Source organism: Homarus americanus, unplaced genomic scaffold, assembly GCF_018991925.1.
Source record: "Homarus americanus isolate GMGI-L3 unplaced genomic scaffold, GMGI_Hamer_2.0 scaffold30535, whole genome shotgun sequence".
In the NCBI taxonomy this organism is placed as follows: Eukaryota; Metazoa; Arthropoda; class Malacostraca; order Decapoda; family Nephropidae; genus Homarus; species Homarus americanus.
In genome coordinates this window covers 847,614-1,102,613 of record NW_024732440.1, presented here as the reverse complement: position 1 = coordinate 1,102,613, position 255,000 = coordinate 847,614, and the positions used below count along the sequence as shown (strand labels likewise).

The window sequence follows — 255,000 nt, the reverse complement described above, 5'->3', positions numbered from 1 at the left end:
CTCCCAAGGCGGCAGCACAGGGAGGCAAGAGGTCATGAGAGGTCACAATACGACCTCTCAGTTAACGACTTACCTGAGACTGGCCACTTAATATTTATCTCCTGTGTTTAGAGCCCAGGTTAATGTCTTGAAGCCATACGTGTGTTAATAATGTTTTACCTTGTTTAGTGTCGCACAAGACGAGAGTAGTTCCATCGTTTCTAAATACTCTACGAGGAACATAAATGGTTAATAATGACGGTCAGGGGGACATAAGGTTATATAAACGGTAATTAAAAGGTTGATTATTTTACGCTTGTCTTCCTTTCAGTATTTCACACCAGGTAATATTGCCCTTAAATCTCTCTCACCTCAAGGGAATTAAAACCATATCAAATGAAAGATTTTTTAATATGAACTTTATATAGTTAAAAAAAAGACAACATAAAGCGGAATTATAAACGAGTGACAGTATAACGCCTCTATGTAAATTGTCGAAGCTCTTATAATTTGTGTCAGGAGGAGAGAGGAGTGATGACGTGTACAAACTCCAGTGAATTATGGGGCAAAATATAGGAAGAAAAATAGCAAGAAATTTTATACAGTGAGGAATAAACTAGTGTGTGTGTGTGGCGGCGTTACCTGAGGCTTAGGTTAGATACGGAGTGTATTATGGGGGTTACCTGCCACACCTACACTGATATAAAGAGACAATATTCAACCTTTTTTTATATAATAGGTATTTTACACGTATTAATTTATTCTTCTTCTATATGTTTGTTTCTTTTCGATTAAAACAACATCATCATTATCAACAACTCCAACAATAACAACAACAACAACAACAACATTTACTTTAACAACAACAACAACAACAACAACAACAACATTTACTTAACAACAACAACAACAACAACAACATTTACTTTAACAACAACAACAACAACAACAGTCAAAATAATAACCTTTACCATAACATAAAGGTATATAAACAAACACATATTTACAATTAATAGCTCACCTGTTGTGTTAATGAGTGAATCACCTGTGTAGTACCGCCCACCTTCCCTCCCACCTCAACACCTGTCCTAGGGTACCAACTATAACAATCTCAATATAAATAAAAATACCATAATGAGTGACCTGTTACCTGGCCGGGCATATTGTTTACCTGGCCGGGCATATTGTTTACGTGAATCTGTCAATATATTTCAGGTAAGATAATATGGAGGAGGGAGACTGAGGGGGCGTTAACTAGAGTCATATTTTAACGTGTTATTATCAGGTAAACATATGACTACCTGTGTTTGACCTTGAAGTGGGATACACACACACACACACACACACACACGCCACTAATTACTCACTAATTCATATCCAGCATCTCAAAAAAATATACAACTTTATGTGAACTTTAAACAGAAAAAATAATCATCACTACTACTCTATAAACTCCTTATTTATAATCATTGTACAGTAGTTATAAATATTACTTAACTAGAATAACAAAAATAACTTTGTCTCTAAATTGTTCCAGATGCTTACGGCTACACTGGTCATAAACGAGCCTATGCCGAATATTCGATCTACCTGTGTTACTTAAGGCTGCAGGTATGAAGACGATAATGTCCCCAGGTGGTATATTAAAGGTTTCAAAAGAGCAGCAGAGATTCTTGATGTGTCCCCCCCTCCCCCACACAACCTTACGGATTACATTCAAGGCTATAATTATGTGTCATTTGCCTAAAGGTTAACGAGTCTGATGCTTCATTAGCTGGAGATTTTCAGGGGGCTTATACAACCAGTAATTAGTGGGTATTAAGTATAATACAGTTTGTGAGGTAACATGGCCTTTGCTTGTGGGGGGCAGGGGTGAGAGTGGAGGAGAGGGTGGAGAGGTGGAGGGGGGGAAGGTGTCATGGACCAGCTGGCTAAGGACTCGTTGGCTGGTTCAAGCAGCAATTACTGACGTCAATCAACGTCACTGTGCGTCATAATGGGACTGGCCAATGAGACGGGGACGACGAGGTGGTGCTGTGGTGCTGTAGGAACGTGAGCCGTGTGCTGTGGGGCTGCCGTGTGCTGTGGGAGCCCTGCCGTGTACCGTGTACGCGTGCTGGGGAGTCCTGCTGTGGTGCTGTAGGATACTGCCGTGTGCTGTGGGAGCCCTGCCGTGTACCGTGTACGCGTGCTGTGGGAGTCCTGCTGTGGTGCTGTAGGAGTCCTGCCGTGTGCTGTGGGAGCCCTGCGTGTACCGTGTACGCGTGCTGTGGGAGTCCTGCTGTGGTGCTGTAGGAGTACTGCCGTGAGCTGTGGGAGCCCTGCCGTGTGCCGTGGGAGTCCTGCCGTGTGCTGTGGGCCTGCCGTGTACCGTGTACGCGTGCTGGGGATCCTGCTGTGGTGCTGTAGGAGTACTGCCGTGAGCTGTGGGAGCCCTGCTGTGTGCCGTGGGAGTCCTGCCGTGTGCCGTGGGAGTCCTGCCGTGTGCTGTGTACGTGTGCTGTGGGAGTCCTGCTGTGGTGCTGTATAGTACTGTCGTGTGCGGGTCCTGCCGTGTGCTGTGGGAGTCCTGCCGTGTACCGTGTACGTGTGCTGTGGGAGTCCTGCTGTGGTGCTGTAGGAGTACTGCCGTGAGCTGTGAGAGTCCTGCCATGTGCTGTGGGAGTCCTGCCGTGTGCTGTGGGAGTCCTGCCTTGTGCTGTAGGAGTCCTGCTTGTGCTGTGGGAGTCCTACTTGTTGTGGGAGTCCTGCCGTGTGCTGTAGGAGTACTGCCGTGAGCTGTGAGTCCTGCTGCTGTGGGTCCTGCCTTGTGCTGTAGGGTCCTGCTTGTGCTGTGGGAGTCCTGCCGTGTGCTGTAGGAGTACTGCCGTGAGCTGTGAGAGTACTGCCGTGTGCTGTGGGAGTACTGCCGTGCGTCGTGGGAATGTTGCCGTGAACTGTGAGAGTCCTGCCTTGTGCTGTGGGAGTACTGCCGTGTGCTGTGGGAGTACTGCGTGCGTCGTGGAGTGCTGCCGTGCGTCATACCAGTGTTGTATGTTTTAATTATTAAATAGTTAAGTCCTCCTTACACGTTGTCAATACCAACCTTATTATTGTATTGGAAACATCACAACAGAAGGAGAGGTATGGGTGGTGAGGAAAGGGTGTGTGGGAAGGAAGGGAGTGAGGGAGTGGAAGGGTATAAGGGAAGGAGGGAGAGGAGATGGGGTGGGTGATAGTGGAGGGGGTGGGAAGGAAGGAAGGGGGAGAGGAGATGGGGTGGGTGATAGTGGAGGGGTTGGGAAGGAAGGAAGGGGAGAGGAGATGGGATGGGTGATGGAGGGGGGTGGGAAGGAAGGGGTGGAGGGAAGGGAGAGGGTGGTGAAAGAAAGAGGAGAGGGAGGTGAAGGGGGTGATAAAAAGGAGGGAGAGGGAGGAGGAGGGAGAAGGAGGGATTGTGATGTGAGAGAGAGAGAGGGGGATTAGGGAGTGGGGTGATGATGGTGCGAGGAGGAGGAAAAGAATGAGATGGAAGTTGGGGAGAGTGAGAGAGTGGAAAAGTGGAAAAGTGGAAAATCGGAAGAGGAAAAGGTAGACACGAAAAATCTGAGAGGAAAGGGGAGGAAAGAGGAGGTGAGAAGAGAAATGGGAGGCGGAGAGAGAGAGAGAGAGAGAGAGATGTGAGTGGCTGCCTTGACAGTCTACAAGTGACTGGGAAAACTGACAGCTGATAGACTGGAGGTAAATAACTATAGTATGTTAGACTGTGTGTGTGTGAGTGTGTGTGTGTGTGTGTGTGTGTGTGTGTGTGTGTGTGTGGAGACATAGCTGATTTTACTTAAATAATTGAATAAAAAAAAAATAATAAAAATATATTGATTTAAACATTTCACTTATTTTCCTAACTATAAACACGAGTCCTATTTTGGTTATGAGTGGTGTAGACAGACAGACAGACCGACAGACAGACAGACAGACAGACAGACAGACAGACAGACACACATAAAATATTACCAGAGACGCTGACATCCCTAAACTAAGCCAATACGTCTATACTCCAACTCTTATTTATTTTTTACTTCCTTCCTACGCTACTCTTTTATTTTTTTTATTATTATTATTTTCATTTCAATTTATTTCATATTTTTTTTTCCTTCTCTGGTCCCTCGTGAAAATGACTCAAACGGCACGAATCCCAAATCCCTGTCCACTTCAGTACTGGTGGAGGGAGGAGGAGAGGAAGAGGAAGAGGGAAGGATATTTTTTTTTTTTTTTTTGAATTATTTTTTTGGGGGCAGAGTCAGTCGTTACATTGGATACAAGTCTGAGGAAATAGTATTGACAAAAATTATTTATTTATTTATTTATTTATTTATTTATTTTTATTTATTTATTTATTTTGTATTCTTATCTCTTATCTGTAGTGTTTATGTATTTCTTATCTTCTGTATTCATGATATTTTTTGTCCGTAAAATGCGGGTCTCACATCTTGAGAACACTCGATATAACTGAATTTCTTCTTCGTAAAATCCGACAGATGGAGGTTTCGCATCTAATAAAACCCTCTATATATGGACTTTATACTCCGTTTAGTCCGGTGATCATAACAGGTAGATAGTATTAATAACAGGTAAATTGATAATAACACCCATAAACAGTAATAATAACACAAGTATCTACTGTAGTGAGATATACACGAATAAGAGGCAACACAGGTATTCACTCAGTGGTTATACTGGATTTTTTTTATGTAGTGAAGATGTCGTGCACACACACACACACACACACACACACACACACACACACACACACAGAGGCAGAGAGCCGAGTATAAATGCAACAGAGAACCCTTTTCACACACACATCTCTGCTTGTAAACGAATATATACAGTATATATATAAGGCGAGTCTCTTCAAGTGTTGGATATACAGAAATTTCCGAATATCCTTGGATTAATATTTTCTCTGGCCAGGTGTTGGCGGGTGTCAGTGAGTTGCTGGCGTAGTGTGCACCTTACTGTGCTCACACCTTATGATATCAACCTGTACACTAGGCTCACTCACAGACGCACAAAAGTGTTTACGTAAATATTTGACTTTGAACTTGTGATATATTTTCTCCCACCTTCAACTCCTGCAACCTGAGTCTTTGCCTGGACCAATAAGAGTTCTGTTTGACCCAGGACTCACAGTGGGTGGGGGAGTCAGAGCTGTCCTGCATTCTTTAAGTGACAGTGGGTCCCATAGGCATGACTGCCCGTTAGGGAGTGTGGATACAACGCATTGTATACTAAGCCTTCGGTACACAAGAAGGCAGCATGGCCGGTACTGCTCTCCCACTGCCTTCACTTCCCCATGTTGTAAACTGTGTAACAACTGCTGGGGATGTCACTTGAACGTCAGCTGTTGTTATACTGTTGGATCATATTAGTTGTTCATCAGCTGGAAGTGGTTACCATAACAAGGTTTAGAATTGACACGAACGTTTACAAACTCTGTCAACATTAAAGTAGTGATAATCCCCCAACAGAGACTGTATGTGTACAAGAATGAGTCTTCAGTAATTATCTCAAGCGTGTACCGTGTTGTCCAGGTGGTCCAGGCTGAAGGTGCTGCACTCCTTCAGGCCTCCAGCAGGACACGGGGAACACAACACATAAAGCGTCCTCCTCCAAGACTACTTTCTCCTCTAATGCGACGTCTGTTGGCAGTACGAAGCTCTTCCCGGAAGTTATGTTCGCCTTATTTGCATATCAGAAATGTAGAACAGTGAATGTAAATTGGTTTAGCATTTAGGACAATAGTTCGTTTTATGTAATGTCTTTCCGATAATCGCTGGAAGTTTATGTCATGTTTCTAGGTATATCAAAGCTCACTTCTCCTCTCCTGATGTACTACTCCGGCCGCAGACAATCTTAAGTAAAGGAAAATATTGTCTTATATCAGTGAAACATATCATTAACTTCACTAAATAATAAGATAGAATATTGCTTAGAAAAATTCAAAATATGTCTAATGATGTAAAAATACTTAAAAACCTCATTTGGGTATTTGATTTGTCGCCCAGGATGAACGTATTATGGTTAGTGGCCATTAACAAACGTACTATACTGTAAAAAAAATAGATAACCAGCTTCTGTATGATGGTAAGGATGTTAAAGGACCAATTAGAACGTCACTGTTGAGCAAGTTATGTTTAGGAACCAGCGTGTGTGTGTGTGTGCGTCTCTCCACACTCCCACAAGCCAACTGAGCCCTTCAAGATTATTACACCGCCTTAAGTAAGCCTCGGGATCAAGGGATACACGAATGTAATTTCTTGAGTGGCAAACTTTGTTCCTACGCAGTTATTTTCCTCTCAAGTGAACCAAGTTGGTAGGTACTAAGCTGTCTCCCGGAGTTACGAGCTGAACATTAGCATATCTGTAAGTTGGTCCCACAAATAGGGCTAATATTGTTGTTGTTGTTTTGTTTACACTTTGTCTCTTTTTATCTTTATTGAATGTGTAATTATCTCTCTCTCTCTCTCACACACACACACACACACAGCGGCCACAAATCACCACCAGTCTTACGTGGTTTACCAGGAGTGAGATGAACTGTTACTAGAGCACATTAATCACTTGTGTTTCTTGTTGTTATTCTCGATCATTGCCAAGTTATCACCACAACTCATGTTTACTTCTTCAACACCTTAATGGTAATAAATATAATTCTTAAGGACCCGACAAGACAATGTGTGTGTGTAAATTATTGTAGTGCTCTCTCTCTCTCTCTCTCTCTCTCTCTCGCTGTCTCTCTCTCTCTCTCTCTCTCTCTCTGTCTCTCTCTCTCTCTCTCTCTCTCTCTCTCTCTCTCTCTCTCTCTCTCTCTCTCTCTCTCTCTCTCTCTCTCTGTCTCTCTCTCTCTCTCTCTCTCTCTCTCTCTCTCTCTCTCTCTCTCTCTCTCTCTCTCTCTCTCTCTCTCTCTCTCTCTCTCTCTCTCTCTCTCTCTCTCTCTCTCTCTCTCTCTCTCTCTCTCTCTCTCTCTCTCTCTCTCTCTCTCTCTCTCTCTCTCTCTCTCTCTCTCTCTCTCAGATGCGTCACTCTCGAACGATTCTTACTCCACCACATACAAAATTCTTGAAACCTGGCCACAAAACTCGCTTCACTATAATTATTCCTATCATCCCTGGACTCTCTTAGTACCAATAGTATTATTTACCTCATGGATATAGAGAAATAACACTTAGGTAATATCATGCCAGGTTTTGGGGATTACAGAATCATTTGAAAGGTGAGAATATCGAGTTTAGAATATTGCAAGACCAACCTAATGCCTTTGATTAGTCATTCGATTTACAATGTTTCTTATCGGGGCTAGAGAAGGTCAACACCCACCCACACGACACGACACGACACGACGTAGTGGACGGCAGGATGGAAGAGATTACAACATTAATTCATGGCCTGGTCGCTCTTAACTATTATCAACTCTAGTCTTACTCAGCACAAGGACTATTACTGCTCGTCTCTCCGTAATGAGCAACAGAGACTCATTCTGTAGCCAACTGTGGTTCATCCCGACTGATATTGGCTCTTATGAATGTATTATGAGGCAAAGAATTACCCTCACAGTGTTTCATGTGGCGGTAAAGCGTGACCTTGTTATAGACATATTATTAGAGGGTAAGGCGAGCGTGTCTATGTCTGAGTGTTGAGGTGAGGCATAGCTGAGGTGGGTGTTGTTGAGAACCAGGGGGAGGGGGTGAGGAACAACTGAGGTGGGTGTTGGAGAGAACCAGGGGGAGGGGGTGTGGAACAACTGACGCAAGGTGAAACACAACTAAGGCAAGGGGGTGCTAAAGGGCACTAGGTGGAGGGTGAAGCACAACTGACGCAAGGAGGTATTGTAGGGCTCCAAGTGGGGGGGAGGAGGGGGGCTGTAAGAGGAATATACAAGATAGAGTAAGAGAAACAATCATAAACTTATCCAAGTACCTGTGTCAGCCATTCCTGCCAGCAGTGGTAGTAGTGAATAACCCACCCCTGCCCCTCACCAAAAACCCACTCCGGCCCACCACCACTATAGCACTCAACAGGAAGAACCCACCTCGGCTCCCACCAAGAACCCACTCCGGCCCACCACCACTATAGTACTCAACAGGAAGAACCCACCTCGGCTCCCACCAAGAACCCACTCCGGCCCACCACCACTATAGTACTCAACAGGAAGAACCCACCTCGGCTCCCACCAAGAACCCACTCCTGCCCACCACCACTAGTAGTACTCAACAGGAACAGTCTACCCCGTAGCTACACAAGAAAAAGATAAAATTCCTCTTAACAAGGAAAAAGTTACACTGGAGAGTCATTACGTAGTCTGAGAGAGGGGAGGTGGGGCGTCCTGAGGCCTACATTATGTATAATATATTTTCACATTAATTTTATGGCTGAGGAAATTCACTTTGGGGAGTCTCGGTAGTTCTGTTGCTGTTACTGGCATGGCAAGACAGAAGGTCAACAACACAACTCTGGCCTAGTGGTGAGGTTAATTGACCAGGTATTTCACATCTTTTGAGAAGGTTAAGTGAATTACTCAGGTGTGTACAGACGCGCTGGTAGTCGTGGTAGTCGTGCTGGAAGAAGTTGTCTCAAGAGAAGAACGACCTCAGAGTGTCTGGGAAGGTTGTCGTTCAATCTCCTCCTCCTCCAGGGTCAAGTACGAGTATGATCCACCTTCATAGTTTGTGAGGAATTCCGTCTATGTTCAGATGGCGTTCTTGTCAACAACATACTCCGTGTCTTCCTCTGTTAGTGTGATGATCTTAACTGATAGAGTCATGTCTGTCTGGTTAAGTCCTCGTCATTATTTTGGTCACGAGGCGCCCAGGCCAGAGAGTGTGAGACGGGAGGATAATTGTGGCTCTTGTATCTAACGTGAAGACTAGCGGGAGGAGAGTGACGTGTACTGATAGCCTTAAGCCATCATCAAGGTATAATTAAAGCATTACTATAATACACATGAGGGTATTATTAGCCTGTAAAAGAAAAATAATAATACTTCAAATGCTTTAAGAAATGTTGAGTACACTAATATTTTCTTCCCAACGAGTAAGTAGGTGTAAATCACTTTGAGGGGTGTAATAACAAGCTTATAATTTAGTACACAAGTTATATTCCCTTTGATGACTAGTAGAAACACGACTTGAGAATAATAAACGCAGAGTTAATCATTGTTAACTTGGTATAATGATGGAGAATAATGCGGGAATAAGAGTTAATGAGATTACAGCAAGAGCCAGGTGTAAACATTCCGTCATTTGGCAGGTAAACAGAGGCGGGAAAGCAACAAGAGTTCTGCGCTTCGATACTTGATCAAAAGCACCAATTTATACCTTAGGAATTTATTGTTTATCTTAAAATAGTAAACAGTGAGTCAGACAAAGGTACTCTACAGATTATGTTCGTTATGACGCTTGATCCAGAGAATAACATTGTGAGTGTTTGCGAGTGAAGGTGTTGAGTGGACGGCCAGGTAGTACTGTACCAGACTCCCGAACCACCGTGTTACACAATTGGTCTTTATTACACTGGAATGTAAGGACCACTTTAACCCTGAGGCTACAACCTGACTCTACCCTTAGTCAGTGATACGCGTGCTGTGGGTAGGCTTACAACACAGGTCTTGGTCATATATTGATATAAAACTGAATTATTGTGAGGCTTCCTGTACGCTACCTGACGCAGTGGGCTGGGACGAGGAACCGCTGAACACCAAGTTATGAGCTGGAGTCTTATTTAATGTCTCGTAACTCTTTTTTTATATCTACATTAAAGAAGTTATTAATATTTTAAATTGTGTTCCGTGTTGTAATAGTATATCAGATAATGTTATAGTGTATTTAGTGAGAGATAAGATGTGATGGTTTGGTTATTGTTGTATAATGGAAGAAAGATTCGTCCTTCTTCCCTGCCTCCCTCACCCTCCCTTCTCACCCCCTCCTCGTCCCAGCTCCTCACCCCCCTCACCCTGCCCTCACCCTGCCTCCCTCACCCCCCTCCTCCTCACCCTGCCTCCCTCACCCTCCTTCTCACCCCCCCCCCTCGTCCCAGCTCCTCACCCCCCTCCTCCTCACCCCCTCACCCTGCCTCCCTCACCCCCCTCCTCCCTCACCCCTGCCTCCCTCACCCTCCCTTCTCACCCCCTCCCCCTCGTCCCAGCTCCTCACCCCCTCACCCCTGCCTCCCTCACCCCCCTCCTCCCTCACCCTCAACGGTTACATAGTCCAGCATATATTATTTAGAACTCCTGAAATACACAAGCAATTTCCACTGACTCATATTTCGTGACGGGGCTGTATACTTTATCTCAAAATTTTATGCTTTCAACCCCAAGGAAATATATTTATTAATATAAGCCAGCAATTACCTGTAAGTTATTTTGCTTCGCCGTGAGAGAGCGTGCCTGTGTGTGTGTGGGTGTGTGTGTGTGTGTGTGGAGGAGTTTCAACCACTGATAATTACCGTCCGTTGTATGAAAGGTCACGGTAGTTAAGAAAGACCCCCACCACCCCTTTCTCCCCAACAGCCTGACCGGGAACAGCTCTGTGGCTAGTTCAATGTCTCTCTTAGGCATTAACAATCTACCAGAGAGATAATTATGTAGTTCTCACCTGTCACTCTACTGTCTCTCTCTACCTGTCTAAGTATGTCACTATGTCTGTCTATTACGGTTATATATCATCTATGGTTCAGGATAGAAGACAATAGCCCGGCAGGATAGAAGACAATAACCCGGCAGGATAGACGACAATAACTCGGCAGGATAGAAGACAATAACCCGGCAGGATAGAAGACAATAACTCGGCAGGATAGAAGACAATAACCCGGCAGGATAGAAGACAATAACTCGGCAGGATAGAAGACAATAACCCGGCAGGATAGAAGACAATAACCCGGCAGGATAGAAGACAATAACCCGGCAGGATAGAAGACAATAACCCGGCAGGCACACACAGCGAAGGAACATACAAGTTCTTGAAGATTTGAATACAAAGACCATGTGATGTAAATTGAGGAAGAAGTCTCTGGTGACGAATTCTGTCTTGAAACACTTTAGATCAGTTTGAGACAGGCAGGTTAGGTTAGGTTAGGTTAGGTTAGGTTAGGTTAGGTTAGGTTAGGTTAGGTTAGGTTAGGTCGCTGGTAACTTTACAACAGAGACATGGGCAGATAATTAACACAGGTGGGCAATACTGACAGACCATCACCGCCAGGTCTCATTCACTCACCTCCTGTTAACATAGAGAGCCCAAGTTTGTCACCAGAACTTCTGTTTATCATGTGCACTAGTTCCCCCCCCCCCTCTCCCTCCCCTTCTGTGTGTGTGTGTACGTGCCTTCTGTGTATGTATGTGTGTACGTGTGTGTGTATGTGTTGGTCCTCACCCAGAGCTGACCGGGAGCCGTCATATAGCCAGAAGGCCAACAGTAAAACGCTCGTAAAACTTCGTAAATGAACACTACCCGAGGTCCGTCATCTTTATAGCCGACCATTTTATCCATTTACATCACTTTGTTATTACTAGAGCTATAATACCCGCCGCGTAATGAGCAAATATATCATCAAGCCGAATAACACTGCTGCGTAATGTTATGATCGGTTCAGGTCAGCCTCACATAACGCTACAGGGACGTGGTTAGTCATGTTTATGCGTTTGGGATTTGAGATTTTTATTTTGTATTCTTATTATAGCATTGAATTTACTAGGTAGTCTGTGGGTAATATTCTATAAACTGAGGAATTTTTTTAGACCATAATTGTCAGGAAATAAAACCATTTTTTTTTTTTTTTTAGTTTCTGGGGATCCTCTTATGCCTACCTACGACAGGTCTTTCCCAAGGCTTCATAAGGCCTGTCTATATAAACCGGGCTTCAAAACACAGTGGAGGAAAGTTTCGAACAATTATGACTCTCACTCCTAAAACTAAAAGCAATTTCAGGCCAAACTGTTTCAAAGTGTGGAGAATGTTCGGATAGAATTTAGTAAAAGTCTCAGAGGAATTCTTCCACCATTTTTGTGGATATACTGAGGCTGTGGCTTCAATGAGTCTAAGGTGTGTACGTTTTCACACATTCCACGAACGAAAAAAAAAATAAGGAAAATAATATTCGTGATTTTTTCTTATTTGATTCTGTTATTATTAGAAGTAAAATTTTTGGCAATCGTTAGTCAAGAATCCGTATTTAATGTCTAATGGTAACTTGAAATATATATTATAGACAAGTTGTATTTTCCATGCGTGGATAAAATATAAAACTAATGTAAAAGCTAAGTGGGAGATTTCTTTCCTGCACTAACCTTCTCCTGGGGGAAACCACCGCTGCAGTATAATGCCCCCCCCAGAGTTACAGGAGCACTGAGTATAAACTTTAAAAAGGTAACTCTGCCTCGGGCGCCCTGTACCAACCACCAACACACGGCCAGAAACACATAAATATGATTACACACACACACACACACACACACACACACACACACACACACACACACACAGGGCAGAGACTGGGGAAGAATATGCAGAAGGTTGAAGATTTGCCTCAGACAGTCAAGCCCCAGTTTTCAGGATTTCATTGTGTAAAGTTTTAGAACAAAGGGGCTACATTATTCAGCGTCTGGAGGAGCCTAAAAGGTTTTTCTCCCAGAACCTTCCCCTCCCAAATATTATTATCATAACTATCATTCACCTACACTATTTGTCAGTCGTTCTTCTGGTGACGTGAGTGTGTGTGTGTCTGTCTGTCATTCCGTAAGATAATGAAATGTGTAAGTTTGTTTGTTTTTTTATCTTCGTGGTACAAAAGTTGAGGATGATGATGATGATGATGATGATGATGATGATGATGATGATGATTTAGAAGAAGAAGAAGAAGAAGAAGAAGAATGGGATAAAGAATGATAAGAAGGCAGATGAGGAAAAAAAAAGAAGAAAAAGGGCTAATGTTAAGAAAAGGAAGAAGAGAAAGAAGAAAAGGAAGATAAAGAAGAAGAATAAAGAAAAGACGTTAAAGAGAAACAGCTGCACATAACAGCGTCTAGAATTGCACCATCGCCAGATAACAGCACACACTTAACAGCTCAAAATATCACAGCATTGTAGAATCTTTACTTCCATGAGAGAGAGAGAGAGAGAGAGAGAGAGAGAGAGAGTTTGAAAGGGAAAGTTAAAGAGGGAGAGTTGAATAGAGAGTTAAAGAGAGAAAGTGAGAGAAGAATCAAGAAAGAGAAAGAGAGAGAGAGAGAGATTAAGAAAGAGAGAAAGAGAGAGAACGGGAAGAAAGCGAAAATAGAAAATGCTTAAACCCGCTTCTCATGGCAATAACAGGAAGGCAGCGAGGAAATCAAGAGAAAGGGGGAAGAAGGAAGGAAAAAAGAATAATAATCTAAGGTTACGATCACATAAAAGAACTTAATAAAAACGTCGGTACGAAAGAAAGCAAAAAAAAAAAAAATAAAGAATTGTTGATAAAAGATGTAATATTATTTTTTCCCTTCCTAACACAAATTCGTTTTTATTTTACTATCATCAATAATAAGACGACAGGATTAAATGGCGTAGCTTTTGTCCTGAGACTCTACACTAACTAGAAATACGAATTGAAGTAATACTATCAATAGATATTATCAGATATTCGTAAATGTAATATTCCTACACCTAACTGGCTTGGTAACTATGCCTCTAACTACCTCCTGTAAACCACTTCACACCGTTAACGACTATTAATCAATCACGTGGTTATTGAACTGTAACAGAGTAACTGTGGCTGCATTCTGTCATTCCCAGCACAAAGGAAACTATAATTATGAAAATTAAAAAAGTATTCGCTTTTTATAATCCAGAATCGAAGTCAATGATTTAGTGAGGAAGTCAATGACGTAGGGAGGAAGTCAATGATTTAGTGAGGAAGTCAATGACTTAAGGGGGAAGTCAATGATGTAAGGAGGAAGTCAATGACGTAGGGAGGATGGAGGCAGCTGTCAATTGCCTCTGGACACCAACAGCGAACTGACCATGTAATATCCTGGTGACGTTGGCCGGTGTGTGTGTGTGTGTGTGTGTGTGTGTGTGTGTGTGTGTGTGTGTATCCAGGAGGTGGGGGCTCTGGTCTGTGTCTCTTGGAACTGATTTATATTGGGAATAAGAGAGAGAGAGAGAGAGAGGAGGGAAACAGCGACCATCATTGAGGATAAAATAAAGGAAAAGATACTCCCTCCTTCCCTCCCTTCCCTCCTTCCCTCCTTCCCTCCTTCCCTCCCTCAACATTTCCTGTCTCAAGTGTCGACGGAAAGTTAAGTAACATCTCTCAACACCTGGAGATATGCTGATCACAGTTTAAAATTGGAATATCATGGTGAAATATACACTCGGGCAGAATCTCCATAGAACCTTGGAGAATATTTCCGTTCGATTCTCACTTTTTTTTCTGGAGTTGGAGGAAGACAACATAAATTTGACTTTTTTTTTGAGGCGGGTTTTATTTTTTGAGGGGCGGGTTTTTTTTTTTTTTGAGGGGTGGGGTTTTGAGGGGTTTTTGAGGGTGCAGGTTTTTTTAGGTTTTTGGAGGGCAGGGGTTTGAGGTGCGGGGGTTTTTTTTTTGAGGTGCGGGGTTTTTTTGAGGTGCAGGGGTTTTTTTTTTTTTTGGGGTGCGGGTTTTTTCTTATCTGTTTAAGGAAGTTTTATTCTTTAAGGTTAAAATAAACTTATCTGTTATTGATGAACTTGTAAGGTAATAGAAGAAATTATATGGTATTAAGGAAGTTGTTATTATTGTTATTCATTAAATAGAAAGTTTAGTAATGAAGGTAGTGGTGAAACGAAGGACAAAATAACAGTCACGAGACCTTAAATATGACCAAACATAGCCACAACCTGTCACACACACACACACACACCACACACACACACACACACACACACACACACACACACACACACACACACACCCACACACACACCCACACACACCCACACACACACACACACACACACACACACACACACACACACACACACACACACACACAACACACACACACACACACACACACACACACACACAGACACTGGTAATGGACACGACCTCCCCACACGCTAACTTTTGGCCTCAATATATTTTCCCAGACCATCAACTGTATTCTCTAAGGTCAACCCACGGTGGAAGGTCAACCCACGGTGGAAGGTCAACCCACAGTGGAAGGTCAACCCACGGTGGAAGAGAGAAAGTTCACGACGTGTAGACCCCATAGTTACAGCCAACACAGAGCCCATAACACCCACACTACAGTAATAACCCACACAGTAGTTACAGAGCATCATGTATGGGTTAAAGTAATATTTAGTTAAGATAAACTCAACCCCCTCCTATAACCTATAAAGTTAATATGATGTTTAAGAGTTAAGGTGATGATGCAGTGTCTAGGCAGGGTGAAAGGTTCCCACTACAGCTTCTGATTACACAGCCTGACAGGAGGGAGTGACCGATCATATTAGCGTTGGAGACAGGAAAAAATATCAATAACCAGACGAGGAGTTTCTGAGGTATAGGTGAACAAGTTAGAACACAAACAGAGACTCTCAATCACCAATACCCCTGCTTATCGAAGTCGGTATTTGAAGACGTGGGTCGACCTTGCGCTGCACCGACCGACGAAGGGAGGGAGGGAAGGGGGGAAAGGGGAGGAGGAAGTGTAGGGGGGAGGGGGGGACGACAGAGGCAATATCAGAGATCAATAATGTGAACTACTCTATGATGTCACCTGGAGAATTATGGTCTCTCGATAAAAGGGTATTTTAGCCTTGAGTGTTGTTGTTGTTGTTGTTGTTTGGTATTGTTGTTGTCGTGATGGTGGTGCTGGTGTTTGTTGTTGTTGTTGTTGTTGTTGTTGTTGTTCTTGTTGTTCTTGTTGTGGTGCTGGTGTTTGTTATCGTTGTTGTTGTTGTTGTTGTTGTTGTTGTTGTTGTTCTTGTTGTTCTTGTTGTGGTGCTGGTGTTTGTTATCGTTGTTGTTGTTGTTGTTGTTGTTGTTGTTGTTGTTGTTGTTCTTGTTGTCGTGGTGGTGGTACTGGTGTTTGATGTCGTTGTTGTTCTTGCTGTAGTCACTAATGTTAAAAGCTTGAAAGACAAATTACTCTCCACATGAAGCTTCATAAGGGAAAGATATAAACACTCACCAAAATGACACAGTTAAGCCACAGAAAGAAGACTACTGTAGTCACGTGTCTGTAAATTGCATCACCTGAGTGGCACTTCACACCTGAGTGGCACTTCACACCTGCGTCTTACCTTACCTGCCCTCATTTATTGATCGCTGGACAAACTTACACCCACAAGAGGTGAAATAATACCTGAGTACGATGATTTAAGGTAAATTTTAAAACACCTCTTTAAACAGGTCATTACCATCTCACCTGTACCATGGGTCTGACTAATTAAAGCTAAATTGAAAGACTTGCCAACAATACTTACCATGGCATTAGATAATTCTTCTGTTTAATTACTTATTCATGGTACTCCTACAGCATCATGGTATCCCCTACAGCAGCATGGTATCCCCTACAGCATCATGGTACCCCTTACAGCATCATGGTACCCCCTACAGCATCATGGTTTTCCCTACAGCAGCATGGTACCCCTTACAGCATCATGGTACCCCCTACAGCAGCATGGTACCCCTTACAGCATCATGGTACCTACAGCATCATGGTATCCCCTACAGCAGCATGGTATCCCCTACAGCATCATGGTACCCCTTACAGCATCATGGTACCCCCTACAGCATCATGGTTTTCCCTACAGCAGCATGGTACCCCTTACAGCATCATGGTACCCCCTACAGCAGCATGGTACCCCTTACAGCATCATGGTACCCCCTACAGCAGCATGGTACCCCCTACAGCATCATGGTACCCCTTACAACATCATGGTACCCCCTACAGCAGCATGGTACCCTACAGCATCATGGTACCCCTACAGCATCATAGTACCCCCTACAGCATCATGGTACCCCCCTACCCCAGCATCATGGTACCCCTACAGCATCATGGTACCCCCCTACAGCATCATGGTACCCCCCTACAGCAGCATGGTACCCCCACAGCATCATGGTACCCCCACATATAGATCAGGAGATGGTAAGATATGGTAGGAGATGGCAGGAGATGGCAGGATAAAGCAGGAGATGGCAGGGGATGGCAGGATAAAGCAGGAGATGGCAGGAGATGGTAAGATATGGTAGGAGATGGCAGGAGATGGCAGGATAAAGCAGGAGATGGCAGGGGATGGCAGGATAAAGCAGGAGATGGCAGGAGATGGCAGGATAAAGCAGGATATAGCAGGAGATAGCAGGGGATGATGGAAGTACAATGGTCGTCACGTTAAGAACATTTCCCCGGAGACCACTGCATCATTTCCTCGCTTTTCAGCTATAAAGATTTTTTTTCACCCAATTTTTTTTTGCGGAATTATGTGTCCCTGTGGCCGCGGGGAGGCGCACGCAAATGACATATTTTAGCGATAAATGTTAGATAATGTGACACGCCCCGGGGTTCACCTGGGAGACACACAGACATACACACACACATACATACATACATACATACATACATACATACATACATACATACATACATACATACACACACACGCACACACACACACACACCTATACCTGGACGCTACCTTATAATATAATGACTAAATCACTAAATATATACAGGTATTTACAATATAAGAGTAGACTTATATACCTACAGTTCTTCTACAAATACACCTACAACAACTACAGCCACATACAATCATAGAGCAACGAGTGATCATACAAACTAACACTCTAACTAACCTTGTAAATACAGGAGATCAAAGTAACATGTTAATATTTCCATGACATCAATTATACACAATTATCCGTCATTACTCCACGTATATCCAGCAACTGACGGATGACTTAAAGGATAAATACGGGGTGTAATGATGAGAGTGGGTTATAACCATGCAGGGTCACCGTATCCAGGGTGAGATGAAGTGAAGGTAACCTGTAGTACGAAGGCGGTGAGGGTGACTAATGCGGCTTATAACAGGTAAGAGCACAGGTTAATGAGGGGGCGAAGGGTGTGTATGGCACTCCTTACATCACCGCCCCAGGAGTCAGCTGATCCGACTCATCTGGGTGACTCAGGTGATGGGACTCAATCACCTTACCGTAATTATGATTCTATCCCTTTGTTGACTTTACGACAACAACAACAACAACAACAACAACAACAACAACAACAACAACAATAACAACAACAATAACAATAATAATAATAATAATAATAATAATAATAATAATAATAATAATAATAATAATAATAATAATAATAATAATAATAATAATAATAATAATAATAATAATAATAATAATAACAATAATAATAATAATAATAATAATAATAACAATAATAATAATAATAATAATAATAATAATACACTGTAGAACCATTACTGTTTTAATGCCCTTAAAGACAGTGTAACAAGTGGAGAGTTCAAAGGGAAGTTCACCGTTTATTATTTCGCGTAATTTCGAAACTAATCTGTTTTTTCGCTAATATTCATATACAGTTTCTTGATATGTCCTGTCATGTCATGTCCTGTCATGTCATGTATATTGTTTAATTCAAAGTAGGTTAATTAATAACTCACCTCCGTCACGGCTCAGGTGTGAAGTTCTCGTTTAAATCCCTCATTACGCTCCAGTGATTTAATCCTTTTAAATCATCACTTGTGGTGTTTATTCATCAGTTGTTCATCACTAAACACTTCAGTCACTCATGTTCATAATGCTTAAAACTGTTCACTTTTAGTTATTTTCTTTACTAACGCAGATTAAAACACACACACCCAACACTAGACTTGGCCCGGGAGTAATAGGCCGAGCACTGAGGCGGCTGTTGACCCACCGCCTACCCTCATTGGTTATTGCTACCCTCCCTGGCTTCTAATTGGTCATTACAGACCTATCTGACTTCTGATTGGCCAATACCCCTTTCCTCAGTTTAAAATATTAGTCTATATATTTTCTTCTTTATCAAAAACGTTACTCTATTCCTTTACTTAATTTACGTAAAATAATTATCAAAATACCACATAAAAACATTAATATGCTCCAGAGATCATAAGTCATGCAACTATAGACCCGTAAACACTTTAATTGGGTATTTTAACTCTAACTCTTTATTATAAATGACGTTTGAAAACCAATAGTCGTTAAATTAACCCAAAATAAACTACCTTCCAACCAACCAACCTTCCCTCATGTCATGTCATATGTTATGACCTGACATGACATGACATGATATATCAGACCATGACATTTCAGGCCATGACATGACCTGACATGTCATGTCATGGCTTGACATGTCATGTCATGTCAGGTTATGGCTTGACATGTCATGTCATGTCAGGTCATATCATTTCATGCCATGTCATGGCTTGATATGTCATGTCATGTCATATCATGTCATAGCCTGATATGTCATGGTCTGATATATCATGTCATGTCATGTCATAGCTTGATATGTCATTTCATGTCATATGTCAGGTCATGTCATGACTTGATATGTCATTTCATGTCATATGTCAGGTCATGTCATGGCTTGATATGTCATGTCAGGTCATATCATTTCATATCATGTCATGGCCTGTTTTGTTTCAAACGTCATTTATAATAAGGAGTTAGAGTTAAAATACCCAATTAAAGTGTTTACGGGTCTATAGTTGCATGACTTATGATCTCTGGAGCATATTAATGTTTTTATGAGGTATTTTGATAATTATTTTACGTAAATTAAGTAAAGGAATAGAGTAACGTTTTTGATAAAGAAGAAAATATATAGACTAATATTTTAAACTGAGGAAAGGGGTATTGGCCAATCAGGAGTCAGATAGGTCTGTAATAACCAATTAGAAGCCAGGGAGGGTAGCAATAACCAATGAGGGGAGGCGGTGGGTCAACAGCCGCCTCAGTGCTCGGCCTATTACTCCCGGGCCAAGTCTAGTGTTGGGTGTGTGTGTTTTAATCTGCGTTAGTAAAGAAAATAACTAAAAGTGAACAGTTTTAAGCATTATGAACATGAGTGACTGAAGTGTTTAGTGATGAACAACTGATGAATAAACACCACAAGTGATGATTTAAAAGGATTAAATCACTGGAGCGTAATGAGGGATTTAAACGAGAACTTCACACCTGAGCCGTGACGGAGGTGAGTTATTAATTAACCTACTTTGAATTAAACAATATACCTAATATTATTTTACAGATGATTTAAATAGTTTAATAATGAGTTTGATCTTTTTATTGATTATAAACTATAGTTGTTTATTTGAGCTGACGGTACAAGCTACACCCCCCTGAATGACTCATACATAACATTCGATTAACCATTGATATATCGTAAGTAATTCCATATATACATAACTGTTAACTATTATAACTCAATTTAATGCTGAATATAATGTGTGTAAATATATAACATTAAAAATATTTACTTTACGATATTATTGAAAAAATATTAAATATTTATCGTCAACGTCACAAAGAATTAACACTTTCAGATAACAGTTTCACCACAACCTCTCTTGTCACTAATTATCTATATCAATACAAACAACATCAAACACAATAAAACAATTCATAATGACCATTTTATAAAGAGTATATAATGTAAACACGACCTACAGCAAAGACCCGGATGTAGCAGTGTATACAGAGCGTCATACTACATGTAAATCGATCTTTTGATGTTTTAAGGGAATGTTTTATGATTACTGTGACCTTTGACCTTGATTTTAATAGCTACATTTGGCTGGCATTTGGCAGAGTCGATGGTTTTATTATATATGGGTTATAATATATATACTTAACCTACCCTACCCTACCCTACCCTACCCTACCCTACCCTACCCTACCCTACCCCACCCTACCCTACCCTACCTTAGTCCCATAGACACTGCGAGATCAGGGCAGGAAGCTACTAAGGTAAAGTAATTTGCTTCGACAACAAACTTCTCCCCCCAGAAAGTATTCATGGTGACTGATATTTACGACAACTGTTGTACGAGAACGTTAACCGAAAACAGGTGAATGTGTCTCTGTTGGCCACACACACACACACACCCACACACACACACACACACCCACACACCCACACACCTACATAGGCAGATTTAGAAATGAGTTAGACAAGTCCTCTACATAAAACGAATATATATACAGTACTCCTAAAAAAATAAATATGTTTCTCTGCATAAAATATTACTCATGAATCGTGCAAGACGAGATTAACGGTTGAAACGTCACTGATTTTGTGAATTTTGAACGCGAGCAGGACGAGAATTCAACAACAGAGGCGAAATTTCAAGCTGCGTTGGCTGGTGCGACTCAAGGCTTGGCGGCCGCACAAACATTTCTAAAAAATATACAAATTCCTTACGTATTTTTATTTCACTTACCTTTTAACAACACTGAGACCATGAAATAAAAAAAATAATAATATATCAATATAATTAACAAAACATATACTTGAATTATAAAGAAAAACGTATTAACATTTTTTTAACATCAAAAATAACAACACAGAAAACGAGAACCAGTTAAGGGTAGACTGAGTGAACTTCCATCACTGTTGTTGACTAACCTCGCCGTGTTTACAGTACCTCTTCCCTTACACCGACATGCCTGATTGGGAAACGGAAAATAGGAAGTAAAATGAGGAAACGAAGAAAACAATTACTAGGGGGGTACTGACATATTGTTTCATGTATTGGGATATATAAAAAATTATATCTGTTGTTGATGTGTGGTTGACGTGTTCTGTTATAGTGTTTGGAGGAATTGTTTTCTTATCAAAATTCTTCGTGTGAGAGCTTCCCTGTGCCTTACATGTCTGTTCTGCTGTCGTATGTATGTATGCATGTATATATGTGGGTCAAAATTGCATTAGTTCCAAGAATAGAGATTAATTATACACGAATAACACAAACAGTTCAATCTTGATTCTACCTGATCAACATTCTCAGTCTTGATTAGTTTAGGGAAGGGAAATGAATACATCACTTCATGTACTATATACTGTTATGGTTTATTTACCTGTGATATAATATACAGGGAGAGTTAACCTTCCCGTCTGTCAACTAACCTAACCTAACCCACCTCTTCCTCTCTTGTCACTTGGTCACGAGGATCTCCCAAGTGCGTCATGCCGGAAACTTTGTTGACGTTCTTGAATTTATGGCGGGTTTGGGTCATGTTATCAGATGCTGGGAGAGCTGAGTTGGCTAAACTTGTGGAGGATGACTGCTCTGGGGGCGACAAACGACATCTGTAAGTGCTGTTTCCTCCTGGATGTCCGTGTGACAGCATTTTTGTGGCTTGAGATGATAATGAAATCTCTACTGACGAGGGTGAGGCTGCATGACTGAGGAACACATTGGAGACCAGAAGAGTGGATCAGAGTTGGTATTTTCGTCTTTCTTATCACTGTAGAAAAACAAAGGAATTTATTCGTATAATTATTCTATTAAACTACAGACTCTTGATATATATAGTCTAGCTTTGAATATTCTCGATGTATCTAATAAGTCAGGTTTAAAAATTGGTTTATTCTTTTAATACTAAGGTCATGTCCATAATCACAAAAGTATTAGTTTTCTGTTAATTTATATCACTATCAAATAAAAATAAATGGGGGAATTCCATATACGTGGTCATCAGAAAAGTAAGATATTAAAGTAAATCAATCTGAAGTAAAGTCAAATAAAAAAGAAAAACAATAAAAAATAAAGTCAAATAAACTAAAAATAAAGTAAAAATAAAGTAAAATATATTAAAAAAAATAAAAATAAAATGAAAATTACAAATAAACTTTTAAAAGATGGTCTTACCCTGAAACAGTGTGTGGGGAGGAGGCGAGTCACAACACAAACATGGGGCAGTGGTGGTCATCCTATGAATATTAAGGCGGGGTTGAATCTGGACAACAATCTTTACCCCCCTCTCACCCCCCCCTCGCCCCCCACCCACCCCTCACCCACCCACCAAGTCTGTAGTGGGTTGTTGTCTGTCATTTTGTCTGTCTGTCTGTCTCTGTCTGTCTGTCTGTCTGTCTGTCTGTTTTCCCCCGCTCTATCTTCTCATACTCATTGTGTGTGTGTGTGTGTGTGTGTTACTTTCACTTCCTCCATAAAATCAGAAGAGATTAAACCATCCTCCTAAAAGGTTAAACCATCCTCCTAGAAAGGTTAAACCATCCTCCTAAAAAGGTTAAACCATCCTCCTAAAAAGATTAAACCATCCTCCTAAAAAGGTTAAACCATCCTCCTAAAAAGGTTAAACCATCCTCCTAAAAAGGTTAAACCATCCTCCTAAAAAGGTTAAACCATCCTCCTAAAAGGTTTTTAAACCCATCTCCTAAAAGATTAAACCATTCTAAAAAAGGTTAAACCATCCTCCCAAAAGGTTAAACCATCCTCCCAAAAAGATTAAACCATCCTCCCAAAAAAAGGTTTAAATCATTCCAAAAGATTAAACCATCCTCCTAAAAAGGTTAAAACCATCATCCCAAAAAAGGTTAAACCATCCTCCCAAAAAGAAGTAAACCATCCTCAAAAAGGTTAAACCATCCTCCCAAAAAAGAAACCTACCATCCCAAAAAGGATTGAATCATCCTTCCTAAAAAGTGCTAAACCATCCTCCCAAAAAAGATTAAACCATCCCTCCCAAAAAAAGGTTAAACCATCCCCAAAAAAGGTTAAAACCATCATCCTAAAAAAGATTAAACCATCCTCCTGAAAAAGTTCATCCTCCCAAAAGACAAACCATCCTCCCAAAGTGTTAAACCATCCTCCTAAAAAGGTTAAACCATCCTCCTAAAAAGGTTAAACCATCCTCCTAAAAAGGTTAAACCATCCTCCTAAAAAGGTTAAACCATCCTCCTAAAAAGGTTAAACCATCCTCCTAAAAAGCATTAACAGTATCCTCCTGCTAATCCTTTACCCTCCAGAAGTTTATTAAAAACACTTTATTAATCAGCAGTAATCCAGTAAGTTACATTTGTCTAATTAAAATGTGACGGGAAACAGCGATGGTGTGTGTGTGTGTGTGTGTGTGTGTGTGTGTGTGTGTGTGTGTGTGTGTGTGTGTGTAGTGGGGTGGTGGTGATAAGTGGGTGGTGGATATGGTAGTGTGATGATGGTGATGATGGTGGTGTGTGTGGTGGTGTGTGTGGTGGTGGTGATGGTGGTGGTGTGTGTGGTGGTGGTGGTGGTGGTGGTGGTGGTGTTGTGTTGTGAGGTAGCCAAATAGTTCGACCTTTTGGTGTCTAGGAACTAAGAAAAATAAACACAACATAAACAGACTGAAAAAACAACAACACTCTCCCACGTGTTTTGATTCATGTAGTGATGATGTTGAAATGTTCGTGTTGATGTTCTCTGTCCAATTCTCGTTTTTTATAGTTAAAAATTAATTTCCATCGTAAATTTTGCTAACTGCTTTTTATTTACAGTTTAAAAAAATTAACTTTGTATTCTGAAAACACTACAGGGAAACTAATAATTGTTTAATATATTTCATTGTAAGGTATATATATTTCCCAGTTAAGTGAGAAATATCAGAAATATTAAAAAAGAATCATATTTTTGGGTCTATGTGAAATATCAAACAAAATAATATCGTTGTTTTTGCTCATAGACGATTAAGAAAAAATTATCTAAAGTTTTGAAAATATTACTTTTAAAATTTTCATGTTATTCCCGCAGTTAATTAGTTCTTGGCGGTGTCCTGGGGAGGTTAATTGCCATATATAAATATTGGTAACTAACCTTTGACCTTACAAGCGAAAAATCAAATCAAAAGTGTTCTCATGTGTGTGTGTGTGTGTGTGTGTGTGTCTCCCAGCTCACAATATTCCCGTGGCTTCACATCCAAGAAAGAACACCTCCTCCTCCTCCTCCTCCTCCTCCTCCTCATCCTCCCAGCTCCACTGTATGTCTCAGCTCACAGCCACAAAACTCCCGCGAGAAATAAGACACAAGGAAAGACGTCAACACCAAAAGCGTGAGACAATACAATCTTGGGAAATGTCAAAACGACCCAGTTGTACATCTGAGGGAGAATGGCTGCCAGACGAGGTACAGAGGGAAGGAGCCGCGCCACCACAACACTGTCTCCCTCACCCGCGCCGGAAATATCTACTTACATCTATCACAATTATATGTTTTTTCTGCGTCACTGGAAAAATGTTTCTTCATAGTTATCTTGTTTTTTTTTTCCTTGTCGCAGCGAAAATCCTGTGCTTATTTGTATATATCAAGGTTCTGTCGTAATGCCCCAAATCCCGTGCTTGTAGATACCGTGGTGTTGTTTACAGTCGCTGGGAACATCAGCTTATCGTTATCAGTGTTGTTTTGCCACACCGAATATCTCTTATGTGTTTGTTGTTCTTTTTATTTAAATATCAAATAAAAATTATTCTATTGATCAAGTTCTATCATATAAATATATTTGACTGTCGAGTTTTCTTTACAACTTTCACTTTGGGTAAAATTTCTTATAAACCAAAACTTTTAAACCAGATAAGGTAGTCCAACCAAACCTAAACCAACAGTGAATATATTTTAGTTAGGTTAGGTTAGGTTAAGTTAGGTTAGGTTAGGTTAGGTTAGGTTAGGTTAGGTTAGGTTTGTTGGTTCGTTCTGCTTGTTTTAAATAATTTCATACTCCCGCTGCCGCCATAAAAGAATTAAACCTGTGTTTATAACTATCATGATTTTCCTTGACAACTAAATAATACTCTTACATCCACCACACACCTCTACCACACCCAAAGTCTTAGCGTATAGCCGCCAGCCACATCTTCCAGTGTGTGTTGTTATGTTCCATGTCGTCAGCTGGTGTGGCGGACATCAAAGGCTGAACCTGTGAGACACTTGGATATGGTACTGGCAGAGTGTACTGTATGTGATGTACTGGGGGTGAGAGGTGAGGGAGTGGGGGTGAGGGAGGTGAGTGCAGGGGGTGGAGGTGGGGGAGGGTGGGGGTGAGGGAGGTGAGGGGTGAGGTGGGTGGGGGTGAAGGGAGGGAGGGTGGGTGGGGGGTGAGGGGGTGAGGTGGGGTGAAAGGGTGAGGGAGGGGTGAAAGGGTGAGGGGGGGTCAGAGAAAAGGAGATCGTCTCTCTGTCCTGCCATCACCACCACCACACACCACACACCACACCCACACACACCCACACACCACCACACATCACCTCCCCAAAGCCTTGTATCTTAACAGCTAAGACTTACAAATAAAAGACTAAAGGCGTATACACTATAATAACCAGATCGTAAACACATTATTACAATATATTTTTGTTTTAATACACTAAGAACTATATTATCAACATTTCACATGTAAACAACTAAAGCAGTATTATGCTCTGGTAACACACAGCTATCATCATCACTACAGAAGATACACAATTACAGCTTTAAACGTCAACTAAACATTATATATATACATGAAAGTAACATGTACCACAACACACCATTAGTATAATTAACACAGGTGGAAGATTCTCCTCTCACCTTAATATTACTGTTCCATTTATGTAATTTTTATCCTTTATATTAATTAGTTTATTTCTCCTGTATATAAAACTATTTCCACTTGGTATAATTATCTAAAAACAAATATATATATACTAAGACTTATGAAAACTAATAAAAGTAAAATATTATCCCTAAATATATATTGTAAGTAAGGAAAATTATTTAGAGTTTAGCATACGAGACCAGACAGATTTTCAGCCCCAGGTTTGTATCGTAAACAACAGAGAGAAAGAGATTTATATACTTTCTGTGTTTCGTTGTGTTGTAAAAGGAATATTTGTCCAAGGAAAAATACACTCGACTGACTTGCAGAAATTATTTTGTGTTAAGCAGATTGCAACAAAGACAACGAACTATTTCCCTGGTCGTTTGGGGATATTTTTCGTGTTGTGAAGTTTGTCTTAATGGATATACTATACAATGAGAGAGATGGAATGTTACAGTATCTGATATGTTTAATTTAGCGAACAGAAAATGAGGCAAGACGAAGGTTAGAGAAAGAGAGTGAGAGACGGAGGGAGGAGAGAATGTGTGAGAGGAATGGGGAAGGAAAGAAGAAAAGAGAGAGAGAGAGAGAGAGGGGGGGGGGATTAAGAGATAGAGAAGGGGGTGGATTTGAAAGAGAGGTGGAAGAGGTGGGAAAAGAGTAAAGTTTCAGATAGACAGACAGAGCGAGAGAACTGGATTAAAGCAAGAGAGAGAGAGAGAGAGAGAGAGAGAATACACAGCTGCTCGGGTCAGTTATTTATTCATGGAGAGAGTTAAGGCAGAGTCTTGTTGCTGTGGCCTTAACTAATGTCTCTCTCTCTCTCTCTCTCTCTCTCTCTCTCTCTCTCTCTCTCGTTCAATTAAGCTGTAATGGAAAATTTAAGTGTCATGTTTATGTGAACGGCTCGAGCCTCCATAAACCTAGGATTTTGGTGGTATGCAAATGAAGCTATAAAAGTGGTATTTAAACAGTCAGAAAGTATTTTTTTTTTTTATGTATATATTGAGTGTAAACAAAAAATTATAATCACAGAAATATAAAGGAAAGAATGATTTTAGTGTCTCGTTAGGGAGGATGGTGTGTGTGTGTGTGTGTGGTGTGGAGATGGAGGTTATTGTTATTTTATCGTATATCTTCTTAATTATTCACCTATGTCTGAATTTTTCACAAGTGATGTTTTATCGTTAATTTGATTCTACTTACCTGGCGACGGTGATAGATATTATTGTTATTTTATCGTATATCTTCTTAATTATTCACCTATGTCTGAATTTGGTCTCACCGCTTGGAGTTTAGATGATGACCACCTTTTGCATCGTTAATTACACCTGATTCTACTTACCTGGCGACGGTGATAGATATAGGTTTTCTGATCTTAAACCATAATACCAGTTGACGTCATTTCCTGTTATGGCCGCCTCACCCACCGCCACAAGATGAAAGGAAGGTTTTATTTTTTATTTCACATACACACACACACACACACACATACACACACACACACACACACACACACACACACACACACACACACACACACACACACATCAATCTAAGACATCCATCTCAGGTGTGACTTCAGAGAGACAGGTGTAAATGGTCTGTAGCTCACCTGGGTTAATAAGCTTCTACTCTGAGTTCGGTTCACCTGTCAGGAGCGAAAGACGAAGGAGGTGAACCTAATTAGCATTGTTTTCTGTTTTCGTTTGATTCACCTGATTTTTCCTCCTTCTTCTCTTCCTATTCCATTCTATTTTTCTTATCTCTTCCTTTCCATCGTTCTAGTCTTATGGTTTCTTCCTTTTACTCACCCCTTCCTCTCCATTCCCTTTTTTTTCCTTTTTCCTATTAATTCACTCTCTCTTCTTACCTCTATCCATCCTTTTCTGGTCTCTTAATTAATCTGTCTCTTTTTCTTCCTTTTATCTCTTTCTCCTCCCCTTATCATTATATTCTCTCCTTGTTTACCTAGTTCCTCTCTCTCTGTATTGGTTCTCAAGTGAACGACGAACGAATCTCATTTTGGGAGATATTTTTATGTGTGTATGTGTATGTGTGTGTGTGTGTGTGTGTGTGTGTGTGTGTGTGTGTGTGTGTGTGTGTGTGTGTGTGTGTGTGTGTGTGTGTGTGTGGTGTGTGTGTGTGTGTGTGTGTGTGATTAAGTAACTCTCACTTTCCAGGCAGGGAGAGAAATATAGCTGACATGTAAACTCATTCCTACCTTCACACACTAACTACTATGAGGCAAGTGAGATTCAATTAGCGACCCAACTACTGTACATCAACACACACTACCACTACTACCACCACTACCCTCTAATACCCCCACCATCACTACCACTACTACCATCTCTACCACCAGTACCACCATCAACCCCCACCATCACTACCACTACTACCATCTCACCACTCACTCCACCAATACCCCCACCATCACCACCATCACTACTACCACTCACCACCACCACCACCACTACCACCTCACCACCACACTCACTACTACCACCTCTACACCACCATTACCACCACCACCCCTACCACCACCACCACTACTACCACTACTACCACCTCCACCACCACTACCACCACTACCCCACCACCACCAACCACTACTACCACCCCCACCACCACTACACCACCACCACCACCCCACCACCACTACCACTACTACCACCTCTACCACCACTACCACTACTACCACTACTACCACCTCTACCACCACTACCACCACCTATGCAATCACCATCACCTCACCGTCAGTCTCCCTTCAAATTTGTATTTAACCTCACCCTTCCTTCCTTCCTTCCTTCCTTCTCTCCTTCCTTCCCTTGTGCAAAATTAAATTATGTATTCATTCCATTGTTTCTCTCTTATCTCCGCTTTCCATTAGGTTCCCCCAAAATTACTATGTATGTTATTTCCTTTCCATAAAGACTATGCAAAATAATCGGTTCTCCTTTCTTCCTCGTTCTCCTGCTCTCACGCCCACACGCCCAACACAGCCTCAAATGCCTTCCCGTGACACCCTCGTATTTTCTTGTCTTTATCGCTAAAATACACCATCTGCCTCACACGACCCAGGCGCCTCGGGGACTGATAATTCGGCGAAAATCATGGAATTTTTACGGCTGGCAAATTTCCATCACCAGAGGAAATTATCCAGATATCCCCAGGGAAATGTTCTTAACGTGTCGACCATTCTGCCAGTGCTGCTCCTGGCACCCCTTTCGTCTCTGTCATGATTAACGTGATAGTGTCGACGTACCGTGTTTCCTGTCGTGTTCCTGTGAGGGTATCATGTTGCTGTGAGGGTATCATGCTGCTGTGAAGGTATCATGTTGCTGTGTAGTTACCAAGCTGCTGTGGGATCCAGTAATTCCTTGTTGTATTACCGAGAGAATCCACAGCTCTTCATGGGGTACTCAAACGCCCTCCTCATAACACACACACTTACTGTACCTTGAATCACTCTCCTCCCCAGCCGCGCGCGTGACCATACACACGGGGCTCGACTCTGATGCTATTGACACTTGAAGCATTAATTGCTTTTCCTGCGTCTAATCGCTTTTGTGATGGAGTTCAGGAAGGATAACGAGGCTGTTTCAAATATCTCTCTTGTAGCCTCCCAGGACCTGCCCTCCCCACTGGTAAGAATATAAAGATAATAAAAAGTCAAACGGTAAGAAGAACCTGTGGGTGAGTTTGGTGTACAGTGTACAGAGGAGTTAGAAATTTATCCATCCTCATCTTCCACATCCATCTTCATCCTCCACACCACACCCTCATCCTCCACACCACACCCTCATCCTCCACACCACACCCTCATCCTCCACACCACACCTCATCTCCTACCACCCATCCTCCACACCACACCCTCATCCTCCCACCACACCCCTATCCTCCCACCCACACCCCTCATCCTCCTCATACACCCTCATCCTCCGCACCACACCTTCATCCTCTCCACACCACCTCATCCTCCACACCCACCCTCATCCTTCCCACCACACCCTCATCCTCCCACACCACACCCTCATCCTCCACACCACACCCTCATCCTCCACACCACACCCTCATCCTCCACACTCCACACCCTCATCCTCCACACCACACCTCATCCTCCACACACCACACCCTCATCCCACACCACACCCCTCATCCTCCACACCACACCCCTCATCCTCCACACCACACCCTCATCCTCCACACCACACCCCTCATCCTCCACACCACCCCTCATCCTCCACACCACACCCTCATCCTCCACACCACACCCTCATCCTCCACACCACACCCTCATTCCTCCATCACTACACCTCATCCTCCACACCACCCCTCATCCCTCCGCACCACACCCCTCATCCTCCCACACACCCCTCATCCTCCACACCACCCCTCATCCTCCACACCTCCACCCCTCATCCTCCGCACCACACCCTCATCCTCCACACCACACCCTCATCCTCCACACCACACCCCTCATCCCCTCCTCCACACACCACACCCTCATCCTCCGCACCACACCCTCATCCTCTACACCACACCCCTCATCCTCCACACCACACCCTCATCCCTCCACACCACACCTCATCCTCCCCTCACCTCACACCCTCATCCTCCACACCACACCCTCATCCTCCACACCACACCCTCATCCTCCACACCACACCCCTCATCCTCCACACCACACCCTCATCCCTCACCACACCTCATCCTCCCCACACCCTCATCCTCCACACCACACCCTCATCCTCCACACCACACCCTCATCCTCCACACCACACCCTCATCCTCCACACCACCCTCATCCTCCACACCACACCCCTCATCCTCCCACCACACCCTCATCCTCCCCACACCACCCCTCATCCTCCACACCACACCCCCATCCTCCACACCACACCTCTCATCCTCCACACCACACCCCCTCATCCTCCACACCACACCCTCATCCTCCACACACACCCTCATCCTCCACACCACACCCTCATCCTCTACACCACACCCCTCATCCTCCACACCACACCCCTCATCCTCCACACCACACCCTCATCCTCCTCCCACCACACCCTCATCCTCCACACCACACCCTCATCCTCCACCACACCCTCATCCTCCACACCACACCCTCATCCTCCACACCACACCCCTCATCCTCCACACCACACCCTCATCCTCCCTCACCACACCCTCATCCTCCACACCACACCCCTCATCCTCCACACCCACACCCCTCATCCTCCACACCACACCCCTCATCCCTCCACACCACACCTCATCCTCCACACCACACCCTCATCCTCCACACCACACCTCATCCTCCGCACCACCCTCATCCTCCACACCACACCCTCATCCTCCACACCACACCCTCATCCTCCACACCACACCTCATCCTCCCACCACACCCCTCATCCTCCACACCACACCCTCATCCTCCACACCACACCTCATCCTCCACACCACACCCCCTCATCCTCCACACCACACCTCATCCTCCACACCACACCCCTCATCCTCCACACCACACCTCATCCCTCCACACCACACCCTCATCCTCCACACCACACCCTCATCCTCCACACCACACCTCATCCTCCACACCACACCCTCATCCTCCACACCACACCTCATCCTCCACACCACACCCTCATCCTCCACACCACACCCTCATCCTCCACACCACACCCTCATCCTCTCGCACCACACCTCATCCTCCACACCACACCTCATCCTCCACACCACACCTCATCTCCACACCATTCCCCTCATCCTCCACACCACACCTCATCCTCCACACCACACCTCATCCTCCACACCACTCATCCTCCGCACTACACCTCATCCTCCACACCCACTCTCATCCTCCACACCACCCTCATCCTCCACCACCCTTCTCCGACCTCATCTCCCTCTTTTTTTTTTACCTCTACTCACACCTATCCTTCACACCCATCCTCACCCTTCATTATATAGTAAAGATCAATTAGGTACTTATGTCAATATATTTATTACCTTAAGAGGAAAAGTTTATCGTAGGAACATTCAAGGATCCATCAATGTTTTTAATTACATCAGCCATATAAATGCATCCACACCTTTAACCATTTAGCAGGAGGAAGGAAAGAACGTGGTAGGAGGTAGAATGTTAGGACGAGAGTATGGTGGCGTGTGAGGAGGTAGAATGTTAGGACGAGAGTATGGTGGCGTGTGAGGAGGTAGAATGTTAGGACGAGAGTATGGGTGGCGTGTGAGGAGAGGTAGAATGTTAGGACGAGAGTATGGTGCGTGGTAGGAGGTAGAATGTTAGGACGAGAGTATGGTGGCGTGTGAGGAGGTAGAATGTTAGACGAGAGTATGGTGGCGTGGTAGGAGGTAGAATGTTAGGACGAGAGTATGGTGGCGTGTGAGGAGGTAGATTGTTAGGACGAGAGTATGGTGGCGTGTGAGGAGGTAGAATGTTAGGACGAGAGTATGGTGGCGTGTGAGGAGGTAGATTGTTAGGACGAGAGTATGGGTGGCGTGTGAGGAGGTAGAATGTTGGGACGAGAGTATGGTGGCGTGTGAGGGGTAGAATGTTAGGACGAGAGTATGGCGTGTGAGGAGGTAGAATGTTACGAGAGGTGCGTGTGAGGAGGTAGAATGTTAGGACGAGAGTATGGTGGCGTGTGAGGAGGTAGAATGTTAGGACGAGAGTATGGTGGCGTGTGAGGAGGTAGAATGTTAGGACGAGAGTATGGTGGCGTGTGAGGAGGTAGAATGTTAGGACGAGAGTATGGTGGCGTGTGAGGAGGTAGAATGTTAGGACGAGAGTATGGTGGCGTGTGAGGAGGTAGAATGTTAGGACGAGAGTATGGTGGCGTGTGGGCTAGTAGTGTCTCAAGGGCTCAGAAGAAGGCCGATAAGCTTCACTGTGGTCTTTCTCTTAAAACCTCGTGGGTATCAGGGTTGGGTCGAGTTGCCACTGTCAGCCTTTAAATCATCGTTCTTGAGATAGATTCACTTAATGCTTCATGTGTGTGTGTGTGTGTGTGTGTGTGTGTGTGTGTGTGTGTGTGTGTTTCAGGAACTACCTTTGTTGTTACAAGGCTCAAAACTTTCTCAACAAAGAAAACAAAGCAAAAATAATTGAAAGGAGAACAAGGCGGTGAGTGGTTCGTGGGGTAGTCACAAGAGAGAGAGAGAGAGAGAGAGAGAGAGAGAGAGAGAGAGAGAGAGAGAGAGAGAGAGAGAGAGAGAGAGAGAGAGAGAGAGAGAGAGAGAGAGAGAGAGAGAGAGAGAGAGCAGATGACAGTGTTTGTATTTACACTTGAAAGATGATGAAAAATATGTGGAAAAATCTTATATATATTCCCTAATTATTAACATATATATATAAACATATAAAGAAAACAAGGTAAAATAATAAAGACAAATATTAAGTGTGAGTAAAATGAAAACAAAAGGAATATGTGAGAAATATTAGGTTAGGTTAGGTTAGGTTAGGTTAGGTTAGGTTAAAAAAGGAAAGAGTTATAAATATTAGGTGTATATCTGTGAGGTATGGCAGTAGGGTCGAGGTTAGCCCCATCAGCACATCAAGCATTACTGCGGCGGTATGTAAATGTTGGTAGGCGGAGGAGATGATTGCATTACAGGGCGATGTGGATGCAAATGATCCGTTAATGTCCGAGTCATCAGCGACGATGGCTGAGAAGGGTGTTGGTGGGCTGGTGTGTGGCTGTGATGGCTCTAGGTGAGGTGGTAGGTCTGTTCTGATGTCTGATTCTGGTGGGATGTTATTTTGTGTGTGTGTGTGTGTGTGTCTGTATGTGTGTGTGTGTGTGTGTGTGTGTGTGTGTGTGTGTGTGTGTGTGTGTGTGTGTGTGTGTGTGTGTGTAGTATGTGTGTGTGTGTGTGTAATAATAATAATAATAATAATAATAATAATAATAATAATAATAATAATAATAATAATAATAATAATAAACGGTTTATTAATAGAGTTGTAGCTGGTGGCTGAAAATATGCAGACTTACATTTGATTTAGACATAATGATATAATATGCATTGAATACATTTACAGGGCTGTACAGTACATAAATCAGGAGTTGTTTATTATTTTAACAATAGATGGGATGGTGCTGTTCTTATATCTATCGGTGCGGGCTCTTATGGGCTGAATTTTGTTGTAGTGGCGGACTGCGCGAGTTGGGTGGGGGGCTGCAGGTGGCAGGAGGTGGCGATGACGAGGGTGGTGCATTAGTTGTGTGTGTGTGTGTGTGTCTGTGTGTGTGTGTGTAAATAATAAATAATAATAATAATAATAATAACGGTTTATTGAAAGAGCTTGGCAGCCAGACGGCTGAAAATATACAGTTACATATTTGGGGAATGGGTTTCGAATTACAAATAATATACAAGTAACATAAGTGATACAAATAAGATATATAATAACTAGATGGGGAAAGCTCAAACTACAGTGCATTTCAAAATAGTGACAGTGCAAGAAGTAGTATTTACTGGGAGGAATACACTGGTTTATTACAAGTTATTGATAATTTTTACAATGGTTGGGACTGGGCTGTTCTTATAGCGACAGTCTGTGCACGTATGGGCTGGATGCGGTTGTGGTGTCGAACAGCAACTCGGGCTAGGGATCTCAGGTGGTAGTAGGCGGTGTCGAGGATGGTGTAGAAGCTTTACCAAATTTGCAGATGAGGTCGTGGTGATGGCTCAGTGAGAGTCGAAAGGGCAGTGTGTTGGAGCGCTTCTTGATATGTGGAGTAGGAAGGGGAGAGAATAATCTTGCATGCCCTCTTTGCACTTTTTCTAGGTGTTTACGTTGTGTGGCATTTCGGGAGGAAGACCAGGTGGGGGAGGCATAGGTGAGCTTGGGAAGTATGAATGTTGTGTAAACACTGAGGAGCTCGGGTGCAGGAACTCCGAGGGACTTGAGTAGGCGGAGGAGGTGGAGACGGAAACTGGAGGATTTGACAACTTCACTGACGTGTGGTTTCCAATTTAGTTTGTTGTCTATGGTGACGCCGAGGAGCTTCGTGGAATCTACAACCTGGAGTGTGTTGGGACCTAAAGTAATGGAAGGAGGTGTGTGTGTGTGCATAAACATGAAGAATAACACACCACCATCATCTCCAGCACTAAGCCTCACACGTCACAACTTCACTTGAACTGAAGGTAAACACTCACCTGAGACAGACTCATTAACCTTTAGCCTCGGTTATATATGTAAAAAACTAAAAAGTTAGCATTAGTAATTAAGTTCCCTGGCGTTGAAGAAATAACCCTGGTATTTACGGAATATCTGAATTTAGTAAACTATTATAAACTTGGAATAATTGAGAAAGATTTATTAAACCTATGAAGGAAGAGAGTTAAAACGAGACAAAAATTACACACTGTTTTTATTTTACCGGTTTAGGAATAGAAAATGTTGGTTTGTAACATTGGCTAAAAAGGGAATACTAACGTTTGTCCTCACCTAACCTAACCTACACGTGCAACACCTGACTTTACCATAACACCTGAACCACCAGAAAGGTAATAGTTAACTCTCAGGTAATATATAAACATTATAAAGGACTCTAGAGATATATTAACCCGCACCCTGGTATAACTAAATGGCTGTTCTAGTTGTTATTATAGCCGTATACAGCTCTAATAGGGGTAATATATGTTAAATACATTGAGTAGTGGTGATGGATATTGATGGTCTCAAGTGGTGATCGTTTATGTAATTTAACGAGAATTTTACAGGTCCTAGGGTCGCAAAATGATGGTGTGTGTGTGTGTGTGTGTGTGTGTGTGTGTGTGTGTGTGTGTGCAGTGTGTGTGTGTGTGTGTGTGGGTGTGTGTGTGTGTGGGGTGTGTGTGGGGTGTGTGTGTGTGTGGGGTGTGTGTGTGTGTGTGGGGGGGTGTGTGTGTGTGTATGTTGCACTCAGAAGTTTGTGAGTGTTAGATGGTAGTGTTGTGGTTGTGTTGTTGTTGTTGTTGTTGTTGTTGTTGTAGTTGTTGTTGTTGTTGTAGCTGTTGCGTTTTCTCTTGTTATTGTTATTTTTGTTGTCATTGTTATGCTTCTTTCTATCATGTTGTTTTCCTCCCTATAACAACCACCCTCTATAACAACCACCCTCTATAACAACCACCCTCTATAACAACCACCCCCTATAACAACCACCCCCTATAACAACCAGCCCCTATAACAACCACCCTCTATAACAACCCTATAATCAGGTATCTTTAGTCTTTACCAATATCAATATCTAGTTGTTCTCTCCACCATTATAGACTTGACGTGAGAGTGTGTGTGCCAAGACCTTTACTGGTGCGTTAAGTAATGAAAGGAGGATGTTGTTTTTACGTTGATTTGTGGTTGGGTTTCATCATATGCATCTCGTTAATTAATTACCCCACAAAAAGGGCAGGATTTTAATGTGTAATGAATGATCTGAATGAGTAATGAAAGATCAGAATGTATACTGAATGATCTGAATGTATTATGAACACCAGGTTGCTAAACAAATAATAAATAATTAAGTATTCTTTACTTTGAATAGACATAAATTATACTGAAGAAACACAGTGTAAAGCTAAGACAACAAGATAATAAAAGGCTAAAATAACAATGATAATTATTACATGAAGAAGGAATTAACTGTGTGTGTGTGTGTGTGTGTGTGTGTGTGTGTGTCTGTGTGTGTGTGTGTCTGTGTGTGTGTGTGTGCCTTCTTCAGTCAACACACGTATCAGGAACATTTTTAGATTCGTGGTGATTATTTTTCGTGGCAAGAACACACACACACACACACACACACACACACACACACACACACACACACACACACACACACACACACACACCACTTACCACAGAAGGTTGGCAGCTGTAACATCAGTGGCCCTCAGGGTAAAGGTCTGGCCTGCCACCTAATGTAACCCTCCACCAACCGCTTGTTCTCAGCCCCTCAGATCAGCCCAGTAGCCCCCTGTTCTCAGCCCCTCAGATCAGCCCAGTAGCCCCCTGTTTTAACCCCTCAGCTCAGTCCATTAGCCTTCTGTTATTAGCCCCCTCACATTAGTTCAGTAGCCCTCTGTTTATTAGCCCCTCAGATCACCCCAGTAGCCCTCTGTTATTAGCCCCCTCAGATCACCCCAGTAGCCCTCTTAACAGCCTCAGATCACCCTTTCAGTAGCCCTCTGTTTTATCTCAGATCACCCCAGTAGCCCTGTTTTAGCCTCAGATCACCCTGTTTCTGTTTTAGCCCCCTCAGATCACCCCAGTAGCTCCTGTTTGCCTCCTCGATCACCCCAGGTTTCACTTAGCCTCAGATCACCCCAGGTTCTCTGTTATTAGTCTCCCCAGATCACCCCAGTAGCCTCACCTCAGCCCTCCTCAGATCACCCCAGCCCTCTGTTCTCAGCCCCAGATCACCCCAGTAGCCCCTTGTTTAGCCCCCTCTGGGGGATCACCACAGTAGCCCCTCTTGGGGTTATTAAAGGCCCTTTCAGATCACCCCGGTAGTAGCCCTGTTCTCAGCCTCAGATCACCCCAGTAGCCCTTGTTCTCAGCCTCAGATCACCCCAGTTAGCCTCCTCTGTTATTAGCCCCTCACTCTTGTAGTGCCTCTGTTATTAGCCCTTCAGATCACCCCAGCAGTTTCTATTATTAGCCTCAGATCACCCCAGTAGCCCTCTGTTTTAGCCTCAGATCACCCCTTCAGTAGCCTCTTATTATTAGCCCCCAGATCACCCTTTAGCCCTCTGTTTTAGCCTTGTGATCACCCTAGTGTTCTCTGTTCTCAGCCCTCAGACTGCCCTAGCCCTCTGTTCTCAGCCCCCTTCACCTCTTCTCAACAACTTCCTGTTTTAGTTTTCCTCTCTTCCAACCTCATTATAGCCATCAACAAACGTGTGTGTGTGTGTGTGTGTGTGTGTGTGTGTGTGTGTGTGTGTGTGTGTGTGTGTGTGTGTGTATGTGTGTGTGTGTGTGTATGTGTGTGTGTGTGTGTATGTGTGTGTGTGTGTGTGTGTTAAACGTGACTTGTGAAGAGGTCTGTCTGTCGGTCTGTCTGTCTATCTGTCTATCTATCTCTCTTTCTGTCTATCTGTCATTCTGTCTCTCTGTCTGTCTGTCTCTCTGTCTGTCTGTCTGAAGTAAGTGGTGGAAACTTATGTGTTCAAGCAACCAGAACTTGCAGGTAATTCTGAACTAGGAAACATCTATCACCGTGTCACCAGGGAGGTAGTATTCAATAAGACGCATATCCCTCCTCTCTTCTTCTCTCCCTCCTGCCCTCCTCCCCTCTCTCTCTCCCTCTCTCCTTCCCTCTCTCTCTCCCTCCCTCTCTCCCTCTCTCTCTCTCTCTCTCCTTCCCTCTCTCTCTCCCTCCCTCCAACACACGCACACTATACCATCAAGGCAGCACAGAGCGAGGCCCTCATGTTCAGATGCTGACAGTGACGCGAGTGAGACTGACAAAAGAAGTTGATTGCTCAGTGCACAGTGTGGGACCGTACTGAGCAGAGGACGCGGCTCTGTACAGGTAAGAGTTTGTGAGAGAGAGAAAATTGCACGGTGTAATAATGCATGGCTGGGTGTTCGTGTGTTCATGCATTAATGTATTCTGATTGCCTCGGGTAGCTAAGAATCTATAGAGGTCAGATGCAGGATTTAGGTGTTAACTGATTGGTGTTAAGGCCCCGAGGCCAGTAGATCTTATATATCCGTGTTCCTCGTCTCAGCTCGTTCAGACAATATTAACAATAAGACAATAATAATAATAACAACGATTAAGACCATAAATGATAAAAGAAATCATAATATTGATAATAAAAACTAAAAAATTACGAAATTAATTACGTTTACCATTAACAAAGACTAACGGACAGACAGATAAAGAAAAATAGAGATTAAACAATATCAATATTCCTGAAAGAGACTGACTATTGTGCATACCAGAATTAGAAAGAGAGTAGAGGGTCACAGGGCAGATGTTTTGACGGGTCACAGGGGTCAAAGGTCAAGTATGGTGATTGGTGTCCCATTTCCATTTCTGGTACAGTTCATACAACACAATCATTGTTGCTGGTCCAAAATCTGAAACTGGAATGCCCGGCCGATACCACACTTAAGTTGTTGCACCTTTTACACCTTTAAGTCACATCACTACGTTAATTATCTACTCATGAAATTTATTAACCTCTTTTAACGAAACTCTTACAGGATATTTCTCGTATAGGCTGGCTAGTGCATCCGTAATTTGTGCATAGTTAAAAAAAATTACATATATTCTTGGATTTAGGCAGGAAAACTTGTCGTCTCAAGAGCTATGATCATTTCGGTAAAGTTTTGGTTCGATTTGTCGGCCAAAGATTCATATATGAATTTTATATCAACATTCTCACGGCCTGGTGTAGAGCTGGCCCAACATAACTCCTTATATATACTGAGAGCTCTTATATATATACTGAGAGCTCTTATATATACTGAGAGCTCTTATATATACTGAGAGCTCTTATATATACTGAGAGCTCTTATATATACTGAGAGCTCTTATATATACTGAGAGCTCTTATATATACTGAGAGCTCTTATATATACTGAGAGCTCTTATATATACTGAGAGCTCTTATATATACTGAGAGCTCTTATATATACTGAGAGCTCTTATATATACTGAGAGCTCTTATATATACTGAGAGCTCTTATATATACTGAGAGCTCTTATATATACTGATAGCTCTTATATATACTGAGAGCTCTTATATATACTGAGAGCTCTTATATATACTGAGAGCTCTTATATATACTGAGAGCTCTTACATATACTGAGAGCTCTTATATATACTGAGAGCTCTTATATATATGAGCTCTTATATATACTGAGGCTCTTATATATGCTGAGGCTCTTATATATACTGGAGCTCTTATATATACAGAGAGGAGCTTTCCTTTATATGCTGAGGCTCTTATATACTGAGAGCTCTTATATATATATGCTGAGGCTCTTATGTATACAGAGCTCTTATATATGCTGGGGCTCTTACATGTCTGAGGAGCTCTTATATACTTACTGGGGCTCTTATATACTGAGCTCTTATATATGCTGAGGCTGTATATATGCTCTGAGAGCTCTTATATATACTGAGGCTCTTTACATATACTGAGAGCTCTTATATGCTGGGGAGCTCTTATATATGAGAGGCTCTTACATATGCTGGGGAGCTCACATATGCTGAGAGCTCTTATATATATACTGGGGAGCTCTTATATATACTAAGGCTCTGTATATATACAGAGGCTCTTATATATACTGAGAGCTCTTACATATACTGAGAGCTCTTATATATACTGAGAGCTCTTATATATACTGAGAGCTCTTATATATACTGAGAGCTCTTATATATACTGAGAGCTCTTATATATATACAGAGAGCTCTTATATATACTGAAAGCTCTTATATATACTGAGAGCTCTTATATATACTGAGAGCTCTTATATATACTGAGAGCTCTTATATATACTGAGAGCTCTTATATATACTGAGAGCTCTTATATATACTGAGAGCTCTTATATATACTGAGAGCTCTTATATATACTGAGAGCTCTTACATATACTGAGAGCTCTTATATATACTGAGAGCTCTTATATATACTGAGAGCTCTTATATGTCTGAGAAATACTTATATATACTGAGAGCTCTTATATATACTGAACTCTTATATATATACTGAGGCTCTTATATATCACAGAGGAGGCTCTTATATGTACTGAGGCTCTTACATGTACTGGAGCTCTTATATATACATAGAGCTCATATATACCTGAGAGCTCTTACATATACTGAGGAGCTCTTATATATGCTGAGCTCTTATATATACAGAGGAGGCTCTGCATATCACTGAGGCTCTTATATGCTGGGGAGCTCTTATATATATACTGAGGCTCTTATATATGCTACAGGGCTCTTATATATGAGCTCTTATATATACTGAAGGAGCTCTCGCACATATACTAAGAGCTCTTATATATGCTGAGGCTCTTATATATATACTGAGAGCTCTTATATATATACTGAGGAAGCTCTTATATATACTGAGGCTCTTATATATACTGAGAGCTCTTATATATACTGAGAGCTCTTATATATACTGAGAGCTCTTATATATACTGAGAGCTCTTACATATACTGAGAGCTCTTATATATACTGAGAGCTCTTATATATACTGAGAGCTCTTATATATACTGAGAGCTCTTATATATACTGAGAGCTCTTATATATATACAGAGAGCTCTTATATATACTGAGAGCTCTTATATATACTGAGAGCTCTTATATATACTGAGAGCTCTTATATATACTGAGAGCTCTTATATATACTGAGAGCTCTTATATATACTGAGGGCTCTTATATATACTGAGAGCTCTTATATATACTGAGAGCTCTTATATATACTGAGAGCTCTTATATATACTGAGAGCTCTTATATATACAGAGAGCTCTTATATATACTGAGAGCTCATATATACTGTCTACTTGCAGGTCCAATGTGGGTCATCATTCATGTGTCTAGATATGGCGTATTGATCTCAGCTCTCCATAATATTATTGAATCTCGGGATGAAAGGAGCTTGGGATTGTGCCTGTCTGACTATTACACACACACACACACACACACACACACACACACACACACACACACACACATACATACACATCTAAAGGGGGTAAAAATATCACAGTTTTATGAATCTATACAAAATTTACAAGATATTTTTAACTTTTTTCCTCTGCCATATAATCCCTTCTCCTATATAATATTACCTGGTCTCCTACACACTATGATTCTCCTACCTAATATATCACCTCCTCCTACGTATTATGTCGTTCTCCTACCCAATATAATCCATTCTTCTCCTATCGTAGCTTCATTCTCATCCATTTACGAATCAACGTTTATTTTTTCTTCAACTGGGTCGACTAATGAACACCTTCGGCAGGAGGTAGAGATGAGAGTCCTTCAACACTGACTGTGGTGGTCGCGTTAAGTGGCACTCCTGCGGCTCTTGTCCTGTGAGTGCCTCGTGGATGGTCTTATATATACACTACGGCTTGATATTGAAGGATGCTGGAGGATTCTGAAGGATCTGCTGGATTTTAGGGGGAGTTTGGGAGGATTCTGACGGATGTTGGAGGATTCTGGAGGATGTTGGTGGATGTTGGAGGATTCTGGTGGGCACTAGGGATTTGGGGGGGGGGGTTCTGAAGGATACTTAAGAATGCTGAAGGATGCTGGGGGATGCTTGAGGAACGCTCGCGGATGTTCGTAGTTGATGGATGGTTCTGAATAATAGCGAAGGATTCTCAGGGATGCTGAAGGATAATGAAGGATTCTGAAGTATAATGAAGGATTCTCAGGGATTCTGACAAGTACTGAAGGATATTGGTACCGAAAGACATATAAAGATACACAGGGATGTTGAAGGATACATTTACCACCAAGCGCCTCTCAACGTGACCACTAGCCACCCCATGACACCTCTGAGTATTGCCTTGACAACACAGGAAAGGCTACACGTCTTCACTCGCTTCACCCACAACACCTTTGACGGAGTTTCCTTGGTCAGGTACAGGGTGTGTGGTGTATATTCAACTACTAAAGTCAGTTCGGCTCTGCTCCTGAACCACAAACACCGAGATTCTGACTCATGAATCCGAAACATTTACGGGTTCACGAGTCTGAATCTCAGGGTTCGGGGTTCATGGAAGAGGCGAACGGGCACTAGTAGTCAAGTGATAGGTCTTGTAAGTCTGTTTAAGTCGTTCCTTTTAAGCCTTAAGTATGGTCTAGATGATGTTGTTTTGTTTGTTTGTATATTTTTATGTTTAAATGCTTTTTCGGGTGATATCTCATGAAGTTTTTGAGTCACGAAGCTGAAATTTAAACAGTAATGATCAAATGTTTTAGATTTTTATATTAGTAACAAGCGTGGTGGAGGGGGGGGGTCGCCATACGCTTAATATATCACTATGTATACTTGTAGTTCCATTATAGCAGGACTTGTAAATATAAGGTGACCACAAGTAACAATAAAACTCAAGGATGACTGGGTGTGATTTTCTAGCAATTTGGAGACCCCAGAAAGGGTGAGTGTAGCAGTGAATAATTGATAGTGAAAGAGTGTAAGGATGTGGTGTTGTAGGGACGATGGTGTGGTCATTGATAGTGAAGTGGAGATTGGCTCTGAGGAAAATGGCTAGGAAGAGATGTTATGGTGGGCGAGTGGCAGCTGGAACAAAACTGGAATTATGGCCTAGACTGAGGGAAGGAGAGAGAGAGAGAGAGTCAGTAACACATTGTAAAAGTTGGTAGACCAGGAAGGGTAGTTAAGAGTGGAGACCCCAGAACTATTAAGGAAATATCCACGATGGAAAGTGATAGTTGTAGTGGCAGGAAGTGAGACTGGGGGAAACACAGTGAGGTTGGTCATGAGTCAAGGGATCACAGGGGGAATGTAGTTGTGAATTTCAGATATAGTTCATGAATGACACTTTTTATTCTTCACCCTTGAGGGCTTCCTGTCGAACTAAGTTGTTCTATATTATACCAAACTCTGTCCAGTATAATAGTTATTCTCAGCTCAGAGGAAGAGACTTGGTGATTGGTCTGTTACACTGACTACCTGACCTGACCTGACCTGACCCTCAACAGTGTAGCGGTGAAGCTGTAGCCTAGAGACACTGTAGAGTATTGTGTGTGTGTGTGTGTGTGTGTGTGTGTGTGTGTGTGTGTGTGTGTGTGTGTGTGAACTTATGTCCAGTGATTGGTTAGTATTAAACAAAGGACAGTTTGAACTCGACCAATCAGGAAATGGTGGTTCAAAGGGAGCTGGATGGCGGGAGTAGAGAAGACCCAATTAGTTACAGTAACATACATCTTCCCAGAGTGGGGCAGGGGAAGGGGGAATGAGAAATTAAGGAATAACTGCAACAATCTTGGTCTGGGATGCTTCTTACTGGTCCCGGAGCATCATACAAGGTTGTGGTGGAGACAGGGGAGAGGAACTGATGCTTGTGTGTGTGTATGAGAACATCAAGAGCATCTGTTATCTTCCTTCACATCCACCACAGAGAAAGTCATTATATTAACACGTACTCGAAGGCTGTTTACCTGGGAAAACCTTAAAGACTTGATTTTAATCTTAGGGACAAATAAATATTCTAACAAAAAAAGAATCAAGGAAATGTACCCTGATTTAGTTAACGTCTCGTAAACACATTACTTCAGCACCTCCCCCATTCGCCTTCTTCACCTCCTCCCTCAGGAAACTAGGGCATCAACAACATCCAGTGGGAGCAGCTTCCGCCAGTGACGCCACTCCCGACACTGAGGGAACATAGCGCTAAGTATTACTCCCGGAATAAACACATAAGACTCCTGAGATGAAATATTTTACCTCAAGAAATGTGACTCGGATGTAAATTGCTGCTGTATCTCACGTGGTGTTCATAAATATATCTGAGGTGACATAACTTGTGACTGGCCTGTCTCTGCGAGGCTTATATCATATATATAAACAATTTATGTGGCTGGAAACAATATGGCCTTTGTGTCGGGTGATGATAAGAGGTGTTTTCCCTTATATACAGTTACGAAGAGGTGATTTAGTTTTATAAATAACCTCGTCACGCGTCTCCTGTTACCTTAGGTTAGGTTAGGTTAGGTTAGGTTGGGTTAGGTTGGGTTGGGTTAGGTTAGGTTAGGTTAGGGTATCTCCCCTCTTCTCCTCACACACAATAACGTAACACCAGAGGATGGAGTGTTTCAGCGTATCTAAAATAATCTTCACTACCTCTTGGCTACAACAACGTCTGTGTGTATGTCATCTGTTTTTCATAAACGGTAAAGCATCGCGTGACTTAAACTGTTGTAACGTCAGATGTGTGTGTTTTTTGAGGGTTTTTTCCTGAATAATTGGAACACTAATGAGTTTTTCACTACGTTAAGTCCAGGTGGGCGTCTTGTTATTCATGTTTACCTGAGCGATGGCACACCTGAGGTCCTCGTTAATGAGTCTTTTTTTTATCATTTGCTTCTCTCTGGGTATCCCCCCCCCCCCTCCCCTTCATCTATTACTGAGAAATATATCATGTTTGTTTATCTAATCTGTGAGAAATATTTAGAGGAATATTAAAAAATGTGAGAGGTTTTTTTTCACTGATAATAAAGGGTGATTCAGGTTAAGTTAGGTTAGGTTAGGTTAGGTTAGGTTAGGTTAACTGGCCTTCGAGTGCATCATAACTACGACCCTTAAATACGTTCCTGGGGCGACTCTGGCCAGCTTCAGGGTAATGTGGCTTTAATACTCCATTGAAATAAAGACCAGTATCATCTAACACCTTATACTTAACAGCGAACTGAACATCTCCTACACACGTAAACATTCAGTTCTCTCAGGCAGAAAATTGTACACTGGAACAAGAGTCTCAACCAACACCAAACTCTTTATCTTATTTACGTCTCTCTCTCTCTCTCTCTCTCTCTCTCTCTCTCTCTCTCTCTCCTCCTCTCTCTCAAAACAATAACAACAGCCATCTTCTGTGAGTCATGGTTCATAACTCTTTACCGGGAAGACAAAGTTCCCTCCCCCCCTCCCCGTACGAACACGGCAGAGAGCGATTCTTAACTCCTCGACCACCGCAGTACCCGAGCCTAAGCGACGTACCGTAAAATTGGGGCATATTGTACCATAATGCTAGTGGTTTATGCTAGTATATTGGTTTATGCTAGTATACTGCAACATGACTAGTATACTGCAGGATGGTAATAGGCTGGTTTACTGCAACATGACTCAAATTTACTGCAACATGACTCAAATTTACTACAGCATAACTCAAATTTACTGCACCATGACTCAAATTTACTGCAACATGACTCAAATTTACTGCAACATAACTCAAATTTACTGCAACATAACTCAAATTTACTGCAACATGACTCAAATTTACTGCAACATGACTCAAATTTACTGCAACATGACTCAAATTTACTGCAACATAACTCAAATTTACTGCAACATGACTCACGTTCCCAGCATCCTATTGATAATAATTAAGAATGAATTTTGTTTTATTATTTCACCTGTTCATACCTGGTTACTGTATGCACTGTTGAGTCTAATTAAACTTACCTTGAGTACCTGAGTTGGCTCTCTCTCTTGCTTATATACTGTCAAGGTGAGATAGAGAAACTGTATGTCATATAGCTCTCTCTCTCTCTCTCTCTCTCTCTCTCTCTCGGATCAGGTGAGAGAGATGAAAGACACACCTATCGTTTCGTCTCTAGTTAACGGAATAATTACATAATTCAGCAATTATTTGATTACACTATGAAATGATGATGTAATTATATATAATGGGGCAATGGGTTTCGCTCAATTAAGTCTTCATGTTGCTGGTTAATACGTGGTTAATGTCGCTCCGCCCCGTGTCAGGTCAGCGTGGATTAAGGGAGTAGGAGATTTTGTTTAGCCATTTGTTTGTATCGGTAGGTAGAGTTGGTGAGGGAGAGGAGGAGAGGGAGAGTTAGTAGGGAGTGAAGAGGGAGAGCTGGTGAGGGAGAGAGAGAGAGAGAATTGGTGAGGGAGAGGGAGAGCTGGTGAGGGGAGAGGGAGGGAGGGAGAGAGAGTTGGTGAGAGAGGAAGGCTGGTGAGGGGAGAGAGAGGGAGGGTTGGTGAGAGGAGGGGAGGAGAGTTGGTGAGGGAGGAGGAGGAGAGGAGAGAGAGGAAAGTTGGTGAGGAGAGAGGGAGGGGTTGGTGAGGGAGAGGAGGAGGAGAGTTGGTGAGGGAGGAGGAGAGAGTTGGTGAGGGGAGGAGGGAGAGTTGGTGAGGAGGGAGGGAGAGGAAGGAGGTAGATTTGGTGAGGGAGGAACAGGAGGGAGGGAAAATTGATGAAGGAAAGAGAGAGGTAGAGCTGCCGAGAGAGAGAAAGAGAGAGAGAGAGAGAGAAAGAGTTGATGGGAAAAAAGGAAGGAAAGGTAGAATTGGATTGGGGGAGGAGGAGGAGAGGGTGGAGAGGAAGAAATCATTACCATTTAGTCATATTATCCTACCCTCCCCCCCCCCTTACCCCCCTCCACTCATATAACTCATCAAGTCAGGTTAGGTCAGGTCAAGTCAGGTCACGTCCCCCGTTTCACAGACAGTTTAATAACCTGGAGCTGGAAGACAAGTTAAGTCACCTCTGGTATCTGGCGGTGCTGATGTGGTCTGGTAATTAACTCGGGGCTAATTAGAGTGGAGTGTCGCCCTGATGAATCTCAATTAATTGCCGACTGCATAATATAAGCCTCCCTACCTACCTACCTACCTACCTACCTCCCTACCTACCTACCTACCTACCTACCTCCCTCTACCTACCTACCTACCTACCTACCTACCTACCTACCTACCTACCTGCCTGCCTGCCTGCCTGCCTGCCTCTCTCCTGTAACTATGCTGAAACCTCTGCTGCAGTGCTTTTTTGTAGCCTCTGCTGGAGCCTTAATGAAACCCATGATGGAGCCTATGTAGGAGACTTATTTGAGCCTTTGCTGGTGTGTGTAGTGGAACCTTGACTGGTGTGTGTGTGTGTGTGTGTGTGTGTGTCTGTCTGTCTGCATGTCTGTTTGTCTGTCTGTGTGTGTGATTCAGAACGTCAGCTTTGTTCCTTTGGTGTTAATTTCCCCCGTAGTAAACTGCTGAGAACGCCAACTATCCTAAGTGCCGGGTGAGTGGCTCGTATAGCGAATTAACACACAGAGACGCGATGTGTATTGTCGTATTATACAAGGTTGTGTGTCAGAGTGAGTGTTGCAGCTCCCAGGGCGTCAGACAGTTCCAGATCTTGAGTATGAGGAAGGAAAAAGATCTTGAGTATGAGGAAGTAAAAAGATCTTGAGTATGAGGAAGTAAACAGATCTTGAGTATGAGGAAGTAAACAAATCTTGAGTATGAGGAAGTAAAAAATATTTGTTTATTTTTGATTCGACGCCGCCAAGCTGTTTCACTTCTGCATTACGTGAGATAATAATCCACGTGTTGTGTCGTGTTAGCAGGTCGTGATGTGTTGTAGTGAGGGTCGACGAGTATATCAGAATCTTTTAGTAATTATTGAGTTGAACATGATGTAGTGTGAGAGTCTGTATGTCTGTTTTATGTCTGAATGTTGGCAGGTCACGAGTCAGACATGTCAGGGAGTTTACAAGTTAAATTATTCACTTCCTGGGCGTTGACGAGTCAGAGTGTTGAAATTGTTTTGTTTGGGGGATTTTTTTTTATCTTTGTTTTGATTACGACAGAGACAGACTAGCAATGAGGGAGAGTTAAGAAGGGTGAAAGTTTGAAACCCTTGACATAACAGGTGTGTGTGTGTGTGTGAGACTGAGTGACTCATGCAGGTACAAGTTAGTTAAGATGTGTCTATACCAGGACACTCACCATGTATAAACTTTGTAATAAACTTGTAAAGGAATTTCTTGACTATGTTGTCCCGCAGTGTACAGTCCTCCAGGCTTACTCATTCGTCAACTCTTTTACACATCATTGACTAAAGTTCTACACCTTCAACATAGTCTGATTTTTTATCCTAAATTCGCCTCTAATCGTCGACTTGCCCATTAGTTATGTGCTAGATGGTATTAGAGAGTATGATCAATTATGTGAGTCGTATGTAGTCATTATCTCCCGTGTGTAAACCTCTGTCCAGCGTGTTGGTAAACAATGAAAACATCCTCAGTGCCAAGACCTCACTCAACAGCTGAGATAAATCAAAATTACACTCCAAAGTTGTCAATGAAGTTGCTAGACAAACTAAATCTGTCAACACTCTGGCTACCACTGTGACGGGTGGTGACGGTAAGTGACGGGTGGTGACCGGGAGTGACGGGGGGTTACGGACTAGACGGGCATCGGAGGAACACCTTATGAGATCTGACGAGACTGAGTTGAGAATATCGGAATTACGAAAAATTTCTTGCTTTTTTAACTTTCTTTTATATCCTCCTTTACTTCTTCTATACATAAATGGTGTGGTTAGGTTAGGTTAATTAATCTTTAGGTGAAATAAAGTGGAGTGGAAATTCTTCAGGTGATTCTAATTTTATTGTACTGGAATTCTGAACCACAAAACATTTAATAAAAATCTCTCTCTCTCTCTCTCTCTCTCTCTCTCTCTGGGATGGAAAAGTGAGTGGCATCGTGAGGTTTTGTGGGACGTGAGGTGTCATCCCGTCACTACACCGAGCACCTGGCGGAGGAGGTGTCGGCTCTCTCTCTCTCTCTCTCTCTCTCTCTCTCTCTCTACATACATACATACATACATACATACATACATACATACACCACACCTGTAGTAAGTAACAATACACCTGAACACCTCAATAGCATCAAATAAAGCCAAGAATCTTATTTACGACACGAGATTATCAAGTAAGTTCCTAAAACCAGAAACGATATGTCACCCCCCACCACCCACAACCTCCCCCTCCCACTACCCCCACCACCCACAACCTTCCCCCTCCACTACCCCCCACCACCCCCCTCCCCACTAACTTAACTAATTAAAAACAAAAACAAAAAAAAATCAAAGTCGTGGTAACAGAAAATAAATTAAAATCTATATCGGCAAAGTAAACTCATTCCCGATGGCTTACATGTCAAATTAGCGACAAACTTTCAGAAAAAGCTCATTGAAGTGTATTTTTTTTGTGGGGGGGGGATGGTGCTGTCACTTTCATAATGGTAGAGTTTTAACCTTCCTTCCTTCCTCCCTTCCTTCCTTCCTTCCTTCCTTCCTTCATTCCTTCCTACCTTCCTTCCTTCCTTCCTTCCTTCCTTCCTTCCTTCCTGGTGCACGACCCTGTAAGTGCCAGTGTTCCCAAAGTCATTAGTAAGTCACAACATCCAGGAACTAATAACAGTAGTGAGGTTTCATTAATTATCTTGAGTGTGAAGGTCCATTCTGATAATGTGGGGGAGTAGAGAGGGCTGAGTAAAAGGTGAGAATGATAAAAGAAAGTGAGAGGGAGAGAAGAACTGAGAAGGGGAGAGATGTAAAGTGAGAGGTACAAAGGGAGACAAGAGAAAGAAAGAAAGAAGGAAAGAAAGAAAGAAAGAAAGAAAGAAAAAAAGAAAGAAAGAAAGAAAGATGGGTATTTTCACCAGTGTTATTACAGTGGACATCGCTGGCGTCTTTGACAGAGCCTAAACACCAAAGTCTAATGACAAAACTTGTAGCGCCTTGAACCACCGACCAAGTTTTCACAAACGTTTGGCCTCCCTAAACGATGGACAGCCCGACAGTCTCCTGCCTGAGGTGAGAATCCGTCAGGAAAATGGGTCAGCGTCCCCCTATTATAGTGAGTGTCCATAAACCATCTAAACATCTAACTTTTTTCCCATAATAAAATAGATATTAAAATAGATAATCTCCTCATTGTAGACGAGTAATCAACGTCTTGTGATGGCTATTCTTAACCTGGTTTAAGTTACAGAATTTTAACACAAGAAGCTCAACAAACGATTGTATCCTTGAAGAACACTATATTATTTACTCTACTTGAAACCTTACTCAAAACAACAGCTGAAGGACTTGTCACGTCGAGAACTGTAAACAAACCCTCAAATAAAGATAACTGAGACAAGATAACAGCTATTCATTACAAGAGAAGGTTTACTATAATGCCAAGTACCACAAGGAGAGTTTCATTTATGCCCAGCGTCAGTAAAATCAGTGTGGTAGTTTGGGGAGTAAGGGAAGGAGGGAAGGAGGGAAGGAGGGAGAAAAGGGGGAGGAAGTGAGAGAACGAGGGAAGGAGGAAGAGAGGAAGAGAGGTTGAGAAGTAGGGAGGACACATTACTACTGTCAGACCAGGAACTAGTGTATTAGACTGATACACCTGACCGTTCACCTTATTAAGGACAAACTGTACCTGCCGTGTGTGTGTCTCTCCAATATTACCCTTCCTTACTTGACATCTAATTACCATCTAATCAATACAATTTACGACAATAATGCATTCATAATTACCACCCGAGGAATGTAATTATCAATAAATAAATAAATAATCTGCGAACTTTCTGGTGTTTTAATCAGTAAAGGTATTCACTTCTTGGTGCCGTTAATTAGACAGGTAACTACAACAAGCAAAAGGTATCACCCAACTGAAAACCTGATTTAATACCTGGCTTAAGACATTTCATCACCTGGTTAATGTGACGCTCCTGACAGGTAAAACAACATTAACAAAATATTATCACGGGCTCATGCTTTTAATCATAAGGAAACTGCAGTTGTAAATCCCAGTAATCGTGCGTGGAAATCCCCATATCGATTACAATAAGCCCTCACTGCATAACAGATTACATTACTCGGTGGGAGGCTGGCATGAATTCCTGATGGAGCTGGCTGGCAGTAATCACTCGTAGGATTAGTCTGGAGGATTAGGAGGCAGTAATATTGAGTTCTAGTCCGTCCATGGTGAGGACTCCCGCCCGCCCCTGCTGTTGTGGTGATTAGTGGAGGACAACACACACACACACACACACACACACACACACACACACACACACTCTACCCCTCCTCCACACCATCCCTCCTTCCCTTCCCCACCTTCTCATGTCATTCTTCTACCCCTCCCTGCCTCCCTCTTCAACCCCTCCTCCCTCCCTCCCTATTCCCCCCTCCATCCCCCACCCCCTCCTTCCCTACCTCTCTCTCCCTCCCTCCTCCCTTCCCTCCCCCACCTTCCCTTCCTCCCCACCCCTCCCTCCCCCACCCTTCCCTTCCTCCCCACCTCCCTCCCCCACCCTTCCTCCCCCACCCCACCTCCCCCTACCCTGTAAGTGGATATTAATTTGATCGTCGTCAACGGTGAAGGAGGAAGAAGGAGGTAATTAGTGCCGTCTCTCTTCTTCCTCATTCTCCTCTACCGGGACTTGAGTTTGTATTCGATGTGAGAGTTTATGTGAACCAACCATAGACTGACAGACATACACAGAAACCTACACGTGCACACACACATACACACACACACACACACACACACACACACACACACCGTATACATAATATTATCAGATGCGGACTTAAGAGCTTCCATCGCCATCATCCTCTCCAGCTTTGTGGGTTACGCCCATAATGGACCCGCCCCCCCACCCCCCAGTCGTAATAGGCTCCAACATAACCCACTTTAACCCATTCGTACGTAGTGGGACCCATTAGCATAAGGACACCATTAGGATTGGAACCTATAAGGACTTGTACGTATATGCTCAGAACCTATAGATAAGGGATCACAGGAGGGAGATACAAGGTCAGTGTGTGAGGTCTACGGGAATCGCTATATTACTGATATATTTTAAACAATTCATAAAACTCAAGAATTAGTCAGATGTGAGAAGCGTAGACCAAGAAGAGAGGCGAGCTTGTAGGAATGTTTACACGGCCTGATCTTCTTCACCACCAGCGTAACATCCCCTCTCAGTACCTCTGTTGTTAAACCGTGATGGTCTTGGTCTAGTGTTTTATTACGTCATTTACAACGAGTTACGAGACGAAAACGCCAAGAATTTTAATTATTTTGTCGTAGGTTTACAGGAAGAGATTACAATGGGTGCGTCAGCTTCGTGGGGAGGTAAGTACCCACGAGGGGGCCATGGTTAGGTTTTATTACTGCGACGTCTTTGTAACAATTAATAATCTAGTTCAACCTTTACAACTTATTTTTGTTATTGTTGTTATTCCTACCAGAAGTAATGTTTATTAAATGTAAATAGTTGTATTGAGAAACATAATCTTTGACTCAATATTCTTGCTGCCCGATGTCTTTTGTCAAGATTAAGAATTCGTGGCGTGTTTCCACCGAGACATTTCCTCGACAAACATAGTCTGCCAATTTTCAAAATGTCATGCACAAATACCGAGCAGTTCACCGACACAACTTCCTCAACATAGTATTTGTTTTACTTTTTTATATTTCATTTTCAGGAATTTAGAGTTACTTTTGTTTTTACTCAACTCGCACTACAGTAAAGTTGTGTTGAACTTGTTGTTGTAGAGCCGTTGAGTGCTCTTAATTATCTCACTAAATCAGGCTCAGTTTCCAGGGATCACCCTGAAGAAGAGAAAAAGATTTTACCAATAATATTATCAACCAAACGAAATTCATTAACGTAAAACATTATACCCCGAGAAAGCAAATTCCCTCACAATAATCTCGTGTCCAACCAAACCACAAAAAAAAACACCAATAAAACTGTAAAACACGAATTAATACACAGGATCAACTTACAGGATAACTTACGGAGAACTGGTATATCGAGTGAATGTCCTTGAGGGCTCCAGTGATGTACCCCTGACGATGGTTAATGTACACCGGAAGATCGGGGATTTGTGTTAACCTTCAGAGTCTCATTTCAGGTAATGTCTCATCAATTTCCTCTATTGGGAGAGAGTGAATACCACCACAATATCCCCAAACATTTTAGAAGCAATATCCAATACATCAGTGTCTCTACAGATTGACAGGACCAGTATCAAGGAAATCACACATCGTTATGATCACTGTCGTAGTCTTTCCATTATATAGCAACACATAGGGAATCTAATCAGTATTATCTTGAGTTATGAATCGTTTTTGAGAGAGACAGATCATGTGAAGCTTCCAGGAGTGAGTGTATGTTATTCTAGAGAGGAAACGACACCGTACTTTTGTCTTATGTCTCTGGAGGTTCACACACACACACACACACACACACACACACCTAACCTAACCTCTCTACCTCCTCCACAACCCTCACAGGACGAGAGGAACGGTCTTGTTTACTGGCTGGGAGTGTGAGAGCCTGGGACTTGCATTATGATATTACATTAATCTTATGAGTATAGCTGCGAGAGTGTGAACTTTGGTATATTTTGTAATGTGTCTTAATTAATATAACAGCTTTAGTCATCTGGTGTAGAATTATGTAATAGCCTGTCTATCTGTCTGTCTCTCTATCTGTCTGTCTCTCTATCTGTCTGTCTCTCTGTATGTATGTATGTATGTATGTATGTATGTATGTCCTCCGTTATCCAGTACCTTTCATTACACAGAAGCCACGATACATTTATTTTATACACAAACATGGGACGAATTTAGATGATAATATTTTTTTTAATTGGATAAAAATGGGTTGAGTGACAGGACAAAACAAGAGTTATATTATTGATCAGTCTAATGTGACGTATGCTTACAACATGACATTTAACAGTTTTATATTATCCTATTGTTTATCATCTCTACCATTGTTTGCACCTGAACCCACACACACACACACACACACACACACACACACACATCTTTGTTAACGTAAATTGGTTTTGTATTCTAATGTTTGTAAAATATTGTTCGGTCGTGTGTGTGTGTGTGGAGGGCAGCTGAACTTTGTAATGATTCAGGTATAAACAATTATTAAATATGCTGTTTACGTGTTGACAGTATTACCCCTCTGCAGGTTTTCCCTCCTATCATCAACAACATCAACAAGTACTTAGCGTTCATTACTGGCCTCCAATTTCTACATTAATAAATCTGCTGTCCGTGTATGTGTGTGTGTGTGTGATGGATTATTAGCGGTCATTATTCCCTCTGTTTACCTTCACATCAATCACTCACCTGGATCAGTAATGGTTCATGTGGTGATCAGTTCGTCTATACACCTCTTACACCTGACTACAAACTTGTGATTGGGGGGATCTAAATGATTCACATTCCGGGTTAATGATTATACTCTGTGAGGTTAGGATTATCACCCGATCTTCCTGGGTTATCTTTCTTAACATCGGGCTACACAGCTGGTTAACGTTGTGTTGTGTTGTTGCTTATACTCTACTTCTAAGATAGATTCCCGCTGAGGTGTACAAATGTCCCAAACAACTTATGCCCATGACACAACACACTAACCTTTACTTAACACAACACTATACAACATGATCACTAGTTTATAACAAAGCCAAAAGTGCATTTCATAAACATACTGTGACTCTCGCATATGTGGACGCGTACCTCGAGCATATATGCAAATTAATCTTTTGTATGTAAATTCGGTACATTTGTCATTAATATCGGTGTACTGGCTGGTTATTGCATCACGGATAAAAATAAATATATATATAGTCTACGGGTATTACATGACCAGGTGTTACACTATCTAACGAAAAAAAAATAGATATTAAATAAATAGGTTATATTTCGTATTCGCATTATTCTATATCAGGTATATTTATATTAGCTTCAGTTAACGCTCAGTTTCGTTTGCAATGTGTATGTTAATTACGCTTTAGGTGCGAAAATGTGACTCATATTTTTGTATCAAGTTTTTTGGGGGGTATTTTGTCCAACAGAATGTCATGCTCAATAGATTTTGGCTTGTAGATAGATAGATAGATAGATAGATAGATAAATTTGGGTTAAGTAAAGATCATGTAAACGTTACCTAATTAAGTTAATAGTTAATGCAGATATTTTATGGTAAATATCATCAATGTGGTGTATTATTATTATTGTCGTATATAGTTACCATTATCATTGCCACAATTATTTTCCTGAAACTGCTATTATCATCAGCATTAATGCATCAAAACATTTTTTTTAATAAGCCAACAGTATGACTCCTCATATTCTGAACACTAACCGGTGATACAAAAACCCGTTTATTATTAACTCCAGACTGTTGTTCTTAAATATAAATATAAACAAGATGATTCACCTGCCCTCTTATCAAAATAAAATCAACATACGAGTAAGTACAGTACAGTACAGTATATCGTTTTAGCAGTAACAATCCACAAGACCAACTTTTTTTTCCCCACACAAATATTTGGCTGTTAAACCTGGGCTCAAAGTTTTCTCTTTCATACACACAAGATGACGAGAAGACCAGACAATAGTTTAATATTTTTCACTATACTGTATATACAAGACTCTCCTGTCGTTAACTCACTGGTACAGTACACTTATTAAATGTAAACTTTCGCAACGATGTTAGTTTGTCAAGGTAGTGATTTTCTCTCTCTTGGTTTAATTTAAATTGTGGTCACTTGGGTCTTCTTATCAACTATAGGAACGTTATCTATATGCCAGGTCTCAGGTGTGGTAGTCCAGTAGCCTATCCTCCAACCCTAAACACACTTAACGTGATCTTATCTTACAGGTGAATGATGTGTGTAAAATTAGTCATTACAAATAGGCTAACATTCTACTCTAACCTAACCCAACCAAACCTAATCTAACCTATCCTAACCTAACCAAGCCTAATCTAACCTAACCTGACATATATCCTAATTTTCCTGAAATACATTTATTCTCATAATTTTTCGCTAATAATCGGTAATGTAAAATTGATTTTGCAGAAATTGACTAAAGTTCCATTATGTGAACTTTATGTTATTAAAATTTATATAGCTATGGTTAATTTCTTTAATATAACTGTCTTGAATCAACTACATACTTTACTTTTACTTGTTTAAGATAATTATTCTCTTCATAGTTAATATTATTTTTATTATTATTATTATTTTTATTATTATTATTATTATTATTATTATTATTATTATTATTATTACCAACAGAATCTCTATATTTTTCTTTGCAATCAATTCAGAAATTTCTAAAATACGTTTCTTCCGTTACGTTTCCCTCGCAAATGACCTATATTATTATTATTATTATTGTTAGCCATTTAATTTAAGTTGTACTACGGTAGCGCCTTTAAACTCATTCAAAGTCATTTAATCTCATTCGGTCATTTAATTAGCTTGTAACTGTTTATTTACCTCCATTTTCTTTGTTGCAATGAAAGAAAATGGAATTTTTATTGGGGGGACTTCTTTACATTTTTATTGTGGTTGTAACGTATAGCAATTATTTTACTTTAGTGTACTTTATTATATTTTATCTTCTATGCTACTGATCGACTGCTAACCGCTTGGGATGTCAGTCAAGTCTCTGTTACGTACTGTTGGCAACCTTATGACCCTTCTGACCATTGAGAGTTGGTCAAAATCCGCCTCCCTCCCCCTCCCCTCCTGAATCTACACCCGAACATCTAAGATCTCAATCAATCGTTTTATTTTACTGTTGTGTTCAAAAAATATCAGAAATATGAAGACTTCTGCCTTTACAGTGATAGTGCTGACATTCTAAGTCAACCTTACCGATGGTGAATTTGCACAGGTAAACAACGCACACTCAGTTGCCAGTTGGACATTCACATCCCCCCCCCTCACTACTGCCGGGCTCTCCTGTCAGCTAAAAGTTTTGAGTCTTACCCCGATTCTTAATATTTTTCCACATCCGGCCAATATTTTTTTTGGTTGCATCAGTTTAGATAGTTTAGAGGCCCACCAACACATTACGGTACATAATCCAGACCTCACTAGAATGTCCTGTATCCAGACAAGAGTGAGTGCCACCTTATTTTTACTTAGTGCTTGCATGGCCGGGTACCCCTAATAATAATTTACATTTAAGGAGAAAAAATAAATTCCCATAATTTACTTAAATACGGAATTTTAATATATACTGTATTAAGTTAGGTTAAGTTTGATAAGCATTAATTACAATCTCAATAAAGTACAACATGCCAATACTGTATAGTCATCACCCATCATTATTGACCCCTAATAATCTATACTGTACAAGCATAGTCACCCCTCTTACCATCTCCCCACCACAACTCCGAGCATCACCTACCTTCTGTCTCTGGATTATCTATGACTTATTCAAAGCCCCTTGTGATGCATATACTTTGAATTGCTAAATAAGTTTTTCATATGAGGGTCTACAGAGGAGTGCTTAAGGCAAAGGTATAAAACACCCCTCAATCATGTAATGTATGTATGTACGTATATTCTGATCTCATACGAATAAACATGAGCCTCAAAAAAAAACGTTGAATAGACCTTTGATGGCCTCACATTCCTATTTCTGGTTTTAGATTACCTGGGGATCCGAGAAGTGCCCTATAAAGATCTCATCTGTAGTAGCTTAGTAAAGAGGCCTTATAAACATACATGCCAGTGTATAGTATTAACTAATAATTCACAGAGTACTGTAAAGTGTTTAACAAACACTAGTAAAGCTAATTTTTTCAACATAGTTTTAACTTACTGTATGGTCAAATTGACATGATACAGTACAGTACAGTACAGTGTTTATACCTGGCCCCCTTCCCTCAGCATGGCCACCTCTAGTTTTTTCAGTTACAAGCACACACAATTCTACATATGGAAAGTGCAGAACGGAAAAAGACATAAATTAAATTTATCATAGAGTATAAAATTTTAAGTATCTGAGTTTACACCATGAAGCAATGTGGCAAGCATGTGGAGGTTGCAGGGTCTGCAGCACAGAGCATTGTTGCCAGGGATGCTGCTGCATTGCTAAAGCAAGCGTCAGTGATAACTGCCACACAGTTTGTACATTAACTTTTACTACAAGTATATCAATTTCGTTCTTTTTATGTTTTCATTATTGCCATTTATATGGCAACAATTTTAAGTTTTAATGTTACAGTGTACACTGTACAGTTAAAACTACTTTTAGGAGTTAATCTAATGATATGAACAGAGGCTTCACAGCCAGCTACAAAGGTTTTACTGTATATTTAGTACAATTTAGGCTTGCTGCTCCAAATTCCGAGAAAAAAAAACCTTATCCAGTAATCCCCAGCTCCCAAGCATGTGGGATAATGGTCTCATGCCTTTACTTCTAAGTTTATGAATAATGAGACTGTATCAAAATCAAGTTAAAATCAAAATATTGTAAGGATTAAACCATTACATTAGACGTAGGACCATGTATAATGTAATAAAAATTCATAGACACTCCCCAGGTTACAGAGGAATCGAGTTATGAATTTCCAACTTACAGATACAGTACAGTACTCTCCCATAAGTTCCATGCTTAATTTTCTAAATTATTTTGATCTAGTGTACTGTACTTATCTTTCTTTCCTATGCTTCTATACATAGGCAGTATACTGTAGTTTTTTAATTAATAAAAGACTATTGAATCTTGATGGTATAGCAATTATATATACGCAGTTCAGTAAAGTACATTATGTGTACTATGTGTGTTCATGATTACCTATGGAAGGGTCACTTCCAGCTTATGGAAAATTCGGCTTCTGGATAGCCTCCAGGAACGGAAACCATCCGTAACCCAGGGAGTGTCTGTATTCTATATTAAATATAGCTACCATTTATTATATTTCTTATTTAATTCATAATGTTTACAATAAGTATCAAAAACTCTTCTATGTTTGATAATGGCATTAATAACATTCTTCAATGTCCACTGGTCTTCATGCAATGACTGGTGAAGACTGAAAGGACCCTGTCTAGTTCGTTGTAGCTCACACACATGCGCACAGCTTCCAACAGCTGGAAAGAAACAAGTGAATAAATATTATTTGAAAGCTAGAGGCAACATTTTCACTTAGGTATTTTCATAAACAATGCAATACACAAAACTCCTCAGCAAGTCTTCCCTGTACTGTAGTGTGGTCTCTAACACTATACAGCTTGACCAATCTTGTTCTCACTGTAATTTTCTTTTTTTACACCAAGAATGGCTGAATGGCCAAGATCCCTATTACAGCCCATGCTAAATTCAAAATACATGCCCAGCCAAGAATTGTGGGATACCTGATGTATAATGCCCTCCCACATCATCAGCCCCAATACCCATGTCCATTTTATTGTCTTAATGATCACTCACATGCTGTTTTATGTATGTTGTATTCCCTGGACTTGCAAAATAGCACTACCTAAATATTCTGCCATTGACCTCACCGAGATGTCCAAAGCAAGAAACCCATGAGTAGAATCCTCTGTTGGCCAATGCTAGCAATAAAGATCCTGGGGTGGCTTCTTCCACTGGTGCTTCAAAGTTGCAGCATGATTATATACCCTGGCAGGGGAACCAGCAAAGTGGCACACTGAATGCACTACCATATTCTAACTGATGGCCACAGGGAGCCCACAAATCAGGCATATTGTTATTCTTCTCCAAAAGTTCCAGCTTATGTGGTGTCACTTGGTCTGAGTTCCAATCTAAAGCCATCTACGTCCTCTTCCACTTCATTGCACCACCCAAAAAGAACTTCTTTAGGTCACAAAACTCCACACTGGACAGACTCTAATCTCAATGTCTTTATAAGTGTACATGCTGGTGAGTCTTCCAATATGCTTTACACTTTACCTACAAAGCTATCTTGATACGTTAACACAGTTGGACCACGCAATTGTTTTTAATTTATACCTAACACTTTTGGTCCTTATATATTCACATACCTAGGCCAAGGTCATTAACTAAACTCCGAACGTAGAATCCCGGGCCAGACACAATAGACAGGGTAAAATAAGGCGGTTCAAAATCTTGCAGTTTTAGCTTGTAGCAGTGCACCGTCCGAGGCTCAATACTGAAGTTAACTCCTTCCCTAGAAAAGAAAAAATTAAGAATATGATTTTTCTTTAATAAATTCAAATATGAATTCCTACCATAAAATACACGTTGAAAGGATATACTGTAAAGCCCTTGATATGTAAAATTAAGTTCTCATAACAAGAAGAAGAAAGCTTCATACACTGTACTAATCCTGTAGGCTTTGGCACATACTATGCACAAGTTGCTCTGAACTGCCATTAGGTTATAAAAGAAGAGGTTGAAAGTCCTAGAGAAAGAAAGCAGGTTCCAGTACTGCCTTCTTTCGATTTATTGATCTAATCTTGAAATCTGCTCCCCCCCAAAAAACGAGAAAATTTCCATGGCAATTTAATCTATTTCTGAATTGAGGCGGCTATCTTAAGTTAGTACTGTATACGTGGAGTTGGAACACCATCTTGGTCTACATTATGTCTTATTTTGATTCACTCAATACCTTTCCAGAGTGTGTCATTTTCAGAAAGAAAGGATCTAAATACATTAACTCCCCATAATCCATTTTGGTTAACTAACAAAATTTTACACTTCATCATTAGGAGGTAATTATTATTATTATCATTAAGTCACTGAAATCCATGCTTTGATGTTTCTCAAAAATTGACAAAGAAACAACTGTAAAAATATAGAAATTATTGCTTGAATTTAATGCTATTTGTTCGAATGTAAAATAATTTACTAAAGAGCTTTTTATTTAAGTCGGCATAATATGGACAAGAAGTTGGTGTTGACAGTTTGTACAAGAGAGTTCGATTATTGAGAAAGTAAACATAATCGATGAATGAGGTACATGTATTCTAGAAGATGGAGCCCCAGGAATGTTTGTGGCCAAGGAGTAAAACAAAACATTGCACAAAAGTATTAAAACCCAAGATGAATGTAAGTAAAACACAATCAGGTGATAGATGAAAATACTCACTGTGCTAAGTCTGAATATCTCCTCCCATTCTTCTTTAAGGCTGAATACAAAGGTGGAACTTGCTTTATTTTTCCTTCAAACTGGTGTAATCTCTCCTGTAACACATCTTCTGTAATGTGATCTGTGCAACATAAATTATTGTCAATGATAAGAATAATATCATTAGTGCAAGTATATAGTATTAACCTTGAACATCTTAAATTACTTTATCTTTATTTAATTCTATTCTGTCACTATCTAAGTTTGTCTTGTGCATTTCTCCCTTATTATTTCCCCATTTCCTTCCTTGATCAATCAAACTCATTTGAAGAGGAACTAAAAATTTACAACCATTATCATAAAAAGAGAGCAGTACTAACCAAACTGCTTCTCCAAGACCACTTTGCCTCTTTTATTGTATGTGTCTGTTGCAACTCCAAGTTGACATCGTGCAAGATAACTCTTCTCACCATGCAGAAGACACTTGAGTTGTCTGCATCCATCCCCAACACCAACAGCTGTATAAAAGAGTATCCACTTAATGATAGTTGGAAAATTGAGTATCCTCCAGTCTGAAACACTCAAAACAATTAGTGATATATTCTCTTTCATTTACAGTAAAGTCTTCCTCAACTGGACATCTCTCTAAAGGAGCAGTCCAGTTCTATTCTAAGATACTGTTATTTCCTTGTTTCCAGTTACTCATGAAAAAAGAATCCCACCTGTTATGTCAATCTCTATGTATGTTGGTAAACTTGGTACACAGTGGACAGTATTCTTATGCTGACACACATAAATCCTCTGTGGGTGACTGGCTACCCACACAACTCCTATGGACCCAAGGTATATAATTAATATATGGTCACTCATTTTCTCCTCTTGTTGTGCTCAGATCCCCTCTCATATACTCCCCACCTAACCACCAGTCCCTTTGTGTCTGCTACTTTGAGTACAACTTTAAATGTCAAGATGGAATTTACCTTCATTTTTTTTTCATATTCTGTGAGTTAAGTAACTACTGAAGTGTAAGCTAAGATTTCAAAGAGGGAAAAAAAATATGAACTGATGACAGTGAAAACAGAGCTTGAAATAATGCAATACTGTATCTTGACAAAAAAGTGCACATGAAAGCTCTAATGAGAGAATATTGTGGGATGAGTGACCAGAATAATGAAAGAGAAGGTAAAGAGCTGCTGTCATTGATGGTTATTCCAGGACAATCAGTAAATGAAATCTTATGTAAACTCACTGAATCAGACTGGTGCTGTAACTCTGTGAAAATTAATGTTGCAGTCCACAGCTGCAACAAACAACAGAGAGCCACTATAATTCAGTTCTTTTTTCTCTTTTAGCACATTTTTTTTTCAAATTTTTCTGTTTTGGATTTATATTTTGAGTCATGTGATCAAAATCCAGAAAATTACAGAAATAACTGGAAAATCTTTACTTTGTTGTAATTATAATACTGGTCAAAGAAATATTTATGAGTAAGTAGAATTTGTCCTTAACCAGACTGGTCACATACCAATTAAGGGAAACTTTACTCTACATGGGATTTGTTAAATTTGCCATCAAGAAGGTATAAATGCCACATCATGTTTTTTTTTTTGGGGGGGCGGACACATCTTGCTACAAATGTTGTCTGTGGTCTCTAAAGAACATCCTTTATTTCTATATTAATAACTGCAGAAATAATACCGTGATGAGATGCTTTCAACTTACTAAGAACTCCTGTTGCTGAAGAGTCTAAGGTCCCTCCATGACCAAGCTTTATATCATGAGTTGCTAGGATGCCTGTCACTTCTGAAACACAAGTGCTTATTGATTTTTTTTGTTTTATAAATCTTTACTATGAAATACAAGAAAAGTCCAACAACCAATTTTTCTAAGGAACTTCTTTCTTTACATGATGAATTTTACTAAAATGTAGTATACAGTACCATAACTCGTGACTAAAATAACGACTGGTATGAATTAATGTTCTTATCTACAGTATTACTATTCAGAAAAATCAGGACAGATACAGTAATTACTACACCATCATCAAGCACTGTCCAGTATTCAATCATTTTCCATGCTTGCTTGTGTTAGCCATGAGTAACTGATGGCATGGTGTCACAGTTACCATCAGACAAATTTGAAGCAAGTTTGACAGCTGGATGTCCTTCCTAATGCTAACCTACTTTTACAGAGTGGGAACGGGGGATTTTACAGTATGTAAGACTTCCAAGAACACTTCATTTTTTTTTTATTCCACACACACAATTCTAAAATCTCTGCACCTGTGTTGCTACATTCCCCACAGTGCTACCAATACCTACTATGTTCGGCCCTCCCTTTAGAATTCCCACAATCTCTTCCATATTTTTTCTTAATCCTTCTCCCATGATATTTTTTTCTTCCTAAATGGATCTTCTGGTTATATAATTATCATAATGTTGTAATGTTTTAGTTAATTTCATCAACCTATTTGTGTACAGTATTAAAAGGTTCCTGATATTACCTCAGTCCCCATTTTAATGTTTGCATTGCAACAATAAAAATTTTTATCACCACCAATGTATAAAGAACCTCCAAACCTTAATATTCAATACATCTACATTTCCTTAAATTATGAAGCCTAGAAGAGCAAAACTAATAACAGGACATAAGGTATATGAAGCAATGATCTAAACTCGATGATCGAGAGCTGCAATAGATGTATGAAATTCAATTTTAAAAGTGAATGTACAAAATTTGTTTCTCGTGACAGTGACATAAATCTCTTAGTATCACTGTACAAGGCTTATCAAATTTACACAAATAAGCTACTGTACCTGCTGCAAGTTTCTCTTTGAGTTGGTTTAATAATTGAGCAGAGGTTACCCCATGAGGTTTCAGTACAGGGAAGACTCCATTTAAAGCTCTTCTCAATCTTCCTTGATTCATATTTCCTGTAACAAATAATACATTAAATATGTGACTATTGAATATTGTGCTTGTTACTGAATGTGTAAAATGATATGTTTCAATAAGATGATTACAAATAGGGTAATAAGGTAATCTTTGTCCTGTGTTCTAACTAACTCCTCTATATTTCTTGACTGTGAACAGTGTACTATGTGTATTGATGTTAGTAGTGAGTGTACTGTGTTTGTCTTCAGTGAGTTGGAAGACTAAACTGTATAATGATTGTAGGAGAATGATGACCTATTGAAAGCTTATTTTTAGACTTACAGTAATACCAGTGAGTGTTAGACAATAATGAAATAATTTAGTGGAATAAGTAAGCATGCTGGCGGACACTCGCCCTACAAGGGGTCACAGCTCAAGGTTGAAGAAGCCGAAAGCCCAGAAAACTGAAGGGTAACTTTTTCGGAGAAGAGAGTTAAGAACTCTTGGAACAATCTGCCAGAGAGTTTTGTGACGGCACTGAGTGTGAGTTCTTTCAAGACCAGACTTGACCAACACTGGAGCGGGTTCAGATACAATCAGGAGCCGGTGCATGCCCAGTACTTGCCAACAGTGCATAACAGAGACATGACCGGTCGCCCAAGCGGATAAAAGTAAGCAAAAGTGAAGGTTTAATCATCATTTTAGTCTATTGCAGTTAGCAATAAAAGATATAGTTCAATCTTTCATGTTACCTTTAGTTAAACCACTTGTCAACAATAAATCCAAACAGTCATATTCATTGATAAATATTTATTAAGTAAAATCCTCATTCTATATTCACATTGTACACATTCATCTAGACAGATTTGGTATACAATAAAAAAAACTTGTATACTGTACCTACATCATCTATACACATACTGAACCAACTGCTATGATTTCTCAAACCTTGTACAGGTATTCGTATTCCAATGGCAACATATCACCACATAAAATACACTATTGTTATGCCAACAGTTACACAGCAACACACACACACTTCATACTCAGAAATTCGAAATAGTAATAACGTTTATTGCTTGACGAAACTGAACATACTTTAAATTTACATAAATTTGACCATTTATGTTAATTAATCTTTATAATTACGTTTTTTAATAAATAATCAAAATTACACTAATTTAAGAGGGTTTTTCGTTGAATATCTACCTCAGCTGTTTGACATAAATAGCTGTGACATTTAAACAAAATTAATTTACCAATCAGCAGTGTTGTGTAAAGGGTAATTTACAGTCTCTTCACCACTGGTCTGCCTGTAACCCTTGGGTGGTCGGTTACTTCTCTGTGCTTCTCACTGTGGGCGTGTCGCTGTTAAACATTTTCCATTACCGGTATTTAAGATACCCTAGGACACTTGAAAGGTGTTAATTCTCTACAGGTTTATATAAATTTGAATTGAATAATGCTGAATACATGTCAGGTATAAGAAGTATTAAGAAATTTAGGGGCTCTAAAGTCTAATTACACGAAGAAATTGTTATTACCTCAATTGCATGTTTATTACTGATTGCTGTAATGTAAATGGATCACAATCTGTACACACATTTAAGAGCGATTAAAATAAACAGGTAAGTCATAAAGGAACAGATTGAATAACTAACTGTTGTTCTTTCAAGAAATGCTTCCCTCCCCCATATTTAAAATTGTTACTCTTCTTTCATTTATGTTTCATGATGATAATTCCTCTTGATTCATTTATAAAACTTAAACATAACGTCATTTCTAATACCTTCAGAAAAAAAAAGTTAACTTCTCGTAATTTACTCTTCAACCATCACCAGTTTAAAATATTGATATAGTTCCGGATGCATTAATGTAAATTTTGGAAATATTTTAAGAAAATTATTACTTTAAGACAAACATATAAATTAAATTAAATGTACTTTATCTTTTCAAATGCTTTTCGTAAAATAGATAAAAGAGGTTTTAAAAGAGTCTTTGTATCGCATAGTAAACCGCCTCTTGAATCACCTCCCTCGGCAGTCAGTGTTTGAAGGGCGAGAAAAAGTTAACTTGATTCAACTACCTACAGGATACACAAATTCTATAATGATAAAAGATAAGGACCTTGTGGGAATGCGTTCCTTAGAAAAGAGGCTCAAAAGCTTCAAGAAATGGCCGTTTGATAATGAAATGGGCAATAATAAGGAAAAGGTATGTTAATGTTCCTGGGTTGGCTGAGGATATTTTTTTGTACTTGGGGAATATTTTACATAACTATAGTTCTTATTGACATTATAGGTGAATTTATAGTCAAGCATCGGTCTTTCTCTAGCTGTTATTAATATGTATTTAGTAATCTTTAGCCGATGAGATAATAGTGTTTCTGATAATGTCTGAGAACAGCACTACCACCAGAAGGAGTTGTTCCATTTTTTTTACTGTATTTTCACGTATATTCTTATCATTATAGTAAGTATTTTAGAAGAGGTGACATTTACTAGAACCTGTCCTATACAACCAAACAAACCCTAGCTAACCTTACCTAATTTCCTAGCCGGGGGACACATGAATCAAAGTCAAAAGATTAAAGGTTAAATTCGTGAGAAAACCAACAGTTACCAACAACATATCAACCTTATAATTAAATGTTTTCTTTTAATACCCAGATGGCAGAAGCTGGATTTTACTTCATTGGTAGCAAAAGGGAGCCTGACCTGGTGAGGTGCTTTATGTGCCTCAAGGAACTTGATGGCTGGGAGGAAGAAGATGTTCCATGGTATGTGAGATAAAGTTCCACTTACTCTGGAGATATAAGCAGTAACATCTAGTGTGTTTTCCTTTTTGTATAAGCTTAATGTGTGGATTGGTAAATTTTAAAGTTTCAATCAACTACGGCTCTTGAGTTGAGCAATGTGTTTTTCATATAGTTTACACAATTTTAAGACGCTTTTCTATGACGTTTCCCTCGCAAATGACTTGAATATACAGAAGGATCCAGGGGGGAGGGGGCAGCCTGAGTTTGAAGGGCCACCTGATTAAAGGCTTCACCAGAGAAAGGAGTTCCACGATTAATCCTTTTTTTTTCTTGTCATAATTTGAATTCTACACATTCTTGTACTATATATACAGTATTACTTAGAAATTTTATCCTTTGCATCATCTCTGGCCAAGCACCTCATTCTCAATAACATGCTTAAACCCTTAAGGTATATAGATGAGTTACATTAATTTTTTAGACATAGAACTCGGTACAGTATTACAGGATATGCTTTATTTTGTTTACAGGCAAGAACATGAAAAACATGCACCATACTGTCAATTCGTCCAGCTTAATAAGCCAGAAAGTGAGATTACGTTCCTAGAGCTGCACCAGCTGGAGATGCATCAAGTGATTAATGTGACAGTAAGTGAGATACTTTGTAATATATTACTCAAGTTTTCTTAAGTTATAATTTGCTGTTCGAAAATTTTTTCACTTGCAAAACTTTTCCTGCTATATTATTGAGTAACGAGAACCATTTAATGTCTTGCTCTCGTGGTATTTTCAGCCACTTGCTCCTTCCCCGTGTGTCCTTAACCCTCGCCCTTCCATCCCCTTGTGTTTCCTACAAGCCATGCCTGGAATTTTTATTTATTTATTTTTGTTTTTTTACTCCAATTACAACCTTAAAAACTCAAGCCAGCTCTCCCCATTAATTCTTTCACTTTTAAATTTCTGTATTTCTTACTCTGCATCCTACTTGCTTCACATATTGTTCTAAAACTCGTCATACCTATCACTTCTAATTTGCTTCTTGCTTTTGTGTTTAGAATGTATGCTTCACGCATGTAAAGGGGAGTCAATGTAACGGTTTCTCAAGTTTGTTCTGTTAATATTTGCAGCGTTACAAGCTATTCAGAAAAGTGTTTATCATTTATCAATTCTTTTTTGCATTTATTGGAAACTTCAGTTATGCTCTTTGATTGAATTTAAGAATGTACAGTAAAGGTATCCAGATATTTTAAAAAATTATTCATTTCAATTTTGGGAACATCTATTTTTTCAATTTCTTTAAATGGAATCTCAGTAAAACTTTGGGGATCATTTCTGTAACTTTGTCAGTCGGAATAAAGTGTCATGTTGTTTGAAAAAAAGTGTCTGATGAATTCTTTTGAAATTTAGCAAGATGAAAACCTTTGGTAACCAAGGTACATACAATATATATACTGTATTAAGGAGTTAGTCTCATGACTTGAATGATTATTTTATTTTTCTGATTTTTTTCAACGGTCTCAAAGAAATTCAGAGCTCACTTTCCTCAACTTCCCTTCGGAATAGTATTGATGAAGGGAATGGAATATTGAAGTGCAGTACAGTGATTTGTAATGAATAAATAGTGGAAACTTTTTCTGTATGTGGCAATGAAAGAATATACAGTACTGTACTGAAGTGGTGCAACTGTTACAGGATGTTTTGTGAATAAGTGTTCGGTATTCAGGCGTAAATACATGCTTATAACTCCGTTGGTGAGACGCGTTGTGGTTGTGGTACGGTGGTTGTCATATGGGCTATGGCACTCTAGCACAAGCACTGTTAGTATAGCACAATAATCACCCGATTATAACCTCATTATTAAATTGTACACCGTGTCACTATCACGTACAAAACCTTTACATTAATTACAAGAATGACGTTTTACTATCACTGTCATATGGTGGGAATCACTACACTGCAGATGTGTAATCCATGAGTTCCCCCTCATCATCATCATCATCTGTGACCACCTATGTCTGATGGTTTCTCTGGTCCTTGATGATGTAAAGGAAGAACTGTGCCTTGTCTGCCAGCACTGCAAACATACAAAAAAATTACAGAAGTGGGATTTTCAACCATACAAACGTTTGCTTCATGCTCCCTCGGAAACAAGAGGCAATAGGTCTGGGAAGACAATGGGATAAAGACCGTTTTTGGCCAGGGTGGTGCTTACGATGTTATGGTCCTCATAGCCTCATATACTGTAATATGAATTATATGATGCTACAAATTTGTTACAATGAAAAATTTGGTGTTTAGAAAACTTTTAGCTGCAATCCACTTGCTTACTGCAGGTCAATATACTTTTACATTTCCACAGTTTGAGAATATTAAAATTATCACATTATTTTAAAATAATCAGAAATTTTCACTATTTAATGATGTTTTCAATTAAATTTTGTCTTGGGTATGGAAGCCATATGGTTTCTTCAATTGAAAAGGTAATTAAAAAGTTCTTATGGGCATTTTCATCATGAAATCTCATGACGCAGTGAAATGGTTAACGTCAAGTAAATTATTTTTCTGTTATCGTGGAGATTTTTTCTAAGAATAATTTTACCTGGCATTGAGGATAGATAAATCATTCAATGTAGTTGGTGCCTAATTAAAAATAAAGGCCAAGGTATAATGTATCTGGACAAATGTTGTCATGATTACCCTAAAACTTAAACTACAGAATATAAATAAGAAAAAAAATATTGACCTAAAAATGTATTACTCTTGTTTACAGAATAAACTTCTGGCAAAGAAAATTGGAGAGTTCAAGAAACAGTGTCAGAAGACCCGTGAAACCCTAGAAACCTTAGAGTAGTTACTCTACAGTTGGCTCTTCTGAAAACTTTATGTATGCTATAGTTTATTACTTTAAGTTACCCTTTAATTTTTAGATCAGGACGTGTATTTCTATAGAATAAATACTTTTAGGTCCTAAGTTAAAAAAATATGTGATTGGGAAATGATCATAGTTATCTTCATACCCAAATGAGAAATTCATAACTAACAATGGTGTGTGCTTACTCTACTAACTGCCACATGCATAATCTACCTGTATCATGATATTTGTCCAAGATAATTTTTTATATGGATGTTCTTAGAAGTTTTGATAAAGTTTCATATCGTATATTAACCTGTAGTTCTCTATCCTTTCCCCAAAATGCAGCAGTACAGTACAGAATTTGGTTTTCATGGAGGGTTCTCTTAGAGCTAGTCTGTTATGTTACTCTTTTTTTTTTTAAAGGGGGGGGGGCGGGTAGCCAAGAATTAGATGCCAGGTTTATTAGTAATGAATGGTTGCCTTACTCAAGTCAAAGGTAGTGAAAATGCTTAAGGTGTGTGTGATAACCAGTCATGTGGGAGAGTTGGGAAAGGGGAGGCAGGGAACTACTGTATCCTTATTATTTAACCCTTTGGCTTTTTTTAACTGTGATATACTGTATAATACCCACAAGAAATGGGTAATGATTAAACTGTGAGCATGAGACAAATGATAAACTACAGACACTCCCTCAGTTACAAAAGGGTTCTGTTCCTTAAGAGCCTTTCATAAATTGGAGCACATTTCCCATAGAATCCCATTATAAAAGCTTTGTGGTGTAAGCCTATTACCGTAACAGGATGTAAAGGAAATGCTCAGAATAGCAAAATAATATTTAATTAAATAATTAACATTACAAATGTATGCTTATGAGAATGCATTTTATATTTATAATACAAATACAGTATACTGTATATATATATATATATATATATATATATATATATATATATATATATATATATATATATATATATATATATAATTTTTTTTTTCTCATTAATTTTACAATAGTATTAAATTTTATGAGGACTACGTTTATATAATTAAATATATTTACAAAGAATTCATTATTTGAAACAATCCATAGGTATACAGTACAGTACATAGTTTTCTGTTAAACTATCAGTAAGCCAGAATTTTTTTTTTTTTTTTTTACAAAATGTACACTACAATATTTAATACAATAAAAACCAAGGATAAGAAAATAAGCAAAGAATAAAATTGTCTTGTTTCTACCCCAGAATATTGGTGAATCTCCCAGTTATACAGTTTATAAGTAATATCTCCGTTAGCCGGAATCCCCCAAACCCGGAACTCTCCGAGAGGCACATTTTCCGGAAAATTCAGATAAAATAAATAATCCCGGTACCCGGAAAATTGTGGGGACGGGAGAGTTTTTTCCTGGTTTGAGAGAGGAAAATCGGGTACATTCTCTGGAACTTCCAAGAACATTTTTCATTACCCGGAAAATAACGGGGATGAGGGAATTTTTTCCGGGTTTAAGAGAGTCGTCTCGTTACCCAGAAATCTCTCATTCCCGGAAGTGTTCTGCTCCAATTGTTTCAGCTAATGGAGATATCACTACATTACTGTATAATTATAAGAAAGAATGGAGTTGCAAGTCACATGATAAATTACACTGTAAAGTCCAGGATATTGCATACCACAAGCTTTTGCGTGTTCAGAGGTACAGTATAAGGTGGTTGCTCATTAAGCTTCAATACCTTACATGTATCGCCACGTACCATAACATATAACTCGTTGGAAGACGAAACTTTTGCCAGGTGGGGAATGATGAGAAACTTTCCTGCTTGGTCTGGTAGTGAGAGGGTTAAGTTTGTAATTTCTTCCTTTAATAACAACAAAAATATAAAAGGTTAAATATATGAGTCAACAAAATTCAATTCTGTTTAATTCCTTCGCCAGGAGTTGTTTCATAATCATCATATACTGGGTACGATGGCTTGGCCGACTCCTGAAAAAGAAAGACGTTAACTCACTTTGGCTCTATTAGTTGTTTATGTTTCACAAAAATATCAATAGTGGGATTGTTTTTAAGTTCAAAAACATTTTTACTCGTTAGAACAAATAACAAATAGAAAAGGTAGTGGCCCTCTACTCTCGAGACCTGCTCTACCAATAAAAATTAGTTGCTAAAATTTTTTAAATTATATCAGTTATTAGTCTCCTGTACACACGATCAAATAAGTGTGCGTACACATTGGGTCGGATGAATTCTTAAATGATCAATACATCTATGCTGCGATGTAATCACCAACATGAACCACGCTACATGTTCTCAAGATTGATCTACGTATTTTCTTCTGAATGTGCATATAATAACAAGACCTACTATGGATAAAACAGGAAATGTCACTAGCAAGTGATATATGGCATTTCACAATACAGTATCCATCATCTGTGCTGTCAGATACTTATACTGTACTTTTTTGATCGTGTGTACCTGTACTTTTTTAGATATCAATGGTTTTCATCGCTAAAGTTTCAGAAAAATTAATATAAGAGTTTTAAGATGTGGTTCTTCACCAATACTATTGTACTAGTATTACAATTGCTACTAAAATGTATCCCAGTACTGTGCAGTTCACTAAAATCATTCAAATCTGAATTCTTCCCAACTCAACCTTGCAGCAGCAAAAACAATGCTGGAATACCCATGTGGCCTATGCAGCCATGCTACCGAGTCTTTTTGTATGGTGTATAAGGTGGGAGGCAAATCCATTTTGTGTGAGTAACAAACACTGGCCTCAATAATTCTTCACAGTCATTTCTAAATATTTCCAGCAACTCTGTGAGATTTGTTTTTTATTTACATTTTTTATGACAAAATGGCTTGACTTAAAAGATTATTGGTTCAATCAATACTTTTTGCATATCCAGACCACTCCTGGTGTGAATTAATTACGGATGGAGAGGCTGTATAGTTCTCTGGAGACTTTTCGTCAAAGAACCAAAAATGGTGCTTAAGGCCCATTTGTTATTGACTACTTTCAATTTCTCTGTAATGCTTTATTCCTTTATGTACTGTACAGGATCATTATTTCTTAGACCTTTCATTCTGGTAACCACAGATACAACCCTCAGTTACTCATTTCTATGGTTAGAATTTTTTTACATTCAAGTCTGTATTTCAGTCTTATATTAAGGTAAGAAGCATTATATGATGTTCCTTCTTTACCTACAAACTTACATTCCTTCTCTTGATATATATTCAGCTCTCCAGACACCCTCCTCCTTTTATTAATTACGGGTATTTGTATTTCTTGCAGTAATGTATTTAATTTAACAAGAAAGCACAAATAATTTGGAGAGAAAATGGATTAACAAATAAAAATAGTTATGAAATTTTTACCTTTGTAGTTGAATCAGGTTTCTTGATATATTTCTCTTCAAGTTTGTCAGCATTTTGTTTCTTCATCGTGGCAATTGTTAGATTTTCTCTTAGTTCTGATTCTCCTGGTGGTTCTGGGCGACGGTTTCTTAGCCATGCTAGAAGTTAGATCTTATCCATGAAAGATGATGATATAAATGATCAAATCAGTTTAAAACCACATGGTACTGATTAAAAACATATACTGCATAAGAAAATGATATCACTGTTCAAAAAAAAATTAAACAAGCAAATGAGAACCATGACATAGTTCCCCTATACTGTAGATATGTTTTTGTGGGTTGGCAGTGTTTGTGTTTATTTAAACCCATATTAAAGCAATATATACAGTACTGTATTTACCGTATATTTAAAAGTGTAAATTTACAGTAAAAGGCTACGATAGTAATAGATATTGCTCCTGTTCACAAGATGGAAAATGTCCAAGTACCATCTGATGGTAATATTTGAGTGGTGTTTTTTTTTTTGCCAGTCAATGGACTAAATTTTCATCCAGAATAATAAAATGTATTGTCTTTAAAAAAAAAAAGTCTTCAATCTAGATGAAATGATGGTACAGTACTGCAATTTCTTTAAAAGTTTAACAATAGAATATGCATTGTTCAAGACATCACACACACAAAACCCCCTTTGGGGATTGCTATTCCCTGTTCATTTAAGATCTAGAGATGAAATTAGAAAATACAGAAGAGTACTTACCATCCCACTCAGCTGGCATGTGCTCTTGGTCATATCTCATATCTACTGGTGGAACATACCATCTTTGGGGATGCCTCTTCCCTCTGCTGGGATCTGTGGCAAAGTGGAATTAAAGTAAGAACTTGATAAAACTGAAAATTTATTTATGGTTAGATCTAAACTGATTTACAGTACCGGTATTTGTGTTTATGCCAAGAAGGAAAAATCAGTGGGGGAGTAAGGGAAAAAAATACAGGCATTCCCCAATTTACAAATACCTTGTATCCAGTTAATGAAAAAATTAATTTTGCCCTACGCTTATACAGTATTTACGTAAGAAAATTCCAAAGCTAATATTTTTTTTCCATGCATTTCAGGGCTTCCCATACTGAACCTGGTTAGTTTATAAAGATAATTAAATTAATAGCAACAGACATTACTGTACTGTACAGCAATGTCTTAAGAGTCCTTAATTAAGTTAAAAATAAAATACAGTGTAAACTCAGACACCCATTTACAGCTGGGTGAACTGGGAATTGAACCACTCACCCTTGGAACATAAGGTTTAATTTAAACCAAAGATTCAAGATAACTTATGCCAGATACTTTTAATCTCTTCACTATGGGAATGCCAAGTTTGAATTTTATTTGGCTAAGACCAGTGATATGTTTGACAAACTTTTAATTTAAACCTTACAAAGGCTGACACACCATTTTTTTTATTATGAAGACATGCCATGGTGGATGATTATACTCTATTTGCTTTCTGATGCTACAGTTATTTCTAAAGTAAATAGGAAAAAGTCTTGCTATATAGTATAGATACTGTACTGTAATGTACTTATATTTATTATGTGGCACAAATTACCCAATTATTGCATTAATCAATTTTTTTTCTCTTCATAAAAAAAGCAAAATAACCACAAAAAACACCATCACACACCAATGTTAGGGTGTATAGTACAGTATAGTATTTGGCTGCGTACTGAGTCTGATCTTGGAGATTAAAAAATTTATTACCTCGTGAAATTGAAAAAAAGTGCATGAATAATGTTTTGTGCAACATAACTTTTCAAATTTTCTATGACTTCCTTTTGCAGAGAAGATGTGGCCAAGCTTCCTCTGTCCCTCTAACCTACCAATGCTAATCTAACTTAAATACGAGTTATCTTGTAAAAATATTAGAAATCCTAAATGTTCGAACAAGAAAACAACATGATGGACACTGGGAAACGTTGACCTAGCCCGTCAGGAACAAATACAGTAACTGTAAGTGATATTATGCAAAATGTATTCCTCGTGCACTTCTTTTACTTTTCATGTAGGTAAGAAAGTTTTTATCTTCTCTAGTGGTATGTAGCAAAGAGGATAAAAGTAAAATGTCCTACAATTGGTAGCTAGGATGCACCTCATTATGACCTAAAACTGATCTTATTATAAAGGGTGAAACATTTCCATTGCATCTTTACCAGTTGTACAGTACAACTTTTCACATATACGTTGAGACATTGTTATATACTTACAGGTATTTGACAAATTTCATAACCGAATGACAGAACACATATCGAATGACAATCTAAAATAACTGTTGGTGTTATGTCATTCTCTAATTGTTACATTCTCAAACTATATGTAGACTGTCGGTTTATTGTTCACGGCTGTCTATTTTATAATTTATGTCAATCATTTCCTTTAGCATGAACGAACAATTATTTTAGATTGTCATTCGATATGTGTTCTGTCATTCGGTTATGAAATTTGTCAAATATATATATAACAATGTCTCAACGTATATGTGAAAAGGTGTATTATTATTTAACATACCACTATAGTACCTGTACCCACCTGCTGGAATTTCATAGTATTTGTTGCCATGGTAATCATCACCAACATATACTCTAGCAGTCTGACGGGGCTTTAATGAATTTAAGAAGTGCTTGAAAGCTGTTCCAAATAAGCTTCTTGTTTTCCCAGACATATTAAAATCGTAAGGACTGTTCCAAGATGTTCGAGTACCGTCGGCCTTTGGTGATATAAGGCGTTCGTTACTGTCTAGCGAGGAGCATTACTATTAAAAAACTAAAATACCTAATATTATCTCCAGAATAAAATGCATGACAACAACTTGAACAAAACTTATTAATCTAGCTTCATATAACCACGGAATGTTTTCATCATCGATTTAATCACAGAAAAGAAAAATGCGTTATACCGGATATAAACTAAGTCCCCACAGATGTTCCCATGTAAACAAACTGGTTTATGTTCTTGAAACAAAAATTCGGATTCACTGGATTATTAATCTTTATTATATTAAACTGAATTATTTTACAGTATTTATCATTTCATCATATCACCTCTTATCAACTTATAACCGTCCGGATAGTTAGCCCGTTCTTTGTCACTATCTTATGGAATTTATTTATCCAGTTGTAATACAGGAAGAAACCAGAGTACAGTGCCCTGAGATTACTGAATAGCGCCTTACTACAGTACCACCAAAATAAATACCAAATTACCGCTTATTGTTAAGTTTTAATACTCAATAATTATATACCAAGATGATTTATATCTCAGTTATGTACAGTAGTAATCTGGTACAGATCGACATGTGTAGAGAAAAAATACAGGGTTAGTTAAAATTAGATTAAAGACAATTTTAAATTGTCAGAATTCCACGGTATTCAACATTTTATTTAATAAATCTAGATTGACGTTATGTTATTTTTACTTCAACAACCAAGGTCTTTAAGCGCGTAATAAGGTTGATAATTACACTAATGACTATTTCATCGACAATTAAAAATCTGACATAGGAATCTATCCAGATCTAGATACACGAGGATGAGGTTAGTTGTGCGATTTGACTCGTCTTTTCTATTGAGGGACTTATTACGTGCAACATATATGGTTGAATCTCCCTTACTATTGGGTTTCAGTTTACCGGAAATTCAGTATTATTATTCTGGATGTTTGGTACTGCACGGTACAGATGAGAAAGCCGTAGACCGTATCACATTTTTACCTTGACAAGTGCTACCTGTATGAGTCATTGTTATTCGTGACTGAACACGAGGTTATGTATTCATGAATTCCCTCAAAAGATGATTTATATATATACTGTATATATAAATATATATGGTTGACCATGGCTGCAGTTTCTGTTTTTTGCACCAAGAGTTTATTTATTTAAGGGAGAGAAAGACAAGAACTTATTTAATAGGAGAGATAATTAGGCAAGAAGGTTGTTTGACGCCTGTATACCACTCCTCCCTCCAGGCAGTTTGAGCGAGAAAGCTGAAATTTGCACACAATAGTAATCAAGTGGTTTTTATTTTACATATTTTTTCGTAGTGTGGTAGGGAGGCGGTGTACATTGTAAGTACCACTGTCTGTCATATTTAAGTTTATCCATGCTTTAAGTTCTTGTTAAGTAAGACGTACGTGTTAGTTTACATCGTTTCTGAGCGGTAGAATTGATAAGTAAAAACAAAAACTTAATAGTAGCCTTTTGCTTGGACGTAGCAGGCAGTGAGGTATTTGTATATAATTATAACATCGCTCAGAAGAGGATTGTGCACCACCTTCCTTGCCACCCCATAAACAAAATATAAGTTAAGGCCCAAGAAAAATTTACCAAAGCATTTGATCAATCTTGTCCAAATTTCAGCTTCCTAGTTTAAAAAAAAAGGCCTGAAATATTGGCCAGGCAGACGAGAAAGATGAGAAAAAGCGGGGCAGGGGGGCGGTGTACTATACAGGGTATTTTCCCTAAATAATCTGAATTTTTTATCACACGTCTATGGCCACGATAATGTGCTTGTTTGGAAAGTTAAATAATTAAATCCAAACATCCACCAACAAATTGCTTAAAGATATTGCCACCTTCACAATCACTACTGTAGTTAGGGTATCGTAAAATATGTTTTCCGTGTGAAGGGTTTTTATTTTCACATCTCAGCACGGAGTAATTGTAATATGAACCTTACTGCATCCCCATAGTAAAACTTACGAATGACTACACCAGGATAAAATAGTCTTTGTAACTACAGCTATAAGTGTTTCTCGAATCTGCGCTGGCAGATGTACGGCAGTGTGTGTTTTTACGGGATAAGCCCACCAGGGCACAGGTCAAAGACCCACACCAGGGTCTGGGGGCGAAAATATAATAATAAGAAGAAATGATGATAATGATGATAATAATAATAAAGGACCATAAATAAATACAAAACATTAAAAAAGATCAATAGTGAGAAACGATATTCGTGCAGTATGTTGTGTTGTCAAAGTAAGAGAAACAATTGAAACCCTGCAATTGTGTGTAAATGTGGCAGAAAGTCAGGTCAGCAACCTGGGACTTGGTCACAATTTTTGTGATGCCATATGGCAGCAGGGTCTACCATTAGACAACATTATGCTTCCAATATCTGTACACCTTGCGTTAGATTACATAATGGCTGTAAATGATAATAATATATCTCATAAATCATAATGTTAACGGATTCAGTTATCTGATATATTTCTGTTATCTTAAATCTTTCGGCTTTTTATTGAATACTTTTAATTTAGTAAGAGTTTCATTTATGAATATCTTCTTAGTCATAGTTTAAAACATTTGTCACTCAACTTACCTTAAAGGACCTGGATGGTCAGTGAGATATTCTGAATAACGATACATTCATGTGAGTCGTGCATGACCATGATATGCCCGGCTGGAGAAGTTTCCCTTTACTTTCTGCATCATCCGAACTTAATGTATTGGTTTAGTCAGTGTAATACAAGTATAATGAAGGGGTTCGCACAGAAAATTTATGAGAGGAACACCCTATCCATCCTTGCTTCTGTTTTTTACCGAAAATTGAGTAGATTCGTAGAGAATTCCGTGTGAAGCTCTCAGTGGGCCAAGACAGTGTTTTTGGGGTTCTTGTTTTCATTTTTCGCGACAAATGTGACGGTAGCTATTTTGAAATCCTAAGAAATCGACCGAGATGCTTAAAAATTGTCTAGTACTGAACATGTCGGTCATATTGCAAAGTTCGCTCGTGGTTCTAACCGGATCATTTGTATCACCTGATGATTAGAAACCCCAGTTTATTTCACCTGAAGATTAACCTAACCTTACTAACCATAACCTAACTCGCCAGGTATCATTAAGGTGGTTATTCTTCAAGTGGAGTGAGATGGGGTGTCTAATCTTCAAGTGGTTCAGCTGCTTTTGATACCGAGCTCGTCCAGACCGTCTTGGCCTTGGAGAATTTTGTTGTAAATCAAGAAGTGAACAAAGGGTAAGGAGGCATGATGTGACCTCCCCTCGGTGCTCTGGTATAGTGTGTGGCTTACCATACACAAATAAGCCAAGACGACTTTGGGGAGGAACAATAATAAATGTAAATGGCTTATCTTTACCGATTTTAGTAAGGGTAATTTATTAAGAGATGCCTTGTATCTGCCTATATTCATGTTTGTGATAAAAAATAATAGTCTATAAGGTTAATGAACTAGGAGAAAAGAAAAAAATCGGGCCACTTTGTCAGTAGAAATACATGAGCGATTTGGACAGTCTAGAATATTGTGTGTGTGTGTGCTACAGGGGGCAATGCTACTTTCCTCAATTAATAATTTCAGCTTGTTGATTATTCTCTTGCACTAATAATTTTGGTACATTTTGTAAAACTCGTGAAATTAAATACGTCGCGGGTGATCACGAAGTTTAATAACAGCTGTGGCTTAATGGGTCTGCTGAAACTAATTTATCCGTGCTCCAAAATTCCACTTACTCTGACGCACTGCTATATCGCTGCAGCTAACTAAACGTGGTGAAATTTTGTAAGCTTTATAAATAAATTTTATATTTGTTTGTTTTCTCCCGGGTAATTGTCCGATTTATTTATTGGAGAGTTTATACTGGTAGGAAAGTGGTATGAAGTGTCATTGAGGGAGGAGAGTGGTGGTGGTGCGGGGTAGTCGCATCACGTTAAGGGAAGCCTACACGTAAACTAGTTGTACACTCTTCACTCATCAATTAATATACATTGTTAATTCGCTGTATCAGCTTTTAATTACCTTGATAAGGTACACTGACAGGAAAACAAATGAAGATATAGTAAGGTTAGCAAAATCTTCAAGAAAAACATTCTGGAGCCGGTGCATGCCCAGTACAGTAATTGCCAACAGTGCGTAACAGAGACGTGACCGATCGCCCAAGCGGCTAACGAGCCGATCAGTGGTGAAGAGGTTAAAAGAAAAAGAAAAGAAAAGAAATGTACAGAAAAAGAAAAATGAGATATTTTGGTCATATAATTCGGGATGAGGGAATAATAACAGAAATATTAACAGGCAAAGTTAAGAGTATTAGAGCCAGGGGAAGGCAGAGACTGAGATGGTTGAATGAAATTATAAACTGAGTCCCCAGAGAGATACAAAACCTTAGAGGTTTGGTAAAAACAGCCCTAAACGTTTAGAGTAGAGGACTGTGGTCGGCAACCCCCAGATATGAGGATGGTACTCTGATGCATGTAGTGATGTTATTGAATCTCTTCAGAATAATTGTCAGCTAAGATCGATTTCAGCATGACGAATAAAGTGACTAAGATACTTGTACTGTACTCTAGAAAAGTAAGACTGATATTTTTTAAAGATTAGTTTGTCATAAAAAAAATCTAATATGAGGTTACATTTTACATGGCTTATATAGTAGGCTACATAGTTTGGTAATTTTGGTAGTATTGATAGTGATTTTTTTTCGGTATCGGATATGAAGCTTCAGTTAACAGTATATAACTTGGAAGTTTGACATGACTACAAAACTAGATCGGCCCCTTTTACTCTGAGAGCTCGACGCAGAGTTTAGCTGTTTATCAATAAATAAAGCGAACAAACAATAAGATCTTAAAATCGTGTTAGTTCAGTTTTATGGTACTCATAAAACCGTAATTACAATGAGTGTCAAGTAACTAAAATCCTAGTGGGATCAACTTCCCTCTTCCTTACTTTAAGGGGTCCTCTTGCTTTAAGGGGACCTCTTACTTACTTTAAGGGGTCCTCTTACTCCGTGTTCGCAGCGAGTCTTGAAGTCGGATGGGGATTCGTCGACAATATGAAGGTTCCAGTGGCTATTATGTCCTTCAAATCCACTTGTCATGGATCGATCACATCTCCTCCTGTGTTTACGTACCTTGAGCTAATGTTGCCTGAGAAGTGTGGTGGCAAATAGGTCTTATTCGCTAATTCAGTATGAACATAAGTAATAGTTTGAGGTTGTAAAGATGAGTCGAAAAAGAAAGAGGTTTGTAAATAATGATAATCGAGACTAAACAATATTTAGGATACAGTGAAACAGAACACGATAATAGTTTAAGTACAGATAACCGGACGTGTTGGATGTAGATTATTCGAAGTAAACATGATGGAAGGTTAACGTGATAGGAAATAAAAAGTGCCAGACGTTTGAGATGATACGAGATAAATCTGATCAAATGTGACATAATCAAACAGAAGCCTAATTAGAGATATGCTTGATTAGACACACTTAGGAAGGGTAGGGTGTTATCCAGTGTGTGTGTGTGTGAATACCATACATCACAGGCTTCTTCCGGGTACTTGGATGTCCTCATTTACCAACAACTGGACAGACCAACCTCCCGAATGGCTAGGCTAGTAAGCTGGTAAGTGGAGAAATGATGATAAATGAAAACGAACACAGTGCCAAACTTTCTCTATTGTCGTTGCTGGCCTAAGAACAAGCAACAAGCAACGGGAATTCGAATTATATTGTCCTTGGTATGCAACAAGTGAATGTTTGTTTTCTGTGATGTGTAATGTTTTAAATCTAATATATCGTGTTTGACGCAACAACACTTAAGATTATATGTGTCACTTGCGTACTTGTTTTAAAAAGTTCCCTCTCTTAGTTATGATGCTAGATGTGCCTCAGAAAGTATCACCTTCTTTTAGGTACTAGGACTTGGTAGTGATGTATAATAAATGCGGATATTTTACTGTTACTTTCCCCGATTTATGGCCTCATGTTGTGCCGGGATGTAAGCTAGAAATATCCATCAAGGATGCTCATGTCCAGAACTTTATACACATCTGTCGCTCCAATATTAATGCCCCGGAGTAACTCTCCAACCGAATGCGAAAAAAGGCAAAAGAAAATTAAAATTTCTATTATAAAATCAACCTTTAGATATTAGTTCCCAAGGCAAACACCGCTAGGAGTTCCATTGTTGGAGAACTTTGTGTGTTAAGTCTCTAGTGCCAACCGGAAGTACGATTAGAGTGACTTTGACCCCTTTTTGCATTGAGGTGATTTGCAATTTCAAATATCATAGTAAACATTGATCGTTTAGCACCTAATACTCTGTAACAATTCTTATGGACACAGAAATGTTATTCTAATTTATTCAAACAGAACTATGTAGAACCTCTTTTGTGACGGCGTGAATATTTGCCATGGCAGTTTCAACAGCATTACAGATTACTAAAACGTGTCATCAAACAAAAAACACGTTCTTTAAAGTAACAGTAGTATTTTACTGAATTTATTTTATTACAACGTGAAAACCCCAAGAATTCTAAGATGTACTGTAGGGAAGAAGATTCACGACTCACGAGGTCCTTCCAGTGTTGAGTTGCTATCTTTCGTCCAGACTGTACCTGTGAACCACTGAAATCTGTCTTGAACTTCCTTTGTTGTTCTCAAAAAAAAAAAAAAGAGAGGAAAGATGGGCATGAGATTAGCCCAAAGCACTCTGCCTACCCACAACACCAACGAAGAGAGGGATTGGTTATGTATATACTTAAATTGTGTCTGCTTATAACCGCACTTAACAAAAATAATTAATAGATTTAATGAAAGAAGAATGAGAAAATTTTGACGACTCACGGTGACAAGAAGAGGGATGAGGCAGGCTTAAGTAGAACCACTCGGGCTTTAACCCAGCGTGTTAGGTGAGGTGATGAAACACTATCAAAGGCTTGAGACTGGTATGCGTCATCGTGACTCGTAACACTACTTCTTAGTGTTCTTACATCATGTTGAGAAATAACTATTAGGTGGTCTCTTGTTGGTAAAATTAACGTGCCATTTAATTTGATTCGGTAACTGATAAAATGAACTAATAACCATTATATTAAAACAAATAGGTATACAAGTAGTTAAGGCCTATACACATTGTAGGTCTATCAGCCAAATACATGTTGGTATACAAATTGAGTCGCAAAATTAAAACAAAATAACTTCTGATTAACAATATTAATATCCAAAATCTACTTTTCTAACAGTTATGGTGTACAAACGAGGTTAGTGTTAGGTTAATATTGATGAAATTAAAAACACATTCAGTATGTGTTCTATTATGTATTCTCTTTCATGTACTGCAGGAAGTATATTTTTATTTTTATTAACAACACGGCGCCCTTAAACTAGAAATTTACCTAATATGTTTCTCATAAATGGACAGGAGTGAGAAGATATCGGGAAGGACTGCGCCCTGCTAGTTACGCCGTTGTTTACTTACCTTGGTCAAAACAACGACTATATTACCTAGTCACCACATGATAATTGAGGTTGTAAACAAGTTGAAGGTGTGAAAAACAAGTAACCATTTTGAAGAAACAGTTAAGATCCACAACATGGTACACCCACGACATCTTGGTACACCCACGGTACACCCACGACATCTTGGTACACCCACGGTACACCCACGACATCTTGGTACACCCACGGTACACCCACGACATCTTGGTACACCCACGGTTCACCCACGACATCTTGGTACACCCACGGTACACCCACGACATCTTGGTACACCCACGGTACACCCACCCAGATGGTACTGTACAGTAGGTCGAGACTCTTGTGTATGTCTCGTCCACACAGCCACCAGGCGCCTCCCGACCAGTGCTGGCAGCTGAGGGAACTGACGTGGAACGACTGATTGATTAACTGACTGACTGACTGACTGAGTAACTGACTGACTGAATGACTGATAAACAAACTGACTGATTTGCTCACTAACTTATTGACTAATGACTGACTGACTGATTTACTGACTGACTGATAAACTAACTGATTGACTGACTGACTGACTGACTGTTTAACTGGTTCATTAATTCATTTATATTCATCTTTTATGACAACAATAATAAAGAATACAACACGATAACTTACAACTGGTCATGGTAGAATAAAAGATAAAAGTCCTGCCAACATACAGTACAGGTTGTCAGCAGGTGTGGTCAGCGTTGTCAGCAGGTGCGGTCAGCGTTGTCAGCAGGTGTGGTCAGCGCTTTACTGTTGTCACCTTTTGATGTTGTTCCTGTATTGTTGTGGTAAAACACGACTGAATCTTTTAATAAGTGAGAATTTTGCTTTTTAAATACGTTTGTTTTATAATGTATTCGTTTGTCACACACACACACACACCTGGATTATTCAGGTGAAATAAGCTGGGCTGGAGAATCTTCAGGATCAGTTTTTGAAATAAAAACAAAAGTTACTTCTCTCTATATATTATGCGTATGTGTGTGTGTGTGTGTGTGTGTGTGTGTAATAATAATATTAATAATTAATTAACGGTTTATTGAAAGAGCATGGCAGCCGGAAGGCTAAAAATATAGTTACATAATTGGGGTATAGGCCTCTTGATTGACAAATATACATGTAACATAAGTGATACAAATATGATATATAATAACTAGGTGGGGAGAAGCGATCAGTACGTGCTCGTATGGGCTGGATGCGGTTGTGGTGTGAAACAGCAATTCTCGGGCTAGGGATCTCGGGCGGTAGTAGGAGCCGGTGTCGAGGATGGTGCAGAAGCTTCTCACCAAATTTGCAGGTGAGGTCGTGGTGATGGTCAGAAAGAGCCGAGAGGGTCAGTGTGTGTTGAGCGCTTCTTGGTATGTGGAGTAAGAAGGGGAGAGAATAATCTTGCATGCCCTCTTTTGTGTGTGTGTGTGTGTGTGTGTGTGTGTGTTGGGTCAGAGTTGTAATTAGTTTTGTGGCGATTGGCAACAGTGTAGGGTTTAGGTAAACAATTTATTTTGGTATCTATTTTATTGTTTTGCTCGGGTTTTATACAGGTTTGATTTAGATCAACGTTGACCTATCACATGTTTAGCCAGCGAAGGAAAGCGGAATCCTTATTCTTCATCTTTTGGTCGAACTCAGCAACGCCGGAAAATTTTACGGCTTCTCCGACGTCAACTATATGACATTCCATGGGGCTTGTTGATGTGTTGATTATGACATTATCGCCGTGGAGATCTTGATGGCTGTATCCAGCGGCGTGGAACTGGGTAATGGCTGAGAGGACCTCATCGTGGAGGTATTTAATTTGATCTCTGTTGAGCCTCATTACAGCTTCAGTGAAAGTTATGCCGGGGCATAGAGCCATCACCAGGGCATAAGGCTTGGTTGTGACGCCATAGAGTAGTGGAACCCCCCCGGCCCCATCCAGCTCTTGTAGAATGGTTGCTTCTTCTGTTAGCGGGGTGCCGTTGTGGAGTTTCTTAACTACGACGTTTCTTGTCTCTCCACTTTCTAGGGTGAGGCGGTAATGAGCCGTCTTCCCCCGCATCCCGCTACGAATTTTCTTGTGATAAGTGAGATTTTCCCATAAAATTTGAGGGAGAGCTTTTACATCTGGGGCTGACTTCTCACGGGTATGGGTGTGAGAGGTGGTGGGGACGGGGGAGGTGGAGGTGGTGGGGACGGGGGAGGTGGTGGGGACGGGGACATCAAAGGCCTGGAGTTTTTCGCCGGCCAAAACGAGTTTCATCATCTTGGGGCTGGAGGAGGAGGACGGCGAGGCTCCTCTCTTGGTTCCCTTCCTAACCTCCTCGCAAGTCTCAGTCAGATACAGATCAAATAAGTCCATCGTTGGAAGTATTCATGAGCTCGATGTGATATGAGGCTTATGATATAGAAAGAGAAATTGACCGTGTAATGTAAAAAAAAGAAACATTAGTAAGGTTGGAATTTGGTTGTAATCATCGCCATTAAACTATTAAGTTAACACTATAAATCGAGTATGACGATCATCCATCTATGATAAAATAATGTCACCATCATTGATAAGCTCTGAGGTGGCTCGAGAGGCCGATGGGGGACCGGCAGGGTCGTCCACATGTAACACTGCTCAAGTCTACATCTAGTGCAGCGTCTTCCCGGGGCTGGCGATTGTCTGCCTCGGTGTGCAGTTGGGCTAACTCGAAAGTATTGACTCCTTCCCGTATGTGTGTGTGTGTGTGTGTGTGTGTAATAATAATAATCTATATATATAAAACAAAGAAGTATGTATGTTTGTTTGTGTGTGTGTTATATGTAGTGATGATGGATGGTGTTATATGTAGTGATGATGGGTGGTGTTATATGTAGTGATGATGGATGGTGTTATATGTAGTGATGATGGATGGTGTTATATGTGGTGATGATGGATGGTGTTATATGTAGTGATGGATGGTGTTATATGTATGATGGGTGGTGTATATGTAGTGATGATGGATGGTGTTATATGTAGTGATGATGGATGGTGTTATATGTAGTGATGATGGATGGTGTTATATGTGGTGATGATGGATGGTGTTATATGTAGTGATGATGGATGATGTGATGATGGTGTTATATGTAGTGATGATGGATGGTGTTATATGTAGTGATGATGGATGTGTTATATGTAGTGATGATGGATGGTGTTATGATATATGGTGTTATAGTGATGATGGATGGTGATGTAGTGATGATGTATGATATATGTAGTGATGATGGATGTGTTATATGTAGTGATGATGGGTGGTGTTATATGTGTGATGATGGATGATGTAGGATGATGGTGTTATATGTAGTGATGATGGGTGGTGTTATATGTAGTGATGATGGATGTGTTATATGTAGTGATGATGGATGTGAGTGATGATGGATGTGCTATATGTAGTGATGATGGATGTGTTATATGTAGTGATGATGGATGATGTTATATGTAGTGATGATGGATGTGTATGATGTGGGTGTTATATGTAGTGATGATGATGTTATATGTGTGATGGGTGGTGCTATATGTAGTGATGATGGGTGGTGTTATACATGTGATGATGGATGTTGTTATATGTGATGATGGATGGTGTTATAGTGTATATGTAGTGATGAGGATGGTGTATATGTAGTGATGATGGATGGTGTTATATGTAGTGATGATGGAGATGTTATAGGTAGTGATGATGGATGTTGTTATGCAGTGGATGGATGTGTTATGTGATGATGGTGTTATATGTAGTGATGATGATGTAGTGTGATATGGTGTTATGTAGTGATGATGGATGGTGTTATATGTAGTGATGATGGATGGTGCTATATGTAGTGATGATGGATGGTGTTATATAGTGATGATGGATGGTGCTATATGTAGTGATGATGGATGGTGTTATAGTGATGATGGATGGTGTTATATGTAGTGATGATGGATGGTGTTATATGTAGTGATGATATGGTGTTATAAGTGATGATGGATGGTGCTATATGTAGTGATGATGGATGGTGTTATATGTAGTGATGATGGATGGTGTTATATGTAGTGATGATGGATGGTGCTATATGTAGTGATGATGGATGGTGCTATATGTAGTGATGATGGATGGTGTTATATGTAGTGATGATGGATGGTGCTATATGTAGTGATGATGGATGATGTTCTATGTAGTGATGATGGGTGGTGTTATATGTAGTGATGATAGTGATGATGTGATGATGGATGTGGATGTGTTATATGTAGTGATGAGGGTGGTGTTATATGCAGTGATGATGGGTGGTGTTATATGTAGTGATGATGGATGGTGTTATATGTAGTGATGATGATGTGTTATATGTAGTGATGATGGATGGTGTTATATGTAGTGATGATGGATGATGTTATATGTAGTGATGATGGGTGGTGTTATATGTAGTGATGATGGATGGTGTTATATGTAGTGATGATGGATGATGTTATATGTAGTGATGATATGATGTTATATGTAGTGATGATGGGTAGTGTTATATGTAGTGATGATGGATGGTGTTATATGTAGTGATGTGGATGGTGTTATATGTAGTGATGATGGATGGTGTTATATGTAGTGATGATGGATGGTGTTATATGTAGTGATGATGGGTGGTGTTATGTAGTGATGATGGTGGTGTTATATGTAGTGATGATGGATGGTGTTATATGTAGTGATGATGGATGGTGTTATATGTAGTGATGATGGGTTGTGTTATATGTAGTGATGATGGTGGTGTTATATGTGTGATGATGGATGGTGTTATAGTGATGATGGGTGGTGTTATATGTAGTGATGATGGGTGGTGTTATATGTCGTGATGATGGGTAGTGTTATATGTAGTGATGATGGATGGTGTTATATGTAGTGATGATGGGTGGTGTTATATGTCGTGATGATGGGTAGTGTTATATGTAGTGATGATGGATGGTGTTATATGTAGTGATGGTGGATGGTGTTATATGTAGTGATGATGGGTGGTGTTATGTGTAGTGATGATGGGTGGTGTTATATGTAGTGATGATTAGACAATCTATCTATATAAAACAAAGAAGTATGTCTGTTTGTGTGTGTGTGTGTGTGTGTGAAAATGTATGTTCATATCTCTCTCTCTCTCTCTCTCTCCTTAACTTATCATGTAAACCTCGCGTGACCAAACAAGCTTGTTAACAGCACGGCGTAAACAGCAGGTTGTCCACATTAACTGCGGCTAATTACCACAACAGATAAATAACACGTGTTTAACTCTCTAGATCATGAAATAAAATTACATAACGTCAACAAAAAACAAGACTTAAATAATAAAGAAAGTAATTATTGTACGTGGTGGAGTTTGTCACGTGATGTAATTAATGGAGGTACCTGTACTGAGGTGTTCAAGCTTATGGAGGTACTGGGGTGTTAAAGCTTATGGTGGTACTGAGGTGTTAAAGCTTATGGAGGTACTGGGGTGTTAAAGCTTATGGAGGTACTGGGGTGTTAAAGCTTATGGAGGTACTGGGGTGTTAAAGCTTATGGAGGTACTGAGGTGTTAAAGCTTATGGAGGTACTGAGGTGTTAAAGCTTATGGAGGTACTCGGGTGTTAAAGCTTAGGGAGGTACTGAGGTGTTAGAGGGGGGGTAAAGATTTAGTTCAGCTTATCTTAATTGTCAAGCTGTTTATGGAGAAATATGCGTCTTTGAGTGTCTTTTCTTCTTCCTCTTCCTACTCTTGTTTCTCCTCTCTTCTTCCTCCTCCTCTTCCTCTGTGAAAAGGTTATAGAATAATATCATATGTTTCAGATCTGGAAATGACTTGTTGTTATAATATTTTTGTGCTTCAACAACTAAGATCCACCGTCGTCTTATGGATAGGATAATACAATATAATTACTTTGCATTGGCGTAGAACAATCATAGATGTGGGTTAAGTTACGCTCACTAAACGCCAAATGGTATGTTGGGTCTGATCTAACACTTTGGTAATAGTTGGGAGTGCATTGTCATCGTGACTCATGAATTCAACGCTGTGTCATGCCTCGTGTTTACCGAGTTTATTAACACATGCGGTTTGCGAGCAGAAACAAACCATGTGGATCTTAGAGAAAGTATGAAGCAACATTTGTCTTCTCTTGGATCGAGTAGTTGTTAAAAAATATATAGATAACTTACTAAATGGGTTGGTTGTCTGTAAACTGTGAAACTTAATTTTTCCCATATCTGCTAATAGAAACATGAAGGTAATGGAGTTTACCCTTCATTGCCCATTCCACTTTAAATATGTTTGGGAAGATGTTTTTTGTGTGTGTGGTGGGGGGGAAATCTACAGTCACCTCAAAGAACAAATCAATAAAGTTTTCAGTTACCCGAACAGTGTTGTGGTAAAGTGTACTGTGCTGTATGTTGTTCAGACAGGCCAAGACTTATTTGCTAGGTTAACTGAACATAAAAAGGCGAAGAGTTAGGTCATACCATTAACTGGAATGAGTCATCCATAATGTACAAATCTAGTTGTAGTTTTAGGAGATACATTGTAGTCTCCTTTGGTTGAAAAACTCCAAATTTCAACAACCACCTGTAGAGGACAATGGTTCCCCTCCCTTGTGACATGTTAAAACTGTTCACGTGTGTAATCTTTACCTGATAAGTATACAGTAGTGTGTGCAGTACCCTTCTGGTATAAGTGTAGTTAGTACAGTGAAGGTAAGTGAGTATTGATCATTATGGTCCCGTCCGCCTGGCCAGTGCACACTAGGAGAGCTACATATATGCCTGAGATAGTCAACTCACGACACATTTCTCACGCCGTAAGAAACACTGCCTCGTGACGTCACTGCCGTTGATATTTACTAATATAAAACAGTTTATTATGATGAGTACTAACTATATCTGATCTCATTAAGTGATTGTGTTAGTCATGCAAGTCGGAGAGCATTAGTCCAGAATACCCCTTAGCTAGGAATCAAAAGTGGTAACCACGTAGTAATGAGCTACATATCAGATTTAATCCACGTGTTTAATTAACCACGACTTTGTGCACGTCATGTAAAGTACAGTGTTGACAGAGACGGAGAGGCCAAACATCTGTCAATTCCCATGAATGGTCGACAAGAATGTTTACCTCACCCCTCGATATGTGAATCCAGAGCAAAAGTTTTAATATTCATAACCATCATGTTTTACGTCCTTGATTATATTAACTCTGTTCTGGATTTAGGTCACCATCCCCTGTCCATCGTGAAACAGTAATTACGGCAACAGTACACAGGAGGTAACATAACAGACATGAGGGTGTGTCAGCTAATGCAATAATGTTACGTGGGTGAGCATTAGAGTGGAGATAAGAGGTCTTGGTAAGGTTACATGGCAAATATAGGCTGGCTGTGAAAGTTGCCAAATATTCCCGTTGTCATAGGCGTATGGGATGGCACTAATTTTTCTTTGTGGGGGAGGGGGGGGGGGTAGAAATATCGTATCGTAGTCCGTTTAGAGAGCGTCGGTGAAGGAAAAGCAACTGGCTAATATTATTATTCTGTAAGGCAAGTGTTGTCCAGTCATACATTACTCCCATATTTTATGATTTTATATTTTTTTATTTTTTTTATTTTGCTTAATGAAAGGAAGTGAATTTACAAAGAAGTGGTATAGGATCCAACTTGCTACTTTGGTTCATAAGATGTAACTTTTGGATTTAATTTGAAAGATATAAATTTGTTGGGTTTAGTTGACTATTTATATTACAAGATTATTTTGTTATATTTCGTTATGTAGTTTTCTGGTTATTAACTATATCTTGGTATTGTTGGTGGGTCATTTATTCTTGCTTTACTTGATTTAAACCTTGAGTGTTCTTTCACTCTTCTTTCGCTTTCGTTATCGAGCCAGTAAGCTACAGTTTCTGGCTAGAGTTGTTCTACTTATTCCTACGTGTTTTTTTTTTATATTAGCTTTATTGTATATGCCTACATTAACTGCGTTCGTTTATTATCCTCTGTTCGTAACTAATGTTATAATAAATCATAGGCTTTTATTTTGTAATGTTTGTACTATTTTAATTCGTGTATCACTGAATGGATTGTTTTGTACAGGCGAGTAGCACTTTACTTATTAGTGTTGAATATAGTTTTAGTTTGTTTCGTGTGTTCAGGGTTTAAAGTTTCTTAATTCTTGAAAGTTTGTTGCGTAATTTGTTGTCCTTTACTGTGATGAAGTTTTGATATCCTTTTTTTTTTTTAGTTCTTATTTGTTGCTATCATTACCGTATGAGTAGACTTTCCCGTCCACAATGACTAGTTCCACCTTGTGTTCTGAATTTGCTGAAGTTTGTTGTTATCTTCCATTTCCTTTGTCATTTATGTTCTTTAATGCTTGAACTGTATGGTGTGCCCTCATTGCCTCTGCGAAGATAGTGTGATCATTGTGTAAGGTTGGTTCCGGTAGGTTGTCTGTATATATTAAGAACCCGCGGGGAGGGACAACATTCTAGATTGTAATATGATTGACGACTGAGGAGGCTGTGGGGTATGAGATTGTTTGGTTCACACTCAGGATGGGTTGGAGAAAGGAAACTCACAATGTGCTCTCTATATACATGTTGTATTGGATGTACAATGCAGCTTGGTGCTGGGAAGGCAGCATGGTTACAAGCGTGATGTAGAGAGAGCTGGTTGGTGAGGACGCTCAGAGAAGGACAGCTTGTGGGTCGCCATGCTCGCCAGCGGGAGAGAGGACCGCCAGGCAGGCGGAGGAGCGAGGACCGCCAGGCAGGCGGAGGTGTTGCTGGCTGGTTGGTGTAGGTAGAAAGAGAGGCAGATGATGATGATGATGATGATAATGAGAGGCAGATCACCACGAGGTCAGGTCTTAAATAGCGGGGGTAGGCGTGGCTTAGCAGTTGACCCCCGCTCCGTGGTGTATGGCGGCGCTGGTTGACCTAGACCACGAGGCACACACTGGGGAATTGGTGGGGTCGGCTAGGCAGCGACAAACAGCGTTTGTAGGGGAGAATTCCACTACAAGGCTATGGGTGGACAAGGTTCACACAGGGGAGAAATTAACTCCGACCAGCTAACACTAAATATAAGAATATAATCTTTGATAGCCATATTGCGTGTTCTCATCATAGGGTTTCTTAGAACTGATTACCGCACTAGCACTCTTCGTTGCTGTTCCAAGTGATTTAAGTTTCCATCTGCAGTTATTGTGTGCAATAACGTACTGATTTCATTCATGTTAAGTTTACTTCAGGCCTGTTCAACAGCTTCTGGTAAATATTCCATCCATGCAGTATATCAAGTATTATAGAGATGGACTTGCACTGTTCACATGTTTTTCGACACAACTGAATTAGAAGTAATCTTCTCCGTATATACAATACAAGCCTTTATGGGACAGACCCCCTGGGTGGGTGGTAAAGGAGGCGTGCAAAGAACTGGCGGCAGATGGTGTTGTTACCAAGGTTGTGGTTGTATTGGCTTATGAGTGATGTATACTGTCCCGTTAGTTTGTTGCTGTTATGTTTGTGCAGTTACGTGTGTTTCAGCGGTCTGCTTTCAATTTCCTAATGATATATATATATATATATATATATATATATATATATATATATATATATATATATATATATATATATATATATATATATATATATATATATATATATATATATATATACATACAGTATATAAGGTTTGTGATAAAAGGTTGATATAAAACACTAATACAAAAGTGTTAATTTTGTTATATTGTTCAGCGTCACTTTACTGTCACTGTCAGCGAGATCCTCGAGTGCCACCCCCCATCCTGGATCCACCACTGGATGTGTTTGTATCACTTCTTTAGCACTGTTTTTTTTATATAAACGAGAAGACAGGTGCAATATAGCAATTGTCACTCACTATGTGGTAGACAACAACCGCCCTTCACTCCGGTCAACTGACCGATGACTGGTGAATTAATCAGACCACCGCCACCCGCACAAGACCCCACCGGGAGGTAAGGTTGAATCATCCACCATAAAATACTTTTTCTTAAACGTGTTCATGATTTTATCTGAAAAGAAGCAATGGCCTTTGGGGATTAAATATATTTCATATGTATTTATACTCCCAGCACATTTCCCAACATTTTTAATTGTTATGCCTGAAATAACTTCCTCCAGCAAAACCCTGGATTATTAGATAAGCGGCGGTAGGTCACGACATATTGTTAAAGGCTTTGTGACGACCCCAGAACATCATTTACTAGTCTTAATCGTGAAGTCCTAAGACAAACTACACTAGTCGGTATGAGGAAACATTTTTAATAGTTATGTGTAGTGAAAGTACCATAAGGCCCACGAAAATTATGTTAAGTAGAACAGGTCCACACAGACGCTACAAGCACGCCTCGCTGTTACTGTTTTAACAGGTTGATCTGAGTTATAAAATGAAGATAATTTGCATATGAGCTACAGCAATTAAAAGGTCGAACTTTTCAAATGCACGATTATTTTAAATCGACGTAATAATTATAATTAGTATTAACAGAAGCAAGAACAGCAGGTATAGGTGATGTCATTCCATATTATATAGTGTTCTGTTAACGCCCATTATCAACCATTAATTGCCATCATTGAATAATTTACAATATATTAATCGCTTATTTTTTTTTAACGCGTTACTGAAGCTGGGACATGCGAGGCAGGAAGTCTTCCGGTGAATCTCAAGAATGTTAAGCCGACCCATCCCCAACAGGTGGCCGCTCACTCACCCTCGTTTCATTGACCACTCACCATTCTTTCCAAGTTTTCTGTTTCTATCACTCGGATAACTTATATAAACACTCCAATTGTTGTTGCGGAATGCATAAAATAAATCTTAAGTGTGGAATAAAAGAATCAATCACATAGATGAAAAAACAGGGCAAGTTGGTGAAAATGCTACCATTAATAACACTATTTGGCAAGTGTTTCTAGATAACACGTAAGAGAGCGAGTAGTAAACTATACTTTTAAGTGAGAGAGATATGACTGATAAAATAATATTGTACGGGGGGGGGGCGGGGGGTCAGCAGTGCTCCCTGTTCACCGATTCACTGTTACATTGTAGCGCTGCGGTGTCGTGTCGGTGTCAGTAGAGCGCCAGCCTTAGCGGAGTGAGGGTGTTTGTTGGACGCTTGCTGCGGTGTCTTGGACGAGTGGCAACTACCGTTACTAAGCTGATCTCATCCTATATTTCCACATCGGTTAGTGCTGTAGTGTTGGTGGTAATGACATGGTGTTATGAAAGAGTGAGATGTATTCTAAGTATCCCCAACTTGTCAAAATATTGTGATCGCAGAAAACTGATGTGTGGTCTCTCATCAAAGCTGGCGGTGAACGGTCTGCGAGGAGCGTGTACTGTACTACTGAACCTACTGAACGATGGTGTACCGTTGGTCATTACAGCTTTGGTGGATAAGTGGGTTACGGGAGTGTTAAGAAGAAGCGCTATTAGGTGGCATCTGGGGACGATATAAACACTGCCTAAGGAAGGTTATTAACATGTATACAGCCTTAACAACATCAACCTAGAGAAGTCGACTTGTGAAAGAGAACTACTGTAGGGGTACTTGTAAGCCCGGACCTACGGCCTAGAAAACAGTGCGTTAATGTTCGAAATAAGGCAAACAGAGTATTGGGTTTTATATCTAGAAGTGTAAGTAACAAGAGTGCAGAGGTCTTATTGCAACTATATCTTGCGCTAGTTAGGCCGCACCTCGATTATGCGGTTCAGTTCTGGTGCCCCTATTATAGAATGGATATAAATTCACTAGAGTCGGTGCAGCGAAGAATGACAAAAATGATTCCGGGACTTAGAAGCCTTCCATATCAGGATAGGCTAAAGAAACTGAACTTGCATTCCCTAGAAAGACGAAGAGTGCGGGGAGATATGATAGAAGTATTTAAGTGGGTGAAAGGAATCAATAAAGGGGATATAGTTAAAGTTCTTATAATATCCGAGCAGGATAGGACTCGGAGCAACGGATTCAAGTTGGATAAGTTCAGGTTTAGGAGGGAGATAGGAAGGAACTGGTTCACAAATAGGGTAGTTGAGTGGAACAAGCTTAGCAACTTTGTAGTAAGTGCGGGAACTCTGGAAAGTTTCAAAAGGAGGCTAGATAGATTTATGGATGATAGAGAGTGGTAGTAACTCTCGACAGGAGCTGCCATGCACAGGCCAACCGGCCTATTGCAGACTCCTTATTTTCTTATGTTCTTATGTATCGCAGCGTGGGGTTAAGAGTGGACCAACTTTAAGTATTATTAAAGAAAAACATTTGAAATTAATTCGATTGTACCCATTGTAGTTTTTCATAAATATTCTTGTTTTAATTCTTATTTGTTATATACACAATTATGTAGGACCTCTAGTGTCACGCTTTTATTATCAGTGTTCTTCCCGCTCCCTTTGGATATGCAGCTCGTCCAAGTGAGGGCAAATGTGTAAGGGAAATATTTCACGGTAGGGGTCAGCCGGACCTAGAACTTCTCCCTGCACGTGTGACTGTAATAAAAGAAATCTTGGGTCAAGTTGTTGGATTTATTTATTTTTTCATTTATTTATTTTATTTATTTTTTTTTTTTACTGAATCTCCACAAATATATTTCCTTTAATGCAGAGATGCAAGTATGTGGCGCCTCTACCATATGTTTTTTTTTTATTGAAATTTCATCTTGGGATTTTCAGAATTACCCCACACAAGTTATAAATGCTTTTGCGGTTATCTTGATCCGAGATGACGAAAACAGACAGTGGGCACAGATGTACCATGACTTGCTTGTGATCATCGACCCTGGGAGTGCGCGTAGAATGACGCTGGGAAGTGACATACTGTAGTAAGGAACTGAGGCAGTAGTACACGCCGATGATCATAAGTGAATTAGACAACAGTGATCGGAAAATACTAGAAGAGGTCCACCATTTTTTTATAAAGAGCTTGCCATAGTTTTCTTGCTGTTTTAGATGATTCTGACATTTATCTTCGGGGTAAATCACTTTTCTTTTCTTTTCTTTTTTAGTTAGGCTTGGTTGGTTGGTTCCTGTGGTATGAGAATAGATTATTTTTAGTGTGTTTTACTCAAATCTGACCTCAATTTTTTTTGCAAATTAGCGGTGTCTGTTAAAATTAAAATGCATTTTTTTTTCAAAACTGCTAATTTATAAAAAAATTGGTCAAATTTGAGGAAAACACCAAAAATAACCTATTCTCATACCACAGGAACCAATCAGCCAACCTAAACTAACCTAACCTATTCTTATACCAAAGGAACCAACCAACGTAACCTAAGTAAAAAAATGTGATTTGCTCCTAAGATAAATGTCAGAATCATCTAAAACGGCAAGAAAACTAGCGAAAAAAATATATTGTTCATGTGAAAAAAGGCGAGGAGTGGTTAACGAAAAATGGCCGTGCTTTCTTTCAGTATTCTTAGTAATCATAAGAACATAAGAAAGTGGGATACTGCAGGAGGCCGACTGGCCCATACAGGGCAGATCCCTTTCACACCCATCCCAGCACTTCCATGTGCCTATCCAACTTCGTCTTGAAGCTCCCTAGCGTCCCCGATCCTACTATAGCACTCGGTAGCCTATTCCACATATCCACAACTCTATTACCAAACCAGTGCTTGCCTATATCCTTTCTGAATCGGAATTTATCTAATTTAAAGCCATTTGTTCTAGTTATTTCGTTATTACTGAGCTTCAGAACATCTTCCATTTTACCCTTGTTAATCCCACTTACCCACTTGTACACCTCTATCATATCTCCCTAACTCTACGCTCTCTAATGAATGTAAGCTTTTCAGTCTTTCTTCATATGGAAGGTTTCTAATATTATGGATCATTTTTGTCATTCTTCTTTGTACTCTCTCCAAAGAATCTATGTCCATTCTATAATAAGGACACCAGAACTGAACCGCATAATCCATGTGTGGCCTCACTAATGCTAGGTAAAGTTTCAAGATAACGTCAGCAGTTCTGTTACTCACAGACCTAGATATGAACCCAAGAATCCTGTTTGCCTTGTTGCGAACGCTAATACATTGTTTTCTAGGTTTCAAGTCGTTGCTAACAAATACACCTAGATCTTTTCACAAACTGAGTTTTCTATTTCCGTGTTACCTAGTTTATACTTAACGTTTGTATTCGTCTTCCCTATCTGTAGTACCTTGCATTTATCAGTATTAAAATTCATTTGCCAGTCTACTGACCACTCATGTAAGGTATCTAGATCTCTTTGAAGGTGTTCAAAGTCACTGTCTGAATTTATCACTCTCCCCATTTTGGTATCATCTGCAAATTTACTAATCCTACTAGTTATGCCTAAATCAAGATCATTAATGATATAACAAACAGCAGAGGGCTAATACAGATCCCTGGGAACTCCGCTTTTGACCGCACCCAGTCTGACTTTAATCCATTTATGCTGACTCTTTGTTTCCTACCAGTTAACCATGACCTAATCCATTTTAATACTGATCCACCTATTCCATGTGCTTCTACCTTCCTTATCAATCTCTCATGAGGACTCTATCGATGCTTTACTGAAATCTAAATAAATTATATCATATGACTTATCATTATCTACCGCTTCAAATACTTCTGAGAAAAAGCTAAGCAAATTTGTGAGACAAGAACGTCCCTGGGTGAACCCGTGCTGAGAAGAATGAATTAAGTTGAATGTTTCAAGGTGGCTTCTGATTTTGTAGCAATAATTGACTCTAGCAACTTGCCTATGATTGACGTGAGACTAATGGGACGGTAATTTGATGCTATTGATTTATCACCCTTTTGAAAATCGGAACTACATTTGCAAGTTTCCAAGCTGGCACTAGGCCCGATTCTAATGACTTATTAAATAAAACTGCTAATGGATTACTCAACTCATCTCTACATTCTTTTAATATTCTAGCATATACCTCGTCTGGACCAGGCGATTTATGAGGCTTCAGTTTGTTAATTACTTTAAGCACATCGTTACTAGTAATATTGATATTCATCAACATATTTTCTATACTGTCGTTATATACCTTATGAACTTCTGGAAACTGTGCTAGGTTTTCATTGTGAATACGGAGCGAAAATGACTATTTAACGTACTACATTTCTAACTCATCATCAGTCATTTCTCCTGTCGTAGTTTTAAGGGGACCTATTGTATCTCTAACCTTTGATTTATACAGTTGATAAAAAGCTTTGGGGTTATTTTTCGATTCGTTTGCTACCTTGATTTCATAATTTCTCTTTGCTTTCCTAATTTCTGTTTTTACCTGTCTTGTTAGGTTCTGATAGTAACCAAGTAAGTGATTTTCGCCTTTCTTAACTTTTCTATATACTCCTTTCTTTTTCCCTAGAAGATCTAAGAGTCTATTATTCATCGCCCATGCTAAAATCATAGTTCATTGATGGATTATTGTTAAAAGCGCATAAGTAGTGGATTAAACAGTGAAATTTAAGTTTGAAGTACTTGTACTCTTCGGGAGTGTTCATATTTGCAAAATACTTTTACAATTCACTTGTAAAAAAAATCCATGAAGAGAAACCGGACATTTAGGAACCCAAACCCTTATCGGGGTGACGACACTAAACTCACAACGTTCTCCATCGGGCTATACATTACGGTACTCTTATAAGTCTTATTATATGTTTATAATGTATACTTGATGAGTCACTCACCTTGGCGGGACTGGAGTTAATAGTGCAAGACCATCCCTTGGGCCACTCTCACCTCCCTACCAAATTTCAACTCTTAAGTTCATCAGCTGTTTAAAATTGTGAAAGGTAGAGAGAACTGAACACACACTGAAAGGTTAATCCGGTAATAATATTCCTAAACTTGGAGGGGGTGGAATGCACATCTTCCAAAGTAAAAATATTAAAATTACATTACCGAGAGAAGAAATAATCTGGTCATCGTGGCGATAAGTATCCACAAATCAATCTTGGGTTTCTTTGGTTAAGGCCTAGATATATGGCTAAATACTTATCATTACTATTACGCATTTTGAAATTAAGCTAAGCTGCCGCCGACCACCTACTGTATTGTGCTCGCAATCTTCCAGGAAAATGACCACATATGTTAACTTTATTGGTACAGTAAATACCACAAGGCATAAATTTCAAATATCACTTGTTCAAATTATTCTAAATTTCGTCCTCAGAATGAGAACACAATTTTCATTGTTAAGGGTTTTAATCTGTAGTTTGTGGGTTAAGGGAGTAACAACATACAATATTCCTCATGTTAGAAGGCGAGTCTTCAGTATCGGGCTATTGAAACGAAACATTGTCAGTCTTGGTGCAGGACAGCAGTGTGCAGACGACATGTTTGGCGAAAAGTCTAAATTGTTTATGCGCAAGAGATGGTTCGGAGCTTCACATCTAAACAGCTGAAAATGACGATGCTTCTTGGTGCACCACAGTATCATAACATTTAACCCTTCTTGGACTGAACCGTCTCTTTATAAGAGTCTACTGTAGTGTACTATAAGATCAATATTGCTTTCGCTGCAGTGAAAGTTGCGTGTCGTTTTAGCTGTGGGCATCGGGAATCCCACGAAAATTCTGCAAGGGTACTGACAGGAACCCACGTGTGACCGCCCGGAAATACCTGATCATAAACTGTATCTCTTAAGGTTATTTTACTACTACACTGAAATCCCTAACTAAAAGTTACTTAAGACGGATTAGGATGGGAAAAGTCTTCTCGTTAAACTCTCATTTACTTATTATTTCTAGCACAGACATGATAAAGTCCGACTCTGGTCTTGTCAGTGGAAACACAACGTTTCTCAAAAATCAAACGCTCGGCTGTTTCATGAAACCCCCTGCCACATACTTTCCCATGAGGATACAGTATTGCTTACAGTAATTTTTGTATGGTATGTAAACAAAATCAGCCTCATTACCCCTTCACTATTGAAAGTGTTTAATGCATGGTGCAAAAGTAGCTGCTGTTAGCCAACAGTCCTCAGTGTATGGATCAGTACACTAACCATACACCTCGAGCTTTGGTTCACGGTCAGTATCTTCCAAGATGTAAACTTTACAACACGCGAAATTCAAAATTGACCATATCGGGGCTGTTAACACACATACTGGACAATGATGCGTCCCGACACACCTTACCGGGACAAAGCAGTGACATAAGGGACAATCCCGTATAATTATACTAGATACCTGGCAACCATACTGAGGATTATCTCAAAATCCTATAAAAGAATATTCAGTATTGTACCATTCGTAAGGGTGGCTCGTTCGCGCCTGGAGGTCAACTGTTTGTGGGTGGCGCACTTGTGGGTAATCAAAAAGTTTGGCTAACTGGGCATATATTAAGAAGATAGAATCGCAATTCGTATTTTGTTTTTCAATATAGTCTCCTGTGATTTCAACACACTTATTTCTCTTGTCCTTCAAACTCAGTATGCCAGTCTTGTAGAAGACGTCCTGAAGTTGCTTGTAGCCAGGCAGGGGTGGCTGAATTGCTCGAAACCAGTCATGAATAGACAGTGTGACACGATTTGTGGACCAGCAGATTGTCATGGAGCAGGAATATACTTTAGTTAGTATTACCTATCATCTCCTAGATGACGTTGTGCAGTTTTTGTATTATGCCTGCATGCTGGTCACCAGTGATCATTCTTTTATGTGGCTGGTAGAGTGCTAGTTGACCAGCAGAATCCCTTTTGCATCCCTGAAAATCGAGGCCATAATCTTGATGGTAACTGGGTGACTCCTGAAGTTTTAGGGATCGAAAAATTCAGGTACTTCTATTGTATGAATTTTGCCTTTGAATCTGGGTCTAAGTGATAGCTGGATCGGCTTCTTGCAGCTCATTGAGCGCGCAGCTTGGGGTCATCCTTTGTTGTCAATCTGAGAGCAGAGGCTTTGGGAAACACATCTTGCAGAAACTTCAGACATCCCCAAATGTTGGTCATCACAACATTTTCATGTGTACTGCCAACTCCAGTGTTCTCAACTCTGGTTGCAGAGTAATTTATTTCAAGTTTAGGAGTTTATCAAATGTGTCTTCGAATTAAGTGCCACAGAATCTTTGTACTTGGACAATGAAGGTAACGATAATTGTAGTGATAATGTTAAAAGTAAACGTTAACAGCATTAATAATATAAGGGTTTCTTGCATGCGTTGTGTACCGTCAATAAAATGTCTATCCCCTCCTAAAGATAACCGGTGATAACACATGTCCAAGGCCATAAGTGGTTCCCGGACTACTGGGAAACTCGACAAGTACAGGAGTGACTGATCTGAATTGGTAATTGGTAAAAGAGTTTCCTTAATTTCTATCATACAGCTGAAAAAGCAGATTTTTGTGTGTTTCAGTGCGTCTGGATATTTATAAGATGTTTTCCGTTTTTAACTCACTTTGAGGAGCTTGGTTCGTCAGATGTAAACTTTACCAGATATGTCCGCGTACTTACTACCTGGACCTGGCAACAGCTGACCCTGGCCAATATGGCACCAACCAATTTGACTGTTTGCCTCCAGTATAGTACTCTTAGTGTGCATTTATTCGTGGAGGGTAATGAGGCTCCATAGATGCTGAACATAGAAAATTTACTGAGTATGTTGATATTTCTTAAGCACACTTCTCGGGTTTTAAATAAATAGAAGATTATAGCACTAGGAAATGATGATGGAGCTTGGTGTAATATATACAGTATAACCCTTATGTAAAGTGTATGACAGTATATTACTTTTATTATTATTATTTTTAATAAATAGCATTTAATGTTAATCCGTCTTTATAAATGTCACTTTTAAATGTTGAGAATTTTTAATAGGTATTTTGTAATGTTCATAATTTTTTACTGACAAATTATTGCGGGGAGTGAATTTATCAGGAGTGTATGAAGAATGAAATAACAGGTGGTGAAAATACTGGGAGACATTGCATGAGGCGTCTCCTGACAGAATATACATATTGTATTGTCTTGAAATTTCTGGTCTGGCTGGAGCCCACTCACAAGTGTTACGTAACGTGTTCATGGCACTGCGTTTCACTGCACGTTGTCACAAAATAAACATAATAAAATAAGAAAATATAGTAATTAAAGAAGTGGTTACAGTTTCAAATCTTATGAACCAACTTGGTAATTAGTGACTAAGCCTGATGGAAAATTAATGGAGAAATGATTGGTTCAGCACCTCTAAAATCTAAATGTGGGTTTGGAAGTACTTATCCGTTTTCGTTCCATAACATGTAATCCACTTGAGACATTTGAGACAAGAGATTGTGGTATTACCAATAACAGCTTGTTTTTATTGGCACACAACGGTAGCATCAGTTCTTGACGGAGCATAAGGTATATATATATATATATATATATATATATATATATATATATATATATATATATATATATATATATATATATATATATAAATACTGTATATATATATGCTGATAACCACAAGGAAAGAAGAAAACACGAAGTTCCCAAGCGCTTTCGTGTAATTCACATCTTCAGGGGTGAGTACAGACTAGAGAGAGTAATACAAATCAAGGTGTATATATACAGAGGAGGGTGAGACCAGGTCCACAATGGTCAGGTATTAGGTAATGACCCTACTAATCTTTAAATAGCACACAACGGTTGGTGGTCAGGTCAGATGGTCAAGTGACCCGGCCTTCTCACCTGATCACAAATCTTCTTAATTACAAAATTGTCCAGCTTGTACATGCCGTTACTCAAATTCATGTTGAATGCTTCGGTATGTTTAATAAGACTAGATTCTATGATGTTCCTACTATCAATTGAATTACATGGTAATATTGAGGAGGCATTATCCCAGTCAATGCAATGCTTGTTATCCCTCAAATGAACAAACAGAGCATTGGATTCCTGGCCTGTCCTAACACTGTATTTGTGTTGTTTAATTCTAGTTGCAAGATCTTTACCTGTCTGGCCTAAGTAAAACATATTACATTCCTTGCAAGGAACTTTATAAATGCAACCAATTGTGTTGTTGGGGGAGTTCTTGATTAACATTTGTTTAACAGTGCATGAGTTTTTAAATGCCACATTGACGTTCCAGGTTTTTAGCTGTGCAGGAATGTGTGAGAAATTTTTGTGAAATGGTAATATTAAGATATTCTTGTGGTCATGGGTGGGCTTGGGGTCAGTTCTATAAAAAGTTTTCTTAGTAATGTTTAAGCATTTGTCTATGAAAGATCTAGGGTATTTAAGGTTTGAGCCAATATTATATATATATTTGTATTCCTCATCGATGAATTCCGGACTGCAAATTCTCAAGGCACGTAAAAACATTGTTGAAAATACTGACTGTTTGACTTTATTATGGTGGGCAGAATAATAATGAATGTATGAACACACATTAGTTGGTTTTCTATAAATACTGAACTTAAAAGTGTTACCTATTCTGTGTATCAGACAGTCTAGGAATGGCAATTTACAGTCTTGCTCTAATTCCACAGTGAATTTGATCGAGGGGGCTAAGTTGTTAAGTTGTGGCAGGAAAGCTTTTAGGTCCTCATTACATGGCCAGAGACATAATATATCATCAACATATCTAAACCAGACTGCTGAGGGTGGTAAAATATTACTTAATAGTTTCTTTTCAAAGAATTCCATATATAGGTTGCTTAATACAGGTGAGAGTGGATTACCCATTGCCATACCAAATTTTTGAGCATAATATTCCCCATTGACCGCCCCTTTGATGAGTTCCAAGAAATCATCCTTAAGACACATTTTGAAATAAAGAAAATTGAAGTGGATGAAGCCTTCCGTATTGTAAGACAAAAAAAGCGCGCTTTTAATATGACCATACCGAGTTATTGGAAAAAGTTCATGTTGGACTACTGTTTTGATAACCTGAGACGTGAGCGTTCTGATCTTCAAGCCAAGATAGACCACAAATTGGCACTCCTTATTAGAAATAGTGATTGGACTAAGGATGCCAATAACAACTGTGTAGTGAATCTCTCCTCGAAACAACTAGACAATGATACCTTGTGTGCCCTCGGCTATGGTTTAAGTTTTGATGGTTCTAACAAGGGAGTCGACAGTGTTGACATAGCCAGAGCATTTTGCAATTTGGAGAAATTCAGTAATTTGACAAGTGAAGAAGTGAACATGTGTAAAGGTGTTGTGTATGCATCTATGTCCAAGCCTTGTGTTCCAAACTGTCCAGAAAGATTCACCAAAGCAATCCAAGCCCTTAAGAAAAATAAGGATCTACATGTCACTAAAGCAGATAAAGCCAACACAGTAGTGATCTTAAACAAAGATGACTATATCTCTAAAATGAATGACCTCTACGTGTGTGTTGGTGGGATTAGTGGATGTCATCATCATTTGACCTGACCTCATGTTTTAGGTCACCCTGTATATTTAAGCCAAGGTACTCCGTTGTTTCCATTTTCCGTGTGATTTTATCAAGATTTATCTTATCCACGTTTTCATTGTGATTTACATGAAATATACATATATATATATATATATATATATATATATATATATATATATATATATATATATATATATATATATATATATATACAATTGCGTTTCGCTAGTTAGTAAGTATGTATCAGTTGGTCGTTTTATTTACCGTATATTAGGAAACTTAGCGGGGTGTAATTTACATTCAGATTCACGCATTTTGTTGTTATATTACCCATTGTGACACTTATCATTTGGCGGTTTATGTGATTCTGGGAAAATGTGAACATTATAGCAGAAGCGAGAATATCGTGGGAGGGTCAATGTAGTGCTGATCCGTGGAATGTACTCTGGTTTACATTGTACAGTTGTGGCGGGGTGGAATACTCGGTGGTTTACTAAATTTGTTCTGCCTTGACTGTTGTAAAATACTCTGGTTTACAGTACAATGTATAATACTAACTGGTGGAATAATCGTCGTATAACTATACAGTTTTGACTGTTGAGATACTCTGGTTTACGAACATTGTGATATCTTGATTGGTGGAACTACGGTTTACACTGTACGCACTTGACTGGTGGATTAGCCTAAGATATGAAAAACTGGTTTGTTTACAGTCTTAACTAAGTGCTCAGTTGCTTACAAATATTGTACAGTCTTTACTTGTCAGTTGTAGAATATTCAGCGGTTGACTGGTGGCAACTGTTTACATTTAACAGTCTTGACTGGTGAAGTACTCAACAGTTTTATATGGTATAGTATTGACTGATGCAACACCGTGCGGGTTGCCAACATCTTCAAAGCTTTTGTCAGAACTTGAGCATTTGTCTTCATTTCAGGTACCATAAAGTGGAGGTGATGGGAGAGAAAACATCAGACGATCTCAATTTGAATTCCAGCTTGAATGGTAAACATGAGAAGAGGCAGCAAGTGCAGATAAAAAATGGATTTAATGACACACAGATCGACATGCAGTCCATTGATAGGTGAGTTGTGTTGTACTGACACTGTTACCTGAGGCTGTAGATAAGACATTGATGTTTTTCGTGTCATTTTCATTTGCCACTATTTTAATTTGCATTACTATATTCCAGAGGTGATGGTCAAAAAAAGAAAGGAAAAAAGAAAAAAACAGATAAGGATGAGGAAGAAAATAAGTTACCTCCAGTTCCTATGCTTCAACTGGTAGGTATCAATATACGGTGCAGTATTACCAGATTCTCGAAACTTCCTGTAATTCTCACACAACAGCTACTGCACAAGGATTGACAGCCAAATTTGTACTGGGGCTGTATTATGATATATACGATGCTGTAAATAGGCTAGTAAACACTAGTACAGTATTGTAATCAACATTTCTGGCAATAGGTTCCCACAGGCAGGCGGTAATGAATGTTTGTGCCGGACAGCACATGGAGTAGGCTAAGAAAACTACATCTGTGTATTCCATAAGTTTACAAGGTTGCTACTGGTTGGAGATGTTATCTGGATGAAAGGAGATAATGCCATTGGGGTTATTTAAATTTAACTGAATCGAGATGTAAATTTGTCTATCGATGAATTTGGGGGAACATACAGTAGTCTTGGTTAGGTGTATTGAGCAAGCTAGTTGGAAGAAATGTGCGAGTGGATTTCATGGATGGAAGGAAACACAGGGTTCAGCTGACTTTTTTAATTACTCAACCCTGTATTTCCCTCCCGCCTATCAATCCACTTGTCGTCATAGATCGATCACAAATGTACGAGTGTTGAAGTGACGTAAAGAGAAAATTGCAGGTAAATTGTTCACCTTCATGAGTTGATTGTCGTAGATTTGGGGAGCTGCTGGTCTCACGTGGGTCACGGGAGTGAGTGCCACTGATTGGTGGGTGAAGTAGCTTTCGTCGCCTCGTCTACTCAGCCAGTAAGAGAGACGGCGCCTGGATGTCCCTGACCTTGACAGGTTTTATCCTGTTCGTCACTTGCATACTGTAGTCGTATTGTTCATATTTCTTTTTACATAACTTGGGTATTCATTTGATTAATGAATGTGTCTTTGTTTGTTTGTGTCCCCCCACGAGAATCTCGGAAACTACTTTACCGATCTGTAGTGATGATGGGTGGTGTTATATGTAGTGATGATGGGTGGTGTTATATGTAGTGATGATTAGACAAGAAAATAATAACAGTTTAATGCTAAAAAAATATACTTTGCTGTACCGTTGTAGTGAAAAACACGGTGGAACTTACATACACCGTTAATGAACTATTGATGGAAGAAGAAGTTTTGGGGACTGAACCGTGGCCTAGCGAATGAGCGGCGTTTCTGCTAGTGTGTATATATATATATATATATATATATATATATATATATATATATATATATATATATATATATATATATATATATATACATCATAATTTAAAAAACTAATCATGTTCCCAGCTTCATATAATTTTTGTTTAGTGTGTTTGACTCCATGTTGTGAATTTTTTGTTCATTAACATCAATCCTTTTTCTTAATTACTCCAGGGGCATCGTATGAACAGACGAGAGAACTCGAGTGATTGGCATAATTTTAAATGTTTTCAGTACGCAATCAGTGTTCCAACGGGATACGAAAGTATCATAGAGATACTTATCCTCCTCCTCAACCCCCCCCCCCCGCACCAGGCCCTGTTGTGGGTCGATGACTTGTGCCCGGGTGGGCTATTCCCCAGAAAAAAATCGTATGCCAAGGACCTAAATGATACGAAATGGATGAATTTTAAGTTTTGGGATGCTTCTGTTTTCTTTAATAATTTCCTTACATCGAGCAATACAACTAATCATAATTTATCCTTTTTTTTTAGCCCAACTCGATTCCATTGTGCATCACTTTCCTATTGTTAATGAAACCTTGTATCATACAAGTTGAATATACAATACTGTACAAACTGAGAAGAGATGCCTTCATCAGCTGCAGTTGAAAGAATTTGTTCACATGTTTAGCTCATCAAGACTGACTCAAGGAATAAATATCGAGTTAATGAAAGGACTCTACTTTAATAAAAGGAAACGGTGGCAACACTTAATGATTTGATTAGGAGCCTACTTTAATAAAAGGAAACGGTGGCAACACTTAATGATTTGATTAGGAGCCAAGTACTGTATGTCATTGATAATTTCAGCTCAAGGGATAAACGAATCGTAACTCATCTCATATTTACATCAAGATAATTATAATATATTGTTCATGTAAATACAATTGTATTAATAGTAGGCTCTATCCGTAATAAATATTTTATCAAAATATTTTTTACGACTTTTAATGGATTTTGTGTACTTGGCACTATACTGTACATTATACCTTTCTTGGATCACATGAACGTTAGCCCCCCAGCTTATTTTACCTGATGATTGAACACCCAAACACTACCGGGGGGGGAGGGGGGGGGGTGAAGTTAGTGTTAGTGTGGTAAGGTTATCTTAATGTGAATTAAGGTGGAGTTAATCTTCAGGTGATCCCTAAGAGAGTGTTGAGTATGTAGAGCTTTATGTTGATGTATTTTAACCTTTTTTCCAGTTTAAATATGCGACCGTATTTGAAAAATGGTTGATGGCTGGTGGGTTGCTGGCAGCCATGTTATCAGGAGTGTGCATGCCGGCGTTGTTCATTCTGTTTGGGGACCTGACAAATGCCTTCGTTGATAATAGCATGCTCAACGCCACAACTCCCTCTTCGTCAAATCCGTGAGTGGCTTATTATTCTGGTATCTTTTGTATTTTATGTAAAAGGTCTTTGTCTTCTGGGGGATAATACATTACAGTATTACTGGCCAATAGGAAGTAAATGAGCCGAGGTCACATAACCTCCTGATTCCTTTTCCCTAGGTAGGTGTTTCATCCCCAGAATTGACCAATCAGCCAGAATCATAGTGGCCATATTAAGTCATTTGCACTTACCACAATTTAACACACAAATTGTAATACACATTCTAATAGTACTGTATTGAGTTATAGTAACAGTAGTGCACCAGGCTAGTAGCAGTACCATGCTAGATGTAGCAGCGGTACGAGACTTGATTGGGAGTTCTCTTTGTTTTTGCAACATCTTTATTGCAACCAAGTGATGGTCTGTCACTTTCGCAAGCCTCTGTATTAGAACCAAATTGTCAATGATCAAGGTTCATAAGAGCCTTGACCTTGATAGTGTGCATCCTAGAGTGTTAAGAGAGTTGTACAATGAGCTTACAGAGTCCCTTAAAATGCTGTTCTGCAGATGCATGGATGAGGAAAGGGTTTCCAGCAACTGGAAAATTGCTTTTGTGAGTCCTATATTCAAACAGGGTGATTGCCACTGCACAAAAAATTTTAGGCTGGTGAATTTGACCAGCATAGTGTGTGAAGTACAGTACTAGTGAGATCACTATCTCTGATACTGTGATGTAATATCTAAAACAGAACAACCTTGTAAAGGAAGGCCAACATGGTTTTATACCTGGACTCCCCTGCTTCATGCAGTTTAAGGTGCTATATTATCATTCTGGACCATGGTGAAAATAGTGACAATACATATCATAACTTTTCCATGGCATTCAATCACACATCTCATGAAAGGCTGAAAATCAAACTAGTATGGATCAGAGACTTTCTTTATGACTGCAAGCAGTTTATGGTGATTAATGAAACAAAGTCATCACGTGTACCAGTGACAAGCAGGGTACCACAGAACAGTGTACTGGGACCGTTGTTGTTTGTTTGCTTGTTGCATAGACGATGTGCCAGAAATTAAGAACAAAAACCAACTGTGAAGTACAATAGGAAGATTTTTGTTGCCTTCGGGTATGGTTAAAGGAATGACCATTAAGTTCAACGTCCTGAAATGCAAAAGGATGCACCTAGGTTATGTCAATAGTAAGGAGGCATATCACACATCCCAACTTTTACTGAGACCAAATGTGAAAAGGACCTGGGTGCACATGTTAAAAAAAAAATTAAGTTTGTACTTGGACCATTGTAAGAAGAAGGTAAATTAAACAAATAAGCTATTAGGTCTGATTAGAATGGCCTTCACATACCTCGATGGTCCATCCCTCATAACACTCTTCAAAAGTGAGGTGCTTCCCAGTTTTGAGAACTGTCATCCTGTATGGTCCCTGAGATATACTTGAGAATGTCCATGAATAAATTGATAGAAGCTTGTAATCACCTCAAGAAGACATTACTTTGCCAAGTGTTTATACCTGTAACTAGCAGAGACCCACCCCACTAGAGGTCACAGTCTCAAGTTAAAGAAGCCACAAGCTCAGAAAATAGTCAGGGCAAACCTTTTTGGAGTAAGAGTTGTAAACTCGTGGAATAATCTGCCAGAGAATTTTGTGATGGCATCGAGTGTTAGCAGATTCAAGACCAGACTTGACCAACACTGGTACAGGTTTAAATACATCCTGGAGCCAGTACATAGCCAGTACTTTCCAACAGTGTGTAACAGAGACATGACTGACTGCCCAGGTGGCTAACAAGTTGATCAGTAGCAAAGAGGATGAAGTAAAAGTAAAGTTACGTTCCAGGTCTTTGGTTACTCCATTCCACCTACACAGCCTAAACCTTTGGTATAAACTAAATAGGATTTTGAAATTAAGTTACGTACTCTGTGTTGCAGTTGAATATACTGTACAGTACAGTACCTGCAATATGTAGTCTTTATTTGGTTTTAATTATATACTGTACTGCTTCCCATTTATTCATTTTAATAGATACTGTACTGTACATAGAAAATAATCCAATCATTCTACATAAACTTTCTGTATGTATCTTCCTTTTTACAAACAGATGTACAGTATTTGTTATTTACATCTTTAACAGGGAAAGGAACCTGGTGGCTTGTTTAATTCCCCTTTACTTCCTTAGGAGTTTGTCCTTCATTGTCTTGAGTTAGCACAAGAGAAACCTGAGTACTGTACCCAAAGAATACCTGCAATATTTGGTAGGATCACCCAGGATAACATCCATGTCAAATCCAACTCCTTGAACCTGGGATGCAGTGGTTTGAGAGGCAAACATACTACATCTGTGTCACCAAAGATTTGTTTATTTCAGAAATGGGACACCTTACCCTGAAGATGAAAGCTTCTTTGAAAAAGTTGTGGTATTTGGAATTGGAACTTTCATCATAGGTGGCATCCAGATGGTCATGGGTTACATATTTGTGACTACTATGAACTATGCAGCGGAGGGACAAGTATGTCATAACTATACAGTACTTTATAGGGAGAGGAAGCTAGTGGCTTGTTTAATACCACCCCGGTTTCCTCATGAGTTTGTCCAGTGTTAGTACAAGAGGAAACTGGAGTTCTCACAGAAAAACTGTGAGGTTTGGTAGGGTCAATGCCGATAATATCCTTTTCACATCTGTCTTGGGCCAGGAATTGAACTCAGTACACAGTAGTGGGAGATAAGCATGTCACCGCTGTCCCACCACAACCCAGGTTGTATCAGTTAACCCTAGTTATTGCAATTAGCATCACTATTACCTGCTTGATCAGTTTGACTTAGAATGAGTGCAGCATTCCAGTGTCTCCTTTTTAACATAGACAAGTTACATTATCAATGCAGTAATATCTCCGTTAGCCGGAATCCCTCAAACCCGGGACTCTCCGATAGCCGGAATTGAAATTTTATCGGAAAATCGTTCCCAAAGCCTGAATTTTCTGGAAAATTCAGGCTTTGGGAGCGATTTTTCCAGGGGCACACTTTCCGAGAAATTTTTCCCGATACCCAGAAAATTCCGGGGATGGGGGATTTTTTTCGGGTTTGAGAGATGAAAATCAGGGGCATTTTCTGGAAATTCCGAGAAAAATTTTCGGTTTCCCGGAAAATTCCGGGGATGAAGGATTTTTTCCGGCTTTGAGAGAGTCGTCTCATTACCTGGAAATCTCTCATTCCCGGAAGTGCTCTGCACCAATTGTTCCAGCTAACGGGGATATCACTGTATTATGATTCAATCTTCAGTGAGAATCGTCGGAACTACAGTACTGTACATGTACTGTACCGGTAGTTACATTGAATGTAAACTTATTGTTACTGAACAATGGTTATTTCCTTAAAAGAAATTATTTTTACTCCATCATGGAATTTAGTGATTTTGATTTGCATTTGATACACTGTTCGAATGTCAGAGGTTAAGTTTATTCTGGATGATATACGGTACAGTGCAATTAGAATATGAAATAAAATTTTATATACAGTGAACCCTCACTTTACTCGGTCAATTGAACCCACGGCGGCCCGCGTAAAGTGAGCAACATAACATATGGGATTAATTGAAATAGAGACCGGGCCGACCCCCAAACTCCACTTTTTCAGACACATTACCTACTTTGTAGTAAAAATAACTTCTTAATTTTATGATGGTATGCACACACAATTAATAATTAAGAGAAATATCAATAATATTAGGTTTTTTAACACTTACATGAGTAGAAAAGATGGGTGGGCACACGGGGATGGGGGGTTGGTTCCGAGGCAGAGGGTAGATTATTGGCCCTCACCCGTATCACTTGTATCAATTGTATCACTATCCACCACAGAGGCTTGCAGGGCCTCTTTGTCAAACCCATCAAAGTCCATATCCTCACTATCATTATCACTATCACTGACTTGGGCCAGCTGTGGTGGGTGGCGGGTGAAGAACTCGGTAATGTTTTGATGACTGGGCGACCTTGTGCGCACACTGCTCGCGCCGCTCTCCGCGTAAAAGGGTACACACACCGCAGAAAGTGAGCATTCCGTGTTCGGCAGGGTACCGCGTAAACGTGGAAACGCGTAAAGTGGGACTGCGTAAAGCGAGGGTTGACTGTATTGCCATGTTCTTTTTACCATAAAGATGAACATCTGGAGAGATTGAACATGATAGGTATGAAGAATAATGAATGGAAGTGAGATGAGTGTAAAAAGAAAGGCAAAACCTGAAGTGGAGAGACAGAATTGAGCACATGACTGTGAGGGAAATGAGTATGAAGGACTGTCTGAAGCTGAAAACATTATCTTGCATGAAAGGGTTGGCATGAGCTTCTGTGCTACAGTATGTAGTGGGTCATTAGTCACACATAGATGGAGTTTCTTTTAACTCTATCATTGTAAATAACATATTGTCTGTAGATGTAATGCTTGATGCTGTTGTGAAAGGATTCTGCAAGTTAGTTTTGCTGAACGACAACTGAAAAGGTTGCTTTCTTTTGCTGAAATTATCAGACTTAAAAGGTACAATATGGCATCCACGCATATATAAGTACTGTATATAGCAGTATAGATGATCATATAGTAGATGTAATACAGTACATGTACTGTATTACATGTACTATAACAACCTGCCAAGATATATTTTCATCTACAGAGTATCTACAGTGAAACCTCCTTATAATGGAATTCTATCTCCATATAATCTGTTAGATGGGGGTTTCACGTCAAATGGCCCTCACTGTAATGGACTTTCATGTCTATATATTTCGTGAGATGGCGATTTTACATCTCCATATAATGGATCTTCCTCTCTATTTAGTCCGTTAATTAGGGGTTTCACTGTACTACAATTTGGAGGGTAGGAGGAGGCTATGATGGAGTTTTACTTTAAAAAACTGTATACAGTTCCTGTACACTGTATCACTCATCTTTTCTTGAGTCTTGCCAAGCATTTATTTACTGGGTATTTCTTTATTCTCACAATAATTCCAATAATATGTCTAGAAGCTGATAAGTTATCAGAAACATTATCAGGAAGGAAGCATTTTTCTGTATTTTTGAATACCATACATTAGAGTTAGCAACACGCCAAGAGACCGTGCAGCACGTTATCCTTTATTTTTGTGGTTACTGTACTGTGAAAGTTTTGTTTTAATATGCAGTCTGATAGTTCTTATTTGACTTCAGGTATTCAGACTTCGAAGACTGTTCCTGAGGAGCATCCTTATACAAGAGATAGGCTGGTTTGACACCCACCAAACAAATGATTTTGCCAGCAGAGTAACCGAGTGAGTTTATGGATATTTTCCTCAAGTGGACAATTTGAGAATTCATTAATAGTTATCACGATTGTCAACAAAGCTTACATCTTCATATAATTACCATTCTTATCCTGTTCCTCTTTTCTTCAAAATTACCATAATGACAATCACCATTTTCTCTCCAGCATAGACAAAAAAAGTCTTTGATTGAGGTTGTATAAAAACATAATGAATCCAATTTTATTTCACTCAACTTTTATGTACAGTATACTGGAGTTATTATTACAGTAAGGAGTGCAGTGGTCAAGCAGATACAGTACTCACCTCCTGTTCCATGGGCAGGTTGCTTAATACAGGTGAGAGTGTATTAAGCAACCTATATATGGAATTCTTTGAAAAGAAACTATTAAGTAATATTTTACCACCTTCAGCAGTCTGGTTTAGATATGTTGATGATGTATTATGTTTCTGGCCATGTAATGAGGACCTAAAAGCTTTCCTGCCACAACTTAACAACTTAGCCCCCTCGATCAAATTCACTGTGGAATTAGAGCAAGACTGTAAATTGCCATTCCTGGACTGTCTGATACACAGAATAGGTAACACTTTTAAGTTCAGTATTTATAGATAACCTACTAATGTGTGTTCATACATTCATTATTATTCTGCCCACCATAATAGAGTTAAACAGTCAGTATTTTCAACAATGTTTTTACGTGCTTTGAGAATTTGCAGCCCGGAATTCATTGATGAGGAATATAAATATATCTATAATATTGGCTCAAACCTTAAATAACCTAGATCTTTCATAGACAAATGCCTGAACATTACAAAGAAATTTTTTTATAGAACTGATCCCAAGCCCACCCATGACCATAAGAATATCTTAATATTACCATTTCACAAAAATTTCTCTAAAATTCCTTTATAACTAAAAACCTGGAACGTCAATGTGACATTTAAAAACTCATGCACTGTTAAACAAATGTTAATCAAGAACTCCCCCCAACAACACAATTGGTTGCATTTATAAAGTTCCTTGCAAGTAATGTAATATGTTTTACTTAGGCCAGACAGGTAAAGATCTTGTAACTAGACTTAAACAACATAAATATAGTGTTAGGACAGGCCAGGAATCCAATGCTCTGTTTGTTCATTTGAGGGATAACAAGCATTGCATTAACTGGGATAATGCCTCCTCAATATTACCTTGTAATTCAATTGATAGTAGGAACATCATAGAATCTAGTCTCATTAAACATACCGAAGCATTCAACATGAATTTTAGTAATGGCATGTACAAACTGGACAATTTTGTAATTAAGAAGATTTGTAACCAGGTGAGAAGGTTGGGTCACCTTACCTTCTGACCTGACTACCGACAGTTGCGGTGCTATTTAAAGATTAGTAGGGTCATTACCTAATACCTGACCATTGTGGACCTGGTCTCACCCTCCTCTGTATATATACACCTTGTTTTGTACTTCTCCTTAGTCTGTACTCACCCCTGAAGATGTGAATTACACAAAAGCGCTTGGGAACTTCGTGTTTTCTTCTCTCCTTGTGGTTATCAGCATATATATATATATATATATATATATATATATATATATATATATATATATATATATATATATATATATATATATATATATATATATAATGCCAAGGGAAGGAGGCCAGTGGCTTGTGTAAGATCTCTTTATTGTTCTTTATAATTTTGTCAAGGGCTATTTTGAACCCCTGTACTGTTCTTGATTCTTTTCCTCAGCTTGGGCTGGTAGAACATTCCATGAGTCTACCAACCTTTGTGTGAAAAAGTATTTCTTTATATTCATCTTGCATTATAACTTGGCAAGCTTGTAGTTATGTCCTTCCGTGTTGGTGATGCATGACATCACAAAGAAATGTCCCAGGTTCACGTTTTCCATCCCTTTCAGTACTCTATTTTGAATGTTTCAGTGAGATCTGCCATTTTGTGCCTTGTCTGAAGGGTTGCTAATCCTAAGGCCTTCAGTCTACTTGGATAATCAAAATGACAGTTTAGGAATCATCTTAGTTGCTCTGTGTTGCACCTTTTTTAGGGATTTTTCTTTCTTTCCTTTTCCATTCATGATTATATATTCCTCATTGTGATCAACATCAACCTTATTGGTGTCATCATTAGTTAATTGAGGTGCTCAGGTGAACAGTGACAAATACACCAAAATAATTGTTTGAGATAATGTAAGGAACTCTGTAGATATAGTGACTGTTGTTTTGCTTCATTTCACTGGGTGTTTACTGCCTTTTAAAGAACACAACTTTTTCTTATAATTATCAAGTAAGCCCAGCCTTTAAGAGATCCACATGATAGGGAAAAAAAATCTGCTTTGTAGCAATTTATTTTTTTGGCTTTTTATTTTTACTTAATTATTTTGTGGATAAACTTTTTACAACAAATGTTTTTACCCTTTTCTGATATTTACAGGGACCTAAACAAGTTACAAGAAGGTATTGGAGAGAAGGTTGGCATGTTCTTGTTCTTCATGACCACATTCTTGGCATCCCTTATCAATGCCTTTGTTCATGGCTGGGAGCTGACTCTCATTATCCTCTCTGTGTTTCCACTTCTGGGAATCTCGACTGGCATTATTGCAAAGGTTAGTAGCAATCGTTTTTTTTTTTCTATTCTTCTGAGGCTTTTTGCACTATGCTGCAGGGTAACTAGAATCAAGAATTAAAATGCAACAACCTCATCAGGAATTATTTCAGTACAGTACACGGATTTTTGTTCATCTACTGAGGACTACAAAGGGAAAAATTTAACTCACACATTTTTTATGTTGTGTTGCTATCCATCCATTCTTTTCAAACCTCAAGCTTAAATAAAAAGGAGACGGGACAAGAATTAAGAAGAAAGACTTAGGGGTTTGGGTTTATTACCCATAGAAGATTGTTATGAGATTAAATTATTTACTTACTCTCTGGTAAATACTGTACAGTATCGAGTGAAATTCATTCATTTTTCCAGATTTTTATATTTCTATAAGTGGGAAAATTCGAAAACTTAACACACTACTGTCAATGATAGTGTGATGATTACACCTTTGGTTAATTCATAAAGATGACTCATTTGTAGTAAAGTACAGTACAGTACTATTTATCTCACTCTAGAACTTCTCTAGATCTCCCTCAAAGATGGAAGAACACTTCTTCTCTAAATAATGCACAACCCACACCACTGACTAACTAACATAGGAATACTTCCAGTTGTCTGTGTCAGCACCTAGGCTCAGCTCTTCTATTGATGTAAAAAAATCACACACACACACACACACACACACACACATATCCATTTTGTATTCCTCTCTCTCTCTCTCTCTCTCTCTCTTTGCATATCCAAAAATATGTATAGCATAGCAGGAGTGCACATAGTGAGTACTGCCTGAAATTTGCTTTGTTTTAATATTTTTTCCTTCAACAAAGATCTGACTTACCTAAACTGTATGTGTGATAATGTATTTGTGTTAAGAAATAAACACTAAACTTTATCAGTTATTGATGCTGCATTATCGTTAACACCCCTTAATATTAATCCCGCATACTTTCAGTTTCAGACAAATCTAACTTCTTCAGAAATGAAAGAATATGCAAGAGCTGGCAGCATTGCAGAGGAGGTGATCTCTGCCATCCGAACTGTGATAGCCTTTGGTGGGGAAAGCAAGGAAGTTGGCAGGTACTGTACTGTGCACACTTGTTGATACAGGTATTTTCATATTCAGTGTAAATATTTGGGGTAAATTGATGCCAGTTAATCTCATTTGGTTGCATTCAGTAATGTCTTAATTTTTAGTCATTTTGTCCTTGCAGTACTGTATTACCACATTACCACATTGAAACATTACCCTTTTTTCTGTCAAGAGACAGTACTTTATTATTTATCCATTACAGTACAGTCCAGTATTGTGTTCTGCATACAGAGCAGAGTGTTTTGCAGATAAAAAATAAAACTTCCTTGCATATTTCTTCAAATGACCTTTGCACCTTCTGTTGTCAAAACTTAAATACGTTTTTATATCATTTTATCTGTTATGTCTATGAATTATTTACTACAGTATTTATTTGTAAAGTATAAACTAAAAGCATGTATGGAAAGACTGATATATATTTTGACAAGTACCTTGTACCAGTAAATGAATACAGTTCTATGATACATTATTTGGTTGAAACAGTCTTTTAAGTCTATGTCAAAAGTGAGTCTTAAGTTTTAATTTTTACATGTTGTCATTTTTACTTCCAACAAGTTATTTATGGGTTTTCAGTTATTATGTAATAAATTTATAATATTTGTATGTGATACTAATATCATAATGCTTCTAATATTACAGATATGAAGCAAATTTGGGACATGCAAAGAGAGCTGCAGTGAAGCGTGGTCTGGTGACAGGGATTGGGATGGGGCTAATGTGGTTCTTCATTTATGCAGCCTATTCCTTGTCTTTTTATTATGGTACTGACCTCATTCTCGAGTCTCGAAGTGGCAATGGAAACTATGATCCTGCTGCCCTCATCATCGTAAGTGCCAGGGTTTTCATACATCCATAAGGTTTACAGAACCTCCTCTTGGCAGTTAAGAGAGAATCAGTGACAGTGAATGTAGTTTTAGTCCAAATTCTGATCACCTGGCATCATATAACTCACTACAAATTATGTCTAGATTCAATTTTTAGTGATTGCATCAGCTATTGTAAATGAATGCTTCCTGCCTCAACATGTGTTTTAAGGTGTATAATGAATTACAGTATTTGTGAGTTACATTTAAAACCTGTGACAAAATGTAACTTCGCAACTTTTTAAGATCAGTGTCAGGGATAGAAAATTGACAAGTTGTAATTCACTCAATCTTGTTTAGAATTAATCACAGTTTTAATTTTCACCACTTTCCTGGCAGGAAAGAGGGATATAACAACCAAAATGTGTTTGTTTGTCAGTCTGTAATCAGGAATTAGTAAAATAAACTTTTCTGTAAAGTTCACAACAGAATTTCAGAGAACTTGGTGCACAAGGTGTATGTGAATGATTGAAGTTCCTGTACCAAGATGGCTCATGTGTCCATCCTATCTATGGTGACAGGGAGACATGTTGTCATCAGGTGACTCGTGTTTTAACATAATCAACAAAGCCATTTTTTCTCATCAGACAGTATGCTATTCTGCATGATTTAAAGTTAATTTTAACAACATCAAGATTTATTATCATACATATTATTTCAGGTATTCTTCAGCGTTTTAATGGGAGCAATGAATGTAGGGCAAGCAGCACCCTACTTTGAAGCCTTCAGTGTTGCAAGAGGAGCAGCTGCTACCATCTATGACATAATAGAAAGGAAGTCGGTCATCGATCCTACAAGCACAGTGGGTGATAAGCCTCCATCTGTAACAGGAATAATTGGTAAGTTTTAATGAGTAAAAATACATAAAGTCCTTACAGTCCATAGCCTATTGAACTGTATTAAAAAACAAAAAATTATAATCGACACTAATCTGAACTTTCTTCCTGTTATAAACCATGTTGGCTCTTCCCTGAGTTTTTCTTTTATTACAGGCCTTATCATGTTTAATATAATCCTCACAAATGCCTGGGTTCAAACTAATAATAATCTTAGTCCTCTGTAATTTCCATGTTCTCTTCTACTTCCCTCTTTTTTTCTTTTATGTACGTGACTACAAGCTTCTTTCAATTCTCTGTTACCACTTAACTTTTCCAAACTTTATTAAATTGCACTCTTAATGCTTTCTTCATCCTGATTCCTGTCTCTAATTCTTCCATTTTTTAGGGCTTTTGAAATCTTATTCTAATACTGTATCTTGCCATGCTTCCTCAATTCCCAGGGGTCAGACTCTCCTCGTATTCATCATTCCTTATGTTGTAGATACTAACCCTCTGATGCCGATTACCACAGGGTCTGCGTTTTTTATTTGCACTCCGTACATTTAATAATTACCACTTTCTATGTTATTTCCCCTGAGGTTGAGGACTTCCATGCCTTTGCAGAGCCCATGCAGTCACAGTGTGTTTGTTCTGAATATTTTTTATTTCTATACATGCCCTTACTTCTTGCTTTTCCTGCTGCCTTTTGGTCCCCAATAAGTATTCTGATGCAGCTTCAGCATTCTGTATAACTTTAGTGTTGCTCTATTCCTCTGTGCCCTTAGGTTGTTTCAGTTGTAGGGTCTCTTCAGTCTCTTCTCAGCTATTACTGCTGTTCACTTATTTGTAACTTCTTTGCTGCTGCATTAAACCATGGCTCGTCTTCTTTTTTCTAAACTGTTTTTTCATCTGCTGCTTCCCTCATTCCTGAGCTTAGAAGTATCCAAGCTTCTTCCACATCCATATTTACTGTTCTTTCATCACTCAGTTCCGTAACTTTTCCTTGTCAAACTCCCTATTGTTGTTCTGTTTCACATCTCGTGCCTTTAACTTCATTCTTATACAGTATTTTAAATTTTATGTCTGTGGTTTGTAGGTACCCTACATCTCCAATATTGTATAAAAGCACCACAATGATTATGATTTTTGCAGAGTTTGAAGACGTTCATTTCAACTACCCATCACGACCAGATGTCAAGATATTGCAGGGTATAAACCTTAAGGTTGATCCAGGACAAACTGTTGCTCTGGTGGGGTCATCTGGCTGTGGCAAGTCGACTTGTATACAGTTGATTCAACGTTTCTATGATACCCGCTCTGGAAGGGTAAGTCTCTATCTTCAAATTATATTCAGATTTTAGCATCTCCTTCACTGCTAATATTTTGTCCCCCTACCAACTTATCTTTGTTTGATACCACCTGTTTGTATCCTGAATTTTTCAAGGTCTGGTTCCTTTATTGAACATTTCATCTAAATTACATAGCTACAGTTGAACTATACATTAAGTCCCCACTTAACATTGTGGTTCCGTTCCCGAGAACCGCAACGTTAACGGAAGTCAACGGAATCAATTTTCCTCAAAAGAAATAGATAAAATACGGGAGTTATATTCCCCAGCCTCCCTTTGCCCCATAAAATACATTACATATACAGAAATTCAATGGGATTTTTTTATAGAAAATAGTATATACTATATTATACATCCAAAAAGATAAATAAACTAAATCATTTTGTATTGTACTCACTGATGGGCGAAGATGAAGCGAGTGTGTGGTGGGTAGTGGAGAGGTGGAGGGTGGTGAGTCACTGAGACCCAGATGGGGGCTCCTCCTCCCGCTCTGACTGGGAGAGAGGGTGATGCACCGTACAGAGTAGTCCGTTACAATGTTATACCGAATCGGCAGGACATTGTCCGAATCATGGACACCTAAAGAGTAGCGACGTTACAATGAAACAACGTTGTCGGGGGTAACATTAAACGAGGACTTACTGTATATCCTATTTCTCACTCGTCAAATTTTCTTCAGCTTCTTGCTAGTCTTATGATGTAGAAATAGAAAGTTTGCTAAAAAGTTGCTCCTAGTTTATTGATGCTACAGTAAACCCCGGGTATACCGAACCTCGATATACAGAATTTCAGCTTTAATGAACCACATAGGCCTATCGAACATGTGTAAAGTGTGCTGTGTTATGTATAAAGTGTCCATAGTAGTGTATAGTGTTTCAGTAGTTAATGTAGTTACCTAACACTGGCCACCTCAAGATCACCAGAAAACAACTGCAGATTCAACTTCATAGGTAAATACAGCAAATTTTAGTACGTACTGTACTTGTTTTTTTTTGTTTTTTTCTGGCTTAAATATTTAATATATCGATATAATGAACTTCCGGCTTTAACAAGCCACCTTTCCCCACAATTGGTTCGTTGTATCGAGTGTTTACTGTGTTTATGATAAATTGATCACATTTTAATTTCTTGTTCCTGGTGAATAAAACAATTTTGTCTTGTGACATAGGTACTGCTGGATGGAAAACCAGTAAACAGTCTCAACTTGGGTTGGCTGAGAGATCAGATAGGAGTGGTGGGGCAGGAACCAATCCTCTTTGCTACCACCATAGCAGAAAATATCAGATATGGCTGTGATGGTGTGTCCATGGATGATATACAAGCAGCTGCCAAAGAGGCAAATGCTCATGATTTCATAATGAAGTTGCCAAAGGTTTGTTTCTTTAAAATAGTTTTGCTGATACATTATTTTGAAAATTAAAGTGTACAGTATAGGAATAGGATTACTGTAATTTGGTTTGGCTTATTTTTATTTAAGTTCTTTTGCTTGGTGATGACATTTAACCCAAACTTGATATTAGAAGGCTGTTATGTATAAGTACATTACTGGTAGTAGAGTAATATATACCAGTAATTCTTGCAAAAATAAATTTTTGCAAAATTTTCATGTTTCTTTAGAAAAATATTCATTATTTTTTTCTTTGAGATGATTAGAATAACCTTTGGACATCAAAGACTTAATGGTACAGGTATAGTGAAGAGAAGATATTTAGGTACTAACAAGTGAAAAATGTGAGGAAACACAAGTATTTCACTATGATTTACTTTACATTTAGCATTATTCGTCTTAAGTACGTTATGTATTATGCAGAAATATGAGACAAATGTTGGAGAACGTGGAGCTCAAATGTCAGGAGGTCAAAAACAGCGCATTGCCATCGCTCGAGCACTGGTGCGTCAGCCCCGCATATTACTCTTGGATGAGGCAACTTCAGCCTTAGATAACCAAAGTGAAGCAGTTGTCCAGCAAGCTCTTGATAAGGTCAGTGGTTAGGGCACATTTGGATAATTAGAAAATGTTTTCTGTATAGCTTATCAAATTACCTGAATTTATTAAGAGGTAACCTTTGAATAGTATGGGGGAACCGCTAGGTTTGAATATTGTTCAAATAACTTGAATTGAAGTTATATGTATCACAGATTTGGGGGAATATATATACTGTATTAACAGTATTATTATTGCATTTGAGCTGGTGAGGTGAATGTACTCCATGTTGAACTATGCACCACTTTGTATGCTCCAAAGTGCTCAAATTTGGCTGTAGACGACAGAGTGTTGTTTCACCATCGGGATGACCTTCCAATTTTTAAGTATGGAGTAAGAATAAGAGCCTCTCTATAGTTATTATGTATATCTGTTAGGTAGTATAAACTCTGCATTTGAAACTTGTGTTATAAACTTTGCATAAATACTACACAGTCCTGTACTATCTCTTTTAGGTTCGTCAAGGTCGCACGACAGTTGTTGTTGCCCACCGACTCTCAACCATTAAGTCTGCAAATAAGATTGTCGTTTTTAACGAAGGAAAAATAGTTGAAGTTGGAACTCATAATGAACTGATGAAATTGCAGTCATTGTATTATAACTTGGTGACTGCACAGATTACTCCAACAGAACTAGAGAGAACAAGTGGTAGGTGCCATCCACTATACAGTATAGTGAGAAACTGAAGTACTAAAAGTTTTTGTTCTAGAATAATTTTACTGGTAACTTAATTGGAAAATTAATCCACATTTTACAGGTACAATATAGGCTTAATTTCATTTACAACTAAAATAATATTAACTAATAATCTTATTGAATGCATTTTCTAATAGGTCTTGTAAAAATAAAAGGATTGTATGAAGGAACACAGGAGAGAAGACAACTTATACTTAGTGTTGCATTTTATAATGTTGGGGAAAGAAGGCATCTGGAACTAAGAACAGACCTACATCTCGAGACTCTGTCAGACATTTATCCCTTAAACGACAGGAGATTTTTACATACACTATTTACTCTAACGGGGAAAATGGGTGTTTTAAAATATGGGTAAAATTATAAAATTGTTTTATGTAAAGGACAAGTTTTGATGATGCAGTCAAATTCCCTGTATGCCTAATGAGAGCCTGAACAATGTGAGGGAAGATGTTGCATATATGACCAGATGAGAGGTAAGGGGGCCAGACTAGGACCTGTTTTATTATTAATTCATTATATTATATTCTCATATGATCAGCCTCTTTTGATATAAAATTCATCATAAATAATATAACTTCTTCAATAACAGAAAAAATACAATATATAATTTGTAATTTGACCTTGGAATAAAAGGATAGGCTGTATCAAAGGTGGCACCTAGCTTTACCTCCTCCCTCCCAATATTGTAGGCTAATGAAATATTTCAGTAAGACAAAAATCTTTTATTATGATTGTAAATACAACAAAACAATGTATCAAGATGAAAATACAGTAATTATAATTATTTTATTAATTATTTTCATTTTCTACTAATTACTATACAGTATTATACTGTATAGGTGATCACCGTCGGGAAGGACAATAGGCACTCATCATCTGCTTGTGATCTTGTTGTTTAAGGGTTTATGTGAATCTCTGAGATTATTAACTTTTAGTCATTATGTGGTTAGTGTGAATGAAGATGTTTAAAACACTGATTTGGAAATTAGCCATTGGTTCTACCTCATAAGATCTGTGCAGTATGTGTAGTACATGAAATAGCTCTGTGACTATATTTGCAACTCTGATGTTACCTGATGCTTTAGTGTACTTTATCCTTCTTTTTCATTTACATATAAATCATCCTCAGAAGTTTTTATTCCCAGTTAAAATAGATAATTCTCTTGACTACATTATGCTGAAATGATCTTTTACTTAACATGATTAGAATATAATCTGTTATTCTTAATTAGAAAACAAGAAGGTGCCATCAACTGAAGATGAGGACACCCATGATACTGACAGTTTATCTGAAATAACTCAAAACATTGTGGATGACTTTACTATGTCCCCGGGGGCCTTGGCACACACTCTTCCCCGTGGTCATTCCTTCCGCCGAAGAAAATCTACTGTTAAGGCAGACAAGAATATTGGCAAGATTTCCAAGGTTCTTGTGAGTATATTACCCTTATTTTTAATTAAATTATAAACTGTATATTTGATTAAAGTTGTTGATAATTCCCTCTTAATAAGAGTACAGTACATATTTATTACTGAAGTTTAATATTTCAGGAAAAAGAGGAAGATTTTACTCCTGTTTCAATCTTCAAGATTCTGAAGACAAATTCCTCAGAGTGGCCATACATTGTTGGTGGAGTGGTAGGATCAGCTATTCAAGGAACAACTTTGCCAGTCTATGCAATCTTATTCGGTGATGTGCTCGGGGTAAGTGTTTGTTTATTAAGTTTTTATTTCTCCCTAGAAAATTGGTGCAGGCTCTTTACTAGGATGGATTCGGTGTGTTCTTTGTGAAGATGGCAGAAAAATTATTACTACAGGAAATAGTCAGTTTAGTATTCATGTACAAAAAGCCAAATGGTACGCAGCAGACAATTAAAAAAATTAAAAAAAACAAAAACAAAAACAGCACCATTATGAGACACACTGTGTTGCTCATTGTTGGCATACAAGTACAGATTTTTTACTTCTGATATTTTTACATATTATTTACATGTATGAAGTCTTCAATTTGGGAAGGGATGCAGACTGTTAGTGCCTTTTCCAGTAATTTCATTTATAGGTATAGTAGTGTGTGTTTGGTTTGGCAGATTATTAGTTGTGTATGTTATCATGATTTGCTCTACAAGTGGTATACTAGGACACCTATACTGGAAAATTATCTCTCAAAGTTTAAGATATATCATAATTTGTAGTATGATTTACAGTGTTTTAGAATAATAGTAATGCAATGTGTATGAAAAGCAAGTGAATTTTTTTCAGACCCTTTCACTAGCAGATGAAGATGAAGCCAGGGCAGAGGCTAATTTTTATTCCTTGCTTTTCCTTTTGATTGGCATAGTTGCTGCTATCTCCATGTTCATGCAGGTAAATGCTACATTATTTGTTTTTTATTACTCTTAGTTTTATGTGAAGTTAACTGAAACTTATTTTGTTATATTAATATTATAATTATGTTCCTTAGGTTGTGTGTAGTCATGCCTTGCATTTTATTTTCTTGAGCATTTAAAATATAAGATTATTATATTGAATTTCTTTACCTACAGCTTTTTTAATTGCTTTTTAAAGGTTAGTTATCCAGTTTTAGAGTTCCAATGAAATTTGTACAATATATTTGCTGTAATTACCTGCATAGTATTTAAAAAAAATATATATATATATAATAATAATAATAATAATAATAATAATGAAAGAGTAAAATAATAACCATATAAATGTCTTGGAAAAAATTAGGCATTAATGTACGAGATAATGTATTAGAATTCTAAATAACTATTCATTTTCACACTGGGATACTGTACAGCAATCTAAATACAGTTGTACCCCGCTTAACGTGGTTTCACTTAACGCGATTTCTCATATACGCGGTGCCTCGCCAGAACCTAACTTTCACTTAACGCGGTTCATCTACTCATATACGCGGGAAGCGGCGCGGGCTCGATGCGCACAAGGTCGCCCAGTCATCAAAACATTACCGAGTTCTTCACCCGCCACCCACCACAGCCGGCCCAAGTCAGTGATAGTGATAATTATAGTGAGGATATGGAGTTATATGGACTTTGAGGGGTTTGACAAAGAGGCCCTGCAAGCCTCTGTGGTGGATAGTGATACAATTGATACAAGTGATACAGGTGAGGGCCAATAATCTGCCCTCTGCCTCGGAACCAACCCCCCCATCCCTGTGTGCCCAGCCATCTTTTCTACTACTGTAAGTGTTAAAAAACCTAATATTATTGATATTTCTCATAATTATTAATTGTGTGTGCATACCATCATAAAGTTAAGATAATATTTTTACTACAACATAGTTGTGTATCGTCAAAAAGTGGAGTTTGGGGGTCGGGCCAGTCTCTATTGGAATTAATCCCATATGTTCTGTTGTTCACTTAACGCAGTTTTCACTTAACGCGGTACCCTGTGGGTTCAATTGACCGCGTTAAGCGGGGTACAACTGTAACAATACAGTACATGTTTGAACATGTACAAAGCCCTTGTATTTATATAAATTATGGTGTAAATTAATTGGTCAAATAGTTGATTGTTAACTAACAAGACATATCCGCAGGTGATCACTGTACTGTCCTAGTTTAATTGAGACAATAGATTTAATTTAAACCTTTAATATGCACATCACAAGCATTACAGTTAGGAATTTGAGAAAGTTCTCCAACATCAGAACAATCTACCTTTATTGTAGATGTGTTTGTCTTATATGGCGTGTTTTAATTTTTAATAGTTTATTTTATTTGTTGCCAGGCATATTTCTTTTCTTTGTCTGGAGAATTGCTTACTTCAAGACTCAGGAAGCTGGCCTTTGCTGCTATGTTACGCCAAGAGATGGGTTGGTTTGATGATGAGAAGAACTCTGTTGGGGCCCTGTGTTCACGCCTGTCTGGAGATGCTGCTGCCGTACAGGGGGTATGGAACGAATATCTTTTGAGATTTATCGATGATATATTGCACTAAAGTTTTACAAATATGTGTATGTACAGTCATTGGTATTTAGTTCAAACTGTCAATATAATTTTCTAGAAAGGGGAGAAAAGGAGATTTACACAGTTAAAAGAGGTATAAATTATTTATGAAAATAAGCCATTGCAAAAGCTAAATATACATGGTGCTTTATGAGTAGAAGTGGTTGGTTTTAGTGGGTAGCCATAGAGGGAGCCAGGAGCATTTACCCCACCACTAAATGTCAGAAAGAATTACTTTGGGTAATTTATTCCTCTGTCAGTTTTGAAGCTTAAGGGTCATATAGCTCAATTCAATTGTCACATGTAGAGCACACAAAAATATATATGGACTTGTAGAGCAGATCCAGGAAGGACTAAATTCATTGTTCCACATGGTAATGCATTGTGTGTTTTCTCTTGTGAATTGTTTTCTTTGATTTAGTGGTAGTGTATTTGTTCTGGTTTTGTACAGCACTGTTGATACAGACGTATTTATATGTGTTTCTCGCACATAATAGATTCTTTAAAATGCTTATGAATTTTTATATTTTATGAGATAGATGAATGACAAACAGTATCTTTGTCACATCCACATGGCTAACCAGCTTATTAGTAGCAAAGAGGATAAAAGTACATTTTTGGAGGAAGATTTGCCCCCTCCCCATACACACACACACATTGTACACATACACACACACATACACACCAAAAATTCTAGCTATGCTACGGCTTCTTCTATAATAAATTATTATACAAATTACTGTACATTGACTCAGATTGAAATCAAGTTACATAATTGTACTGTAGTGTGTACAGTACTAAAATATTCACCAGCTTTTTGAGTAATATGCTTCAGCATCAAAGGTCTCATTATTATTAGGACCGACATTTGTGATGATACAATATTTCAATGATAATTTGCTTTGATGTATTTTGGATAAGCTTATAGATATATTGAAGTGTTTGAAAATTAATACTGGACATACAGTAATTTATAAATCATGGGGTTATTTTCAGCAGTGTTTCTTTCGTATGTTACAATAACTGAGCAACAATTTTCAACAGGCAACAGGGTCTCGTGTGGGTACCATAATGCAAGCCATAACAACCCTTGGTGTGAGCATCATATTGTCTCTCTACTTTGACTGGCGTCTTGGTCTGGTCACCTTCCCTTTCATACCTTTTGTACTGATTGCTGTCTATCTCCAAAGTAAGATCCTCATGGGTCAGAGCGTCACCGAACTGAAGACTCTACAGGAGGCAGGCAAGGTGAGAAATGTATTTGACAAGACCAGTTTTCATGGATTCCTCTGCAGATTGTTGATATAAATATTTAACATGAAAATCATTCTGTTTGTGTGTTATATTTTTATAAGATCTGTAAATGCACAGTATAAGTTTTCACCTTAACAGAGAACATTGATTGTACATGAAGCTTTTAGCTTACCTTTTACACTTTATCTCCTCAACTCGTATATACGTATCATACAAGTTGGTCAGACAGCCAATAACTTTTGCATTTAACACAGTTGACAAGTACCAGTACAAGCTCATAGTTAGATAGATATTAAAAATTGCCATGTAAGTTTACATTGGCTCATCATGTATAAAAACAATCCAGATATACTATGTACATAAACAATGCAGGTATATAGTGTACGTAGACAGATATAATCTTCAAGGGTGATTTCCTCAAAACTAAAAATTGCATATTTGCCAGTTTGTAGAAACAGAGACAAATTGTATGTACAGGTTAGCATGGACCAAAGTGTGGATCTACATTGACTTTTATCAATTTTTTGCCACTGATCGAGCCGATCAACCGCTTGAGCAGTCGGTCACGTCTCTGAGTAGGTTGTGGGTTACACCTATCCACACACACATTCAGAACAATTTGGCATAGATAATATATCCAAAGCTTTTTAGGCAATGAAGTTTCATAGATGATGTACCATATTTTAACTACAAATAGACATACCTCGAGTTACAGAAGGGTTAAGTTCCTCTAAAAGTTGTCAATAACTCAAAACTTAATTTCCCATTAACTTCTATTACAGTACAATAGTATATGCATTCCTATGGACACTCCCCTCTCCCCCTGAAATATACCCGGTACTAAATTAACTCTTAGAATTTTGGGGTACCATACATACTTGTGGGCATAAGGAGAGAATGAAGGAAACTACCGTTAAGCGGGGTCAAGAAGTGCATGAGCCTAAATATGGAGCACAGGGGAGCCAGGTGTAGGCCAAGAATGACATGGGGAGAGGTTGTAAGAAAGGACTTTAGAGTTAGGAATCTGACAGGAGAAACTGCAAGAGACTGTGTAGACTATTTATACCGAGAGATACCCGGTAGCTGTAGTTGCTCCATATTTTTTAATTCATTTCCTGTACACTATATTGAATAATAAAAAAGGTAAACAAGAATTTAATTGTCTTTAGAGTTTTCTCTTATTTTCAGGTAAGCTTAAGTACAGTACCCTGTAGTTAGAAAACGTATATGCCTCTTACCCTCTTAACCACCCATCAGCTTACTGGCACATTAGATGGAAATCAAGTAAATAATTTCTCTAATCAGCTTAGTTGTTGGAAAATTTATGGTAATTTGTCAAAAAACGTTTCATTTAATGCTCTTTCTTTTATAGACATTTATATTATTTTGCCTCCTGGCTGTTCTAAGTAACTGTAAAATAAGTTTTTGTTAGATTAAATGTATAGGATGTGCTCCATCTTTATTTGATTTCCAGATAGCAATTGAATCAATCACAAACATTCGAACAGTTGCAAGTCTGCACAAGGAAGTACATTTTGCTGATCAGTACTCAGCTGCATTATACAAACCCCACCAGTCGGCTCTGAGGAAATCTCACCTCCGAGGTATGTATACTGATGGAGTACACCCTCAAGTCAAAGATAAATACATTAAATACTTTTTGGGTAGACAAGTAAGTTGTATTGGACTTTTCATGTGCCAAAAATTAAATTTGGTGTGCTTATTATAATGTCAATGTGAAAATATACAGAAGTTAAGTTTAGTAACAGTGAGAATATCACAGGTTGTTGGGACTTATATTTACCTTTGTTATCTTTTTCAGGAGCTGCTTTTGGATTTGCTCAAGCAATACCTTTCTTTGCCTATGCTGTGATCATGTTGTATGGTGGATATTTAGTTGACAATAACGAAATTGACTATGCCAGTGTTTTCAAGTAAGTTTTAAAAAATATAGTAGTATATATATATATATATATATATATATATATATATATATATATATATATATATATATATATATATATATATATATATATATATATATATATATATATATATATATATATATATATAGAATATATATTTAGGTGAAAACTAACTTGTTTATACAGTAAATTTAGTCTATATTTTTAAGAAAATGTTTATAAAGGTGATTTAAAACTTATAGCCACAGCATAATTGACTTTTTAAATATTCTAAATATTTTTAATTAATTCAAAGGTCATTAATTAACACTAATTACACTATCTTACTATATAACACGTTACCGTTAACATGTTAGTTTTCACTTTACAAAAAGTGCCGTTCGGCGTAAACAATATGCCTTACCTAATACCTTGAGTTTTGGCATTTGGAGTCATACCATGGATTTTGTTAAAATTTCATACAAAAGTACTGTACTGTACTACTACTTTACATGTTATTTGAGGATCTGGGTTCACAGTCCAACAATTTTGTTACTACAGTAGTGTTAATTAATGACCTTTGAAATAATTAAAGATATTTAGAATACAGTACAGCTCCTCCCCGACTTACGACCACCCGGACATACGACCGCCTCAGTCATACCAGAATTTTGTCAAATTACGTATTTTCGAGTCCCAACGTCAGTGATTGAGCTGTGTACTGACAAAATTTTCGTTTGTAACTCACTTTAGAATGGCTGGCAAGCTTAAAAGTGAGAGTTTTGTGGTGCTGAGAAGAAAAAGACACCCATTTTAAATTTTATATGTATTATTTAAGCATTTTCGACTTACGACCTGGATTTGGGTCCCTAACCCCGTCTTAAGTCAGGGAGTAGCTATGTTTAAAAAGTCTATTACACTGTGCCCGTAAGTTTTAAATCACATTTATATATATTTTCTTAAAAATATAGTTGAAATGTAATTAAAGTGTTTTGTCTGAACTTTTCACAGAATAGCAGAGGCGCTCATTCTCGGCACAATGATGGTGGGTCAGGCAGTAGCATTTGCCCCTAACTACAGCAAAGCAAAGATTGCAGCTTCTCATATATTTAATATACTTGAGCGCCGCCCTGCCATTGAAACTTCTCCAGGAGTTGGACTGCGCCTTGTGAGTACCACATTTCTTGAGTGTAATAAAATGTTAATTTAATGCTAACAAGAAAATAGGATTTAATTATATGAAAAGAAAAAGTCCAAAATAACAGTGTACTTTGGTAGTTACATCTTTGTTTAAATGAACACCAAGTAATATACTGTAGCCCATGTGTTACATATTGAGATATTTTCTCAATTTTATTTCAATTTGCCAGCTGAAATTTTTTTCTTTAACTCTTTAAAAGTAATATTTGCTTAAATATTGGAAATTAGCATCATTTTGGAAGCATCATGCAAACTAAAATAAAAATTTCTTTGGCATTCGCAGAGTGGTCCTGTTACAAACATCGAGCTCTATGGTGTGCACTTCTCTTACCCAACAAGACCTGACATCCCTGTATTGACAGGATTAGGTGTTAGGATAGACCGAGGACAAACTCTGGCTCTAGTGGGCAGTTCAGGGTGTGGCAAGTCTACAATTGTTGGTCTATTGGAGAGGTTTTATGATTCATCCAGAGGAGAAGTGGTATGTTACCTTACAGTCATGATTTCAAGAAATAGGCTTGCCTAACAGTTCTGAGTTACATTGACAATGAGAGTTACTGTACTGGATAATGCCTTCATCATGAGTTTTCAGTTCTGAGCATTTTTTTTTATTAATTTCTGTATAAATTAAGTAGATGAATTTATTTTCGAATAAGCATACAGTATTATTTACCATTAAAAATGTTCATGTATTTTATTAACACTTAAGTTATGGGTTTTCATAATCTCCCTTTTTTAAACAAAGACTCTTATATTTTCTGTTTATCTTTCTAATTTAGCGCATCTGTGGTAAGGATATCCAGTCCCTGAATGTTGGCTGGGTGAGGAACCAGCTTGGTCTTGTGTCCCAAGAACCTGTGCTGTTTGATCGCACCATTGCTGAGAATATTGCTTATGGTGATAACTGCCGGGAAGTGAAACATGATGAGATCATTAGTGCTGCCAAACAAGCCAACATTCATGACTTTGTTGAGAGTCTCCCAGATGTTAGTAACTTTCTTATATGTAATATTTCATGCAATATCAAGTTAATACATACTGACAGATTTTCTCATATGAAGCACCAGTAAGTTTTTTGAGCAGCTTGAAACAATGGGTACCACCAGCTCGCTAACTCCCTGCATTATTTGGCACTGAACCAAGCCTTACTTCTGTAGAATGCTGAGTGGATACCATATACATTATACAGTAATCATATGACTTTGTAAACAGCAGTGATATTGATGAGAGTGATGGACAAAGAAAATTGGTGACACCCCAGTTGAAGCACTATTTGCTACAATGTATGGTGTAACTTGCTTAAAGTTAATACAAGCAGAACATGGGTCTTAACCAGTAGAGTTGTTAGTGAAATTTTGGTGTGTGCCGTTGATAACAAATAACTGTGGTCTTAAAAAAAAACAGATTTAATTTAATATTTTATGAAAAACTTTGTGTGATAGCAGCATCGACTTAGTGTAGTCATGTTAATAATTGAATGACAAAATATTTTTTGGGTGAGATATGGAAGTAGTATATTTAAAGATATGAAGTTTGGATTAGAATTACAGTAATAGTGACATACATTTTGGTTTCTTGGAAACTCTCATAAAAGCAGAAATACAGTACTAGGTGTTTTATCATATCTCACCCAGTCTGCCAAAAGTGGCTTCATATGTGTCTGGGCTGTGCCACATATTGATTTAAAAATTTTCTCTTGAATGGACAGTAAGAAAAGCTTTTTAAACTGTCATTATATCATGGCCTAGTGTCTCAGTGACTTAGGAAGGTGTGAGGTGTAACCCTCCCTTGGCCTACCACAACACATTAAATTTCCTCACCAAAGAGAACTAGATATATGAATAAAGTAGGATGTGACCAAACCAAAAAGCAAGCAGAGAGTGAATGATTTAGTGTGATAGTATTGATGTAATTGTAGAGGATTTTGATAATTCTGCAAAGCCTCACATAGCCAAGAAGTTCTATATGAACCATCTTTCTGTATAAAGGCATATGTATAGAATATAACAAATTTAAATGATACGTACTGTATGTTAATAAACATTTCAGGGCTATGAGACACGAGTTGGTGCCAAAGGAACCCAGTTGTCTGGTGGTCAGAAGCAGCGTATAGCCATTGCCCGAGCATTAGTGAGGAATCCCAGTGTGTTGTTGCTTGATGAAGCTACCTCTGCTCTGGATACTGAAAGTGAAAAGGTAATGTTCATACATGTTGAATATTGAAATTTACATGATTTAAATTAAAATTATTGGTGGTTTAAAGTACGGTATACTAGTTCAATGAAAGTGAATACCCTACGTAGTGTTACAGTACTTAATAGTGTGTGTGTAACTGAAACAAAAAATAGAACTGAAAATGTATACCATTAGTCTTTATTCTTTATTTTAAAACCAGAAGAGGGACAATTTTCAGATATATGTAATAAGAATAAGGTCAAACTGCAGACCATTTGAAAAAAAAGCTCTTAGAGGGGAAAATTCTTAGGTTTTGCAGAGAACTTGATACTGTATATTGGCCAGCAGGTCAAGGGGGACATGTACAGTACAAAAAAAAGACCAGCCAGCAGATAAAAGGGTAAAGGCCAGACTCTAAAACTTACACAATGAGATGGAGAGAATTGATCGCACAGTTACTAGGAGATAAGTCATCAGCCATTAAGAAAGAATTAATGTTGCAATGAACAGACCATACTGGAGAAGAACATCTAAATGAACATAATGGACAAAAACTTCACTGCAGCAGGAAGGAAGGAAGGATAGACAGATACTGAAATTAATCCAGAGATATATTTTAGAAGTAGAGAAAGTAAAATTACCACATTTAATATTTTCAAAAGATTCTGCAGTGTCTTACCATTATTATGCATGAAGTATTGTTTTTAGATTATGATATATACAGTACATGGAGTTCTAGCAACAATAAAATCGTGTAGGAACAACTTCCTTTATAGCTTACAGAAGTTTTAAGATATTTATCAATAGTACGATAATATGTATGTCACCCTCTCTTAAGACTACACTACAGGATACTGGTAGTCATATACTGTACAGGACTTTCCCTAGTTATTTCAGCCACTGCCAGTACATTGATAGTGATACTTATCCTCAGGTGGTGCAAGAGGCCTTAGAACGTGCACAGGAGGGTCGCACTAGCATTGTCATCGCCCACCGCCTGTCCACTATCCAGAATGCTGACACTATTGCCGTGGTGCAGGGTGGCTGTGTGGTGGAGGCTGGCACACATGATCAGCTCATTAAAAAACAAGGACACTATTTTTCACTCTATCAAACAAATAAATAGTTTTTGTTTTATGAATAAAATGTGAGTTATATTTTAGAAACTCCACAGACAAACTCATGAGTGAATGTTTTGAATACTGTACAGTAATTGAACATGGTAGCCTAACCCTATATTTTCATTAAAGTTTCTATTGTGTCAGCATAGATTAATTTGCAAGATATTGGTTGCAGATTGTGCCATAATCATATTGCATTGACAGGTAAACTGTATTCATTTTTATTTTCAAAAATATTCATCTCACTTTGGATATACAGAACAGTACCTGGTGTTTTGTGTTTTTTCTCGATTTGAATAAGAAACATAATGATGTCATAAGTACAGTACAGTATATATTTGAAGCTCTATGGTAGGTATTGTAATCCAGGCAGACCCCAATTTACAAGGATTTGATTTTTAAAAATTCGCTGTTAAAAAAAAATTGCCCTTTGATTTATGAGTGAAAAACTCAAATTTACAAGAAAAAATCATTAGTAATTGAAAATATGCTGAAATAATGCAGTTATTTTTAATTATTCTCATCCATTCCCAAATTTTTAAGTCTATAAATAAGCTTTTGACATGGCATCATTCTCTTAGTCACTAAATAATGTACAGTATTCTTCACCCTTGTGAAGACAAGTAGACTTATCACTTACACCACCTCACTCTATCACTGAGCCAGTTGCCTGCTTGTCAAACTTCTCTTCATTTACTCTCATATAATATGTGGAACTTAATAAAAGAAAGTTATTCTGTTTTCTCAATTTCCATATGCTAATTAAGGTGTAGAGGTGTAAGAGAAAGTGTGGAATTTGGAAGTGTGGATACTGCCAGCAAGGCACAAAGGAAGGTAGATGAGACACAGGCTGATGGCTTTGTGCTCGGACAAATTTTATTAAGTGACTTTAAACATTTTAAGCCAACCCACGGTAATATCATGTTGCAGTGGAATTTTCAGTTCCTCACAGATTGTCATCGATTCAATTTACACAGAATTTCCACTTTTATTTATTTTTTAACTCGGAACTTTACATTCCACTTTAGCACTGTTATTTGAGGACATCATGAAAGCAAGTTAAATTATTATTAAACGAAGAGTACAGATCACACCTGCCCTGGTGCTTGTACCATCATAATTACTCATATAAATCAAGGCTTCTGCAACCACAGTGTTTGTGCCATGTAAACAAAGCACATCAGTCAATGTATCAATATTCTTGTGTTGAGCGTGTGTGTGTGTGTGTTGTTGTTGTTGTTGTCATCCCCCCTCTCCCCCTAAGGAGAATATATCTCCAATTACTGTATATAACAGGAGTCAATGTACAGTACAGTATTGCTATGGTAATTTTATTATGTTATCTCAGCATTTCATCTGTTCACTTCGGATTGAATTGAATTGAATTGAAACATTTTATTTAGTCAGAAAAATACAGAAACAGAGTGGATAATAATAACATTATTAAGATGGCTGAGCCAGGTTTCTCTTTTAAGAAGATATAAAATTATAACTGTACTGAACTGCAGGTATTTCACTTAATTTGTTTATTATTGTCTTGTAATGATTGTGTACAGTACTGTACACCAAATTTTTTTATTAAAAATGCATTTTGTGGCACTCTACCCGGTACTTCCCCTCCCCTCTTCCCCTTTCCTTCTTAGGAAAGTATCTCAGCTTTTATAGGTAGAGTCTATAGGAAAATGGGCATCAATTTACCAAAAATCGATTTACGAGTTTTTTCAGGAGCTTAACCTCTTTGTAAATCAGAGTCAGTCTGTAATGTACAGTAATCCATAACAAATAAAAAAACTGATTTGATTTTGTCTGGTTGTGATGTAGTTTGGTGAAGATCATTGCAGGAGGATACTATGTAATAATGAGCACTGTCCCAGGAAGATTGAAATCCTGAGTTAGTTCTCAGATGGATTATAATCTTCCATTTCTCTCCCAGTGATCACAGTGGTGTCCAGTATAGGACATTATTGTGGCATGTGAGAGAAACGCATAAATTTGACTGCTCGGGGAGTAAACCCAGTACCTTCATCTTGCTTGGACAGTGAAGCTACCAATACACTTCACCTCACTCTTCAACAGCTGTGCTGATCAATGAGCAGCTGCTCATTAGTTGTGGGGTTAGGATACCACCATGTAGTGTGTACCACACTACAGTATATTTCATAACTATGTTTAAATATTTCTTAAATTGCAAATACAGAGGAGCTTCATATTAATACATTAGTATGTAAGAGTACCTTTTGAAAGGTTTTCATTGAATCAGTTTGATACATAATCAGTTATTATTTAGCAAAAGATAGTTGACCTTTGACAACCTATTGGTGATTAGAATAACTGGTTTAGGTTCTATTTTAAGTTTACTGTACTAAATAATATGGAAAGTGTGCCACTACAGGGTACCTTTATTACTTGTTATTCTTCTGATAGTAGGAGTATATGAATACTGGTGTGAATAAAAGGTTATGGTGAGTGCATATATAGTGTGAAGATGTGAATAGTGAATTAATGTATTTAAATATTTCACTCGTGGAGTGGTGGGGTTTCTCTCAGCTGAATAAACCAAAGGTGCGACACTACTCATTAAAGGGTTAAAAAATTATTTTTTTAAATTCTATATACTGTACTGTATATGAATACAGCTACTCCTCAACTTACGACATACTCGACCTATGACCGCCCGGACATACGACCGCCTCAGTCGTACCAAAATTTTGTCAAATTACGTATTTTCGAGTCCCAACGTTAGTGATTGGGCTGTGTACTGACAAAATTTTCGTTTGTAATTTATTTTAAAATGGCTGGCAAGCTTAAAAGTGAGAATTTTGTGGTACTGAGAAAAAAAAGAGACACCCATTTTAGATTTCCTATTTATTATTTAAGCATTTTCGACTTACGACTTGGATTTGGGTCCCTAACCCCCTTCGTAAGTCGAGGAGCAGCTATATATGAATGTTAATTGAACCTGTGTAGAAAATGCATGCATGTTGAGAAATATATATCAGGTATATAAATGAAATACCCCAACAGACTATCCAGATATTTAGTGTGTGATCATTAAAGTTTAGTACCTGCATTCATGTAATAAGACTAACACACCATAAGCTGATAATATTGAGCACTGCATATTTTCATATTTCTGAGAGGTGTGACTCTCATAACCAAACTACAGAGATGTACCAGGTCCTCAGCAGCAACCTTTGTGCAGTGCTGTTTGGCCTCTTTCCTTTTTTTAGCCAACTTTTCTAATGAATGAGACTTGTAGGACCAACACGAGGTGATAAATGATGAATTGATTCTGAAAATTCCATTTATAAATCAGAACAATAAAATTCAGTTTCCCTCCCACCCAATGGGTCTGTTATGAAGTTTGGATGGAATGATGCTTTGTCCTGGAAATCCAATATGGCTGACAATGAAATAGAAGGAGAGGTTGTGCTTGCTACTGTGGCATCAAGACTCATCATCCTTCAACCATCAGTGGTAACTTGCATCGAAAGTTCCCTTCTCATGGCCTCTAGATGTAATTTTTTTTTTTAAGTGTTTGATTAGTACAAGTGTCAGTGGTTAACTCAGTTCCAAACTGTACATGAATGGGTTCAGTACATGAGTCACCAGTCCTGACTGCTGTGCTATAAAATGGGATTTCCAGGACAATGCATCATTTCTCTCCATCAAAAACCTTCAGCTCTGACGGTGTGTATTAAGTTGATATGAGAATGAGTCTCTAAATAGGTAATGAGTAATATTACCAGTAGTAGTCATCATCTAAGTGTTGCTTATTTTTTGTAAGACACCATACACTACACAGAACCTCAGCAGCATATTCTAGTGTCTGTGACTGTAGTGTACAGAACAATACAGTATTATATTCACCATAACTACTAAGACCAAGGGAAAATCCATTCTAAAACTAGTTCATATTCTCTAATCAAGAGGAAGCAGTATGCAAACCAAGTTAAATGCAAGCAAAATTTCACATAACTCCCAACACTAGCTTTGCTCCTTTCTCTAATCTGCAACTCAAAAGAATGCACCTTGAAGAAATTTCAACTTACGTTTTACTGTACAGTCTGTACAATATTAGCTGAAAATTTTTTTAATAATTCATAAAGCATCTTAATTCCTTAATACAGTATTTTGAGTGAGTGGTCTTAAAATAACAAATAAGAATTTACCTCGGTATTGAATAATTTTTTCTTGTGATGTAGTTTACAGAATGGTTCTATACTTCCAAATCTGTAATGCTCACATACTGATGCCAATATTCACTAATGTACCTGTATTCAAAGAGTAATATACATTGCAATGTTCACAAATTTGATAAAAGTATCAGTGTACAATGAATTTCACTCATATTACAAACTACTGTACTGTACAGTACTTCCTTATGATATTCACTAGTACAGTATTTTGGAAGGTGAAGATCATAACAGAATGTCTGGTAAGGCAGTGAATGAGAGTGAATTAAAAGGTATCTCCACTGTTGTTAATGATATCCAGCTGCACTGTGGCAGTAGTGTACTGGGCATATAAGAATGAAAAAATATTAGGATTTTTCAGTTTGCATTAACTGTAGTCCATTGCAAGGGTTTTCAGGGCAGTATGGTAATATTAGACGTATTAGTACCAAATATTAGACGTATTAGTACCTATACAAATATCGAAAACCAAAGTTAGAGTTTTTATCTATGGTCAAATTTTATTTTAGTTTTATATCAAGTTAATGAATGGAGTTTTCATATCCAGTGAACCTATTTTTAGTTCTTTCTTAATTTATTTGTGAGATTCGATGGGTGTGGCCAGTATATTTTAATTTACATTTCCAGTATTCTGTCATAATTTAGCTAATGAGCTTAAACTAATGCTTCAAGAATGTTGTAGGATGAGTATTTGTACGTGAAAATAATTTATGTAATTATGGATCTCTAGTCTGGTAGATACATCCTGCAGTGAAGGCTAATAAAAATGTAATATGTGAGTCCCTAGACACCTTTTCAAAATATTGGAATATTAAAAATTTCATAGAAAATTCAAACAGACTTTTGATGCTGACAGGATGTCAAGGTATATATTTTGATTGGAAGTTGTAACTTTGTATAGTTTCCCTATCATGTACAGCACAGTACTGTACATAAGAAATTATCTTTATGCCTTATAGGCCTAAATGAATTATTTGCTAGTGCCAATGTCTTGTAGGGTCAAAGATGATACCCTCATGTTATTCATCACAATCGTCAGTTAAATTTCATGTAGCATATAATTTCATTGTGCATAAATGAAATCATACTGCATAGTACTGTATTACTTTCATTATTTGTTGACAATCTTTATCCTATCTGTGCCAAATGATTGATGCACAACCTTTAGAGAAAGCTGCTAACAAAGTACAATACACCCCCTGTACCATAATAAAATATCAAAATACTATATCACAGTTGCAAGTGCTTTGATTCATGAAAAAATCAGTTTATAACAAATAAATGTAATCTGCTATACTGATTTCAGTAAGCGTACATAACATTGATTGGATCCAGTGTTTTGTAATTAAAAATTGAAGGAATTGCAAAATGTACCACATAATGTACTCATTTCAATAAATTCTACACATTTGATTTATATTTGTTTGTTATTCTAATGGAATATTGATTTTTCATTATTATTATTATTATTCGGGTGTACAGTACAGTGCCCATGTATATATACTGTATACTGTACTGTATATATGTACAGTTATTTTTTTTATGGTGTTTGGCTGTTGGTTGCAGGGACTACAAGTATATATTGTTTTAACGTGAAAGTGATAATCACAAAACATCACTTTCTAGATGAAGAAGTCCATAAGAGTTTAGAGGAGATGGCAGATGCCCACCTCACTAGGGGTCACAGCTTAAGGTTTAAGACAACACGTCCCCACCCCCAAAAAAGCTGGGTGGGCTCGCTTTGCTCACCATGTTCCCCTACCCAAAACTTCTTGGACCCTCATTTTGATATTCCTGGATCCACCCCTGCAGTAGGTACAGTAATTGAATAAATAAGTTCAAAAGTAGGCCACCAAACAGGTGCCTGCATACCAGGGTATCAAGAGAGATTATACAAACTGCAATTTTCTAGCTTATACCAGCATATATGGAACTCAATGTTGGTTTGCCTATTGAACACTTTCTAATTATCCTTCAACTAAAAAAAACATAGCAGTGAAAATAGAGTCAACAGAGTACTGGATTGGAACTTATTAAAAATTTCGACTGTGTTAAATTTTGTAGAAAAATTTGTCACTAGTACAGAGTTTTATGCTGATGCTACTCGTTTTTTTTTTCGGAAATAAATATTTAACATTTTATTGGTGTTTGTTTGCAGGAACTGTGTCTGTTTTTGCTGTTGAATGAAAATGAGTGAGGTCAAGTCAAACCCAAAGGCATTTTACCGCTATGCAAAGTCGAAATTAAAAACGCAAGTAGGAGTATCAGACCCGAGGCTTGAAGATGGTAGCTATGCAGATTCTGACCAGGATAAAGCTGAGGCATTGAACAGCTTCTTTTCCTCGGTGTTCACAAGAGAGGATGCGATTAACCTTCCTGCGTTTGAGGACAGACGCTTCGACACAGCAATGACCCACATTGTGTTCACAGAAGAGGGTATTAGAAATAAACTGTCAAAGCTAAAGGTGCATAAGAGTCCCGGCCTTGATATGGTGCATCCTAGAGTGCTAAGAGAGTTGAGCAACAAGCTTGCCGAGCCCCTGAAGATCCTGTTTTGTAAATGCTTGGATGAACAAAAGGTCCCCAGTGAATGGAAAGTGGCTTATGTGAGTCCTATCTTCAAGAAGGGCGATCGTCACTCCACGAACAACTATACACCGGTGAGCCTGACCAGCATAATATGTAAAGTACTTGAAAGTATTATCAGAGATGCCGCAATGGAACATCTACTACGAAACAACCTTGTAAAGGATTGCCAACACAGTTTTATGCCGGGGCACTCCTGCTTAACACAATTGCTCAAGGTATTGGATATTTGGACCCATATTCTGGAACTGGGTGGTAATATCGACAATATTTACCTAGATTTTGCCAAGGCTTTCAACAGTGTACCCCACAAAAGGCTGAAAATCAAACTGGAAGGGTACGGAATTCGGGGAAATGTCCTCGCGTGGATAGAAGACTTTCTACATGACCACAAGCAATGTGTGGTGATTAATGGCACAAAATCATCATCCGTACTTGTCACAAGCGGGGTACCACAGGGCAGTGTATTGGGCCCGTGTTGTTTGTTTGTTTCATGAATGACATGCCTGACATTGTACACTCCTCCATACAAATGTTTGCCGATGACGCCAAGTTATTTCGGGAAATCAAGAACCAAGCAGACTGTGAAGTGCATCAGAAGGACCTCTGTGGGATCCAAGAATGGTCGAAGAAATGGCTGCTGAGATTCAATGTCACGAAGTGTAAGAGGATACACCTGGGGCGTACCAACAGTAAGGAGGCGTATCATATGGCCCAACAGGATGAAGAAACTGCACTATTTGAGACTGAATGTGAGAAGGACCTAGGTGTGTATGTTGACAATGAGCTGAAGTTCTCGGGCCATTGCAAGGAGAAGGTAAATCAGGCAAATAAATTATTGGGTCTTATAAGAAAGTCGTTCAGATATCTAGACGGTCCGTCCCTTGTAACGATCTTCAAGAGTGAAGTGCTTCCCCATCTGGAGTACTGTCACCCCATCTGGTCCCTGAGATATGCTAGGAACTGTCAGTTGGTCGAAAATGTTCAAAGGAGGGCCACCAGACTGGTGCCTGCCCTTTGGCACCTCAGCTACCCTGAGAGATTGGAGTGCCTGAACTTGCCTAGCTTATACTACAGATGGGCAAGGGGTGACCTAATTGAGGTGTATGAGCATCTCAAAGGGCACTACTCAGTTGAGTGTCCTTACTTGGAGCTGGCGGACGCTCGCCCCACAAGGGGTCACAGCTCAAGATTGAAGAAACCACAAGTCCAGAAAAATGTGAGGGCAAACTTTTTCGGAGTGAGAGTTGTGAACTCTTGGAACAATCTACCAGAAAGTGTTGTGACGGCACCGAGTGTGAGCTCTTTCAAGACCAGACTTGACCACTGGAGCAGGTTCAGGTACATTCAGGAGCCGGTGCATGCCCAGTACTTGCCAACAGTGAGTAACAGAGACGTGACCGATCGCCCAAGTGGTTAATGAGCGGATCTTTTGGTGAAGAGGATAAAATAAAAGGAAAGTAATCAGAGACGTGACCGATCGCCCAAGCAGCTAACGAGCCGATCAGTGGTGAAGAGGATAAAAGTAAGTAAAAGTTAAGCGAAACTGGTGCCTTGCACAAAATGCAAAGTGTGGGATTATGCCCAAAGATAAGCAATGGCCAAAAATGCCACGATATGCAAATAAAATGTATTGACAGAAGATTCAGGAGAGTGTAATGAAGAGGTCTCCATCAGAAACCCAACCTAACCTAACTTCTGATTCATAGACCTGTAAGTCATAATAAAACATTTCCGCAAAACATAAGTTTCACATTTAAAATCAGCACGAAAAACTATCTTTAATGCAAGTTTCAACAATTTGGAACACAGTCCAAATTTTTAATAAGACCACTGGTTCACCTTGGTTGATATATGTACCTAAACAAGTAAATAATTAAACTTGCTATATATTCATGTCCTACTTAGACATTCGAGATTTGTACGTTTTATTTGTGATTCATAAAGGTCCTTATTTGAGGCTAGACTTGTATATTACTTTAATATTTCTTCCTAACTGGAGCTAAGAACGTATCTAGTTCAGTTCAGTTCACCTATAACTATTATTCTCAGTAATGAAGTGAAATTACTTCCAAGAATTTATGATAATCCGGATATCAAAGGTTGAGTTGTTGGAGAAACCCGAACGATAAGTTAAATAATCAATGTTAAAAAAATATTCTCAGCCATAATCTTTACCTAAGAAAACAATTCGATTACAAATAAACGTTTCTAGATAACTTTAGAATAATTTTAGCTAAGTTTGTGATAAAAAAAAAACCACCTAATGAATTTGTGTTTCCTGGGCTATGACTAGTGTTCGTGGTGATATATAAACATTAGACACCTACCACTAGACCAGCCTATGTACTGTCATAGCTGAGTGTCTGAGGGAGAGTCAGTGTATATTACTAGTGGTGAGTACTCCTGCAGGTGTTTGTCATTATTAAAAGTATATTCATTTACTTATTTTTTTCTCGAGGAAGCTAGAATATTTTATATGTGAACGACAAACAATAGCGATCCAGACTTATTTACCCCCTCTAGAACATTTATTTTTTCCTCATCTATATTAGTAATAGTATAATTTATAGAGAATGGTAGGAACTTTTGGTAATCGTCTGGGATACCAATTTATGAGAAGGAATAACTTTGGGACATTTTTTTAGTTCGGGACATCAACTTGTGAGAAGGAGCAACTTTTGGAAATTTTAGTAAAGGTGAAGAACACAGTTAGCACCAGTAGTTTTTGGAATTGCACCAAAATTTCTGGAGATACTATTTACATGATATTAAACACGGAAATAGAAACGGCAATGCACAGAACCTGACTAACCAACAAAATTTGGTGAATTTTTCTTAATGCACCGGTCTCTCTCTCACTATTATTAATATGTTTTTTGTAATGTTTAGATAATTCTAAGACCTTATTCTTCTATTATATTTCAGCCGGAAATTAAGGATAACCGAGATTAATTTTTCAATATTGTTAAATGTGCTCAGTCACAAGTGTTGCCCTGAGGCGATGTTATATGCTCCTCATGCATGTGCAATATTGACTGACGTCATCCAGTCGTGACCAATGATGTATCTACTGTATATCATCACGTGAATTTTTTTCGACCGATCACATTTGATTTTTTTTTTCAAAGGAAGAAGCCTGGGTAATTTTGTTGACCAGTCTCACAATGGCTGTGGTGGAAGTTGGTTGTCATTTGTGCTCCAACAATAACAGTACCATTGAAAAACAGGATTGCTATCTTATTCTTCTCCTTCAGTCTTTAATTAAGGAAAAATAATAACTATACAAACATACAGTTCACTTAGACTCCAATGCTACTCAAAAGAAATTGGAAATGTATCCAAACTCATAATATGGGATTCGAATCCAACTACAGTCTAGTACTGTAGAATAGGTTCAAGAACCTCTTGTGTAAAGATAAATAAAAGGCGATTTGCTCAACCTGTAAACATGAGAATCAGGAAAGTGAAACCAACAACAGTGAAAACAAAAGACTACCAAGCCAGTGTATATGGTGATAAAACCCCTGATGGGATGCTCCGTCGTTTATTTTAAAGTTAAGAAAGACCAGATTCAAAAGTCTTTAGTTTAACAACGAATGAAAACATTCTGTGCCATGGGAGAATTATTTGCAGAATATTTACGGTAAATAATTAATTTCTATACGTACAAAGCATGTAAAGACATAAAATGACTGTCATTTGATCAGGTTTTGCCCTGCTCACTACAGATGATTTATGCACCATGTGATCATATGTGGTCAATGGTGGACAAATGCTCACATTAACTTTCAGTACAGTATTTTACTGGTTTGGTCCAGTGATCATATTGGACAAAAATTTATTTATTATTGGGAATACCCATTACTTTGAGGGTTTACTATAGTAACACAGCTATGGTGCACTGAGTGACAAGCAGTTACTGTTTTTTGCAGTATCCATAGAACCTGATGCACTATCTTAGCTTTACCCAAATTTTCATAATCTTTCACTTGCATGAAGTAGGCCACATTACAGTAATTTATTATATCTTTCCAGGAATGATGTCAGCTGAACCAGACTATGGAGCTGCTCTCAGGATCATCAAACACCTCCCAACTGAGGAACTTCGTGATCTTGTCAACAATGATGACAAGCTCGCTGAACTTCTGCAAGACTTACCACAGGCATGTAATTGTCTACTGTTTATTGTATTCCATTCTAGGTCACTGTGTTCTTCCTTTCTAAATGGTATTTATTGTATGCAAAAGAGAACTGCAGCATTTAGGTACTGTACTGTACTTTAATACTAGTCAGTGGCTGACTGAATCGTCTTAGTCAGGTGGTCCAGTGTTTATCTGGCTAATTATGAGCCAGAGTTTGTTTACTAACTGAAAAATTATTAAATTGGTTCATAACCATTACAGTACTAATACAAATTTTGTGGTTTAGCCATTCTGCTAATGATTATTTTTTCCTATACCCAAATTACTTTCCCATTAGCCAATTAATGAAACTTTAAATTTACGAGTCAGTAAGTCGATTTAGAGCTATTGTTTGAGTGAAGAATGTATCTGATTATGTTTTATGTTCTACAGATGAAGAATATTGCAAGTGAGCAGGAAATGTTACTTGCTGCTAACAAGTCCTTGGCTGAGTTCAACTTGTCATTGGAACCTAAATTGTCACAGGTAATTAATCTTGTAACCTTACACCATATTCATCAGCTCAAGCATATAATAATGTTGCCGTCTCTGCTTCTCTCAAATTACGTGCTGTACCTGGTATGTACTGTATGTGCTAATTTCATACAAGCCATAACTTCTCTGGTGATGGCATGGTGGCAGCATTATCACACACACACATCAAATGTTTGGGCTTAATTTTCATAATTTACCTTTAAACTCTTTTTATCAGCAACAAGGTAATCATCTCGGAAAGTGGGATTGTTTTAGGACCATTATAGTACCTGTAGTTCCATAAGACTTTCAAATTTCCATAACCAGTCTTTATTCATTGTAAAATACCAGTTATGTTTTATGCCTAAAAGAAGCTGTCAAATTTGAGTATGGGTAATGTGTACTACTAATGTATAGATAACTATACTGTAGTATTAAATTTCTATTTAATGTATTGTATTTTTTTTCTCTTTTAAGGCTAAGCAAAATTTGATCACAAAATATGAAGCTGCTGCTCAGCTGACTGAAGAGGTTAACACAATGAAAGGAGAAATGGGTAAGTAATCATAGTGCCCGTATAGTGTTTATTATCTGTTCTGTGGTGCTCTTTTGGTTTCCTACAGTAAAACCTTTGATAAAAAAATTAAGATAATTTTAGAGATGGAAATAAATGCATTAGATGGCATTTCTTCTCTCAGAGGCAAAAATGGCTGTTTTTGAGATTGATAATAAAAAATACAGTACGGTCCTGTATTATATTTTGAATGCTCAGAAAGGAATTTAAGTGAAAGTGTGACCTGAAGGATGAACACAGTGATGTTGGACTGGACCAGTCATTGAGAAGAGTTAAGCTTCTTATCCTAGGTAATGCACCCTGGGCACTAGAGGCATACAGTACAGTATTCCCAATTTTCTGTATTTAATTGTTCTCGCTGGGTCATGATTTGTTTGTTTGTTGTCTCTTGCAACATGACTTTCCATAAATGAATTATGAAATCAGTTAATTTACTTGTTCTAATGAACATTTGGAGCATTGTTTTGAATTTGCTTGAGTAGGATTTGCCTGCTGATTCTTTACATTTTTGTTGGCAAACTTAACTGATTAATTCAGGTACAGTGTTCTCCCTGGGTGGAGGAAACAACAGTGTACAGGGTCTAATTTATTAGTTTTGTTGTCATTGTGGTAAGATACTTTATTGTATTTAACATAATGGAACGTGAAGTACTTCAACCATATTTTTCTAGGGGTAGCTAACCTTTCTTGATGATCATAATTGGATCTGGATCACTTAAGTTTAAGAAATCAGGTGAACTTCTTCCATATGGGCTTACAAGACAATCAAAGGGGACCTCACATGGACTTGGTTGAGGCGCCCTCCCCTAGTGTTACCTAAAAAGGGGTCAAAAACCAACCCCCTTACTCACAGAATTTGTAATTCAATTGTAAACAGAGGTGTGATAGAACTGTTGCAGTGAGAGAAGTGTATCATGTCACGCCTGTTCCCAGTCCCCAAGAAAGGCAGCGCCAAATTGAGGTGATGCCAGACCTAATACATTAGTTTTTGGCACTTGGAGTAAAAAAAAAAAAAAAAAAAAAATTATTTTCACACAAAGGTACTATACTTTACATGCTGATTAAGGATCTGGGTTCACAATTTAAAAATTCGGGTAATTAGTGTTAATTAATAACCTTTGAAATAATTAATAATATTTTAAAAGCCCATTATGGTTTGCCCGTAAGTTTTAAATCACCTTTATATACTTTTCCTTAAAAATATACACTATCAGAGTGTCTACTAGTCTGGAAAACCTGGAAAAGCCAGGGACTTTTACAAATAAACCTGGAATTTTATGTGAATTCAGTTCAATTTCAAAATATTTTTATCTGACAGCAATCTTACCATAAATTAATGATGTACAGTACTATATAATAGATAAATAATTCAACCTTTAGGAGCAAATTTCAGTAAATAGTCCACTCCAATAACTGAATTGTGTGTGTACCTGTCATATTTCATGTTAGTGATCAAATAACCAAATATTACAGGTTATACCTACTAATTCTGCACTGAGTATTGTCAGATTAATTGTTCTTATAATTAAGTGACTTTAAGTGGATTATAATAATCCACATATTAATCATGAGTCATAAAGGGGGATCAATAGTGTGAATTTTCGTTTTTTTTTTTGCTGGATTCCGGCTTTTTCGGAACGTCCAGGTCGACCCACGTGAATCGCACAAATCCGAGGAGAAAAATATGGAGGGAGGGGGTGAAGGTCTTTGCCGATTTTCATCACTAGGGTTGGGGTGGGTCGTGAAAGGGCCTTCAATTTCTTGAATAATATAATTTATATCATCTTTAAATTTCCCAATAGTATAGTACACATATTATTGAAAACCTCTAATTTTGTTATTGTCATAATAAATACCAAATTAATGTATAGTACCAGGAATTCTTCATATTTACACCTGGAAAAGCCAGGGAATTTTCCTTTTGTCTGGCCAGTTGACACCTTGTAAGTGAGACACTCTTATTATATAAAGGAACAAAAACATAAAAATCCATCCACATTTTTTAATGATTGGTAAGCAGTACAGGAGGAGTATTGGAAATTTAGTTAGTAAGTGTGACTAGAGTTTCAATTAGGTTTCCCTGATGCTCCCTGAGTGCTCTTTCAGCTTTCATCTTGGAAATCTCTAGTTCCCTAATTATCAGCTCTACATCTTCCTTTTTTATCGAAACCTTGGCCAGCTCTTGTTCCTTTGCCAACTGGAAAGAATAGTTACAAAATTTTTTAGCTATGCTGGTACAGGGTGATAAAGTATGGTTTGGGTAAGTCAAGTTGGGTGTGGTTTTTTGTCACGTGTATGTGTCAATGGTAAGTGCAATTTTGAATAGTTCTTTGTAAACAAGTTTTAATATTACACAAATACTGTACAGTAATGAACTTCCATTTGCCACATCCAGCCAAAACCATTTTTGGCACGTGATCTATTGTTCAGAAAAAATGTTTTATCATCAAACGAACACTGTCCGTAACTACTACATTTTATAATTTATATGAGATAACAGTAAACTATGATACAGTGGATATTTAATTCAGGTTAGGTTGGTTTATGTCGCTTAAATTACAAGATTTGTAGGAAATGTGTGTTTGAAATGGCCGCTGTAAGTTTATTTCTTTAAGAGGTCACTGGAAGCAATTTTTTAGGTAAACAAACAAAATGGTATTGGCAGAATGTGGAAATAGATAAGTGTTCAGGACCAAAAAAAATAGGTAAAATGAAAATGCAAAATTCTTATCATTATTTACAAATTTCTTGGGCAGAAACCATTAATTCCTACAAAAAATTTAAAGCAAATCACACATTTCCTTCGGGTGATAAGTTTCGTAAACATTTCCAAAATTATAATAGAAAATTGTCGTTTCTTTTAATAGTTACAATCATCAAAATCATAAGTATGGCAAAAATAAAGACCATGAAACTGTTGTCATTAGAAGTTGTTTGTTGATTTTCTTTATTTTTAACAGTTTCAAACATTTACCCCATAAATATTTTAAAATACACGTGTAATGAACGAACCTTGTTTGCTTCATCTTGCCTTTTTACATCATTAATAACAGACATAAAATTTGCATCAGACTTTATCTCCTTTTCCTCCGCATAATTTGTGACTCTCTCCAAATCTGCTGCTCCACTGTCGTGCTTCGCCACCTTCTTCTCCTTACTCTTAGTTTCAACCTCGTCTTCCATTTCGTGGTTCTCGTCGTGGGACATTATGTGAATCAGTAAAGCCCAGAATGTTGCTACACGAGGAACCCAGAACGTTCCTCGTCGTCTTGTTTACAAGTGTCAGCTGGGGTTGGGGGAAGCGAGATTACTAATGTCAATAAGTTACACCGAACTCATTTACAATACGGCATATATTTTTAGTTTAAAGGTAATACGAGCCAAACAAAGTTAATTTAGCTCTATCAAAGCAAATATAAGATAAATAGTGTGTTATATTTGTCATGCGCATTATATGTTAAGAGGGTTAGCGGTTGTGTTCGTGATTATTTCTTAACATTCGCCATTTTGCCTAGACTTCGTGGTGTAATTTTTAGACTTCTTATTCAATATAATATCTACTTTTTGTTGTAGCTGGTATTGCTTGCAAAAAATAATTTCCTCGAATAGAAAAGTATTTTCTCTTTAAACATACTTATACAGCGGAACCACTTAAACTGTACATGTGGGAGACTGTGCTAAGTATGGTAATTCCCCGCACTGTGGCACCAAACACCACTATATTTAAAATTAATTGTGCGTTAGTATGACTAAACGATGGACTGTGTACGTTATCTAATTTAAGACTTGTTTTTGTTGGAAAATTATAGAATTTAAACCCCATATTGTATTTTTTTTTGTTTTTTTGGTAAATAAGGTGTGTAAAACACTAATTTAATATATCTTGTTTTAGATTCTACGAGCGGGCAGTACACAGCCGACACACTACAGGCCCTGTTACAAACTGCTGCACACGAAATTGAGGAGGAAACTGAGGTACTTGTTCAATTTACTATGGGCATATATATATATATATATATATATATATATATATATATATATATATATATATATATATATATATATATATATATATATATATATATATATATATATATATATATATATATATATATATATATATATATATATATATATAATATATATATATATATATATATATATATAGTGTAGAATATCAGAGTTGCCAACTTAGCGACTTTGTAGCTAGATCTAGAGCTTTTTGTTTTTTCTAGCGACTTTCTGGATACTTTTGGACTGTCCATGAAAACTCAGTTTTCCTAATTTCGAGCCATAATATATAGCAACGGGGTTACAGGGACAATAAATAATAAGAAAAGTTTAATACATTTGAACGGGTCGTGGTACAGAAGGAGGGACACGTCTATTTCCTGATCACTTGATGTCAGCCCGTCCATGGCTAATGTTGCCGTGTCGTCATTTATTTGTCTATTACCTTCGCCTTTGTAGCACCTGGGTAACTTACCTTTTTGTCAGATATGCAATATGAATTTCATTAATACACTAAATTTTAAAGAATATTAGCAAAACATCTTATATAATTAATTCTATCAAGCCTGCGTGGTTCCAAACTTCTCATACGCGTCCACCATGGGTGACCCATAGACTCCATACAGTTGCCCCGCAAGTCGACACTGTTCACCCGCTTTGCCAAAAACCATCAAGGAAAGTTTCCGCTTGTTTGCATGCTGTTTATTAATTTGAACCCTTCATAGTCCCAATAGAAAATGGGTAAGCCACAGTATTCGCAGCGATTTAGGAAGGAATGGCCCAGAGATGACAGATACAATAATTGGCTTCTGGAGGTGCCAGGAGATAATAAAAAAGTATTTTGTAAATTTTGCAAGTGTACTTTGTCTGCTAAGTTGTGGACATTGAAAAACACAAAAACACTAAAAATCAAAAGAAAGCAGAAGAGCCGTTTAGTGCAGAAAGAGTGGAGGGCCATGTTTGTAGCTGAACATTGTTCTATTCGTGTGGTAGAACACTTAAGTGAAGTGTGTAAAGTATGTTTTAGTGACAGCAAGGCAGGCAGTGAACTCAAGTTAAAAAGATCAAAGTGTTCTGGGATAATATGCAAGATTCTTGCGCCACATTTCACAGAAAATCTGAAAAATGATATTGCTGATAGAAAATTCAGTTTAATCATAGATTTAGTGGAACTGGGTGGGTGTAATGCAGAAGCAATTTGTGAGGCACTGAAACAGTCGATCAAAGACAATGGACTAGACCTGCTGAATTGACTTGCACTTGGGACAGACAATTAACAGTGGAGTGTTCGCAAGGTTAAAAGCTGAAGTCCCACATCTACAGCTAATTAAATGTGTATGCCACTCCCTACAGCTTGCTGTGTCACATGCTACGTGCGAGAAAATGCCACGGCACTTAGAGTTCATGATTAAGGAAATATATAACTGGTTTTGTCATTCTTCTGTCCGTCAGGCTAAGTACAAAGAACTCTATGAAACTATCAATGATGGTGTACCACCTTTGAAATTGATACAGCTGTGTCAGACTCGCTGGTTATCTATTGAGTGCGCTGTGGGGAGAATTCTACAACAGTGGCTCGAGCTGAAGACCCACTTCCAGGTAGCAAAACTACAAGAAAGATGTTACACAGCAGAACTTTTGCACTCAATGTTAGATGATGAGGAAAATCATGCATTTCTCTTATTTCTTAGGCCAGTGCTTGCAGAGGTACAAGCTGTAAACCTGGCCTTTGAAGCAGAAATGCAGGACCCAACAAAACTGATGAAGGATTTGGTTTTACTTATTGATTCATTGGGCTCTAAGATACTGACTCCCGGGGAAAAACTCTCAAACTGCACTGTTATTGAAGAACACTTGGATCCTAGGCCATACTTGGGCTTTCAGTTCGAAAAAAAAATGGATGAATGCAAGCTTCCCCCACAGGTTGAAAGCATTGTACGAGAAAGATGCATTAATTTTGTTGTTGAACTCATAAAACAACTTCGTCAACGCTTACCTGACAACATTCGTGTGCTGCAGTCTATTTCTTTTCTGAGTGCCGATGAATGCTTGAAGCCTATTAAATCAGATATACTTGGTTTGGCACACTTATTTACAGAAGATTCCAGCACCCTTACCAAGATTGATTTCCAGTGGAAAAAACTGCATCACACAATCTGGACAGAAACATCTAACACCCTAAAATTGTGGTCAGAAGTGGCAAATTACAGAGATGAGACAGGTGAAAACCCTTACCATGATCTGGCTGAAATTGCACTCGCTGCCTTATCTCTTCCGCATTCAAACGCAGATGTAGAGCGCACATTTAGCAATATGAACTTTGTGAAATCAAAATTGCACAACAAAATGAAACTATCGACATTAAAGGCAATTCTTACAATAAAGTATGGGTTAAAAAGACAGAACACCTGTTGTGCAAGTTATGAACTTCCTAGTGATATTTTAAGAAAGATAGGGACTGTGGAGGCATACCCTGAGAGATTAGAGCGCCTGGAATTGCCTAGCTTATACTACAGACGGGCAAGGGGGGACCTAGTTGAGGTGTATAAACATCTCTAAGGGCACTACTCAGTTGAGTGCCCTTACCTGGAGCTGGCGGACTCTCGCCCCACAAGGGTCACAGCTCAAGGTTGAAGAAGCCGCAAGCCCAGAAAACTGTGAGGGGTAACTTTTTCGAAGTGAGAGTTGTGAACTCTTGGAACAATCTGCCAGTGTTGTGACAGCAACGAGCGTGAGCTCTTTCAAGACCAGACTTGACCAACACTGGAGCAGGTTCAGATACAATCAAGAGCCAGTGCATGCCCAGTACTTGCTAACAGTGCATAACAGAGACGTGACCGATTGCCCAAGCAGCTAACAAGCCGATCAGTGGTGAAGAGGATAAAAGTAAAAATATACAAAGGGTGACCTTACATAACATGAGGTTAGGTTAATTACATGGGATCCACTAATCCACACACCACCTCCACTGCACACGAAAGAAGAGCTTATAAAAATGGGCGAGGTAACAAGTCATGTCAAGGCAGGTCAAAAACATGAGATCCACTAATCATCTACCCTATATCTACCTCAAATGCTTTCAAAGAATTTTTAACCTTGGGCCACTGACAAAAAAATCATAAGAGGAACCATCAATTACAGTATATGGGTACCTTGCCTTCATCTTCCTTAATGATGTACTGTACAGGTATATATATTTTAGTGGGCAACTGTGAATTTGAGTATATTTGTGTGGCATGTGTATATACTTGTGTGAGATAATGTTTGAGGTACAGTAACTGAGTTTGTATTCTCCCAGCTGGCTCAGTAAGTCTTTTCTGGTTTATAGATTTATAGTCCTGTATACTGTAATATACAGTCCCTTTCACTAGTGCATTTACAGGGGCTTGTCAGGTTTTGTGCAGTTTGGCAGCCCTGTGTTTGTTTACAGTTGACAGAAAGAAATTTGCAATAGTAAACATACTATAGAATCAAAGTAAAACAGTATTAAAACAACATTAAAACAAATATCTCAATGTAATGAATAGTGGAATGTTTATATGACAAGCCCCTGTAAATGCACTAGTGAAGGGGACTGTACATCGTCATCACTACCAAGATTTATTTTTCTTTTTAGTTTAAGTTTCTCTGCTGAGGTAAATATTTTTGTCACCATCAAAATTAAATTTTTCAGAATCTTGTGCTGTCATTTCTTGACAAGGAACAAGATGTAGATGAATTCTTGTCTGAATTCCTGTCCAAGAGGAAAACTGCACACTTGAGGCGGATCAAAGCCGAGAAGATTGAGGACATCTTGAATAAACAAAGTAGTGCACATAGTGCACCATATCCTGCCCAGCCTCCAGCTAGTGGTGGTGCTGGCTATGGACCTAACCAGTGGTCATCTCCATACCCTACACAGCCCATGAATATGCCCATGCCTGGGTATCACTAAATCACTGGGAATAACCTATTCAAATTAATTTTAATGTTTATAGGTTCCTTGTGGTACAGTACATGGAGAATTAATCAGCTTTATTGATGGTTCATACAGACTACTCACTGTCATGCTATGTTCCACAAGTTTAGTGTTATGGAACTTTTCATAGTTAATAAGTTATGATGATTTTTTATATGTAGAAGTCTATTTAAGTCCTCGTGATTGTGTTTAATATCTTTGACGCTTTAAATAAAAGTGTTTTGTGTTTGTGAAAGACTAACAATTTCATACCGGGTATGTGTTTTTGAAAAACTGACTAATAGTTTTGTTATGATTTTAATAACATCTAATATTAAACTGCCATCACTATTTGAATAACTACAATGAAAATGTAGTTATCCAGGGCCGGCCCCAGCTATGTGCGGCTGCACAGAGCCCGTATCACTTAGGGGGGGGGGGGGCTTCCTGAAAACAATATATTTGTTGTTTAGTAGGATTCATATTTCGTTTCTGATGTGGCGTGTGCATCTCAAAACTGCAAGTGAGTGCATTTCTGCCATCTGGTGCAAGTAAGTCTGGGCTTTGGTTATTTCTGTTTATAAAAACCTGACAACTGATATTGATTTACCTTCCTGTTACATATATTTGTATGAGTGTTTGTATAACGGTATCAAGATGATGTCCTCATAGAAAATCAGTAATATATGTGGGTGAGGGACTGGGCACGATAGGAAGGTTGTCTAATGAGTGGGGCCCCCAACCATTATCTTGCACAGGGTCCCCCAGAAGCTAGAGCCGGCCCTGTAGTTATCCCAGCTATAAAGAAAGAAATACTGTACATTGAAAATATTTGTATGAACCTTAACAACAATACAGTATCACAAAACATCCTTATGTAGGAAATGGACAATGCAGATATACATAAATTATTACAGTACCAAATATGTCCCATAATTAGAGGTAATTCTGATACTGTACCATGCTCCAATATCAAATTTGTAATTCCTGTATACCCATTAGAAACTTCTTTGTGTATGCCTGTACAAATCATTGGTACAGTACAGTATATCTTTCATCCACTGTATGTTAGAGGTTTTTCATTCCAAGAACAAGATTTTTATTGATTAGAGGTTTCTGCTTCTACCACCTTCTTCACCATTCTTGGGAGTTGGAATTTATTTTCTTTTATTGATAAACATAATTTAGATAAGTTGAGACAAAACATACTTCTGGTAGGACCTGACAGTCTGATAAACCGATTTCTCTAATGCCTTTATCTGTAATCTTGTGGTCTGTTCCTGTTTAGCACAACTGTTAAGATAAGAGTGTACTGTACAGGGAGCAGTGTTGCTAAAGGCTTGACCTTTTAAGAGTGAATATAACATACTGTACTTGTAGCTGCTGCAAGTGATCCCATTAAATATTAGCCCATTTAATATGACTACACTACAGTACTTCTTGCTGGTGGTTTCCATGTCATGATCATCGCATCTGGCATGCTAATTTGATAAGCTAGGAAATTTACAGTTGACACAGTTGTCCATAGCTGGTAAAGATTATGCAATGTTTGAATGTTTGATGAAGCATGACTGGTTATACAGGTATATATATATATATATATATATATATATATATATATATATATATATATATATATATATATATATATATATATATATATATATATATATATATATATATATATATATATATATATATAAAATTAGCAAATAAAATATACTGTATATCTTAAAAGTTCAAAACATATGAGGAGGACTTTTATATTTCCTTTATAGGTGACAATTTGTTTGAAAATTATTGGAGGTGTACAGCATATAACTAATTACATAATAATTTTGGGTGTTGATGACCACGTATCTAAAGAATTGATATAATCTTTAGTTCACAAAAGGTCTGTTTTGAATAATTATAACAATCAAATTGATTTTTATCTACCATAGTTTCATTTGCAGAAAATTATAAGAGTAATGGAGTTAAATTTCCAATAAAATTTAATGTACTGCATAAAAAAAATTAAGAACTTTTAATTAATATGATTAAATTAGTTCTATGCCCTTAGTATTAATTCAGAAATTGTACAAATGAAAACCTTTTGCCAATATCTTAAAGGCATTCATAAGATATGGACATCTAAAAGACTTTGGGCTATCAAAGCAAGACCCACCAAAATGTACTGTACCCATTTTTATTGAGGAGCTATGGCAGCAAATTGTGCAGCAGGGCCAATTCAAGACTTACATGGTATGCTATGAGAGGCCTCACTTTCATAATAAATTTCTCCCCCATATTGTGGGGAGTTAGCCTAGTGGCTTATTGCCTTATCTATCATATAATACTGAGATAAGAAGGGAATTTTTTGGCTTCTTAGTGATTGGATGTAGATATTGGTAGTAAAAAAGTATTTTCCTCCCATAGACCAAGGTGAAGAAATCGATGACAATGAATTATCCTGCCCCCCCCCCTCTCTCTCTCTTTCAAGAACTTTCATGTAAAACATTCAGACACAAAACATATGAACATGAATATTTGTTGTGAGAATGGATCTATATCTTGATTTTAAGATGTACTATATAATGGTGAATTACATCTGCCCTCACTGAGTGTTATTAAATATATATGATAGTGTGAGATGAGAAAAAACAGTAAAGTATCTAGTTTTATTAGAATACCATGACCTCCTTAAAAGTTAGGGCTGGTTCACTCTTTAAGGCTTGATTGTTTACATAGATTATTTCTTTACTCTAGGGTATCACAAGGATTTAGAAACTCATTTTTCAGTTTTCATATGAAATATAAATTATTGAACCACTTTTATTCCTCAGTTTGACTATGGCTTGTATATGATACTTATATTTCTACAGTATACAGTACATGTATATTCACTCTGCAGAGACTTTAAGATCATGCTGCTCAAATAGCAATATACAGTAGAGTAACAATTTTTTTTTTATAAAACGTAGTTACGATATGAGTGCACAATAGTTGATGTATATTGCTTCTTATTGAAAGAGGAAGACTTATCTAGGAAGTGGCATATACTGTACAGTACAGTATCAAATAAAGTTACTGATTTCTTGTCAATCAAAATTAATGAATGTGTAATATTTGATATTTTTACCATCATTCAGTGATACTGTATTAAAGCTTTTATATAATATACCTTAAATAAATGCTGTATAATATGATTTTTTCAGCCTTTAACTTGGGTAAGTGTATTGTATACATACCACCACTCGGCAGAAATAGTGTTCATCAACGATGTCAGAGTTTTCGGTCTCACTGTGAGTTTTCATTTTTAACTCCTAACTGGGAGGGGATAAAAGGATCAGCTTGTGTGTACAGCTATGTTTGTCAAACAGTGATCATGAATTTTCTGTATCTAATCAAGAGTTGTGTCTGTAAATGTGAATGTGTAAAATAAACTTGCCTACTGCACCAGTTCCAAAGAATGGGCAATGGGGGCTTGTCAAGAAAATTCCCAGTCGGAGGTGCCTCAAGGGACTCTCCCAGGGGCGGTGGGGCACCCAGAGACCCTCCCGGGGGTATGAGGTCCGCAGAAAACCTGTCAGAGTAGGCAGCACCCCCCATGGGCCCTCCCAGCAGTGCCCCAGGGGCGCTCTCAAAGGTGGCAGCACCCCTAGGGGCCCTCTAATGGGCGACGGCACCCCTAGGGACCCTCCCAGGGGCAGTGGTGCCGCCAGGGATTATTCTTAGGGGTGGCGGTGCTCCCAGGGACCCTGCCAGGGGCTGCAGAACTCCAGGGACCCTACCAGGGTTAGCGACGTCCCTAGGGACCCTCTCAGGGGCGGAGAACCCCCCACGGACCCTCCCAAAACGGGCGGCGCCCCCAGAGCCCCTCCCAGGGGTGACGGCGGCAACAGGAACCCTCCCAGGGGCGGCGACGCACCTAGGGACCCTTCCAGGAATGGTAGCACCCCAGGGAACCTCCCAGGAGTGGCAAAGTCCACAGAGACCCCCTAAGAGTGGCCACCCAGGGGCTCTCGAAAGACAGTGGCGCCCCTAGGAGCCCTCTCAGGGTCGGTGGCATTGCTAGGGACCATCCCAGGGGTGACTGTGTTCCCAGGGACCCTCCCATTGATGCAGGCACCCCCAGGGACCCTTCCAGGGGGTGACCACAGGGACCCTCCCAGGGGGTGACCACAGGGACCCTCCTAGGGGATGACCACAGGGACCCTCCCAGGGGTGTGACCACAGGGACCCTCCCACTGCTGCTCCTGGGATTGTCCCTAGTGGTGCCGCCACCCCTGGAAGGATCCCTCTGAGGGTTGGGTCTGGGGGTTCTGCCACCCCTAGGAGGATCCCTGGGGGCACATCTACCCCTGGGAGGATCCTTGGGGGCTTTGCTGCCCTTGGGAGGTTCACTAAAGGCATCGCCGTCCCTGGGAGAACCAGCCATCCTTGGGAGGGTGCCAGGTCCAAGGGAGTGTCCCGGGGCGCCACCGCACCTAGGAGGGTCCCTAGTAGCGCCGCCGACCCTGGGAGGGTCTCTGATGACGCCAGGCCCATGGGAGGGTCCCTGGGGGCATCGACACTCTTGTGAGGCGCCACCTACTCTGTGTTTTGAGGGGCGTCATGAACCCGGAAGGGTCTCTGAGGATGCCGTCGCCCCTTGAGGGTATCCCTGGGGGATTTGTCGCCCCTGGGAGGGTCCCTGGGGGCCTCCCCTTGGGGCTCCGCCGCCCCTGGAAGGGTCATTGGGGGCTCTGCCGTTCCTGGGACTGTCCATAGGCACATCGCTGCACGTGGGGGGATCCCTGGGAACACCACTGCCTATGGGAGGTTCCCTGCAGATGCTGCCACCCCTGGGAGGGCCACAGGGGGCACCACCACCCATGGGAGGGTCTCTACTAACGCCGCTGCCCGTCGGAAAATCCCTGAAAGCTCCGCTGCCCCTGGGAGAGTTCCTGGGAACACCGCCACTCTTGGGAGGGTCCCTGATGGTCCCAGGCCCATGGGAGTGTCCTGGGGGTGCAGCAAAATCTAATTTTTGGCCAAAAACCACCTAAAAGGTAAGTCTTATACCTTACAAAATTTTTGACCATAATATACTTTTTTCTCAGAATTCAAATTTAAGGGGTTTAACTAATTAAGTACTTTCAGAATAACACACAAACCCAAAATCACATCTTGGAATCCCATAGTTGATGAGTAATTAGCATTGAAAAATGTCATTAAAATCTTTTAAGGGTCATTTTGGCCACTAATTACTCTGCAATCGAATCGTGGACCATATGTTCATACTCAGCAACCTCAGGAAAACCCATACTATGATTTTCAGGAAAATCAAATTTTTGGCAAAAAACCACCAAAAAGGTAAGTCTTTTACCTTACAAAATTTTGGACCATAATATACTTTTTTCTCAGAATTCAAATTTAAGGGGTTTAACTAATTAAGTACTTTCAGAATAACACACAAACCCAAAATCACATCTTGGAATCCCATAGTTGATGAGAAATTAGCATTGAAAATGTCAGTAAAATCTTTTAAGGGTCATTTTGTTCACTAATTAACTCTGCAATCGAATCGTGGCCCACATGTTCATACTCAGCAAGCTCAGGAATGCCCATACTGTGATTTTCAGCAAAATCAAATTTTTGGCCAAATACCACCAAAAAGGTAAGTCTTATACCTTACAAAATTTTTGACCAAAATATACTTTTTTCTCAAAATTGAAATTTAAGGGGTTTAACTAATTAAATACTTTCAGAATAACACACAAACCCTAAATCACACCTTGGAAACCCATAGTTGATGAGTAATTAGCATTGAAAAATGTCATTAAAATCTTTTAAGGGTCATTTTGGCCACTAATTACTCTGCAATCGAATCGTGGACCACATGTTCATACTCAGCAACCTCAGGAAAACCTATACTATGATTTTCAGGAAAATCAAATTTTTGGCAAAAAACCACCAAAAAGGTAAGTCTTTTACCTTACAAAATTTTTGACCATAATATACTTTTTTCTCAGAATTCAAATTTAAGGGGTTTAACTAATTAAGTACTTTCAGAATAACACACAAACCCAAAATCACATCTTGGAATCCCATAGTTGATGAGAAATTAGCATTGAAAATGTCAGTAAAATCTTTTAAGGGTCATTTTGGCCACTAATTAACTCTGCAATCGAATCGTGGCCCACATGTTCATACTCAGCAAGCTCAGGAATGCCCATACTGTGATTTTCAGCAAAATCTAATTTTTGGCCAAATACCACCAAAAAGGTAAGTCTTATACCTTACAAAATTTTTGACCAAAATATACTTTTTTCTCAAAATTGAAATTTAAGGGGTTTAACTAATTAAATACTTTCAGAATAACACACAAACCCTAAATCACACCTTGGAAACCCATAGTTGATGAGTAATTAGCATTGAAAAATGTCATTAAAATCTTTTAAGGGTCATTTTGGCCACTAATTACTCTGCAATCGAATCGTGGACCACATGTTCATACTCAGCAACCTCAGGAAAACCTATACTATGATTTTCAGGAAAATCAAATTTTTGGCAAAAAACCACCAAAAAGGTAAGTCTTATACCTTACAAAATTTTTGACCATAATATACTTTTTTCTCATAATTCAAATTTAAGGGGTTTAACTAATTAAGTACTTTCAGAATAACACACAAACCCAAAATCACATCTTGGAATCCCATAGTTGATGAGAAATTAGCATTGAAAATGTCAGTAAAATCTTTTAAGGGTCATTTTGGCCACTAATTACTCTGCAATCGAATCGTGGCCCACATGTTCATACTCAGCAAGCTCAGGAATGCCCATAGTGTGATTTTCAGCAAAATCTAATTTTTGGCCAAATACCACCAAAAAGGTAAGACTTATACCTTACAAAATTTTTTGACCAAAATATACGTTTTTCTCAAAATTCAAATTTAAGGGGTTTAACTAATTAAGTACTTTCAGAATAACACACAAACCCTAAATCACACCTTGGAAACCCATATTTGATGAGTAATTAGCATTGAAAAATGTCATTAAAATCTTTTAAGGCTCATTTTGGCCACTAATTACTCTGCAATCGAATCGTGGACCACATGTTCATACTCATGAGAGGGTAATTGGTGGTGTTGCCGCCCCTGGGAGGAGCCCTGGTGGCGCCAACACCCCTGCAAGGGCCCCTAGGGGCGCCACTACCCATGGGGGTACCGCCGCCTTTGAGAGGGCCCTTGTCGACGTCGCTGCCGCTGGGAAGGCCCCTGGGAGCGCCGCCGCCCATAGGAGGGTCTGAGAGGGCGTCGCTGCTCTTGGGAGGGATTCCTGGGGGCGCCGCCACCCATGGGAGGGTCCGTAGTGTTCACCGCCGCCCCTGGGGGAGCCCTGGGGTAGCTGCCGCCCCGGGTAGGGTCCCTGGGAGTTCCACTGCCCCTTGGAGGTTCCCTGGGTGCGTCGCCTCCCCTGGCAGAGTTGATGGAGGCTTCACTGTCCCCCGGAGAGATCCTGGGAGCACTGCTGCTCCTAGGAGGGTCCCTGGGAGTGTCGCCGACCCTGGGAAGGTTCCTTAGGGCGCCGCCGTCCCTGGAAGGGTCCATGAGAACACCGCCACCCCTGGGAGGGTCCACGAGAACACCGCCATCCCTGGGAGGGTCCATGAGAACACCGCCACCACTGGGAGGGTCCCTGGGAGGGTCCTTGGGGGTAACACCGCCCCTGGAAGGCCTCTAGGGGCGCCACCGCCCCTGGGAACGCCATGACCTGTAGGGCCCCTGGGTGCCCAGTTTTTGCACTATTTAGAACTCTGGGAGATACAACGTTCAATAAATACACCGCCCATCACATTCGCAGTATCATCATAATCTTAACAACGTAATGGACAATAATATCCGACAGGCAAACATAAACTGTGGTGTTGTGCTGACTGACTCCTCTCTTCTCCTATTGGCTGTAATCTGGTGGGTTAAAAGGATAGTCCTCCAATCATAATTAAGTAAGGGACTGCGGGAAGTATGTAATACAAAGACCAAGCATGCCACAGGTCCCCGGGGGGACACTGCCCATGGGAGAGTCACTGGAGGCGCCGCCGTCAATTGAGGGTCCCTTGGAGCACTGCCGCCCCTGTGAGGGTTCCTAGCAGTGCCACCCCCCTGAGAGAGGCCCTGGGGGTGCAGGGCCTATGGAAGGTTCCCTGGGGGCACAGGGCCCATGGGAGGGTCCCTGGGGAGCAGGGCCCATGGGGGTACCACAGCCCCTGGAGTCTCTGCCTTACCTTGGAGGGTCCCTGGGGGCGTCGAAGCCCCCTGGGAGGGTTCGTGGGGGCTCTCACTGGGGCAGAGACCACAGTGGCCCTCCCAAGGGGTACACCCAGCAACAGCATCTACAGGGACCTTCTCAGGGGTAGTGCTCCTATAGACCCTCCCAGATGTAGGGTCCTCAGGATGGAGGAGCCCCCCTGCCCCCTTGGTTAGGATGTTAGGTAATTTCAGGTCATTTGCAACAGAATCGTCATAGAAGAAAAGTGTCTTAAAATTATCTCAACCATTGTAAAAACACACTGCTCAACTACTAGGGCATATTGTCCGAAACTACAGTTTTACTGAAATACCACCGATTGGTTCGTTAGCTGCTTGGGTCGGCAGTCGGTCACATGACGACCATGATGCTATTGCTCCCCCACCTCTATCCTTACTTTCCTTCCTCCTTCCTAACCTCTGAATATTATTACTTCCTTGTTTATCAATAACTTTTCTGCTGGTACTGTAATTGGTTTAAATATCCTGTTAATAAGTCTGTTAATTCAAAATCCTTCACATTACATTTTTGGGTCATTTTTTGTTGTTTCTTCTGTTTTATTGTTATTCTTTGTCAATTTTCCTTCTTCCCATCACTTTGTCACAGATGATCATGTGACCAACTAAAATAAATAAAAACACTGAAATATTTAAATATTTAAACAGACAGTTAGACATAGCACAAATACATGCCGATGTAAACAATTACGCACACACACACGAACACCAACCGATTACGATAGCCTCTCCGCCTTCGCCTGGAGCTAGGGAGGTTGAAGCGGGATAATAAAACTAGTTCATGTACAACCAAGTGTTTACAGGTGCTCCCCGACTTACGACGGGGTTAGGGACCCAAATCCAGGTCGTAAATCCGACATGGTCGTAAGTCCGACATAGATAAAAAAATAAAAAAAATAAATAAAAAATAAATAAATAAAAAAATTTCAAAAAAAATTAAAAATCTACAATGAAATACAGTACACTAAATGTAATAGATAATGAGGAAGGGATACAGTACAGTAAAAGTAATAAATAATGAGGAATGGATACAGTGTGACTGAGCACTTACCTTAAATGTAGTCAGCTGAATGCACACGGGGCCCCCATAATTTTCCATTTACAGGATACATGGAGACTCTATTAATTGGAAGAAGCAGAGGAGGAGACAGGGCTGGGTGGGTCATCAATGTCGCTTTCTTCAGACAGGTATTGGATCATCTTGAGGGAGTGAAGAGGCAGCACTGGTGGGGTGTGAGGAGACAGCACTGGGGGACTTCTTGAAATAGATGTCCAATTTAGACTGCACAGTTTGCTTTTTCTTTTCATTATAAATCTCCCTGTAGCAAGCTAGTGACTCTTGGACCATTCTGTCAACTTTGGCATAATGCTCATACTTTTGATCCATGCCATCAAACATTTGCATTCCTTTATTAACTGTAGCAAATGCCTCTGCCATATGTTTCACTGAAAACTTTATGGGGGGTGCAGGTTCTTCTTCTACATTTTGTCGCTCTTCTTCCTCTGCAATTTTCTGTGCATCTAGTTCAATAAGATCCTCGTCACTGAGCTCTTCTGCTACACTTTCAACGAACTGTCCAACATCTTCATAATCAATTTCTAACTCCACTATCTTGTTACTAATATCCGACATAACTTCATTTTCATTACCGGTAACTCCTTTGAAACTGTATGTCCGCTCAGGCATGTGCTTCCACAATAATCCAGTCTCATCCACATTGAATATTTGCTCAGGCAAATAATTCCCTTCCACAATCACTTCATATAACTCCTCCTTAAAAGATTCGGCAGCACCAACATCGGCACTAGCTGCCTCTCCACTCACCTTAACATTGTGTAGACTGTAGCGTTTTTTAAAACTATCAAACCACCCATGACTTCCTGTAAAGGTTTGATCACATTCATCTCCTGCCTGCTCCTTCAGGCTTTAGAACAGGCTTCTTGCTTTAGCCTTATGGTTAGAAGGCTTAAGGGTACACGATTCTGTATCTGGTCTTCTATCCATATCACCAATAATTTTTCCATATCGTGAATAAGACCTTGTCTTCTCTTTGATATTATAGTTCCCTTTATAGGTGTTGTTCCTTTCACTACTTCACGAATACGTTCCTTGTCCTTCAGAATAGTGGATATAGTCGAGTGTGAGAAACCTAGGTCGCGTGAGATTGTTGCTACTGTTTTTCCATTCTCATGCTGTGTTATTATCTTCATTTTCATCTCAAAAGTAATTGCCTGTCTCCTTTTCTTTGGAACACCACCAGCACTCTCACTTTTACGCTTTCCAGTCATTATAAAGTCAATTAAATACGATAATAACGAAAGTTCACAGCGCGATCAGTAAAGGATACGATAGCCAAACACAAACTAAGCGCTCCACTGAGTGAGTGTACCCACGAGACGCGCCACCCTCTCGCCCCGGACAGAAACGTTTCGGTATAGAAAATGCACGCGTCATTTGAAAATATTTTTGGTCACGACGGTCGCGGTCGTATGTCCCGACGGACGTACGGTCAGAGCAGGTCGTAAGTACCAATGGACGTAAGTCCATGTGGTCGTAAGTCGGGGACTACCTGTATTTGTCACAGCATAACTCAGATAAGTTATCACAATATTGATTAAAATATTCCTGTACACACTCTCTCCCCACATACACTTACTCCTTCTTCACACCCACTCACACTCTAGCATGGGGTTGGTCATTTACATCTTGAACATGTGCAATAGGACTGGCGTAAGAATAGTCCCCGGTGTTTTCCTTACAGCTGGCATAAGAATAGCCACTTCGGTCCAATACATAATGATACAGTAGCTGTACAGGCTGCTAACTGGTAAATATTCAGTAGTGAACAACCACAAAAATCTATACTGTACTGATTTTACATAGGGAGATAGAACAAACAAACAATAAGAATACTTTATATGTAAGTCAGTTAATTGATTTAGAGTAATATGAAAACAGGTACCGTATCTTCTGCAGACTTAGTTGAGGTTAGACCTAAGGAACTAACCTAGCAACTCATATACTATACAGTAATGAAACTTGGTTTGGTTTTTAATTTATTTATTTTATATAAATTTTAAATTCTAATATACATACATCTGACAGTTTTCACTTGGCTTTTTTAGCTGCTGCGGCTGTCTTCTTCTTATCCTTAAGCAGCTGTAGAAGAAAAACATAATACACATAAAAAACAGTACTGTATCATGTATGAATGTAAATACTAAAGGGAAAGATTATTCTGATATCCCTAATTATGACCAGTGATGAGCAAAATGGCTGTGATATCCACAACATCCATCTTATCTTATTTGAAAATACCTGTAGTTAGTAAATTACCTCCAAATGGTAGTTAGCTTTCCACTTCAGAACTGGATCTCTTAACCCTAAAAGGAGAGGGTTCCAAAGGAAAAGACTGACATGACTAAGGGCCAAAAGATCACCAGAACATGAAAAGTCTCCCAAGATCATATCTCTACTTTACTCTTATCAACGAAAACATAACTGGCTCTAAATTCCTTTAAATTTGTTCACTTGCCCCTCAATCTGGCTACTCCTATTTCTTAAACCCGGCAGATGGGAGAAAACTATGAAAATTTGACCACCAATGGCCATAGATGGGATTTAATGATCAATTCTGAATTTATGGCAAGTTTACAAGGTCTGATATATATAAGCACAACCTAAACTGAGAGGTATTGAAAACTGAAGTGAAAGAAGTTATAAGCATCTTTGGATGGGCACAGAAGAAAACATTTCAAATTTAGTTTATGAATGAAAATATGAACATATTTTCAATTTGTCCAGCTGATGTCTGCAGCATACCCTATCACACGAATCATCAGTGTGGATGGAGCGCCACTTCCAAAACATTCCTGAGTTATTACATATGTTTTCATGATCCCTTTTATACATCAGTAGAATACATGTACAAATCTCATGAACTGTTTTATAAAACAATTACAGTACACAGAAACCAAAACTATCAATATTTACATCTATTACCCAAATGTCTGGCCTCAAATTTAAAAGTTTTTGCAGGGTAGCTACTTATTGATACCCAAAAGGAAGTAAGTTGAATTAAACTTATTCATACTTATTCATGGTGATCTTAAACTCTTGAATGGCAACATCATTTACTTTAGATATAAGGTGTCCAGCTATAAAATGGAAAAATAACTACCATTCTGAAGTAGTCTAACTACTGCACTGTAATTAAACAGAATAATGTAAATATAGTGGATACAGATCAACTGAATTTACCAGGACATTCCTTGCACTCTGTTAATGAGTTCTGTTACCTGGGTAACATGATCAGTGCTGGTGGGGGTGCTGAAGCCTTCTCATTTGCAAGAGTCAAAAGTGGCTGGAATAAGTTTAAAGAGCTGCTGCATTTGTTGACAGCAAGAGGAAGTGTGAAAGTGGCTGGTGGAAGAAGTGTGATGTTGTATAGCAGTGAAACATAGGCAGTTAAAGAGGATGACATAAGTAGACTTGAGTAAAGTGAAATGAGAAAGGTGAAGCCCTGTTCAGAGCAAGAGCGCAGCTGGGAATTGAGAGTGATGACGAAATTCTGCATAGACGCAGGCTGAGATGGTCTGGGCATATAGAGAGATTTGATGAGACCAACTAGGAGAACCCGGGGTCGGCCAGGCCAAGAATTAAATGGGGAGAGGTTGTAAGAAATGACTTTAGAGTTAGGAACCTGACAAGAGAGACTGCAAGAGAAAGCTGCCATCAGGTAATTATGGCTAACCCATACAAGCATGGAAAATGGCCATAAAATGTTGTTGTTGTTGATGATGATTCTCTATGTTGAGTGCTCATAAATTATCTTATTAACATCTGCTGAAGAGACTATCCTATAAAATTATAAAATAGAATTATAAAAACAACAGTAGAACACTGCAGAATACATCTTATTCATAACATACTTAAATTCATTTACCCAAAATTTCATTCTAGCCTAACCTGACCTAACCTAAATATCTTGTAGACTGCACACTATAGCAGCACCCAGGGAGTGACTTGCCATTATCTTGGACAAGTCTAGCAAACAGGAGTAACATCAGCTGCCATGTATCTTATTATCCTAGAACTGTGTTACCAAGCTCCTTGCCCCACAAATTATACTTTGAACCATCTATGCACTAGCTCTCAAGTGTTCTATACAGCCATCAGCCTTATGGTGATGCTGCAGCAAACAAAATATAAGAAAAACTCCGGCTAAGAAACTAGAAAGGAATCTACCAGCCCATTCTTACAACATGGCTAACTACCACCTCAACCATGATTCATCATCACTACTGTCACCACCATCCACCACTTCTCTATGGTATTATTCTTAATTAATTTTAATTTATCATTCCACTGTTCATCAGCTACTAGCCATTCAGGCAGTTAATCTGTTCGTTGTTAGATACTTTATTGTCCAGTGCTAGTACAGCAACAGGCCAGGACTCGACCACAAGACACAGTGCATAAGAATAGAGGAAACTGCAACGAGCTTATTGGCCCATACTAAGCAGCCCTGTTTACACCCAACCCCTATCGCTAATATATCTGTCCAACCTGAATTTGAAGCTACCCAGCATGCTTGAGTTAATGATGAAGTTTGGTAACTTGTTCCACTCATCCACTACTCTATTTCCAAACCAGTGTTTGCCTATCTTGCGGCTAAATCTAAATTTGTCTAATTTAAAATCATTTCTACAAGTTCAGTCCTGGTTGAATAGTTTGAGTACTTTGTTATACGTATCACCTTTGTTTAACCCTGACTTCCATTTATACACCTCAAACATATTGCACCTCACTCTATGTCTCTTGAGGGCGTGCAAATGTGCAAATTAAAATGTTTTAACCTGTAGCTGTACTCAAGGTTCCTAATGCCTGGGATTCGTCTTGTCATCCTCCTCTGAATGCTTTCTAGGATTCAATATCCGTTCTGTAGTACAGTGACCAAAACTGAACCACGTAATACAAGTTGGAGATAAGCATGTTATAATAATTTTTCTAAGGTTTATGATTCATTGATAATAATACTACCATAGGTTCAAATGACTGGAGTGAAAGGTAATTATTTCCATACAAAGCAGAGTACTTATGCATTAACAGAGTATGTAATCCCTTAAAGCTTGCTGGGGTTAGGTAAAATGAACCCCGTGAGTAAGCAAAATCCGAAAGTTTTTCATGCCAGTACCCGGAGTGTGCAAAATACAAATATAAATAGCTATATGTACATGTATAACAACATTATGCATGCATAAGACAATATAATAAATATGAAATAACAAATAAATAAACACAAACATGAAATAAAACTGTATAGACATTAGGTTCACACAGTGATAGTTAGTAATGGTAGTAACAATGTAAATTCAATACCTCTGAAATGTCAGGTGTTCTGGTGGTGGAGGTATGTAAACAATCCCTGTACTGGACAGTTTCTAGTGAACATGCCCGGCACCAATAAATATTTGTATTGTAGATACCTATACATATACATTATATCCTTTTGTATTAAATTGGGTAAATTTATTAATAATACCAACAAATGTTTAATAATAGGTCCATAAAGTGATAGTGAGCTGTGGTAGTGAGAAACATGACTTGGCTTTGCCAGTACAGTAGGCTATTAAATCTGCAAAAATTCTTTGTCCCAAATATACCTTGTTAATTATAGGGAGTGTCTTATGACCTGGGATATATGGTGCTCTGTACTGTCCTGTAGTGTTGACTCCTCTTGATCCCTGGCACACAGCCTCAGATTTATTTTATTTGTTTTCCGTGAAAATCCGTGAGTTTCTGAGGGACGCAAGCTTTAAAACTGCGAGCTTTAAGGGAATACTGTATTACACTTATCTATGATGCAGCACTGTACACAAACATACTGTAATTCTCACATTATACAGGGTTCTACTGAATTCACATATTAAAAAAAATTCTTACAACTATAGTAAATATAGTAAACAAAATGTACACTAATACCTCCCAATATACTGTAGGTACCTGTTAAATCATAAAACATTTACTGTTACAAGAACAGGGTTAAAAATAAAATCACGTCCACTACTGATAAAAAAAACACTATGATCATACTGTACATACAGTACTACAGCAATAAGTTATTTCTACACACCTTTAATGCTGTGAAGTCCTTAGATGCTCTTTGTTTCATTTCTTCTTCTATGTTGGCATTAATAGCCTTCTGTAACTGTTTTTGTACAAACAAACTTTCTTGTGCTTTAGCCTTCTTGGGTGCAATCGTTCGTTCTGAAAAGTAAAAAAATTATTTACCTACTGTACACACTCACAACCTAAGGAGTACATCTAGAAGACAACAACAGCATCAGTCACCCAGTCACCAAGCATCTACTGTATCACTAAGCTAGCTAGGGCAGTGTCACATCACCTCATGTACAGATGAGTTGCCCAATAACACAAGTTAGGAATTGCCAGGGCCAGTGTTACAGATACTGTACAGACATGTTAAGGTGTGACATAGGTTTACATGTTAATGTACCACTGGGTCTGAGTGTCAGAAAACACTTATTAAAATTTTTAAAATACGCACTAAAAAGGGCTAAATGGTTTTATTCTACCCCAAAAGTATACAGTATACACTACAGGGAAGTTAAAACAAGGCTTAAGTGAAAAGATCCAGGACTGACTTGAAGAGAAGCGGTCATGAGCATCAGTGGTCCTTGTCCGGACTACTGGAGCCGCCTGCCATCTCGCAAATGAACTACCAGGCTCCCATGGTCTGCTTAAATCATATATAGCAGCTTTCAACCGAGTTAAAGTGTAATTAGCCATCATTATATAGAAATGAAGGTGGTAATTAGCTATGGGTACCACGTTATTCTGTGGTGCATTATGCTGTGATGCGTTATTGGGCAACTCATCTGTACCACATGTTCTGACAACTATGCTATGTTTCTACCTCCAACATGAATGAAAATGACAAAAAGTTTCAACTGAAGAAGCTTTGGAGGAAATCTGCCTGCCATATGCAATAACTGTTCACTACCTTGACCACCATGTACCACCACTGCACAGTAATTTTGTGTAAAAACTTGCACTTGTGCTGCAGGCTTTGTGTCGTGTGAGTGGAATCATATTTGTAAACATAACCCCATATTTCCCATAAGAACTTAATTTCAGACGTGCACAGTATCACACCTAAAAGTCCTACAAGTAATTTTGAACAATACCTCCAACAGATAAGAACATCAGTAACGTTTGTACGACAATACCAAATAAAGCACAAAAATGGCAACAGATATCAGGGTTGGCTGATTTAAACCCATGTTTTAAACCATAGTTTAAACTAAACAAAAAAGATTGGTAAATTTTCACTTATTGCCACTATACAAAATCAAAGTTGAAACTATGCTTTTTGATAGATTTTGGTGTGTTATGAACGAATTTGACCTTCCTTTATGACATAAATAAATAGTTTCCGAGATAAGCACCCCCATCCCCCCTCTCAGAATCTAGAGATTTGCTAAAAAAATCAAGGTAAAAAGTATTAAAAAGACATCAAAAACCATTGCAAAATCAGTTTTAAATCTAACCTAATCTAACCAAGGGGCTCCACAGCCATTCGGTATTCTGGCATGGGTGTGTACCGCCACATATGCACATACATAATAAAATGTTAAATATCTTGCTTATACTGTACGTAATTAGCACCAGAAATGCCACTGAAGATAAGTGGGTAAATGTTTAGAGGTTGCCAACACCTACTGTACTGTACTGTATTGCACCTTATATAAGGAGGGGGTAAAAAATAACTAAAAATATTTTATTTTATAGTGTTTCTGTCGGAAAAGTATATTTTTAGAGTACACGGAGTATTTTAACATAAAATTACCAACAATATTACTTGTGTAAAGAGGGCTGGGCTTTCAAGTAGAGGGAAAATGTGGGGTAAAATGACACCCCCCCCCAAAAAAAAATGCTAAACAAGCTTTTTAAAACCTAATGTTGTTGGTAATTTTGTTAAAATACCAGAAAATTATAACTTTCCGACGGAAATGTCATAGAAGTGTTTTAAAATTGTCTAAATTACATGATAGGTATATTAAAAAAGCCAAAAGTTATGGGGTAATTAAAATCAATATTACCGATAATAATCCCTACGTTCTAATGCAGCAAAGGTGCTGGACAACTCTCAACCAAACAAATCGTACCCGTCAGCACACGTCAACTCGTACCCAATCATGTAGATCCACAATGGAAACGTGGACAAAATAAATCTCGATACAATCACACAGGAACAGGGAAACAATGGAGCACTACAAGGAAGAGCAAGAATATTGGGTGACACATAATCAAGTCATTACATTACTCATACTGGTCTTGTTTCTGTGTGGTCGTGATTTTTTAAACAAATCTATTCAGAGTATCATTAACATACAATAACATAACTAATTGTATATGTATTGGCCAACATTCTCACTGTCTTGGGTTACGAGATGACCCTAACCTGTAACACAAGATTCAGATAAGATGACAAAATAATATTATACATCACTAATCCTTACTCCCTTTCCTCATCTTCAACGTGTTTTGCCTCTTTCCCTTCTTTAGACTTGAAGGAACTTGAGGAGCCTTCTTATTCTTGGAGCTTCCTTGCGGCATAGTGCTATATTAACTCTCACAATCAGCCTGTAAACTTATTATAATACTGTATTTTACATTGACATATTTTTAGGTTTAGAAAACTTATTTTGTTACCATTATATCTGATTAAAACTTTCGATGACATTTAAGCAGAGTTTTATATGAAATTTATTCTATATTGATGTTAGTTTTAAATATATATATAGCCCACAAAACAAAATATAAGAGTCATTGAAAATCCTAAAGGTATAGCGTTCGTATATTATAATGACGTCAGACACCCTTGATGATGCAAATTTTAGAAGGAAATTATAATGAAAATAAAGTGACTAACATGTTGCCCAAATTTTTTAACGTCCATTTCATCATTGTTCAGCTTACTAGTACCTTAGGCGTTGAGTCTTTTATTATCTTACAACTTTGTAATACCCAGAAAGAGGAACTAAAACAGCCATCAAGTATTGCTATTAGGCTTCATTGTCCTCGCATCATTCTTAAAGAGCTATATTTCTTTATTAAATATTCCTCCATAAATATTTTCGCCCAGGAGAGGTGGTTGTTAGCATAGTTAGTCATGATGCAACACTACATAACAGCTGATCAAAGAAACACAAGTTGGTTAATGTTAGAAAATTTACCACGCAAAGAACTATTCACTTAGTTCTTTTTAAACGATGATATAATAACCAAACATATTATGGAAAATTCAGGGAAGGTTTAGCTTATAGTTTTAGAGTAGTTCTTGTTGCCTGAGTCTCAATAAATATAATAGGTAGGCGATTCTGTTCGTGGTGTTATCTAACATTGATTGTTTAGGTAATACCCTTGGCAGCAGGTGACCTAAAACCAAGGCCAAATGTCGTTAGTGAGAAGCAGGAATTAACCAAGAGGAATTAACCAAGATGGGAGAGTAACAAGCAAATAGTTGATAATCAGGCATATGTGTCAGTGGTGTTGATAATGTTGCCTATGACCAAAAATTTTCACGGGAAAAAAATCGAGAGCAGCATCAACACCTTGGGTAGGAAGTACAGTAATATTTATAGAGCATTAGTGAGAGGTAATATTCACTATAAACATAAATTTCTGGTAGCGTCGGCCACCTGTGTAATTTACCAACAGGTGCTCAATATATCTCGAGGAGGAGGAGGTCGTCGAGGTGAGGAGGGAAAGAAAAGTTACTACGATATCCTCCAACTTACTCCTAAAGCTACTCAAGCCCAGGTAGGTGAAGGGTGAGGGAAGAGACACAGGTAAAGATTCATTAGTGACCATAATGGGAGTTGAAAAACCTAAATTGGATTTTCTTATGCTTTTCGCGGTAATTTAAAATAGGCAGTGCATATTTTCCCGTGACCGGCTACAGTAAGTTCCTTCTTATGCTATTTTACCGTGAGTGCAATCTGACTGGCTAATCGTCCATCACTGGCGAACAACACGAAAATTATATATATGACTGTGACCGGTGGCATTTGGCATTTATTTCGCCATGAGTCGATCGTTGTGTAGCTGTAAGCGTACTTTACCATATTTCTATTGTGCATGGAAACTTATTATAAAAGAGGCGATATTTACTAGAACCTAATAGACCCTGACCTAACGAACCAAAGAAACCTACCTAACTTCCTAGTTGGGGCCAATCAGAGTGCACTCACGGTAAAATATTCATTACATTTAAAATTTGACCTTTTATTATTGTCGCTGATGTATGTTTATGGAAGTGCGACAATGATTTACATTAACTGGGTTGGGCCTTGAAAGTGAAGGGAAATGTGGGGTTACAACACGCACACCAAAAAAACACCCATCAAATCTGTGAAAACCTGACCTAACCTACTAAAAGTCGTGAGACAAGATATAACCAATGGAGGAGCATTAATTGATTCTCTTCTTGTGTTTGCAAGTTTTTGGTGTTTTCGTAACGGGGAAGCCATTACTCAGTCAAGTGTCCATGCCTTAGAGCTGGCAGATGCCTGCCCCACAAGGGCAGAGAGTGTTGTGACGGCACCGAGTGTGAGCTGTTTTAAGACCAGACTTGACCAACACTGGAGCAGGTTCAGATACATTCAGGAGCTACTGCATGCCCAGTACCTGCCAACAGTGCATAACAGAGATGTGACCAACCGCCCAAGTGGCTAACTAGCCGATCAGTGGCGAAAAGGAACAAAGTAATATCAGCTTCCTCTCCACAGCTTAACGTTTTCCCAAGTTCTTCACAATCCTCTGTCACTGCCTCATTGACAATATTTGGAAAGTTCTGCAACATGACACATCAGAATTGAAATACAAATCCTATTAAACAACAAATACTGTACAGTATATTTTATTCAGGAGGGGGCCCCCTGCAGCCGCACATAGCTGGGGTCTGCCCTATCACCAGCCATTCCATGAGGATTATCTCTCATTCGCTGCTGTTTTTGTATACAATTTGTGTTGTGTAGTACTGTACATTACTGTACCAGGACATAAACAACCTAGAACACAGTATTAATGTTGTGTTAAGACATGAACAGTGATTGCAGTGTGTAATTTTACTGTAAATTGACATTGTTTGTGTGAACACCCAACTTACGCTATCGTGCATAGCAGTGGACAGTGTTTGCATACCGTACATGCTGGCCTGCCTGCATCACAAGCTCAAAGCGACAGCATCTTTTGATGAGTGCTCTATACATTTTATTTTGTTTATTTATATTGTTATAATGTTTTTTGTTTACAATATTTACCATTTATTGTACTGTACTGTACATGTACACTGGTGTATGTATAAATAAATACAGGTCTGTGTCTGTCCGTGCGAGATGAGTACAGTAGTTTAGAGTCTTGGAAAACATTTCCCAGCACTGATTTGTACAGTAGTTTAGAATCTCGTGTAAAAGTTCCCCAGAACCCAGAAACATTCCTGGGATGTACGATAGTGTCTGTCCATGTAAGATACGTAGTTTAGACACCTGGAAACTTTAACTGGAAAAATTCAGGGATAAGGGATTTTTCCGGGTTTGAGAAAGTTGTCTGGTTACCTGGAAATCTCTCATTCCTGGAAGTGCTCTGCACCAATTGTTCCAGCAAATGGGGATATCACTGTACTACAATATTGTACATACTGTACTGTAGTACAGTTACTGTATGTAATACAAGAATCAACACATTGCTCACTGCATGATATGGATCATCTGCAGACAAGAAATATACCTGTACATAGTTTCAAAAGAGGCCCTTCTTTCTCAAGGGTTCCAGGATAATACTGAAGGACTGTCAAGTCTGGAAATTAAAACCTCCCATCTTTAATACAGTATGTGGAAAATAAAAGGTCGACTTTCCTAGGGTTGAATGTTTGTTAAATCCTTGTAAATTTTGTAACACTGCCTCCTCCCAGTTGGCTTATTATTAAGAGCCACCTGCTTTTAGGGTGTAGTATGTAAGGGATGAAGGTTTGATCCTGAAATCTTATTTTTTTGCAGAACTCATAGTTACATAGCTTGGATAACTTCCCTCCACCCTTGGGTTTGTGGATTACGGTACTCATCTGGATCTGAATGTGTTGAATAGATGTTGCACTAATCCTCCCAGTTCTGTATCTTAGTGGGGAATACAGGTAAATTGATACCAGGTTTACATAGTGGGGAGGTCTGATGATCAAAAAGTCCCCCTCGTCTCGTAAGAGCATGTAAGTACTATAAGCCTTATGGCTACACTAGAAAAAAAGTATTTCAGGGTCATTCCTTCATTTAGTGATATTGTTTAAAATGACCTTCCACTTTTTCCTGGCAAGCAAGGTAATTTCAATACTATTGCTAGAAAATAAATAAAATTCTTTCTTTTTCAGGTGAAGGATGCTTATTACAACTTATCAAAAACCTACCACCCTGACCAGTATAAAGGAACAGAGGATGCTTCTGTCAAGTTTCGTGAGATAACAGAAGCCTATCAAGTTATAGGAAATTTTCAGAAGAGGAAAATGTATGACAAGGGTTTTCTCAATGTATCGACAGCAGCCACCCCTGCTGAAGCCGAGAATTATGCAAACAAGTTTCATGAGTCACGAAGAAAGAGAAGCCAAGTTCCAACTGCAACTGGAAGGACTCCTGTTTATGATTTTGATGAATGGTCAAAGCTCCACTATGCATCTAATCGTGAGAGGAGAGAAGGCGCAAAAATGCGTTTCGAGGAAATTCAAAGAACAGAAGTACGAGATGTCGAGCAAAAGAAAGCCGATTCTATCATCTTTATAATATTATTGGGTGTAATATTCTACTTAATCTCTCTTTCTAGAGGCCCAAATATAGATGTACCTAAACAGAAAGATAAATAGAATATTTTTTATGTGTACAGTAATAAAGAACTGTGTATTTATAAATATGTATGTATACATTGTGTGCAATTTGCTTATTGTATAGTAGATATAAATTGGAACAAGCATGTGATGGAATGGGTATTAACCTTGAAATTCAAAAACCTTTAGATAATTTTGCTTATTCAGTACAGTATTGTATACTTATGAACTCTCCCATTAATTTTTTTACTACCGTACTCTATCTCGTGTTATTGAAAACTCCAGAGTTTTGTCATTTTTAAATAAGATTTGAAAATTTAATGATTGATTATGATACTGTATAGTAGAGTTGTGATATAGTATGTATTTTTCAATATACAGTATGTTCTGTAGTTGTATACAGTACCAGCACCATAATCTCAGTTTTATTCAGGGCTTTTAGAAAAAATTCAAGACTATACTGACTTAAACTTTGATTACCCAGAATAACAATTAGAAATCATGGTTTGTGTAGTCAGTAGAGCCATGTGAGGGATGGCAAAGATGAAAATTGTTGCCATAGAACTTTATACTGATACAAGATAAATTTTGTTATTTTAATTTAGGTAATAAAACATAAACTACGATAGGCTATCAGTAACATAGATATGAAGAATGAGGCTGAGCATAAGTATAAATGAAATTAATGTAAAATTCTTAACAAAATATATAAATACAGTATCTTACAGTACAATACAGTACTGTATATACTGTATGTTGTTGATAATGCCGTAATGAACAAGGTAAGATCACACAAGTGAAAAAAGCAGGATGTTTAGTTAAAAAAGGTTTTTTATGAATTTAAAAGAAAAACTACCTAGTAATGAGTTAGAGCAAAAATTAAAATAAGGTACAGTAAATAAGTCAAATGAGAGGGCATATTAGCAGACTAATTTGGTTATATTTTAAGAATATACTGTACTGTAACATACATGATGTTTTTGTCTTAAAAAGAAGCATATTAAGAAGTTAATATACTGTATTAGTTGGTTGATCTTTTAGATGGTTGTACTTGTCATTAAAAAGGGTTTCTTCACTTACTTAAAGTGCTCAGTGTTACTACATTAACTTGAAAAATTTAATGAGGTTGATTAAAAAATATTGGGCTTATGATTTTCACAGGACTTTTTGTGGAGTGAAATCTTATCTGACAAAGATTCTTAGTGAATTGTTTAAAGTATAATTGCTGCCAGAAAAAGACTTGAAAAGTTATACTGTATTGCACTGTATTACCATATAATAAAAATGAAATTAGTCAATTGACAAGAAGCTGGTAAGCAGCAGTCAACCATTAGAGCATTATCATGTGAGAGTATTTTCTGTGATGAGTTTCATCTTTGACTACATTCTCTTTGCTGTATAGGGGGAGGTCCATCACTCTCTGAACACATTCGTATTCTTCCTTTCTCCTGGTTTAAAATACTTTCCACCTGCAGGGGATATTAATTTCACATTGTATATGAGTGTGAGATAAAATATTTACATGAAGAGAAAAAATTTACAACTCATTTATAATGCACTGGCCTCTGTTGTATGGGTTAAGGAATACCTGTACATCCTCCACATCTTACATGAAGTAAAGATAAAAGTGTTGTTTTGATCCATCTCGGAGACAATTTCAACTGAACTACTATACTGTACTGTATTAATGCATTTAACAATGGACATGTATAGTTTACAGGTAATCAAGTGAATAAGAATCAGCGTGTTGTGTCATACACCTGTTCCATTACAAGTAATATAAAATTTTCGGTATTTTAATGTTTTATTTAAGTGGTCAGGGTCATGTACAGTATCTCAAATTATCTGTCCACATTGTGAGACCACAGATGATAGATATTGGGACATGCATTTACCTATGGTTTTACATAAGTAATGCAACGTATTTATTTCGGCGTAATTACTATGATGATTGGTTACCAAATGTGGTAGGATCAATGTACCACAGAGCCACACATACCAACCCTCCTGGGACATCAAGAGATGCATGTAGCATTTCAGAAGGCGTGAGATCCATCCTGGCAGATACTGTACTCTACAAACTTAAACTTTTTATGGTATAGTATACAGTATTACTTATATCAATAAAATATCCTGTTGGATAGATTGTTGAATTGTTGTCTAGGCCTTTTGAAAATTTATATTGTTACTGATAGCATTCTATTATCTGAGGGAAGAAAACTCTCAGCATGCTCTTCCAGTGTGTGTGTTTGTTTTAATTGAAATTATTGCAGTGGGGATGTTAACAGATCTTACAAAAATATCTGTAGTGGGGTCCTCACACCCTTATTATAATACCCATTCCTTTACATGTACTGTAGGGTAAGTTGTACAGAATGTTACCTCTGGAAATATTAAAGTTAATATTTATTTAAAGGATTTTGTTGCTTTTATTACATACCTTAGTGCATGGCATTGTTCTGGTTATACAGTATGATGCAAAACAAAATTATAATGGTGTTGGTGGAAGACGCCCTTTATTATTACCTATTCAGAACCACATACCACTGTATCAGGTAATGGAAGAGAGTTAGAGACTTCCCCTTTAAGACCACACAGCTGCAAAATGGTAATTCTTTAGAGTAAATGATGGTGATTGGTGGGAGTCTTGAGTGGCTCCTGACTTTGGCCATCCTGCTTAAGTACAGTACAGTATTGAGTGAGAACAAGATTGTAAATGTGAAGAAAAAAATAAATTAAATATATTAATTATCATTTACCGGGTAGTTTTAGCATGATGGTACTTAGCAAATCAGCTAACTTAGGTGTGGTATACAAGAATGTTCGGAAGAAATATGGTTCTGCTTCTGTGTTTTCATCACTCGCTACCATTCATATCACTCTGCTCTGCCACACGTAATTATACTGCAATTTATCCCTCAGATATTGTTTTTATAAGATGATACGAGTATATATATATATATATATATATACAGTATATATATATATATATATATATATATATATATATATATATATATATATATATATATATATATATATATATATATATATATATATATATATATATATATATATATATGGGTCCTGAGACAAATATACTGTAGATAAATGACTAATGATTAATAACTTATTCCCAAAATACCAGTAACAATTCAGATTACCTAATAGTAACCCGAACCGAATCACGTATATATGGTAAAAAAAAAAAAAACGGCTTGGGGGACACCTTCGGGATAATAAGCAACCCGAATGTTAAAAAAATTGGCCATTATGCTAAACAAAATCGTCTACCGTTAGCTAAATAAAATATTAAGTGGCGTCCCTGTAGTGAAGAGGTTAGGGGAAAAAATTTATAAGGGACGTTAGACGTTATCAATGTGAACGCGCCCTGTGTTATAGTTCAGCTGGTGTTAATTAACGTCGAGTGAGCATGTGTATCCACCTGTCGTCCCCTGAATATTAAATCCTAGACTCCTCTTTCTTTCTCCAATTACCTTTAAATTTGATTTGGTGATTCATAACTAGAGCTGCATTCTTCCCCTGATCCTGCAACCTGATAGCCGACCACTTCCAAGATGGCCGACCACTTCCAAGATAGCCGACCACTTCCAAGATGGCCGACCACTTCCAAGATGACCGACCACCAATTTCCGAAGACCAATTCAGCTGGTGAACTTAAGTAGGAGTTGTCCGCCATAGTTTTAAAGGGACGAGGAGTTACTGAACAGACAGAATATCATATCTGTTTATCTTAGATTCGTTATTTATTAATGTCAAACAATACACAATATTTTATATTGGTTATGTTTTATACTAATGTCTGATTACTCTAGATTCCATATTTATACCCCAAAATTTGCCCAATTACCCTAAAAAACACTACCCTAAACTACCCCAGCAAAGGCTTGATTACCCTAAAATAAGGTAATTACTCTTAAAGTACTGTACAGTATTCGTTTTTTATTTTGTCCGTAATTATTATTATTTTTTATATATTACTATATAACATTATTACCCTAAATTTTTATTACAATTTGTTTGTACAATCAAGGTTGGATTTTTCTTAATATTTTTAAATTCGGACAAAGTTGTTGGCGGGAGGGAAGGGTATAAGGTGTTTCGCCCCGGGAGGCAGTGCCATTAAATACATTCAAGAGGAAATAGTCGGTCGTCGCTCCGACTTATTCAAGTGGTGAAATCTATACTTGGTCAAATATATTGATAAGGTATGATACACCATTAAGATTATTGATAGATTAGATCAGTGTAATTTAACATGCTGAAGACCGCATTTCCGGTGTTATGAAATTTCTACCTCAATTTTTGTACCCCGTTGGTTTACTCATGAACACAGACGCCACCAGACTAAACTCTCTGCTCAACACATCGACTTACAAGTGGCGGTAGGTAGTGTTAGTTACTGCTGGTTGATTATAAGTATATGTAGCTTAAATTAAGAAGGATATTTCTAGGCTGTCACTTGCATTTTGTTCCGTTTTATTGTTATTGTTGGGAAAAGGGCCGTTTTTTTTATATTCGCCACTTATCAGCTTACTAGGCGTTTGGGCGGTTTATCCAGCGTTAGTACAGGAAGAAACCTGTGGTTGGTAGTGAGGGTCACACTGGATAACACCTTTCTCACGTGTGTCCGGGCTGAGGCTCGAACCATTGACATATAGGTAAGAGTTATGCGTGTTACCGCTGTACCAACACCTGTTTTTATTTTAACCTCTTCGCCACTGATCGGCTTGTTAGCCGCTTGGGCGGTCGGTCACGTCTCTGTTACGCACTGTTGGCAAGTACTGTGTATGGGGCGAGGTCATTCAAGAACGTACTTCGGACAATACTACTCTGTGATGGGTCGGCATCGCGATGTACAGCCTGTACAGGGCAGGGCAGGGCAGGGGCCCAGGGCTACTATTTCCAAAACGGCTGGATGGTCCCACTGTTACCACAGCCTAGGCTTCGAACACCCCATTAATATTTCCATCAAACAAAAAATGTAACCCAAACTTAAAAAAATCCCACGATAAAATTAATATAAAAGTAATGAGAGGATAACAATGGGACATATAAATTATTATTCTCTGGTATTTGTGAGGTTTATTTTGAAGGTTATATTTCATTGGGTGTTGGCCACAATGGGATGGCCGACGGATGGTGTACAGCGAGTTGCGTTACTTGGGTATCTTAAACAGCGCAGTGCTGTTGTTAGCCCTATTCAAGAGAAGGTCACAGTTATAAAACAATAGGCACATTTTCATCCATCCTGAAATATGGCCTTGCCTTTAAGCCAAATGGTTACTTACGGCAGCGGCACACTGGACACTCCAAACATGTTCCCCGTATTGCTGGCTGTTGGCCTGACGGCCCAGTAGTAGCAGGATTTCGGCTGTTGCGAGAATGGACAACGGTTTCACGGTGAACTACTGAGCATTGCTGGTCGGGTTAGTGCGCTCAACTGAGCTTCATATTAGGTGTTAAGTATTTCAGTAAAATTTGAAATAATTTACGAAACTAATAATTTAAAATATATCACAAAACGGTGACATGTTTCTATTTATTTGTCACTATAAAATAATTATTCAGGGTCTTCTTTGACCAGCCAACCGCTACCCCCTCATCACTTAGAGGACCCCCCCCCTCCCTGAATAGTACAATATAATTATTTGCTTAGCAGGAATCGTATTTCAATTCGGATGTGTCGTCTCAAACGTACAGTATAGGCGAGTGCGTTTCAGACTTCTGGCGCCAGTAAGTTTGGGGACTTTGGCAATTTCTGTTTATAATAACCTGGCAATTGATACTGATTTACATTCCTAATTTATATTTTGTCAAGAAGATGTTCTCAGAAAACCAAGAATATACTGTATGTGGGTGAGGGACTGTACTCGCTGGTAGGGTTATCTAAGGAATTGTGCATCTATATGCCACAGGGCCCCTCAGAAACTAGTCCCACTCCGGACCCTGCAGACGGCTTACATCAGTTGTTCGATTTTGTTCATTTTCCACATGTTCTTTGGATGATGGTAAGTAATAAATTGATACAACCTTTAATATATATTTTTGTAGTTTTTCTCTATGATCATAAATCACCTGTAGTGGACAGGGTATGAAAGATACTGGAATTGCTGGGAAGAACTGTTCATATGACACTCAAATGAATTCTCTATGCAACAAACTTTAATTACGCCAACAATTATGGCCTGTCGGCGCGTGTTCTCGTCCTGTTGTAAACATTACAGTCTTGCTTAAATTGTCAGCAAAGAAAGGAGTGACATGCTAGAGATTGTACTGCCTTTATTATAGAATTTAATGCCCTTTTGGGGGGGGGGGTGCAGTTTAGGATAGTAGCCAGGTATCGAATTCCGTTATTTTATTGTTTGCAATCACAATACATAACAAAAATAAGACATTTCTATGACACTTTCTGTGCTGACTAGAAATAACGGAGATATTTAGAGTTAAAAAATAAACACAACATGCCCTTAAAAACCTCATTTCTCGGTAATAGGTAAACAATGAACTGAGGATAATATTGAATTATGAGAAAGTTAAGTTAGATTAGGGCAGTTAACACCAGAAACATGGTCAGATTCATTTCTGGTGTAAATCGCACTAGCCTAACCTCATAATGCAATATTCTCCTCAGTTCATTGTTTTGTTTTTTTACTATATATCTCCTTTATTTCTCGTCAATGCAGAAAGTGTCATAGAAGAAATTTATCATATTTTTGTTAGGTAATGTGGTTGCAAACAATAAAACAGGTTAGTTTGCAGTAGTGCACCGTTCTTTCAGTCTTTATCAGTGTACCTTCTATCTCTCGGTGTTAGAAATATGTTTTTCCGAATGTTTAGACAATTATAAGACATTTTCTTCTATGATATTTCTAATACTGAAAGAAATATAACCTAACTTAACCTACCCCATTTTCTGTGTAAAAAACATAGAAAATCACCAAAAAACAACCAAACCCAATCTAACCTTAATTTCTGACAAAAATATCACTGAAGAAAAATGTCTTAGAATTGTCTAAACATTTGGAAAAACATATTTCTAACACCGAGAGATAGAACGGTTACCCAATTCAAAACCTGGCTACTAACCTAAATTGATTTTTTTTAGCTTTCAGCATCGAATCACATGTTTATAACCTGTGCAATCCCATATATTTTTTTTATTTCCACACAATAGGTGCTTAAATATATTTAATTTATAAATAATGAGGATCATATTGTTGGAATCAAAATCAACATATGGGTTTTGAGTCATTTCCAATACCTTATGAGTAGTGTTGGTTATTAATTGAATTGTATGTTCATGTACTTATTGTTCTTCCTCAAGGAGGAGTGAGGGAGAAGCCATATTGTTTTTCAATGACATCCTTATCACGTCCACAAAAAATATAAAATTACACCATTCCGCTTCAAGATAGTACTTTCTCCACGATAAGGTTAAGTAGGTTTCTTCGGTTAGGTCAGGTTCTAATAGGTTTTATTCGTTGTCGTATCATTTTTATTACCAGGTACTTACTATCATCCAAAGAATATCTGTGGAAAAAATAAACAAAATCGAACAACTCCTTCTGGTGTTAGCTGTCTGCTTCACCATTTTGTGTAAACGTAGCCTAATGTTACAGAAAGATGTGACATGATCCTGAGAGTTATCAAGTACCACGTGACCTGCCAGTGGCGTTAAATGATCTCAAAGGAATATTAGACGATTGAGGTCTTTTTCTTTATCAATACTATTCTTCACTCACACACATATCTGAAACAACAGAGAACATTGTTATCTATGAGGCATTTAATGTTTTTCACTCGGTCACACTATGGCGCTCACAACACATATGAACACAAACACAGTGAGCACTATGGCATGACTGAGTGAAAACTAAACGCCACTGATGGGTCACGTGATGCCTGATAATTCTCAGGTTCATGTTACGTCTTTCTGTAAAATAATAGGTTCCCAACTAATAGTTTTAGTGTATAGGAATTACTATTTAGTGTTCCTGAATAAAAAAAATCACCATATATTATAATTATTAGATTATTTAAAATTATTCAAGTCAAATTTAAGAGCAAGAAAAGTAATATATATATATATATATATATATATGTATATATATATTGGTTTTTGTTTACGTTAGTAGCGGTGGTGGTATGTTGGGTAAAACCTATGATAAATAATTTTATGCATTCATCAACATGGTATGGAAAATGTTTCTTCTTAATGTCTTGTGTCAATAAAAGTACTGTATAAACACTTTTGACTCATAGAGCAGGATGGGTGTCGCTTCAGCCCAAACTCTGAATGTTATCCTGGTAAGATTCCTACTGGAAATTAAATTAAAAGCATTTACTAGTTCTGTCATCTTAGTTTAATAATTCATAATTATATGCAATATACTGTACATTATTATATTCTGGAGTCTTCTGGGAACTAGTTTATCTTGGGTTTAATCCGGTATTGTAATAAAGTAAATAATACAGTAATAAATAAATGTAGCACTGCGAGGGGTGTGGTGACGAGGCAGGAGGCGACGTGACGTGACAAGGCACTTATATAGCACACACTTTAACACCACTACCAAACCATTATCTTTTAACATTTTAATTTATAATTTCTATTTTAAAATTAAGTGATACGTGATTGCTCGGTTTGGCTACTTTTGCACTAAAGACAACTGATCAGTGAATAAACCAGGGCATTATACACTACTATAATAATATTTTTTAAGTTCTGATAGTAGGGTTAGAGTGTAGAGTACAGCAGCAGACCAGTCAGGGGACCCAACATAACCCTGCTCCATTTCCGGAGGTGTGGGATTTGTATACAGTAAGTGGTGGGTGGTTTCTGTCATTTACTCTTTTGAGGAAGATAGTCAGGTTGAAACACATGTTGAGTAAAATTCCCACCGTTTGTTTAGGTTTCCTTATTTACCATACAGCACTCCCATCTGTCTAAATAAATTATACAGGTATCTCCCGATTTATGATAGGTTTACCTGAAAATACTAACATAAATCGTGAACATTTTAACATGGTTTCATTCAATGGGATACGCTCCTGGCCAGTCCAACTGACATGTAACACAGAAAGAATGATGCTACATCAGTTAAATAAATAACACTCGTCACATTAATGATAACATGCCAGGTTGTCATCTCGTGTCCCCTCCAAGGCTAGAGAACACTTGTTGATGGAGCAGTGACATTTTCAAAGTTACACCAAAAGAGCAAAATCACTTCAGTCAGAAAAACAGAGCAAAATCTGAGCGATAATGTTTTCCTTTTACCAATCATGGCAAAGTATCACAGCGATCACAAGGTTGTGCAACAATTAATAACAATAACACTTGTTACATGAACGAGGGCAGATATGATCGCATTGAAACAAAGTCCGGGATTGTACAGTAGTTTAAATAGTGGTTGTGAGGCAGTATGCAGGTAGGTGAAACTGCGCATAGGATGAAAAAGCAGTTTCTGCACTTATCGGCCAATTTGGATTTGACAATTGTAGGAAAGATATGCTTCCCCAGTGTTTACGTTCCGCATCAGCGAGTTTAGCCTAGTGATAACTATCGTTAACATGGATTTTACCGACATAAATCGCGAGAGGATGTTGGTGTTAAAACCTAATTAGCTAATATTAATACGGATGATCGTAAATCGGGATACCTGTATTCACTTATAAACGTAATGAGTCTCACACACACTGCAGTTACAGCCAATTAGATTAGGTTAAAAATACAAGCCTATCAAACGAATCAAATATTTATTGACAAGTTTCTGGGAGAAAAAGAGTATGTGAAAGATGTACAAAAATATATATTACTAAATTCACATCATTCACATTACTGACTGATAACAGTATGGGGAGAAAAAAGCTCCGCATCTGTTGGAGAAATAGATCTATTTCATCTTATTAATGACTAAAAACTGCCAAACTAAAATGTGGCTATTCACAAACTATTGTAACTTCAATCAAAATTCTGCATATTCAATACAGAATAATTTTATATTGATGATTGCAAAAATACCCTTTAAGCAGCAACAGCTTGTCAAACTACCATGTCATACAAAACTGTTTCAATCATAGTCAAGCAGTTATTATACAAGACAAACTGTGAATTAAAGTCTCACAGTATATTGCACTATGTTTCCACTATTCCCCTCCTTATATGAATATGACATCACATGTTAGTTCCAAATGTTGATGACATCACATCTGTTAAAACAGGTAATATGCTATATCCAAATTTTACATAAGTGGTCAACTAAATGAAGCTAGTCATGCACACTGTCATCACTTTTATCAATTACTTAAGCACAAGAAATATGCCTAGGTTTGTGGTATTCTTGACTTACAAATAAGCAATCCACCAAGTTTCACCAAGAACTAAAACTTTATAATGCCCCAAAAGGAATTGTAGCTATATGACTATTAGTGTTGCTTTAAACACTTTGGAATACTAAATAAATTATTTTGGAACCGTAAATAAATAAATAATAAATTATAATTCAATTGCAAAGGACCACCAGTATTCAATTTATCTCAAACTGTAATTTAGTATAATATAATTAATACATGCATAGCATGAAATTATGCAAAGTACAATATTTGTTTATTGTTATGAATAATATCAATTTACTGACACTAAACATCAAACCCTCTATTATATTTCATACCAAAATACATGATTCACCTATACTGTATATACTAATAGTAAAATAATTGCTTTATGAAGATTTCTATCAATTTTCAATTTACTATGACATTCAAACACGCTAGTAAGTTTGGTCATGCATTAAACTTTTTACACAATATTGGCAACTTAAATGAATCCATGAACATTATACAAATAGTAAAACAATAAATGCCATAAAAGACATAATATATATATATATACTGTATATATATACTGTATTTATATATTTTCTAGTTTTCTTTGAAAACGTTATGAAAAGTGATGAAACAACAGACCTAACACATCATAGTAGGGTTGTTGGAAGTCATACCTCAGGCACTTGCTCTATGTAATCAGTATTGGACTTATCAGTGGAGCGCTGAGGTAGCAGGTACATACTTTGCGGTTCAAGTCCGTCTCAGGCTACTGAGGTAGTTAGCTGGCCATCATCTCATTCTGGCTGGTAGGTGAAAAGTTATCATGATGATCCTAGTATAGTGTGATTCACAATACTATTTTTAGGGACTTGAATACAATTGGGGCCCTTATAATGACAACCCCTATGTTCCTAAGATCCAAGTCCTAATAACACCAGTACAGTGAGTGAGTGATGTGCTGTCATGGACTTTACTTCACCGTAGGATTTGACCTTATTTCTCCAACCTATATCCTATTGGCCTCTACCCGCATTGCAGCAGGGTGGATTATTTTACCTTACACATACTGTACATGCATACATTCATTGCAAGAAAATATTTGTTAGTAATGCACTGAGGGTATGGACGAACTTCGTTCTTATTATCCTATGGAGCCCCTCCCTGTTTTCACTTCTCATCCATGAATGTGATTAAAAGTATTCAAACATCACTCTACAGATACAAAGGTGAAACATATAAGTTTTTTTTACAGCAAATTTAGTCTAATATCCAGACATCCTGTGTTTAGATTTTCAATTTAAAAATATTTTTCCAGTTCTGTACTGTAGTTATACTAGAAATTTAAATTGATAAAGGCATTTCTATGTACAATACTGTACACCAATACACATACTGCACAGTACTCCTAAGTTATGAATATTGAATTACTTTACACCTTAAGGGGAAGCCATAGTAAAGTATCTCAGAATCCTCTTCATATAATATACTGGCAATGTCCCGTATCACATGACCGAATCGAGATATCCATTACGTCACGTCAGATTCCCTTCCCATGCATCCAAACGCTGCTTGGCTGCCAACTTCTTGCGGGCTGAAAGAAAAGTAGTGAAGGCTGATATTAATGTGGAAAAGTGGAATTACTGTGGCTATGCCTATTGGTTACTGGGGGGTTAAATTTTTAATTGTGTACAAAGAAATGTATATTCCCTTCTGTGTTTGCCCTTAGGACAATTATTTCTTTTACCTGTATTGTATATGTGTTGTGTGTGTACACACAGATTGCATACAAATAAATAATAATGGGAAAATACTCTCACAAATAATTATCAAAAACAAGTTTATTAAAAATGTGAGTCTCCCCTCAAGTACGTGCTTCATTAATAAAGTAATCAAGCACCGAGTGGACTTGAGGGTAGACTGTCACTTTTTTAATTAATTTGTTTCTGACTATTTGTGAGAGGATTTTCCAATTATTATTTACAGTATTTGTATGTGTTTTGTGCGTGTGTGACACACACATATTTACAATACAGGTTAAGGAAATTACTGTGTCTAGAACGAATGGCTCCCTTTCCCAGCCGTGAAAATGCCGAAAACTTTAAAACTACCCACAGACATTCTTGGGTACATCCAGGGTGTCATCCCGAATAATGGGGGACCGCGAAATATAAATCCGCAAACTTTGGGGGGGCTGTACTGTACTATATGTACTGTATTTTCATCTCCCTACCTTGAACACTTATGATCTGAAAACATTGATTGAAGTTAAGATGTGCATGTAGCTTGAAATGACAAAGATATAAAGAAGGCCTAGAATGTATGACTATGCAAGCTGCTGCAGCAACAGACTTGCTGAGCTCTCAGCCAAAAGTAGAAAACTCTTACCATCCAGACCCTCTCTGAGGCCTAGCGTGGTGATAACTGAGTTGTTGTTAAATTAGTGTTAGCCATCAATGTTGAGAATTAGCTACTAACCCATACTCATGTCAATAAATCGCTTTCAGAAAGACCCAACAGCAAGAGGGATGCAGCGTAAAGTCAAAAGTAAAAATTCTAACACCAACCAAACACTGCAAAGAATGTAACAATTGAAATGAATGAGGAATTTATAAGCAAGGATTGTAGCAGTTCACCATCTACAGTAAGTAAAATTTTGTAATAAATCTAGCTGATAGGAGTAGTGATTTAAGCACTGATATGAGTAATTAGATGTCAGTGTATTTATGCAAGCAAAAGCGGCTACCCAGTTGGCTATTATAAATTATTACCTGAGGAATGGGATTTGAATGCCTAACCCAAATGAGTATGTTTAGAATGTTTCCCAGTATTAGATATATGATGATATTATATAACAACTCAGATGCATGTGCATTATTTTTAATGATTTGAAAATGAATGACTGGGCCCTTGAATCTTTGTTTACTCTCCCTCTCACTGTAGGCTTGTGTGAATAATTTTGTCATTGAATTATGATACATTCATATGTACAACCACAGAAGGGAGATCAACGAGTAAGCAGAAGGCTGGCAAGAAGTACCGTATAGACTGAGAAAGTAAGAAAGTTTAAAGGAAATAGGTAGAGAGAGAATGTGTGTGAGTGTACAAGGGGGCAAACCGCCATTCACCAGCCAGGTAATTCCAGCATGGGGATACAACTCAGACTGATCTCCAAAAAGATGGCTTACTGTCCCCAGAGCTCTCCATCCCACAGCCCACCAATCACATTCATCAGGGGGAAAAGAGCTTATCCGTTAAGATAATTTGAGTTTACTATCTATATACAGTACTATACTATAACTGATATTACCTTTGGCATCCTTGAGTTTCTGTTTCTCTGCTTCACGAACCTCTCGGGAGATATTCACTTTTAAACCAAGAGCTCCTGATACTAATCTACGAGCCAGGGATGCTGAGGTTGCAGGGCGTGGCTTGTATGGCAAAAGGGCCTCTGTGATCCGCGTAGCCTTAGCCTTAGATGTCTTGGTGGCTAAAGCTAATGAACGAGTCTTCAAAAATGGATGGTCAATGCTGAGAGCTTCAGCAGCTGGAAGAAAGTAATGCATTTCAGTAAAAATTACAGTACCTGTAGGAAAGGAAACAGCCTTGATACAGTATAATGAAAAGTTTCCTTCAGGTTAATAAAATATGGGATGGAACAATACTGTATATGTGAGGATTAAATAACTAAACATAATGTATGTGATGACCGATACCTTTACAAAGGAAAAGCAAATTAAAATACTAAATTGTGTGTGTGTAATGTATGTGACTTATATACAGTACTGTAATATCATAACAAATATAACGGAAGAGATACATTCTTGAGGCTGGTCAGCCAAGTGAAATATTGGTTAAAAGAGGTCAAAGTAATATGTTATTTATGGAGATGTGTTCTTGCTAATAGTGAAATTGGTTAAAAACATAAATAAATCCCTTATATACTGTACATTAGCCAGGGTTCATTTAGCTAAAATAGGTAACCAACTCTTTACTCTGTATCATTGGATAGGGCATTCATAGAGTTCAAAACTTATTCTTAAGGGGTTAATTTAAGATAGGGTGTTGTACAGTACAGTACAGTATGTCATTACTTGGTTGTGCGTCGAGGAAATATTTTGGTGCTATTTGTTTATATATATATATATACAGGGTATAAGATTATTTGTAGCGTGATTTAGTTGTGTGTGCTATTCTACACTGCCTTGGTGAGTGTAAAGACAATCATTTAACAAATTATTTCTTTCACTGCTGATACTTGGACAAAACTTCAAGCAGCAGTTACAGCAAGAGGAACCTGACAGCTACAAAAAACGATACTAGTACAAGCAATACTATGCCCTAGAGTGGCCGAAAGAGTACTGAGAAGTGATTTTCAGCAACCATTTACATCCACTAACAGTGTAGTTCACATAAAATGTAATGTATTTTCCGTTAGAAAAGTGCGCTAAAAGATCTTAGGTAAATGTGGCTACACCAGTCCCTAGAACAGCGTGAAGGCTGCTGCACTGGCTCATCATGACACTTATCATGTTTACCAGGATAGGAGACATTGGTTTTCATAAAAAAACAAGTTCATTAACACTCATGAGTGTAAGCAAGAATTTCTAAACAGAGCCTTACCATAAAAGTGGACCCAACACAATGCAAAAACAAAACATGTAGAGGCAAATGCTTTTCTGTCACTTGTACTGTACAGTATATCTAATTATCTGTTATACTGGTACTGTAGATAATGATCATCCAGAATTACTTGTCATTGCCTGACTGCCCACAGGTTAGCAATGAAAAGGGGAGCGAGTCAAAATCCACCCATATTACTGCAATATTTAGGGGATTTTTTTTTTTTTTTTAAACTTGATTCAAATACAATTATGGAAAAGGCACTGTGGTAATTTGAATCCACACTTACAAAAAGGATGTGCTTCTGAGGGCTGTTTACTGCAGTTCTCAGGTGAAGAAACAGCATAGTAGAAGTTTGTCTCTTCCTTAAACACACAGATGACTTTAGGGATGGCCAGGCAAGTCCACCAGATATCTCAATTAAGATTTTTGATACACTCTACAGTACTAGTTCAAGTTTAGTTGCTTTAGACTAATGAAAGATCTGTTTGCATATGCACCTAAGCAGATGATCCCCATTTTCTTTACTGTACATAGACCCAACTATGCTCTTTCGGTGGTGTTATATCTGAACTTCACTTTCTTGGATTTAATACATCCAAGAGTGAGAGATATCCTTGCCAAAGCTTGTCTGTCTATAGAACTGATAAGCACGTCTCCAAAAGCCCCATAGGTCTTACATCAGTACAAACAGTAAATAGAGATGCTGCATCAAGGCACACAGGTATTGCAGCCTTCACTGAGTGTATACAGACTCATAAAAGATGGGCCATTACATGCTCCAGACGAGGAGTAATAGTAGGATTACTGTTAGATATGGTTGCTCTCATTAACTCGAGTGAAGTTCTCAAGAGCTGGAAGCCTTATAGGATCAAATGTGACAATCAGAATCTTACATCCACCCTCAACCCATTCACTAAGGATAAAGAAGACACATAATTATATCACATAACACCAGAATGTGCTTCCACATGATCTTTTTAATGCAGTTCAAAAGGGGTGGCTTGGGCAGATGAATTAGAAACAAATTCAAGAAGGGTATATACCATCTTTGACAATCCAATCCCAAAAGGAAAAGTGAAGAACCTCACCTGTGATGCCATTACCATGAAAGTTTGCTGTAAGGATCTCAAAATGAAGGAAGTATTGTGTATACATAATCTATTTGGGTGACTGCTGTATGTTGCAGCTCAACAAAATGTGGATTTGCAGGTGTTGTCCCTTTGACAGTAGTAGTACTGTTCTCAATAGCACACACTGACAGGAAATTAAACAAAAACAGATAAATCTTCACTGATGCGAAAGTTAGGTGCAGCCTTCGGATGATAGCCACTGACATGCACAGTAACTTATAAACTTTATGTTCCTGTACTTCTTACGTACTGTACCAAACTTACAAGAAACATTTGGGGGCATGCCAAAATAATTCTATTCAAAAGTGCCATTAATCAAGGATTTTGAATGAGCTGATCGAGAGGATGATCTATCTGCTTATCCCATACCTAGCCATCTGACTTCAAGCAAGCTCTGTTGCCAAGATCAATCAAAACATCTCTACTGAAATTCCTTGCAGAAGAATGGGCCTAAAAAAAGATACAAGGTAATACTGAAAGAGAAAATGTTTTGTTTTTTTTTGCCTCTGCACATGTACTGTATGCAATAAATATGTAAACAAAGATAAGGTTACCAAACATTGTGTTCGAAAAGCTAATGCATTACCAGGAGGAAGCAAACATGTGAACAAGTTCCCTGTCTATTTTGTCAGAGAAGAACATCTCTCCTTATATAGTTGTCAGGTCTAGTGACATTGATGTGTTTGTGCTCCTGCTTCATTTTGCCACACATTTGGGTGATCATATCTGGATGGATACAGGAACCTGCTCATTGAATACAAGGATTATTGACATAACAGGTCTGGCAAGTGTCTTGGGATCAAATGTTTGCTCTACCTTGCTTGCTTTCCATGTTTTTATTGTCAGCAACTACACTGCAGGATTTACGAGGAAACGAAAGTTAAGACCTTATGGCCTCATGGTCAAGAATCAACACTTCCTGACTGCATTCAGCAAGCTCAGCAGTTCTGACAGTGGATCCTGTAGTTTACTTAGTTATAAAATAATCTGTCTGTTCAATGTATGGTCAGCCCACAAGCTCTAACGTCAATACAGTACTGCAGCTTTGCTATATTTACCACAGGGAAAAATCAAGTCATCTGATCTTTGTCGCATTCCACCATGTGAGGCAAGTAAAATGTTGCAATTATGTTACACTACTATATAAGAATGTTACATTGGCCTTGATTTTGGTCCTGATGATCATGGATGATCAAAATGTATGTCAGTGCAGTTGAGAATAATGTAATTTGACAGCCCCCCAGTCAATTCAAGATGCTACCTGATGATGAAGACCAGATCTATGCTTCATCATCTGATGATGTTGGTGTCTTGCTAAAAAATTAACACTAATATGAGTGTTAAACTATTTAAAACATAGTGCTCTCAGAAATTTGAAAAAAAGCAGCTATTTTATTTTATTTTTTTCAAGTTTTAACATTCAAAATTTTTAGTAAAAAATACTTTTACCACATGGTTTTTGTATTATTCTATTACACAAATGATTTTCTACAGTGTACTGTATGTACATGTACTAATTTTCATGAAGATATGAGCATAAACAAATAGCAAAAAAATACAGTAATATCTCCGTTCCCTCAAACCCGGAATTGGAATTTTCTCGGAAAATAGTTCCCAAAGCTGGAATAAACGATTTTCCGGAAAATTCTGAGAAATTTTTCCCAATACTACCTGGAAAATTCCCAGGATGGAGGAGTTTTTTCCAGGTTTGAGAGATAAAAATCAGGCGCATTTTCTGGAAATTCTGAGAAAATTTCCAGTACCGGAAAATTCCTGGGATGAGGGATATTTTTCTGGGTTTGAAAGTTGATGTAATGGGCAATTTCTGGAACTTCCGAGAAAAAATTTCCGTTACCTGTAAAATTCCGGGAATGAGGGATTTTTTCCGACTTTGAGAGAGTCGTCTCTTGGAAGTGCTCTGCACCAATTGTCCCAGCTAATGGAGATATCACTGTATTCGTTTGACACAGAACCATTCTTAAGTAATGATATACAACCCTATATTTAATTGACCCATAGATAACATTCCACCTCTGGCAGCACTAAGAATCACAGTTTTGAACTTCCCTATGAATGTCCTTGCCAATGATACTGAGCAAAGACTTGGTCGCCTATTTTAGCTAAATAATCCTGGCAATATGAATCTATACAAATTGAGAAGAATAAATGGGAATAAGACCACTTCTAAACTCGGCAGTAGTTCAAGAGAAACTGTTAAAAAATATCTAAAATCTACCATATGAAGTAATTACTGTACTGTACAGTAGAAGTATAAATAATATCAGAGACTTATATAGTGGTACTCACCAATGAGTCCTGTGGCAAATATTCCTAGTGCATGGGTATCATCTACCCATTTAATATCAAACCCGGTGTTTTGAAATGAGTTGAAAACCATCATTAAATCTTGAGTCTTGAAAGATACAGGAAAGTCATAGATTTCTATAACGTGAGCATACTCTTCCTCGTTTATTTGTGGCTCTTTTGGTTGATATGTATAGTAATCATTGGCTGGTTTCTCTAGCTTGACATCTCCAATGGAATCAGAAAGCTGACGTTTGATATCAGGAGCAAGACATTCACCAGTGTCATCATAAAGGTTGTCCCAAGAATCTTCAACCTCATCAGCCCAGTTAAAGGAAAACTTTTTCAAGTTCTTCTTCTCTTCTTTTTCTTCAGTGACCTGTTCTTTGATTTGTATTTTGCCTTCTTTCACATCATTATCTGATGATGTCATTTCCTCCGCTGATTCCTCTCTTGATTCTGTGACAGTTACCTCAGTCCCAGCCTCATAGAAAACTTCTTCTTCTGAAATCATTCCACTTGGGACATCTGAGGCCTCATATTGGTTATCACTTTGTTGATTGTTCAAGACACTGCAATTCTGTTTGCATTTTGTATCTTTTTCTATGCAATTTGACGATTCAACAGACTGATCGGAGCAGACAGAATTATTAAAAGAGCTATCAATCAAACTTCCTTTAGGATCACTTTCAATATTTAGTGAAGTTTCTTCTAATCTGGTTGTTACATCATTCAGAGGTGGACTCTCAATGTCACAGGGGGATAAATTGTCACTATTCCTATGGTTATCCTTTCCACAGTTGTCAAGAGTATCTTGACTCCTATTATAGGACACTTCCTGATCCATCTCATCACAGATATTTTGATTCATTCCATTTAATGTAATCTGATCTACTCTGTCAGATATACTACAACTACTTCTATTTTCTTCAGTTTTTGAATTTTCAACAGAGTATGAACGAGAACCCCCACTTGGACTTTTGTGGTGTTTAACAGGTAATGTATGCCACCTCACATTTTCCTCACTAGCTTGGAGTGCTGCTCTCCTTGTACCATCTCCAAATTCAAATGCAACATTAGGTAGAGACCCAAGTCTTCCAGAGGGAGGTTTACCTGGTGAATTTCTAGTCCCAGTATGATAATATACATTTCCTTTGGCAGGACTTGCTGGATTTGAGCCTCCTCTCCAGCTGTGACTGGGGCTCTGTTGAGGTGTTCGTTCTCGGCTAGAATTACGGCTACTAGTACGACTATTATTAATACTACAGTAGCGATCGTAGTTGTCATAACCCCGATCATAACGTTCATGACTTGTGTTGTAGTTGCTATTGTAAAAGACTCTCTCACAACTACCAAAGCCTCTATCTCCCAGACCATTATTGTACTGATCCCTGTTGTTTGAGGTATGGCAAACAGAGCCTTTTGTGCCCATATTTTTACCTGCATCATTATTTTGGTCAGCACTAGGTTCTCTACTACGGGAATGTCTCCTACGATTTCTTCTGCTCCTTCTTGACCGCTGACTAGACTCCACTGGATGAATAACATTCTCCTTACTGTGCACACTGTGAATATCTCGAGTTGGAGTGGGGCTCTTCTGAACCCCTCCACCACTAACACCAACTGATTTGTTGTTTTTGGGGGATGGAGAACTATTAATGGAATCATTTTCCCAATGAGAATGTTCACTATGTCTTGTTTCCGAGTCCTGATTTAGACAGCGCTCAATTAACTGAAGGGTTTGAGAATTAAATCTTCCTCCTCCTCCACCTTTGTTTCTGCCATACCCAGGAGTTGACTCTCTACTGAAGTCTCCCTTTGATATAGGAGGTTTTCCTTTTACTTTATCTGTTTCACCCTCATACACTGATAACTGACTACCTTGATGGCTTCCCTGTTTGTTATTATATCTGTTTCTTCCACTGAATTCTGAGGCCACAGAACATACAGAGTATGTTGGAGATGGAGGTCTAGGAATATGTTCATAATCATGCATGGGCGTGGGTGTACCCCGTGCTGAGCTGCAGTCAGGAAGGACATTGCGTCTCCCTCGAGGTACATACAATACTTGGTCAGGTCGTCGACCTCTTCCTTTGTTTTGATAATCCCCACTTGTAGTCATATTACTGCTCTCACTATCTGTTCTTTGTCTACTGGAGGGTACTTGGTATGGGTGATGATTTGGTTGTTGCTGATAATGGTTCTCTTGTGGGTACTGATCTTGATGGGAATCTTGTTGATAAGAATTATAGTGTTGCTGATAAAATTGTTGCTGTTTCTGTTGATTAGACTCTTGGTGTTGATAATGAGGACACTGTTGAGGCTGCTGAGGTTGACAGGAATTGGTGTCTTCTTTTGTGCTGCGTGCTGGTGGAGGTCTGTAGATCTGGGCAGATGCTTTACCTGTAATAAATAATCAACGTTATTTCTTATAAACTACAAGCAGTTTATATCATTTCTATCTAGATACAAATCTATTCTCCTGTTCTAAATATACAAGTTCTTATGCAGTTCAGTGCAGAATTCTGCAGAGAACCAGTTTTGGGTGGGGTTTTAATACAAATAAATTAAAATGTAAACAATTGAATAGCTTTGATCGTGTATTGGTACAAATAGGTTAATTAAACTTATCTGGGTTGTAGAAATTATTTGATTAAATTTCCCAGTTAAAAAATCACACATTCAACAAATAAAATGAATGGCTGCCACTCATGATTACTGTGCAAAGTTATGAGTCTCCTGGCCCTGATTTGTTCCCCCCCCCTCCTTTAACTCTTTCATGAGGACTACCAGAATTACCCAACAGGAGCAAATTGGGCCTGCAGTAGCATCAACAGAGTTTTCTGACAATGGGCTCTTTAAATATCCCCAGTACTCCCATGGGTTCAGCTGATCAAACTTATCACTCCTACACTGTTGCCACTCAAACCTAGTATTGCTACCATATTTCTTTCTGTCTTTAGAAGCTAATAGGATGCTGGATCCTCTGCGGCTATCTGCACACCATTTCCCACCAGTCACATCAAAAACAAACCAGACATAATGCAGAGAAACCCAGCCAGGAGTTATAATTATGACCCTCCATAAAAGCCAATAATGGGTTAGCAACATTTATTTAGTGATGATTGATTTCTAGGATGGCTGTTGAGGTTATAAATACAGTAACAAATCTGTCACCTACTGCATTTTTTTTCTTCTTTTTTTTTTACTGAAAAAAAACCTATGGGATAGAGCAGGGAGGAAAGAACTCACAAAAAGGTTAACATGAAGCACAGATCACTGGGGAGAGGGTAATTACCCTGCCTAGGAAATTATGCCTTAACCTGTACTGTATGTACACCCTAATCCTACTCCATTCATCCTCCCTTTCCCTTTTTGTCTTCATCTTTTATAACCATCAAAACAAAATCCAGTATACAGTACTGTATATTATATTGTACATTAGTAGTGTTCCTCCTGTACACATTAAGTCCATCTGTTGCTGTTGGACATTTACACAAGTGGCAGCCATGTCTCGGGTCAATGTGAAAGATGAAAAAAATTATAAATCAAGATTGAAAACAATGAAGTTCATCCATCATACCTCGACGACGATTATTGTCAGTGTAGTGCTCTGGAGGCATGGTTACTGGCATCCTCTCTGGGTTGCCCCTGCCTGAAGGGCTGTTTGATGACCACGACTGATTATGTCTGCTGTTTTCTTTCCTTGATGATACAGGAGACAATCTGAAGGAAAGATACAGTATATAACTTAATAGTATGCAAGTGGGGATGGTTCAACAATTCCACTCTTTTTGAATATTATATATGAGGCATCAAAAAATCTGTTTTGATCACATAAATTAGAGTAAAAAATTAAAATTAATTAAATTCAATACATTCTTCGCCTCTCAGAGGGCTACGACAGTAAAATGGTCTTTAGATGGCTTCTTACACAATAAAGTTATACCATTTTATCAATGTACTTCATCATTTTTTCCTTGCATTTAATTCTACAGGTGTTGACCCCTTAATCCTCTTTCCTCTCCCTACATTATCATAGATGATCTAGCTAGTTCAGTTTACTGTCATCTTAACTTTCAGTACTGTATAGTATTGTATACTGGTCAATACACATATAAATTCGACATAATTATCCTTCATCAGTTAATGAATAATGACCCTTTTTATCATCGCCTTCATATTAAAATAATGTCTAATATATCTTACAAGTCCTTTATCTTCATACTGTATAATGAAACCCATTTCTACCTCTACAAGCTCTAAGGAATCCACAGTAGGTTTTCCACTGCCATGAAGACGAAGTAGGTCATAACTCCTGTAAAAGGTAAGACATGTACTGTACTGTACTGATATTCTGGGCCATTCTGTTCTTATGATACAGTCCTGTACAGGTGTGAACCCAAGTCACCAATTCCTTCACAAGCATATTTTGAGTACCAATTTTCAGGAAAAGTTTGTGTAACTACAAAATGTACCTACAACCACAACCACCACCATCCACAACTATACCTGCTGGCTGCTACCACTACCATCAACAATTATGCCTACTACCACAATCACCACCATCCACAACTATACCTACTACCACAGCCATCCACAACAATTCCTGCTATCACCAACATCAGTCACAACCATGCCAATGATGAGCAGCAGAAGAGGGTGAGAGTGTGTGTGTGTGTGTGTATAAGGGGAGAGAGGGGCGGCGTGGTGGCACACGTGAGAGTGAGGTAAGAGGTGAATCAGGGGTGTCCATTTTTAGCAAGAGTTGTGTGGCAGGTTGGACCAACAGGCAGCCCTGACCCACCAGGTCCACGGTGCTCTCCACATCTGACTGATTGACTGACTGACTCATCGGTTGACCCTGCCCTGCCCCTTGTGTTTTCCCGCTCACTGAATGAGTGATCACTTAAGCCAGCCTGGTCTGTGCATTCCTCCTACACTTTGTACAGTTACCCATAAAAGGCCTGTCAGCTCTCCTGCTGCTCCACAAACCCCAAGATTCAAATTCATGAACCCGAAGCAGTAGACACATGCATTTATTCTCTCCATAAATGCTTCGGATTCCCGAGTCTGAATCAGGGAGTTCATGGTTCCGGAAGAGGGGTGACAGGACTTTTGTGGGTGACTGTACCCATGGTCGAAGGTACAGTATATTTTGACCATGACTAGGACACATTTTGCCCAAATCATGTGATCGACAATAAGCACGAAGCTTTCTTCGGCTGCTGCCCACCACTGAGATACTGCTGGGGTGTTATAGAGGTCTCGCCACACTATTTTTCTTTTCCAACCAAGAAAATGCCCTGTTTCTATTGCTTCTGTTTCTGCTGGTGCTGTAAAAATTTATATATATATATATATATATATATATATATATATATATATATATATATATATATATATATATATATATATATATATATATATATATATATATATATATATATATATATTAAACAATAAATAACAGGGGGTTAGTAGAAGCCAATATCTACCCAGAATTCAGGAAAAATTATCCCAATTTTCTGTTTAGGGTCCTTATTATTTTCTCTGAGGCGAATGATCTCGTAAAGGTATGACATTAAGTACTGTATAGTGCACAGTATTACTGTTAAATAGGAGATGGAAATTTAACTTTTAGCTCATTGTTGTAGTCCAGATGAACCACTTACACTGAAATTAACAATGTCTTCTATAAATGACAAGGTGTGAAAAAATTAATATAAATGAAGATGTGTATTTTAAACTGATTAAAGAAATTGCTACAGTGTATTTAAACCTTTAAATTGTTCACTGGTCAATGAAAACACAGAAACATAGAAAGGTTTCACCAGCCACTGAATCTTTATTATTAAGTTACAGCAACCATAAAAATGCCTTCATGTGTGGCAAGGACCATAACAGTGGGAGGGAGTACAGGTAGCTGGGAGTGCTCTGTTATGGTGATGGGAAGGACCTTTCACTGTTGTCCTCCCTCACTACATCACTTCAGCAGATCGCTTAATATCCCTCATAAGACCCTTTCTCTCCTGAACAAAAAAAGTAGTCTTGTGTTCTAGGTTTTATCCTTCGCTGTAAGGTCTGGGTGATATTAACTTTCCACTTACAATATATAGTTCCTGCAGATGCAAAAATTGGGTGACTTGCAGTGTGTTTACGTGTGTGTTACAGCACTAGCAAGAAACAAGTACTATACACATGTATAAATAAATAATCGAGTCTTCCACCTCACACTGGAAGACTGCTGAAGTGGTGTAGTGAGGGAGGACAACAGTGTAAGGTCCTTCCCATCACCATAACAGAGCTACCTGTACTCCCTCCCACTGTTATGGTCCTTGCCACACATGAGGGCATTTCTATGGCTGCTGTAACTTAATAATAAAGATTCAGTGAGTTTGTTTCCCCGCCGATATTATACCATCCCAAACATCGTTGTTCAGGTAACCAATTATTTAACTCCTAAATAATGATGATTTATATGCACCACGAAGTCGCACTTGTACTCGCACTTCTTCACACAATTCTTTGTACTGGTTTATGTATTACACCTAATATAATGTATACTCTTATCCCTTATTATCACATATAAACAGTAAATTATTATTATCGTATCAGAGGACAGTATTCATCAAGCTAGTGCCACACATCCTACTGGCCATCAACCACTCTTTCTGGTTCTAGGCGACGATCAAGAGGGGAACATCGCCTGACAGAAACGTGTGATGCAACGCCGTGCAACACACACCTTCACAGTCCTCTCTACCTCTGACATGCTTACCTCCCACAACACCCAGGCCACTTCCGCTACATCAATACAGTACAGTATTCATGTTGTTACTGACTTCCTCCACGAAACCCGGTGTGTGTGTAGAAGACTACTAACGACATAAATGATTACAATATTTCTCGGATTAAACAGTTAATTGAACTTTTGACCTAAAAAATGCTAAATTAGGACCCTCTTTAAAGCTAGAAGTGAGAGTTAGGAAAACATGCAGGGAAGGAGGAAGGCGTTATCATGGGTGACACAGTACAGTGACCAGGAAGTACCAGTGTCCATGTTACGTCACCAAGACAGCCAGCCAGCGCTCTGCATGACTTACATACCTGAGGTTACTACCGCCTATGCTGAAACACTCCAGACAGGCCCCTCACCCATCCAACACCACTCACTCATCACACCTACTCTACCACCACTACGAGTACTATATAACCACCACCCAGTACATCACTATCACAACCATTACCACCACCACCCAGACGTCACCACCAGTATTGGGAAGCGTCACACAGCTCCACCGGGAATACGTCGCTCCTCCCTCCCTGAAGCAACAAATACTCGTATATGTGTTGTCCTCCACCAACTACGGGGAGACTGTGTGTGTGTGTGTGTGTGTGTGTGTGTTAAAGTACTCACCCAACCCCTCTAAGTTACCACACTGCTATCACTACCACCACCATTACCTGAAATGGAAGAAAAACAAAATTATTATACAATTCCACCAAAAAGAGAGGTTACTGTCCACAGCCACACACACACACACGTTTGTTGTGTGTGACAGTATGACGATGTAAATGTAACTTAAACCCAATTCATAAGAAGCGTTATTTAATATTATTGTAGTTATAGTTTAGGTATTATTACTATTAGTTTTTATTTTCATTATTTTCACCACTACACGCATACTCTTTCTCCTCCTTTTTTCCACTAATATACTGTATAGGGATTGCTGCATAAGAATCTCCGTCTGGCCGTATAGTGTGTTGATGAGATGAAGCACAAGACGACCACGAAAAAAATGGTGATAGCGGCGGCATTAACATTATTTACACAAGTTTTGAAGGATCTTCACTGTTTCTGTTTGTGTGTGTGTGTGTGTGCGCGTGCGTGCGGAATTATAATATATCAAGTAGAATTTGTTTTTTTTTAATCTATTTAGCAACAGAAGCGGTGGTGGAGTGATTATCGTGCTAGGTTCGAATCTTCATTGAAGACCAAAAGCGTGACTGATACCTGGCGTGAGTGTGTTAGTAATACCCAATTGGTTACTAATACAGTGATGACAGAGGAAGCGGATATATACTTGTGTGTGTAATTATGTGACGCGGGGCCCATACAGTACGAGTGACGCCCTGAGCCGATTCCTAAGTTCTCGTGTGTGTGTGTGTGTGTGTGTGTGTGTGTGTGTGTGTGTCCTAATAGTGCACAATGTTCCAGAGTGATAATTTGTCTATGATAACCTTGCTTTAGTTTGTTTACGTGTGCAGTGACACAGTTCAGCATCTGCAAACCAGCCAAGGTGACCCAGTTTCTAATTTTAAAGGCTGTGCTTCTGTGCATAAAACACATCACTATGCCTGTGAAAAAATCGGCACAATTACATAACTAAAACGTGGTTACAGATAATATATTAATATATATATATATATATATATATATATATATGCACAAAGAAAGGTAAGTTATCCTAAGAAGTGTGAAAATCTGGTAGAATATGATTTGGTGAGAAGGGGGGCAAGACGCACCCAGTCCCCACAGTTCATTGTTAAGTAGGTAGTAGCACGTCAAGGACTTGTTGATTAAATTCTTTACTGAAGATGTGAAGAGGTTTGTGGAGTGGCCTATTTCTGACGCACACTACTACAACTACTATCACTGCTTCTTCTCCTGCACAGTCAAAAGGGTGTATTTGTTGCCTACATCAAATTATAAGTTAATGTGCATATAACTAGATATATAAACAAACAAAACGAACACCAGTAAACACAGACAAGACCTCCGAGTACAAGTTTTACATATCCTAATAAATATAAACTGAAGGTTACACAGAATCACATTAGTTTTAGCCGAGTCATAAAACATTTAAATCTCTCAACACCACCCACCCCCCCAAATGCATAAAATGGCGTTAGTTATATCTCACGTTATAGACACAAAGGTGGTTAATTTGGGATGATGTGAGCAGCATGCGTGACTGGCTGAGGTTGGCACAGTGCCATTCATCGTAGGCTTCACCCCGCCACCAGTAACCTCTATATTAAGTCGACCCGCCACCCCGGTACACGAGTAAAGTAGGTTACCGGGTGTTAAACTTAATAACCTGACTAGTATGGCTTTGTGAATGGTACTGAAGACAATGTACGTGCTAGGGAATATATATTGAATGGTTTTTTAATGGCGTTTTACCGGTACCTCTTGTTATGTTGTGTACACTTCTTAATGCTAATACAATAAACATCACAAATACATTATTATGTGGATAGTTAGGTCATATTTACAACATACATGACCCCCCCCCTCAGCTAATCGAGCCACTTTGAGCATTTACAAATGTACCACACACAGAAGGCACTGTACACAGGGACAATACCTCAGATACAGCAATCCACAATGGAGCAATGCACGTTACAGTATACGGCGGGGTGATGGTGGAGAAGGGCGGGGGGGATCCATACGCTACACTTCCCCTTGACTAGACTGCCTGTACGCAATCATTGGAGCCAAATATCTGTGTTAGTAAAGTCAGCAGCCAGATTACCCACACCACATCTTCAACTATTGGGAGACACCGATACATGTTTAAACAGAATTGAATCACGTGAAGAGCAGGTACCCCAGTTTATTTCCCTTGATGATATAACAAACTCACACTAACCTAACCTAACCCAACCCTCTAAAGCAGCGTTCAGGTATTTAATTAACAGGTTAAATAAGCTGGGGGTGCCAAATCTTCACATGATCCTAGCGAGTGTGTTGGAGATGATCAAGACCAACACAGACGCGGAGGGGAACACACTACACTACACTACTCTTAACATTACCGTCAGCAGGTATAAATACTTCCCAAGGGTCCACCAGCCATCCTCTTCAGTCAGTCCCCACAGCGTTGAGAGGTTCACCAAACCACACGAAAACAATCAGCCAAGTCTCAACCAAGCCACCTTACCACACAACAATCAACCAAGCCGCCTCACCAAACAACAATCACATCAGCCAGTAAAGCCACCCAACCAGAAAAACCTGACCACCAGATACTCCACCTTATAACACCACCAGTCATAACCACAACTATGATAAGTAATAAGAAACAACGAAAATATCTTAAAGGGGTGTACAGTCATTCCTACATCTGGCCTCATGTACTTACTCATCACAGCTGTCTAAGGAGGACTACGGGGTGAGCTAGGGAGTGTGGTGGTCATGAGGGTGTGGCTTTTGAGTGGACAATGAGATGGATCGCTGGCTGGAGGGGTGTGTGCTCGGTGGCGGCACGTGGAGGGCACCCAAGAGAAGAAGGTCCACCACCGCCCACACCAATTTTTTGGTGTTTACACAAGTGGCCGCTCGCCCTTTACTGTCGCAACACTATTAATATGATGGCGAATTCCCTCGTCTAAAATGCCATGTGGTATATACGGTACAGCAGGCACAGGCTCTCTATAGGTAGACACACACTCTTAGTACTGTATGCATTTCCACGAGTGAATTGTTACTCATACTTGTATAGATATACAGTATAAGACTCGAGAATAAAACATTGGAGTACATGTATGCCTAAACTCAACCCGTTATCTAATATATGAGGTTGTCTTTCGTGTAGAGAAATTGTAACTTACCACCACCAACAGGTTATAAGTTACATTTACGATAAAAAAACTGTACCTACCTAAACAGTAAAGACAATGGTAATTTTTTTTGGTTGAATATACTTAAACACTGTAGGTATAATAATTAATAACACAAGTGACAGGTAGGTTCCCCAGGTGAGGACGGAACACCCCCCTCCCCCACACCTGAGGAACAGCTCCCTGCTCCACGGTACAAAATATTACATGTACATTTCCCCAGCAACAACGCTGATAATAATCCTCTTAGTCAACATGCTCTTGGTCCAGCCGGGTAGCCAGGGAGTGTAAGCCATCACTCTTCCTCCATCATGACCAGTGTGTGGACCGAGAGTTTAAGCCTCTTCTATCCACTCGTCCATCCTGTCAAAGCTCGGTAAATACTGACTGTGAAGGAAGGAAGGAAGGGCAGCACTAGTCATGTCTTTTATGCTCTTGTCACCGTGATACATCAACCATCTCCCCCGTCAGGTACAGACTCGACCCCTTTTAACACGCCCAGGAGGGGGGTGAAGATGATACTCGTGCACGGCACTTAGAATATGTTACAACTTATGATGAAAGAATGATTATAGAGTCGTACATGATAATAAAGGCAGAGAGAAAGGCTACTTTGAGTATGAGTATGATGACGATGATGTTGCCTGTCGGCGGACGCTCGGGTGAACCATCGCCAGCCTGTGATTAAACCTTCACACTTCTTGCGGACTTTACTTTTACCTGCGAGTTTCCTGGTGCACCTCTACTGTTGGCTGTCACTACCACCTGCTGACCACGATCACTCACTCTTACCCCCCCCCCTCCCCCAATCGTTTACAGAAATACGCACGTACACAAAAATAAATTAAAATGTACACTAATATTTGTTTCATCAGACAGTTTGGTTCACCCACAATACAATATCCAGGTGACAGTCTCAACATTATTCATTCTCGACGTGTACGTAACTTTACCCAGGGAGCAGAAGTGTCAGTATGGGGAAAACACTTGTCACCCAGATTCTAAACCTGGACACCGCACCCACGAGGTACAGTACAAGCCAACACCTGCGTTTGATCATATAAACACGCACAGCAGATGTACAGCTTCTACACCTCATGTCTACACGAACCTATGTGTCAATGTACAAGTGTAGCTTCTCTACCACACATACACAACACACCCACGACACAGCTTCTCTTATAAACTCATACACTTATACAAGACACCTACGACATAATATTACAACATACGTATAACATCTGTACCATAACTGTATATATTCATGAGTTATCTAGGACCATATTCTGAAGTATATATGTGGCTTTTTGCACAACAGAGAAATTTACATATATGTTGTAGTAATTCTCAGACATCCGGGGCTCTAATATTAGTTACAGTCCACCACATATTGCCACTAACGTGTGTGTGTGTATTACTAGGAAACGTTTGTCTCTTGGGATTTTTCCGGGCATCACACAATGACTCACGACCACCACTCGCCACTTTCGTCTTCCCCCTTTCCCATTTCCGTTTTGTCCCCGTCCATTTACCCTTTCCTTTTTTTATCCAACCACACAATCCTGTCAACGTTACCATGACCATTCTTGCGACAGAGAGAGACATATATACACACACAGAAACGTCACCCTCGCCCTCCCCGTCTCTCTCCACCACTTTCGTTTTCAAGGATGCCGTGAGGGAGGTAACGTGTGGCCTGGGTGGTAAGAGTGAAGGGCATACGGTACCCAGGAGTGTGTTGCAGCTGCGTCACCCACCCTCAATTTATTACCTGTCCCTCCTACCGTTCTTCCTTCCTCACTAACTCACCCACCGTCGGAGAACGCTACTCAGCCCACCACCCACCTACATCATCTTTAACATATTTTGATAAGAGTATGTTTAGTCAAAATAGTCAATGTAAATAACAACAAAATGACAACAAACCCTGAACAGCAGCGAGTATAAATGATGGAAGAGTCGGCGTTTGCTCATCACACTTCGCCCACCGTGCAACGTAGGGAGGAGATGGTGGTACTTCAGAGAGACAGACAGACAGTCACTTCTGTATTACGGTTTCACTGGTCTTAGACAAGTGTTATCGCGTAATTGAGTGTGTGAGTAGTCTGAGTGAGTGGGTGGTAGTCTGAGTGAGTGGGTGGTAGTCTGAGTGAGTGGGTGAGTGGTAGTCTGAGTGCTTGGGTGGAGTGGTAGAGCGAGAAGGTGACCAGGAAGAAAGTTGGAGGAGCTGTCACTATTATCGTGCGTCAGGTGGTTCCTCCTTACACACACACAGTAATCTAAGAGCAAGGGGCCGTCACCGTGTGTGAGAACTTGCGTTGAGAACTAAAAGTGAGAGAGAGAGAAGGAAGGGTACGGAGGGAGGGAGTGAGCCTAGGTGGCTCTTTGGTGCACTGTCTGACTGGGCTCCACACACTGAATGGAGCCCAGCCTGAGAAAGGCTTCATGTCACCTGAAGAATTGTCACCCTGCCAACCTCTGGGGTGACAATTCTTCAGGTGATCCATTTTTTAAGCCCAGGAAGGATACATTTTGTTTTATAGTTGACAGGGCCTCTTTTACACATACTGTACATACATTTACGTATTTGTTTCTTTTAATGCATAATTCCGACTTCGAGTAGGACCTATGTATAATATTCATGCAAGGGGAAGTATTTTTTCCGTCAGTGTCTGTATAGTACACCCAAGCCCTCACGGGTATATACACATTTATAAGAACATAAGAAAATAAGGAGTCTGCAATAGGCCGGTTGGCTTGTGCATGGCAGCTCCTGTCGAGAGTTACTACCACTCTCTATCATCCATGAATCTATCTAGCCTCCTTTTGAAACTTTCCAGAGTTCCCGCACTTACTACAAAGTTGATAAGCTTGTTCCACTCGTCCACCACCCTATTTGTGAACCAGTTTCTTCCTATCTCCCTCCTAAACCTAAACTTATCCAACTTGAATCCGTTGCTCCGAGTCCTATCCTGCTCGGATATTATAAGAACTTTATCTATATCCCCTTTATTGATTCCTTTCACCCACTTAAATACTTCTATCATATCTCCCCGCACTCTTCGTCTTTCTAGGGAATGCAAGTTAAGTTTCTTTAGCCTATCCTGATATGGAAGGCTTCTAAGTCCCGGAATCATTTTTGTCATTCTTCGCTGCACCGACTCTAGTGAATTTATATCCATTCTATAATAGGGGCACCAGAACTGAACCGCATAATCGAGGTGCGGCCTGACTAGCGCAAGATATACAATAGTTGCAATAAGACCTCTGCACTCTTGTTACTTACACTTCTAGATATAAACCGTAATTTCCACTTCTATTCGGGTTAATATTACATAATCCTACTGACAGACTTGTGACGGACGGACGGATGGACGGACGGACAGACAGGCTGGTGCAAATCAATACACCTGCGTATAAGAGAGAATGAACTAATATAAGACTAAAACAGTGAAGAAAAACTCATCCATTCTATTTCATTAATAAACCTGAGAGTACTAAAGTAGTGTGCGGTGTTTGGTTAGTGTTAGACGGGTGAAAGTGAACAGAACTATGGGGAAGACAAGTGAGAGGGGCTTGGGTCAGGTCAGGTCAGGTGGTGATAGCGGCGGCGGCGACCAGAGTTGAAATATAAAGCTGCCCCAACACTCTCAAGGTCGTCCACCTCACCGCCACTTTCCCTCACTCCTACCTCTCACGCTCCAAAGGGACTGCCCCCTCCATCCCTCGAACCCTCCCTATTCCTTATCTACTCCGAGTCTCACACACACATCCTCAACTCTCACCTGTCATAATAAGTAGCCCGCCACGACAGTACATCTACAGGCAGGTAAAAAACTAATATCATCAGTGTACAGCGAGGGATAGGTGATATCCCCAGTCAAGATGTGGAATCAGTGTCGCAGTAGTTAAGGTGTGTGTGTGTGCCTCTGAAACTTAAATTCTGTTACCTGGTACAACACCCCCCCCCCTCGTGACGACAGCAACTTCCTCGCCACTAAAAATATGACCACGATGGATGTTACCAGAGACAGATTACAGCTTGTGGTAGCAATAGCAGGCGCGGCGCACAACTCAGGGGACAGAGGCAAAAATGGGAGGAAAAAATAGTGGCTGCAGGTACACGGTGGTGATTAGTGCTGATGCAGGCCGGCCACATTGATGGAGGCTTCACTATCCCATCACTTTTTTTCCACCGTTGGGCGAATGGAACTGGATACAATTTCGGAAATAAAAGTGGGGAAAAAATATCCAAAATACATATTGTGGACTGGTGGGGTAACGGGTACAATTGCTCTCAAATTGACTCTATTTGGGTGGGGGAAAATTGACTTTTAAACGAGTCATCGAACTGGCAATTCAATTCTGTGTAAAAATGAAACAAATAAAAGTTTCTAATTAGGCCGACGTAATCTTCCTCTGGTCAGGTTTCCACGAACATTAAATCTCAATTGGATAAAATCCCCAAGTACAATTTTCAGGGGAGTGAGGGACCTTGTTTAAGATCATCTGGGTCAAGTTCTGTCGTAATCTACAACTGGGTAAGTTAACTTGTGGTTCACGTAATTTTGGATAATGACAGGTCCTGTGACGTAACATTAAGAGGGGTGAGGTGCACATACCTGGCCATTACCTGCTCAGGTCGATGTCACGTAATTCTTAAGTGAACGGTATTCTATATTGACCTTGGGTATTCCTAATGCACCAGGTCTTGTTATATAGGGTCCTGTTATAGCAGATTATGTAACATCAGTCTCTCCTATCCCGGGTCTTGTTTTAACAGATTATATTACGTGACTATGCAACATGTACCACCACTGTTCAATGTCGTGTGTCACTGTTTCCTTACTGCCTCGAGACTCACCATGTTTCACCGCAGAACAATCAACGACCCTGAATTTAAACCACTGACATCACCCGTACACTACACTGAGTCGTGCCTAAGTAAATGAATTATTATCAATGTCGCTATTATGAAAAGCCACAGGATAAGGGGTTTGTCGTCATGACCAGTGTGTGTGTGTGTGTGCGTGCGTGTGTGTGTGTGTGCGTGCGTGCTGCTAAATATACCCAGGTGATCCCCCAGTATTCCCAGGTGGCCGTCTGGTACACCTGTCTCCACACCCAAAATAAAACTGTCAAAAAATCATCGGGTAACCCAAACCTTTCCCCCCATCTTCACCTGTCGTTGATACCTGGTGGGGTGTGAAAAGCATCCCCTGATCACCCTAAAGTTTACCTGTATATACCTGTTGATGAAGCCCGTGCCTACTAACACACAATACATACATCATTAACCCAGTGGCACTCCGTCCTCCTGAGTAGTGCCACGAGGAGTAATTATTAAGTACTTTTCAACACACCAGGCACCTCAGTCAACCACAAGACATATTTCCACAAGAGTTTTGTGGCCCACCTCTCGTCTCTTATCAGCCACGGACCTGAGACTACAATGTCACATCAACAACCAGCCTGTGTATTAAAAGCTGTTCCCATCATCATCCTTTCACCAACGATTATTGTTGTGTTTGACGGTGACGTAACGAACGACCTACATAACAAGCTCGTTTACCTACATGTCGGTGGTTAAAAGCACAATAGACAACGTACACAGTAAACACATGACCTTCCTAAACCAACACATATCCCCCACCACCGGGAACCACCATCACTATCACCATTACGATCACCTCCCCATCACACACTACTACTACTACTACCACAATCACACACTACTACCATCCCACTACCACCATCACACAACTACTAACACCCAACCATAACCACCACCACTACTAATCTCACCACCATTACCCCTTCCCTCCAAACCATTATATACTAGGGAAGTGCCACAATTAGGATACTATTCATAATATAGTATTTATTATGTATTAAGGTGTCAGTGGTTGGAGGAAAGGAAGAGAGAGGAGAAGGGGGGAAGAGGGAGGAGAGGGAGGAAGAGGGAGGAGAAGGGGGGAAGGGAAGGAGAGGAAAGATGAGGTAGGAAGGGAAAGAGGGGGAGGGGAATGGAGAGGAAAAGTAAAAGAGAAGGGATGGGAAAGGAAAGAGGAGTCACTCTCAAGACGACTATTCCTGTACCTGGACTGCCTACACCCCCCAATCACCTGAAGATTAGACACCCCATCTTATCTCACCTCACGATTTCTGGATAGCAAGTACTCTGGGGGTATAACAGTATATTTTTGTGCCTTTTGCTCACAGGTAAGTCAATCCATCAGTCAGGTGCTGTCTTACCTGTGACCCCTGACCCCCCACCCCCCTCTCTCGTACTCTCTGTCGTCTCTCTCCCTCTCTCTGCCGGGCGTACGACTAACCTAATCACCACGACAATAACAAGTTCCTCTCCTTTCACCATCTTTAACCCGTAACAATAGAGCCTGACGCTTCCCTTATCCTCTTGAACAAAAGACAAAATAACCATAACAGGAAACTACTCGAGGCACGAGGAGGCTTGACATTATTTTATATCATGTATTTATATCCTGCACAACAAGGCCACGACGCCAAACAAACATGTGACCGCTATGTTCCCTCCTTCACGCCGGACTAAAGCCTTGGGATAACTGGATCTAATACCCTTCCCCCTCCCCCCACCATGAAGATAACGTCTACTAGTAATGACTAACATAATATCCTGACGACAGAGAAGTGAACAGCATGATAAAGTAACCTAACATTAACCTAACTTACCCTAATCTAATCTAACTTACTACACTAACTTAACCACCCTAACACTAACTTACCTCACCTCACCCCCCCCCCACTCTCCCCCAAATACCGTTCGGGTGGTTTAGGTGATATAAGCTGGGGTGCCGATTCTTCAGGTGATCCATTCCCTGTTCCTGGAGACGCGAGAATATTTACCAATTACGGTCGACTCGGTGCAATTTTTCTATACCATTTAACTTAACCACACTTTGCAATCAATGACATAGGCTCGTAACACCCCCACAGTTAGGGAGAACCTTGATGTTCAGAAACACTTAAGTGGCAGACCTATACGTCCAGTTAATGACTGTCGTTAAGAGGTGGTGCTTGGACAACAACTACCATTCACCTGGGAGAATTAATGTCCGAAAGCCAAATGCACACAGATTGATTGCAAAACAGTTACGACTCTACGAATTTATCAATCAGTTGGAGATTCTGCAACTGTACGAGGGTCAGGCAACACAGCAGTACAGTCGTTGTTGAGCTGTAAAAGACAACACGAGATAACAGAACAGAGATTGGTAGGTCAAAGGTGTATCTCTTGTCTGTCAAACTGAACTCATAAATATTTACAATCACACGTGAGATGGACAAGATCGGGAAGAAGGAAGGGAAGGCGAGTCTAACCTGGAGAGTCCCCGTGAGAAGTGAAGAGGGGAGACGGGAGGGAAGGCGAGTCTAACCTGGAGAGTCCCCGTGAGAAGTGAAGGGGGAGAGAGGGAGACGGGAGGTGGTTGTGGGGTGACCATGACCTTCGTGAGGAAGGCGTAGTGCCGGGGAACCGTGCTCTTACTTTCATTTAGGGTCAGAGAGGAGGAGAATGTAGACAGACAGTGTTGTAAGTTGGTTGTGTAAGAGGGGGAGGACGGGTGGTGGTCAGTCTGGGGTGGACGGTCGACGCTGCAGGAATAGATGATCCCTCACACGGAAAATACTGTGTAAGGAAGGACAAGGAGAGACTTACGGTTCCACTATATTATACATATTCCCAAAACTGAATTATAAAGTGGGTGAGTGTGCATTATGTAGTCCAAGGTGAGGTCGTTGCACAACTCACTCATGTGGATGTCTGTAGAAATAGTTTTGTCTTCTACTGAGGACTGATTAGCTTGGCTACCACAATGATTTATCAATAGTCACTAAAAATACTGGGTGGTCCTCCTCGAGCTTGGCCGAGCCTAGGGATACAACACTGGTAAACAGAGCTAAATACACACACATCCGCCAGCAATCATCACGTCAGCAGTGAGCGGAGGACTGCGTTTGTATACACAACTGTGGTCAAGCTTGTCGGCCGAGTGTTGATGAACCGCGAGGCAAACTCAAGGCGAGTTGAGGTTCCAGGTTCACAATGCTTCTAACTTAATTCTTATCCACCAAAGGTATACTATGTGAACGAATCTTGGCGCTTTACAGTTTCCATGTAATTTCGACGCCACTTTTGTGTTATCAGTGAAAATTTACATCTCCACTTGGGAGGGAATTACAGGCACGAATATTTTAGTGTGACCTTTTGAACTGCTTCTTCTCGATACCATTAATATGAAATAATAATCTCCAAATACAAACTAGTTACCAAACAACACTACAGTATTTCTTATTTACTTACAAATTAACGACAATACAACACCCGCGTCCTCTCTTACTACTAATAAGTGTTAGAGGTACTGGAGGCCCCAACACATCACTCTCAACTTTATACTCGGCTTCACCTTTTATACAGCAATAATACACCCACCCATCAACTGAACCATAACAAGATGGATTAATAATATTTAGAACCAACAAACCTTTTTCCTGATCAATAATATGAACCCTTGAGACACACGAGTCAGTTCCCCGAGCACAGGTTTACACTACATGTGGTCTTAAGTGTACCTGAGCTAATTGAGGTTATAATTATCCCCCATGAGCTAAACAAAAACAGTCACCTGAGGCACACAGCTTGGCAGGGGGTGTATAACTTCAAACACAGGTTGGATGGATATATGAACGATAGGGGTTGGGTGTAAATGGGACTGTCCAGTATGGGTCAATAGGCCCGCTACAGTTTCCTCCATTCTTATGTACTCTGGAGGGTGTATTGTACTCAGGAGGGTGAATGGTGCCCAGGGGGTATGGTACTCAGGGAGGGTGTATGGTACTCTGAAGGGCCTATGGTTATTAACGCAAGGCTTCAGGCGTCACACACAGAGTCCTTGATACAGCCACTGCTTACCCCCCCCCCTCCTCCTCCTCAACCTTCACTATGGACACGCGAAATACAGTTCTGACTCTCAACAAGTTACAACGCCATACACTTGTTCCCCGAGTTTCCTACTGAATACGAATGGCTCTCTCTCTCTCTCTCTCGTAAAACTTGAGACTCGGGGTTCACTTAATATATGGTTATCATCTACACCAGTTGAGCCTGAAGGATATCACCACCACCACCTCCTCCTTCTGACACCACTTACACCATAGTCAAGGAGGACATCACTAACCTGTACACGTGTTAGTGATGGTGAAGAAAGGTCTTGGCTGACAGAAGACACCAAGACGCCTCCATCTTGTCTAGTAACAACCCACTTCTTTATTAAAAAAATATATATAACGCTAAAACTCAACAAAAACTCATAAATACACCGAAAAATACAAATACTGTATATTGTTAAGACACGCAAAACTTCTCTCCACCACGAATAACAACGACACTTGGCGTTTTCGAAGGTAAAGATATTCAACTCTATATTATCTCGTCTATGTATATCATTATAGTACCAACGAGAGCATAACATCTAGTCACTGGAGAATACTGCTCGCTGAATCACACACCGAGATGTATTTCCGTCCAATTAATACGCTATATGATGGTTGAGGAGCGCCAGAGTGAGACCCGTCAAGCACTGTAGTAGTGAAGTGCACTGAGGGTATGACCAGCAACGGAGGCGGTGATGGTGGTGGTAGCGACGGTGATGGTAGTTGTGGTGGTGGTGATGGTGGTGGTAGGTGTCTCATAGTGCTGGCAACCAGCCAAGAGGGCACAGATTCAGCTGCCAACTTAGCTGCTCGATTTCTGCTACCACCTACCGCACTCCACCACTGCACTACAATACTGCTGCCTCCACCGCCACACACACACACTACTACTACTTTGTTGTCACTCGGAATCGAGTATGATGATCATCCAGCTATGATACAATGATATGAGTTATTCGGGATATCACCTTCATTCGTGAGTTTTGAGGTGACCGGCAGAGTCGTTCACACACACCCACGCGAGTCACTATTTACTAACACCAGAAAATAAACTCTCTCTCTCTCTCTCTCTCTCTCTCTCTCTCTCTCTCTCTCTCTCTCCTAACCAAAACAATAAAATGTAACCAAAGAGACCAAACACCAATAATGACAACAATAAGCGAAGCATTAACTTGGGTCTGTAGGTGTAAACAAGAGCTGCCAGATATTTGGTTCACGCTCGTAACGCTACACTGGGCTAAGATGAGAGCCACGGTGGCACCCTTACAACACTTCTGTACGTGAGGATTCCTGCGGGTGTTCTCTGGGGTGGTCGTGTTCCTTCAAGAGGGTGTTGACTGCTGGTACCGAGATATATCCCAGAAGGATACCAATCTTGGGTATAAATCACATGGTATTTCATAAACAATGTCTAAACTGTGTTACTACGCATTACCTGATGTGCTGAGAGAGAGGGAAAGAGGAGAGGTGGCTAAAAATATCAGATGTTGTTGAGTAGTACACTTAGCAACGGTCTCTCTCTCTCTCTCTCTCTCTCTCTCTCTCTCTCTCTCTCTCTCTCTCTTCCTGTACCCACCCGGCCCAAATGTAAACAAACCCAGCTGTTCCTACCGCCATCACACAAGCAAACAGACACACCCGACAACGGAAACTCGGCTGCAGGTGTATTTCGACACAATATCCCCCATCTTTGTTTACACCGACGAAGAGGAGGACATAGGGTTAGAAAAATGAGATGGTGAGGAAAATAATGTGGAGGAAGAGGGAAGAGGAGGAAGAATAGGACGGAGGAAAATAAATCAGGAAATGAGGACCGACCCCCCCCCCACACACGCCTCTTTAGCCTCCACCTTCATAACCCGGCACTAAACCCCCTCCATGTTTAGGCCTACAGCATTAATTACCACCACTAGGCCAAGGTTATAAAGGCCAACACAACACAGCGTAGTAGTATTGAAGAATGAGACTTTTAAGGCCTACACAATCTTTCACTGTTATGTTAAAGTTTTAGAGAGAGAGAGAGAGAGAGAGAGATTAATGGGTCAAGGTTACCCCCAACACACTGCGCCTGGAGGTCTGCGGCGTCTTAAAACATATACCTGTACTACTAACCTTTATCAGCCCACGGGTCTCGCCCAATCAGCTGATACAAGTAAACACGATCATAGGACACCCCCCCACACACACACCAAATCATTAAAATGCTTTTTTGTTCTTTATTTTCCTTTATATTCATCGCACAGAGGAGGAGAAGGAGGAAGAAGGGGGGTGGGAGGAGGAAGAAGGGGAAGAGGGGGAGGAGGAGTGTTTCAGCCTGGGCCAGGAAGCAGGGCCATAAGGCAACTAACAAACACTCGTATCTCGATAAGATCTGTTCTCTACCGCGCCGCTGCTTGAGGGGGGGGGGGTCAGGGAGAGGGTAGGGGAATGTGCTGCCAACCCCAGCTGCAGGCATTAGCAACACGAGTCCCTGCTGTGTTACTACTACACATATTCAGGTTCAAGAACTACCGTAGATTTCAGCCAATTAAAATACGCTTCAAATTAAATTCAATGTACAAAACTATTACCTGGAAATACTGCAGGAAATGTTGAATAGACGACATAATCATATAGACTCGGGCAGTGATAATGTGGAGTCAGTGAGGCTACCACTGTTTGGCTGCAAGCTGGGCCCCACACTGTATAGAAAATCTCTCATGTTGACACTTGAGACACCGGGGAGAGGGGGGGGGGGGTTGAGGAGAGGTCAACGGTCGGTATGGATAACACAAGAATGGAGGAAACTACAGCGGGCCTATTGACCCATACTGGGCAGTCCCGTTTACATCCAACCTATGTTTGAAGCTATCCAGCGTATTCGAGTTAATGATGATGTATGGTAACTTGTTCCACTCACCCACTATATTTCCAAACCAATGTTTACCCAGTTAAACTAGTATTCAATGTTTTACCCCATGTTTTACACCTATTATTATTATTACTATAATCATCATTGTTACTCTTTGTTGACTCAGTCTGTATATATCGTCATTAAGAGTCTCTTCAAACGTCATCAACACTTGTCTACGAGTCTCCACCGAAAAAAACCCAACCTAACCTAATCTGAATTATTTTTTCAATGTAGGAATAAGTCTTACTGTTTACCCCAAGACGCAATTTCTGGCTGAGCTTATCATCCAGTCAGGCACTGTGTGTGTGTGTGTGTGTGTGTGTGTGTGTGTGTGTGTGTGTGTGATTGTGACTGGTAATGTATTATTAAGTTTGTTTCGATTACAAGACGAGCTCTCTCTCTCTCTCTCTCTCTCTCTCTCTCTCTCTCTCTCTCTCTCTCTCTCTCTCTCTCTGTCCATTAATTCTAAATAAATGTTCCAAAATACTGTAGGCTGGATAAATAAAAACTCTGATTCTTGTTCCTAAACTTGTTCCCACAATATGATTCATGTTCCTTAACTATGATTCTTGTTCCTACACTATACGATTCATTCTTCACCTTGTGGGTAGATAAAAACTCAAAATTCCGTCCTGGTTTCCTTTAAACGGGACAACGATTCAATAAGGTAACCTTGAGTCCACACCCACAAAGGTTCTGTTAAGTTCAATATTTTGTCTCCTGACTGGTAAAGGTATAGAAAGGTGTACAAGTAAGCATGTCTAGCTGGAGAGAGAGAGAGAGAGAGAGAGAGAGAGAGAGAGAGAGAGAGAGAGAGAGAGAGAGAGAGAGAGAGAGAGAGAGAGAGAGAGAGAGAGAGAGAGAGAGAGAGAGAGAGAGAAAGAAAGAAAGAAAGAAAGAAAGAAAGAAAGAAAGAAAGAAAGGCTGGCTTGAGTTATGTGATGGTGGAGACAAGACCCCAGACAGACGGGCGTGTGACCAACTTCTCTAGCTACTGACCTTTTAACCTAACACGACTCGTTCCAGCTGACTTGACCTCATTTTTAAGACGGACCCAGCAGCACTGACCTGTATCCCACCTCAGTACCCTGCCGTACCTCACCTGGCACCTGCATTTACCTCACCTCGGTCACCCATCAATACACCTGTTACTTATCCCATCCATTCATCTACCACTGATCTATTTCTCACATCTATCTACCTATCCATTCAGACACCAACGGACTAAAATTTCATATAGTAAACTAATATTCAAGCTAAATTTTACGACAGCATCTAAGTCACACTGACAAACAACTTCAGTACACCAGAGGCTTTTACGATGTGTTAAGCTGACCACCTGAGCATCTCGTTATCGTTACCTATCCAATTTGTCATGATCAACTCTCCTGTGATACACCTGACATATCAACTGCCGAGGGTGTCTCTCTCTCTCTCTCTCTCTCTCTCTCACTATTATGTACACGGTGAATGGTGGTGAAGGGAAGATATGAAGATGAGAGAAGGGAAGAACCTGTTTAGTGTCTGTGGTATATCTCGGGAACATAATGTGTAAACTAATTTCCCCCTGGAAGTCATATAAGCCCTGCACACATTGGACACCACACCAACACGTACTGACTGACACGCTGAGATTGTTAGCAAGTAAAGGAATATATTAGTTCACACACACACACGTACCTTACATCATATAGTTTTTAAATGGTTTCGCGGATCACCTTGTTACGAGTGTGTACCTCTGTGTGTGTGTGTGTGTGTGTGGTGCGTGTACCTGTGTGTGTGTGTGTGTGTGTGTACCTGTGTCTTGGTACTTATATGCCAAATCAGTGTTTAACAAGACATCAGTACCTTATTTTTGTCCCGTTCAACAGTGCTAATTGAACATAGGTAACGTCTTGGGTGTGTTCTTACATCTCCCAGCTATGAGGAACATCCGACGTTGAAACAAACCTTTGGAACTTCAAGCCTTGAGTCATCAATGTATCCACAGCCAAGAGATATGACGGGAGACGCTGGTACAACATCGCCAGGCACACGATATACAGTGGCGAGTCCTTTCAACTCCCTGGGATATACAAACTTGCTCTACAATCTACATGACCTCTCTACTTCTACAACACTCGCCTCCACACGCTGACCATCTTACACGAATACTCAACCAATAGGAATGTTAATACTGTACTTCCACCTGGTATGTATGTATGTAAGTAATAGTTATATCTCTAGGTCAGGCCAGGCAAGGAAGTCAGGCACGGTGTAGGTGATGAAGCCAGGTCCTCGTGCCTCACATGACTAGGAATAACTGCTACAATACTGTAGGTAATTATGTAAAGGCACCATCGAAGGGAGGATTGTTCACGGGTCACTAACTGGCGAGTCTTGGTGTCTTGTCTGGACCTCTCGCCTTTCACCATACACGCCACGCATGTTGAGCAACTTGCACAATACTCCCTCTTCCCCCATCACCTCTCCACACACACACACACACACACACACACACACACACACACACACACAAAACACTATTGCATTTTCAACTTTTACACAACACACTTTCTGGGCTTCTTGTTTCTCCACATTATGATTCGTGAAACAAAAGATGTCGCTCGTTCACCATTCATCACTCTATACTAATTCCCTGAAGGCTACTGTGTATCTTATATATGTCTCCCCTGATGAAAGAACATTTAAATCCTGGCGGTGTTCCAGCTCGTACACAACAGTATTCAGTGACCCCTTGAGCAGTCCTCACAATAGAACAATTGCGGAGGGGCACTCGGGAGGGGTTAATTGCTCAACGAACCTGTGTGCCGATGAACCTGTGTACCTGTGAACCAGTGAATTACGACAGACAGACAGACACACACATAAGAATACGTATACTGGTCGAGAATTAGGTAAACAGGTCACGGTATTGCTGTGGGATTTACAAGCAGCAGTAAGATCAAGGTCGTTTTTAACATATATGACAAGCTCCTCCCCTACCCTCCACACACCTGAATGTCCCTCACTATTAACCCGTCCAGTGTAGGTGTGTCTAGTGGCAGGTGTGGGCGGGTGTAGGAACTCTCGTCTCATCTCCCGGGAAACGTTATCAACAGGCAATGGTAAATAATATCTTGATCAGCGGGAAAGTTAGATACCCACGATTATTTTACCTAACGTTAATCTCACTTACCTTACACGAACCTAATTTAACAACTTCTGGAACTCAACACAAATATCCCCCAAAAAACTTTAAAGATCTTACCTTGAGTCGTATTCTTCACTGGTATTCCAAGAGTCTCGACTGTTCTTCCAGTTGTTTGATTCACCGAACGATTTTAACTTTTTCCGTATACCACCGTCACTTCCATTACAATTCACACCAACACCAATACCACCACCACCACTCCACTCACTATCACCGTCGTTCTGTTTCACTGTTGTGGGTTTGACGCCACTCTCGTACACATGGTGTCTGCCTTTAGTACATCCTCGATTTAACACTGAATCACTTCCTTGTTCTGCGTTATTGTCTTCCTTATCACAGTCCTCAGCCTGACCATTATTCGTTGTGTTTTTGCCCTGTTGTTGTTCGGTCTTGTCTTTACCTCGTTTGTTTCTTCTGTTTCTTCTCTTCTTGCTTTGTGTTTCTTCTGTGTTCTCCTTCACGTGGTCGTCATTCTTGCCGCCCTCGTTAACAACTTTCTGGGGCTGGTGTCCTCTGCCGCCTCCCGTCACCGACTGGCTACTACTGCTCCGGCTGCGGTTGTTCCTCCGCCGCACTTGACGGGTTTGTTGCTGCTGTCGTCGTTCTGTTTGCTGTTCTGTTTGTTGCTGAGATCCTACTGACGCCCGCCGATGATTCTGTTGTTGTTGTTGTTGCTGTCTCTGCTGTTGCTTGGGCTCTGTTGGGTGTTTCTGTTGTCCTTCCTGCTGTTGTTGTCGCTGCCGCTGCTCTACTGGTTGCCGAGGTCCTTTCTGTTTCTGATCAGTTGAGCCTCGTCTCTGTTGTGAACACTGTTGCGGCTTTTTGTCGTCCCTAAGTGTCTTGTTGCTGTGTGTTTCAGCAGTCTTTGGCAGACTCTCCTCCTGACTTGCTTGCCTCTCACAGTTTTGTTTGTTTCGGTGCTGTGGCTGTTGCTGCTTACCCCGCTGCTGCTGCTGGCGTGGCGTGGTGGCAGGCGAGGGCTTGGGAGGGGTGGTGGCTTCCTGGATATTCCTGTAGGTGACGGCGGTGCGCCTCTGCTCGTCCTGGCCGACGCTGACGGTGGCCAGATCGGGGAAGTTCTCCTCCACGGTCTTGTGGATGAGGAACCGCCGCCGGGGGTTCACCGCCGGGAAGAGCAGCGCTCTGCAACAACAAACAAAACATTTAGCAACTTGGTTAATTCTTGTTATTACTGAACATGATTACAAAGAAATGTTCATTTACTGGTCATGTTAAAATCATAATTCTGCAAGAAAAACCCACACTGACGCACATTCATATTATACGTAGTGTGTGTGTTTGTCACCGCCAAATACATAAACACAATAACCTTTCCTTCAACAAAAGAAATCTAGTTAACCATTTTTTCCAAAAGAAAAAAGAAGCACGAACCAAAAAATTCTGGCCATACCAAGTGTTCTCACGCGTGAATCCAGGCTCACGTTATGACGCAGTAAAAATACCTGGTAGAGTGGCGAGCAAGACATAGGTGGGTGAAAGGAAAGTAATAGAACTGAAATGGTTGGCAATAAAGGCGACAACCAGCTGTCAAAAATAGCCTGTGTTAACTGATGTGGACGGATGATGACCCACTGTAGCATGACGTCCACACAGGAAGCCTCTCGATCCCTGTGCTTTAGTAACCAATGTTTTGAATCATGTGAAGAATAGGCACTCCAGCTTATTTAACCTTAAGATTAACCACCCTAACTAACCTAACCGCCACCAGGTAACGTTAGGGTGTAGGGTGTTTGATCATCAGGTGAAATAAGCTGGGAGGGAGGGCTAATCTCCACGTGATCCAATATTTACATAAAGGTTTCAAAATTTATTCCCCTCTAAATCGAAGAACTGAGAAGGTCACTTAAACTCCGGTACAAGACCATGACAAGACACCAAGAACGCTAAAAATGCTGGAGAGTCGACCATAAAGAATGAATTAATCCCTTTACTCTTCACTTAATAGGAGGAAATTATAAAGAGAAACTATTTTGTGTTGTTTAAAGGCGCCAGATCGCCCTGACGTTAACCCACTCTCAAACCAGCTGGTCGGATACCTTGACATACTAACTATACAGCAGTACTTCTTATCCTCCGTCACACACACGCGCACTTGAACGGCTGCTACACCTCCCTCCACCCCAACACACACCTTACAGTCTTCAAAACAAAGAATTCTCCATCTTTACATCCTTCTTACTCCAGTGTGTGTGTGTACATGTGTTACTCCCACTGTGTACGTCATGTGTGTGTGTGTACGTGTTACTCCCACTGTGTACGTCATGTGTGTGTGTGTGTGTGTGTACTAACCACTACCTCTACTGTGCACATAAGATACGGGTGTTTAGTGGTGAGGGTTGAGATGACCGCCTTAATAAAACCACTTGTATACACTGTAAGAGAGGCGGCCGGGGTGCTGGTAACGGCATTAACGGTCACCAACGACAACCTGCGACGCGCTAACGACCACTCCCTCTCCTTACTTTACCAGACCTATTAAACCAATCAACGCAACTAACTGCTCCACTCTGTCTCACTTGCACACACACACACGTTCGCAGACATGTCTTTTCTCTCTTCTCGCACATATCAGAGAGAGTGAGTCACTTCCCCTACCATATGCCGTGTGTCATCGGGGGTGAGTCATACTGGTCGTTGAACTTCTAACTAAAGGCAGTGTGTAGTGTACTGTAGATCCCTTGAAGCATCTCCAACTCAACTCATTTCACCTAAAAATTAAATTCTCCTCCTCCATCTTTTACACACAATCACAATTAATTACCAATAATCTCCTGGTCTGAGGTTTAATACCACCTTCTTACCTGAAGCCAAGTATTAACAAGAAGATAATTTACCTGCCCCCCCCCCCTCCCCCTAGACTCTACTGACGAGGTTGCAGAAAATATTACACTTGAGATTATTCTTATTATGATCAATTTGTAAACAGACTTGCATCACAATAACTAAAATGTTTTTGTCTTTTTGGCTGCGTTGAAGTTAGTCTAAATTCTTGACTTTCCTGACCTGACTGATGAATATATTTTTCGCTAGAGGGTTATTTTCCCTCATGTGCATCTTAACTCGGTCAAGGACCAATTTTCCAAGCCACCCTAATTGCCGAAGAGCGCGAGAAACGACATAATTTAACAGGTGTTTGGTAAAAAGAACTCCTTGTGGACCTGAGAGGAAAAAGCCGCGAAACTCAACCGACAGATGCCTATACCTAACCTACCCTGTGTGTGACGAGGCGTGAGAGAGGACAGCTGCGACACAAGAGCCGTACCGTTTGTTTACCAGCTGCCCCTTACACCAGCAACACACTACACTCAACACAAAGCCCTCCGACCAATGATCACTAGCACTCACAAGCGCACTCAATACACCTCCATCTCCTCATTCACTCTGCCAGGATTTTACATTTGAGGCTCAGCAGACAATATTATTTATTTTACATAGAATAGGCCTATCGTATTAGCTTGACGTCCAGTAGGAAGGCCGAGCTACTGTAGAGAGGTTACCGCTCAACAAAAGCTCCTGTAGTAGTATAAAGAGCTGGGGGTAACCCTGTATGTGCCAGTGCAGGTGTGTGTGTGTGTGTGTGTAGGTGTGTGTGTGTGTGTGTGTGTGTGTGTGTGTGTGTGTGTGTGTGTGTGTGTGTGTCAAAAATAGATATAGCTATTGCAGATGGGTGTGCCACGAGGGACTGTAGCACCCCTCCACACTACCACGTGCACCTCTTGTGTTGACGATCCACACCTACACCCAAACCTGTGATCAATTTAACATACTCCACTACCTGTACGTGTTAATTACCATTACACCTTCACATGATCTTTGTTAATCCATTCATTCCCGGTACATTTTAAGGGTTGAATACCTTCCGTGCGAGGATAGGTGAATTAGGTGATGCTGAGACAGATTTAAGTATCGAGATGAATTTTTTCTACTGATGTGGAGATACAAACACAGGGAAGGTGTTGAGGAGAGAGAGAGAGAGAGGTGTCCGTTACGCAGCTACATTCACCCATAAAAAGGCACACACACACACACACACACACACACACACACACACACACACACACACACACACACACACACACACACACACACACACACACACACACACACACTCTCTCTCTCTTTAAGAGTCTTGCAGCAACACATGAGTCCCTTGTTGAAACACTCGTCACGCTGCTTATGTGAACCCTTGCCTTGATATTACCATGACAACCACTCTACAACCCACCCCCCTACATACACACACACACACACCTACTACTCCAAGCAGGTACTTACGAGGGGGACACGGCGTTCAGGTGATGATAGAGAAACTGTTGGAACATGTTGGATAGTTGTAGGTCCGTCCGCTCACTCCCCCACCACCCACCTGGCCACCACCACCACACCTTATGCCCAGGGCCACGAGCACACCAACATAGCTACCGATGCCCTGAGTTCTTGTCACACACCTCACTTTGAGTTATCGTCATTTGTCGTGGTGGAGGTGACGACGAGTGTGTTGGTGGGTGACCTTCTGGGATGGGGTAGAGAACGGTGACGGAGACGAAGGTGTGGATCGAATACAGACGTGACAGCCGTTCTCTGGGTCTACACTTCACTCGTATACACTAGAGTATTTGGATTTAGTGTCCCAAGTAACCAACCACTTTAATAGTTTATCTTCAAAGGTTATTTATATCTCGACTGTCACGTCATTGTTGGATATAAAGGCTGTTCCTCTTGCTTAATATCCAGGTGCTTCAGGTATCAGGGATATCATTAACTGAATACACCTGTTGATACCCGATAACAATTAATCTTTAACCTCTAAATCTATTCGGTCTATTAATTAAGAACAAGAATTAATGACGACGAAGAATATACAAGACGACGAAAGAAACACAACACACACACACACACACACACCTCCGTTGCGTGCGTGCGTGCGTGTGCTCCCACCTCTCCTTGTGTAACCTCTCCCACTTACATAAACGGCCTTTATCCCTAACATAAACACCCCCCTCCCTGCCCCCTCACCCCCCACCCGTCATGCACACACACACACACACCTGCCTCTCACAACATAATACATGCACAACCTGTTAGCCCGGCTAAAAAGGCTCACCCCAAACAGGTTATTAAAGTCCCTCTCCTCCACACACACGGGCGTAACTGTACTATTCCTTACTATTCGGGTTAGGTTAGGTTAACTGTACAGGTAACTCGTCGCCTCACACTACCAAAAAATTAATTAGTTAGTGTGTGTGTGTGTGTGTGTGTGTGTGAGTGTCTGTGTGTGTGTGTGTGAGTGATAGTAGATGAGCGGCCATGACCAAGTGATACTAACAGGTTTAGTGACTTACCACGTTCCCTAACCTTTCTCCCCCTCCCCACTCCTTCTAACACACCTCCCCCTCTACCCCACTCCGTGTGTGTGTGTGAGAGTGTATACCATCACCTCACAGTTACCCCTCCCTCCCCCCACACACACACACACTCTACCTAGGCTGAAGGAGAGGGGGGGAGGGGGAGGAGGGGGAGGAGAATTCACGATGTTGACTCAAGGGAAGAGGAAGCAGAGAGGACAGGAGGCAAAGAAGAAGACTAAAGAGGTGGAGGTAAGTGATATTTTGCCCCCCCTAACACAGAAACGATGGAAAGTGAGAAGGGGTGAAGGTGGGGGGTGGTCAAGTAGGCTACGGTGAGGTGATAGCATGAAAGGAATAGAGGCGATAATAAAGAACTGATATAAGACGTCGGCCATTACACAACAATGACACATTATTATTATTACACAGAGAGGCGAGTCGTCAGCTATTCCACACACCACCACTAAGTGTCCTCGGGGGTATATATACTGTATACTCTTCCTGCATTACCATTTTAGAGTACGTTTGTCGTATTCCATCCTGACTGAATCACAAGAGTTAGGGATTAGGATGAAAAGAAAAAAAGTACTTGTTTCTGTATTTGTGTGTACCTGTGTTTGTGCGTATCTGTATTTGTGTGTATCTGTGTTTGTGTGTATATGTGTTTGTTTGTGTGTATCTGTTTGTGTGTATCTGTGATTGTGTATCTGTGTTTGTATGTGTATCTGTGCTTGTATGTGTACCTGTGCGTGTATGTGTACCTGTGTTTGAGTGTGTACCTGTGCTTGAATGTGTACCTGCACTGTCGTTTTTTTATAAAGGGAGTAAAGAGGAAAGAAAAAAGAGAGAGAGAGAGAGAGAGAGAGAGAGAGAGAGAGAGAGAGAGAGAGAGAGAGAGAGAGAGAGAGAGAGAGAGCACACGTAAACCTCAACACATTACCACGACTCACAACACAAACGACCAGCCTACTCTACCACCACAATCATCACCTTCTCCTGGGATTTCATGTGGAGATTACGACCTTCCACGGTGTATGTAAACAAACCCACGGTGTATGTAAACAAACCCACGATGGATGTAAACAAACCCACGATGGATGTAAACAAACCCACGATGGATGTAAACAAACCCACGATGGATGTAAACAAACCCACGATGGATGTAAACAAAACCACGATGTATATAAACAAACCCACGATGTATATAAACAAACCCACGATGTATGTAAACAAACACATCACACAGGGCACCCAGCAACATACAGGGCCCCGGCGACAACAAACAACCAGCTGAAGCGAGACTCTTTTGTCATAAGTCAATACAACACCCCCAGCAGGCAGTGGGGGGGGGGGGGGGCTGGAGGGAAGGGTTAGGGCAGCTGGGGATGAAAGGATTAAAGGCAGGCACTGACAGGGGGGGGAGGATCTACTGAAAGGGACACTCACACGAGCGCCAGTAAAGCAACATAACAACCTCCATATCAAACTAAATTGGAGAAACTATATCCTGCTTACACTAACAAACGCAGCAATATACAAGTCTAGACACAATGAACATAATTAAATGTATATAATTTAACATGTAAAGCGAGATAGGTGTTGACATTTACGAATACAACAACAATACTAACAACACTGCCGTTACCAAGACTCTCATTATTAACTCCTTGTATCTACATAAGTTGCGTCAGATTCACTAAAGATTACGCTAAAAAAATTCCCCACAATGATAATAAGACAACGGATTAAACTGCCCCATTCAATTCTCATTATTTACTGTAGATAAGACGGACAGAATAACGCTAAGACTTTTACTGTAATAAGACATGTATTTCCCTCTCCCTCCCTCTCTCTCCCTCTCCCTCCCTCTCTCTCCTCTCCAGCCACCACCACCACATCAAAACACTAACTGACTCGACAGGTTTCAATCAATAACAGCGATGAGCCCTGACGACACCTGTACTACCTGTCTAATACTGCAATAACACCTGCCGATGCTGTACGAGTCTACAACACCCAATGATGTAGGTAACTGTCAACATAAAACACAATACAACCACGAACCAGTACATCTACAACCACGAACCAGTACATCTACAACCACTACAACCACGAACCAGCATACATCTACAACCACTACAACCACGAACCAGCATACATCTACAACCACTACAACCACGAACCAGTATACATCTACAACCACTACAACCACGAACCAGTATACATCTACAACCACTACAACCACGAACCAGTATACATCTACAACCACTACAACCACGAACCAGTATACATCTACAACCACTACAACCACGAACCAGTACATCTACAACCACTACAACCACGAACCAGTACATCTACAACCACTACAACCACGAACCAGTATACATCTACAACCACTACAACCACGAACCAGTACATCTACAACCACTACAACCACGAACCAGTATACATCTACAACCACTACAACCACGAACCAGTACATCTACAACCACTACAACCACGAACCAGTATACATCTACAACCACTACAACCACGAACCAGTACATTACAACCACTACAACCACGAACCAGTATACATCTACAACCACTACAACCACGAACCAGTATACATCTACAACCACTACAACCACGAACCAGTATACATCTACAACCACTACAACCACGAACCAGTACGAACCAGTACATCTACAACCACTACAACCACGAACCAGTATACATCTACAACCACTACAACCACGAACCAGTACATCTACAACCACTACAACCACGAACCAGTATACATCACATCTCACAACCACGAACCAGTATACATCTACACCACTACAACCACGAACCAGTATACATACAACCACTACACGAACCAGTACATCTACAACCACTACAAACCACGAACCAGTATACATCTACAACCACTACAACCACGAACCAGTATACATCTACAACCACTACAACTACGAACCAGTACATCTACAACCACTACAACCACGAACCAGTACATCTACAACCACTACAACCACGAACCAGCATACATCTACAACCACTACAACCACGAACCAGTACATCTACAACCACGAACCAGTACATCTACAACCACTACAACCACGAACCAGTACACCTACAACCACTACAGTATTATATTGATCACCTAGGAAGCGTTCCCCCTCCCACACACACTTTCCAACCAAAAGGACTAGTCATGCTGGCAATAGTTATGTCTACTAGCCAGGCACAGACAGGCAGACAGACAAACAGGAAACTCAGCAGCAGCAGCCACGGCAGAAAGGCCCCAGACATCCTTGGTACTTTATACGTGTTAAATTAAGATAAAAATACCGCCATCACTCTGATTACCACACACCCTCATCCTAACTAGCAACCATAAGAACGCGCTAACCCAACAAGAATCAGCTGGTGGATAATAACAATAATCAGCTGGTGGATAATAACACGAATCAGCTGATGGACAATAACACGAATCAGCTGACACTTTCATCTCCTCGAGCTACAGGACCTATAGTACACACCACCAAACTATAAACTGTATTACATTTTTCTCTCTTTTTCTCCGGCACATTCCTGCACATCATTCCTTTTAACAGTAACTGGTAAACTAATTATTTTCTTGGGGGTAGGGGGAAGAGGGGAGTAAATTCATTCACCTTTTTGTTTCGTATTTATTCTACTTGTTACATGTATCCAAGCGTGCATACATACACATATAAGCATCCAACTGACTCACCATGTATCCAAGCGTGCATACATACACATATAAGCATCCAAGCATATACACATGACAGAGAGCTTTACAAAGTGTCCACCAACAAGCATTTCAGAATACTGACTCCGCGAAATTTGCAGGTGAGCGCTTGTCACACCTGCTTGACTCATCAAAGTTGACGTGGGGAGATGTTTCAGCACACCTTGTTACTTAATTGTTCTGTTACTTGCACTTTGTAGGTGTTAGTTATGAACGTGACTGGAAACATGAGGTGATTTGTTTTCCTAATTTCCCTAAACTTTCCCCCGCTCGTTGGTGTCATTAATTTCCTCGATGAGTGATCTATACTGACTGATAGAACTAATTTTTTCCCAGCTTCTCCTTTACAGTCATCATCATCATCATCATCAAAATCATCGTCCATCTCTCCAGCGTTGCGTTCACCATTCTAATCGTCACCATCACACTCTCTCTCGGGACACCCTCCTTCTTTATCACCATTTTCGCTGAGGTCCTCCCCTTCTCACTATCGCCAACAGTATCTCTCATCATCATCATCACCCCTCTGGTACCTATCACTGTCTTCATCTTCACCTTGACACACACACACACACACACACTCCCACCTAGCAACGAACTGGTTATGTAAGTCAGAGTACAAGACTCCCGCATCCCGCATGCCCCAGGAGGACGCTGGCAAGACAGACACACCGATATGCGCCCTTGTACACCACCCCACCCCACCCCTACCCTTGCCTGCCTCTCCCCTCATCCACACCCCAACAACTACCTCACCTTTACACCCTCCACCCCTCCTTCCTCCTACATCCAATAGATACAGGTCAATTGGGCACGAATCCAAATCATCTTCAACCTAACCTGATAATTAAGACTAACAGGTAAGACTGACTGGTAGAGCCCATACTGCATCACACAGCCAAGGGTCACCGCCTCCACACACCGTCAACCCCCTCAGCTTTACCTGATTAATAATAAGTTAGCTGACCAACGCCTCCTCCTCACCTGTTGTTTCCGATGCCCACTGACAACGGAAACCCCCACCCCCCATCCAACACTTAATATCAGTATATATCTTCACTACTTACCACCATCGACCTCATCCACCACCACTACCACCATCGACCTCATCCACCACCACCGACCTCATCCACCACCACTACCACCATCGACCTCATCCACCACACTTACCACCATCGACCTCATCCATCACCACTACCACCATCGACTTATCCACCACCACTACCACCATCGACCTCATCCACCACCACCGACCCTATCCACCACCACTACCACCATCGACCTCATCCACCACCACTACCACCATCGACCTCATCCACCACCACTACCACCATCGACCTCCACATGGAAGCCTACTTTATGACGGCATGGGTCGAGTAGGGAACACTGGTACTGCCAAGGTCGAACCTACTACTGCGCCGCCTCCTTTATATAACTTCTGCCGGGGCCCCCAAGTCCTCCTCTCCTAACTTTTTTTTCCTCTTCTCCCCTCCAACATTCCTTCACTCTCTTAACACTCATTCCCTTTCTTTCTCTCCCCCACCCTTTCTCCAGCACCCTTCCTCCCCCCAGCACCACCCACCCTACAAGCCATCAAAACACAAACAAATCTTCCCTCCCAAACATTTACCAACCTAGTATTTTCATTTTCTGACCATGTTTGCCAGTCTAAGGTGCCGTGCGATTTAAATAACACGCGTTATACTTCATGCACAGGCGAAGATGATGTAAATATTAGTGAAGGAAGAATGTCTGTGTATATTATTAACCAAACGTCATTATTATTATTATTTTAATTTACTCTTGACTCACGTCCTCAAATAACTCTTGATTTCAGACAGTTTGTAAAATCTGACGACGACGTAATCCACAGAACCCGACTCTCACGCCCTTCTCCTTCACCGCCTCCTGCTGGCCTGTCCCGGGATCACCTCCTACAGCGTCCACACACACACACACACACACTACCGAATGCGACCCACCGTAAGAGGTCACCTTTCCATGGGGCGTTAAACTTTCATATCATAGATTCAGACAGACAGTTCTCCCCCACTATACTCCTAAATCACAAGGTAACTGGTAGCGACACCGTCCAATAAACTACCAGGAAAACGACGCACAATAACACCCACATAAGGTCAACTACCTCCCCTGTGGTGGGTGCTTGGGAGGGGGAGTGTCCTGGACATTCATACGACCTTGTGGGTGTCGGGGGAAGGGAGGGGAGGGGAGGAGGAGGGGGGGGGCGTAACGTACCTGTTGAGGCGAGGGAGGGCCAGTCACGAGCATGCATATGTGTGTGTGTGTGTCGGGTGTTTAGTCCACAGTAAACAATTACACCTGTGTCATGTTTCCTCATCTCCTTCACCTCACACATCATCACTATCCGGTTAATTCCTGATCGGCTCACACCACAACACTGACCCCCCCCCCCAACACCGCCTCCTGCAACGGGACTCAAGTGACTAAAATCCTAAACTCGTTGCGTGAAAATGTCTTGACACACCGACACGAACAACTAATGTGAAAAATGATTGGAAAAGTCAGTATGTTGTGTGGAGTTAGTTGTATGTGTTGGCTGTGTGGAGTGGTGTGCGTGCGGTGGCGTGCGTGCGGTGGAGTGGAGTGGTGTGCGTGCGGGGTAGTAGTGGATGACGTGCGTGTGGGTAGTAGTGAGTGTGGTAGGTGCAGTGTGCATTTGATCGACAACTATGTGATGACGTATGGCAGTAACGTCACACACACACACACACACACACACACACACACACACACACGCACACACACACACACACACACACACACACACACACACACACACACACACACACACACCAACTCTCTGAAACATTACGGGTCTATTACCATATCTTAACCCAGGTGATTAATATATCTTACAGGTATACTGAAGAAGACTGCCACGAAAAATCACAAATATTTATAACAAAACAATACAACGACGGATACCCCCCAAGAATCTTATTGGTGTTACAAATTTCGTTGTACAAAATATCGTCATCAGCGGCCAGACAACACTACCTTCCACTAGTTACGTCGCACAAGTAATAATGTTTACTAGGGTCACAGGTAACTTGTCACTGATACGCACTGGAGAGAGATAAAGTGAACACCGTAGGGGATGTGCCACGACTGGGCCATTCTAAGTACAGACAGGCCCTCTCACTTAGTTACCGAGCCAACACCACCACCTTGCTTGCCTTGAAACGACGCCAGCTGGCCCCTCCCAAAGTGTCGTACAGAGAAGTTCCCACACGAGCCCCCCCCACACACACACATTCACTTACCTACACAACAACAACAACAACAACAACACATACCTAAACATAAGTATATTTCGTAACCTCTTCAGTTTAAACAGCGCCAATGTTACCTCGAAGTTATCATAGAGTGTTTTAGTATCAATGAACATAAACAGGTAACTGAAGTGTAGCCAGGAAGCGTACACCTGTGGATAACATTGATTAAATAATAGTTAACTCCTTCATTATGGGGACGCCACTTAACACCAGACGATTTTATTCAGCTCAGAGGGGAGAGGAGTCTCTCTCTCTCTCTCTCTCTCTCTCTCTCTCTCTCCTCATTAATACTTTTCCTCCTGGTTCTTTGTCAGCTGCTGGAAGTTGTGAGAGAGAGAGAGAGAGAGAGAGAGAGAGAGAGAGAGAGAGATTCCAGGCAGGTATGACAACAGGAGTGAGAGGAGCATTCCCGGACGGACATATTGACAGACAAACGAGAGCGGGAGGAGCCTTGAGCACCTCCCTGGAGAGTAACGGGACACCCGGGGCTCCTCAACATCCTGTCCTCAGACCCGTCCACCTCTCTCACCCACCCACCCACCCTGTCTACTCACCCACTCCACCCCTTCTACCCCCCCCCGACACACACTACTGCGTAACACCACCTCGTGTCCTGACCAACCTCCTCCGTCGTGAGATTAAACAAGACACACACAACACGAGGAGTCCGGTCACTACAAGGAGGTACATCCAGGTGATCATAACTACAAACTAAACACACCTTGGTAGAGACACAAGTCATCCGATATGAAAGCTATTTATTAGAGTTATCAAGGTTCACTACTGACTGTCACACACCTGGAGGGAAGGAGAGGGAGGACAACAATGGACTCAGGTGAGACACAAAGAGTAAGCCTGTCTAACCCTGGAGGTGAGCAGTAACGCGAGTATTGTGTCAACAGAGAAAGGCGGTCAACTGTTTGGCTGCCTCCTTCACCATGGCTGTTATTATGAGGTAATCTGGAATACTTTTTATTTGCTTTATATTATCAGTTAAAACGTGGAAACCCTTAAATAACACACACACACACACACACACACACACACACACACACACACACACACAATACAGCAGCAGAGTAGAGAATAGCAGAGCAGACGACAAGCAGAACAATGGAGACAGCGAGGAAGGGAAAACAAAAGAGGACAAGACAGACAGACAAAGAAGAACAAGACAAGGACGCTGGGACAACACGGACGAGGAAGACAAAGGAGAGAGATGTGTGGCTCAGTGGGGCGGGGGGGCGGGGCAGTATCACCATCCTTATCCTCTACCACACTTCCTCCTCCACTACCACCACCCTCCCCACCACTACCACCATCCTCCTCCATCACCACCACCCACCATCATCATCCACCACCATCATCATCCACTACACCCCCCCCCACCCCCCCCACCCACCCACCTGGCGTACTTACCCTCATCATCCAGGTGGGCGGGAAGGTCGGTAACATCCGCCTAGTGTTCTCGACAAGACCGGACGTATACAGGTTCTTGATTGACTGTGCAAGACTATGTGACAATCCTGGTTAAAGATCGTTCCAATTCACGACCCTTTAACACCAAATTAACAACTCTCTATCAATTCCTAAATTAATATTTTCTCCTTAACACAAATGAACGAATCTAACCTTTTTGACTGTATTAAAATCACAAAAGAATAATATATATATATATATAAATACTAATCAATAATCAAGACACCTTTAATGACTTAGGTTTCACACCAGTTAGGACGCAAAAAGAAATTCACTCACACATAATCTTTAAAAGTCAATCTGGGAACGTGTAAGTATTCACAACACTCACAAGGTCAACGGCAACAACCTGCGCACTGGCCTATCTCAAGACCCATAGCTGACGGCTTGAGTGTTCGAAAATACACAGAAATTTTACCAGAACTATAAAGATATAGATTCAACTAGAGCTTCACTTACGGGATAAAAAAAAGATCGTAGGAACATTTGGTAAGTTGCGATACAGTGATGGTAACTACGGCAGTGTACAGTGATGGTAACTACGGCAGTGTACAGTGATGGTAACTACGGCAGTGTACAGTGATGGTAACTAAGGCAGTGTACAGAGATGGTAACTACGGCAGTGTACAGTGATGGTAACTACGGCAGTGTACAGTGATAGTAACTACGGCAGTGTACAGTGATGGTAACTACGGCAGTGTACAGTGATAGTAACTAAGGCAGTGTACAGAGGTGACTAGTGTGGTAAAAGTTGATTGGAATTAGATATTATATGTTGTATGGTTGTCTGAGCCAGAGTGAAAAATATTATTTATACATTTTGTTTGCGAATCAGTTATGTATTAGAAGAACCACTGCTGTACTCCACTACTCATCCACCACTGCTACATCCACTCATCCACCACTGCTACATCCACTCATCCACCACTGCTACATCCACTCATCCACCACTGCTACATCCACTCATCCACCACTGCTACATCCACTCATCCACCACTGCTACATCCACTCATCCACCACTGCTACATCCACTCATCCACCACTGTTACATCCACTCATCCACCACTGCTACATCCACTCATCCACCCCTCACTGTGACGCGCCGTGTTGAAGAGAGGATTACAGCCACCTCCACGAGACCAACTTCCTGTGTCAGCGGAAGATTCATAAACTTGTCAACAAAGTCAAGGTGAAACTGGCCCTCTTATATACACACCTGGAATAGCAATCAATGGCTTATCATACCTGAGAATTATACACTTACTACTACTACGACAAATACTACAACAACTTAAAAGTAATAAGCCATTTATTTTTTGTAAGAGAGAGGAGGTGGACGAGGCAATGACTTGGTACAAAGAGATGGGTGTGTGAAGAGAGAGAGAGAGAGAGAGAATTAGTAATAAACAAATGAACAATAACACGTAAACAAAGCGCGATACACACACACACACACACACACACACCACATCCGTCTAGCAGCACCAGTAACACTATACGTATACACAGTAATGGTAACAGCAAACGACCCTGGTCCTGATAGATGGATGTCTTGATAAACTCCTGGTCCCAATAGACCCGTCCCAATAGACCCCAGTCCTAATAGACCCCCATTCCCATGTGCCTGATGTCCTCGAGTTTTTTGTTAATTCTCATGGTAGGATTGGGTTACGTTGGGTTGGCTGGGTTAGACTCGATTGGACTGGGTTAGATTAGACTGGCTTGGGTTAGATTAGACTGGCTTGGGTTAGATTAGACTGGCTTGGGTTAGATTAGACTGGCTTGGGTTAGATTAGACTGGCTTGGGTTAGATTAGACTGGCTTGGGTTAGATGAGACTGGCTTGGGTTAGATTAGATTGCCTTGGGTTAGATTAGATTGTAGACCATTAATTTTCTCATCTAACAACGCAACAGCAGCAGACAGACAATCAAACTACTCGGGAATCCCCAAAAGCGTCCCGTTGACTAATACTAAACGTCGAAACACACACACACACACACACACACACACCGCCCAGATAAATCCTTCACCAGCTCCCCCACAGCACAAAGACAAGAGCACTTAGGGGAAGCCAGCCAAGTGTTTGATAAAAGCTTCAGGAATCCTACAAAGACTTGACCCGACCCTCCCCTCACCCCTCCCCCTATGAATCAACTCACCCCCTAACTATGTACTGTCGGCCAAAATGCACATCAAAATCATCACGAGAGTTGAATTTAACACAGAGGAGCAGCCATCACCAAACTGGAGGTCTCGATAGTCTCAACTGTTCCACGTGACTTCGATACAATTTTGTTTTCCTTCTTTTTAAAGCTAAGATATTTGCGCTACTATTATTGGTCTGATTGTATGAAGAGAGCCAAGGGCGATGTCGCTAACCTTTACCCCCCTCCCTTTGTCTCTCACCACCCCCCCCCCCTCTATCTAACCTTCTAGTAAGCAGTAGCGGCGGCACAAAGACTTGACCGTCAACAGCAACAACACGAGGCGGAGGGAGGGAGGCGGAATCTCTGGGGGCACCGCGCAACATTCAGCCCCCTTTGACGTCACACACTCGCTGCCGGGGCTGGTGGTGATGGACACAACATCCACCACCACAACAATCCTTCCCACGACACCACCAACACCTTCTCACAGGAACCGTGTCGCACACCTGTTGAGTCGCACTAATCACCCCCCTACAGCAGGTGTCTTATAACCCTCCTTACTCACGTTATATAAATGAGAGATATCTATGATCATACGGCAGCCAACGACGTCCGGGACAGTCCCACGACAACCCGATACCACCGCCTCACCCCCCCACCACTACCGCGTCAGTACCAGGTAATCAGATAGGTATTTAAAACTACCGACCCGCGCATAAGTGTAACACGAGAAAATCATTTTCATATTTTTCACGTTACTCCGTTCTTAGCAATATCGCATCGTCGGGAGAGGTGGAGGCTGCGGGAGGGAGCACTGGCGTCACCCGGGATGGTAAACAATACCGGGAAGTCCCACCAACACCTCACATGTTTCCTGGTATGAAGCGTGCGGGTGCTCCTCCCCCCACACACCTCCACTAACACCCCACACCTGTGACACCACCTGTGTATGTCATCACCTGTCGACACACATGAAACAGTGTTCTTTTTTTTTTTTTACCCAATGATCAAAACTGTCGACAACGGCAAGTGACAAGCAGCTCAGCTTGTTACTTCACGCCCTGGAAACTTGCTGATGTTCATTATGTTACCTGTGTGTCTCCTGGAGGAAGGTGTCGCTTACCTGTAGTGTTAGAGGTACAATATCTCCCGGACGCCCTCTAGCCATGTTGCTAAATTGACACAGTTTGTGGAAATTCAAAGAAAGAGACAAGGTCTACAGAGTCAGTTTTATCCAAATTATACCTGTTTTTGAGCCCCACCTCCCTCCTCGGGGTATTAATGGCCTTATGAAGCTCCAAGAACAACTAGCCACGAGGACGGACAGCGGTGCCTTAACATGAACTGATACTAGCGGCAGATACAATAAACCTAACACCCAGCTAGTTCTGTACACACAAGGGGAGGGAGGCAGCCTTGGGTGTGTATGCTAGTTAAGTTCTAATCATGAGAGATCCGGCCAGCTGGTCCTGTGAGGCTCTGGCAACACCACAAGCATGACTCACTACGACAGGTGGCCCCTATATTGGGTACACACAGTTTACCTAGTGCATTACCCATGTACTCACTGTCTATACACTCACACTCAATACTTCCAAACAGTTCGATTTTATTTTATGGGCATCAGTGTAGACGTTTGTGTTGCACCATCAAGCCATAATACACTAAAATAATTACGTTTTCATGACTATTTCACAAGGTGTACTAAATAATGCGCTGTGATGACTGTTACCCCGTTACTTTTTGTAGAGCACAGTCGAGTAATAGGGTGAACTTGTAGCTCAATGCGGAACCTTTTAGTGGATCGAGTCTACATAATTCAAGTTTTTATACGACTTTATTGTTACATGTGTGCTGTAGACGAGGTTATCATATCTATAACTATACTAACTTAGTCTATACTGAGGGTGTTATCTAGCTAATAGGTTGAGACTACATTAAGGTCAAGTTTTTATAGGTCTTATAACAGCGTGTGTGTAGTGGGAACAAGATTACAAGTTTTACTAAGAATCAAGTAAATATAAGTCTCATGTTGTGACTGTCCTTGTGAGTGTTGGTGAGGTACAGTACAACGCAGAGTTTGTTTACCTGGACCATCGACCAATGAGGTGTCCAGGTGTGTTGAGGAGGAGGGGGGGGGGGTGATGCTTTAGTCTGGGAGAACTGAATTACACCTTCACGTCACGACCTTACCTGTTGCATTCTTCAAACCTCAAAGTTGTTGTTGTTATTATTATTATTGTTATTACCACTTAACTATCACCGCTGTTTAATGAATAAAGAACTGGTCCCTTGTGTTATAGCGGATGAAGGCTTGAACGGGTGAAGGCTTGAGCGGGTGAAGGCTTGAACGGGTGAAGGCTTGAGCGGATGAAGGCTTGAACGGGTGAAGGCTTGAGCGGATGAAGGCTTGAACGGGTGAAGGCTTGAACGGATGAAGGCTTGAACGGGTGAAGGCTTGAACGGATGAAGGCTTGAACGGATGAAGGCTTGAACGGGTAAAGGCTTGAACGGATGAAGGCTTGAACGGATGAAGGCTTGAACAACCAATCAACACTACCATCATCTCGACCAACACTCAGTACAGGTCATGCTTCAGGAATGACTGGAGGCTATCAATGTGAAAGTGAGAATACAGAAGCAGTAACTTGATCCAAGGAAGAGTTACAAAACACACACACACACACACACGTTCATGCCAACTTGTGTGTGTTATGATAATTACTTCCTGGGAATGTTATGCCTCCGGGAGTATAATGGTGACTGCCGACCCTCACCCTCCCCCCTATCTCTTGCCTACCTCCTTCCCGATCTGTCCACCAACCCCTGCATTCCTTCTCACATCCTCCCTCTCCCTCCTTCTTTATCAATTGACTCTCTTCCCCTCCTTCTTCTCTAACCTTCCTCCTCCTCCTCACACTTAATGTAACACTCGCTAACTTGACATTTATCGCCTGACTCAAAGGGAAGAAAATGACTCGCTTTAGAGCCAGTCACGCCACACTTAAAACATTGAATAAACTAACTAACTCTCTCTCTCTCTCTCTCTCTCTCTCTCTCTCTCTCTCGTGGACAGCGTTATTCCCCGTCTTCTTCACTTGTAAAGATAATTGAAGTTCCTAAGAAATTTGAAGTAGTTCCTCCAAATTATAACATAAGTCTGTTATTTTCTGCAGCACGTGTACAGCGACGCCTCCTTACTAAAATAAATGACATATATTAACAATTTGTGAATTAAAGATTGAATTTTAACTAACAACAAAGAATTATCTCGATTTTACAAAAGGAATAAGTTTGACCGATTCTAATCCTATGTTAGATTAGACAAACACCTGCCCAAGTCACTAAAGCTACGACTGATTAAACGAACAGACTAGCTCTAATCTCTTAATAGTCTGACCACATATTAGTAAGGGCCCGGAGGAACAAATCGCCTCACACCGACCTTACGTAATTACTCAACAAGATGCAACAGACTTCAGGTGTACTGTTGCGGCCAGCGGTGATGCAACATATACCCTCCACCTCCACACTCCTGTTTAAACATAAAAAAATATATGTACATCGGCCAGCGGTGAAAGGAACCCGTCGCTGAACCAACCAACTCCGATAACCTATTTATTACATCAAGCTGAAATATCGTTGGGCAGCCCCGGTTCTTCACCTGTATACACTTCAGACGATTAGACAAGAGACAATTTTTTAAAGTTAGTTTTCACCTTAGATTCACTAATTATTCTTCATAGTGAAATACCTTAAGTAAATAAATAATTTTTTTTGTAATTGCTTCTCTATATTTACTAACTGATTATAAACTTTATTACCTGTTCTGGTTCTTATCCGGCAGAGTGACCAGGTGAGAAACAAAAGTGGTCTTCTTAATGACTCTCTTTATTAGCTAAAGATGTACAGTAACGAGGTGACACAGACAAACACCTGGACACGGAGTACCCCCCCTCCCTCCTCCTCCTCCTCACCCCAACGCTACAACCTGCCGTCGCCATACCCAGCCAGACCTCCCATGACACAACACGTACTCCGGGGGGGTGAAAGGCTGTGCGGTAACCACCATCACTCTGGCTAATGCAACAACCCAGAGATCTCTTACTGGTTACGTTAACAAGCGGTCAAGGATTACCACAGGAAGGGTAAAGAAAAAGATCATGGATAACAGCCTCCAATAATGTGATGATGATGATGATGATAATAATGATGGTGGTGATGATGAATGATGATTATAACGTAACTCACATCATACAGGTACAAATATCTACACCTGGGAAAGGCTACAAAATTGTAATCAACACAAACTGACTTCAAGCATTTTGTAACGTAGAACACAAAGATTATTAAGGTGTTAAATATTCCAGCTTTATGGATCCGAAACCTTCTTCAACTCCTTTAAAACGTGTTCATTTCAAGACTATGACCTGACCTGACCTTCCTACCGATGCTAACAAGAGATGACATATCCTGGTCGTCTGGTAAAAGTGGCCAATTCCTGACACTCGCCTACCTCGACAACCGGGATATTTCAACACTCTTTTAAGACATTTCAGCGTCTAAATCAGTGTTGCCAAGGAAATGTTTCACACCAGTTTACAGACAATGAAGGCAATTACAGCGGTCATTCTTACATCACTTAATGAACACTGAACAATGTAGTCTCCACGTTAAAATGTAGTGGGGTATCTAATCTTCAGGTTAAAATAAACTAGGGTGGTCTAATATTCAGGTGATGGGAAATATACATAGTCATGACCACTTTTTTCCCCATCCCATGACTGGTGATTAAGTAAGGTGTACCAGAGCATAAAACCTTTACGTAACACCTGACACCTCTCTCTCTCTCTCTCTCTGTCTGTCTGTCTCTACATCTCTCTCACTCTCTGTCTCTCTGTCTGTCTGTCTCTACATCTCTCTCTCTTTTTTTTTTGTCTGTCTGTCTCATCTCTCTCTTTTTTTTTTTTTTTTTCTGTCTGTCTCTCTGTTGTCTGTCTGTCTCTACATCTCTCTCTCTCTCTCTCTTCTTCTCTCTCTCTTTGTTCTGTCTGTCTGTCTGTCTGTCTCTCTCTCTCTCTCTGTCTGTCTGTCTGTCTGTCTGTCTGACTGTCTGTCTCTGTCTGTCTTCTCTGTCTGTCTCTCCTTCTGTCTGTCTGTCTGTCTTTTCTTCCTTCTGTGTCTGTCTGTCTGTCTGTCTCTCTCTCTCTCTCTTTTTGTCTGTCTTCTCTCTCTCTCTTGTCTGTCTGTCTCTACATCTCTCTTGTCTGTCTGTCTCTACATCTCTCTCCTTCTGTCTCTCTCACTCTCTCTCCTCTACACTCACTGCTCCAGCCAACCAACTTCCCAAACTTATAGCAGACCAACAAGAGCATCATTTGTTTAGATAAGACTTTTAAACACAAAAAAATTAAAACTTGTATGGAGTAAAACTTTGTAGAATTCCCCCATCCACTCCCACCAACTCCCCCCAACTGTAGATATGGTTTTCCCTTCTTGTATGCCCCCGTTTTCACCTCTTCTATGCCCCTGTTTTCACCTCATTTATGCCTCATTGTCCCCCTTGTATGCCCCGTTTTCCCTTATTTTGTACACCTGTTTCCCCCTTTTTTATGTAGTTTATTTACCCCTCTAACCCTACATACAACGTGGGGCAGAGGTACACGCTACAGACATACATACTGACTCAAGATTGTGTGATGTGGTGTTGTAACTTGGACGTTTAACAGTATTGTCACACTCATGGAACAGTTGGTGAGAGTGGCTGTGCTTCCCTCCCACCCACACACACACACAAATAAATAAATAAAATAAAAGACGGAATGGACTTTTTTTGGCTACACAATATCTTCACATGTCATTCTACGGTATACATTCAGTGGTATGTGGAACCAGTGAGCAGATCCTCCATACCCGAACCCATAACCGAATCCCAATATATTTATGACCAAATCCGAACCCAGAATACCCACGACCAGACCCACTCCTATCTAAAATATAAATAAATATTAATAAACAGATAAAATATATAAATACTCCGGATTCAGACAGATACTCTCGGAACCTCCAGTTAGGGGAAAACCTAGTGAAGGGGATGGTGAAGGGGATGGTAAAGGGATGGTGAAGGGGATGGTGAAGGGGATGGTGAAGGGATGGTGGTGGTGATAGTGAAGGGATGGGAAGGGATGGTGAAGGGATGGTGGTGGGTGGGGATAGTGAAGGGATGGGGGATGGTGAAGGGGATGGTGAAGGGGATGTGAAGGGATGGTGAAGGGATGGTGAAGGGGATGGTGAAGGGATGGTGAAGGGATGGTGGATGGTGTGTGGTGGGATAGTGAAGGGGATGGAAGGGATGGTGAAGGGATGGTGGTGGTGGGGATAGTGAGGGATGGTGAAGGGATGGTGAAGGATGGTGGTGGTGAGGGGATAGTGAAGGGATGGTGAAGGGATGGTGAAGGGGATGGTGGTGGTGAAGGGATAGTGAAGGGATGGTGAAGGGATGGTGAGAGGGGATGGTGAAGGGAATGGTGAAGGGATGGTGAAGGGGATGGTGTGGTGGTGGTGGTGGTGGTGGTGGTGGTGGTGGTACTTCAAGTGGGTGGACACGACTGCATCACACCTTCACTTCTATTATTAGTGCTACCAGTCACCAGTCAGTCAGTCACCATCACAACGCTGCTGCCTCCTGTCTAGTTTTTTTCTCGTTGGCACGACAATGATAACTGTGTGTGTGTGTGTGTGTGTGTGTGTGTTTGTGTGTGTGTGTGTGTGTGTGTTTGTGTGTGTACAACAGCTGACACTTCCTGGTTCACAAGACATTCACTCAACCTTCTGGCTAATAACTAATGTTAAATGAGATCTAAAAACCCGATTGTCTTTTGTAAAACTGTGTGTGAGAGAGAGAGAGAGAGAGAGAGAGAGAGAGATACCTCGGTGTTCTGCCATGATAATGATGAACCTAACAATAACACCAATAAAACACAAATTACTACTACACCTGACAGACAACAAACATGAGCCAATGAAATTAATACTTACCTGTACCTGAGATTTTTTAACTATATTAATTAACTAAACTCTCATATGTAAACGACCAACTGTATGCCAACTAGTGATGATGATAGTGGTGATGATGATGGTGATAATGATAATGGTGATGATGGTGATGATGATGACAATACTGGGTGGACAACAGGTAGGACATGACTAACAACTAAGGCACCCACTGATTAGTAAAAGGACACCTGCCCGCCTACCTGGTTAGCTATTCTAAATATATATACCGTACAGTTAAGTAGTGACTGTATATGCTGCACCACTGACTTACTTAACTGTTTAATGCCAACTGAACATAGACTGGTGAGAGAGAGAGAGAGAGAGAGAGAGAGAGAGAGAGAGAGAGAGAAATCAAGTCATATATCATCCCCTCAAACAACTAAGACTGCCACAAGTATAAAAGGAAACAAGGAGAAGCGAGTTTTTATAATTCATGAGTAAACAAACTTAAACAACCAAAAATAATCAATAATCAAGAGGAAGTAAGCAAGGAGGAATGCAGCTCAAGAATGTCCACCAGCCAAGGGGGAAAGGGCGACGGAGTCAGGGGGGTGTCAGGGGGAAGGGAGGGAGTCAGGGGGCATCGACCGGCCCTCACTTGGCACCACCACCGCTTCAACATGCATTTACTATTATTGACACCAATTAAATGCACGCACACACACACACACACACACACACAAAACAGTGGAGAGAGAGAGAGACTTTAAATGCCACACCTGATACAACTGACATGATAGTGTACCTTCACCTGCAACAACAGTCATGGGGTTATCACTAGGGTAGGTGGGGGTGGAACAATAGGTGCAAGCGACGACGCAAACCGTGTGACAATAACCTCTATCTTGAGCACACCGTTCACCTGTGTTAACCTCCACCCAGTGTGTGATGCAACAACCTCCTCCACGCTCTACCGCCCACACCTACTTAAACCAGGGAGGTGGGGAGGGGGGTGAGAGAGAGAGAGAGTAAAAGGGTGGTGTGGGTGGGGGAGGTGGAGGGGTGGGAGGGGGGAGGTGGAGGGTAGACAGCAATGCAGCACCTCCCTCTCTCTTGCAGCACCCCTCTCTCTTGCAGCACCTCCCTCTCTCTTGCAGCACCTACCTCTCTTGCAGCACCTCCTCTCTTGCAGCACCTCCCCCCACTCTTGCAGCACCTCCCTCTCTCTTGCAGCACCCCTCTCTCTTGCACCTCCTCTCTCTTGCAGCACCCTCTCTCTTGCAGCACCTCCCCCTCTCTTGCAGCACCTCCCTCTCTCTTACAGCACCTCCCTCTCTTGCAGCACTTCCCTCTCTCCTACAGCACCTCCCTCTCTCACTCAGCACCTCCCTCTCCTACAGCACCTCCCTCTCTCACTCAGCACCTATCTCCCTCACTCAGCTAGACATTAACTCACACCTTCCCCGGAAATAATATAATAATAATCAACCTGCCGTTTCCTCGCGTGCTGACGATGTGGATTTACATGGAGTAGAGCTGGAAGTCTCTCAGTCACACTAGGGGGCGGTGTGGAACAATAGCTAACGTTACGAAACACTTTAACTGTGGTGACGGAGGGGGGTAACGGAGGGGGGTGACGGAGGGGGATGAGGGGGATGATGATGGATGGGAAGGGGTGTCGGATGATGCAATTCATATGACGACCTCGTGTGCTGGTACCTGGGGCAGAGGTCACGGCGTCAAGGTCTTGGTTGTTATCCCCCCACACACACACGCTAATGATGTTTTACCAGAGTACCGTTCTATCACAAGGTCCTGTATATTTAATCACTTTTTTTTTTACATTGCAAAGTTTTGTGTTACTTTTCGCCATAATCTGAGAACCAAAATGCACATAAATACTTAACTTTGAAAAATATAAAACTAATGCCTTGGTTATCACGGACACACACAAGAACCAAACTCTCTCACAGAACAAAAGCGAAGAATCCTGTATATTACCGGTGTGGGGAACTCTAAACAAACACACACACACACACACACACACACACACACACACACACGCTATAAGAACAGCCCAGTCCCAACCATTGTAAAAATTATCAATAACATGTAATAAATCAGTGTATTCACTCCCAGTAAACACTGCTCCTTACACTGTCACTATGTTGAAATGAACTGTATTTTGAGCTGATCCCCATCTAAGTTACTATATGTCTTATTTGTGTCACTTATGTCACTTGTATATTATTTGTAATTCGTAACCCATTCCCCAAATATGTAACTGTATATTTCCAGCCTTCTGGCTGCCAAACTCTTTCAATAAACCGTTAATTATTGTGTGTACACACACACACTACACAGGAATCCACACAAACACACACACGCACGAGGAATCAAACTCACACAGGCGAGAAAAACTCCAGTATCACACACACACACACACACACACACACACACACACACACACACACACACACACACACACACACACACACCAGATATAAAACTTACATACATGGAAGCGGAAGACCAACACCAGGCAGGAGTACTAAGCCCGGAACTCTACTGAATCTACTGTTGCCACCTGTACCTACGTGGACCTTCACCTGCACACACACACCTTCCTACCTACCTGGGTGATAGATACAATCTCTCAATGTATACGCCTCCCCTGTGTGTGTGTGTGTGTGTATGTGTGTGTGTTCTCACTAACTACTAAAACACTGTCAGACCTCTCTCTTTTTTCCTCATGAAGGCGGTGGAAAGGGTTGAAAAAATTCCTGGAAACGCCATCATGCATCTCTCTCTCTCTCTCTCTCTCTTCAAGGTGTAATATTAGTTAGTAGATGGAATATAAATCAGCTCACTCAGCACTGTCAACCGTACCAGTCAGCCCTCTCAACCGTACCAGTCAGCCCTCTCAACTGTACCAGTCAGCCCTCTCAACCGTACCAGTCAGCCCTCTCAACTGTACCAGTCAGCCCTCTCAACCGTACCAGTCAGCCCTCTCAACCGTACCAGTCCAGCCTCTCAACCGTACCAGTCAGCCCTCTCAACCGTACCAGTCAGCCCTCTCAACTGTACCAGTCAGCCCTCTCAACCGTAAACTTAGAACAACTCTGTGTTATCACTTTGAGCCGGGGGTTGTCCAGCTAAACAAGGACTGTGGTTTGAAACAGCAGGTCACCTACTCACCGACCCAGCAGCCAACCACCACAACTCATCCATGGATTCCCGCCGTCACCACCACACCACACCTCCATTACAAGGACGTCCAGAGCCTCGGGTGGGTGGGTGGGTGGGTGGTGGGTGTGGACTGAGAGAGGAGACCTTGGAACACCTGAGCCACCCACCTTACTAACGACGTACTACACACACACACACATCCAAATGAACTCACACAAAACAACATGGTAATTCATTATCAAATATTAAAGTGAACATCGACCATGGTGTTATAATATCTAGGCCACACAAGTGAAGCAGGACGATGTAGTCAAGTGGGACACAGAGGCAGATATACTTGGCCACCCTGTCTGGCCTGGGTGGGTGGATGATGGTGTCTGGTTGTTTGATAGTGAGGCTGAACACGGATCCTACCTACAGCGTTCCCCACAACACCTTCGCAGTACAGTACACAAACTAAAATATATATCCCAACACGCATCATCTTCATCAAAAATGGCACAAACAGGTACAATTTTTGGCGCGCCACACACACACACACACACACACACACACACACACACACACACACACACACACACACACACACACACACACACACACACACACACACACACACACACACACACACACACACACACACACACACACACACACACACACACACACACACACACACACACACACACACACACACACACACACACACACACACACACACACACACACACACACACACACACACACACACACACACACACACACACACACACACACACACACACACACACACACACACACACACACACACACACACACACACACACACACACACACACACACACACACACACACACATACGGTTACAAGCTGACAGTGACCGTAAAACAAAGAGGCTGGTAGAGGACACTCACCCATCCAACGCTACGACACCAGAAATCAATTTTTCCCCGACTGAGCGAGTGAGTGAGTGAGTCACTGACAAACTCTCGTATAGAATTGACAGTCGCAGCTAAATAAGAGTGACTGTACAGTGCAGCCAGCGAGGAGAGAACACTTGTAACAGCGAAACGGACAACTGAACCAACACAGTCATATTATGTATACACTGAGGTCTGGCCCACTGCAACCGGAAGAGGCCTTTTAAGACTGAGGGGGAAGGATAAGAGGGAGGGGGGGAAGGATGAGAGGGAGGGGAAGGATAAGAGGGAGGGGGGGAAGGATAAGAGGGAGGGGAGGGAGGGCAGACGGGGCACGTGATAAACACTACTAAAGGCCTCAACCTCAGGCAGTTATCATGTTTACTACAGCTGATCATAAGAGATGGTGCAATAACGATACACAAGACAAGACGGAAAGATTATGACTACCAACATGAGGACGAAATAATCCTAATATTCCGTAAACGACTTTATTTTCCTCTTCTCGGGAGGCTGAAGATAACGTAAACAAAACACCAGATGATGATCCTATAATGTGTAATGCAACGACTAAATAGGTAATGTTTAACACGTCATAAACAAGAGAGCCATGGAGGTAGGGTAGGTAGGCACTCTGGCACACCATCAAGGAAGAGTGCCACGCCACCTCCCGCCATAATACTCACCAATCTACGTTTCCGCGATGGTCAAAGCACGCGACGGGATGCTGGTGTGCCTGCCTGGCCTCCTCTTGCTGCTCCACTACCTCTCTTGTCCTTTGTTGTGACCACTACGTCTATACGGCAAGTGTTGGCCAGGTCCGTCGTATGTTACTGTCAGATCAATATATACACCTGTGTGTTCACTGATAGGCACTAATTATTGGTCAGATAAAGGCTGGGTCACACTCTGACCTTATCTTACTGGTAGTTCACTCACTTCAGTTACCACTCACGACTGTACTGTTGGCAGAAGGAAATACGTCATCCACCACAAGTATTCACAGTATTTACTCATAAACCGCCCGTCTCTCTGTTAGTGCGTTAAGATGCTGCACTAGTGATACTGCACAGTAAATGTTTTAGATAAATAACACAGGGAAAAGTGTGCAAGTTGCAGTAGATGTGGCGGGTTGCGCGCGAGAGAGAGATGATGAGCACCTCTCGTCCACACGGCTGCTGGGGTGTAACTGAAGTAGAGTGGGAGCGGGAGAGAGAGAGAGAGGAGGTTTGAGCGGCTGAGTGAGGGTCACTGCTGCGTTAGTCCCTCCCTCCCTCCCTCCCTCCCTCCCTCCCTCCCTACACCTCCGGCTGGTGGCGCAGCTGGGAGTGCATGACGCAAGGCGACGTGGTGCAGGGCACGTATATAGGAAACTATAAAAAAAATACATCCGTAAATGAGCGTATGAACATCCCCTGGTGTTAAGTGTGTTTACATGTGACACTCCTGACTGCTAGCATCACCATGGACTAGCACTGCAACACAGAGGTTTGACGAAGCCATACACCTGAACGCCTAAACAGAACCAGCTGAAGGTAAGGGACGCTGGCTTCTACCTCAGGTGACATACTGACACTGTGCTGTACACCCTCACAACCTGTACGGCTATTACAGTATATCCCTGGACGTGCGATAAACAGGCTCCTAGGTCAACATGAACAAAGTCTGACGATTGTGAAGACCATTTATGTTAATAAGGTTCTCGAGTAAAGAAATCTAATTGACGGGTTACACAACAAGACCACAATGATAACGGTGACTGGTAAGAGCTGGGGCAAGAGAGTGGACGAGTTACACACACACAATAATGTCCCAAACTACAACCTCGGTGGTCAACCAAACAAGCCACTCCTAGTTAGCACACCCACCGAACAACCATATTACATCACCAACACACTAACTATGTAAACACCTCGGGTCAGAGTACACCACTGTAATCATCTTGTATTTCCGGTGTTGTTATTAATTAGTCTGTTAACACCTGGAACACGACCTTCCTCTCCCTCCCGGCACTAACAATAGACCCCTTCAAATTCAACAAACATTCTACAGTACACTACACCCATCCACCCACCCACTCACCACACCCACCCACCCACCCACCCGGGTTGACACACACACACACACACACACGGGTTGTCCAAGATTGTTTCATACTTGAATTAGATCACTTGGTCAGACGGACTAAACATTACAGAATGACTGACGTAGGAAAATAAAAGTTACTTCATTACATACAATTACAGAAGAAGAAGAAGAAGAAAGAAAGAAGTTTGTATTAAAAAAATCAAAATCCGAAGAATCACCCCTGGCTGGACGCGTGACTCATCTTCGGTTTGACATTTAATAAGAGCAAATCACGGTACACACAAGTCAGTCAGTCAGTCAGTGAATACCCAAGACTCCACACCACACCAAGCAGCCACTTCACCTGAGGCACTGAGTTAAAAACAAAAGCAAAAAACACAAGCGTCGTCATTGTTCTTTAGTCACACACACACACACTCACACACTCACACACACACTCTCACACACACAGTCACATCATCTTATACAAACAAATGTCACAGTAACTGGCCCTCACTTAATGATATCAACCTTTACTGAGTTAAATGGCTACAGGGTTAAAGGTACAGTGTTAATAAATGGGAAAGGTCGGAGTGTACGAGTGTATAAAAACAAAATAAACAAATGGTAGGTAAGGGTATTGAACACTCTAATGGTGTAAGGGGCGTAGGGGAGGGGAAGGTAGGGGAGGGTAAAGGGGTGGGGGAAGGTAAGGGGGGGTAAGGAGGGATGCAAGATGTATATACAGTACACAGTTGATAGCCTTAAACCTCTCCTATGGTGTTCGATCCCATTTAGAATTCTTCTCATTAAACTTCACCTGGAACAACAGATCATTCGTTTACCCCAAGACAGCAGCACAGAGACAGGTAACCCCCACAGCATCAACGGGTCAAAGTATAAACAATAAACAATCCACTATTACGCTAAAGTCGGTAAATAAACAAGAGTGTGTGTTTCATAGGATCAAAAGTAACTGTACACGAGTAAGACACTTTTGTGGAACACCCTCAAGTGCATCCCAATATGGGTGAAGGATGATTCCATGAGACAACGATGACAAAAGGGTGAGCTAACTCTATGCCATGTTGTTTACCTGTCTAATATGGGAGCCGGTCAGACTAGTCATCATATTATTGTGTGTCAACCCCGGCCACGTGTCCCACCCCGGCCACGTGTCCCACCCCGGCCACGTGTCCCACCCCGGCCACGTGTCCCACCCCGTTCCCCCAAACACTTCTGGAATACTGAGTGACGAGATGTTCCTTTTTACACACACACACACACACACACACACGAGAGAGTCTCAGGTCAACTATCACCTGGTACAACAATACGTGATGCAATGAGTAATCCCTACCCCTTAACATGATGCAATGCTACTAGCCTGGTACGATTGAGATCTTAACATGATTCACTTACACGTATCTAATATAATTCGCTGACATATACACAGAGATCCTGATATCCACTAACATATACTCTAATCATGATATATTTCACTGAGAATTACGAAAAAGTCATGACATAATTAGCAGACACACGAGGAAGTGAACTGGATGCCTGGCTCGTGGGTCCCGACATACTATACTGTAGGTTAGTTTTGGAGGGGAGGAGGAACACGCTGCTGGTGCCTTATGTGAAGTGACGGCGATAAACAGGGGGGGATAACTTGGTATCTTGTGGACGGGGAAACACCATAAGAGAACACGTCTATTATACCTGTTAAAAAGAATGAATGACAGCGAAGGAAAGGTGATGAGATGGGGGGAAGGGAGGGGGTACAACTTTAACCCTTTGACTACAGGGACGCCATAATATCTTACTTAACTTATGACAGATGATATTCAGTAGAGAGGTGACCCCGCAGACCAGTGATTAAGGTGAGTTGTTGCCCCCACACACCACCACCAGAGATGTGCCAACCCTCGCCTCCTCCCAAGTGTGTGGTGGTGTTGGCAGGAAGGAAGGATACCTAAGGATCATTTGGTGACGTCCCTAATGACCCTCCACGACGTGATGGCTCCTCCTGTCATTACTCAACAGCCTCGGTGGTCACAGGCTTACCGGGGCCAGCGTGTGGACATGGACCAATACTAACTCTCATTCCTCTATCACGATTTCACACGTTGTTGTTGTTGTACCCCGGCCGTGTGTGTGAGTGTGCTGACCCCACTGTTTAATTCAACCAAAGTTCAGACGGCTAAAGTAAGTGTCACTGAACACGACGTTGCCGGGGACCCTCCAATGTGTTGGACCTGCGTAGGTGTACGTTTTATGATCGACGAGGTAATAGTGAGTGTGTGTGAGTGTGTGTGTGTGTGTACGGATCCACACTTACATTTATGCCGCTACAGTCATACAACACCAAACATATAAGAGGATAACAACACGATGACCGAGAGGCAGTAAGGCAGGGTGGGAACTCTCTACCTCCAAGCGGTGTTTACACAGTCCGCTGAGGATGTAACGTATCTAATGTAATCAATCACGTTCTGCACAGCTGTATTCTTCAACGTGAATACTGTAATGTGCTGTAATATCTTATTTAGACTCGTGAAGAACACAACACGGTCGACCCTGGAGTTTGTTGACAATTTCTCCTGAGGTCTTAATAACACCCAGCATGACGTAGAACAATATAAGGGTATATATATATAAAGATAGAGTACACAATTATGTTTTGGATGTAGTAACTTCCTCTAACAACTGTAAACACAAACATCACGAGGGGAGTTTGTCATCACATAGTACAATCGGTGGGTGGGTGTAATGCCTGCCCGCTCACCCACCGTCAACCTTGAAGGAGTCACCACCAGCAACCAGTAGTGACCCGTCCTCCCCTCCACACACCATCTCAACTACTACTTCCGCAACACTTCCTGCTCCTGCCACACACACACACCAGGTGATCAGGATGTAAGACGCACACTTCCTTCCTCCCCACCCACACCTTCTCATCACTTGGTTATTATTATCCATTCACCTCCAACACACTGCTGCTGCACCTCAATATGTTTCATCTCCACGACACAACCTCAGTTTAAATATATACTATGTTCTCCCACACCAAGGTTGTTTTAATGTTATCATATAGGATATAAATAAACACAGACCATGATTGAATGTTAACATACTTTTACCGCGGACACGATGCTACAATAAAAAAAAATATTACTCTTAAGTTGTTTTATTATTGTTTACGCCTGAGGTGGATAAGAACACACGTAGATCACCATAGTATTTTAACCAAGTGATAAGGACGTTAACATAGCCCTAATGTGTGTGTGTCTGTGTAAGTTATTTCTAGTTCAACTATGACCCCCACACACACACACACACACCTCACTAAAGGCCACAATCCTTCATATTTATTCCCCCGGGGAGACATAATCCTCAACAATCACCTGAACAACTAATTTCCTCATTGTCATTAACAGGTGAGCAACTTCCCTTCTCACCCCTACTACACCCTGACTCCATATCAACTGCTTCCTGGAGTTCCGGTATGTGGGGCGTCCGCTAATCGCTGGCTACCCGGAAGTGTGAGGGACGGGTGGAGGAGGCGGGTAGACTGGCAGGTAGTTAGTTAGGTAGGCAGGTAATGGCAGACACCTCCCCCAATCATGAGTCTTAGTGTTGAGTGTCATTGTCAGGTGTGTGTGTGTGTGTGTGTGTGTGTGTGTCACTCGTCCATGATCTTGGTTCATCGGTGTTGTCACCTGGTCGGTAATTGTACAGGTTAACACACGTCTGTCCTTCCACGGCGGCAAAAACTTGGAAACGGGTTCATGGTGCCCCCCCCCCTAGGCCCTCAGCACCTCCCCACTCCAAAAGAGAAAGAAAAAACTCCCCTCAAGGTTAAAATAACTAAATATCACTCCTGCTGCAGC

At 39.9% G+C, this 255,000-nt stretch overlaps 11 protein-coding genes across 16 annotated transcripts; 4 read left to right on the top strand and 7 right to left on the bottom strand.

The window, feature by feature from the left end:
* Window positions 1-59,884: 59,884 nt before the first annotated feature.
* LOC121868741 (probable tRNA pseudouridine synthase 1) lies at window positions 59,885-66,503 on the bottom strand. 3 transcript variants are annotated; one of them, XM_042369615.1, is made up of 7 exons: window positions 66,459-66,503; window positions 64,857-64,973; window positions 63,763-63,843; window positions 62,421-62,558; window positions 62,062-62,182; window positions 60,995-61,140; window positions 59,885-60,082 (listed from the first exon to the last, which is right to left on the bottom strand). In XM_042369615.1, the coding sequence occupies exons 2-7, from the start codon at window positions 64,966-64,968 to the stop codon at window positions 59,895-59,897; spliced, it is 786 nt and encodes a 261-aa protein (XP_042225549.1). In that variant the 5' UTR covers window positions 64,969-64,973; window positions 66,459-66,503; the 3' UTR covers window positions 59,885-59,894. The 3 variants fall into 3 exon arrangements, with proteins under 3 accessions (XP_042225549.1, XP_042225548.1, XP_042225550.1); XM_042369614.1 differs by lacking the exon at window positions 66,459-66,503 and adding an exon at window positions 66,174-66,282; XM_042369616.1 differs by lacking the exons at window positions 60,995-61,140; window positions 66,459-66,503 and adding an exon at window positions 66,174-66,282.
* A 410-nt stretch (window positions 66,504-66,913) lies between these two features.
* LOC121868740 (baculoviral IAP repeat-containing protein 5-like) lies at window positions 66,914-70,838 on the top strand. Its single transcript, XM_042369613.1, has 4 exons — window positions 66,914-67,128; window positions 67,584-67,693; window positions 68,203-68,320; window positions 70,443-70,838. The coding sequence occupies exons 1-4, from the start codon at window positions 67,024-67,026 to the stop codon at window positions 70,521-70,523; spliced, it is 414 nt and encodes a 137-aa protein (XP_042225547.1). The 5' UTR covers window positions 66,914-67,023; the 3' UTR covers window positions 70,524-70,838.
* A 690-nt stretch (window positions 70,839-71,528) lies between these two features.
* LOC121868739 (NADH dehydrogenase [ubiquinone] 1 alpha subcomplex assembly factor 2-like) lies at window positions 71,529-76,808 on the bottom strand. The gene is made up of 4 exons (XM_042369612.1): window positions 76,465-76,808; window positions 74,641-74,733; window positions 73,903-74,039; window positions 71,529-72,504 (listed from the first exon to the last, which is right to left on the bottom strand). The coding sequence occupies exons 1-4, from the start codon at window positions 76,595-76,597 to the stop codon at window positions 72,430-72,432; spliced, it is 438 nt and encodes a 145-aa protein (XP_042225546.1). The 5' UTR covers window positions 76,598-76,808; the 3' UTR covers window positions 71,529-72,429.
* An 8,925-nt stretch (window positions 76,809-85,733) lies between these two features.
* On the bottom strand, window positions 85,734-86,204 carry LOC121868644. Its single transcript, XM_042369480.1, has one exon. It carries the CDS (start codon window positions 86,202-86,204, stop codon window positions 85,734-85,736), a length of 471 nt encoding a protein of 156 aa, XP_042225414.1.
* Window positions 86,205-95,220: 9,016 nt separating this feature from the next.
* On the top strand, window positions 95,221-137,319 carry LOC121868738 (ATP-dependent translocase ABCB1-like). The gene is made up of 26 exons (XM_042369611.1): window positions 95,221-95,364; window positions 106,431-106,577; window positions 106,686-106,776; window positions 109,137-109,303; window positions 111,653-111,794; window positions 114,482-114,582; window positions 117,026-117,197; window positions 118,149-118,273; window positions 118,926-119,112; window positions 119,811-119,988; window positions 121,120-121,292; window positions 122,485-122,688; window positions 123,127-123,297; window positions 123,756-123,948; window positions 125,229-125,428; window positions 125,548-125,700; window positions 126,256-126,360; window positions 127,750-127,911; window positions 129,012-129,215; window positions 130,696-130,825; window positions 131,044-131,155; window positions 132,137-132,293; window positions 132,609-132,806; window positions 133,105-133,311; window positions 134,375-134,521; window positions 135,435-137,319. The coding sequence occupies exons 2-26, from the start codon at window positions 106,450-106,452 to the stop codon at window positions 135,624-135,626; spliced, it is 3,999 nt and encodes a 1,332-aa protein (XP_042225545.1). The 5' UTR covers window positions 95,221-95,364; window positions 106,431-106,449; the 3' UTR covers window positions 135,627-137,319.
* A 7,331-nt stretch (window positions 137,320-144,650) lies between these two features.
* On the top strand, window positions 144,651-158,771 carry LOC121868736 (vacuolar protein sorting-associated protein 37B-like). 2 transcript variants are annotated; one of them, XM_042369607.1, is made up of 6 exons: window positions 144,651-144,799; window positions 146,442-146,569; window positions 146,981-147,073; window positions 147,539-147,617; window positions 151,528-151,610; window positions 155,320-158,771. In XM_042369607.1, the coding sequence occupies exons 2-6, from the start codon at window positions 146,444-146,446 to the stop codon at window positions 155,578-155,580; spliced, it is 642 nt and encodes a 213-aa protein (XP_042225541.1). In that variant the 5' UTR covers window positions 144,651-144,799; window positions 146,442-146,443; the 3' UTR covers window positions 155,581-158,771. The 2 variants fall into 2 exon arrangements, with proteins under 2 accessions (XP_042225541.1, XP_042225542.1); XM_042369608.1 differs by having other exon boundaries at window positions 146,442-146,573.
* On the bottom strand, window positions 149,623-150,949 carry LOC121868737 (huntingtin-interacting protein K-like). Its single transcript, XM_042369609.1, has 2 exons — window positions 150,648-150,949; window positions 149,623-149,832 (listed from the first exon to the last, which is right to left on the bottom strand). The coding sequence occupies exons 1-2, from the start codon at window positions 150,840-150,842 to the stop codon at window positions 149,677-149,679; spliced, it is 351 nt and encodes a 116-aa protein (XP_042225543.1). The 5' UTR covers window positions 150,843-150,949; the 3' UTR covers window positions 149,623-149,676.
* Window positions 158,772-160,177: 1,406 nt separating the features above from the next.
* LOC121868643 (basic salivary proline-rich protein 3-like) lies at window positions 160,178-162,390 on the bottom strand. Its single transcript, XM_042369479.1, has 2 exons — window positions 162,358-162,390; window positions 160,178-160,609 (listed from the first exon to the last, which is right to left on the bottom strand). Exons 1-2 carry the CDS (start codon window positions 162,388-162,390, stop codon window positions 160,178-160,180), a joined length of 465 nt encoding a protein of 154 aa, XP_042225413.1.
* Window positions 162,391-162,758: 368 nt separating this feature from the next.
* Window positions 162,759-163,217, bottom strand: LOC121868642 (basic salivary proline-rich protein 1-like). Its single transcript, XM_042369478.1, has one exon. The coding sequence runs from the start codon at window positions 163,215-163,217 to the stop codon at window positions 162,759-162,761; it is 459 nt and encodes a 152-aa protein (XP_042225412.1).
* Window positions 163,218-174,300: 11,083 nt separating this feature from the next.
* On the top strand, window positions 174,301-180,187 carry LOC121868735 (dnaJ homolog subfamily C member 30, mitochondrial-like). Its single transcript, XM_042369606.1, has 2 exons — window positions 174,301-174,720; window positions 177,323-180,187. The coding sequence occupies exons 1-2, from the start codon at window positions 174,457-174,459 to the stop codon at window positions 177,806-177,808; spliced, it is 750 nt and encodes a 249-aa protein (XP_042225540.1). The 5' UTR covers window positions 174,301-174,456; the 3' UTR covers window positions 177,809-180,187.
* A 7,348-nt stretch (window positions 180,188-187,535) lies between these two features.
* On the bottom strand, window positions 187,536-238,333 carry LOC121868734 (putative uncharacterized protein DDB_G0291608). Of its 3 annotated transcripts, XM_042369604.1 has the most exons (7): window positions 234,030-234,155; window positions 226,161-226,657; window positions 221,922-223,007; window positions 199,763-199,905; window positions 196,183-198,582; window positions 191,430-191,666; window positions 187,536-189,713 (listed from the first exon to the last, which is right to left on the bottom strand). In XM_042369604.1, exons 2-7 carry the CDS (start codon window positions 226,205-226,207, stop codon window positions 189,655-189,657), a joined length of 3,972 nt encoding a protein of 1,323 aa, XP_042225538.1. In that variant the 5' UTR covers window positions 226,208-226,657; window positions 234,030-234,155; the 3' UTR covers window positions 187,536-189,654. The 3 variants fall into 3 exon arrangements, with proteins under 3 accessions (XP_042225538.1, XP_042225537.1, XP_042225539.1); XM_042369603.1 differs by lacking the exons at window positions 226,161-226,657; window positions 234,030-234,155 and adding an exon at window positions 238,218-238,333; XM_042369605.1 differs by lacking the exon at window positions 234,030-234,155 and having other exon boundaries at window positions 226,161-226,684.
* Between the last annotated feature and the right edge of the window lie 16,667 nt (window positions 238,334-255,000).

What these genes read in the sequence shown, in the direction of transcription:
- LOC121868741 (XM_042369615.1), bottom strand. Translation starts at nt 64,968, where the DNA reads ATGAATCAAGGAAGATTGAGAAGAGCTTTAAATGGAGTCTTCCCTGTA. An exon ending in CAAAGAGAAACTTGCAGCAG is followed by an intron (nt 63,844 to 64,856) that starts GTACAGTAGCTT and finishes CTTGTGTTTCAG; the next exon opens with AAGTGACAGGCATCCTAGCA. An exon ending in TTCAGCAACAGGAGTTCTTA is followed by an intron (nt 62,559 to 63,762) that starts GTAAGTTGAAAG and finishes TCTTTTATACAG; the next exon opens with CTGTTGGTGTTGGGGATGGA.
- LOC121868740 (XM_042369613.1), top strand. Translation starts at nt 67,024, where the DNA reads ATGATAAAAGATAAGGACCTTGTGGGAATGCGTTCCTTAGAAAAGAGG. An exon ending in TGGGCAATAATAAGGAAAAG is followed by an intron (nt 67,129 to 67,583) that starts GTATGTTAATGT and finishes TTTAATACCCAG; the next exon opens with ATGGCAGAAGCTGGATTTTA. An exon ending in GAGGAAGAAGATGTTCCATG is followed by an intron (nt 67,694 to 68,202) that starts GTATGTGAGATA and finishes TTTTGTTTACAG; the next exon opens with GCAAGAACATGAAAAACATG.
- LOC121868739 (XM_042369612.1), bottom strand. Translation starts at nt 76,597, where the DNA reads ATGTCTGGGAAAACAAGAAGCTTATTTGGAACAGCTTTCAAGCACTTC. An exon ending in ATACTATGAAATTCCAGCAG is followed by an intron (nt 74,734 to 76,464) that starts GTGGGTACAGGT and finishes ACTTTGCCACAG; the next exon opens with ATCCCAGCAGAGGGAAGAGG. An exon ending in AACCTGATTCAACTACAAAG is followed by an intron (nt 72,505 to 73,902) that starts GTAAAAATTTCA and finishes TTTCTTTTTCAG; the next exon opens with GAGTCGGCCAAGCCATCGTA.
- LOC121868644 (XM_042369480.1), bottom strand. Translation starts at nt 86,204, where the DNA reads ATGCGGGGGAAGACGGCTCATTACCGCCTCACCCTAGAAAGTGGAGAG.
- LOC121868738 (XM_042369611.1), top strand. Translation starts at nt 106,450, where the DNA reads ATGGGAGAGAAAACATCAGACGATCTCAATTTGAATTCCAGCTTGAAT. An exon ending in GACATGCAGTCCATTGATAG is followed by an intron (nt 106,578 to 106,685) that starts GTGAGTTGTGTT and finishes ACTATATTCCAG; the next exon opens with AGGTGATGGTCAAAAAAAGA. An exon ending in TCATAATGAAGTTGCCAAAG is followed by an intron (nt 122,689 to 123,126) that starts GTTTGTTTCTTT and finishes TGTATTATGCAG; the next exon opens with AAATATGAGACAAATGTTGG.
- LOC121868736 (XM_042369607.1), top strand. Translation starts at nt 146,444, where the DNA reads ATGATGTCAGCTGAACCAGACTATGGAGCTGCTCTCAGGATCATCAAA. An exon ending in TTCTGCAAGACTTACCACAG is followed by an intron (nt 146,570 to 146,980) that starts GCATGTAATTGT and finishes TATGTTCTACAG; the next exon opens with ATGAAGAATATTGCAAGTGA. An exon ending in CACAATGAAAGGAGAAATGG is followed by an intron (nt 147,618 to 151,527) that starts GTAAGTAATCAT and finishes ATCTTGTTTTAG; the next exon opens with ATTCTACGAGCGGGCAGTAC.
- LOC121868737 (XM_042369609.1), bottom strand. Translation starts at nt 150,842, where the DNA reads ATGTCCCACGACGAGAACCACGAAATGGAAGACGAGGTTGAAACTAAG. An exon ending in GGCAAGATGAAGCAAACAAG is followed by an intron (nt 149,833 to 150,647) that starts GTTCGTTCATTA and finishes TATTCTTTCCAG; the next exon opens with TTGGCAAAGGAACAAGAGCT.
- LOC121868643 (XM_042369479.1), bottom strand. Translation starts at nt 162,390, where the DNA reads ATGGGCATTCCTGAGCTTGCTGAGTATGAACAT. An exon ending in AGCTTGCTGAGTATGAACAT is followed by an intron (nt 160,610 to 162,357) that starts GTGGGCCACGAT and finishes CTTACCTTTTAG; the next exon opens with GTGGTTTTTGGCCAAAAATT.
- LOC121868642 (XM_042369478.1), bottom strand. Translation starts at nt 163,217, where the DNA reads ATGGACCCTCCCAGGGATGGCGGTGTTCTCGTGGACCCTCCCAGGGGT.
- LOC121868735 (XM_042369606.1), top strand. Translation starts at nt 174,457, where the DNA reads ATGTTGCCTATGACCAAAAATTTTCACGGGAAAAAAATCGAGAGCAGC. An exon ending in CTAAAGCTACTCAAGCCCAG is followed by an intron (nt 174,721 to 177,322) that starts GTAGGTGAAGGG and finishes TTTCTTTTTCAG; the next exon opens with GTGAAGGATGCTTATTACAA.
- LOC121868734 (XM_042369603.1), bottom strand. Translation starts at nt 238,318, where the DNA reads ATGTTGCGCGGTGCCCCCAGAGATTCCGCCTCCCTCCCTCCGCCTCGT. An exon ending in ATTTGCCACAGGACTCATTG is followed by an intron (nt 191,667 to 196,182) that starts GTGAGTACCACT and finishes ACTTTCTTCCAG; the next exon opens with CTGCTGAAGCTCTCAGCATT. An exon ending in GAAACTCAAGGATGCCAAAG is followed by an intron (nt 189,714 to 191,429) that starts GTAATATCAGTT and finishes CTTTTCTTTCAG; the next exon opens with CCCGCAAGAAGTTGGCAGCC.